The sequence below is a fragment of the Nothobranchius furzeri genome, chromosome 18, assembly GCF_043380555.1.
Source record: "Nothobranchius furzeri strain GRZ-AD chromosome 18, NfurGRZ-RIMD1, whole genome shotgun sequence".
Lineage (NCBI taxonomy): Eukaryota > Metazoa > Chordata > Actinopteri > Cyprinodontiformes > Nothobranchiidae > Nothobranchius > Nothobranchius furzeri.
Genome location: NC_091758.1, coordinates 18,810,876 through 19,077,086, shown reverse-complemented (window position 1 = coordinate 19,077,086; position 266,211 = coordinate 18,810,876). Strand labels below are relative to the sequence as shown.

The 266,211-nt window shown below is 42.9% G+C and overlaps 19 protein-coding genes across 23 annotated transcripts; 14 read left to right on the top strand and 5 right to left on the bottom strand.

Annotated features, from left to right (window-relative positions):
• The first annotated feature begins 1,638 nt into the window (after positions 1-1,638).
• lgmn (legumain) lies at positions 1,639-16,355 on the top strand. Its single transcript, XM_015969197.3, has 14 exons — positions 1,639-1,752; positions 2,041-2,185; positions 2,393-2,490; positions 10,668-10,749; positions 10,864-10,946; positions 11,043-11,118; positions 12,077-12,139; positions 12,267-12,333; positions 12,765-12,883; positions 13,226-13,315; positions 13,492-13,701; positions 13,787-13,957; positions 15,258-15,325; positions 15,905-16,355. Exons 2-14 carry the CDS (start codon positions 2,051-2,053, stop codon positions 15,945-15,947), a joined length of 1,305 nt encoding a protein of 434 aa, XP_015824683.3. The 5' UTR covers positions 1,639-1,752; positions 2,041-2,050; the 3' UTR covers positions 15,948-16,355.
• A 4,431-nt stretch (positions 16,356-20,786) lies between these two features.
• On the top strand, positions 20,787-26,357 carry chp1 (calcineurin-like EF-hand protein 1). Its single transcript, XM_015969214.3, has 7 exons — positions 20,787-21,107; positions 21,279-21,351; positions 22,267-22,347; positions 22,796-22,923; positions 23,007-23,068; positions 23,674-23,796; positions 26,029-26,357. Exons 1-7 carry the CDS (start codon positions 21,041-21,043, stop codon positions 26,080-26,082), a joined length of 588 nt encoding a protein of 195 aa, XP_015824700.3. The 5' UTR covers positions 20,787-21,040; the 3' UTR covers positions 26,083-26,357.
• Positions 26,358-37,461: 11,104 nt separating this feature from the next.
• On the bottom strand, positions 37,462-41,156 carry oip5 (opa interacting protein 5). Its single transcript, XM_054742192.2, has 6 exons — positions 40,724-41,156; positions 40,489-40,555; positions 38,514-38,636; positions 38,243-38,324; positions 37,932-38,000; positions 37,462-37,795 (listed from the first exon to the last, which is right to left on the bottom strand). Exons 1-6 carry the CDS (start codon positions 40,977-40,979, stop codon positions 37,625-37,627), a joined length of 768 nt encoding a protein of 255 aa, XP_054598167.2. The 5' UTR covers positions 40,980-41,156; the 3' UTR covers positions 37,462-37,624.
• Positions 41,157-41,223: 67 nt separating this feature from the next.
• nusap1 (nucleolar and spindle associated protein 1) lies at positions 41,224-44,153 on the top strand. The gene is made up of 11 exons (XM_015969199.3): positions 41,224-41,411; positions 41,507-41,569; positions 41,656-41,814; positions 41,905-42,049; positions 42,132-42,224; positions 42,327-42,439; positions 42,563-42,735; positions 42,824-42,987; positions 43,478-43,588; positions 43,660-43,765; positions 43,844-44,153. The coding sequence occupies exons 1-11, from the start codon at positions 41,337-41,339 to the stop codon at positions 43,929-43,931; spliced, it is 1,290 nt and encodes a 429-aa protein (XP_015824685.1). The 5' UTR covers positions 41,224-41,336; the 3' UTR covers positions 43,932-44,153.
• A 9-nt stretch (positions 44,154-44,162) lies between these two features.
• ndufaf1 (NADH:ubiquinone oxidoreductase complex assembly factor 1) lies at positions 44,163-46,303 on the bottom strand. 2 transcript variants are annotated; one of them, XM_015969205.3, is made up of 5 exons: positions 46,102-46,303; positions 45,168-45,694; positions 44,899-45,084; positions 44,761-44,835; positions 44,163-44,614 (listed from the first exon to the last, which is right to left on the bottom strand). In XM_015969205.3, the coding sequence occupies exons 2-5, from the start codon at positions 45,675-45,677 to the stop codon at positions 44,474-44,476; spliced, it is 912 nt and encodes a 303-aa protein (XP_015824691.3). In that variant the 5' UTR covers positions 45,678-45,694; positions 46,102-46,303; the 3' UTR covers positions 44,163-44,473. The 2 variants fall into 2 exon arrangements, with proteins under 2 accessions (XP_015824691.3, XP_015824692.3); XM_015969206.3 differs by having other exon boundaries at positions 45,168-45,691; positions 46,102-46,260.
• A 259-nt stretch (positions 46,304-46,562) lies between these two features.
• rtf1 (RTF1 homolog, Paf1/RNA polymerase II complex component) lies at positions 46,563-71,055 on the top strand. The gene is made up of 18 exons (XM_015969191.3): positions 46,563-46,796; positions 48,432-48,542; positions 48,621-48,765; positions 49,279-49,480; positions 49,614-49,731; positions 49,856-49,970; positions 50,051-50,189; positions 50,264-50,441; positions 50,525-50,607; positions 50,688-50,775; positions 50,855-50,962; positions 51,043-51,120; positions 51,210-51,331; positions 54,878-54,935; positions 69,326-69,403; positions 69,582-69,686; positions 69,881-69,995; positions 70,111-71,055. The coding sequence occupies exons 1-18, from the start codon at positions 46,713-46,715 to the stop codon at positions 70,215-70,217; spliced, it is 2,034 nt and encodes a 677-aa protein (XP_015824677.1). The 5' UTR covers positions 46,563-46,712; the 3' UTR covers positions 70,218-71,055.
• A 451-nt stretch (positions 71,056-71,506) lies between these two features.
• Positions 71,507-75,869, top strand: golga5 (golgin A5). Its single transcript, XM_015969190.3, has 13 exons — positions 71,507-71,678; positions 72,278-72,910; positions 73,050-73,247; positions 73,342-73,561; positions 73,635-73,758; positions 73,837-74,040; positions 74,119-74,289; positions 74,442-74,570; positions 74,643-74,741; positions 74,834-75,056; positions 75,139-75,238; positions 75,317-75,380; positions 75,457-75,869. The coding sequence occupies exons 2-13, from the start codon at positions 72,286-72,288 to the stop codon at positions 75,532-75,534; spliced, it is 2,235 nt and encodes a 744-aa protein (XP_015824676.1). The 5' UTR covers positions 71,507-71,678; positions 72,278-72,285; the 3' UTR covers positions 75,535-75,869.
• Positions 75,870-79,776: 3,907 nt separating this feature from the next.
• Positions 79,777-101,335, top strand: trip11 (thyroid hormone receptor interactor 11). 2 transcript variants are annotated; one of them, XM_015969164.3, is made up of 21 exons: positions 79,777-80,148; positions 81,486-81,562; positions 85,993-86,103; positions 86,179-86,481; positions 87,227-87,295; positions 87,408-87,573; positions 87,730-88,026; positions 88,168-88,208; positions 88,287-88,364; positions 88,489-88,677; positions 88,813-91,842; positions 91,981-92,121; positions 92,315-92,508; positions 95,517-95,680; positions 95,771-95,874; positions 96,330-96,429; positions 97,681-97,762; positions 98,036-98,150; positions 99,884-100,006; positions 100,693-100,834; positions 100,916-101,335. In XM_015969164.3, the coding sequence occupies exons 1-21, from the start codon at positions 80,010-80,012 to the stop codon at positions 101,125-101,127; spliced, it is 5,877 nt and encodes a 1,958-aa protein (XP_015824650.3). In that variant the 5' UTR covers positions 79,777-80,009; the 3' UTR covers positions 101,128-101,335. The 2 variants fall into 2 exon arrangements, with proteins under 2 accessions (XP_015824650.3, XP_015824649.3); XM_015969163.3 differs by having other exon boundaries at positions 100,913-101,335.
• Positions 101,336-102,475: 1,140 nt separating this feature from the next.
• fbln5 (fibulin 5) lies at positions 102,476-117,065 on the top strand. The gene is made up of 11 exons (XM_070546880.1): positions 102,476-102,700; positions 102,852-102,906; positions 102,990-103,038; positions 103,138-103,422; positions 110,133-110,255; positions 111,318-111,434; positions 112,522-112,638; positions 113,965-114,087; positions 114,214-114,340; positions 114,421-114,616; positions 116,401-117,065. Exons 1-11 carry the CDS (start codon positions 102,669-102,671, stop codon positions 116,560-116,562), a joined length of 1,386 nt encoding a protein of 461 aa, XP_070402981.1. The 5' UTR covers positions 102,476-102,668; the 3' UTR covers positions 116,563-117,065.
• A 1,375-nt stretch (positions 117,066-118,440) lies between these two features.
• Positions 118,441-128,122, top strand: LOC107391946 (tandem C2 domains nuclear protein). Its single transcript, XM_015969460.3, has 12 exons — positions 118,441-118,556; positions 119,124-119,213; positions 119,291-119,491; positions 119,607-119,777; positions 119,934-120,013; positions 121,402-121,471; positions 121,621-121,721; positions 122,179-122,295; positions 122,389-122,580; positions 126,039-126,153; positions 126,233-126,432; positions 127,248-128,122. The coding sequence occupies exons 2-12, from the start codon at positions 119,144-119,146 to the stop codon at positions 127,356-127,358; spliced, it is 1,428 nt and encodes a 475-aa protein (XP_015824946.1). The 5' UTR covers positions 118,441-118,556; positions 119,124-119,143; the 3' UTR covers positions 127,359-128,122.
• A 10,389-nt stretch (positions 128,123-138,511) lies between these two features.
• plek2 (pleckstrin 2) lies at positions 138,512-147,141 on the top strand. The gene is made up of 9 exons (XM_015969459.3): positions 138,512-138,659; positions 138,741-138,905; positions 139,191-139,369; positions 139,456-139,547; positions 144,938-145,125; positions 145,262-145,363; positions 146,319-146,402; positions 146,564-146,642; positions 146,772-147,141. The coding sequence occupies exons 1-9, from the start codon at positions 138,606-138,608 to the stop codon at positions 146,897-146,899; spliced, it is 1,071 nt and encodes a 356-aa protein (XP_015824945.3). The 5' UTR covers positions 138,512-138,605; the 3' UTR covers positions 146,900-147,141.
• Positions 147,142-149,249: 2,108 nt separating this feature from the next.
• Positions 149,250-154,330, bottom strand: si:ch211-10a23.2 (Galectin-related protein A-like). The gene is made up of 4 exons (XM_015969458.3): positions 154,107-154,330; positions 153,738-153,823; positions 151,855-152,041; positions 149,250-149,495 (listed from the first exon to the last, which is right to left on the bottom strand). The coding sequence occupies exons 1-4, from the start codon at positions 154,194-154,196 to the stop codon at positions 149,352-149,354; spliced, it is 507 nt and encodes a 168-aa protein (XP_015824944.1). The 5' UTR covers positions 154,197-154,330; the 3' UTR covers positions 149,250-149,351.
• Positions 154,331-154,755: 425 nt separating this feature from the next.
• Positions 154,756-183,416, top strand: zfyve26 (zinc finger, FYVE domain containing 26). Its single transcript, XM_015969457.3, has 43 exons — positions 154,756-154,849; positions 155,639-155,912; positions 155,999-156,074; positions 156,224-156,310; positions 156,396-156,527; positions 156,670-156,997; positions 159,628-159,752; positions 159,849-160,013; positions 160,126-160,214; positions 160,296-160,444; positions 160,540-160,725; positions 162,027-162,587; positions 162,660-162,821; positions 163,308-163,459; positions 163,560-163,797; positions 163,947-164,201; positions 164,283-164,402; positions 164,495-164,665; positions 164,755-164,988; positions 165,100-165,205; positions 168,578-169,428; positions 169,700-169,899; positions 170,146-170,250; positions 170,372-170,494; positions 171,154-171,330; positions 171,516-171,765; positions 171,850-171,948; positions 172,031-172,197; positions 172,395-172,531; positions 174,111-174,139; positions 174,419-174,555; positions 174,816-175,036; positions 175,790-175,937; positions 176,030-176,239; positions 178,666-178,881; positions 179,038-179,235; positions 181,704-181,784; positions 181,858-181,985; positions 182,062-182,224; positions 182,324-182,383; positions 182,530-182,712; positions 182,794-182,844; positions 183,000-183,416. Exons 1-43 carry the CDS (start codon positions 154,846-154,848, stop codon positions 183,207-183,209), a joined length of 7,758 nt encoding a protein of 2,585 aa, XP_015824943.3. The 5' UTR covers positions 154,756-154,845; the 3' UTR covers positions 183,210-183,416.
• Positions 183,417-185,478: 2,062 nt separating this feature from the next.
• Positions 185,479-192,809, bottom strand: rdh12 (retinol dehydrogenase 12). Of its 2 annotated transcripts, none has more exons than XM_015969454.3 (7): positions 192,637-192,809; positions 191,970-192,085; positions 191,304-191,459; positions 191,126-191,230; positions 190,818-191,027; positions 189,864-190,053; positions 185,479-186,361 (listed from the first exon to the last, which is right to left on the bottom strand). In XM_015969454.3, the coding sequence occupies exons 1-7, from the start codon at positions 192,708-192,710 to the stop codon at positions 186,259-186,261; spliced, it is 954 nt and encodes a 317-aa protein (XP_015824940.3). In that variant the 5' UTR covers positions 192,711-192,809; the 3' UTR covers positions 185,479-186,258. The 2 variants fall into 2 exon arrangements, with proteins under 2 accessions (XP_015824940.3, XP_015824939.3); XM_015969453.3 differs by having other exon boundaries at positions 191,970-192,088; positions 192,637-192,808.
• Positions 192,810-196,068: 3,259 nt separating this feature from the next.
• Positions 196,069-210,514, top strand: vti1b (vesicle transport through interaction with t-SNAREs 1B). Its single transcript, XM_015969452.3, has 6 exons — positions 196,069-196,297; positions 196,396-196,454; positions 208,611-208,808; positions 208,928-209,101; positions 209,304-209,365; positions 209,913-210,514. Exons 1-6 carry the CDS (start codon positions 196,201-196,203, stop codon positions 210,004-210,006), a joined length of 684 nt encoding a protein of 227 aa, XP_015824938.1. The 5' UTR covers positions 196,069-196,200; the 3' UTR covers positions 210,007-210,514.
• Positions 210,515-213,344: 2,830 nt separating this feature from the next.
• Positions 213,345-220,565, bottom strand: arg2 (arginase 2). The gene is made up of 8 exons (XM_015969450.3): positions 220,226-220,565; positions 220,049-220,121; positions 217,102-217,276; positions 216,732-216,891; positions 214,261-214,355; positions 214,053-214,157; positions 213,842-213,978; positions 213,345-213,767 (listed from the first exon to the last, which is right to left on the bottom strand). The coding sequence occupies exons 1-8, from the start codon at positions 220,334-220,336 to the stop codon at positions 213,577-213,579; spliced, it is 1,047 nt and encodes a 348-aa protein (XP_015824936.1). The 5' UTR covers positions 220,337-220,565; the 3' UTR covers positions 213,345-213,576.
• Positions 220,566-224,436: 3,871 nt separating this feature from the next.
• On the top strand, positions 224,437-240,329 carry rbm25a (RNA binding motif protein 25a). The gene is made up of 18 exons (XM_015969449.3): positions 224,437-224,605; positions 224,860-224,974; positions 227,010-227,059; positions 227,173-227,340; positions 228,458-228,515; positions 228,757-228,917; positions 229,010-229,207; positions 229,291-229,371; positions 232,166-232,410; positions 235,163-235,274; positions 235,353-235,442; positions 235,551-235,624; positions 235,710-235,860; positions 236,211-236,685; positions 236,788-237,092; positions 237,208-237,306; positions 237,457-237,504; positions 239,795-240,329. Exons 2-18 carry the CDS (start codon positions 224,872-224,874, stop codon positions 239,885-239,887), a joined length of 2,511 nt encoding a protein of 836 aa, XP_015824935.1. The 5' UTR covers positions 224,437-224,605; positions 224,860-224,871; the 3' UTR covers positions 239,888-240,329.
• A 756-nt stretch (positions 240,330-241,085) lies between these two features.
• On the top strand, positions 241,086-250,235 carry slc39a9 (solute carrier family 39 member 9). The gene is made up of 7 exons (XM_015969451.3): positions 241,086-241,400; positions 241,508-241,616; positions 244,575-244,775; positions 246,209-246,277; positions 249,257-249,342; positions 249,452-249,586; positions 249,773-250,235. The coding sequence occupies exons 1-7, from the start codon at positions 241,305-241,307 to the stop codon at positions 250,004-250,006; spliced, it is 930 nt and encodes a 309-aa protein (XP_015824937.1). The 5' UTR covers positions 241,086-241,304; the 3' UTR covers positions 250,007-250,235.
• Positions 250,236-253,131: 2,896 nt separating this feature from the next.
• plekhd1 (pleckstrin homology domain containing, family D (with coiled-coil domains) member 1) lies at positions 253,132-265,411 on the top strand. 2 transcript variants are annotated; one of them, XM_015969448.3, is made up of 13 exons: positions 253,132-253,403; positions 254,331-254,424; positions 254,509-254,598; positions 256,177-256,253; positions 256,393-256,484; positions 256,559-256,611; positions 256,705-256,799; positions 256,883-256,976; positions 258,187-258,389; positions 259,916-260,048; positions 260,288-260,432; positions 260,605-260,748; positions 265,135-265,411. In XM_015969448.3, exons 1-13 carry the CDS (start codon positions 253,249-253,251, stop codon positions 265,284-265,286), a joined length of 1,527 nt encoding a protein of 508 aa, XP_015824934.3. In that variant the 5' UTR covers positions 253,132-253,248; the 3' UTR covers positions 265,287-265,411. The 2 variants fall into 2 exon arrangements, with proteins under 2 accessions (XP_015824934.3, XP_070403141.1); XM_070547040.1 differs by having other exon boundaries at positions 253,283-253,403; positions 254,290-254,424; positions 256,177-256,251.
• Positions 265,412-266,211: the final 800 nt, after the last annotated feature.

Genomic DNA, 266,211 nt, shown 5'->3' with positions numbered 1-266,211 from the left:
ACTGCTTTTATTAAGTAATGAAAAATTTTGTGTGAAGAATCGTGATGCATTTCAGACTCAAATCGAATCTTTAGGCAGATAATCGGATCGAATCGTGAGGCAAGTAGAGATGCACACCACTATTAAACATGTATGTAGATTTATTTATCCTGCTATGCAAGCAGTTAAAAGCTGAAGTAGGGTTCCTGCAAAGGTCATCAGTTCACTGCTCAGACAATCACAGCTTTATAAAACTAACACGTATGTTTTTGGTCTCTGGGAGAAATCCCATGTATGTAGTGGAAGAACAGTGCCACCCCCAAGGGTGGGCCAGAGGTGGCCATAGTCGGTTCAAAGGGACGGGCCGCAAAATAAACTTCTAATTAAACAAATGTTTGACATAACTGAAATGTTTGTGTTTCTCAAATTTGAGGTATGTTGGATGCCTTTTGTCTTTTAATGATAAACAATGAAGCTAAAAGGGACATCATCCCCACAGCAGCTAGTGATGTGATGTTGAATCTTTTGAACGACTCTTCAAAGTGAATGGTGAGAGCCAAGCCCTTGTAGAGAACCTTTCAGAGACGCGTGAAAGGCTCTTTGATGGCTTTCGAATGTATGGCTGCCTTCAAGGAGTCATAAGTCCCATCGCTAACAGGTACCAGTTTACATGAAATTTTTGGGGGCACCTCTGGTGCTCATAAATACATGCAAATATCGTCTAGGTCATCACTGAAAAAACACCAGACTGTCTGTGACTCAAAATGTAAAATCACTATTTTTGTCTTCTCACAAAAAATGGAAGAAGGTGAGCTTGTAAAGAAGGAAGTTGTTTTATCAGTCTCAAACAATAGCACATATGTAAGTATGTACCAAATATACACAAAACCCTAGTTGCATGGCTGCTGTACTTGCACATTTTACACGAATAAAAGGTGCTCTGTGGTTGGAACAAATGTTTTTGAATTGTATTTTTAAAATATAGCATTCTGCAGCTCACACTCTCTCTCCTGAGTAGATGGCTGCAGTCCAGCAGTATAGATTTTTATGAGAAGTCTCTTATCTGAAGAACATTTCATCTCAGCAGTTTGAGTTGCGTGTTTCCAAGCAATTGCCTTTCATTCAATAAAGCTTCACTGTGTTCCCATCCTCAAATCCATAAGGCTGCGCTTATCCAAATTAGTATCCCATCCCAGTTTCTGGGAAACATGTTAAAGAGAAAGGGTGCACCAAGTGACACAAACAAACTGAAACAGAAAAACAGATGCTGAAACACATTAAAAGTCCAAACATATTAAACATGACCTCACGAAGATATAATAAAATGTCAATAACTAACCTCAAAAGTACGTAAAAGCGGCTTCAGGGTAAACACTTGTCATGTGATTTTTACAGACAAGGAAGATGAGTCATGAAAACTGAAATATCTAAACTACTGTATGCTGTTACCCTGAGCTGTGCTGCTATTACTAGTTCATTATAACATGAATGTGAATATAGTATATTTCATAATAACTGCATTGTGACCACGAGTAGTTCATGCCAAAGCGGTAAATAAAAGGTTAGTCTGCTTCTCGTGTATTTATGCCATGGCTTTTGCTTTCTAAATCACATGACCAACTACAGTTAAGACCCGCCCACCTAGCGTTCTGATTGGCTGTAGTGGCAGAATTCCTGCTTTCCCTAACGCCTCATATACCCCTGCCTCGGAACTGGGAGGCTAATCCAGTTGTTTCACTGCCACCTGCTCCATACAGACACTACGTTAATAAGGTAATAATGTGTGTTATCTCTTTGTTAAACTTGGGAAATGTATCGGAAATGTGTCCTATTAGCTTTAAGGTTGTTTGAACTTGAAAAATATAAAGTTTCTTAGTTGGCTTTTTGTCCGGTGGCTTTGCTAGCTTCCCAGCGTGGACTCCGCATCATGTGATGCAGGCGTCAGGTGGTGTGTTTTGTCTGCACAAATTACGTGAACTTGAAGTTAGCTCGGTGTCATCGACTACTCTTTTCCGGGGGGATTTGTATAAAAATAATATTTTCTACCTGTCACCCCAAAAGATAAGAGAAAATGCGGCAGCTTGTCTTCATCGCCCTGCTCGGTCTCGGGCTGGTTGTCGGTTACCCCTTCCCGGAGGCAGACGATGTGAAACACTGGGTGCTGATCGTGGCCGGTTCTAACGGCTGGTACAACTACAGGCATCAGGTGAGAGGAGCAGACATCTGGAAGTCCCAATTCCCTCCTGCTCCTGCAGTATAAACTACCGTGCGTGTCTCATTTTTTTGACTTCTGACCGATAACGTTTACTCGAACTTTAGATAAGCGCCTTCATGTTCCTAACCTTCACAGTTGTTTATTCCCCCGTAGCCTCATAGTTGTGGTTGAGTTGACATGAGCTTTTCCTCCTCCTAGGCCGATGCCTGCCATGCCTACCAGATAGTCCACGGGAATGGCATCCCAGATGAGCAGATCGTGGTTATGATGTATGATGACTTGGCTCAAAATGAGCAGTGAGTTTGCTTTTTCTTCTTCCTGCAATACAATGTGGTTGTTTGCTGCTTTATTACCATGTAGTTTTGCAGATAGTTCTTAGAAAACAATTTAATTAGTTCTCTTTCAAGCTATGTTTCATGTCGGCAGTCCAAGCAGAACGCGGCTCGGGTGGTCACCGAGGCAAAAACCCGGGCATGGGAGGAGTTCGGTGAGACCATGGAGCAAGACTTCCGTACGGCTTCGAGGAGATTCTGGTCCACCATCCAGCGCCTCAGGGGAGGAAAACAGTGCACTACCAACACTATCTATAGTGGGGACGGTGTGCTGCTGACCTCTACTCAGGACGTTGTGGATCGGTGGGCAGAATACTTTGAAGACCTCCTCAATCCCACCAACATGTCTTCCAGTGAGGAAGCAGAGCCTGGGGACTTTGGGTTGGCCTCTCAAATCTCTGGTGGTGGGGCATCAGGTAGACCTTGGCTCCTCTGCCGTTCCATCACAGGGGAGGGGGAGGTCCAGGACGGGGAGGACCAAACCTTACCTGGATGTCCCATGTCTTATATATTCTGGAAGTTGTGCAAATGCAGGGGTGGGCATAGATATTCTGCTGGGATGGGGCTGGGTTGGTGCCCTCGGACTCAGTGAGGCTCTGTAATGCTGCTGCTTTGGGCCCTGGCAGGATGGGCTGGGGTCTCCATGCCCTGGGTGGCAGTTTGACAACAGAGGTGCCTATTGGGGCCAGTAGGGGAGCTAGCTCCCTGGAGGGCTAAGCCCAACCAGCCATTCCTCCCCATCCCCGCATATTTCTCTCCTCCTGCTCCCTCACATCATCACACAAACATACACATAGGACCTTGGGGGGTGGGCAAGTCAGGGAGTGCAGGTATGGACCCCATTTCCGCATTCCTGTGGCAACCTGCCCCCCAATTTTATTTGCACCTTATACACTTCCACTGACGACATTCCACACAAACACACACTTAGGGCCTTGGGAGTGAGCACATTCAACGGCATTTGGCAGGGGGATATTTCAGCCTCCTCCCGAGTGCCGGTGCCCACTTCCAATTTTAAACCGCACTTAGACACTGATGGCTGAGGGTGTAAGTGGGGTGGTGCGGTGGCATCAGCTGGCATATGCCGGATGATGCCCGCACTGCCCACTCACCACAGCCATGGAATACACCTCATGATCACACAACACTATATTGGAGCAGGTGGAGGGAGACTAGGGGTCTTAGCCACCTCTGTTGTTGCTAGGCTTCCTGGGGCTGGAGGCTAGGAGGGAGATCAGGCCATCTGGTTGGGGTCTGGGGTGGTGGGTTGCTGTGCTCAGCGTTGGGCGGGGGAGCCTGCTCATCAGCACCCCAGCAGAAAGGGTCAAACTCTGGTTACCGGTGATGGTTGTACCCCATGTGCAGCAGTACCGGGACCAGAGTGAATAGGGTGTGTATGGGGAGCATGAGTGAGTGTCCGGCGTGCATTTTTGTAAGTCTTGGGTTGTATGTGTATGTGTGAGCATGAGGGAGGGAGCGTGTGACTGTGTTTGTGTATGACTGTAGTATATGTCAGGTGGGGCCTTTGGGTCCTCCCCTCTCCTGGAACTTCTCTTGATGATATAGATCTTTGTCCCCCCTCCCCCTGCCACACCTGGTGTGGGGGCTTGTGCCATGGTCTGCCTGAGTGTTCGTGGCAACCGGGTCTGGGGGTTTAAGATTTTGGCATCTGCCTGATAGATCCCGGTGGCTGCCTGGTGGGGTCTGGGTCCCTGGGCTCTGCTGGGTCCCCGGCGGGGGTGGTCACCCCTGGGTCCCGGGTCGCTGGGTCCCGGGCTCGGCCGGCTAGGGGGTGGGAGGCTGCGGGCTTGCCGCTGATATCTCCAGGGACTCTGCCGGCTGCTGGTTGTGGCCCCCCGGGGCGATCCTCTGTGCCTCTCGAGGGGGGCGGGGGCCTTTCTGGTTGCAGTCTCCTTGGGGTTCCTGCATTCTGGGGCAACGCCTGGATCTCTGGGACTTGGAGCTCCCCCCGTCTCCTGCGCATCTTTGGGGGGCGGATCTGTGGTCCCTCACACACTCTGTTGGACGCTCCTATAGATAAACCTTACATAAACAAGCGCGTGTACACACACAGGTGCTCACATGGTGCTCTCAAAAGTATGGGCTTGGGCACGTTCAACACATGTCTTAAGACTATGGGGGGCACTTAATGCATTGTGATTTATTATCGTGATTCTTCAGTTAAGCAATGTTGATTTTATATATATATATATATATATATTTTTTTTTTTGTTTTGTTTTTTTTTTTCATCAAGTTGACGCAGTGATAGGTAGATCTTGTATTGTTGTTGTGTCCCTTTTTTGTGTCCTTTTGTTTTTTTTTTTGTCTTTTTCTGCAGGTCTAGAAGCAGACTCTTGTTCATTGTTTATTTTTGTGGAACCCCCCCCCCCCCTCCTCTCTCTCCACCTTTTCTCTTCCTTTCTCTTTCACCTCTGTCTCCGTGTCTGGTCGGAATTACAAAGCATTCAACAACAATAACAATAAAGTTTTAAGTATCAGGCGTGACATTAAAAGCAAACGCTTTGATGCTCCACCTGAGAATAAATCTGTAAGGCTTGTCACCAGCATTCAGACATCAATTCTGCTTGCTTCACAGCCAGACAGGACACGGTAAAAAAAAATAAATAAATAAATCTCTGGTGCTGAGGTCACTGAGGTGGTTAAAAAGCTCCTCTGTGCAAGGCTCCAGGGGTGGATGAGATCCACCCGGAGTTCCTTAAGGCTCTGGATGTTGTGGGGCTGTGTTGGCTGACGCGGCTCTGCAATATCGCGTGGACATCGGGGGCAGTCCCACTGGACTGGCAGACCAGGGTGGCAGTCCCCTTCTTTAAAAAGGGGGACCGCAGGGTGTGTTCCAACTACAGGGGGATCACACTCCTGAGCCTTCCTGGTAAGGTCTATTCAGCGGTTCTGGAGAGGAGGGTCTGTCAGATTGTCGAACCTCTGATTTAGGAGGAGCAATGTGGTTGTTGTCCTGGCCGTGGAACACTGGACCAGCTCTATACCCTTACGCCGGGGACACACCGGCCGCGGAAGCGCCGAGAAGCGAATCGCTCACGAAATTCGGCCGCTGCTCGCCGCTCCTCAGTTCAGATCAGACGCGCCCCAGTCGAGGCGCGCCTCGGCTCAGCTGTAGTTTTTCTTTTAAACACTTGGTGTCCTCCATTTCCTCTCTGCCTTTTCTCAGCTCTTTTCCTCTACGTTTGAGTGTTTGTGCGCGCGCGTACGTGTGTGAAATAATATTATAAATAAATAATTTCCTTGAACGTGGACACACGTTGTGTGTGTGTGTGTGTGTGTGTGTGTGTGTGTGTGTGTGTGTGTGTGTGTGTGTGTGTGTGTGTGTGTGTGTGTGTGTGTGAGTGTGAGTGTGTGTGTGTGTGTGTGTGTGTGTGAACCTATAGTATGAGTTGTTTCTGCCAGTTGAATCTCTTGGAACCCGCTCCAATTCTGCAGCTGTATCCTAGCAGTTTCTTCAGAAATGGGTACATAAATAACCATGTTTTTCGGGGGTCGTACAGCTCCTTGTGTTTCTCAACTCCCATAATTAATTTAAAGTCATCCATCTTAACTGCTTGCCTCAGACTTTCTGCCTCTCTGTCCTGCTTGCTCCGTGAAAAGACACCCAAAACCACACACCCCTTCACGTGGTCACACACGCAAACAAGTTCGATGTGTGTGTGTTCGTGTGGTTTTTCTGCGGTGTCTGATTACGAACACATTTGATTGCGTAATTTTATTTTGAAATGCTTTATTTTGTTAACTTTACCGGCCTGCCTCTTATGTCTAGGTTTGACTTCCTGCCAGAATTGACGCGATTCACCCGCGGCTCGCGAAAAAAATAGAGCCGACGCCAAAATGATCGCTGCACGGCGCGAGCTGGAGCGGCGGCGCGAGGCGCTTCGCGGCGCGAGGCGGCCCATGTGGTCTATAGAATAGCTTAACAAGGGCGCCGAATGAAGGCGGTCCCATTTTCGCGGCGCTTCCGCGGCCAGTGTGTCCCCGGCATTAGAGGGATCCTGGAGGGTGCGTGGGAATTTGCCCAACCAGTCTACATGTGTTTTGTGGATTTGGAGAAGGCGTTTGACCGCTTCCCTCGGGGGGGGCCCTGTGGCGGGGTACTCCAGGAGTATGGGGTACCAGACCCTCTGATACGGGCTGTTAGGTCCCTGTATGACCGGTGTCAAATCTTGGTCCGTATTGCCGGCAGTAAGTCGGGCTCGTTCCCAGTGAGAGTTGGACTCTGCCAAGGCTGCCCTTTGTCACCGATTCTGTTCATAGCCTTTATGGACAGGATTTCTAGGTGCAGCCAAGGTGTGGAGGGCATCTGTTTTGGTGGCCTGAGGATCAGGTCTCTGCTTTTTGCAGATGATGTGGTCCTGTTGGCTTCATCAGAACGTGACCTTCAGCTTTCGCTGGAGTGGTTCGCAGCCGAGTGTGAAACAGCTGGGATGAGAATCAGCTCCTCTAAATCTGAGACCATGGTCTTGATTCGGAAAAGGGTAGAATGCCTTCTCCGGGTCAGGGATGAGGTCCTGCCCCAAGTGGAGGAGTTTAAGTATCTCGGGGTCTTGTTCATGAGTGAGGGAAAGATGGAGCGTGAGATCGATAGGCGGATTGGTGCTGCATCTGCAGTGATGCGGGCATTTTACCGGTCTGTCGTGGTGAAGAGAGAGCTGAGTCAGAAGGCAAAGCTCTCAGTTTACCGGTCGATCTACGTTCCTACCCTCACCTATGGTCATGAGCTTTGGGTAGTGACCAAAAGAACAAGATTGCGGATACAAGCGGCCGAAAAGAGTTTTCTCCAAAGAGTGGCTGGACTCTTCCTTAGAGATAGGGTGAGAAGCTCGGTCATTCGGGAGGGGCTCGGAGTAGACCCGCTGGTCCTCCACATCAGGAGGTGGCTCGGGCATCTGGTCAGGATGCCTCCTGGACACCTCCCTGGTGAGGTTTTCCAGGCACGTCCAACCGGGAGGAGACCTAAAGGAAGACCCAGGACACGGTGGAGGGACGATGTCTCTCACCTGGCCAGGGAACGCCTTGGGATTCCCCCGGAGGAGCTGGCCCAAGTGGCTGGGGAGAGGGAAGTCTGGGCCTCTCGCCTTAGGCTACTGCCCCCGCAACCTGACTCCGGATAAGCGGATGAAAATGGATGGATGGAAAAATAAAAGATTAAAGATGTAAAATTATGGCTAAAAAGTTTACAAGACAGTAAGTGACATGGTGAGTACATGACTGTGAACTCGATTTTTTCCAGTAAAAGTGCTCAAAAGCATGTTTCAACAGCATTTAACAGTGAAACCACATCAGTGTTTGATCGTTTCTTGTGTTGACTTAATATTCTCAGGCTTTTGAGTTTGCCTTTAGGGATAATTAAGAGGATATTTTAGGGTTTGACTGTGGTAAAAAGGCTCAACTCAGAATCATCTGGAAACCACAGAAAATCCTGGTGTTGCTGTAGCATTTTCTTATCAGTGTGGCATGCTGGCCTTGGTTTGTTCACAATAACAGCCTGCAGTCAAGTCACGAGGAAACTCTTCTGGTGCTTCCTCAGAATTTGTCTTGACTTGATCGACAGCTTTGAGTCATGCTTGAGATTCCTAACAGTCAGAGTAAAAGTCTGCAGAAGTAACAGATGTCAGCGTATATTTTATTCACAAATATTCCCTTATACACAAATCCACCCACAGAAGCTGAATATGTCATCATGATTTAGTCATGAATTTGAAAATTAATCAGACAAATAATTCCGCAAATTACCAGCAAAGTGAATTAGCAACACAAAAGTACCAAATATCAATTCCTACAGATCCCACCTAGTGTAAACAAATTAACCTTTAACCTTTTGAAAACATTTTCATTGTTTTCTGACATCGAAAATTTAGGAAGTGCATTTTGTGAAACAATGGCTCTAATAAACTCTGATCAGAAGCTTCAAAGACACATAAAAGGTTATAGGGAGCCTAAGTCTCTTAGCCTGGCCTGCCAGACTCCTCCTCTGTTTAATTCTGCACAGAGAAAGGGTCTGGGTGGGAACAGTCTTATTCAAATAACCCCACCCCCTGAGAATTCTGACCGAGCCAATCAGCGCTGAGTAGCGTACGTCACACACCATAACGCTGAGTTTGTCAAACATGGCGACTGAAGCAGAGTTCGCTGCGGCTCTTTCCTCTGTTCTAAATGACTTGTACATGTCTTTAAACCACAACAAGTATAAGCGCTAAAAGCCTTTCTTCTAACAAAAAAATAAATAAAAAACGATGTTTGCACCGTTGCCAGATGCAATTTTTGACTACAACTAAAAAATTACAGTCGACATTTCTGTCTTTTTTCTGATTGGTTATTTTTGAGCTGGCTAGTCCCGCCCCTCATGTGCTTCTGCCTTAGCCTAGTGAACTAGACCAAATTCTTGCTTTGCAATAATACATTTATTTAGTCTGGCTTGCCAGGCTACTTCTGCCTGTGAGTTACCAGACTTTTTCTCTGTGCAGAATTAAACAGAGGACGAGTCTGGCAGGCCAAGCTAAAGTCTCTTCCCTTTCCGGTCGGCTCACGGGTCCCAGAAGAACAAAAAAATGAATGCAAGTCAACGGGGCTAAAAGAGCTATCTTCTAATCTGCTTTGCCTTACGCCCTGGATCGCAGATATGTTGCAAATTCACGGACATCATATGTGAAATCCATGGAACATAACAAGCGGAATTAGGAAATAGCATTTTTAGCCCCGTTGACTTGCATTCATTTTTAGATGGGAAGTAGATGGGCGTGACTTAGGTTTCCTATCGCTGTTCTGTCAGAATGAAGGGTGTAAAAACTGCTGCCACCTAGCAGTCGGAGTTTGAATTGCACATCACAAAAGAAATATAGTAAATGTTTACATGTGAATTCTCAATAAAAAAAATCAATACACTGCTTCTAAATATTGATTCATTATCATACAGCTAAATATTACATATCTGTTTATGAATGGTTTCTTAGTACTTTGGTAGTAATCGCATTCTTCATAAACGTGAATACTTTAACCTAAATTTAACAGTGAAACAAGCCGGTCTGTTATGCATTTTCCTGCATGTTTTTTCTCCCCGGGCAATCGGTGCCCTATTTTGAGCCACTTGTAGTTTGGATGGGTTGTTACCAGTTGTGTTAGACATTACAACAGAGGCAAGATCAAAACAATTTCCTTGTAAATCTAGATTAGTGAAGTTAGAGGTAAGAACTGTTATTGTTTAGCAGATACTCTCGTAGCTACAGCTTGCTGAAAAAATGTAAGTTAAATTAATGAAATAGTTTTAGTTTCTGTGTCTGTTATCTATATCATTAGTGTGGGATATTTTTTATTTCCTTTTTGTGAACTTCATTTTACTAAAAGTAATTTTCTTCCTGTTAGTTGAGTCATGTGAAAATCCTGCTTGTATTTCAGTTTTACTAGTGCCTTCTCTGTTTTCCTTTCACAGTGAGCCATATTCATATCATTTAGTAACAGATAGACTAGAATAGCAGTGTTTCCCATACATAGGCGTAGCCTTGGCGGCCTGCCACGGCTGAAATCCCATCACCACGCCGACAAGATCCCAAGTTTTATTGATTTTATTTATATATTTATTTTTTGCGCTGTTTCCCGAAGAAGCAGTGGGAACTACTCTGTTGTTGCTTGTGTTCACAGCCGGCAGGCAGCAAGGAGGAGGAGGCAGGGCAGGGTGGTTATAGCTAGGGATGAGCCTTTTTGATGAATACGAGCATGAAACGAATAAAACTTGTAAATATCTGTAATCGTGCTGAAGGAAAATCCTCATTGGGTAACTGACTGTCTTCACGCTCTGTGATTGGCCAGTCACATAGAGCGCCCGCCCCTCACAAAACTGCAGCCGGGAGCTCAGTCCAGCCCATGCGTCCACACACACACACAGACAGTAACAGATCTCTCTGTGCTTGCTTCACTGATGCTCGCGTTTCTTCAGTGCTCCCTAGGTTTTCTTCACTGTTTCACTGGTGATCACTGTAACGTCGGGGGGGAAAACTGAAGTGTTATTGGCTTTTTTGCTTCCTGATTATATTCCATCTGTTCTCCAGTCGGATAATCAGAATGTTTTGTCAGCTTTTTGCACTTCCTTTACTGACTCTGATCATGTTTTTGTTTCCAGAAACCCCACCCCTGGTGTGGTAATCAACAGACCAAACGGCACAGACGTGTACAAGGGAGTTCCAAAGGACTACACGGGAGAAGTTCGTACTTCAGATTTAATCTTTGTTTAAAACTGCAGACTACAGCGCAATAATCACTGTGCCCAACATACTGTTTCTGTTTAAAGCTAACTGTGTTACTGCATGTTACTGCAGGATGTGACACCTGAAAACTTCCTGGCTGTGCTGACGGGAGACTCGTCAAAAGTGAAAGGCGGAAGTGGAAAAGTGCTGAAGAGGCAAGTGATACAGAGAGACCCCGCCTGAGCCACGCACACCTAGTTCATCTGCTGTTCCAGTTTATTTATAAAAACTTCTCATTGTTTCTTTGGCAGTGGTCCCAATGATCATGTGTTTGTGTACTTCACTGACCATGGGGCGCCTGGAATTCTGGCCTTTCCTAGTGATGATGTAAGCACTTTTTAAGCTTTCTGCTTATGGTTGTGTTTTTTAAAGCAAATAGCATGCAGCTCAGAACGTGAATGTATAACTAAACTGAAAGAAAGAAAGAAAGAAAGAAAGCGATCTTTTATGTAGCACCTTTCAAGATAAAAATTACAAGGCACTTCACAAACAAAACATTTTAAATATAGAAAAAAGAAAAATGGTTAAAAAATTGTGATTAATTAAAAAGAAAGGGAGAGAGAAAATAAATAGGAAAGAGGGAAGTCAGTGGATCCCGGGAAACGCGGAACTGGTAGAAAGAGCAGAATAAGGAGAGGGTGGTGAAGGTCACGCCTGAAGGTTCTGCTCAGACACGTGAAAAGAGAGTTACAGTAGTCTAAGCGTGAGGAGATGAAGGTGTGGATAACTGTCTCAAGTTCAGAGTGGGACAGAATGGGACTCAGCTTAGCAACGTTCCTGAGATGGAAGAAGGAAGAGCGAACAAGAGAACTGACATGAGAATCCAGGGTGAGAGCCGGGTCAAAGGTCACGCCAAGATTCCTGACAGAGGGTTTGGTGCGGGAAGAAAGCTGACCAAGAGAGTCTCTGACTTTGGGAACCAGCTTGTCTGGAGCACAGATGAGGATCTCAGTCTTATCTTCATTCAGCTGAAGAAAGCTCCCAGCCATCCAGGTTTTGATAAGAGTCTAAGCAGGTGTGTAACAGCCTCATGGGGTTTAAAGGAGATGTACAGTTGGATGTCATCTGCATAAAGATGGTAAGAGATTCCTTCAAAGGAGCTCAGGATGTTCTGAAGAGTTAGCAGATGGAGGAGGAACAGTAGACAGTAACTGATATGTCTCCTAGCACTAGTGAATCCCTGAGATAGATGTTTAAATCATTACCAGGAGGTTTTGGTGGCATAAGGTTTGTGTTTGCAGGTGTAAACATGAAGATGTCTAAAAATGCTCTTCTTGTTTTGCAGCTCCAAGTTAAGGATCTCCAAGATGCCATTACTTACATGCACCAAAATAATAAGTACAAAAAGGTAACCAAAAGTCTTTGCACCTGACATCCACGACAGTAACTGGCTGAGTGGTTAAAGTCCAGTCAGCTGACGCTGTAGGTGAACTGGAGTACTGGACTGTAACACTGTAACCCCCCACCACACACAGATGGTGTTCTACATTGAAGCATGTGAGTCTGGGTCAATGATGAACCATCTGCCTTCCGACATTGATGGTGGGTTGAACCTTAAATCATCAGAATCCTTTCCCAGTTTAACTTTGTGATCATGAACTAGCAGAAATCTGTGAAAACATCAGGTGTTGAGCTGCTTTATGGTCACTCACTTGGTCATGCTTTAGCCAAGTCCAAACCAGTTGTTTTATATCCTGTTTGATGCTAAGAGGAGACTGAGGTTAGCTCTGTGGTCTGTAGGCCTCTTACTGAGGTCAGCATTATGGGTTGTGGTTGTTAGAGCATAATTAGTCTGTCATGTGCCGGGATCATGTGGTCAATACAACAGGATTACTGAAGCAGGTCAAGGGCTGGTATTTATACGTAGTAACTAAAGGTTATTTCGCTTCCCTCTACACATTTCCACCTGTAGCCTTTGTTATTTTAATGTGTATAACACACAGCATGACTTTAGAGGCCTTTGTGTTTTTCAGTGTATGCCACCACTGCAGCTAACGCCCATGAGTCCTCATACGCCTGCTACTATGATGAGAAGAGGGACACCTACCTGGGAGATTGGTACAGTGTGAACTGGATGGAGGACTCTGATAAGGTGGGCAATGGTATTGAACATTTTTGAACCAAAGAAATTTTGTAGGAGTTTGGCAAACATAGTTATAGAGTTGGTCCTACCTGTGTTGGTTGTTTCTCTGCTCCAACACACCTGGTTTTAAAACACAACTGGTTTTAGATGGGCAGCAACAGGAAGTGGTGAATAGTAGCAGCTGTAGCAGTTTATTTTTAACATGCACAAGACTTTAGTTGTAAGGGAATCCACCTGCTACGGTCAGAATGAACTCGAAACAGAAATTTCTTCAACAGAAAAAGAAACTAAATCTTTAAAATGTGATATAAATATTCTCATCACTGTGTTCATTTAAATGTTTGACACCAGGAGGACCTGACTAAAGAAACTCTACTGAAACAGTTTAAGATTGTGAAGACCGAAACAAACACGAGCCACGTCCAGCAGTTCGGCAACAAGGTGAGACATAAAAAGTCCCAGTTCATGGCAGCAAATACGTTCTGAGTTTCTGTCCACCCGGTGAAACACAAAGGGAGGTTTGGTGTTTGGAGCTTAAATCTTGAGCCTGACAGCAGTGATGTTGCAGAAAAAAGTTTATTTCCTTTTTTATTTTAGTTTTCTGTTTCTGTCTGCAGACTTTGGCCCACATGAAAGTGATTGAGTTCCAGGGTAATCCCAAAGTGTACCGCCCACCTGCTCGTCAGGTGACATCACCTCCAAAAACCAATGTGGATCTCACCCCAAGCCCTGATGTTCCCCTGGCCATCCTGAAGAGGAAGTTAATGTCCTCCAATGATATCAGAGTTGCCAGGACCCTGCTGGGGCAGATAAACGACCACCTGAAGGTAAGTTTTAAACTGATGGTGGTCAGAGCCTCTCGGAGAAGATGGTTCGAGCTGCTTCTAAACAGATTTCTGTTTGTGTGTTCAGATCAGAGAGATGCTGGCCAAGACTATGAGCCATGTGGTCGAGCTTGTGACGGGCAGCAAGATCACGGCTCAGGAGGTTCTGAATGAAAGAGCTGAGCTTTTCCAGCATGAGTGCTACAAGATGGCAGTTAACCACTACAAGCACAACTGCTTCAACTGGCACAAACCTGAGGTTGGACCGCACGACATGGTGGAATTTGGAAACCAGTGTTTACCGTAAAACTAGTTGATGAGTCATGCTTTAGCCATGATGACTCTGACTCTAGTGGTTGAAACGTCCTCACATTTCTGGTTCTGCTTCTTAACTCATTCACTGCCAGCCGTTTCCTGATCACTAACGGCCTTCGCTGCCAGCGTTTCTCACCGTTTTTACTGTTTTTTTAAGAGTCACAGAACATTGCGCGCTAGCATGATGTCGATGCCAAAACAACTCGCCTCTTACATCAGGAAGAGTCCATGTGTTTCGAGAGTTATCCGTTCTTTCATAATCCGTTGTGGAATTGTGATCGGCAGACGCTTTTCCGGTTCGCGCCTCACTTGTTTTACAGGAACGGCCCAAAACGATCTCCAAACACATGGATGTGTTGCTTCCTGATCATGTGATCTGTGACGTATGCGGATGAAGATCGGCTTCAGGGCTGAGATGTTTGTTCTCTCGGCGCGGGGGCTCGTTCTGATGCTCAAACAGTAAAAAAATGCAAATGACGACTTTAGTCGTTATGGCATTGAATGAGTTAAGAGGAAACTCTTCTGTTTCACGTTGTGGGAGCCAGCAGGTTCCAGACTCGTGTTACCTTTTTAACATCCGCTGATTCGTAGAGAGACCGACTCAGAAATCCTTACCGGATTTAACCGTGTTACAGTTTTCTATATGTTCCACCTGCACGGATAGAACTAAACGCCATAAGTTGGATAAAAACATGCTGGTGGCATGTAGCTGGTCTGGTTCTGTTCATTTTGCATCTAAGTAGAAGAAAGTTTATAAATGCAACTAAATCTCAGGAGTTTGCACAACTGAGAATGTGTGGAATGTTAAAAATGTCAGCAATAATCTTGTTTCATCAGGATGCAAGATAGTCATTTACAACCCTGGTTCGGCGTCAACAAAATGACTAGGAATAAATGCAGAAGTTATAAAATCTACAATAAAGTGTAGATAAAATAAGAAATCTAAAGAATAAAAAGGATTGGGTGAGCTGACATCTTTTACTTTAGTGGTAATTTATTCCTTTTAAATGTGAAGAGCCTGGGTAAAGCTAAGAGTCGTATTCGTGACATTTTCTTTGTTCAGAAGAGGAACAGTCATGAATGGGAAGTATTTTATTCGGACTATGCATGTTCCTGAGTACTTTCATCCAGCTGTGATCCGTTCTGGATCTTTTTGACATTTCAGGTTTTATTAATAAAACAGAAAGCAGGGGAATTTCACCTGGTCATGCATTTCTGACATGTCAAGTTTTTCTACGTTTCAGTTTGAATTTGCCCTGAGACACCTGTACGCTCTGGTGAACCTGTGTGAGCGGGGATATCCAGCTGGCAGGTACGATCCACTTCCTCATTATGTTGGGTTTTTGTCGTGACTCGGGTGTTCCATAAGTTCACTGCAGTCACTGAAGATTTAAAAATCATCAGATCAGAAATCTACCTGCAGGTAAAAATAGATTCCTACAGAGCAACTAAAAGCATTTTACAGTATTTTTGACCCAGGTGTAAAGCTTTCTTAATAACAATATAATATATTCCCAGTTAAACCAATGGAATTGTTCTGGGCAATTCATAGCAGCAGCGATACGCCCAGTTTGTTCAGTGTAGTTAATTCATTAGTTTATTATGACAAAAACATAGTGATTTGATATTTTAATGTAGTGATATGTCACATTTAGAATGTTTTGTTGTTTACATTTCAGTGAACGGTAAAGAATATCTGATCACCAGTTTTCAATCTGTTCAATATAAAATGTGCTGTTAGAAGCATTTATGGCCTGTCAGTTCAAATGTTTTGTGTTTTTGTCTGGAGAAAAAATATTCAAATCTTCATGTTGAAATAAAAAAACCTAAACTTCACTGTTCTGTAACCCTCATCGCTGTGTTCTCAATCTTCTGTTCTGTTCCTCTGCAGCCTCCAGCTGGCCATGGATGTTGCGTGTTCTTTGAAAAACTAAAAGAAATTCTACAAAACCATTCAGGCCTCAAACCAACAGCGTCTTCATGGCGGGACGGGCCGAAGAAGCTGAGCTTCTCTTTGCACTGCCTAAGAATCATTGTTTCATGAACACACTATCAGGTTTTAATCTGTTCTTTGATTTTATTGGGATTGTTTTACGTTCACTTGATGAGTTGCACTATCACTGTGAAAGTTTTATTTGACGACGTTTTACAGCTTCAGCTCTTATTTTTTAAGGGTAAACAATTATATGATGGATTCCTTTAAGCTTTATCTGTGAGGTTGAATGTCTGGCATGAATGCTTGATTTACATGTAAAGGATGTGTCACAAACAATGAATGTGTGTTAAGCCTTAAGAGGCTATTGTAATACAGGAAAAATAAAATAAAGTTTGACAAACCAAAACATGATTTTTTTTTGTTTCTTAACCCTATTATCTTTAAATTAAAGATAGATGTCAGAAGATCAAATACAGGTCCTCAAAAAATGAGCATATTGTGATAAAGTTCATTATTGTCTGTAATGTACTGATAAACATTAGACTTTCATATATATTAGATTCATTACACACAACTGAAGTAGTTCAAGCCTTTTATTGTTTCTAATATTGATGATTTTGGCATACAGCTCACGAAAACCCAAAATTCCTATCTCTAAAAATGTGCATATTTCATCCGACCAATAAAAGAAAAGTGTTTTAATACAAAAAAGTCTACCTTCAAATAATTATGTTCAGTTATGCACTCAATACTTGGTCGGGAACCCTTTTGCAGAAATGACTGCTTCAATGCGGCGTGGCATGACGACCATCAGCTTGTGGCGCTGCTGAGGTGTTATGGAGGCCCAGGATGCTTCGATAGCGCCCTTAAGCTCATCCAGAGTGTTGGGTCTTGCGTCTCTCAACTTTCTCTTCACAATATCCCACAGTTTCTCTACGGGGTTCAGGTCAGGAGAGTTGGCAGGCCAATTGAGCACAGTAACACCATGGTCAGTAAATCATTTACCAGTGGTTTTGGCACTGTGTGCAGGTGCCAGGTCGTGCTGGAGAATGAAATCTTCATCTCCATAAAGCTATTCAGCAGATGGAAGCATGAAGTGCTCCAAAATCTCCTGATAGCTAGCTGCATTGACCCTGCCCTTGATAAAACACAGTGGACCAACACCAGCAGCTGTCATGGCACCCCAGACCATCACTGACTGTGAGTACTTGAAACTGGACTTCAGTCATTTTGGCATTTCCCTCTGCCCAGCCTTCCTCCAGACTGGTATCTTGATTTCCAAATGACGTGCAAAATTCGCTTTTATCTGAAAAAAGAACTTTGGACCACCGAGCAACAGTCCAGTGCTGCTTCTCTGTAGCCCAGGTCAGGCGCTTCTGCCACTGTTTCTAATTCAAAAGTGGCTTGACCTGGAGAATGCAGCACCTGTTGCCCATTTCCTGCACACACATGTACACGGTGGCTCTGGATGTTTCTACTCCAGACTCAGTCCACTGCTTCTGCAGGTCCCCCAAGGTCTGGAATCGGTCCTTCTCCACAATCTTCCTCAGGGTCCGGTCTTAGTTGCCTATGCAGATTGATCACGTGTGATGGGTGAAATGTTTACTAAAAAGTCATTAAACAAAAAAGTAAATAAGTGCAGTATATTGTAGGTCCATTATCACGTGAGAGGAAAAAAACACAGCCAGGGTATAAGTGTGACACCAGGTGGTGAAATATTTTTTTGCAGCCACTTTTTAAAAAAGTGTAAGTAGTTTGGGGGACATATTAGCCTAGTGAACTAGACCAAATTCCTGCCTTGAAAAGTTTGATTAAATAATATATTTATTTAGTCTGGCTTGCCAGGCTAGGGACATATCAATCAAAGCTTTATTTATAATGCACCTTCCGCGACCTTGTCAGGGAGCCCAAGGCGCTGTATACCGTAGCATATATCAACGTAACTTATTTCTATTACGTGTAAGTGACATCTATGTTATATATATACACATAAATCTCATATTATTATGAACAGGCAAAAAACTATGCTACCTAAGTCCCCGTGTTTGAGGTGTACAGCGGCGTCTTTTGGAATTCTAGTGTGACCAAGGAAGGTCCCGCCTTTCTCGCCTCTGATTGGCTAGATGGGCTCTACTACGATTGGCTATTTCATTTAGCAGCAAACCGTCTTCCCTTAGTAAGTGGTGCAGACTGTCCTCTTGCCACCAACAGAACAGCTGTTTTGGGGATCTTTTTAAAAAATTTTTAGAAAATAAGAACTTAGCGCCATTCTGTCCTGTTTTGCAAAAGCTTTTTTGTTTCATTGATTAAAAACTGAAAACCGTAAGAAGTGAACTTATAAATCTTATTGCATTTATTACACTGTGGGACTTACTTTATGTCTATGGCTCTAAAGCACAGAGGTTACCGTAAATCCTCTAATACAGGCCGGCATTCAATTAAAGGCCGGGTCTCCAATTTTGGCCGGTGTCGGAGTCAGCGGAGGTGAATAATGGCCGGTCTCTTATTGTGGCCGGGTGGAATGTGGTAACAAGCAAGTACGGGGGTGGTTGTGTCATCGTCTCACTTTTGATTTGCCAGTGATAGACCGCGAGGGTAACTTTAACCGTGCGGAGACGAAGAGGAGGCGAAAATTTGATATCAAGTTCAAAGAGAACGTGCTGATTATGCTGCAGAACACTCTGGGGAGCAGTAGCAGGGGTTGTATGAACTAGTCGACTTCACTATAGTGACTTTTTATGCCTGTCGTCGACTAGTCGCTGTCACGTGATAATGACCGGCAAGATGCAGCCCTCGGAAAAGACAGCAGCTTGCTGTCAGCAGGTGACAAGCTCCTGCGCTGGGGGGGGGCAACGCGCTCTGCCAGTGCGTCGGTACTGACACGCGATCGTTCATGTCGGTTCATTTCCTTTGATGTTTTCTGTCTTTTATTTGCACCTGATGTGTTTCGCTGCTGTGGAGCGGGGCACACCTTGTCCTCCGATGCACTGATCACTGATGCGGCCGCCAAGCAGGGAGCGCTCCGGTGTTTTTGCGGTCGGATCTGCCTCCTGAGCACGGCCACAGTAACAATCAGGTGTTGCCAAATTATTTAACACGCGATCGTTCATGTCGGTTCATTTCCTTTGATGTTTTCTGTCTTTTATTTGCGCCTGATGCGTTTCGCTGTGGAGCGGGGCGCATCAACTTGTCATCCGGTGACGCACCGATCACTGATGCGGCCGGCAAGCAGCGAGCACTCCGCTGTTTTTGCGGTCGGTAGATCTTTTAGAACTGCAGTTCAAAGGTAACTCATAAGGTAAATATATATGAACCCAGGTAGCAGTTTCTCTTAAGGATTGAGAGGAGATGCAGGAAGATAATAAACAGACAGGACAGAAAAATAGTCAAATAAAAACAAGTTAGTTTTTGTACCTGGTGGTTGCAACAGACACCATTGAAGGTAATCAGAAGTGAGGAACAGAAACTGAAATAATTATTTTAATTTTTAGAGCAGCAGGATCTCTGAGAGGCTGCAGGCGCATCAGTGAGTTTGCGGCCGCTGCACAGGGGGAGGGGGGAGATGGCTGAAGCAGAAACTACCGTTGTTAAAAGAAATGTGTTTAACTTTGAAAATGTGGGCGCAATTTTAATTGTCAAAAACTCCAGCGAACCATTAGTTCATTTTGCTCAAATAGAAATAGAGGCCTGCCTCTAATACTGGCCCTCCTTCCAATAAAGGCCTGGAGCTTGATGAGCTTGAGTCAAATACAGGCCCGGGCCTGTATTAGAGGATTTACTTTATCTTATTACAGCAGAGTACATAGGATAGACGTGTGTGCCTTACCTGGGTAAGAAATATAATAAAACTGCCCTATTTTACCCAGCTGTGTGCAGCAGTTTCTCTTCTAAAATAATGAAAACTGCTGAAAAATAGGTCTAAATCATAATCAGCTTTGAAATAATTTCAGTTAAATATACAGATTTAAACACATGAAAGATGTGTCTTCAGTTCCATCCTGCTTGCCTCAGCCTATGAAAATATTTCCAAATTGTTACCAAAAGGCATGATCATGAAAATACACGACACCGATTACATCAGATTTTATTGAACAAGTACAGAACACCTGTGTGTGTGTGTGTGTGTGTGTGTGTGTGTAGGTATATTGAACTGGCAGCTATGTCATCAGCAAACAACAGATTAGATGAACATTTGAGGGCATGCCTATCATTTTTAACGTGGCTTTTGAAAAGCTAATGTTAGCTTTCTCACAAAGACAAATTATTTACCTCTGCTCAGGTATCCGCATCAGTTCTTCTTCTTAGAGTTTTAATGGCGGGTGGCATCTAACTGCTAGGTGCATTTCCGCCACCTACTGTGCTGGAGTGTGAGTCGGGGTAAGAGCGAGAAAAAAAACTAAATTCTATCCAACAGACCACAGTGCTTTAGATACCCAACAACCAACTTGTAATTCCTTTCTTCACCATTTAACAAATTCCTTACAGTCATCACTCCACCTCCTATGTCTCTTAATTTCTCCCTGAGTTGCCCTCTACTTCCCTCATATTTTATGCAGTCACACAAAACATGTTCCACTGTTCCCCCCCACCCACCCACCCCACATCCACACAAACCAGTGGGATGTTTATCCACATCAGTTGCTTTGCTTGCTTAGCTTTCAATCAAGCGAAGGCTACTGTCTGCCACACCCGCGAATTTTCAGCCAATCGTAGTAGAGCGTATCTAGCCAATCAGATGCGAGAAAGGCGGGACCTTCCTTGGTCACCCTAGAATTCCAAAAGACGCGTGCGGCAACCCTGTTAACCCCGCCCACAGCGCTGTTCAGGAAAAAAGCCTGACCGAAAATCGCTTTGGCAATATGAAGTCAGGACAGACTGGAGGAAATCTTTAACAGAAAACAAACCGCTCGTCACGCTGCATAAACGGGGAGTCTGCTCACAGCTGGTTGATCTGAGCTCACTCAGCTTTTAAAGCCTTGTTTGGAGCAGATATTAGCTCGCGCGGTTAGCTTGTTCGCTAACTTTCAGGGCGCTTCACGGCGAGATTCTCTCAACCGGTTGTGCAAGAAGACGAGCTGATACTACCTCATCATGGGATCAAGAGCTTCCACATTACTGCGAGAAGAAGAAATCGAAGAAATTAAAAAAGAGACCGGCTGTAAGTTGAGCTGACTGATTCATGGAACCAAATTGAAGCTAGCTAACTTACCTGCAGTTGGAAAACAAGTTCACATGTTTTGTCGATCGTTTATAAAGTCGCAGTCTTAATGTGTATTGTGAAAATTAGTTTTTATTTAAACGTAGTAACGTTTTTGTATTTTCGGTGTAGTCTCCCACAGCCAGATCACACGACTGTACAGCCGCTTCACCAGCCTGGATAAAGGAGAGAACGGTACTCTCAGGTAAGACACACACCTGTGTGAAAACTCTCTAGATACAATTTATTGTAATCCTAAAACTTTTTAGAGTTTCTGATGTCAGAAGCTTAGTTCAACAATATCGAGTTTCTCAATCTGCTCTTTAGATTTTAGGGTGTTTTGAGACCAAGTTGAGCAAATGTGGCTGATTCTCAAAAATAGAAACAAAGAGACTAGAGTAAAGCAAAGTTGATCTAGAATTTAAGAGACATTAGTTAAATATTTAGATTCAAACAAGTCATTTGAGAATATTTTTTTACAGGTTTGTATCCAGTTAGTGTTGGTAGGTTTTATCTTAGTGGTAATTTAGCTGAGAGCTCAGTCAGTCATTGGTGTGGTTTGTTTCTGGCTTCACACTAAATGAGAGGTGATGGAATGCTGGGTAATTATTAAGCAAATAAGACTTTAGTCTGAACCTTGGTGTGATGAATCCCTTTGGTTTGGCAGCTGCAACGTCATTTGTGGATCAGTCGTTCAAGGGCAGTCTGATTAATTTTATGGACCTTAGAATCGTCTAAGATGTGTTTACACATAACAAGTTTTTATTCTGTTTGCCCTTGTCTCTGAGCTCTCGTTCCCTTCACAAGTCAGGGGTATTCTCATCTTCTTAGCCTGACATCCTTATCGTGTGTTAGTTTCCACAACAGTGAGATTTTCCACACGTTTCAGGAGGATTGTTTCAAACTCTGGTTACAGGTGATGAAACGGCATCGCCAGGAGAACGGACTCTGAAAACACTTGTTTTCTTTTAAATCAAAGCCGTCTTGTTTTGAGAATTAAAACTACTTTCACATGATGTGTCTCATAAGCTTTACATAAGGTGTGTTATCTTAAACACTATAAAGGGAAATATGTGTTTTCATGGGACTCAATTGTTTTCATATTTCATGATGTCTGCAGCCGAGAAGATTTCCAGAGGATTCCTGAGTTGGCCATCAACCCTCTGGGAGACAGAATCATCAATGCATTCTTCCCTGAGGGGTAGGTTTTCTCTTATTCTACACATTTTCTTGCCTATTTCTGCATATTTCGTAATTGAGAGCTGTAAGCCGGACTGTAACTCGACTCTGCTGAGGCTCGGCGCCGGCAGACACGAGGCTGCCAGATCTGGGTGGACAATTTGTGTGATGCGGTCTACAAACCCCTTCTTTAAGCCATAACATATCAGTTGTGTGGGTGTTTAATGTCGTGACGTGATTTTTAATTGTTTCACGTGGGTTCACCTTTCAGCTGGTTTTGTGTATTTGATTGTGAGCAAATAGAAACTAAAGGGAAGCGTTCAAAATGACATAATGGTACAAGTTCCTGTTTGTTTCCTTGTTTCTCACAATGTCTTTCTCTGAGTAAAAATGTATTCTGACCCAAATAAAACCTTTTTTGTTTTTCGTTCAGATTTTCACTTGAATCTGTTTGGGTTTTTTCCCCCTAGAGAGGACCAGGTGAATTTCAGGGGCTTCATGCGCACCCTGGCTCACTTCAGACCTATTGAGGACAACGAGAAGAACAAGAACCCCACCGCCTCCGAGCCGCTGAACAGCAGATCAAACAAGCTCCTGTGTGAGTGTGGAGCTGCTGAACAGGGTCAGAAACGCTTGGACTCGTCGCTCATGGATCACATAACTTTTATGTTTATTTTTCAGTTGCGTTCCGTCTGTATGACCTGGACAGAGATGACAAAATCTCTCGGGATGAGCTGCTGCAGGTGAGTGCTGCTTTGTCACATGACAGAGATGCTGAGTCATGTTAAGCAGTCAGATGAGATTAAAAAGACCAAGCATTACTGTGCAATAGGTCTTTTAAAGGTGGACCTTCAGGTCGATCTGGAGACTTTGGTCAAGTGCTGATAATGATGCAGCAACTCGCCTTAACTACAGGCTGATCTTTCCCAAGCGGTTTATTATCGTGTGTTCTGCTTCCCTTCTGTTATTTCATGTCCCTCTTGTCCCATTTTGGTTATAGGTGACCCTTTGTGACTTGTACTTGGTGTAAACTGCTGCTTTAATGACTCAGACGGTCCTTGTTTTGCGCAAAACAGTTTTGTCACCTGTTTCCTCTGATTCATGAACTCTTGTAACTAAATGTACAACTCAAAGTATTGTTTGTGTCATTTTCAACTGCTCTGTCATTTATAATCATGCCATTCCTATGGTCACAAGCACACAGTGGCTACAAGTGATCACATGTTGTTGCAGTTCATGATGCGCCATTACCAGTGTTTTCACAACATTTCACTGTATTGTCGGAGTAAACATCATTGTCATTTTCTGGGATTTGTTCACCACAATGAGACTATTTGTTCCTTTTCAGGTCTTGCGGATGATGGTTGGTGTAAACATTTCCGACGAACAGCTCGGGAGCATTGCTGACAGGACCATCCAGGAAGCAGACACCAATGGAGATAGCTGCATTTCCTTTCAAGAATTTATAAAGGCAAGTTTAGTGGAGGCTAACATTAATAATACGTCTTTTAACCACCTAACAAAAAAAATAAAAATTTTAATGGGTGCTTTTTTCATTAATGCTACAGAGGCAAATCTGCTAAATAAGTTGGCGTAAATCTTTTTTTTTTATGACTTGTACCAACGTTCTAACATTTTATAGCTATAAATATAATGTGAAGGGGAAAAAAGGAAAATAAAGTGGTTCTCTTGCATTTTTCTAAAAACCGCCAATAACATGGCTCAGTCTGAAAGCAACTATTGGACCTTCCACATTTACCTGGGTCCTCCACTCAGTGCTCACTCGCGTATTTAGCAACAGAACACCACAGGTGTGAGAGGTTCTCCGCTCATTATCAGAGGGTTGGGGTTCGCTAGCTTGTTCTGGAGATCTGCTAAAGCAGCTCGAAAGGTCTCATTGACAAAGAAACTGTGTGAAACTTGTTTTTGAAATATGATCTGTCACATGACAATTGTTCTGCATTAGCCAAAGAGGAGAATAGACGGGGAAATGCTCGGGTCAGATAAAGTCACTCGGATCTAGGGAACACTGTAAAATTTGCATTCTTGGACTCACCCTAGTGGGCTTACGACCAGAGAAGGCTGTTTTGCATTGCCCCCTCAGGGGCCAGGAGGTATCTCAGCTAGTAGAAGCTAGCTGTTAGCATTAGCAACTTCACAGCATGGCAGAACTGCTTCAGGCTTGTGTTGTTTTTCATCAACGCTGCACTTTTATCCAAAAAATTAGCACAGATGGAGGCAGCAGAGGAGTGACTGCTGTTTGTCAGTCAGAGGCGAGACGTTTACATGTCATGAATATTAAAGGAGACAAATAATGTAGTTTATCAGCAATCTAAAATGGTGCTTTGATTTTTTTAAGAAGCATAAGAAATTTTCTTTTGGCTTTCATCTGTCCCAGGAGCCCTGAAACATGCTCCAAACCCCTAAAGCCGGGCGGACACTGCAACTTTTTCACTCGTAGCACTCAGCTTCAGCTCTAACTGTACGACTTCCTCGCAGAGCAGATCTCATGAGTCATGTGCTCACTCTGCACGACCCAGTTCTCGGATGCGACCTGACTGCTCACACTGTACGTCTGGTAGCAACACGTCGGCCCTAAAAATATGCTAAAAATAGCAGTTTTACACAACACGTCAGACTTTTTTGTCTTGTTTTGCCTGCTGTCCTTCGGGAGTGCTGCAGGAGGACACACAGGGATTTATGGGGGTTGGATGAGGAAAACGAAATAAAGAAAGTAAATCTGTATTTTGTGATCAGTTTAATTTGACATGAACACGACAAACACGCTTTCTTGACAATCTTTGTGAGTAAAAAAACTTGTAGAAATAAAAACGAACAACGTGTGTTATTAAGGAAATAGCGGGCCAGCGGTGTTGATGCAGGATTGCGCTGTAAGCGGTTCTGATACTTTTTGGGTCACAGCTGCTCGCAGCGCCGCTTCAACGGTGCGATACCCTCACGAGGAACGAGTAAAATATTAAACACGCCAGAAGTTTGTGCGAGCTCACGATTGCTGATCGGTAGCTGGTCACGTGGTGTTAATCACCTCTCGTAACCCCCCGTACACTACACGACCGCTCAGCGCAAAACTCGCCCCGATGTCGTGGATTCTCGCACGAGTGGAAAATCGGCTCAAAAAAGTGAAAAAGTCGCACCGTGTACGCCTGGCTTAAATGAGCCTGCTGTGAAAAGAGCTGTCTACCCCTCCCACATGGCCGGGACATGAATATGCTAATGAGCTGCTTGCTGATTGGTTGGTTTAAACCAGAGGGCCTCAGACACTGGACTGCAGATTGGAGGAAGAAGGGCTCCACATTGTGACGTTTTTATGAGAGGAATTTCAGAAAAGAAGTTTCTCTCTTGCATTTGTAAACTTTCTAATTTACATAAAAAGTAGGTCACACAGGGATTTGACTTTTTGGCACGCTACTTTTGACCACCCAAGCTGTCTTCATTCACAAACTACAAGAAAATGTTTGTTGAGATTCTTTGTCCCCTTTAATGAGTAAGCCTCTGATTCGTTGTAGATGAACATCCAGTCACAGAAAGCCTTGACTTGTCTGTTGTAGGGGAACACATACAAATGTTACATCATATGATGTGTAACCTTTTGTTTGGTTACCATGACAACCCAGAGTATGCTAGGATTTTGTGTTTAACAGATTAATTTCAGTTTGAACTTGTCCATTTTGTGTATTTTCAGGTCTTGGAAAAGGTGGATGTGGAACAGAAAATGAGCATCCGGTTCCTGCACTAAGCCTAATTTGTCTTGGGTGGAGTTTGGACTTGACATGGGTCAGAACACAACCTCATCAAGCTGTTCAGCCGCTGTGGCCCTTGTCACACACACACACCCCATCAGACCAAGTATTTGGTAGATAATCATTCTGAGCTTCTGCCTCCACGCTGCTCTCTAGGTTGAGGGAAAAGTTGGGTTGTTTTATGCAATGTCACCATGTGTATTCTCTCAATAATGCAATATTTATTAGAAACTCTTTAGATGCTTGTGGTGAGCTGCGTGGTGAACATTGCTGTAGAGCCTAGAGTAGGTTTAATCCAAGCTTGCTCATCCTTATCCACTCAAACTCCACTGCATTTTCTCCCCCTTAGTTCAAAGTGTTAAAATGTATTATTCCTCTTCTGGAGAGCCAGAAAGCTTCTCTAAATTGTGGCAAAACAAGTCAGACCAGTTGTAATTCAGTCCCATGCGGGAGAGCAGGACCCACTCTCTGAAGTGCCATGACCCATAGTCTTTCTGTCATACAGATTCATCTGGTTTATTCAGAACAACTGTTAGTTTGTTTAAAGAGCTAAGCCTTTTGAAAAACCAGGGCCTCTGTTAATGTCTTATTTGTGTACGGTTTAGTGGGCGCATCATCCTAAGAACCAGGATTTAGCTACCACACTTACAAGTTTTATTCCATTTATTAAGACTTGATGAAGCCTTAGAAATTAGTGTTAGTTGGACCTTTAAGTTTGTAGATAAAAATATATATTTCTGTTTCTTTCGTAAATCTAATTGTGAAAAATAAGCTTAATTTATCCGCTGCTCAGCATATGTCCTATAAATTATTTCCCTTCTAACTCAATATGCTGAAGTGTCAAATGCTTTAAGAATATGTAATATACCTGGCCTGTTTGTACATAACCCAGAGAGTAGTCTGATCCATTTTTATTTTTAATGTGAGTTTGTTAAATCATTGCTCGTAATCATAATAATGTGACCATGCTACCGGTATGATTCATGTGTGGTTTAGATATTAGAGATTCTTGAATTTGAATTGATTAAAATACGTTCTATGCATTCTGTGTCATTTATTGGGACATTTCCTTTCATATATATATATATATATATATATATATATATATATATATATATATATATATATTATAGTTATGTATTATAGTTTCTAGTTTTATTTATATATATATATATATATAACTATAATATATATATATATTATAGTTATGTATTATAGTTTCTAGTTATATATATAACTAGAAACTATAATACATTACTATAATATATATATATATATATATTATAGTTATATATATATATTATAGTTATGTATTATAGTTTCTAGTTATATATATAACTAGAAACTATAATACATAACTATAATATATATATATTATAGTTATATATATATATAACTATAATATATATATATATATAACTATAATATATATATATATATATATTATAGTTATATATATATTATAGTTATGTATTATAGTTTCTAGTTATATATATAACTAGAAACTATAATACATTACTATAATATATAACTAGAAAAACCAAATGAGTGTATTTCCGGGCGGGGTTAAAGTGTGATTGTCAGGTCTTCGCTCCAATCAGCGCTCGTTACCCGTTAGCTCATGGTAGCATTAGCTAAAAATGGCGTAGAGCGGATCGTCCACAGAGAAGAGGACAAGAGGACCTTCTCTCCTCCTCGGTGTCCACCGGGGGGAGAGAAGGGGCTCCCTAACTTTTGGCTGAATCCCTTCTGGATGAGTCTTCGTCGACGCTTTTCCTGAAATAAAAGGCAGAGGAGTTTTCCGGCTTGAGCAGATCAAAGGTTTGTGTCACCGCAGAGGATGAGAGGAAGATCCCCCGGCTTTTGTTTTCCGCTGCGAGCAGCTGCAGCCCCGAGGAAACGTCTCCGTATCACTTCAGACCCTCTCACAGTAAGCTCAGCTCCTCATATCTCAAAGGTGTTCTGAAAGTTATATTCTGCAGTCTAGCCAGTGCCACCTGGGCATTGTATTGTGTGTAGAGTTATTTGGATTGTACTGACATCACATCATTTGTTGTGGCACAAACGGTACTGATGATAAATAACACTGAACAATCTTTCCAGACAGGCTCAGACCAGGACATGTGGCGCCCATCATTGCTGAAACTGCAGCACCAACATAAGTCCACCTCCTCCAACACCTGCAAACAGAAGACCGATGTTCTCCAGATGATCTCATTTGTGGCTTTTCATTTCTGCTGTTTTCTGGGATGCTGGCTATCTCATCTCCACGGCACCCCCTTCCTCTGCTGGCCTGTTTCTGCAGCCTAATTATCAGTGAGGACAGCTGCCAAGCTACTGGGTTGTCTATGGCTAGTGAACTAGACCAAACTCTTGCTTTGCAAAGTTAAATAATATATTTATTAGTCTGGCTTGCCAGGCTAGTGGTGTCTACCACTAAGATGCATAGTCTGGATGTGTTCCACACACACTCCTGTAGCTCCAGTTCTGTAGCTGATGAGTTGGGAGATTCTGCATGGCTAAACTTGCCCTGAATTCTCTGGGGTGATAGCTGGATGAGATTCCTGCATGTGGCTGCTTGTACTTCCCAAAAATAGCAAGAAAAAAATCTTTGCACTAAATGCAATTAAAATAAAAGAAGTTTGATTTTTTTTTAATTCTCCCATTTTCTGTAAAGACACAACATACTGTAGCAAAGATCAAGGACTGTGATTTAACATGGATTCGTTGTTTTGGGTTGTTTTTCGCCCCACTACCTCATTGCCTCAGCAAGTCCAATAGAAGGGAAAATGGGAGCGATACGAACAAGTAGCATAAGGGTTGTTGAGCACCACAGTCGTCATCTAAACTGTCCCAAAGTGATTTTGGAATCAATATCGGATAGAAAAATGGCGGGTTAATAGAAAATATGCATAATGACACTTTTCAGTTCAGCTTTTCTTTATAACTCAACTAGCTTCTTGTGCATCATAGTTTTTTTTTTCATTCATTTGTCTCAGACTCACTATGATTTCATTGGTCAGTTCTAAAAGTTGCAACAAAAAAGACAAAATTAGTATTTCCATGACTAAAATGGGACTTTTTGTGTCTTCACTCCTATTGTGTTCCAGTTTTCCTTCATTTTGACTCAGTTTTGTAATGAATTAATTTGTGTTTCTAAACAATTGGCCTATTTTCCTTTGTGCCATAAGTCATGTAATGTTCAAAAAGATCACTACCGGGATCTGTGCAATATCTGATCTTAACTGTCATGTTGTTGACCAAACTGTATATTGTATAAACAAGTGACAAGTTGTTTGAAAGCAACAAAATCACCAATGTCTTCCATTAAGATATGTATAGACTCATGTGCGTTAGCTTATTTAGCAGGAATGTGGTGCCAACATTATCGTAGCCGTGCATGACCAGTAGTGATGCTTGCTTCATCAAAGATGTTTGGTTTTCCTAGGCTAAGCTGGGAGTTTGTATCCTTTTTAGAAAAGAAACGAACGCTAGATTGAAGTTCTGTACCCTTTTAGATACAGCTAAATCTAGCGAGTGATCATTTCACAGCATGTTTAGGCCAGGCAGTGACAAAATCAGGGTATAAAATTAGGTTGTACTGTTTTAAACGTATATGTTATACTTAAGAACAATAGCTATGAGCTTTCTGATAGCTGCTTAAAAGAAAATGAACACAACAGCTCAAATTTCTAGAGCGTGAATCTGATTGGATGGGATCTGTTGTGTTGTAGGCCTATAATTAAAATATAATGTACATATTGACCTCATTGTTTTTGGATTCAGAGTGTTCTATTTTAATCCATACAATTGTATTTGGATATAGTTTTAGAAGCAATAACCTATAATAATGTGTAGCGGAATATAGTTGAAACGGAAAGCCCCTTTTCATTGTTTTTTATTGTTTTATTTTTAGCCATCTTTAGCTTTAAATACTTCCTCTCAACTAACCGGAACTCTAAAAAGGCTTAAGTATCGAATATCAGTAGCATTTCTAAAGCTCCAAATAAATAACAGCAGCCTTTCAAGTAACCCTGTGGCCGAGAAGAACTCTCAGAACAACCCTGGCGTGAAAAGCACTTTCTATGTATTGACTTGCACCGTCATTGTTGCCATCATGTCTTCAATGCTGTGTTCTAGAAACCATGTAATGCCATTTCTGGTCATTTATAATCAGACTTTTTAAGCAAGTAGATGTCCAGGTGACATGTGGGTTTAAAAAATATGCATGAATTAGCAGAAAATGTATGAAATGTATTGCATGCAATAATCCAACTTTGTAATGTGAATGAGTGTAATTAGGATATGGAGGTGTTTGTTCAGCAGCTGCGCTGATGTAGCTGCTAGTCATAAGAACAGCCGTGTCTGCTTCAGTGCAGCTGAGAAACGCAACAGTCGTTGTTCCCTTGTGAAAAGTAGCAACAAAGCTAAAGTGAGACTAATAAAACGACAACTTTTTCCACAGAAATGGTGGACTGTGTAGGAACTATGCACTCCAGAGGGAGGAAATGGGCATGATTATTATGTGTGAGCCTCTTATCTGGTTTTGTAATTATTAAAGAAAAAAATCGAGTATCAGAAATTCAGCAATAAAATGCAGCATGGTGCCAATTGGAAGGTGTGTAAATGTTTATTTTTATTTAGCTGACTTTCATCACCACTCTCTCCTTGTTCTGCTTCTCCTACCAACTCCGCCTTTCCCAGGATCCTTTGATTTCCTTTTTTCCTATTCATTTTCTCTTTCCCTTTTCTTACTATTTTTATTCACAATTGATTTTGTTTTTACTATTGGTTTTTTTCTTTTCCTCATTTTAACCATATTATCTTTTTGTATTTTCAATTTTTTGTTCTTGTGAAGCACCTTGTGATTTTTAACTAGAGCGCTATAGAAAAGATCTTTTTCTTTCTCAGTTTTACAGAAGTGGACCCAGAACAGAGCCTTGTGGTACACCCCATGGTTGTATCTGAAAGGCTCTGGTTTGTAAGGCCTAAAACTTCTGTTTGAAAATGAAAATCTGAACCATTATCAGTTCCAGAGATCCCCACCAAGTCATGAAGCTCATTAAATTGCAAACAACAATTTTCCCCCACTTTTCTGGGACCACATAGGATCCGGTACCACTGGTTTTCAAAGCTCTTTGTGTTGAATATTATAAATATGCCTCGTCAGTGATGGTCTTAATCCCCTTTTAAAAAAAATAAACCATCTCACATATGTCTTTTAAGAGTTCCTATCCATGGTCTTGATTCGGAAAAGGGTAGAATGCCTTCTCCAGGTCAGGGATGAGGTCCTGACCCAAGTGGAGGAGTTTTAAGTCCTATATCCCTTCTGTCACAATTCTCAAAAATATTAGAAAAATTATATATTACCAGATTGGACACATTCCTGAACAAAGAGGATATTTTAAATGACAGTCAGTATGGGTTTAGCCCAAATCGCTCAACTTCAATGCCACTAATGGAATTAACAGAAGAAATATCGGAAGCCAGTGACGAAAAAAAAAGCATTTAATAAGTATCTTCATTGACCTAAAAAAAGCATTTGATACAGTAGATCATGACATTCTTCCAAAAAAAAAACGTAAATATGGCATAACAGGAACAGCCCTAAAATGGATAGTTATTTACTTGACAGGATACAGTATGTTCAAATAAGCATCAAATCCAATCTGTAAAATATTACTTGTGGAATACCACAAGGGTCAGTACTAGGCCCTAAACTTTTATATAAATGATATTGTCTGTACATCTAATATGTTAAAGTTTATCTTGATTGCTGATGATACAACTTTTTATTATTCAGGAGACGATATTGATTAAATGATACAAGTGATAGAGTTGGAAAAAATCAAATTATGGTTTGATAGGAATAAGCTTTCATTGAACACAGATAAATCATGTTTTATGATATTCAGTAATAGAAAGTTGAATGTAAAAACATTAATAAAATTAGACGAAATCTGCATTTAAAGGAAGTAAAATTTTTGGGAGTCTTCATTGATGATTTATTTTGGAAACTACATATAAACAATATCAAATCTGAAATAGCTAAATCAATCGCAATATTACACAGAGCGAAAGGGTCACTAGATGACAAATCCCTATATTTATTATGCAATTCATTGCTCATACCGAAATTTGGGGAATAACATAAAACATATACACATTCAGTTTTCATCCTACCAAAAAAAGCAATAAGAATTATAACAAGAAGCAATTACAGAGATCCATCCAACCAATTATTTATCAAATTAAAAACATTAAAATTTTATGACCTAGTAGATTGTTAGAGTATTTTGAAATTTATGTATAGTCGACAAAAAGCACCTTCCAACAAATTTTATTATAAGATTTATGGAAAGAAATAGTTATGATTTGAAAGGCAATAAAATATATATGATACCAAAACATAGGATAAATATAAAGAAACATTGTGTATCAATATATGGAGTCAAAATGTGGAATAAATTAAGTACCGAAATCAAGAATACCAAAACAATATATACCTTTAATAAACATATCAAAAATGAAATGCTTATGATGCTATGAGATAGATGTATTTATGAAGTAGAGAATGAAGGGGAAACACATTGTATTGTTTAATCAATTTCCCTCAGGGATTAATAAAGTATTTTGGAATTTAATAGAATTGTATGTTCTACTTTTTTTCATTTTAGCTATTCTTTGTGTGTGTTTTGTTTTCAATTCAATTCAATTCAAGTTTATTTATATAGCGCCAAATCACGACAAGAGTCGTCTCAAGGCACTTCACATAATAAACATTCCAATTCACAGTTCATTAAGCCAATCAGAAATAATGTTTCCTATATAAGGAACCCAGCAAATTGCATCAAGTCACTGACTAGTGTCAGTGACTATACTGTACAGCAATCCTCATACTAAGCAAGCATGCAGCGACAGTGGAGAGGAAAACTCCCTTTTAACAGGAAGAAACCTCCAGAGAATCCTGGCTCAGTATAAGCAGCCATCCTCCACGGCTCACTGGGGATCGAGAAGACAGAGCAGGCAGGCAGGCAGGCAGGCAGGCAGGCACGCACGCACGCACACACACACACACACAGATAAGTAATGTGTCTATAGTTATATTGTGATGTCTTAGTAAATATTGTATTTGGTGAAAGATAAACTTTATTGTATTTATCCTAGTGGATAATTAAACGGATAAACTAGTATTAGCACATCAAAAGTCAATGAAAACAAAAAGTTATTATCAGGAGAGAGAGAATGTATTAGTGGTTAGCAGCAGTGTGCTAGTCGATGGCCCCCTCCATGAGGCCACCACAGCTGAGCAGAACGTCATTGTAGCTTCTTCTGGGGAGAAAAACACTTACAGAGAAAATAAAGTTAACAGCTGAAATTGCACAAAATAGTACAGTTAAAGAGCAGACTGTAGAATAAAGTAGCAGAGTGTGAAAAGTGGTCAGTGTGTCCTCCAGCAGTCTAAGCATATAGCAGCATAACTACAGAGTTAACTCTGGATAACCTATCCTATTTAGATGTCGGCATGTTGGAGGCAGGGCAAGGGAGAGCCGTCTTTACCGACTGTACACTCCACCTCCCTGTAATCCCCAACTTGTCCAGATTTAGGCTAACATCAGATTTTAACTATAAGCCCTATCAAATAAAAATGTTTTAAGCCTATTCTTAAAAGTAGACAAAGTGTCTGCCTCACGGACTAAAGCTGGGAGCTGGTTCCACAGGAGAGGAGCCTGATAACTAAAAGATCTGCCTCCCATCCTAAGTTTAGATATTCTTGGAACCACCAGTAGACCTGCAGTCTGAGAGCGAAGTGCTCGGTTAGGAACATATGGAACAATCAGATTACTGATGGATGATGGACCTTGATTATTAAGAGCTTTATATGTGAGAAGAAGGATCTTAAAATCTATTCTGAATTTAACAGGTAGCTAATGTAGGGAAGCTAAGACAGGAGAGATATGATCTCTCTTTTTAATTCTCATCAGAACTCTAGCTGCAGCATTTTGGACAAGCTGAAGACTTTTAACTACATTCTGTGGACTTCCTGAGAGTAATGAATTACAGTAATCCAGTCTTGATGTAATAAATGCATGAACTAGTTTTTCAGCATCACTCCTGGAAAGTATGCTTCTAATCTTAGCAATATTCCGAAGGTGGAAAAAGGAAATCCGACAAACTTGTGAAACCTGGGATTTGAATGACATGTCCTGGTCAAAGATAACACCAAGGTTCCTTGCTTTGTTCTCGGAGATTAATGTAATGCCATTAAGGTCAGGCGATTGGCTAAGCAATTTCCTTTTCTGGATTTCTGGTCCAAAGATGAGAACTTCCGTCTTGTCTTGATTTAGAAGCAAGAAGTTAAGAGTCATCCAATTTTTTATGTCCTCAAGACAAGCCTGTAATCTACCCAACCGATTAGGTTCATCAGGGTTAATGGATAAATATAACTGAGTATCGTCAGCATAACAGTGGAAGTTTATCCCATGCTGTCTAATGATTTTACCAATTGGGAGCATATATATAGTAAAAAGAATTGGCCCAAGCACTGAACCCTGTGGTACTCCGCAAGTAACCCTGGAGTATGAAGAAGATTTGTCATGTACATTTACAAAATGAAATCTGTCAGACAGGTAGGATTTAAACCAGCCTAACGCTGTTCCTTTGATCCCTACAACATGTTCAAGTCTTTCTAAAAGAACATTGTGATCAACTGTGTCAAAGGCAGCACTGAGATCTAACAAGACTAGAACAGACACAAGATTCTTATCTGAGGCCATAAGAATATCATTTGTAACTCTCACTAATGCAGTTTCAGTGCTGTGATCCTCTCTAAAACCAGACTGAAATTCCTCAAACAGAGCATTAGTGTTTAAATGCTGACACACTTGGATGGCCACTATTTTCTCCAGGACTTTGGATAAAAATGGAAGGTTAGAGATTGGTCTATAATTCATTGGGTCATCTGGATCCAGAGAAGGCTTTTTAAGTGAAGGTTTGATTACAGCAATCTTAAAATCTTGTGGTACATACCCATTTACTAAGGATAGATTGATTATATCTGGAATGGGGGCAGTAACCAAAGGAAATGCATCTTTAAATAATTTGGTTGGGATTGGATCCAAAATGCAAGTTGAAGGTTTAGATGAAGCTAATATTTTTGATAACTCTGAAAGCTCAACTGGATCAAAACGGTTCAAGCACAGATGAGGTTCTAGAGTCACCTCTGAAGCTGCCTCACTTACTGAGGAAGAAGAAATCGCATTAGGGAGGATGCTAAAGATTTTGTTTCTAATAGAATTAATTTTACTTGTAAAAAATCCCATAAAGTCATTGCTGCTGAGGGCTAAGGGAATAGATGGCTCAGAGCTACGATTCTGTGTAAGTTTAGCAACTGTACTGAAAAGAAATTTAGGATTATGCTTATTCTCCTCAATTAATGCTGAAAAATAAGCAGTTCTAGTTTGTCGAAGCTTATTTCTTATAAAGCACAAGACTATTTTTCCAGGATAGGTAGGCCTCCTCATGGTGCGTAGAGCGCCATGTTCTCTCCAATTTCCTAGAGTTTTGTTTTAAGGCTCGTAGATGAGAGTTAAACCAGGGAGCCAAATTCCTGTCCCTAATTACCTTCTTTTTTAAAGGGGCAACATCATCTAATGCCACACGTAAAGAGGAATTCACATGATGAACTAAGGCATCAATTTGTGAGGGGCTAGAACTGAAAATATTGCCCTCTGCTACATGCCTCTGAGATGCTGAGGACAGTAAAGATGGAACAGTTGATTTAAAAGACGCAACAGCGTTGTCAGATAGAGACCGACTATAATTAAATTTACTTTCATGTCTCGAGAACTCAGTTATAAAAAACTCAAAGGTTATCAGAAAGTGGTCCGAGAGGACTGGATTATGTGGAAAGATTGTTATTTCCTCACACTCAATGCCATAAGTCAGAACAAGGTCCAATGTATGATGGCAGGAGTGGGTGGAGCTATGTATTCTTTGAGTAAAACCAATTGAGTCTAAGATATTGCTAAAGGCTACATTGAGGCTATCATTTTCGATGTCCACATGAATGTTGAAATCCCCCACTACAATGACCTTATCAGTATTTAGCACCAAATCAGATAAAAAATCAGAGATCTGATCCAAAAACTCAGAATAAGGGCCTGGTGGACGATATAAAACTACAAACAAGAGTGGTTTTACAGTTTTGCAATCTGGATTAGGAAAACTAAGAATAAGATGTTCAAACGAACTGTAGCTATTAATCTGTAAGGGACTGATTAATAAGTCCGAATTGATTGTTTTCTCCTGTCATCAGTATAAGAAAAAAAAAACATTTTTTGTGAGCAAAATTGTTTTCTCTCCATGTTTTGCCAAAGTTAAAACAGTAAACCAGGTCAGACATTTTTTTTTTACTAAAATAACTTTGAATTTGTATTTATTTTGGTTAAGGGGAACAGATAACATAAGTTTTGCTTCTTTCTGTTCCTTTTTCATTTATTGCTTTTGCAAACATGTTTTGTTTTTATTTGTGAATAAATGAAAATAAACTTGGAAAAAAAAAGTATCTCGGGGTCTTGTTCACGAGTGAGGGAAAACTGGAGCGTGAGATCGATAGGCGGATTGGTGCTGCATCTGCAGTGATGCGGGCGTTGTACCGGTCTGTCGTGGTGAAGAGAGAGCCGAGTCAGAAGGCAAAGCTCTCGATTTACCGGTCGATCTACGTTCCTACCCTCACCTATGGTCATGAGCTTTGGGTAGTGACCGAAAGAACGAGATTGCGGATACAAGCGGCCGAAAAGAGTTTTCTCCAAAGAGTGGCTGGGCTCTCTATTAGAGATAAGGTGAGAAGCTCAGAGTAGATTCGCTGCTCCTCCACATCGAGAGGAGCCAGTTGAGGTGGCTCGGGCATATGGTCAGGATGTCTCCTGGATGCCTCCCTGGTGAGGTTTTCAGCTTGTCCAACCGGGAGGAGACCTAAAGGTAGACCCAGGACACGGTGGAGGGACGATGTCTCTCATCTGGCCAGGGAACGCCTTGGGATTCCCCTAGAGGAGCTGGCCCAAGTGGCTGGGGAGAGGGAAGTCTGGGCCTCTCGACTTAGGCTACTGCCCCCGCGACCCGACTCCAGATAAGCGGATGAAAATGGATGGAGTTCCTATCCCATTTTACTAGAAATTTCCACCACATATTGGCTATAAAAATATAAAATCACCTTTCCTCTATCCAAGTCCAGGCAGTGAAGGTAGCATACCCTGAGGGGAAACACATCTCTCTCTGGCTCTTCCTGAAGGATATATAAACCTTCCAGTAGAATGTCTAGAGACAAAAACTACTTTCTTACATATTTCATTACAGACTCCTGGGGAATTAAATGATATTTTATCATTTATTAATGGAACACATTAAAATGGTGCTGCTTACAACAATACAAGAAACATTTATTTCTATGAAAATATTGAAATACAAACAAGAACAAGTTCTTACAGCTTTTCAACTTTAAACATAGAAAAACTCAGCTTTCAGCATAAAGAAAGATTATTTTATTCTGAACCCAAAAATTACGGCTAAACAAAATATAACACGTTTTATTTTTAATGATCTTAGAGGTTTGGAGTTAAACTTTCCAAACAGATGAATGTTTAAAAGTTGTTGAATGGAGCTTGAACCCTTCCAGGACAGTGCCGATAACACCAGAGGGCCTCGTTTCTGTCAGACACACGGGAACGTCTCACTTCAGCTAAACTAGTAAACATGATCAGCACGCCTGGGAAACATTAGCCACCTTAGAAACAATCGGAGTATAATACGACAGAACGCACTACGCGCTTATCTCACTGCTTACACTCCTGTTAGCTACTCGGCTCCTGATGTGGGACATCTGATTCAGCTTCTCATCAAACTGCCTTCTCATCTGCAGACAGAATAAACAGCATCATCCCTGCACAATTTTTTTCTTCCACTGTTTACTTTTGAGTCGTTGCGATCATCATATATTTGTCTTAAAGGCTTTTTTGATTAAAGGCTGACTTATGACACTATCGCCACCTGTAGGTTGACATTTAAAATTATTATAATATGTTACAAAGGAGCTAAAAAACATTTATTCTAATTTCTTTAATCCAAAACATCAAACTGTTCTAGTTTTGCTCTCACCTCATCCATTTTTTCTTTAAGTGGCTTCAGATGAAATGAGAGTGTGGAAGCTTTCACCATTGAGCTGCTGTTGAGGATGTAGCTGCAGAGAAAACAAGAGTTTTACAGGAGCAGGACTACACATCAGAATCACAAGCATGAGCTAGACCATCATCAGTAGACCGTGTCTGAGGTCTAAAACCCGACTGGACAACACCTTGTTTATTCCAGCTTCTCTAGACAGCAGCAGACACGAGAGGTCAACATATCCGTGTGCTCAGCAGAAACTCACCAGCTGATGTTTTCTTTGCTGAGGAGAAAGATGTTACGAACTGATGCCAGATGTGAAGGAGCAGCGTGAACAATTCTGCCTACAGAGCGCTGGCATGTTCTGCATGTTAGGGAACTGTAGATGCTGAAAGGCAGATCAGAACTTCACTGAATATCAGTTAAATGCATTCACTATAAAAAAAAACACAGGTTGGAACGCCTTAGGATCCCCCCCGGAGGAGCTGGCCCAGGTGACTGGGGAGAGGGAATTCTGGGCCTCTTGGTTTATGCTGCTGCCCCCAGGACCCGACTCCGGATGAACGGAAAAACTGGATGGAGTTTACAGAGATCAAGTAAAAAAAAAAAAACGAAAGAAAAACACCGTGTACATAAAAAATAACAGGTAACAGAGGCAGAATTTAATAGTAAAATGCAACTTAAACCTAAATAATGTGCATTGATTTTATTTATGATTGATAATAAAATGATCAACAGGGTATTCCTTTCAACATTTGCTTTTTTGATTCAGTTCACATCTTTATGTATAAAAATTATAAAGATTATTTTTATTGGCATATTTTTAATAAGTTAATTGGAGATACTGTATTTTTGCCTCACAGGTTCAACCTAGAATCGTCTCAATTCAGCAAACCTCAGAATACAGCAGACCTTTTCTACTCATCGATTTTACAGAACCTGGTTTTGCTTTTATCTGCTTGTTGTAAATTATCAGATAAAAATGAAAAACTAACTTTAAACATTTTTCATACAGTAGTCATTATAATTCTTTTAAAGGTATGCATCCCAAACCGCTTTGGAAAACAGATCCTGCATAGATTTCATATGGTGTTCCACCTGGGAATGTTCGGGGTGTGAAACTCTGATTTGAGACCAACTTCTGGTAAATATTACCTGTTGGTGTGGAACAGAAAACATAAATTAACAATAAACTCTACATCAGCAGGGCCCAAAACATCATCAAAGGCCCCTCCCACCCCAGTCACTACAGCTTTTTAATTCAGCAGGTGCTACAAAGCCACAAGAGCGAAAACCAGCTGACTGAGGGTCAGCTTCTTCCCCACAGCTGTCGGGACAATAAATAGAAGAAACAAACTCTTGAACTGGTGCGATAAATCCAATGTAACTTGAAAAACATTACTACTGTTGTTTGTAGGTCACTGCATTCAGTAAGGATTTATTTGTGTATATATTTCATATCTATCTTTCTTTTTTTTTCTTAAAACTTGTTTGTTTTATCTGGGAGTTGATTTTTCCAAGTCATATTTTCCACCATGTCATTCATACATTTCATAAATGTCCCATTTCTCAACTAAATATGTAGTTAAAAAGCTAACTGTTTTAAATTATTTTAAAAACTAAATATTTAGTAGGATAAACATTTTGTTTATTTTTCATTCATCATTCATTCGTTTTCTTTATTCTCATAATTCTGACTTTTTAACTTCTGAAAAAAAAAGTGAAATTCACTTTCACCTTCTTTTTTCTTTAACTTTTCAGGGGCGCCAATCCTTTTTTGTATATGTCTGACCTAAATATCTATTTTTTAGCTTAATATTTAGTTAGTAAATTAAATATTTAGTTTGGAGCTAAATATTTAGTTAGTAAATTATTTAAAATACCTGACCTAAATATTTATTTTGAGAAATACATATTTAAGTATGACCTAAATACTTAGCTTGGTGCTAAATATAATTTTAGTAAATTAAACATTTACTTAGAAAATAAATACTTATGTCTGATCTAAATATTTAGTTTCCAAATGAAAAATTTGTAAAATAAATGTTTACCTCATTTTAAATATTTAGCTTGTTAGCTGAAAACTAAGCCTTTTAAAAATGTATGAATGACATGACTTTTTAAAATTAACTCTCAGTTGCTCCCTTTTATGACAGTCGACATAATCCAAGTACTGCTGTTACATTGCGACAGTTTGGCACCCCATAGAACATTAATCTGTACACCTAAAGCTAACTCACCTGTTATCCAGCTCTCCTTTATGCCCGGGCTCTTCTGCATCACCAACAATCACATCACTGGTTACTTCTGAAGGGACCAAAAATACTGATTATTATGGGATGTAACAGTAGTGAAGCCTATTATAAAAGAACAAACCAGAAACTATTTCAACAAGTAAAACAAAAACATTTTAAGAGGAAATTTAAGGTACATATAATATGTTTACCACAATAACATCAATGAGGTAACCCTTACTTAGACACATGATGGAGTCCAGACGTTCTACTTCTCCACAGACGCTAAAGGAGTCTCCCAGGACAGTGTTGCACTGCTGACAGTGAAAAGTCAGCGCTTGTCTGTCATCTGCATCCGTGGTAATGACCATATTGTTGAGTCGTTTATTTAAGACGCTGTCGTCAAATTCCATGTCACCCAGAGAACCAGAACCACCAACGGACGATTTTAAGTTTTGTTCTTCTAATTTCCGCGCGCTGAAGTTAGCTTGGCACATTACTGCCACCGCGGTGTGGGTTTAGACACAACACCAAGACACATATACGCAAGAAAATGAGAAACATTAACACAACAAAGCTGTAATTTTAAACTTTTAACAATATGCTAAAATAATAACTATTAATCACCAGTTTAACAAAAAAAAAGGATAGATTTAAGTAGAGGCGTTTGACCATCTTGGTTTTGATTGGCTATGGGGCACATCTGGTTAAAAATAAGAGCCAATCAAATCGCTCTCACGGTCTTGTTTTGAATAGGAAGGAGTTTTAACCGTCGGGGCGCGAATGAGAAGCAGAAGAAGAAAGAAAACGGAGACATCGTGATTTTATAAAGCATAGTAAACCACCGTAGTAACATGGATTTGGACTCCATGAAATATGCGGATTTGCGAAGTCTTGCGAAGGAGCTTGGGCTGAAAGCAAACGGGAAGGTAAGGAAGTTACTTTTACGTGTCTTTAGCGTAACGGTAGAGGACTGTTAGCTAACATCGGCTAAATCAATCACGTTTTATTTACTCATACGCAGGCTGATAAACTCCTGAAAGCTATAAAAGAGCATTACCACGAAGAGAAGAACGCAGACGTGCAGGTAGGTAACTGCTGCTGCAGTATTATTTTAAAAGTATTGTTTTAATGTAAATTGAATGTCTGCGTATCGTTGTGTTTCTGCCCCAGGGTCGATGCAGTGTTGGTGTCCCTGAACACAAAAGTGTAGCAGAAGACAGCGCTGTCCCTGTCTTTGTAAACACACGTCGGGGTAAAGGAAACCGCTCCAAGAGAAGGCTTTCTGACACTTCCAGTGTGTGTGGTGCTAAGACTCCCAGTGCTGCAGAGGTCTGACGTCATTAAAAAGGCCACTGGTTGTGTTTAACAGCACGTAACCGTCTGTAACCCTACCAGGTGTAAGACTGTTTGTCTTTTCAGGGTGGTGACAAGCCAAGTGTCTGCAGCACCCCCACTTCACAGGGTAGCAAGAAAAGAAAGCTGTCCTGTCATGGAGAACCTCAAACTACTGAGACTGACCAGCAGCACCCTGATACTAAAGAGGAGAAAACGGCTCAATCAACAGGTTTGAGAGCTTCTTCAAACCTGCGACTAGATTTATTTTTGCTTTGAGAAGCAGTTTGACTCATAAAATCATATTTGTTCAGGAAAAGTACCAAAAGTGGTGAAACCTGGCAAAATTCCCCGCTACAGAGGCTCCCAGCAGATGAACAAGACTCTGTTGAAGCCCACCACACCTAGTGAGTTTGCTTTATTTCCTTTCTCCAGACTTGCGTAAACACGGTCAGCATATTTAATCCTTGAATTTGTTTTACTGTTTGTCAATTTTATCTCTAAATTAGATTTTAAGAAAATCCATGAGGCGCAGTTCAACAAAATGGAGTCCATTGACACCTATGTTCAGCGCAAAACAAAGCAGATGGAGACCACCAGATCTTCAGCCAAAGATCTGAAGGTATTAAGTCTTCCTAACATCAGAACAAATGTTTAAGTTGGTCTTTCTACATTGTTTTCCATCCTAATCTGAAGTCAAAGCTGGACACGTTTCAGAGCTTATGTGTGGGTTTGTGTTTGACAGAACACGACTCGTGCCTCCATGTTCAGCCCAGCCCAGCTCAATAAGAGACCAGCTGCAGAAAAGCCCAGACACACTTTGCTGCCAGTCAGTAAAGCTCTTCAAAACAAACGTGCTGGGAAAGACGACCTTCCATTCAGACCGTCTGTTATTTCTACGCGTAGGATCAATGTTCGGTGCGTCTTCTGTCGATCATTGCTACAGTCATTGTTATAGCAAACACAGATAAGTGTGTTTCATGTGACGCTCTACCAACTTGTTCAGATTCTCAGAAGCTACATGTGACAACGAGTTTAAGAGGTCTTTGGTGAAGACCCCGGCACGCATGTCGCTCCAGAGACCTTCCAGCACCCCTCAAAGCCAGACCACCAAAGCAAAGAAGCCACATGTTGTCATTACGTCTACTTTGTCTCCCCAAAAAACTTCAGGTACTCATCGCCACCATTTGGGATAATTTAAATTTGATGTGTTAACTAGAGGCCTTACCGACATGTTTTTTTTTTTAGGCCGATAGATTTACAAAGAATTTTGATGCCGATGGCTGATATCTAAAACCGATTATTAAGGTTTATATATGTGATTTGGCAGCATATTGCTTGTGAAAGACAACCTAACGCTCACTGTGTGCAATATAAATTAAATAAGTCAATAAATCTCTTAATATTTATTGAACTTCAAATATTAAACAAACTCAAAACATTTTTATTTTTTTTAAAGCAGTGTGTTGGGGGTCGTTCGGGTTCTCTCTTCAGTCTAGTAGTAGCGGCGGTAGGCCACACAGGTGCCTGATTTTAAAAAATGTTTTTATTGGCTTTTAAAAATAATTTCGGCCGATATAGAAAAAATTTTATATATCTGTCAGCCTCTAGTGCGAACATGCAAAATAAATCTAACCAATCTGGTTTGTCTCCATTAAAGAACTGTTTGTTTTTACTGGTGACGTCTCAACCACACCCGGAACACAAAAGAAGCCGACCTTTGATCTGAAGGCCAGTCTGTCGCGTCCGCTCAACTACAAACCCCACAAAGGTGCGGAACTGTCCTCAAAGACCGTAAGTTGTGTTGTTCTGAGACACTGATGCTTCCTTCCTTTTTTGCAGGCAAACTGAAGCCATTTGGAGATGCTAAAGAAAATGCATCTGCAAACAAATCTCTGATCTCCAATTCGCGTCAGGAAAGTTACAAACAACACAAGGTGCAGTCCAGGTGAGCCTGAGAGAAATTCTCATCACAACAATCTGCCTGTAAAGCGCCTCCTGAGGCTGATCCGTGTCGTGTTTACAGGGACGACCGGAGGGCAATACTAGCAGAGGACCGGAAGCAGAAGAAAACAAAACTGCTCGGAGCGAGGAGAGGCCTGGTCATGGAATAGAAACGCTTTTGCATTTTTCTCAAGCTTCCTGTTCTCATGTAAATAATTTAGACATCCGTGCTCTCCTGAGCCAGTTGTAAGAACATGGATTCAGTCTGCTTTACTCAGCTTGTAGATTTGTTTGTTTATAATAATCATTTTTATCCTTTTGTAGTAAAAACTTTTACTTATTGTTTTCCATTTTGAGATGAATATTTGGATTAAAATGGTGACCTAAAAGATTTGTTGTGCTTTAATAAAATGTCTCTTGAATGCTTTTATTATTGCTTTTACAATAAAACAACAAAAAACTCTCACATGGAAATCACTTTGCTGTTTTACTGAGAGAAGTCATTTAAACTAAACGGGAAAATTAAGAAGCAGCAAGAGTGTCTGTTTAACTTGTAAAAGATCAACAGCAACAACCGTTTGATCCCCTTAACCGATTTGTGTTTTAAAATTGACCAGAAATGCAAAAAAAAAAAAAAGTGAAGACGAGGAATTTCCACACATCTGTATTTAATTGGCTGCTTAACGGTTTAAACGCTGCGTTGTGGTGGCCCCTAAGCTGTTGGGTTCCTCTTGTACATCTCGTAAGCGAAGTCCTCTGTGTGAGCGTAATCTTTGCAGACGCCAATAAAATCAATCTCAAGCTGAAAAGGGCCGTCTGCTTTGTCTCCCAGGGTGAACCCGATGGTATTAATCTGAAAATATAAGCCAAAGTCTAAATAAATCTCAGAAAGACAATTATATTCAATATGCCAGCTGCAGGTCATGGTACATGAAGTACAGTTCTCGTGTGTGTCCGTTATTTTCTTGTCTTTGGTATTTTGTTGTGATTTTATGATACCTTGTCCAGCCACAGAGGATGCTGTTGGTCGTGTATCCTCCCTCGATGTGTGATGAAGAACTTGGAGAAGGGTATCTGCCAAAAATAAAAAGTGTTAGTGAGTTAATCAGTCTAGGGCTTAAAAGTGCATCAGCTCACCTTTACATCTTGCCAGTAAGGTCCTCCTCTGGTGAACAGGAAGTAGGTGTAAAGGTCGTCTTTTTGATGAGAGAAATAATTTTCAGTTGCGATATTAATCATCCACGGGCGGCCGTCACCACGGATCCGCAGGTGCAGGGTGTTAAAACTGGACCAGTCAAAGTGCTTTTTTCTGTCAAAGGATGCCTAGAAGAGACAAAAAGTTTAGAGTGAATTTAAAAGTCCAGAGGTATTCATCAATGGCAGAAAAATCTACGGCGAGCGCTGACCAGAGGCTGCTTTGAGCGCATGGTGCAGTATCCGCTGTAGCGCGTTTCTCCATCTTTCGGAGGAGCAGAATTGAGGGTCCCATACAGAAAACACGTGTCGTTCCTTCCAAGCTTTAGGTAAACTTCACTTTGACCTCCAATCTCTTTATCGCAAGAAACCGTCCACCCCGCCAGGCTCTCGGGGCCTCTGAATTCCCATACCACCCGGTTTTGCTCCTTCATGTGCTCCAGGATTGGTTTGCCCTCTGGACCAATCAAAGGGTCAGTGAGCTCTTGTTTCAGCAGTTTGAAGTGCTTCTTTATACCCTCCACACCCTTCCAAAAGTCAAAGTCGATCTTCTGCCACGGGAGCCTGTCATCTCTCGTTTTGCCAGGCCGCCGATATCCACTCTGGCTCAAAGTTCTTCTGGGAACAGATGGAGGAGCGATGGAGCAAAGGAGCAGATGTGGGTTATGGATAGAGCTCAGCAACCTCAACGGCGGGAGATGGGAAACTTTTGGGAGAGACATCTTCAACCTGGTGACTACTGGGATGGATCACACAGGAAATGGTTCCATTAATATTGAGTTATACAGGTGACAATAGAATATGACTAGCAAGATGTAAATACAGCAATCTTAGTGTTTTAATGAGCTCTTTCAAAGAAAATGTGTTTTATGTGGCAGAACATAAGTTACATTTGCATAAGATTATCTGATATAATCACGTGTATGTATTTTTTAAATTACATATTTACCCTGCTTATATCTGAATTTATTCCAAAGCATAGCTTGAAAATAATGGACATTTCTGTTTAACTTTCAAATAAAATGTTTACATTTGTTTCTAACAGTTGTTATAATTGCAATCTAAATTTTAGAAAAATACATAAATTTTGCTCCAGATGTTCCTGACAGAATTTTTTTGTACAGCAAATAATTCGTTCATACTTACGTTTGTCAACGTTGTTTTTCGCCGGGTACGTAAGAGGGTCGTAAACTTTATACAGTTTAATATTATCGCCTTAAAACAATAATACAACACTGTTATGAAACTCTGACGACCTGAAATCTGCTCTTTTCCTCGTATTCACAGATCCAAGGTTGTTTGTGGTCCAAGCATGAAGCTGAGCGGAAACTCCTGAGCTGCGTTCAACCTACAGTCAACCATTATGGTTAAAAAGGTGCAAAAATTCGAGGCGGACCGGGACAGCTGCTGTAGTCTTCTTGAACGCAGCTTTGGTCTGGTGCACCACCAATTTGTATCCTGACAAAAGCACTCGGCGCAGACTTATGGTTCCTATCTAGCTGAATCTTTTTGTTTCATTGCTGGATTACTTCAGTAATTTAAGCTGTATGGACAAGAAGTGAATATAATTAAAGATAAACTATCGCATGATTGTTTTAGGTGTATTTAGAGAATCTATTTCATGTTGTGACGCCAGTGCGCGCATGCTCGGTATTGTCTTTGTATGGCGAGAACCAAGCAGCTAAGTAGCATCGGCAGCTAATCCCAACCATTAAACGACACAGGGGTAGCTAGTAGGGTTAGCTCTGCGGCTAATCATGGTGAACGTCAAGAAGCGGAAAGGTCGAGTCGTGATTGATTCCGACTCTGAAGACAGCGCCAGTGATGATAACTTGGATGAGGTAGAGTGGCATTTTTCAAATTTATTATTTACTAGTGACTCTTTAAGTTGTCAGTAGTTTTATGGTGTAGCTAGCGGATGCTAATTGGTTGCGCTGTGTTTGGCCTCGCTGAAAGACTGAAAGTGGCCCAGTATTATTTTCCTTTAAAAGTAAACACCTTATTAACATGCTACGTCTTCCCCCAGGGTGTTTCTGCATTGCATTCAGCTAAGCGGGGCCTTCTATAGAATGTTTCCGCTGCTAGGTTGCTTTACGAGATGTGCCTAATGCTAGCAATCATGCAATGTTATGTTATGAAAATACCGCGCCATGGGCCTCCTAATGGTTTCCAGTCACTAGCTGCAGGGCTTTGATGGTGCTATGTTGGGGTATGTTTTGCTCAGTGACAGACTTTACCATGGTGAGACTTGTTAGCGCAGACAATGCGGTTCTAGAGCCGCATTTGATTTCAGCTCGAACCGTATGTGAACGACGTCATGACCTCGGAGCTGAAGTTCTATTTTGGTGTTGTTGATAAACAAGTGCTGGAGGTAAAACATGTCGCTTTGAGACAAGCTCCTGGAACAACCCGGCTTGTCCTGAGCAGAAGCAGAGATAACAGAACCGGAGCGCGTTAGGTCACATAAACCGGGTTAGTGTAGAAGCCGTGACTATAAACAAGTCTGGAAGTTTACTGGGGAACTTTTTAAATGACTGATAAAAAGGTATTTTTAACCGCAGATGAAACCTGATTGATGTAAAGAGCAATTAGAGTTGTTTATGTAATTGTTTTCTGCTGATTTTTAACTAAATCATCAATATATTATTAGTCGTTGAGTGCTTTTCATTTCTATATGGTAGTACAAATAAAATGCAAGTGTTATAATTGTGCCATCTCTTCATATCGAGTTGCTGTATATTTGATTGGCCTAGTTTTATTCCCCAATGTGCATGTAGTTGTGATCAATTACCATGAATAAAAAGCAGAATTTGACTATGCCACAGACAGATAAACGGTGTATTAATCAGAATCAGAAGTTTTTATTGCCATATGTGTGCCAAGTCACAACATTAGGAAATCACATTTTAATCTAGATGTTCAGGTTTGAAGCAGCTTTTCCACAATCTTAATTTAGAACGGAAGGAGACGATGTTTTAAAGTGGCTTGTTAACTCAAGCGGACCCTTTCTGTGACCGTCATGTTGAACAGAGGCCCTAAGTCAAACATAGACAGATGTTGGAATTAACACAAGTGTCACATTTGGCGCCATCTCTTTCCAGTTTGTTTATGTTTTTATTTGAGCTTAAACATCTTTGTAAATCTGTTTGTGTCTGCAGACTAAGACATTATTGACTAATCCTTGAAAGAAAGTCTTTTTTTCTGTATTACCCTGCAGTAAGCAGCTGAGATTTAAAAGTTTAAAAGGTTTAAACTCAGATAAAAAATTTCCTGATGCCACCATCAGCATTAGCTTTCCTCGGGTTCAGTTTTCAAACTCATCCTGGAAGTCTGAGGCATTTGTTCATCCGTAAACATAATGGAAATGAGCTTTCCCTGTATGACGCTTGTTCCTCCTGCCAGCTGATTTACTACTTTTTCCTCTCTGACATTCTGACTTCTTTTTCTGGATTACATCAGTGTGTTTTCACTTTCAGGAGCTGATGTCTTTGGCCAAAAGAAAGAGGGTTGATTCAGGTGAGCAGGACGAGCCTGTAAACAAGCCTACAGCTTCTACAGACTCTGAGACATCTGACAGCGATGATGAGGTAAGAGGAACGGATCCTATGCTAACAAAAGGGGTCTCAATTCTCTCCAGATTTGTATAACCTCTCTTCTGTCTTTAGTGGACTGTGGGCGGCACAAAAGGCAAAAAGAAGGTCAAACAAGGGAAAGGTGCGGAGAAAAAGAATGCTACAAAAAAGAAAGCTAATAAAGCATCTGGAAGCTCAGATGGAGGCAGCTCAGCAGACAGCTCTGCACCAGAGGAGGGTACGTGTTCACTGTTCTCAGATCAGGTGTTCTTCACGTGGGTAAATAATGCTGGACCCACAAACAGCTCCTGAGATTTCACCAAACAAGCTGAAAGTTGGAGTGCAGATCGCCACAGGTGGATGGGATTACGTGACTCAGTCGCTTATCCCTTTTATCCTGGGTGGCGTCCTGGAAGTTGTCCCGGTCTGGAGCCTCATGGGAAACATAAATGTGAATTCCATCCAAACTGGAAAAACTAAAGGAAATTTCAGGAGAAAAAATAATTTGCCAAAACTTTTCTTCACCTGTTCTGTGGTTTTCTAATCGGTCATAATTAGGAGTTGAATAAGAAGCTTGTATAGCTGCTTTTATGGGCTTTAATGAAACTCAGGCCAGCAAAAAACAGAAATGCTGAAGCACACCAAAGTCGTCATCGTCCGTGAAACCGAAGATGCTGATTTAATCTGAGTTAATCGAAGATTTGCTCTCAGGCACAGAACGGGACAAAACTGCGTCTCCTAAAACTTTCAGGTGAAGTGTCCGACTCCGAAAGCAACAGCTCCTCCACCAGCTCTGACTCGGACTCCTCCGAGGACGAGGTGTTCAGGGACGGTTACGGCGAAGACCTGATGGGCGACGCCGAGGACCGAGCCCGCCTGGAGCAGATGACGGAGAAGGAGAGAGAGCAAGAGCTGTTCAACAGAATTGAGAAGAGAGAGGTGCTGAAGAGACGGTTAGTGAAGAGTGGTTTTTCTATTTTATTTTATTTTATACCTTCTTCTGTGTCCACGCAGAACCATTCATGCATTATGATGATTGTTATTTTTAGTGAGTGTTCATTTATTCAATCTAATTTTGTTTGAAAGGTTTGAAATTAAGAAAAAGTTGAAAACGGCAAAGAAGAAAGAGAAAGAGGAGAAGAAGAAGAAGCAGGAGGAAGAGCAGGAGAAGAGGAAGCAGTCTCAGGTTCAAGACTCTCAAGTGGTGAGTCCTCTCTGATGTCCAAGAGACCAATCACCGGGTTTCGGTTATTGAAGTTAGACGCTAAAGCGCCTGTTGGGTTATTAATTGTGTTTGTTGTGTTCTGGTTCATTTCCCATCTGTTTAGGTTTCAATGTCGCACAACAAGGAACGGCGATCCATACGCGCTGAGAAACTGGACAAAAAGTCCCAGGCGATGGAGGAGCTCAAGGCTGAACGGGAGAAGAAGAAAAACAAAACAGGTGCGTGTGCCTCCAGCTGGCAGTCTGTTAGATCTCTGAGCGGTTAGCGGTAAAATCTGGCTCTGTCCACCTCCCTGCAGCGGAACTGCTGGCTAAACGCGAGCCGCTGAAGACCAGCGATGTTTACTCTGACGATGAAGAAGAGGAGGAAGAAGACGATGACAAGTCATCTGTTAAAAGCGATCGGAGTTCCCGTTCGTCCTCGTACGACGATGACGAGTAAGTCTCCAGCGGTGCGTTTACAGCTCTTCTTGTTCTTCTCTGTGACTTGCTGATTTGTGTCTGGCTGACAGGAAGGAGGAGACTCCGCCCAAGTCTCAGCCCGTGTCACTACCAGAGGAACTGAACCGCATCCGCCTGTCCCGACACAAGCTGGAGCACTGGTGCCACATGCCCTTCTTCCCTAAGACTGTCACCGGCTGCTTTGTGAGGATAGGAATCGGCAACAGCAGCAGCAAACCAGTTTATCGGGTGAGTTTGTGCTTTCTGAAGGTAAAACTAGATTTGAGTTAGGGGAAGGCTTTATTTCATTTTAACCCCGCTCATCGTTAAAGGTGGCTGAAATCGTGGATGTAGTAGAGACAGCTAAAGTTTACCAGCTTGGATCAACGCGGACAAACAAAGGCTTACAGCTAAGGTGGGTGTTCTGTCAACAACGTGCTTCAGGAATCTTTTAATTGACCTTCTGAATGAGTTGATGTTGTTGTGGGTCTTCAGGCACGGCGCCGACACGCGGGTCTTCAGACTCGAGTTCGTTTCAAATCAGGAGTTTACAGAAAACGAATTCATGAAGTGGAAAGACGCAGTGAGTGATTTTAAAGAAGGAAGCGTGCGCCCAGTCCAGTGGGATGTTGTAGGTTCAGCGCTGTTTTTCTCCCCTGCAGATGATGATGGCTGGAATGCAGGTACCGACTCTTGATGAGATCACCAAGAAGGAGCAGTCCATCAAAGAGGCTCTAAACTACAAGTTTAATGACAAAGACATCGAGGATGTGAGTTAGTGCAGCTCCACTTTGCCTGTAGCATCCTGCCGAGTGAATTCAAACTAAAACTCTTTAAAAATTATCCACAGATCGTAAAAGAGAAGGACAGATTCCGAAAAGCACCGCCAAATTATGCCATGAAGAAAACCCAGCTGCTCAAAGACAAGGTAGGAGAAGCCTCTGCAACTTCTAGTTGTCCTGCTACATTCACATCCCCGCTATCCATCCTTAGTCCGGTGTTTTTGTTTGAATTAAGGCTATGGCAGAAGAAAATGGTGATGGGGAAAAAGTAAAGGTGATCCAGGATGAGCTGAATGAGCTGGAGGAAAGAGCAGAAGCTCTGGACAGACAGAGGACCAAGAACATTTCTGCTATCAGGTACAAAACAAGCTCCAGGCATGTGTAGGGTTTAGGAAATTGAGTGCTTTCAGAGTTATATATATATATATTAGTGGTGTGCATCTCTACCTGCCTCACGATTCGATCCGATTATCTGCCTAACGACTCGATTTGAGTCTGAAATGCATCACGATTCTTCACACAAAAATGTTCATTACTTAATAAAAGCAGAAGAATAGTTTTCAATTTCTTTTTGATTTCGAAATCCCTGAAAAACAGAACATTCATCTATTCACTATAGTGAGCAATAATGTTTAAAGTGTGCTGCCTATAATTACTTAAATAATATAAGAAATAATGTTTTCGGTAGAGCAGCTTTAAGATAGAATATTACTGAACTTAAAAATAGTAAACAAATACTGTGTTAAGTGATTCTTTCACATCCAGGATCCCAAAACAGAAATTAGCCCAGACATCCGATTTAAATGTAACGGGTACATCTTTGATTACTGGTAATGTTGGCCCTGTATCCCTGTCCAATTGCTTCTAGGACAACGCAGTGCGCATGTCATTGCAACTCTGCCCCCAGAAGTAATACCTCAAAACTTTATTGTCCTGCATAGACATAGACCAGGGGTCGGCAACCTGTTCCCATCAAAGAGCCATTATTACCCATTTCCCACAGTAAAGAAAACACTGCAGCAGCCGTGGCGTTGTGGGCGGGGCCTACCCTCAGACAGCAACCGGTACCGGTCGCTCGTGTACGTCAAAGTTATCTTTCATAAGAAGATAATCGATAAAACGATTTATATAAAGTGGATCCAGAAGTTGTAGCCCGTCTCTGCCTACAGTATTTTGATATGTTTCACCCTGTTGGTGGTTTTACGAGCAGATGCCACTTTTGTCATACGTTTATTTTTAAAACATGTTTAGACTGTTCAGAATACAAATCCAGGCTCTGTCACGTTTGATTGTTGTCATTAAACTTTGTAGGTGGGGAAGGTCAGAAAAGGATCCGATCATTTTGTTTTTCCCTCATTTACAGCGACGGAGATAACGGCGCAGTGCGCCTGGCTCTGGTGTTAATCAAGTTTAATTTTATCTATTTTCACAAGAAAACAGAACAGTTAAAAGCAGGGCTTGTGTTGTGTTGACCGGATAGTTCCCGTTTTTGACTATTTATTTTGACGGAGAAAGAATAGAAAGACCCCGACGCATGCAGACGAACTGACATTTTATTCGTTTCGCACATCGCAGATGTAGCTAAATCACTTGATTCCCATCTGAGCTGGACACGGAGCTCAGCGCCGCTCGCTGTCAGCGTACGTACGGCGCACAGCGCGCTGAAGATGTGGAGAGGGGCTTGGAGCACGTCGCAGAACCAGGGCGCATGCAGATTCCTCCGACTGAAGCGAGACTTGTCGCTTAGAAAATGCTCCCTGATTATGAAACTTTGGCTGAACAGCACTTGTTCCTGTCTCCAATGTGGCGACACATCCAGGATCTGAGGAGAATCCCAGAATCTCACGTCCTCGTCAGCTCAGAACTCGCATATGATTACGCACAAGCGTGACGCGTCAACCCGGTCTCACAGTAAGACCGGGTTGGAACTGTTCAGGTTTACGCAGACAATCTTTACATTTAGAATTAGCTTACAGATGTAAAATTAATGCAGTAAAATATAAAACATTTTATTTAAATATCCATTCATTATTTTACAAGCACAGAGAGCCGCATGCGGCTCCAGAGCCGCGGTTGCCGACCCCCGACATAGACATAGGGAGAGAATCTCATTATGTCACGTTGCTGCATCGATGCGTAATCATGCACGGCTGAATCGCGATGCATCTTAGAATCGATCATTTTTCCCACCTCTAATATATATATATATATATGTATATATATGTGTATATATGTGTATATATATGTATATATATATATATATATACATATATATATATATGTATATATATGTGTATATATATGTATATATATATGTGTATATATATGTATATATATGTATATATATATATATATGTATATGTGTGTATATATATATATATATGTATATGTGTGTATATATATATATATATATATGTATATGTGTGTGTATATATATATATATATATATATATATATATATATATATATATATATATATATATATAATATCACTCTGCCTGGTCTTTACTGTGTTTTAATCAGAAGATTCTAGGTTTTTGCTTTATCAGGGGATTGTACACACTTCATTTTGATTCAGAAAAGAGTCAGGTTTATAAAAGTAAGAATTTATTTTACCAACAATTAAAGCATGACAAGTTAACTAACATTTACTGTGAGTGGATGGAACTAGATGTGATGTATGAAACCTATGTGTGAATGTGATGTTAGTCAGAACTTCCGTATCTAGGAGAGCTGAGTTCTGGATGTAAAGTAATTTGGGTTGCGCTAAGCTATGAAGTTGATTATTATCAAAACACATCAGACGCTATCTGTGTGTCTACTTCACCTGTTCTCGGAGACCCTCTTGGTGGATCCAAATGTCAGAGAGGTCGGACGACCTCTGGCACCGAAGGGCTGTAGAATACCGTGGCACCGACTCTTCAGTCCAGAGATGTCTCGGGTCACGACAGCTGGATGGAACCGCGCGTCTGGGACTCTTAAGGAGTCGGAACAATATCAGCTTGTTCTGCAGGAACTGTTTGCTGTGTCAGCTTTGCAGGTGCAAAAAGATTTTGATGACGTGTCAAAAGCTTTGATGGCTAAAGAGGTGTTTTGCTTGAGATAGCCGGTCTGAAGCTTTCCCTAGAACTGATGAATCACCAGAGTGATCCAGTTTTAATGTTCTCATGTTATGATTTGTGTAGCCAACCAGAGGTTGACAAGTTGAGGAATTTTACCAAGACAACCTCAGAAACACGCCGCCTTTGATCCCGGATGCTCTGATCTGGGGTAAAGGGCTATCTATGTGTCACGCGTTTAACTTTACTTGTTCTTGTGTGAGTGCAAATGGTGATGACCTTGTCATATCAACATGCTGAAACATATTTCAACCACTGTAATTATAACATACCATTCATTTCAAACTTCAATCATTGAGCACAGATTAATGGAAACATTTCATTATATTATAATTATTATAAGTAGCAATAAACAAACATTTATGTAATGATTATCTAACTTATAAGTTTTAGAAGTTCATATTTAATTTAGGAAATCATTCTTTGATTTAGCAACTAATCCGGGCTGCGAGTGTTCACTTATTCAAAGGCATGAAGAATCCTGTAGGATGATGAGGGAAGCTTGAACCTTGAGGAGAGAACATTGATGTTGACAATTCGTTATCATGTGTTCAGAGCTGCAGAGAGGCTCTGAGCTCCAGCTGATGGGATGGAGGCAGGCTGATTTAAAGGGAACACATGCAGTCTCTTGTCTCCTTCTTGACCAGATGTTGAATGGTCAAACAGTACCTAAAACTGACCATTGCTGGACGTTACACATGCAAATGAGCAGGATCTTAAAGCTGGAAAAGTTCAGGAACGTTGTTACAAACGTTGATGGAATGTGTGTATTTTTGTCTCCCAGCTACATCAATCAGAGGAACAGAAGCTGGAACATTGTTGAATCAGAGAAAGCTCTTGTGGTGAGTCTCATCAGTGTCAAAATGTTTTATACATTTTTACCCAAATTATGTCACATTTTGCTAAAAATGTTAAACATGGTAGCATTTACAAATCACAGCCATAGTTTGAAAATAGAAGGAAGGTAGTTTAAGATTTAAACAGAAGTTCTGATGATTCTGGGTTTATGGGCCCAGACCAGGTCTGACCTGGAATGTATAACATTTATGTTTCTAAAGTCTGATGAAATTGTGAAATATTATTTATCTGCATTAATCTGAGTAATCCTGCTGCAGAGCAGCTGCTGGTGCTCAGCTCTAAAGTCACAACTCTACTCGTTGCTTTTGTTTTCATTTTTTTTCTCCTAATTTCCTGTTGAAAATAAAACAGGACAGTGTTGTAATGTACTAACAAGGCTTCACACGATGGTGCATTCAGAGACCAGGGGAAAAAGAGGATCTTTGAGTGTCAGATCAGCTGATTCCTGTTTAATGTGTTTAACAAAACGTCCGTCCGTCCGTTCGTTCGTTCATTCATTCATTCATTTTCATCCACTTATCCGGAGTCGGGTCGTGGGGGAAGTATCCTAAGGCGAGAGGCCCAGACTTCCCTCGTCCCAGCCACTTGGGCCAGCTCCTCCGGGGGAATCCCAAGGCGTTCCCTGGCCAGTCCTGGGTCTACCTTTAGGTCTCCTCCGGGTTGGACGTGCCCGTAAAACCTCACCAGGGAGGCGTCCAGGAGGCATCCTGACCAGATGCCCGAGCCACCTCAACTGGCTCATCTCAATGTGGAGGAGCAGCGAATCTACTCCGAGCCCCTCCCGGATGACCGAGCTTCTCACCCTATCTCTAAGGGAGAGCCCAGCCACTCTGCGAAGAAAACTCATTTTGGCCGCTTGTATCCGCAATCTCGTTCTTTCGGTCACTACCCAAAGCTCATGACCATAGGTGAGAGTAGGAACGTAGATCGACCGGTAAATCGAGAGCTTCGCCTTCTGACTCCGCTCTCTCTTCACCATGACAGACCGGTACAACGCCCGCATCACTGTAGATGCAGCACCAATCCACCCATCAATCTCACGCTCCAGTTTTCCCTCACTCGTGAACAAGACCCCGAGATACTTAAACTCCTCCACTTGGGGCAGGACCTCATCCCTGACCCGGAGAAGGCATTCTACCCTTTTCCGAATCAAGACCATGGTCTCAGATTTAGAGGAAGTGATTCTCATCCCAGCTGCTTTCACACTCGGTTGCGAACCGCTCCAGCGAAAGCTGAAGATCACGTTCTGATGAAGCCAACAGGACCACATCATCTGCAAAAAGCAGAGACCTGATCCTCAGGCCACCAAAACAGATGCCCCCCACACCTTGGCTGTGCCTAGAAGTTCTGTCCATAAAGGTTATGAACAGAATCGGTGACAAAGGGCAGCCTTGGCGGAGTCCAACTCTTAACTGGGAACGAGCCCGACTTACTGCTGGTAATGCGGACCAAGCTCTGACACCGGTCATACAGGGACCTAACAGCCCGCATCAGAGGGCCTGGTACCCCATACTCCCGGAGTAGCCCCCACAGGGCCCCCGAGGGACGTGGTCAAACGCCTTCTCCAAATCCACAAAACACATGTAGACTGGTTGGGCAAATTCCCACGCACCCTCCAGGATCCCCCTAAGGGTATAGAGCTGGTCCAGTGTTCCATGGCCAGCACGAAAACCACATTGCCCCTCCTGAATCTGAGGTTCAACAATCCGACGGACCCTCCTCTCCAGAACCCCTTACCAGGAAGGCTCAGGAGTGTGATCCCCCTGTAGTTGGAACACACCCTGTGGTCCCCTTTTTTAAATAAGGGGACCACAACCCCGGTCTGCCAGTCCAGTGGTACTGCCCCCAATGCCCAGGCGATATTGCAGAGCCGCGTCAGCCAACACAGCCCCGCAACATCCAGAGCCTTAAGGAACTCCGGGCGGATCTCATCCACCCCCCGGAGCCTTGCCACAGAGGAGCTTTTTAACCACCTGAGTGACCTCAGCACCAGAGATTTGAGAGGCCAACCCAAAGTCCCCAGACTCTACTTCCTCACTGGAAGACGAGTCGATGGGATTGAGGAGGTCTTCGAAGTATTCTGCCCACCGATCCACAATGTCCTGAGTAGAGGTCAGCAGCACACTGTCCCCACTATAGATAGCGTTGGTAGAGCACTGCTTTCCCCCCTGAGGTGCTGGATGGTGGACCAGAATCTCCTCAAAGCCATACGGAAATCTTGCTCCATGGTTTCACCGAGCTCCTCCCATGCCCAGGTTTTTGCCTTGGCGACCACCCGAGCCTTGTTCCGCTTGGACTTCCGGTACCAGTCAGCTGCCTCTGGAGTCCCACAGGCCAAAAAGACCAGATAGCTTGACATCATCCCTAACCGCCGGTGTCCATCAGTGGGTTCGGGGGTTGCCACCACAACAGGCACCAACAATCCTGCGACCACAGATCCGGTCGGCCGCCTCAACAATGGAGGCACTTAACAGGGTCCATTCAGACTCAGTGTCCCCCGCCTCCCCCAGAACATTTTGGAAGTTGTGTCGGAGGTGGGAATTGATGTTCCTTCTGACAGGAGACTCTGCCAGACATTCCCAGCAGACCGTCGCGATACGTTTGGGCCTGCCTGGTCTGACCGGCATCCTCCCCCACCATCTGAGCCAACTCACCACCAGGTAGTGGTCAGTTTCCTTGAGATGGGTTGGACTTTCTACCACTCTGGAGTTACTCCCACTGAGAGGTGCCGAGCAGGGGTGGGCATACTAGTTGCCCCCTATCTTGGTGCATGTACATTGGGGTTTACCCCAGTGAATGAGAGGGTAAACCCCAATGTCAAGGTCCCTGCTCTCGACTACCACGCGTCACACACTGCACCCGACCCCTTTGGCCCCTCCCACGACTGGTGAGCCCATGGAAATGGGGACCCAAGTTTCCTCTTCGGGCTGTGCCCGGCCAGGCTCCATGGGTGAAAGCCTGGCCACCAGGCGCTCGCCAGCGTGCCCCACCTCCAGGCCTGGCTCCAGAGGGGGGCCCCGGTGACCCACGTCCGGGTGAGGGAACGTGGTTTCCATTTATATAATTCATCATAAGAGGTCGTCGGGCTGCTCTTTGTCTGATCCCTCACCTAGGACCTGTTTGCCATGGGTGACCCTACCAGAGGCAGAAAGCCTTAGACAAGTTAGCTCCTAGGATCATTGAGACACTCAAACCCCTCCACCACGGTAAGGTGGCAGCCCAGGGAGAGGTTTAACAACACATGATGTGATTATTCAGATAATTTCAGATAATTTCACTTCAGGAAATCTGCTCAGGTTGCCTCCTTTTCTTTGAAAGAGGCTGGTTCAGTGACTGTGTTTACATGCAGCCAATAACCCGTTCAAAACCTGGTTATTTGCAATAAACCATTTCTGCAAGGCTGTGTAAACACTGGCAAAAACCTGGTTATGCTCATAACCAGGTTTTTAACTCATTCACTGGCAGCCGTTTCTTGATCAGAAAAGCCCTTTGCTGAGTTTTTCAGCGTTTTTTAAATTTTATATTGTGATCGGCAGAAGCTTTTCAGGTTCGTTCCTCACTATTTTACAGCAGCAGCCCAAAATGATCTAACACATGGATTTTCTGCTTTCTGATCACGTGACGTGTGATGTACGCGGATGAAGATCGGCTTTAGAGCTGGGCTGTTTGTTCTCATGGTGCGGGGGCTCGTTCCGACGCACACACAGTAAAAAAATGCTAATGATGACTTTTGTCATCAATGACAGTGAACGACTTAAAAATCAGGTTATTACCCCTTGGGTAACCCATTTCTGACCCGAATATCAGATCATGTAAACTCGTATCGGGATTACTCTTTCTCTGCGCATGTTCTATTCGCAAGGAATCTTGGTCTTTTGAGTCAGTAGATGAACTTCTTGTATGCCTCAGTATACCAGAAGTGAACACATAAGAGTTCATCATGGCGAGACTAGGGTTGTCAGGGTGTGAAAATTTAACCTCACGGTTATTGTGACCAAAATTACCATGGTTTTGGGTATTATCGCGGTATTTTTTTTTAAACGTGCTAGATTTTCACACAATTAAATAAACCCTGTATGTCAGGAAATATTGTCCTCAGTTTGTGTCCAAATTTTGCCTAAAATGTGTTATTTTGTAATTCTTGTTTATTTGTTTACATTTTTCCCTTTAGTCTTTAAAATACCAATATTTGCCCATAACTTCTTATTTTTTGTCTGTTTGATGTGATCATTTAAAAATATTAGATCAGATGATACTCAGTACTCAAGTAGCCTTCTAATCAGATATTTTGTTACCCTTACTTGAGTAATAAACCCTATATCAGGAAAATATTGTCCTCGGTTTGTGTTCTTCCAGTGAGATTTGCAGATTTGGGAAAATGTAATAAATTTGTAACTATTCTCGGAGAGAGACCAACTCTTATCTGCCCCTGGGAGCCCCGTAATGCATAGCGTCATTTCAATATTCTGAAAAAGGTTGAGAAACCCTGGTTCTCTTTCTTAACATTCGTTTTGATGTCTCACTATGGGATACGCCCCTCTGCGGATTCCTCAGAAGCACTTATCTCAATACGCCAATCCTGATTGGCCAGTGACCGTGACGTACGCGTCCCCTGCTACTATAAGTAGCAAGCGTCCCAACGCACGCACTATTCAATCACCTCTTCTCGCTTCGGTGGTTGCTTATCTCTCAGGTTTAGCTCAGCTGTTCACAGACGGAACAAAATCTCGAGCAAAGACCCGCACAAGGTCTGCTCGAGCTGCCTCGGGCTGGAACACGCCCAGCTGGCATTGGAAGTCCCCGGGTCATGTGAGAGCTGTGCTTGCTTCACCCTGAAGAGCCTTCGCCGGCGGCTAGCGCGCCAAGCTAGCCTGTCGGGGAAGGACCCTTGCCTGCCGGCCCCTGGGCCACTGCCTGGGGACGCCGGCGAACATGCCCTCCCGGAGCCGGAACCGTGTGCCGAACACAGCTGGGGCTCACAGCTCGAACTGGCCGGTCCGAGCCACCCCGTCGAGGACGTGTTGGAGTTGGACTACGGAGACGACGAGGACACCTCAGAACTCCTCATTTCAGAGGAGGACGAGGATGACAACGTCTTTCTCCCCCTCGCTCAGGCCTCCATGCCTAGCTTTCCATCCTCTCCCAGGGATGGAGCGGTTTCTCCGGCCGCCCACCTGGACATGCAGTCAGTCTGCCGACGCGCTGCGACCAGGCTCAACATCCCTTGGCCCACCGTGGTCACTGAAGCTGTCAGATCCCGCTACGAGGGAAAGAAGCTGCCTCAGGCCACAAGGGCGGCAAAGCCCCTCCTTCCCGCCTTCCCGGAGCTTCTCCAAGAAGTGAGGTCCTCCTGGGACAAACACCCTTTCAGCTCCAGGTCTCCTGTCCAAGGAGCCTCCTCGCTGGACTTCGAAGGGTGGATAAGGCTGGCATGCTTCGCATGCCGCCGATGGAACTGCTGGTCGCAGCCCACCTGCACCCACGGCTCTCGGCAACTTCCTCCAGGCCTCCCGCTCTCCCTGCAAAGGCGGACCGCTTCCAGTCGGCGCTGAACGAGAGGGCGTACAAGGCTGCCGCCATCTCAGTCCGAGCTTTGAATGTCTCCTCCATGCTCTCAGCGTACCAAGCCGAGCTCTGTGAGGACATGAATACGAAGCCGGACCCGGAGGTGTGGGAGGATATCACCGTACTGACCGACATCTGCCTGCGTGTGCAGCGCTGTGCGGTTCAGGCTACGGCTAAAGCTATGGGCATGATGGTGCTTCACGAACGTGCACGATGGCTGAACCTCACCAACCTCTCAGATAGAGAGAAGGAGGACATTTTGAACATGCCAGTCGTGCCTGAAGGCATTTTTGGCTCTGCTTTGGCATCAATACAGCAGCGGTGTGAGGCCAAAAAGAAAGAGGATGAAGCCCTTCAACTCTGCCTTCCCCGTAAGCCTTCACCTGCTCTGCCGGCTCGGCCGACACTTCCCCAGGCAGCTGCCCGAGCCCAGCCTCAGTTCCGGATCCCAAAGCGCCCGAAGCCTCCAGCAGTCCAACCAGCTCCTTCAGGCTCAGCGCCTCAACCAGTTTGGCCTCAGAGGTCCGGCAACCAAGCCGCTCCGCCGCCGGGACAACCCACCCGACCCGGCGGTCAGCAGGCGAGAAAGAAGAAGAGGGCAGCCTGACAGAGTTCTTTCCCTCCCGACGCTGCAGCTGACAGTTCCCCTTTCGCCAGCTCCTCCTGTTCGATGTTGCCATGGTGCTTTCTCCCCACCTCATGGGACCCCTCGGCAAGAGTCCCCGAGCGGTTCGGGGGGGGGGGCAGGACATGCAACCGGCTGCGCCGGCTCAAAACACACGTCACAAGCACTCACGTTGTTTTTTTACAAACATGTCACACTCAGGGAGCATTAAAAAGTTCGCTGTCACATCCAGACAGAATGTCAAGGGCGCAGCAAAAATCAATAAAAATGTTGCCCATGAGCAGTTCCAGGCGGGGGCGGCCCTGGCGGACATTCCCGCCAGCCATGGATCGTCCCCGTGCGCCAGGGCCGCCAAAGCACAAAGCCCCCGCGCATGCGCAGTGGTTGCCACGAGCACCACTGCCCCACAGCCTCTGGATGGAGCTGCTGCTCCGTGTGTCACGGTTGTGTCACCGCTCTCCACTCACATAGAGAAATGGACAGCGGTTTCTGCTTCACATTTGGTGCTAAGAACTATTTCGAGAGGTTACAGGCTCCAATTCGCTTCAGTTCCTCCTCGATTCTCCGGCGTAGCTTTCTCCCACGCCCATGGGACATCAGCTCACATCCTTCAGGGAGAAATCTCCTCCCTGCTGGGGAAGGGAGCGATATGTATTGTGCCTCCCGATCGGTCTCCAGGTACTTCCTGGTCCCGAAACGGGGAGGGACCGGGATTCGCCCGATCCTGGATCTGAGGGCCCTGAACCGATGCCTCAGAAAATACAGATTCAAAATGCTCACGCTCTCATCCCTTTTGCGTCTGATTCACTAGAATGACTGGTTCACCTCAATCGACCTGAGGGAAGCATACTTTCATATTCCCGTGTACCCTCCACAAAGGAAATTTCGGAGGTTTGCCTTTCAGGAAGTGTGTTACGAATACACCGTGCTCCCATTCGGCCTCTCGCTGAGCCCGAGGGTGTTTGTCAGGTGTACGGAGGCAGCGATCGCCCCTCTGAGAGAGAGGGGCATTCTGCTGGCCACGTATTTAGACGACTGGCTCCTGCTGGCACGGTCCAGAGAGGACGCAACGTCAAACACGCTGTTGTGATCCATCACTTGTGTGGTCTGGGTTTCAGAATAAACTGGCAGAAAAGCGCTTTACTCCTCTCCCAGAAAATAACCTTTCTAGGTCTGAATCTGGACTCAGGGGCGTTCACGGCCCGTCTCTCGGCACCATGCATGAACGCGCTCTCGTTCTGCCTGGCGCGCTTCCGCCTACACAGTTCGGTGCGGTTTGCTTTATGTCTCAGGCTTTTGGGTCTCATGGCGTCGGCTATTTCAGTGGTACCATCCAGTAGTATCCTGGAGGGTCGCTCTGTCAGGGGTGTGTGGAGCAGAGAGCTCTGGGGACACACATAAATTATCTGGAACTCCTCGCGGTCTTTCTGGCCCTGAGGCGCTTCCTGCCTTTTCTCTCCGGCCATCATGTCCTAGTGAGAACAGACAACACCACGACTGTGGCTTATATAAACCGCCAGGGGGGGCTGCGCTCCATGCGGTTACACATGCTGGCACGCAGACTGCTCCTATGGTGCAGCAGGCATCTCCTCTCAATCAGAGCCACCCACGTCCTGGGTGTTCTGAATCGGGGGGCGGATCTGTTGTCCAGAGGGACACCCCTGTATGGGGATTGGAGCCTGCATCCAGCAGTGTTGGAACAGATTTGGATCTGGTTCGGCACAGCCGTAGTGGATCTCTTTGCCTCCAAGGAGAATGCTCAGTGTCCACTGTTTTTCTCCCTGCGCGACCGAGACGCTCCACTCGGCGTGGACGCGCTGGCGCACGACTGGCCACGGGGACTGCTTTACGCTTTTCCCCCAGTGGCCCTGATACCACCCACCTTGCTGAGGGTACGAACCCAGCGCCACACTCTCATTCTGGTGGCCCCATACTGGCCAGCCATGCATTGGGTGGCAGACATTTTCCAGCCCCTGGAGGGCCAACCTTGGAAACGGCCGCTTCGCAGGGACCTGGTGTCCCAAGCGGGAGGCTTAATCTTCCACCCTCGTCCAGAACGGCTGGCTCTGTGGGCCTGGCCCCTGAGGGGTGCGAGCTAGGGTCAGCCGAGCTGCCCCAGGCAGTCATTCGAACCATTCAGAATGCTAGGGGCCCCTCCACTAGGTCCCTATATGACTGTAAATGGAGGGTGTTAGAAGCCTGGTGTCAGGGCCGGGAGGTCTCACCCTTCCAGTGCCCTGTGAACGTCATTCTGTCTTTCCTGCAAGACTTGCTGGATGGGAAGAAGGCTTTCTCCACCATTAAAGTGTACCTGGCAGCCATTTCCGCCCGACACTTGGGTTTTGGGGGGAAATTGGCAGGTCAACACCCCCTGGTGTGTAGCTTCATGAGGGGCGTGCGCAGGCTTCTCCCTGTGTCTCGACCCTGGTGCCTTCATGGGATCTGTCCTTGGTGCTGTCGGCCCTCTCCGGGCCTCCATTTGAGCCTATGGATGGCCTGGACCTTAAGATCCTGTCTCTTAAGGTGGTGCTACTCCTGGCTTTGGTATCTGCAAAGCGAGTTAGTGACTTACAGGCTCTCTCTGTGCACCCATCCTGCACCCAGTTTGCACCAGGTGACATGAAGGTGTCCCTGAAGCCCAACCCTGCCTTTGTGCCTAAGGTAGTGGGCTCCTTTTCTCCTATTATCCTCACAGCTTTCTACCCACTCCCCTTTCGCCTCTCCTGAGGAGGAGCGGTTGCACAAGCTGTGTCCGATTCGTGCGCTCAAGGAGTATGTTAATCGGACAGAGAACCTTCGCAGGGGGGGGGACCAGCTTTTTGTGTCATGGGGTGGGCCTCGTAAGGGGAAACCCGTCACAAAGCAGTGGCTTTCCCACTGGATTGTGGAGGCTATTTCTATGGCTTACTCCTGTCCGGGCATTCAGGCACCTGTAGGGCTCAGGGCCCGTTGTACTAGGGGCCTGTCTGCTTCTTGGGCCCTTTTTCGGGGGCTGTCAATCCAGGAGATTTGTGCTGCAGCAAGTTGGGTTTCTCCACTTGCATTTGCACGCTTCTATAAGCTTGATGTTTCGGTCCCTGCAATGACTCACACGATTCTGAGTGTGGGGTCTTTGGCGGGCCAAGACGTACCCCTGTAGGTTGGTGATCGCTGGATAAGCTGTCTGGCAATACGGGAGTCTCCATATCCCATAGTGAGACATCGAAACGAATGTTAAGAAAGAGAACTTTAGGTTACTATCGTAACCCCGGTTCTCTGAGTAACATGAGTGAGATGTCTCACCAGACAACCCTTCTTGCTGGGCGAAGCGAGAAGAGGTGTTTATCTTGAATGGTGCGTGCGTTGGGATGCTTGCTACTTATAGTAGCATGGGTACGTCACGGTCACTGGCCAGTCAGGATTGGCGTATTGAGATAAGTGCTTCTGAGTAATCCGCGGAGGGGCGTATCCCATAGTGAGACATCTCACTCATGTTACTCAGAGAACCGGGGTTACGATAGTAACCTAAAGTTTATATGCAGGTAGCGGTGCTGCGGCTGCTTTATATAGCGACTCGTTGCATTCTCCCTCAACCCAAATCCTCGAATCACGCATTTTAGCTAAAACGCTAACGTTAACTTGCCTTGCGTTGACTGCAGAGTTGTGGGTGATGGTCACGCAGATGTGTCATGAGATTTGAAGCGTTGCTGCCTTTCACAGACACTTTTTCTGCACGTGCTGCAAACAGGATAGCCGTCTTCTATCAACTGTCCCTCGGCATTCTTCAAATATCCAAAAGATGCCCGTACTTCCCACTTTGTCTTCTTTGAGGGATAAAAAATGTCCTGAGCCCTGCTGTCTCCTCCTTTGGCCATTATTTCAGCTTTAGTTTCAAGAAAGTTTTGGCAGTAAACAACAAAGCGCGCATGTGCCATCGGCAACTTCAGCAGATGATACAGTGGCTGGTAAGGGTCACCGCGTCTACACCACAGCCACGGTAACCTACCGAGATAATATAGTTTTTTTAAAAACAAGACGTTATTATTATTGTCAACTTTTTTACCAGGGTTTACCGCTACACCGGTTACCGTGACAACCCTAGGCGAGACGCAGCTCTTCTTATAAGCACAATAGCTATGTAACTAAGATCAATTGTAATAATAAATAAAGGTAGTAATGTGACTTATTAGTTCAACAAATGCTACCTACTATGAACCATACCTGATAAAAAAAAGTGTAATTAACATCAAATAATGTAAAATTAAGTGTCATTCGCTATTTTGCAGTCTCCTTATGATATGTAAAAGGCCATCTCTTGTGGTTTGATTGTGCACATAGTATTTATTTAGGAAGAAAAACTGAAAATGATGCATATTGCATCTTAACGTAGTCCGTACGTCCTGATCTTGATGCTATGTAATCAGGATATTAGAATTTTCATGTATACAGGGGTAACTCTCTCTTCTTGTGCATGTAAACAGGTTATTCTGAGTTTTTCAGAAACCCGAATACTTGCTGCATGAAAATGTAGTCAGTGTTTCCTACAGTAACTGAGGAAACATCAGAAGGACTGAAGCTGAATCTGACTTCATGTTTGGATGCAACTCTGATACTTTGGGGTCATTTATAGTCTCAAACACAACAAAAATGTCCGACCAGCCCTCCAGTCTGTGTAAGCTTAACTGTCCTTCTTCACAACTATGACAAGACAAGTGGCAGAGCATCATGTCTGTTCAGTCTGCAGATTCACCCAAGTGTGTGTGTGTGTGTGTGTGTGTGTGTGTGTGTGTGTGTGTGTGTGTAACGACCTAACAGTACACCATTCATGAAACTACCAGGTAATATAGCAAATGTGACTGAAGACTTACCGACCCAGATCTAATTATTATTATTAGTGATGCACCGATATGAAATTTTTGGACCGATATCCGATATTTAGATCGCTGTTATGGCCGATAACCGATATTTGCCCATACCGATATACTGACATTAATGCATCTAAAATCAGTAGATTTTGCATAGGATGAAAATTGTTAAAGCTGAATTTACATTATTATGTACACACAACACACACATTTACGGTTCTGAGATGATTTAATTCTCTGTCACATGACTAAACAATTACACATCACCCCCTCACCCTCTGTGTGACTTTCTATCCTCCACTGTGAAGCTGTCCAGACTGGTGATTGTGGGTGACTTTAGCATCCACATTGATGATCCCTCTGATTACTTTGCCATGAATTTCTCCAGCCTTATGGACTCCTTCAGCTTTACCCAGCATGTTTCTGGCCCCACACACACACCAGGGGACACACACTGGACCTTGTTTTTACCCTGGGTCTAAATGCTGACAGTGTTTGTCCTGAGGATGTTTATATTTCACATCACCATTGCATTTTCTTTAACTTGTCAGTTTCTGCGTCCCCACCTCCTGCTCACCGTATGGTTAGTTCTCGTTTTCTTAATGAGAGCAGAGCTAGCAAATTTTCTGCTGCTTTTGATCCACCCTGTTCTTCTGATAACGACCCAGATTCCTTACCTTCTCAGTCTAACGAGCGCTGCCTCTCCATTCTGGACAACATCTGTCCTGTCAGAACCAGATCAGTTCCTGCAGTGAACCCTACTCCCTGGTTTAATGACAGCCTTCACAACCTGAAGCGCCATTGCAGAAAAATTGAGCGCTTGTGGAAGAAAACCCATCTCCACGTCCATCTGCTGCACCTAAAGAATCTTCTGACATCCTTTAACTCTGCAGTCAGAGACACAAGGGTTTCCTATTTTTCCAACCTGGTGTCCCAGAGCAAAGGGAACTCCAAAGTGCTGTTTAACACCATCAGCAGTATCGTCTCTCCTGCCTCTCCTACAGCCTCCATCCACTCTGTTGCAGACTGTGAGAACTTTCTGTCTTTCTTTGTGGACAAAGTCAATAAGGTTAGATCTAGCATCTCTCCTTCAGCCTTATCGCTGCCTCTCCCAACTCCAGCCAGGCCCATCATCCTAGATAGCTTTGCTCCTGTTTCTTTGCCTGAGTTAACCAAACTAGTTAACTCTATGAAGACCTCTGTATGCCCCCTCCACGTCTTACCCTCATCTTTGTTTGAAAGTGCTTTTCAGTCCATCGGTCCCAGCGTGCTCCCTATAATTAATTCTTCTCTGGTCAGGTCCCTGCTTACTTTAAGAACGCTGTAATCCACCCGCTTCTTAAAAAGAGTCTTGGCCCCTCTCTCCATAGCAGCTTCAGACCATCTCTAAACTTCCGTTCATCTCCAAGATCTTGGAAAAGGTTGTGGCTAAACAACTCACAGCTGCTCTTGATGAACATAACATCTATGATTGCTTCCAGTCAGGTTTTCTTAGAGCTCATTCTACTGAAACAGCTCTTCTTAGGGTCTCTAATGACCTTCTGACTCACAGTGATGCAGGGAACTGTTCTGTTCTGGTCCTGCTGGACCTGACTGCAGCCTTTGACACTGTTGACCATCACCTGCTACTGGAGAGGCTGAGAGACTGGGCAGGCCTATCAGGAACTTCTCTGGAGTGGTTCTCCTCTTATCTCTCTGAGCGTTCCTTTTCTGTGGCCATCTCCAAGTTTAGGTCCTCCACCACCTCCCTTACCCATGGTGTCCCACAAGGTTCTGTGTTGGGGCCTCTGCTCTTCCTCCTCTATCTGCTTCCTCTTCAGCACATCCTGAGCTCCTTCAAAGGAATCTCCTACCATATTTATGCAGATGACATCCAACTGGACATTTCCTTTAAGCCCCATGAGATGTCTAAGCTGCAGCTGTTACACACCTGCTTAGACTCTATCAAACCCTGGATGGCTGGGAGCTTTCTTCAGCTGAATGAAGATAAGACTGAGGTCCTCATCTGTGCCCCAGACAAGCTGGTTCCCAAAGTCAGATACTCTCTTGGTCAGCTTGCTTCCCACACCAAACCTTCTGTCAGGAATCTTGGCGTGACCTTTGACCCAGCTCTCACCCTGGATTCTCATGTCAGTTCTCTTGTTCGCTCTTCCTTCTTCCATCTCAGGAACATTGCAAAGCTGAGTCCCATTCTGTCCCGCTCTGAACTTGAGACAGTTGTCCACACCTTCATCTCCTCATGCTTAGACTACTGCAACTCTCTTTTCACGTGTCTGAGCAGAACCTCCCTGAACCGTCTACAGGTGGTTCAGATTGCCTGTGCTCGGCTTCTGACCAAGTCCTCCAAACACGCCCACATCACCCCGCTTCTCCTCCAGCTTCATTGGCTGCCAGTCAACTTCAGGGTTCATTTCAAGATCCTGGTTCTGGTCTATAGGGCCTTACATGGACAAGCACCATCTTACATTGGTGATCTTCTTAGTCCCTACACCCCCAGCAGGTCCCTGAGGTCCAGTGACCAAAGCCTACTGGTTGTGCAGCACCAGACTAAAGGTGACAGATCATTTGCTGCTGTGGCCCCCAGACTCTGGACCTCTCTCCCCCTGAGCCTGAGATCAGTGGACTCCTTTAAAAAGCTGCTGAAGACTCACTTGTTCAAGCTGGCTTTTGTATGACCTTCTTCACCACTCTCTCTTTATTCTGCTCTCCCCACCTATTCCACCTTCCTCAGGATCCACTGATTTCTCTCTTTCCTAGTCACTCTCTCTCTTTCTTAACTTTTTTTAATCACAATTGTCAAATTTTTTTGCTCATTTTAAATATAGTTTTTAACCATTTTCTAAATTCTTTTTAAATATTTTTACATTTTTTGTTTTTGTGAAGCGCCTCGTGATTTTTATGTTGAGAGGCGCTATAAAAAGGATATTTTCTTCTTCTTCTTCTTCTTCTTCTTTTCTGAAACAGGCAAACAAATGGAGACGAGATGGAAAAAATATCGGTTGTTAATATCGACCCAGTTTTATTTATCGAACCGATACCGATATTGATGCTGATGTATTGTCCTTTCCTTATTATTATTATAATTATTTACACAACTTCCTTCTTTTTTCTTATTTTAAAGCCTCATCAAAATAATGCATTTAAAAATTTTGTGAAAGATTAAAATTTCATAATAAAATATTCTTTGTTAAACTTTTTTAAATCTAATATTCCGTGAAGACTATCTAGTAATTAAGCTGATTTAATTATATATCAATCTAGGAAAATGCACCTTAGCTGGTGGCCAGTTATGTATTATGTTAAAATATTTAATTTTTAATTTAATGCATTTGTTTTACAGGCTGAAGGACAGAACTCTAAAAATCAACAGATGGACCCATTCACAAGAAGACAGTGCAAACCAACCATGGTGTCTAATGTAAGCTTTTCTTTTATATTAAAAACAGAAACTTCTGAATGAAAGATTAATCTGCTCTGATGTTACATCTTAGTCCTCTAAAGTCCTGATCCTGAGACTGGCTTGGCTCAGAACCAGTGCTACCCACAATGAGTGCTGTTACCTGTTCATTTTAAGTGTTTTCCTCTTTGCTCCTCAGGCCAGAGATCCATCGGTCCATGCAGCTATTCTTGCTCACCTGAACCAGAAGTATGGATCTGGTTCTGCAGCTGCAGAACTTTCAAACACAGAGAAGAACAAAGAGGCAAGTGGGACCATCTATGCATCCTGGTTGCACCTTACACCTGAGCTGTTTTTATGAGTCGGGCCCAGTTTGTTGTCCTCCATCCAAGTGTGGAAAGACATTGTTTATTTACTGTTTATTTTATGAGGTATAAGCTACATTTAGATTTGTTGTTTTCTAAAATGGGATTTTCCTTTATTTTCCATATTTAATAGGATCTAACAAACCCTAAAGAGAAAGACGTCCCCAAGCCAACCACTGACCTCTCTGAAGACCTGTTCAAAGTTCATGATTTTGATGTTAAGATTGACCTTCAGGTCCCCAATGCAGGTGAGGGGATTTATTTCATGTTGCAGCTCAGAGGCAGAATACCAGCATTTATGTTCTGATCAATAAAAGATGATGTTTGTGTTCTGCACATAAACTATTTTCCATTCTCCTGCAGAAGCAAAGTCCCTGTCCGTGAGCTCCAACGCGCTGCCGGTGAAGGACAGCGCTCCCCGGCGCTCCCTAAACCTGGAGGACTACAAGAAAAGGAGGGGCCTGATCTGATGTGGGCAGCCCCTCGTTCAGAAACCATTCTGCATGTGTAACTGGTTGTGCTGGAGAGAGTACATGTGTGTTTGGTTGGGCGAAAGTGACACTGTGCACATGAATGACTCCTGGAGGATGTGTTTGAAATTCAACACTCTTCACCCAAGCAGAGGAAGTTCTGATTGATCAACGACAAACCTTTTCTCAAAGGATCACTCTTGGAATAAACATGTTGGGGAAATCTGTTTTGTTGTTTATTACAGACAAGCTTGTGTATAGTGAGTTTGTCTTTTTTTAATTTAACTTCTCTGCCTCTCACCTAGACTCTACACTTGTTCTGTTTGTTTCCAGAAATACAGCCTTTGGACAAATATACAATCTTAGGATGGAAAAAGTATGTTCAAATATTACAAACCTAAACTGGCAATGAAGTGGATGGGTTTGTTTTCACAAACAATAAATCCCTGCTGTAAACCTCTTGCCCTTATAAGTGAGTTTCCCCATCTGCACATGCAGCTTTTGGAGAAGGTAAATTATCACGGTCTCTGATTTAACCAGAACACAACTTCCATGAAAAGTTAGAAATGTTGGTACAAGTCAGCTGGACACTTGTGTACTGATAAGGTCTTTGAAAAAGCTTCATTTATAATGAAATTTTTATATTGTTTTCTGGGTTGGCCCTGGTGTCATGCCTTTGGATGTTCGTGGGATGAATTCCCAGCAGTGAACTTCCAGAGCAGATTCTACATGTTATTGATTGTGTCTATAGTCAGTTCCTGTATTGATGTGGCATGCCATGTAAATAATATGCATTTTCAAGTGAGTGCAGGAAAAATAAAGAGGCACTGTTTCATAATTTCTGTGTGGTTTTGTCTGAACTAAAAATTACAAAATCTTTTAATGGGTTGGAATTGATTGTTCACAACTTAAAACAACTAGATGTGAGAGGTAATTAAAAATATATACTTTTTGCTTTTTATAATTGTTTTAAATGTTTAAGCCCTGCAAAGAAACTGGAGGATTCTAGTCTTTCCAAATATTGTATGTGCTTTTTTAAAATGCATTTTACAAGTAGTTCTTCTAAAGTAATTTTTAAAGATCACTTGATTATTTACCCTGCCAAAAATGTGTAAATGTTTATAAACACATGTATTTGTCTATGTTAGAGATTTTCCGTTGTTGTTGAAGCTCTAAAATCTGACTAAGGTAAGCTAAATTTCGGTGGAGTAGAGAGCAGGTGGGTGTATTTTTAATCAGGCGTTCCTAACAACACTGTTTTGGGGGTCCTTCCGGAGCACTTCCTGGTACACGTATTGAGAAACTCACCAACACACTTGGATCCTGTTTGACATACAGGATATAAACACATTTCATCTTGCTTATTCAGACGGATTTCTGCCGACATGTTGAACTGTAAAACCTCGCCGGTAGCCTGGTGATCGTAGACGAGCTAAGCTTAACGGTTTTCCTTCTTCAATGGTACGTTTGGAGATGTTGTCTATTAGCCATCTAGCTTGTTAGCATCAGCAGGAACAGAGTTCATCTAGAACAAACTTTCATTTCTATACTTATACTGTGTGGCACCGTTGTAAATAACCCTGCCTTTGTGGATTTTGGTCAAAAGCAAACAAGTTTGCCTAAATAAACAAAACAGTCAGCTATGAGCTTAATCGTTAGCATCAAAAGGCTAGCATTTATCTGTAGCTTCAGCTGCATCAACGTATTTTAATTTGTCCCTTGTCATCCTGGTAGTTTCAGCTAACTCGTATATTTGAATCACATCTAAAAGGGTGAACTATTTCTTTGCCTGGATTTTTATTGTAATTCCGTGTTGTTGTTTTCTCAAAATTGTTTAGTTTTTGGCACAAAATACCATCCACTGATTTAACAAAGATTTGATCATTTTATAACTTACAGCTAATGTATACATCTGAAATTATTTTGTAAGACTAAATAATATTTAAATAGTTTCAGTGTTCTGAACTTCAAATAACAGACTTTATCCTGTAACATTTCTGAGTATTTTCTGGAACAAAAGCCGATTAAACCTCTCTCTAATGTAATGTCTCTGCCATCAGAATACAGAATGGCTTGGTTTGCTGAGTTGGCTGGAAAAGCTGAGGACTTCCTGAATAAGGTGGACCAAGGAGCTGCCACTGCCCTGAGCAACAGCCAGATGAAAGCATCCTCTTTTTCATCAGGAGAATCTGTTGTTGCATTGTACGAGACCGAGCCAGCTGGGACACATCACACCTTTGCATCCTCTCATGATGCAACAAGCTACATCTCTGCTGCAGCAAGTAACATCAAGAAATCCAATGCAACGCTGCTGGCTGGGACGGCCAATGTGCCCTTGACCCCTTCTGCTTCTGGCAGTACCATTTCAAACTCTAAGACCTCTGCTGGCTTTGTGAGGCCCAAAAAGAGCGAGCAGGATGTGGACGATGACATGCTCTTTAACTTCCTGAACAGCTCTGAGCCTCCAGTCAGCAGCAGGAGGGATTCAAGAAGAGAACTTGTGAAAGCAGCAGCTCCAGTCACTGAGGCACAAAACCCAACGCCTCCCCCCTCCACCACTCCCCTTGCTATCCCCTCAGCTCCATCTACTCCTCCTTCAACCCGCGGTGTATCAAGAGCATCGAGCATGAGCTCACTATCTGCTCACAGCATCAAAACATCAGAGGAGAATCCTGCTAAAGATCAAAGCCAAGGTCTGAGCTGAACAACAGGCTGCAGTCAGACTGTTTTTACAATCAACAAAACTTTATTTGCTCAAGAGCAGTAGCTGCTGCCTTCTCTTGTACTGGGAAAAGGTGTTTCTAAATGCTTATTTCTCTTCCATTACCACAGACACACCTGAGAGGTCAGACTCCAACTTAGTTCCCTCTCAGGACTCCAGCCAGCTGGAGCCCCCTCCCCCCACAGAGGAGCCCCAGAGCCACATCCTGTCCAGCCTGCGTCTGGAGAACCAGCTGCTGCGCAGTGAGGTTGTTTCTCTCAACCAGGAAATGGCCTCGGTCATTCAGAGAGCAAAAGACTTACAAGATGGTAATAATAATAATAATAATAATCACTCAGTAAGCCTTACATAGATTACATACATGTAGTTTTTATTTTTGATTAATTATTTTTTGACTCTTAGAGCTGAATCAGGCTCGTCTACGTGCAGACAGATGGAACTCAGAGCAGTCTCAGAAGGACCGCACGTTACGAGAACTTAGGTCGCAGGTGGATGACCTCACAGAGGCCCTCTCTGCCAAAGATGGACAACTCGCAGTCTTGAAAATCCGACTGGATGAAGCCGATCAGCTTCTGAAATCCCGCAGCGCTGCGTTAGAAGAGGTGCAAAAGGAAAAGTCGAGGTAAACATTATTCACCGCTTTCTGAAATTAAAATGTTTAATTTTTTACATGATTTACTACTTTTTTCCTCTAGAATTATGCAGGACCACACAGAAGGGAGCAGTATGCAGAACCAAGCACTTGAAAAGACCCAGGAGAGGGTGCGAGAGGCGGAACTGTCTCTCAGAAGAGAACAAGACAGCTATCGACAGATGCAGGTAATTATTCCTTTTGTATTTGTGGCTGGTGAGTGTTAAAAGTATTGTGAGACTCACTAGTTCTCTGCTGTTATACAGAGTGAATATGCAGGCCGCCTGGCTAAATTAGAGGCTGAGAGGCAGGCTCTTGCTGAGACGGTGACTGCAGCGGAGCGACGAGCTGTAGAAGAGAAGTTCCGGGTCGATGACCTTCAGCAGCAGCTGAAAAGTTCCAAAGCTGCAGCCGAGTCTGCGAAGCAGGAGCTACAAGACTACAAGCACAAAGCGTCCCGCATCTTACAAGTGAGACCCTTAATACTATTTTATCTGCTTGTCAGATTGCACCTGTACGTTTTAATTGTGTCTGAAATGTTTCTTAAGTCCAAAGAAAAGCTGATTAGCAGTTTGAAAGAGGGATCAGGTCTGGACATACTAGATGGCAGCGGGACCATGATCCTGGAGCTCGAGGAGCTCCGACATGAAAAGGAGCTTCAGAGGGAGGAGATTCAAAAACTACAGGCGCAAGTGAGCGCGCTGCGGTCAGAAATACAGGTGAGCTTTATGAAATGGTAGTAATTTATAATCCCTACTTCTTTATGCTGTGGTAAAATATTCAGGTGACTCGGATTAATTCTCTGTCATTAAACATCCAAAACTCCACTGAGATTTGACTTATTCAGTTTTAAAGTCTAATTTCCTCCCAGGATGTGGAGAATCAGGCCCTGGCAGAGACAGAAACTTGGCGGGAGCAGCAGGTGCAGTTACAGGAACAACAGGCCTTACAAAACTGGGCCAAGCAGGAGTTGGAGGCTGAAGTGGAGCGCTACAAACACGTAAGAGACCTATGATCGTGTCTAAATACCACCCTGACAAATGCAACATAATGTCTTAGAATGCTGTTTTAGGAGCTACAGTATCTTGAGGATGAGCAACACCGAGCCAAAAGCACTCTGCAGATCCGCATTAAAGACCGAGAAGATGAAATCCAGAAACTCAGGAATCAGGTGAGCAGCGGCGTCTCGGCATGCTCATTTTAAGATGCTCCACACAAATCAGCTTTGATCATCGATTTCCTGGTTTTTCTTTGCTCCTCCAGCTGACCAATAAAACGATCAGCAGCAGCAGCCAGACAGAGCTGGAGAATCGACTCCACCAGCTGACAGAGACGCTCATCCAGAAGCAGACCATGCTGGAGGCTCTGGGCACAGAGAAAAGCTCCCTGGTCTTTCAGCTGGAGCGTCTGGAGCAACAGCTGAAGAGTGCTCAGGGCGGACAAAGTGGAGGGCCGACCATCAACATGAGCAACCTAGAGGGTCCGGGTAGGAGGAGGAGTTGTTTGGTTCTCTTCAACGTAATTTTGAATAGTTGTTCTTGTATTAAAAGTATTTCACTGACTGCCAGGAGCTCGACAGAGAAACTTGCCTGTGCTCTTCAGTGACCAGGACAGTCGAGGAGTGTATGGCAAAGTACGCAAGGCAGCCAGCACTATCGACCGCTTCAGGTAAGATTATTTCATCGGTGATGTTGGTTTCCTGTTTGTAACCTGCACAGTAGTGAGTGAAATGTGTTTTTCCTGCAGCATAAGACTGGGAATCTTTCTGAGGCGCTACCCTATGGCCAGAGTTTTTGTTATTCTATATATGGTGAGGACTTATTTAGGACATGCGGGTTGTTCAGTTATGTCTTTACCTGTTTGATTTTCTGTTTTGTTTTTTCCAGGCGGTATTGCACCTGTGGGTCATGATTGTTCTTCTGACTTACACACCTGAAATGCACAGTCGTCCTGATGGAAGATAGAAGGCTTAAAATCTGAGTTAGAAATGGTTTTATGGCCTTCAGTGTGAGGAAGCTGCTGGAATCGGGGATGTGGGACCTGACTCTTCCTATTTTGCACAGATATATTATGAACTAAAGACATTTGTTGTGATTTATTCCGCTTCTAACTAAGGATTAAAGGCCGACCGCTGCATTTGGGTTTTTAAAGTGAAGTTATATAAAGTGTTGATCTAAAGCTATATAAAAATCATCTTGCATCTCATATGCACTCGGTTCTCTGTTGTTTTGAGAGATTATGTATGTTCAACACTATGTAAAAAGAAAAAATAAGCTTTTAATAAATAAGTTAGATGATGCGACAGTTAATTTTTTGCCTCTGTTCAGACTTGGATGCTGAGTTAAATCTTTAGAAAATGTTTTGCAATTCAGTTACATAAAGAAGTTGGATAAACAATAAGGGTTTGTATTTCTATGCAAAAATGACTTCACATCGAGTTTCTACACAGTGCATGGTATTTTCTTTAGTAGGGGTGTAGGTGCATTTAATGTGTGTGTGAGAGAGAGAACTAATGCATCAGATACTTAATATATAATAAACTAAGATCACAGAAAAGGGGAAATAAATCAAAGTAGCATCTAAGGATCTATAGATGATCCTCTCTTAACTAAATGCAGATTAGACAAAACAAAACCGATAGTGGTAAGGGAACTCCTTTGGCTCACCTGTAAGGTTTCAAGTTAAATGTTGGATTTCCCTTTAATGAAAGCATCACACCTGTGAAGCATGTTAGTGGTGATATCAGCTTTGGGCTTTCTTTTTCTGCATTTTAAACCAAGAAAAAGTGCTGTCTTTGATTTTATATACATAAATTTTTAAATGAAACTAAAGTTGAAGAAAACATAGGTCATGCTGAGTAAAATACAAGTCTCAACAACCTTTACAAATGTTCAAGCTGTATGTTTTTGTTTAGGCTGATTTAATGCTGTGGAATTCACAGAAATGAACATTTTGTGAGAGGACTATAATAAAGGTGTTTTTTTTTTAAGTGGCAGGTTTTTCAACATACTTAAACAGTAAATGGTTTTGTTTGAATGGATCCCAACATTCAATTCAAGTTTATTTATATAGCACCAAATCATGACAAGAGTCGGCTCAAGGCACTTCACATAGTAAACATTCAAATACAGGTCAGTTCATTAAGCCAATCAGTGAAAAGTTTCCTGTATAAGGAACCTAGCAAATTGCATCAAGTCACTGGCTAATGTCAACGTCTTTACAGCAATCCTCATACTAATTAAGCATTTAGCAACAGTGGAGAGGAAAACTCCCTTCTAACAGGAAGAAACCTCCGGAGGATCCTGGCTCAGTATAAGCAGCCATCCACCACGACTCACTGGGGATCAAGAAGACAGAGCAGACACACACCAACACCAACCCACCTACACACACATCCAAACACACTACTGTAGCTTCTTCTGGGGAGAAAAACACTTAAGAGGAAAAATAAAGTTAACAGCTGAAATAGCAGTTAAAGAGCAAGGTGTAGAAGAAAGTAGTAGAGTGTGGAAAGTGGTCAGTATGTCCTCCAGCAGTCTAAGCCTATAGCAGCATAACTACAGAGATAACTGGATAACCTAGCCTTTTAGATGGAGGTATGTTGGAGGCAGGGCAAGGGAGAGCCGTCTTTTCCGACTGTATTATCCACCTCCCTCTACTCCCCCACTTGTCCAGATCTGGGCTAACATCAGATTTTACCCATAGGCCCTATCAATCTGGTTCCACAAGAGAGGAGCCTGATAGATAAAAGATCTGCCTCCCATCCTATTTTTAGATATTCTGGGAACCACCAGTAAACCTGCAGTCTGAGAGCGAAGTGCTCGGTTAGGAATGTATGGAACAATCAGGCCACTGATGTATGATGGAGCTTGAATATTAAGAGCTTTATATGTGAGAAGGAGGATCTTAAAATCTATTCTGAATTTAACAGGCAGCCAATGTAGGGAAGCTAAGACAGGAGAGATATGACCTCTTAAATTCTCATCAGAACTCTAGCTGCAGCATTTTGGACAAGCTGAAGACTTTTAACTACATTCTGTGGACTTCCTGAGAGTAATGAATTACAGTAATCCAGTCGTGATATAATAAATGCATGAACTAGTTTTTCGGCATCACTCCTGGAAAGGATGCTTCTAATCTGTCACAGTCTGGGGTTTCTCCTTCCACTCACTAATTTGTTTTGTTTTCCTTCTGCAGGTGGGCGTGTCTGGAAGTGGGGAAGCTGCAGATCATCTGCTCTTCAGGGCCACCTGAGCTACACCTTCACTTCGCTGAATGATTAGCTCAACTTGGGTATTACCTGTCAGCCAATTCTGAGAAATAAGATTTAGCGTATTTTAGTCTTTTGAGTATTTGTTCGAGTTTGTTAGATTGTGTATGCCTAACCACCCTCTCAACCATCTCTGCAGACATCACCCCACTTCCACCTCTGACCGACTGCAATCTGGAATTCTTCGACTCCCTGTTCGTCTCTCAGCCCGTCCCTGGCCTCCCCACTTCCAACAACCCACCTAAACCCTCCCGGATCTTCACAAGCCTCCTTGCTCAGCTCCCTCCACCTCAAACCCTCAGGAATCCTGCCGCAAGTATGCTCCCTTTCCCCGGACCAGACCATCTCTCCTCTCGAGTCATCCACACTTCAAGACCGTAAGTCCTCTAAACCCCACAATCTATTCAGTTCTCATATACCGGACCTAAACTCCCTCTGTCTCCAGATCTCCACACCGGAATCCCATCCAAAAACTCAACCTGATTTTACGCTGCTCCTTTAGTTCTCCTTAGAATGAATTATTGTTTGAACTCCTACCTTTGTCAGTGGGCTGATTCTGTATCGAGAACTCAGTTATAAAAAACTCAAAGGTTATCAAAAGTGGCCAGAGAGGACTGGATTATGTGGAAATATCGTTATTTCCTCACACTCTATGCCATAAGTCAGCACAAGGTCTAATGTATGATGGCAGAAGCAGGTGGAGCTATGTATTCTTTGGGTAAAACCAAATGAGTCTAAGATACTAAAAGCTACATTGAGGCTATCACTTTCAATGTCCACATGAATGTTAAAATCCCCCACTATAATGACCTTATCAGTATTTAGCACCAAATCAGATAAAAAATCAGAGATTTGATCTAAAAACTCAGAGTAAGGGCCTGGTGGACAATATAAAACTACAAACAAGAGTGGTTTTACAGTTTTGCTATCTGGATTAGGAAAACACAAGATGTTCAAAAGAACTGTAACTATTAATTGGTAAGGATTGATTAATAGTCTGAATGAAAAATGGTCGCTACTCCTCTTCCTCGCCCTGCACTTCGAGCAATATGATGATTTAAATAATTAGAAGGAGTCGACTCATTTAAACTTGCATAGTCCTCTTGCTGCAGCCAGGATTCCGTGAGAGAGAGCAAATAAATCTGATTATCACAAATCAAGTAATTAACTAACAAATTCTTAGAAAAAATAGACCTAATGTTCAATAACCCACATTTAATTTTTCTAGTTTTCAGCTCAGTTGAATTTGTTCTAATATTTATGAGATTTCCATGATTTCCTTTATTAAGCCTGATATTTAATCTGTGTGATGTTGGCCGTGGGCAGGACACTGTCTCTATGGGGTAGTGGGTGGGTAACAGTACAGAAGCTGCAGAGGGTTGTGTTAAACTACGACTCTGCTTCCTGGTCTGGACCCTGGGTTGTCATGGAGGACTAATAAAAATGGCCATATTACTAGAAAGAAGAGCTACTCCATCCAAGGGGGATGGATATCGTCTCTTCACATCAGACCAGGTTTTCCCTAAACGAATTCCAATTATCAATGTAGCCCACATAGTTTTCACGATTTTTTTTTGTTAAACAGAGAAGTAAAAATTAAGCTACATATACACTGTAAAATTTATTTTATTTATTAATTGTATTTTTAATAGTGCTCCTCTCTGGTTTGTTGGTCCTCCAGTATCCCACAATGCACCGCTGCTGAGTTCCGTATCCACGTCAGAGCTGTCACGGAGAAGAGCTGATAATGGCTACAGTTGAGGTGGCACTTTTAGGTGTTTAGGCTGCCAGTAAACTGCTAAATGTGAGACTAAAGCGGGTTTCAGACATCAGCCACGGCGGCAAAAGCTCACAGCTATCGTAATGTTTGACCGGCTTTTAATTCAATGTCGTCTAACGCTGTTGTTTTTGACGAATTCCTTCAGGCGAGCGGCCAGCTGTTGTTAGCCGGGTGCTGTGCTCGCTAACCAGCGTCTGATCAATCTGCGAAGACACTTAGTTACGGTTTAAATAGGTGGGTTTAACGTTAACGGGGTTCCGGTGGTGTGGAGGCTACAGCTGAGCCTAATGACCGAGCTAACGGAACCGTTCTTGAGGTCAAAGCAAGGCTAGTCCCCCAGCCTCCGTTCTTCGGTTTGGTGTTTGTTGATTTTATTTGTACCGTTGAAGATGTCATCGTGGCTGGGTGGACTGGGCTCTGGCCTCGGCCAGTCTCTGGGACAGGTCAGCGGGAGCTTGTCGACCTTCACCGGCCAGATATCCACCTTCACCAAAGACATGTTACTGGAAGGTGTGGAAGAAGTGGGAGGTGAGTTTTGAGTTCCTGCTTTGGGAAATGTCCAGATTTCAGTCGGACTGCACGCGCAGATCAGGGTCCTCATGCGCACGCAGTAGTTATTTAACTAATTGACTTAACTTAGACTTATATATGCTATGTATTGGAACTGGTCGCCAGGTTTCTGGAACTAATGAAATATTTAATGAGTTAAATGGATAAAAGGTGACCGTCATATGAAGGGTTAAATGTATTCATCATGTTTTGTATCCGATTGACGTCATAAATAATTATCCAACCTGATTTTACACAGTTCTGATAGACACAGATCTTTTAAATGAAAATCTTGCTCTGCCCATCTACCAACCAGTATGTGCGCGTAGGGCCCCGGGCCCCAATGTAAAAAATCTGAACAGATTAGATGAAAGCAGAATGCTTGGAATTCCGTCAAAGAGGAAGTTGTGTTGGCAAAAGAATTCTTGTTTGATGTGACTTGGCTTCCTAATATGAACTGAAGACGAGCTTTATACTGAAGCCAACTTCTGATGACTTTGTGCTTTTGTTGCATATTAAAGAGTCGTAATAAATTCCTCTTAGATTTCTGTTTCATAACATGGGCCTAAAAATTAGATTATGATGTAACTGTTTTCATGTTATGTCAGCTGTGTTGAGATGCTTTCATGAAATCCACAGAAGGTTTTATATATAAATTTTAAATTAAGTTGGTTTTCTTATTACTGCATTTTATTTAAGTGTTACAATGGCAAGTTTATGTTTTTACCCAGAATTCAGACTCAGGGCTCCATACATTGTTTGGTTTTTATTAAGTATGTTCGAGTAGTCTCTGTTCTTTATAATTTATATTTGAAGATCTGATCAGATTGGAGCCATTAAACCAAGTCATCCCGTCAGTCAAGCAAACAGATAAAACACGGACAGAAGGGAACTTTGGCCACAGATCTCCAACTCAGCGCATCAGTCAAAACCCAAATGTATGAATTCTTATCTCTGCAAGTTAGAGATTTGTTCACTTCAAAGCTGAATATTTGTTACTGTTTTCAGATTTGTTTTGTTGTGGTTACATTATTTGCAGAGTTTAGTTCAGCTTTTGGATCAAAGTTAAGCCAGTTGTGTTGGAAATGGAGAATAAAAGCTTTTTTGCTCCGAGGTAGTTTGTATCGAAGTGTCAAAGTAAATGAATAAATCCATTTGTATAAAAAATAATGGACAATTGTTTTTGTTAGACTGAAAGAGTAATGCATTTTATTTCAGTCCTTCAGTTTTGTGTAATTTTATATCAACCTGGTTTTGATTTTTGAGTGAAAACAGTTTTTCCTTGATGCTGAGATATTTTTTCCATGTAACCACAGACGCTGCCACAGAACTTCAGGTGTCCAATTCCAAGTTGGCTGAAGTTCAGGCTGGGTTTGCTGCTCAGAAATCTGAGGTTGGATTTTTTTTTCTTCTCTTTTCCAAGTTAGAGTTTTCACAAAAACAATTCAGCTGTTACAGCTGGAGAGGTTTAATAGTAACCAGCTAAATAAGCAGTTAATTTAGCTGATTAGTTAATCATATAGTTCTGATTTAATAGTCAGTCATCCTGCACCTTTACATCAATAAGAAACGGAAAATGTTAATAAAAGGTTTTATTGAATCACACAGAAAGGTGCTGTTCACATATCCTGTTTTCTATTTTCAAAAATTCAGTGGATATTAAGTATAACAAAACAAATTTACATGAAGAATAATAAAAGGTGTATTGTCAGCCAGATGTACACAGTTTTTCTCCTGTAAATACTCAGTAGTGTACTTTAATGTAATCCTAAAAGTAGTCTCCATTAAATAAAGCTCACTATAAGGAATTTAAAGGCTTTGATAAATGCAAGGCAGCTTTATTTATGTAGCACATTTCATACAGAGGCAATTCAATGTGCTTTCTATTAGCAAGAACATTAAAATCAACGTGACAGAAAATACAATTTAAAAATTAAAAAGAAACAAAGTTAAAGGGTGAGCAGGTACAGTGCAGAAGGTGCAGCATAGGAACATTTATTCAAAGGCTATTTTGATTTAAATGTTTCTAGATTTGGGGGGCACATTTGAGGTCATAAGGAAGCTGATTCCATCTGTGTGCAGCATAGTAGCTAAAAGCAGCTTCACCCTGTTTGGTTCTGACGCGGGGTTCTACCAGCTGACTGCTTCCTAACAATCTCAAAGCCCTGATGGGCGTATATACCCGAAGGAGATCTGACATGTATTCTGGTCCCATGCCATTGAGTGATTTATAAACTAGTAGAAGTACTTTGAAATAGATTCTTTAGTTTTCTGGTAACCAGTGTAGAGATTTAGGAACAGGAGTGATGTGTTCGATTCTCTTGGTTCTTGTTAGGACTCTAGCAGCAGCATTCTGAATAAGCTGCAGTTGCTTCAAAGCTTTTGTAGGAAGACCAGTCAAAAGACCATTGCAACAGTCCAGCCTGCTGGAGATGAACGCATGAATGAGTTTCTCTAGGTCCTGTCTGGACATGAGACCTCTGAGTCGTGCTATTTGATGCAGATGATAAAATGCTGATCTAGTTATAGCCTTAATGTTACCAGCGAAGCTCAGGTCTGAATCAGTTACACCAAGATTTCTAACCCGGGTCTTTGTCTTTATTCTTCCGGAGCCAAGTTTAGCAGTAACCTCCATCCTGTCCTTCTTATTTCCAAAGACAGTAACTGCAGTCTTGTCTTTGTTTAACTGGAGGAAGTTTGATTGCATCTAATCCATAACTTGCTCCAAGCACTGAGAGTGAGTCTAGAAGATCACAGTCACTTGGTGATAGGGCTAGGTAGATCTGGGTGTCATCTGCATAACTATGATGGGTAATGTTAGTGTTTATGACCTGACCCAGGGGGAGCATGTAGCGATTAAAGAGCAGTGGTCCAAGAATGAAGCCTTGGGGGACCCCACATGTCACGGTGATCACTTTTGATTTGTGACCAATATAGACAACATAACCCCTGTCTTCAAGATAAAGATTGGAACCAACTATGGACTGTGCCTGAAAGTCCCACCCAGGTTATGAACCTATTGAGAAGGATGTTGTGGTCCACAGTATTGAAAGCTGCAGTGAGATCGAGCATCACCAAGACAGATGTTTTGCCTGAATCTCTATTTAGACAGATCCCATTAATAATTTAATAAGTGCAGTCTCAGTGCTGTGATGTTGTCTAAAGCCTGACTGGAAACTATCTAGCAAGTTGTTTGTCTCTTTAAAAGTTGTTCAGCTGGATCAAACAGCTTTTTCAATAATTTTCCCAATGAAAGGGAGATTAGAGATTGGTCTGTAGTTATTCATTGCTAAGGGCTTATCTTTAAAGGAGTTATCGTCACTTCCTGTTTTAACTCTTCATAAAACACATATTCTGAACGGCCTTTGACACTATTTGACGTTAAGAGGAACAAAATGTAAGAATGCTACATTGAAATGATCACAAAACACTCTAGTGTCTCATTCATGTTAGAAGTAAGGCTAGAGGCTAATATTGAGCTAACCATGCTAACGGTGAATTGACAACAAATAGTCGGGTATAAGAATGAGAAATGACCTGCGCTTTGGAGTCGGAGGACTCCAATGCGCTTTACACTACAGTAAGTCTTTCATCTGTTCACACACACATTCACATGCTCGTGGTGATGAGCTACAGTGTAGCCACAGCTGCCATGGGGCGCACTGACGGAGGTGAGGCTACCGAGCACAGGCACCACCGTTCCCTCTGACCACCACCAGCAGGCAACGTGGGTCTTCCTCAACGACACAACAGCAGTGTTCTCTGCCAGGAGCCGGGATCGATCCTACAAACCTCCAATTACTGAACACCCTGCTCAATCTCCTGAGCTGAGATTTTAGTTTTGAACTCTACATTAAAAATGAAAGGCCCAGCTTTCCCAGAGAGAGTCTGTATTGCCACCACCGTTCATGCTCGGACCACCTCATGTTGACATATGCTAGAGTTATACACATTGAGGTGAAATCGATTAGTCCATGATGTCATACATGATCTGTCATTGCTCAGAGTTTGTGTTGTGATTGACTCTCAAATGCTAACAAATCTAGTTTTAGCTTAACATTTGTTAAACCGACCAAGTTAAAGCTATTTGCAAGGCTGGATTAACCATATGGGCAACTGGGCAATTGCCCAGGGGTCCACGAACTCTAAAGGGCCCAGGCCCAGGGCAGCAAGGGCACGAGCAAAATACTGTATCTGTAATCTCCCACTTTATATTAAACTAGGGTCACCATAAGCCCTCTTTTTTCCGGACATGTCCACTTTTCACTCTCTGTCCGGGGCGTCAGAGCGGGTTTCTTGTATTGATGAAAATGCCCAGTTTTTCATCCAGGAGCAGGGATCGAATTAAGGGGGAGCTGGATATCCTACACATCCAGGGAGAGCCAGAAAAAACTTTTCTACCTATATTACATCATTTATGGACTCTCAGTGTACCGGGGGTTCTTTGAGCGGAGAGCACAGAGAGCTGATCGTTGGTGCGCTCCAGGCAGCTGCTTCCAGCGCACGGTCCATTCTCAAAGTAGCGCAACCAAAAAACTATAATTAACACACGATCGTTCATGTCCGCACATGTTCTCTACTTTCTGTCTTATTTGTGCCTGAAGCGCTCTGCTACTGTGGAGCTCATCACCTGTGCTGCAGTGATTGTAAAAGCTCCTCAGACATTACTGGCATGTTCTAATATTATCAGACGAAAAACTAAATTATCAGACATGCTGTCTCATCTGCTGCTTTTCTAAACTTGTAAAAAGTAACCAAACCATTTGAAAGCCACTATTTTTGGATTCTCTTATAGTTTCCATGGAGTGTGTGACAACTTATTTTTTCATTGATCCTATCGTCTAATCTCCCAGCTGAAACAAGCATCCTTAATAATCTGTGCACAGGAAGCTTACCGATGCTGTAGTAAAACAAAAGTTATAATAATTTATTATTGATAAAACCTTGTTGCAGCACTAAAGCAGAAAAATGAGATTTTGCATTAAATATGCTAAATATTTACATATGAATTGTTTTAGAGCCCTTTTATTGGCAGAATCTGATATTAATTTAGTTCTTACAAAAAATGGGTCCCAGCGTGGTTTGTGTGGCGTTGCCATAGTGTGACGTCATAGGCACAGATCCCCTGTCCTCTTTTTTGGAAATGGAAATATGATCACCCTGTATTAAACAAACTGTCCACCCGGGCATTGCACTGCACAGAGACGCTTCGCTGCCTTTGACTTTGAACGTCAGTTGAGAGTCAGTCTCATGCAGACTGACCAATGAAGAGAGGGCCTCAAGTTAAGACCCTCCTCATTGGTCAGTCCACACGAGGTGGGTCAAAGGTTACCCTGAGTGGGTTACGTGACGTCAGGCATTCAAGTATTGAGTATATTTACTGCATATTACAGTAAAATATTCTGTATGTGACCATATTATGATCCTAGGGCCATGATGATGGGGCCCTTTAATATTGTTGCCCAGGGTACAACAAAGTGTTAATCTGGCCCTGGTTATTTGGTTTGGCTTTTTTCAATAAAATGGGGCTAACCAACCTGAGTAATGAACATCTAAAGATTTTTTTTACATCAAAACTGCTTCATGTTCATGCTAACAGACACATCTACCTTTTCATGGTGTGCAGTAACATTATTATTAGCATCTGTGTGGATCAGTGTGATCTTCTTGCTGAAGGAGGTTGAAGTTTGTCTCCATCTGAGTGTACCTGGACTGCAGTGACCTCTGATGTGTATCACTGGCCCTGTTTCTGCTTCAGGTCATTTCCTGTTTAAGTTTATGTTTGCTAGTGACACTTTCCTCCTTCTTGTTTGACTTTTGCAGTACGACAGATTGAAAAAGCTTCAATCAGAGCTGGAGGAGAAGCTGGAGGCTTCAGAGATCCAGATTAAACAGCAGTCAGCAGAGTACAGAACCCTCCTGCAACAGAAAGATGTACGTACATGACATTTGTGTCTGTAGTGTTACAGGACAGGTTCTGGATATGAAACCCGTGTTTGTGTTACCCAGGTGGAAATCAGCCATCTGAAAGCTCGGCAGAGTGGACTCCAAGAAGAAGTCCAGAAGCTCCAGCATTCAGCCCAGTCGGCCTCAGTCTCCCCTGCAGTTCTGCCAGTCACCACTGCTTCCTTGACCACTACTTCCTCTTCTCCTTCTGGCTTCCTGACTCATGCCTCAGGGTCTCATCGGGGCTTCCACGGCGACGAAATCGACATCAGCGACGTTCTTTGGTCACAGCAAGAAATCAACCGGCTGTCGGCAGAAGTGATGCGTCTGGAGGCAGAGCTGGGACACTGGAGGAGAATGTCTCAGGTAACACCGGCCGTGGTCATCACGGTGGAGGTTTAGTTGTGTTTCAAATCTGAATTATTTTCTTATCCTGATTAATCTAAATCACAGTTCACCACTGTAATTTATTAGCAAGTCTTTTTGCTTCTATCATACATTTTAAACGCACCTCTGTTATCACGTATGTCTTTTCTAATCCTCGTTATTGTGTCTGCGGTACAAGGTGGGTCAGTGGGAGCACCCTTTATTTTGTGTTATGAAAATAGTAGACTATTTTGTTCTAGAGGTCCTGGTAACTGGAACCTCAAACCATCTGTGACTTTTACTAAAAGCAGACCTGTGAGCATCTAAATCAGCCAGCAGGACTAAAGGCTGACCCAGATCCTGCTCTCGTTCTCGACAAAAGACACAAACTCATTTTTCGTTATCGAGAATTAAGAAAACAATCAACCCAACCGATTCGGGGAATCGGATCCGTTTCTTTTACTTCACTGTACCAACTGAGTTTTACAGATGTTTTTCCACAAAAGTCAAACTTTGTTCTTTTCATGAAGTATTTCACGTTTGCCACATTGTTGATCAGGTAAAACATTTATTTATTTTTTTATTACTCAAAGCAGTTTTTGCATGTAAACCTTTTTGCCTCTAGCTGTCTGCTTCCAGAGAGGATGGGGCTGGCGTGTTTAGCGGATTGTATTCTGCTGTTTCAACACTAGATGGCGCCAAATGTTTCACACAGCTCTACACTTCTGTGATTATTCTGTTCCAGGCGTCATCAACATCAGGAACTGCTAACGGCGACCAGGGGGAAATTCTTAAGCTACAAAAGACGATTAAGGTAGACGTTTCAGCTTCTTGCACACACACTGGATTTCATAATAAAGTGTGTGGTCTCTGACCACAGCATTATTCACTAGTAAGGAAACAGAGATGGTTACTTGTGGAAACAGGAGCTGCGAGATGAGTTGAGCCGAGAGGTGGACGAACATCAGCATGAGCTGACAGCTCTGCAGGATGCGCAGCGGCAAAAGATGGCTGACGTTACCCGGCGGCACAGAGAGGAGCTAGCAGAGTATGAAGAGAGGATAGAGGAGCTGGAGGAGCAGATTCACAGTGGTCAGCTTTTAACTTTTAACATTTATGGTTTGAATTTTGGAAATAAAATAGTTTGGAATGCAGAGATTTTCTGATGTCTGCTGTAGCAGGAGCATGCATGGAACAATTATCTCTTAACGAGTCGTTGAAGTTTCTTATTTTAACAATCATCTGCAGAAGTCAGTTCCTCATCGGATGCCTCCAAAGAGCTTGAACTTCAAAAAACCATACAATCCCTTAAAGAAGCAGCAGAGCAGCACAAGCAGCAGCTGGAGGATGCACAGAGGAAGCAGGTCGCCCTGCAGCTGGAGAGAGACGAAGCCCAGGAGGAAAACGCCGGGCTGCTGCAGAACTATGCCCGGCTGCAGGCGTCCGTAGCTGAGCTCCAGACTCGAGTGCAAGAGCAGGAAGGAAAAGCTCTGCAGAAAGCTCAGTTGGAGCACGAGATCCAAATGTTGAGAAGCAACCTCGCAGGTATTTTTAATAAACCTCTCTGTGATTCTTTTATATGTTTAGATTTTTCTTTCCTAATGTGTTCATGTTTTTGTTGCATTGAGGAAAAAACTGACATCCTCATTTATTAGTTTATATATTCATAACGTTTTTGATTTTTAGGTGCAGAAAAAGAAATAGAAAGACTGAGAAGCCTGTCTGAGGCAAGTGTAAACATCAGCAGCTAGTCTTGGCTCATTTGTTACATCTAGTCTGATAGCTCCTCTAACGTTACCTTTCAGACGGAGCCGAGGGAGGAGGTGGAGCACGCAGACATCTTAGAGCTCAACACCATCATTGGAACATTACAGCAAGAAAAGGTTTGTTTCTGATGCCAAAATAAAAGTTTGTGATGGTTTGGGAGGTTGTCATGTGACCAGGTTTGGAAGTTCTGATCATCTGTTGGCAATTTACAAATCTATTTTAAAACCCTCCTATTCATAGCTGGATCTGCAGCAAAGACTGAAGCTGGCCGAGGAACAAACGGTTAGTGATGCTGGAGCAGCGGAGGAGTCGGGACTAAAAGGGGAGCTGGAGAGGAGAGAGAGAGAGCTGAAAGCCACAGAGGAGGAACGAGACACCTTGATGTGTGAGCTGGAGGAGCTGGATCGGCAGAATCAAGAAGCAACCCAGGTCTGACGGCGTCCTGTATTCTAGTACAAGGCCTTTTAGTCATGTTTTAGAGATTTTAGATACAAGAGAGAAAAACAAACCCACTAATGATTCAAAATGAGCTTTTATTTTCTCTTTTTCCTCTATTTATTCCAGCATATGATCAGTGTGAAGGAGCAGCTCTCTGGACAGCTAAAGGAAGTCGAGTCTGAGCTGATGAGAACCACTTCAGAGCTTAAAACAGTCAAAGAGCAGAAAACCACACTGGAGCAGGAGCTGGAGATGCAGAGAGAGAAAGTTAGCCAGAGTGCTTTTAGTCTAAATGACCTGCACATGGAAAAGCAGCAGTTGGAGTGGACAGTGAAGGAGCTGAGGGACAAACTGGGACACGTACAGGAGCAGAGTGCAGAAGCACGTAAAGATGCCACAGACCTGAGGAAGACCCTGCAGGAGCGAGAACAGCAGCTAGCTGCTGCTAAAGCCGTGCAGGATCAAGGAGGACCGAGAGGAACCGAGGCACAGGGAGCTGTGGAGCAGCTCGAGGGTAAGGAGAGGGAATTAGCAGACCTCAGGAGGGAACTGAAGGAAATGAGGAGCTCCAATGAAAGGGTGATGTCTGAAGAATATGAGAGGAAAATGGAGAACAGGAGGTTGAAGGAGGAGTGTGAGAAAGCTTTGGGTAAAGTTGAGGAACTGACCAAACACCTGAAGGAGAGCCAGGCTGCCCTCAGCAGGACTGTGAGGGAGAAGGACACTCAGATTGAAGCTTTAAAGCTGGAGAAAAGTCAGATTGAAGGTGAGTTGATGCAGGCTGAGAGGACTCTGACAGAACAGGTGAAACAGTACCAGCAGACCATCGAGGAGATGACCCGAGCTCGATCCATGGACGCCTCGGCTCTACAGACCCAACACGAGGCTGCCATCAGACTGAACCAGGATAAAGACCTGGAGATCGCCAAGCTGAAGAGAGACCTAGAGCAGCTGGCGTCAGACCACAGAGATACCAATGAGATGCTGTCCATCACAGTCGCCGGGCAGAAGCAGCTGACCGATCTGCTGCAAGAGAAGGACGTGTTTGCAGAGACTTTAAAACAAAACGCTGTCGATTTACAGAAGGAGATGGAAAACAGGATTTCAGTCGTGACCAAGGAAAATGAAGTAATCAAACAGGCGCTGGAGGAAAAAGATAAACAGCTGGGCAGCATGAAGGAGGAGAACAGCCATTTGAAAGAGGAGATCGATCGCTTCAAGGATCAGCAGAGCAGACCTCCACCACTGGCTGAGCCCAAAACCCTGGATATCATCACAGAACTGGAAACGGAGATCTCTCAACTCAAGTCTTCCAAGAATTCCACAGAAGAGGAGCTTCAGGCTCTGAGGAGGACCACAGAGGAGCAGCAGGCCTCCTTCCTTTTGTCTCAGCAGGCTCAGCAGAGCGAGCTTGAGCAGGCTCATGCTCGCCATCAGCAGACAACGCTCAACTATGACAGACTCATCCACGCCAGAGAGGAGGAGATAGCTCGCCTCCAGCAAACTCTAGAGCAGCTTACTGACGGCCAGGGCCGAGGCCTCTTCCCGGCTCCGCAGGGAGTCGTCATCATGCAGGAGCACAAAACGCAGACACTAAACCAGGAGAACGGCAACGAGAAACATGACCTGTCCAAGGGGGAAATAGAAAAACTGGTGAGGGGCATCAAGGAGAAGGAGACGGAGATCAGCCAGCTGAATGAGAGAAACCTCTCTCTCACCAAGCAGTTAGATCAGCTGGTGGTTTCTCGTGATGAAGTGGGAAAGCTCTCTCAAATGATCCGGCAGAAGGATCTGGAAATTCAGGCTCTTCATGCCAGAGTGTCCATGGGTGGAGGACACAGCCAGGACGTGCTGTATCTACAGCAGCAGCTGCAGGCGTTGGCTGTGGAGAGGGAGCAAATGTTAGCCGTGCTGAACGAGAAGACGAGAGAAAACAGCCAGCTGCGCTCGGATTATCACCGACTCATGGATATCATGGCAGGGAAGGAGGCTGCGCTGGTGAAGCTTCAGCAGGAGAATCAGCGCCTCTCCAACATGAGCGATCCCTCCGGGAGCCAGGAGATGTTCAAAGAGACCATCCAGAATCTCTCCCGGATCATCCGAGAGAAGGACATCGAGATCGATGCTCTGACTCAGAAGTGCCAAACCTTGGTGACGGTGCTGCAAGCGTCAGGAGGAGAGCCCGGAGCTTCTTCTGGAGGCGTCAGCAGCAATCAGTTTGAGGAGCTGCTGCAGGAGAGAGACACTCTGAAGCAGCAGGTCAAGAAGATGGAGGAGTGGAAGCAGCAAGTGATCACGACCGTGAAGAACATGCAGCACGAGTCTGCTCAGCTGCACGAGGAGCTGATCAAGCTGCAAAGCCAGGTCTCCGCCGACAGCGACTGCAGCTCCAAGCTGTCGGTGGACTACGCTCGGCTGATTCAGAGTTACGAGCAGAAAGAGAAGCGGCTGGGAGGTTTGAGCCTTGAACTTGCACAGGTTCAGCAGACGATCAGCCAGCTCAGCACAACCAAGGACGTTCTACTTGGTAAACTGGATGGCGTGGCTCAGACTCCAGAAATCGCCGCCACCCAGCTCGGTGATCGTTCTCTCACAGCTGAAGTCCCAAGCCCACCCATAGCTTCGCTTCTAAACGACGACACATTCCAGAAAGAGCTTGAAAAACTGCAAGCGCAGTTAGCTGAGAAAGAAAACCTGATCAGGACTCTTCAAGAGAACAACCACCGACTCTCAAACTCTGCATCTGCTTCAGAGAACGAGCAGAGAAGTCAAGCCGAGGAGGTCCGGCTGCTCAGAGAGAGGCTGGAGTCCTTACAACGGTCCGTGAGAGAGAAAGATCTGCTCATCAAATCCAAAGGAGACCAGCTAATCCACGTGAGCGAGGCTCTACGTAACCGTGACAACGATAACGAGGTGTTGAAGCAGGCCGTGACCAACCTGAAGGAACGGGCTCTCATTCTGGAAATCGACTCGAAGAAGCTGAAGGAGGAGAACGAGCTAGTGGCTGCACGCTCTCGGGAGAAGGAGTCTGAGTTCAGAGCTCTGCAGGAAACCAACATGCAGGTGTCGCTGCTGCTCAGAGAGAAGGAGTTTGAGCTGAGTGCGATCAGCGAGAAGGCTGCTACGGTGGAGAGGATGCTGACAGACAAAGAGACGGTCAGTGGGAGTTTATTGTTTTATCAGCAGAAACATGCTTGTTGCTTTTTAATTCATGTAATCTCCTCCTGCTTTCTAATAACTAAAGTCAGTGCAGAAGTGTCCTGATGATTTGGCGTGATGTTGATGTGACCCCAGGGTAACTCTGGTGAGCTGAATCAGCTGCTGAACGAGCTGAAGTCCATGCAGGAGAAGGCTGTGATGTTTCAGCAGGAGAGGGATCAGATGATGATGGCTCTGAAGCAGAAACAAATGGAGACCACTGCAGTTCAGGCTGAGGTGAGAGGATGGATAACAGGAACAACCCTTCGGTTTTACCCGAAGATATCATGGTCTCATGAAAGTTCTGATCCACATTTTTAGATTTGCAATATCCAGAAAGCAAGAATGTTATATTCCAACAGCCAGTTTAGTGTAAGTATTAATGACAGCAAGTTAAAACAACTGCAGAGGCGATCGTTTCTGTTTGCAGCTGCAGCATGTGAGAGACAAAGAGCAGCGTCTGAACTTGGAGCTTGAGAGGTTACGTAACCACCTGTTGGAGATGGAAGACTCGTACACCAGAGACGCCATCGCTGCTGAGGACCGGGAGACAGAGCTGCGCAGGAAGGTGGCGCTGCTGGATGAGAAACTGGCCTCGTCTTCCAACGCTGTGGAGAATGCCAGGTGTGTGTAAACGTACATCTGCTGCATGTGTAGATGAGTCTGGAATATAAGAGAAGGCAGGCAGCATCAAGGGACGCCACCATGTTCTCATAATTGTGAAATTTGTGTGTTTTGGTTTCAGATTAGCTTTGCAGCATTTTCACTTATCTAAATGGCTGCTGATACGTCTTATGATTGTGTATTTATCTTAGGTAAAACTACAATTATTAATCAGAAAATCTAATCAATTTATTTGCTAATTACCCCTGTACAGTGGGTACGGACAGTATTCAGACCCCGTCAGTTTTTCTGTTATATTGCAGCAATTAGCTAAAATCACTTTAATTCATTTTCCCCTCATTAATGAACACGCAGCACTCCATATTGACAGAAAAACACAGAATTTAAGAAATTTCTGCACATTTATTAAAACAAACTCAAATATCACATGGTCCTAAGTATTCAGAGCCTTTGTTCAGTATTTAGTAGAAACGCCCTTTTGAGCTGATACAGCCATGAGTCTTCTTGGTAAAGATGCAACAAGTTTCTTACGCTTGGATTTGGGGATCCTCCTCCAGTCCTCCTTGCAGATCCTCTCCAGCTCTGTCAGGTTGGATGGTGAACGTTGGTGGACAGCCATCTTTAGGTCTCTCCAGAGATGCTCAACTGGGTTTAAGTCAGGGCTCTGGCTGGGCCACTCCTTCATTATTTTAGCTGTGTGCTTAGGGTCATTGTCATGTTGGAAGGTAAACCTTCGGTCCAGTCTGAGGTCCTGGGTACTCTGGAGAAGGTTCTTGTCCATGATATCCCTGTACTTGGCCACATTCATCGTCCCCTTGATTGCAACCAGTTGTCCTGTCCCCGCAGCTGAAAAACACCCCCACAGCATGATGTTGCTACCGCCATGCTTCACTGTAGGGACTGTATTTGACAAGTGAGTAGTGCCTGGTTTTCTCCACACATACCGCTTAGAATTAAGGCCAAAAAGTTCTATCTTGTCTCATCAGACCAGAGAATCTTACTTCTCAACATCTCTGGGTCCTTCAGGTGTCTTTTAGCTAACTCCATGCAGGCTTTCATGTGTCTGAGGAGAGGCTTCCAACGGGCCACTCTGCCCTAAAGCCCTGACTGGTGGAGGGCTGCAGTGATGGTTGACTTTCTACAACTTTCTTCGATCTCCTGACTGCATCTCTGGAGCTCAGCCACAGTGATCTTTGGGTTCTTCTTACCTCTCTCACCAAGGCTCATCTCCCTCTGTAGCTCAATTTGGTCGGACAGCCTGCTCTAGGAAGGGGCCCCTACTCTTCCTCCTCTATCTGCTTCCTCTTCAGCACATCCTGAGCTCATTCAAAGGAATCTCCTACCATCTTTATGCAGATGACATCCAACTGTACATCTCCTTTAAGCCCCATGAGATGTCTAAGCTGCAGCTGTTACACACCTGCTTAGACTCCATCAAAACCTGGATGGCTGGGAAATTTCTACAGCTGAATGAAGATAAGACTGAGATCCTCATCTGTGCCCCAGACAAGCTGGTTCCCAAAGTCAGAGACCCTCTTGGTCAGCTTGCTTCTCACACCAAACCTTCTGTCAGGAATCTTGGCATGACCTTTGACCCAGCTCTCACCCTGGATTCTCATGTCAGTTCTCTTGTTCGTTTTTCCTTCTTCCATCTCAGGAACGTTGCTAAGCTGAGTCCCATTCTGTCTCGCTCTGAACTTGAGACAGTTCTCCACACCTTCATCTCCTCACGCTTAGACTACTGTAACTCTCTTTTCACGTGTCTGAGCAGAACCTCCCTGAACCATCTACAGGTGGTTCAGAATGCCTGTGCTCGGCTTCTGACCAAGTCCTCCAAACACACCCACATCACCCCGCTTCTCCTCCAGCATCACTGGCTGCCAGTCAACTTCAGGGTTCATTTCAAGATCCTGGTTCTGGTCTATAGGGCCTTACATGGACAAGCACCATCTTACATTGGTGATCTTCTTAGTCCCTACACCCCCAGCAGGTCCCTGAGATCCAGTGATCAAAGCCTACTGGTTGTGCAGTGCACCAGGCTAAAGGTCAAAGGTGACAGATCATTTGCTGCTGTGGCCCCCAGACTCTGGAACTCTCTCCCCCTGAGCCTGAGATCAGTGGACTCAGTGGTCTCCTTTAAAAAGCAGCTGAAGACTCACTTGTTCAGGCTTCGGAGTGACCTTCATCACCCTCTCCTTATTCTGTTCTTGCTCCGCCTTTCCCGAGATCCATTGATTTCCCTCTTACCTACTCATTTTCTCTCTCCCTTTCCTTACGTATTTTTTCCTTTTCTCCTTTTAAACATATTTAAATTATTTTTAAATCTTTTTATACTAAAATGTTTTTGTTTTTTGTTTTCGTGAAGCGCCTCATGATTTTTGTCTTGAGAGGCGCTATATATAAGATTGTTTTATTATTCTGGTCATCTTCCATTTAAGGATTATGGAGGTCGCTGTGCTCTGAGGAACCTTAAGTGAGCGGAGTTCCTTTGACCTCATGATTCTCATTTGCTCTGACATGCATTGTGAGCTGTAGGTGTGTGTCTTTCCTAATCAAGTCCAATCAGTATAATCTCACACAGCTGGACTCCAATAAAGGTGCAGGACCATCTCAAGGATGATCAGAAGAAATGGCAAACACCTGAGTTATGAGTGTCACAGCAGAGGGTCTGAATACTTAGGATCATGTGATATTTCAGTTTGTCCTTTTAAATAAATTGTATAAATGTCTAAAATTCTGTGTTTTTCTGTCAGTATGAGGTGCCATGTGTGCATTAATGAGAAAAACAGTTAATTAAAAGGATTTTAGCAAATGGCTGCAATACGAATATGAAGTGAAAAACTGACGAGGGTCTGAATACTGTCCATACCCGCTGTAAAAACTCAAACCTAGTTCTAAACCGTTTTAAGTCAAACCAATAGTTTATGCTTCTGCTCTGATAAAGGCTTCTCCTCTGTGGGCTTCTGCTATTGTCTCTATCTGCAGCTCATTTTATCTCCTCTCTTCAGCCAACAGGCCAACATGCAGGTGGAGTCTCTGCAGGAGCAGCTAAGTGTGGTGGTGAAGCAGAGGGATGACACACTCCTGCAGCTCCGAACCTCTCAGGAGCAGGCCAACCAGTACGCATTGTCTCTCTCCAACCTGCAGATGGTGCTAGAGCAGTTCCAACAAGGCGAGCTGGCACACGTGTTGTGTTTTGTCTCGGATCTGTCACAAGATAATCCAGTTTAATTTGTAATGTTAACCTGTTTCCTCCTTCCAGAGGAGAAGGCCATGTACTCAGCAGAACTGGAGAAGCACAAAAAGGAGAAGGAGGAGTGGAAAAGAAAAGCTCTTCTGCTTGAAGACCAGGCCTCTGCTCTGCAAGTAAATCTGGAGCCACTGTCTGACCTTGTGACTCGTTATGTGCCAAACCGGGCGTCGAGATCTGCCGATTGCTTGTTGCTTCACGTTCCCACAACGAAATGCAAAACGCGGGGGGCATTTGTCTGCTCCATCCCTCTGGAATGCTCTTCCTCTCAGTGAGGCTGGCACCATCCCTCCCCCGTTTCAAGTCGCTGCTTAAGGCCCACTTTTATGATCAGGCATTTTTAAACCCTTGACTTTTTATTGATAATTTTTATTATGTGTTCTTTTTATTGACCCTGATTATCTGCTTTGTTGTGTACTTCTATTATTGATTGTGCTTTTTTTTAACGTTGTGTTTTACTTTTTTATCTGTACAGCACTTTGGTCGGCTGCCATGCTGTTTTTAAATGTGCTTTATAAATAAAGTTGGTACGGTATGGTACTGAAGTAATGTTACTTTTCTCCTACTTCAGATGAACTTGGATGAAGCCAACGCTGCTCTAGAGTCGGCCTCTCGTCTCACTGATCAGATTGATCAGAAGGAGGAGCAGATAGAGGAGCTGAAAAGACAAGGTGAGACTCAGCAGAGGGTTTCCACTTTGTCTTTAACATTTCTGGTGATAAACATTAAAAAATCACATTTTTGGAATAAACCGAGACCACTTCAGTTCTGTAGCTAAAAACAACCTCATGATGTTGCTCTAAATGTCTCATAAAATCACTTCCCTGTATTTTTGCAGCTTGACTGATTTACAGGCTCTGCATTTTTTTGTGTCACTTTTATCAGACATGAACGTTGCATCACAGCAGCGCTGACTGGTTATTTTTGTCACCCAATCAGACAGCTCAGACTGACCCTAACCCTGTTCAGTCCTGAAACGAGCTGCTGTCTGTATTTGAATCAGTCTCCTGTTAGAACATTTCTGTTGTAAATATCTGAGAACATCTGGGAGGGCTCGAGAAGTAGAAGTCGGCCAGAGGAGACAGAAGCTTCAGACGACAAGATTTGGAGCCTTATCTCCTGATATTTAGACATCTCTCCTCTGATTGGCTAACAACAAGGCGACTACCACTGACTCTGTTTGCCCTGCAACGTTGATGTTTCATCTCCACAAATAACACAGTCCTGGAGGAGTTCTGCTGTGTGGTGGAGTTGCTAACGCTAATGGTTAGCTTCTACTAGCAAAGATGTTCTCTGCTGTTTCCTGGACGCTAAACCAATAGCAGCCTTCCCCATCGAGATGAAGGAGTCCATGAATGTTAAGTGACAGTGTGATGTAGATCTGTCAGGCTTTTCTAATCCTAGAGTTTCACCGTCTATTTTCTATCAGAAGCTAATGCAGCAGACAGGTGTAGGAGACTATTTTCATGTTCAGCCTGCATGAAAAACTCAGAAAGACCGATTCCTTTAACGGTACAGTTTATTATCTCCCTATTAATCGTTCCTGTTTAGAGCTCAAACAAATAATTCGTTTGTAAATTATTGCCGGTATTAAATATACCTTCATCAGTTACTGGAGGTCACTTTCTAACATAATTAATCCACTGTTTCCATGACAGCATAAGAAATGAATGACTGATGCGTGTCACCGTAGCAAGGAAAGCTCTGCAAGATGGCAACCGAGACAAATCGCTCACCAAATTTGACTATAGATTTTTATTTTTACACAGTAAACCTAACTGAAGGTGTTTTATTGTGGCGGAAAGTGTGATCAGATCGAACGTCGTGTGCCTTGAACAGAACCTTTCTCTTTAGATTGATCAGTCTTTCTGTGGGCGTGTCTTGGACGATCTAATAGAAATCTGTCTTTTCTTGTGTTCCAGTGGACCTGAGGCAGGAGATGTTGGAGGAAGCACAAAGAAAACTGATGAATCTCCTCAACAGCACCGAAGGAAAGATCGACAAGTATGACAAAACCTTCTATAAATGTGTTTAATCGAGTTCATTTTTTCTCTGATTCAGTCATTTTATATCATGTAGTTTTAGAAGCTAAATGGTTCCAGTGGATTGGAGCAAAGCGAGTATCTGGATCATCAGGCTACTTTATTCTAGATGTGGTGTCTGATTGCAAATTTAGTGAAAGTCAAGTGTCATTTAGCTGTTGCTCATAAATAAGGTGATTCCTAGGCTTTGAGTCGTGCCGGCATCCATCATTAGTTTGTGTTGCTCCGTCTGCAGGGTCCTGATGCGTAACCTGTTTCTGGGGTACTTCCACACGCCTAAAGCCAAGCGGGCGGATGTGCTGAGGCTCACGGGAAGTGTGCTGGGTCTGAGCCGAGAGGAGGTGGACAAGGTGAGAGATTTGCTCATCTTCCTGTGATCTGGTTATTATATTTATGCTTCATAATGGTGTGTATTGGCAAGAATGTGGTGATACTATGAATATCACAGCAAAGGGGAGACTTTTTTTCATCGTGATTTGGTGAAGTCGTCCCGAGCCTACGTCGGCTCCTGTAATTCCTTCCTGTTATTTGTTATGTTCATTTGCTGTTGATCTGGTTATTGAGGTAATTAAGAATTATTAGGATCGCCTCTCAGTGCTCTCCGGGGCAGCTGTGTGCTCATCACCACAAGTGTGTGTGTGTGTGTGTGTGTGTGAACGGATGAATGATACACTGTAGTGTAAAGTGCTTTGGAGTCCTCTGACTCTGAGAGGCGCTATACAAGCGCGGGTCATTTATCATTTCAGTTACTTTCATGACTTTTTCCACACAAAATGCTAACTATTACCATTCACTTGCAGTGTTTATGCTAAGCTAAAGCTAATAGAACACTGCCTGATTAGAAGAATGACTGGGCTGGATACAAAATGCTTTTGGGGAACAAATGAATGAAAGGAAACCAAAGCAGGAGCTTTTTGTGATTTTTGTCATTTAAACTAGTTTTCTAGAGACCACTTTACCTCAGTGATTGTTTGGATGTGTTGATTATGAAAAGTTTTATGATTGAATGGAACTGTTGTGTAATAAAATGGTTTCTGGTTAAATGACGGGATTTATGCTGGAGGTAACCGTTTTAGTTAATTATGTCAGGAGTCTGAATAATAAAAGGAGAGCTTAAATCTACATGCATGTACTCTGATTACTCCTCGGACGAGCAAGAGGAGGAGGCGTTTCACAACTTTTTGGAATTAATTCAGGAAATCTGTTTTTTCACCGAGAGTCTGATGAGCAGATGAACAACATTTGTATCAAGCCACACGAGTTTTCTTACCGTGGAGAATCACTATAATTGATCAGATTTAGTGAACAAAACAACAGGCTGTGCTCTAGATTATGTCCTAACCACAAGGCCGTCAAACTTCCTGAAATGTAGTTTTTATTAGCCTGACTCGAGTCCAGGTTTCACTTCAGTGGCTCTGCTGCTAAAACCACAAACGCTGCACACACCAAAGAACTCTGCTGCAGTTTAATCTTCATGAAAAGGATAAAGTAAACCCTGTTGAAGAAGAGATTACACACATCCACGGGTCACTCTGACCAGTAAGTTCCTGTATCTCCAGCAGCCTCTGGAAATCTTCTCCAGGCTCAGGCCGAAGCGGAGAGCTTATTTTTATCCAGATCCTGTTGGCAGGAGCGCTGTGGGAGTCCGTCCAGCGATTCCCAATCGTATTACCCAACTCTCTTAAAGAGAAACACATCCAGGGAAAAAAGATCCCAGCTCCCATTAGTGGGGTTTAAAGTTTCCACAAACCCACTAGACACTTTAAACCAGTTCAGTGACACTGGGCGGTATCTCTGGTTCCTACTGGTTAGGTGTAACGCACGGGTCTGCGCAAGATAATCATGGGGTGTGACTGACAGGTTAATACAAAAGCAATTTAAAACATCTGTATCTGATGATGATTTTAGAAAGTTTAATGAGACTCTGTTCTCAGAAACTGGCAGCAACCAAACCAGAGAGTCTGGTGTTCAAACACTTTTTTATTCTTATGCTTGGTTTAAATAAAGGTTAAAAGTCTTATTTGTATTTGAATAATAAAATATAAGGTGTAGGTGATGTCTGCTCTTCCGCTCTTGTCTGCAGATGCTGGAGGAGGATGCACGGCGGGGTGTTTCTGGATGGATGTCCAGCTGGCTGGGAGGCAGAGGAGCTCAAAGTGTCCCCAACACCCCTCAGAGGCCCAGCAGCGACCAGGGCCTGAACTCGGTAAGAGAAACACGAGTACCGCTTCCTATCCACCAGCTACTGACGTCGTCTCTCATTGGTGCATTAACGAGTCCTACGTTTTAGAGGCATATGCTCTTGTAGTTGAGTTTTTGAAGGCTGATGCTGATCTCGAACTCTGCTCTGCGATTAACACGATGCATGTCTACACAGCTGTTTACTCAGATTTTAACAATTGTGTTCATAATAAAAAAAAAATCTCCTTTTCCCAAAATAACAGAGTCTTTATGTAGTTCTCCTCCAGAGAAGAGCCGACTGCTTCAGTGACACGCCGGTGACTTCCTGGGTCTGGTTATTTCTGACAGGCATAGAAAAAGACAGCTTTAACGATTAAATGGTTAAATGTGTGTTTACGTGTGTCAGCATACGTGCAGATGGTGGTTCTAGCATGGGAAGCCCAAACGTTACTGATGAGCTGCAGACGTCCTGCAGCAGGAAACGCTTCTTTTAGTAGACGTTGAACCTTTTTTAGATGCCTGACAGTAAGACATCTTTACGTTATTTTACCCAAATGGTGAAAAAACATTCATAAATCCTGTTATGAATAAAAGTTCCATTGATAATCTTCCCCTCCTTCAGGCTAACATGAGCGGCATTTTCAGCTCTGATTGTGTTTGAGGGACAGGATTATTCAGACTCGGACTGATCTGTAAATCTGCCATTTTCAGTCCTTTTCAGAAATGTTTGTAAGGTTTCTGGAGACTGAGTCGACCCCGTCTCTGCCTGCACCAAAGCTTCCGGTCCACGACATCAAGCCTCTGAGTGCAGCACCTCTAGGGAGAAGCAGCACGTCTGCTTCCACCGCTGCAGGTAAATGACTGATGTGAGAAAAGCCACAGCTGGGATGTTTCGTTGCTTTGATCTAAACCAAAACACCTCTCACCACAGCAGCTGCAGCATCCAGCAGGCGAGCCGGAGACTCCAGTCCGTTCCTGGCTCCTCGCTCTGCAGCTGTTCCTCTGCTGGCCAGGTCTGGACCTGGTGGCTCGGGAGGTCACCTGCTGATGAAGCCCATCTCAGACGCTCTGCCCACGTTCACACCTGTGCCGGTTTCCGCCGAGGCCAGTGCGGGCGCTGTGCTCAAAGACTTGTTAAAGCAGTGATGAGCCCTTGTTAAGAACCAACCTTCAGCACTACAGCAGCCTGGGACATTTGAGCAGCTCTACTTATCGCTGCGCCCTCTCCTTCCAGCAAAAATAAACCATGTGAGAATTCATGATAATGTTCCTGATCTCAGACCAAAATAAGTATTTTTTAGATGGTTGTATCCATGATCCTGGTTCTATGCAACAGGCTCAGTATGGTTGGATCAAACGTTGAATGAAGTGACTTTACAAGCCAAAATGATGTATTTGATTATTTCTGGTGTGTTTTTCTTGACCACGAGTTGCTTTTGATTTGATGGATCATGTCAGTTCTAAACATAAGTGGCCTTATAAACTCTGAGTCTGATCATCACCTCTGTGTATGAGAGGAAACATTGTGTTTTCAGCCATCAAAAATTAGTTTTGTTCCTCCTCCTTTAATTTTTCTTCTTGTTTTCAACGTTTCAGTGAGTTTAGTCTGAACCAGGCCTAAAACCTCTGGCAACAGCTGAGATTTATGTAGTTCAGTACATCTGTTGAAACCATAAAGATCTGTTGGGTTTTCTCAAAAATGTCTTCTTTTCCAGACAAGCAGACTGAGATATGCAATGAGTATAATTATAGCTGCAGACTGTGGTTGATCGGAGGGTTCAGGCCGCTCTCACGTTAAAGTCCAACACTATTATAGTTATTTATATATAGATGATGTAAATGGGTTGTTTTGTTTTTATTTATAGGCAACTATAGGACGCTATAGAAGTTAAGTGCCTGTATTTTTTGCAAATGAGTGGTCTGATCAGGTCTGTAAATGGTTGCTATAAAGATTTATATTTACAAAATGTAAACAAGTAGAAATCCAAGAGGTTTTTCCTGATCCGAGCAGGTCTGTGTGGGACTGCTGCTGCACATTTTTGTGCAGGCATCAATCAAGCTTCAGGAGGAATGTTACAGGACCTGTCCAGGTGAACTGATGAAATGTAAAAACTGTAAATCCTGACTGGAAAGATTTTTTTAGATGTGAAACTTTGAAGTGGAACATTTGAATTTGATGGATGATTGGTTTAGTCTTTAAATAAAGGTTACCATGGTGACCCCTCGTTTATGAGCGCTTTGACTTGGTTTTTTAATCCTCTATAAACACCTACACAGGATCCCTCCATCCCCGTTGGGTGTGCGTGGTTGGTGGACCCAGACAGGCCCAGCAGTGGCCGCTTGTCGGAGCGAGTGCGCCGCTGTGGGGCCGCGCGCTCAGACTGGAGGGGGCTGGATCTCCTGATTGAATCCAGCTGTTGGGGGGTGACGCGCTCGGAGGGGGCCCGTCAATTTGCATTGCTAAATAATCGGAACAGCCGACGGATCTGGGCAGAAACGGGACGGTCCATGTTTCTGCGAAGGCCCATCTGGTCCGTGAGCCGCAGCTTGAGCTCGATCTCAGCCGTGAGTGAGGCGCTGGTGTCGGCTGTGGCGTCGGGGCGCGTAGCTGCTGGAGGGACTGCAGCCCTGCTGAGTTAGGACATCTTAGTCTTTCAGGGGGAGACCGCTAAAGCCCGCTTCCAGAAATGCATCTCCTCGGGTCCCGTCTCCCCGTGAGGTCAGTATCCTGCTTCAGGTCTTTGATCCAGGTGGAAGTTTCTGCGTAATGGATCCGGACTCGTTTTGTTTTTTTGGGTTTGAATGAATACATGATGCTGAATTCGAGTCCCTGAGAGAAGTTTAGACAACTTGAACTTCCCTCTTTGCAGGATGCTGGCTGCTCTGGTATTTATTCTGCTCTACATCCAGTCTGGACTCGGGCAGGTAAGCCAACACCTGGTTCTCCACCTGGTCGTGACTCACTGACCTGATCGTTTCTCCTTAACCCTAACCCTGTTTCTCCTTAGAGCTGCACACACGGGTTTGCATATGACGGCAGGTTAAGAGCGTGCGCAGGTGAGTCCGATCTGAAGATAACCAGAAGACCTTTTAGCGCGCTGTTCCCCAGATGTTCTGGCTGCAGGAATGCCCTCATCGCTCTTCTCTGCCTTCCAGATGTGAATGAATGCGGTATCCTTCCACAAGCTTGCCAAGGGGACATGCAGTGCATCAACCAGATCGGGGGTTACCGCTGCATCCCGGCTGGGCTGTATGACAGGCCCTTCAGGCCCAACAGCCCGGCCCTGCCCGAGCTAAGCTACCCAGACGCGGACCCGGATCGCACTGCAGACGTCTTCCTACCGGGTCGTCCGAGATCCGTGGAGCCCAGCTACCCCAGAGTGAGCAGCCCCTTGCTGTGCACCCTGGGATATGCTCCTGCAGCGGATGGCACCTGTAACGGTGAGTCAGACTGCCGGGAACACCTGAGAGCACGCATCTCACCTTTGTGGAGGAGGAACTGCCTTAATAGCTGCTTTTCTAACATTTGGTCCAAAGATTTGGCACTAAAACAAGGTGATGGCAGATGCGAGCAGAGCCATTGCAGGTTTTGTTCCTGAGTTATGATGACATAATTTATCAGAATCATGAAAAGAAATTCAATAGCAGATCACCAACACAGCAGTCAATTAAGTTAAAACTAGTTCAACAATCAGATGGACATTTATCTGATTTTGGATCATTTTTCCACTTGTTGCAGAACAATTATTGCTGGGATTGTTTTAGTTAGACTGCATCTTAACATTAAATTAAAGGCTGGGATGGAAACCGGGCTGTTTACAGCTGGTTTAAATCAACAGATCCTGAGCTTTTAATAAGTTTCATTTGTTAATTTGGAAGTTAATTTATTTTATTTTATAGAATGGATCATGTCTTCCTCACAAGTACAGCTAAACAGTTTTGTTTTAAAAGGAAGTTTCCAATGTAGAAGGCATGCTCGTTGATTTTAGTTCTTTCTGCCATTTCAAAGATGTTTTCTTTCGATTTTATTTCATAAACATCATCTTACCTGCTGTAGTTTTCTGAACAACCTCTTTCAGTTTTCTTCCAACAAGATTGATGTGCTAACAGCTAGTCTCAGAACTCAGCTGAACCTTTAAGCTGCCGCCATCTGAAAACATCCAAGTAGCTATTGTTGATGTTTTACATGTTGTTGTACGTTTAACTTATTGGTTTTAAATTGTGTCTGTTGCTTTTATGTTTTATTCTTTTGTTGTGCAGCCCCTTGGTGGCACGCTGCCTGTGAGGTGCTTTATAAATACTGAGTTGAGTTGAAGTACAAACATTTTTGTGCTGAGGTGAATTTCACATCACATTGTTATTTTGGCAGAAATATCTATAATTTAATTTTATATCCTGCCAGGTTTGACCTCTGCACTAGCGCCACATCTGCTGCAGGTGATATTTATGCTCGTTAATTTAATAGTCTATAATTTTGTGTAATACAAAATCTTTTGTGTTAAGGTTTTTTTTTTAGATTGTTCGAACATCTGCCACCTCCTGCTGTTTATTAGATGCTGAAATAAAACGGGGCACTGACATCAGGGAAATTGGTTATTTTCCCACATTCAGGACTCTGGGTAAACTTGTCAGACCTCTAGATCACCGGAGCAGGTGTTTTTATGTTTGCAGTGCAGAGTCCTGCCTCTTGTCACTCAGCCTAAACAGTCATTCAGCTCCTCACGGGTAAAACCTTCTGTTTTCATAAAATGCAGAATTTTCCAAACCAGCCGTCAGAAATCCTACTCTGGGTTGGGTGCATAATAATGAGTTCATTTGGAGCTGTTTTCCCTCATTTATGTTAAATCAGCCATGAGGCTGCAGTCAGAAGATGAATGTATAGAGCGAAGATTGTTTCTCCTTCTGAAGAGAGCTTTGGAGTTTAGCTCTTGCACAAATATGGACTGTTTCTCTCTGTAGGGGAGAAGCTTTTCAGGGCATCGGCTCACAACCTTGTTTGGGTAAACGACTCCACCAGGGGGCCCAAAATGAGGTCATGTTCAACCAAACCTGGACCCAGACCCGGGCTGGGGAACAGGCATTTCTCTGTGGGGGCCACGTATTACGTGTCCACGCACTCCTGGAGGTTGTGTGTAGAGTGATGTAATGTGTTGCTGACTGAGGATGCTGCGGGTCAGAACTTCCACAGACTGTGACTTCCTGTTTGAACCTGTTACAAACATGGCATTGTTTTTGGCTAGTGCCACAGCACTGCCTGGGTTCCTCTAATGGTACCCGTCTGTGGGGGAACAATGGAACTGATTAGGTCTCTGGTATGCCTTCATGCTTTTCTCAACATGTTTTTTTCAACTACACACAGTCACAGTATTATCCCTGTTTGAGCTGATTTTTAGTTACGTATACTGTATTTCATTCAGATAGGATTTTGCTAAATCATGAAAATAGACTATCAATAAATAGAGATTTAAAAAAAACAACTGTTAACCCTCCCAATGTCCTAATGGGTGTGACCTCGCGAGGAAAGTAGACCATTGAGCAGGGTTGATGGTTTGTCGCTTGGGCCCATGTGGCAGGGGTGAGGAGTGAGCACCACCTCACTCCTGCCACGTGGACCTCAAGGGATAAACCATCAATCCTGCTTAGTGGTCAACTTTCCTCGCGGGGTCACCCATAAAGACAGTGGGAGGGTTAAAAATTTAAACAAACATTAAAAGGAGTCAGTGTCCAAAAGCAAATCATAAAAGTGGGTCTTAAAACGTGACTTAAAGACAGCAAAGAACGATGCTGTCTGATTGTAATGGGTAGTGCATTCCAATGGATGGGAGCAGCATGCCCAAAGGCTCACTCCCCTTAGCTTTATGGTTCATTTTTGGATTGCAAAGCAATAGGCGATCAGCTGACCTCAGCGAGCACACCGGCACATAGAGCGTGAGCAGGTCACACAGGTAGGGTGGTGCAAGTCTGCTCAGTGCTTTGAATACAAAGAGCAGGATCTTGAAACACACTCTAAAGGTCACGGGTAACCAATGTAGATTATCCAGCACAGGGGTGATTTGGCTACATCTGTTTGTGTTTAAGAACCTTGCAGCAGCGTTTTGTACCATCTGCAGCCAGTTCAAGGCTGAAACAGGGGTGATGATGAGTGAATTTGCATAGTCTAAGTGAAAAGTGATAAAGGCGTGGATTACAAATTCTAAATGGGACCGTTTCAGAATAGACTTCAGGCGTGTTAACCTGTGCAGTTGAAAGAAACATGATTTTACAACCGCATTTATCTGAGAAACCGTTGAAATTCCAGCATCCAGTTTCACTCCAAGCCTGGTGACACACTGTTTGAGGTTAAAACTCTGAAGACTTGGGACAGACAACGTGCGAGAGAGGTTTCTGGGGTCGAAGAGAATCCACTCAGTCTTTGACTCATTTAGATGAAGGAAGTTTGCAGCCAGCCACCCCTTCACATCAGCGAGGCGGTCCACGATTTGTATGTCCGAGTTTTGTCCATTCATTGCCAGGATGATCTGACGGCCATCAACGTAGATATGATGGCTGAAATCTTTCCCAAAGGGCAAAGGTAGACGGTAAATAGAAGGGGTCCCTGGACGGAACCCTGCGGCACCCCCATCTCGATTGAAGAAGTACCGTCACCCATCTGCATGCAGAAAGATCTGTTTTCCATATTTGAGCGGAACCAGTCTAGTATGGTACCTGAAAGACCAACCCAGGATTCTAGGTGGTCCAACCAGATTTGGTGGTCAAATGTGTCAAAAGCTGATGAAAGATCTAGTTGTTGCAGCAATACCTGGAATCTGATGCAGTCAGAATATCATTCAGCACAGGAATCAGAGCAGACTCAGTACCGTGGTGGGGTCTGAAAGCTGATTAAAACATGTCCGACAGTGAATTTGTCTCCATGTGGGATATAATCTGTGAGTAAACATTCTTCTCCAGAACCTTTGACACAAAGGAACCTTTGAAATTGGGCGCAAGTTTTCAAAGTTCGAAGGATCTAGACCAGATTTCTTCAAAATTGGCTGCACAATCGTGTTTTTGAAGGCCATAAGATACACACCAGTGGAAAGACTGGTGTTCACAATGTTCAAAATGGCTGGATCCAGGACAGAGGATCACGCACCAAATTATGTGGTAGGGGTTCCTCAGGAGAACCTGCTGGCTTCACAGATTTAATCAGTTTGACAAGGTAATGGAGTTGAACAGCAGTTCAGAGAAGGGGTTTCTCTGCAGGTTGGTCTAGCGATGCTTCATTGTAGCCTCAGCAGGTCCACCATTGACCTGAGCAGCTTTAGGTTGGGCCAATCACAGCACTCTATGTTTGTAGAGAGACGCTGGGCAGGCTTAGTATCAGAGCTGAGACAGAAAAAAAAACCTACAAAGATGACTTCAGCTCAGGAATGGCGATCGTTTGAAACGGCTTTGGCATCCCAAATACATGGCACATGTCAAACAGGATCAGAAAGTTTAATCAACTCTTACATTTAAAGGAAGTGGAGGCTTGACCATTCACAGGCTTTCAATGGACAAGTAAAAAGTTGGCCTGCCTTTGTAGACCTCTTTAGACCTGCTGCAAAGGCCTTGCTTCTATGCACCCGCAGCCACGCCGATGGAGAAGTATAAATCAGGCTTAACCCAGTGATGCTGGAGCTCAAGCACTAAAGAACCATCCATCCATTTTCTGAATCCGCTTGTCCACGCGGGGTTGCGGGGGTGGGGGTGGGGGGTGGGGGGGGGGGGGGTGGGGGCTGCCTATCTCCAGCGGTCAACGGGCAATCAGGTGGGGAACACCTTGGACAGAGAGCCAGTCCATCACAGGGCAACATAGAGACACACAGGACAAACAACAGCTCAGGGGCCTAGTAGTGGAGTGTCCGCCCTGAGACTGGGAGATCAGGGGTTCGATTCCTGGTCGGGTCATACCAAAGACTTTGAAAAAATGGGACCCAATGCCTCCCTGCTTGACACTCAGCATTAAGGGGTTGGATTGGGGGGTTAAACCACCAAATGGTTCCCGAGCGCGGCTGTGTCTGCAGCTCACCGCTCCCCCAGGGGATGGGTCTAAAGCGAAGAACAAATTTCACACACACATCAGTGTGTGTGACAACTAATGGGACTTTAACTTTAACAATCATACACACACACACACACACACACACACACACACACACACACACACACACACACACACACACACACACACACACACACCTAGGGACAATTTAGACAGACCAATTAACCTAACAGTCATGTTTTTGGACTGTGGGAGGAAGCCGGAGTACCTGGAGAGAACCCACGCATGCACAGGGAGAACATGCAAACTCCATGCAGAAAGATCCCAGGCTGGGAAGCGAACCCAGGACCTTCTTGCTGCAAGGCAACAGCTCTAACCACTGCGCCACTGCGCAGCCCCACTAAAGAATCAGCCATGTGTAAAGGCCTTTTGATCTTAGTTTTCTAAAACTACTTTAAATAAGACAGTTTCATAAATTTTGACACTAAAATAGTTTAAAAAATCATCCCCCTCCAAAGTAATTGTAATTTGGCATTGTGGGCATGTTAACGAGATTTAGCATTTAAATAGCTTAGTCACACTTGCTTGTCAGGTAAGTAAAGTTTGATTGTGTATGTGTGTGCACGTGTGTGTGTGTGTGTTCATCTGTGTCACTTAAAAGATTACACACTCCTCTGTAGCTCAGGAAAAATGTTGACCCTTACTTTTAAAACTCAGAAGAGAAGCTCTAAATGACACCTTGTCTGAAAATGTATTTCCTCATCAGAGACGTGAACCATGATCAGCTTGAGTGTTTTTCATGATCGATGTATTTAGTATCCAGGGGAAGCTCGGCACTGACCCCAGATCAGCTCCTGAAACAGCCTATATAAGGTGGTGGTCTGAAGCTGCTGTGTGTTGGAGCTCACTGTTACATATGTTGTACAGATGAAGGACTCTCAGAGACTCGGCCCTAACTGCATGCAGGTGCTGAGGCTGTGTAGCTTTTGGCCTTTGGCCGAACCCCCCCTCCCCCCACTCCCAAAGGGCATCGAGTTATCACTTATCATAGCACCCTGTCCAAACAAAAAAGGGAAAGAAAAAGATTCCCACCCACTTCCCTCACTGGTTTTCTGGAGATAGGTGACTTCACAGTCTGAGAACCACAATCAGAGGCGGGTTTTTGAATATTTCATATCCTCATAAGGAAATGTGGCCGTTAGGATTGTGTCCGAGCTGCTCCAATGGAATTTAGATAGAAATGTGAGATACAGCTTATCTTGTGTAAAACCCATTGTGAGTTGGCGCCGTGGCGAAATATCACACGTTTTTGTAACACGGCGTGGTGAAAAGTGTTGGAGCCATGTTTGAAAAGAACTCTGCTGATAGGATCTCTGGGAAGTTTGTGGATGTTTGTCCTTAAAGAATGAAACTTCTCATTAGTGGAAAAAGAGGTTAAAGGGGGATTTTTCTAATAACAAAAGAAAGAGCTGATGGAAATGTAAATCACATTATATCCCACTAATTCCTTCAATAAATGCTTGACTTATAATAAAGTTTGGTTTCATTCACAAGTTTTATTCAAGAAATGAGATGAATATTCAAAAGGATGTTGATGTTTTTTTTTTAAATATCATGATCCTTTACAAAACCATATTTGATCATTTGTGCATGCTTAAAGAGCAAGTCACCCCCTACCAGTGTCTCACTCCACGCCCACTTCCTGTTTGAAAAATGCAACAAATGCTGTTGCCTGGGCAAACCGAGGGGGAGGAGCCGCTAACAGTCACACACACACTCAAGCTCACAACGACATTGTGACATCATAATGCACTAGCTAATGTCGTGGTGTACCTCTTAGCTAATAGCAATGTCAGATTTAAATTAAAATACAGTGCAGAGTTTTTACCTGAAGATGGCGTAACTAACAGTTTTAGGCAGAATAGTTAAAATTTAACTAAGATGCACTAAAGTGCCAAATTATTGACTACAAGTGTCTGCAGCATGATTAGACAGTCATTTATATAGTTTATCAGCAAAAAAAAGTTGGTTTGGGGGTGACTTGCTCTTTAGGATCTTGATTTTCAGCCTTTATGAGTGATTTTTACTCAATAATGTGTTTTTGTCTCCTCTTCCTCTCTGCTTGCAGATGTTGACGAGTGTGAGACAAACTCTCATCACTGTAACCCCACCCAGGTGTGCATCAACACGGCGGGCGGCTACACCTGCTCCTGCACTGAGGGTTACTGGCTCATCGGAGGACAGTGTCAGGGTCAGAGGACTCTATGCTCTAACTCCATTTACCGTAAATCCTCTAATACAGGCCTGTATTTTACTCAATCTCATCAAGCTCCAGGCCTTTATTGGAAGGAGGACCAGAATTAGAGGCAGGCCTCAATTTCTATTTGAGCAAAATGAACAAATGGTTCGCTGGAGTTTTTGACAATTAAAATTGCGCCCACATTTTCAAAGTTAAACACATTTCTTTTAACAACGGTAGTTTTTGCTTCAGGAACAGATAAAAGAATAAAAGACAGAAAACATAAAAGGAAATGAGCCGACATGAACGATCGCGTGTTAATTTAGTTTTTGAGGTGGCGATACCTGATTTGATCATGTTACTGTGGCCGTGCTCAGGACGCAGATGTCTGGAGTGCATCAACAATCAGAGCTTTGCATGCGCAAGCTGGTTAAGGTTAGGATGGGGGTGAGGGGAAGGTTAAATTGCAAGAGGGTAAACGTCACAATTTGGTTAAATGTCCGTTTTACGGCGGGTGTCAGTACCGACGCTCTGGCACAGCGCGTTGCCTCCCGATGCGCAGGAGCTTGTCACCTGCTGACAGCAGGCTGCTGTCTTTTCCGTGGACTGCATCTTGCCGGTCATTATCACGTGACAGCGACTAGTCGATGACAGGCATAACAAGTCACTATAGAGCGGTGAAGTCGACTAGTGACTAGTTCATACAACCCCTGCTACTGCTCCCCAGAGTGTTCTGCAGCATAGTCAGCACGTTCGCTTTGAACTTGATATCAAATTTTCGCCTCCTCTTCATCTCCGCATGGTTAAAGTTACCCTCGCGGTCTATCACTGGCAAATCAAAAGTGAGACGGATGACACAACCGCCCCCCCCCCGTACTTGCTTGTTACCACATTCCACCCGGCCACAATAAAAAAAACTGCTATTATTCACCTCCGCCGACTCTGACACCAGCCAAAATATGATACCCGACCGTTAATTGAATGCAGGCTAATATTAGAGGATTTACGGTACCTGTCTCTTCTCCACTGAGTACAGTTCATGTTCAGCAATGTTTTTCCCCTCCTTTCAACCAGATATTGACGAATGCCGTTACGGCTACTGCCAGCAGCTGTGTGCCAACACGCCCGGCTCCTATTCATGCTCCTGTAACCCCGGCTTTAACCTGAACCCAGACCAGCGGACCTGTCAGGGTACGTGAGCTCACAGAATGATGAATAAAGACACACATGGACCTAAATTAGACCCAAAACAACAGAAACACCTACACTGCAAAAAAAGAAAAAAAAATCCAGAAAGTAAAAAATAGCAGTAAATGAAAAGGAGGCAAATATTCTTAAATATGACCAAAATTACTTGTTTTGATAAATAATTTCCAATAGGTCAGTAAATGTTGCTTGCTAGCAAATAATTTTAATGTCAGATTTCTTTTTTGCTAGTATTAAGAATTCTAGCCAAGCAACTTTTACTTGCGACATTGGCAGATTGCTTTACTCACAACAACATTTAATCATATATGAGAATATTTATCGTATTTCAAGCAGTGCTGTTTTTGCAGATACAATATTTGTTTCTTTTTGAATCAAAAACAAGACAAAATGTCTCAAAACAAAGCTTTTTTTACTTTCTCAAAATTCAGTTTTTGCAGTGTTGAGTTATTTGGGATCATCGTAAATTTGTGCTTCCAAGTAAATTCCTTACTTGAGGATTTTTTTAACCTTTAAACTCACAAATCTTCTCTGAAGTGTGAACAAGAACCCATAAACACGCCGCAGATGCAGTTATGGCCTCTATAAAAGAGAGCCAGGGTGAGTGGCGGGAAGTTTCTAATCTGAAGTGCGCCTCCTAGTGGTAGGTTGTCATTAGTGCGTTAACGTTTTTCATGATCATGATCCAAAATCTGTGCAGCTGTTTCTTTGTGACTTTATCCATCCCTCTCATGGCTGTGGAGGAACGCTGGTCCTCTCTTCCTTTCACCGCTGCTTTAATCCATACTAGTTTGTTGGAATCTGTTTTTCCGCAGCTCTCTAAAGGATCCAAGGAGCCCATCACAGCCTTTCAACCAGGCTATGGTCTAGATTTTGTCAGAACCGGCACAGCACCTTGATTCTGTTCTTTTACCATGTTGTAGATGGGCTATTAGAGGGTTGGGGTGTTTAGTCAGGCTCGAACCCTCTTATAACTCTTTTGAGGCTAATTCCTCTTAATAGAAATAAAAAGAAAACATGTGCATGCCCACACCTGTAATTGGTTTGTCACATACTCCTGTTTTCCATCCAGATGTGGAGGAGTGTGAGGAAGAACCCTGCAGCCATGGCTGCATCAACACCTACGGCTCCTTTATGTGCAACTGTGATGAAGGGTTTGAGTTGGCGGCCGATGGCACGAGCTGCATTGGTGAGAACGATCATGTTTTTTACAGTGTAAATCTGTTCTACTTTATATTGACTCCAAACTGTTGATCCATCTAAAACAGTGGTTCCCAACCTTTTTTCACTCGTGGAGCTCCTGAGCCGTTTCCTCGTACCACGTGTGCCCCTTCGACAAACGCGTTGGTGATTCTGCAAAAGTAGAACGTACAACTGATTATTAAATGAAAAAAAAAATTAATAAATCTCCCTAACGCTGAACCATGCTCCCATCCTGTCTGGCTCAACTGAATTCTTTAACTTTTACAATCCTCATGCAGGGTTCAGGAAAAAAAGAGTCTCCATGCGGAAACTTTCTGGACCTCTGCATCCAGATCTGCATTGCACCTCAGCAGGTCTAAATGCTCTGATTGAACTCGGTGACTCCTGATCTATGCAACACCGTTCTGCATTCAGTGTGAGCAAAGCTTCACGCCGTCTCTCAGTAGCTGCTGCAGCTCTCGGTTTTCCCTCATGTAGGTCCTCAGCACCCCCCGTCCTACATGTTTTAGGTGTTTTCCAGTTTCCACGTATAAGTGAGTGATTAACAGGTTTCTGCAGCACTTGATGTCATCATGAGAAGCCAATGCAAAAAATAAATCAGGTGGGCTGAAGCAGGGACATGGAAAACATGCAGGGGGGAGGGGGGGGGGGGTCTGCATCTGTATCACAATATATTCTTTTCTTCTGTTTATATTTTTCGAAATGACTGTTTTTTACATTCTCACATACCAGATGAATTGCAGCAGAACTAATACTTCTAAAATTATTGAAGACCATTTAATGTAATGCAAAACCTTTCAAGAAGTTTTATGTTGTGTTATGATTCATTCTTCAATCAATACATTGATGCAAGCATTACTAAAACGCTTAAATGGTTATTATCTTACATTAATGTTTACTTAATGATGATATTATTTTTACCAGCAGTGGAGCTGACACAGCGTGATAAAATTGGTGCACAGATATGATGATATTAACCATATATTACTGTGCGTTACTTTATTTGTGTATTCATTAAGCATAGCACATCCGAGGCCGATGTTTTTTTTTTTTTTTTTTTTTTTGTTTTGTTTTTTTTTTGTTACCAGGGCACAGCAAATGTCATCAACTGTAAGCCTAACCCCTGTAATGCATTCATGGACCACCTGGGGTACGCATACCCCTGGTTGAGAATCACTGATCTAATAGAAGATGCACAGCGCTGGAAGGGCGATGCATCTGCCTCTTGTTGGATTCATGTAAACGGTTGTTTACACTGCTCCCAGAGGAGTCGGTGATCATTTAGAATATGTTTTTATTTCGTATCATTCAGACTGGGACGAGTGCAGCTTCTCTGAGTTTCTGTGCCAGTACAGATGTGTGAACACTCCCGGCTCCTTCTCCTGCATCTGCCCACCTGGATATTATCTATATGAGGACGGGAGGAGCTGTGAAGGTAAATTTCCATCCGTCTAATGCGGTTTAATCACCACGGCAACAAAAAATACCCATTTCACTGTGTTGGTTGTAGTTCTGCTGCCCTGACTGACTTTTATTGTTGTGTGTTTGGTTTATTTCAAAGATATCAATGAATGTGACACTGGTAACAACACCTGTACAACACAACAAGTGTGTTTCAATTTCCAGGGAGGTTATATATGCCTGAACCCTTTACAGTGTCAGCCTCCTTACGTCGCAGTTAGTGACAAGTAAGCGTTGCTTCTGGATTTACAAAATTGGCACATTTAGAAAGAATTTGTGGTCGTAACTCATCTGCTTTCCACCACAGTCAGTGCATGTGCTCTGCTGAGAACCCTGACTGCAGGAGCAGGCCCTTCACCATTTTGTACCGACACATGGACCTGTCGTCGGGGCGCACTGTGCCTGCAGACATCTTCCAGATGCAGGCCACCACGCGTTACCCCGGCTCCTTCTACATCTTCCAGATACAGTCGGGCAACGATGGGCGAGAGTTTCACATGAGGGTGAGCATCATGAGTGACAGAACTCATAGCCTCTGTGCAGAAGAGCCACATTAACCCTAACCCCAACCCCAGCCCTGGCCCTACCCCAACACTATGAATTTGTGAATGTTCTTCAAAAACAGAAAATACGTTTAATGCATTTGAAGCAACAACTTACTGAGTGATCATCACAAAACAAAGAAAACAGCGCCACCTACAGGGACTTTGTAAGTCAAGAATATAAGGGAATTGCAGCAGCAAGCTGGAACGGAAATGGCGGTAAAGTTTCCCTGTAAGCTGTCAGTCCTGGGTGTACTGGGGAAGCATCACACTAGTCTGATTAGAGACAAAAAACAGCCTGATGCTCTAAAATAAGCTTTACTTTTGAATTTCACAATGACACAGGGACATTGATTTAAAGAACGTTAGTGTTACTTTAAGCTCCTCGTGTTTATGTGTAAAAAGTGTGAGTGAGAGACAACCCTAAAACTCAATTATTAGTATTTTTGTTTTTAGATTTGTAGGATTTGCTGTTTCTTAAACACGTACAGATATTTGTAGAGTTGATCAGGATTTGTTCTTTAGGGTTCCTTAGTCTGAGCCGGGGGTGTGTGGTCATTCTGAAGTTTCCTTTTGCTGCTTCAACCAACAAAAGCACAGAAATGACATCATATCATTTTATAACCCCAGTATTAATATTATTTTTAATATTTTTTGTTTGTTTTATGCCACATTGTGACTGTGAGCAAAACAAATTGATCAGTTTTATTCTAAGAGGTTTTAGTCTGTTTGACTTTTTGTTTCCTGCTGAAATCCGTGGTAAAGATAATTATTTTTAAACATATTTAAGCAAAAGCCTCACGGAAAACAAGGTGCAGACATGTAAACTGATGCATAAAGTAAAATAAGTCGCCTTTTCACTAAATTGTATTTGGAACCGACAATGTTCTCAATGAATGAAAATCCAAATGATAATATCAACAATAATAATTAAAGTTTAAAGTTTAATCTAAATGTTTAAAATTTAATATAAATATAAAAAACAATTTAATTATGTACTTATGAGTAAAATAGTTATATCTAAATGTTAAAGTTTAGACATAAATGCAGATGTTTTAAACTAAATTAGCTGAGATGCTAATTCAAATGGGCAAATACCAAATTAAGGTTTTTTTCTGTTGATATTTAATTGCTTCAGATGAGAAAAAAATGATGGAATCAAACAAAAATAACCAGAGAAAATATAAAAGGAAGTTTTCATATATGATTGGATTTATTAAGAGTTTATTCAAACATGTTTCATAGCCTTTTGTGCTGTTTGTGAGTTAGAGCCAAGCTTCAGTCATCCCACAACCTTAATTATTACCACACATGTGAAGGAAACTCATATTTACCTTTGGTATCAGCTGCTTATTGGGTGACGTTTGGGTTTTGACGGTAATAAAACAATAAACCAACCAAATGAACGATAATAAAACAGCTGTTACTCTCCCCACCGACCCGATCCAGCCTGTAGATGGAGCTACACACGTGTGTCCGAGACTTTTACAGCTCTCTGGCAAATAATCCAGATGTTTTTTGGTTAAAAGGCAGTATTGATCTTGACATCATAATCCTGTATAAACGAGGCCTGATCTGACCTCATCCACAGCCTCTCATTGATTTTATCCTCCAGTCAGCCTTCATGTAAACAATCTTCCCCTCTGAGTCATGAGTGGTTTTCCAGTTGTCTGACTTCACCACTTCCTGCTCTCCATTCCTCACATTCCTCCCCTCTCTGTGTCTCTGCCCGGCTCATCTTACAGCAAACCAGCAACGTGAGTGCTACTCTGGTCCTGGCGCGGCCCATCAAAGGGCCCAGGGAGGTAGTGCTGGACCTGGAGATGGTCACGGTCAACAACGTCATCAACTTCCGAGGCAGCTCCATCATACGGCTGACGATCTACGTGTCGGAGCACCCGTTCTGAACGCCCCACAGAGACCTGATGGAGCTGTGCTTGCTGATGTGATGGTTCACTTGTTTTTCTTTTGTCGTTATGTCATCATCCGTAAGGACTCAGTCGGGATCAGCTGATGGGAAGGCATTCCCGTTGCCGGATCCCCACCCAGGTTTACTGGATACTTTTATGGCTGTGGTCTGAACACAGAGGGATATTTATAATGTATCATTTCTAACATCCTCGCCTCTATAGCAGAATGCTTGAAATGACCCTCGGTGAGTTTTTCAGGTTCCCCCCAAACTCTGTGAACGTGTTCCGTTGAAACTGTGAAAGTGGCTTCAATTCCGTCACTTCATTATCAGCAATCGATGACATGAGGAGAGCTGGTTGTCTGACCAGAGAGGTGTGTGTGTGTGAGTGTGTGTGCTTGTGTGTGTGCAGAGGAATTATTTGACATTGTGTAACAAGCAGCCCTTACCTGAAATACTGATCACAGTTTGTTTTAAATCAATAAAAGACTTCATCACACAGCAGCTGTCCCTGGACTCCTGACACTGATCTAATGTGAGACTTCCTGTCAAAAAACCCAAACTTTGAATATGATCAATTAGTCAAGTTCAAAGGTGAAAGTCACTAAAAACCATCACAACAATATCTTTCAGAATAGATCATCTTAAAGATAAAATACGATCGTGTCTTTGGAAATCTTAGAGCAGGAGTGTTTACTGATTTGTTCCAGAAGATCTTTCAACAACAGCCACGAGAAGAGCACCAGTTATGCAGAAACCTTCTGGTCCATCTACGTTGCAGCTGAGGAGCTCAGAGTAGAAGAGAGGAGGTGGTTCAAACGTCTGGTCAGGATGTCCCCTCGTTGCCTTTGTTTTCCAGTGGGACACCTCGGGAAGATCAAGAACTTGTTGGAGGGATCATTCGTCTGGTCTGGAATTTTGGGTTTCCTTCTCGGATCTGTTGGCAAGTGAATGGAGGCTAAAGTGACAGTTGATCCATGTTCTCTCACCTTTGGTTGGGTCCATCACTGAAGGAAGAAGATAGGCTGGAGTGGCTCGGCTCAGCTTTAAGAACATGTCACCAAGGAGAAACTCGCAGGAGCGGCTGCTCCTCCTCCTCGAGAAAAGCCAGAGGAGGAGGTTCGAACATTTGTTTAGGATGCCTCCTGGACGCCTCCTTGAGGACCTGTTTCTTGTCCTGATGGAGGCTCTCGGGTCGACTCAGAACACGTTGGAGTGGGTTGTTTCCTGGGATGGAAGAGGGTTGGGGTTCTGCTACACAGGTTGAGTTGGGCAGAAATGTATCTAACATGATCCTAAAGGAAGAGAAGAGGGCTGTTAGTGTTGTTTCCCATGGACGAGTGAGCTCTTTATCAGTATCCCACACCTCTCCATCATCACCTCCATCTCTCAGACACACTGACTTATTGATGAGAGAGAGAGAGAGAGAGAGAGAGAGAGAGAGAGAGAGAGAGAGAGAGAGAGAGAGAGAGAGAGAGAGAGAGAGAGAGAGAGAGAGAGAGAGAGAGAGAGAGAGAGAGAGAGAGAGAGAGAGAGAGAGAGAGAGAGAGAGAGAGAGAGAGAGAGAGAGAGAGAGAGAGAGAGAGAGAGAGAGAGAGAGAGAGAGAGAGAGAGAGAGAGAGAGAGAGAGAGAGAGAGAGAGAGAGAGAGAGAGAGAGAGAGAGAGAGAGAGAGAGAGAGAGAGAGAGAGAGAGAGAGAGAGAGAGAGAGAGAAAATAATTGTTGACACTTGATTGAGGAAGAGGTAAAGAAAATGACAACACACAACAAAAGAGAAAGCAGTATGCTGTTCGGGGAAGGAGGTTCAAACAACAGCATCAATCCGGGAATTAGAGAGATTCAGAGACTGGCAAAAGGGGAGGGAAGAGGGAGGAGGGGGAGGAGGGGAGACCTGGAGACAAACCTGAGATCAGAATATTCTGTCCTGACAGTCCAGTGAGAGGGAGCACAACGCTGATCAGGGATCAGCTGTCACAGACAAACATCCCAGAGGTAAGTTTCTTTTTCTATCAGCTGGATTAATGGTTAATTATTTACTAAACTTCAGAAAATTCTTCCACCAAGTCAGTAAAACATGACTGAGGTCAGAATTTAGCTCGATTCCCAAAAGGAGAACAGTTTACACTTTTAAATAAATTTAGAACACCTGTAAGGAACCGGAGTTCAGTCTGCTGTCTTGTTTAGCTTAACCAACAATTATTTCATATTAGAGATATCTACAAGTTACAAAAGCAAATGAAAAAGCACGGTTGCTTTTTGAAGTGCGTGGAGAATCACACAAGAGCAGATTAAACGTGTTTTAAAGGCTCTTGCACTGATTTTAAGACTCTTCAGAACACATTTCTGCCCAGTTTGGAAAACATGATGTTCGAATTATAATCATTTAGGACAACAGCAACAATCATCTTTTAAAAAATAGATTCTTGTGCAACAGTTTTGGTGCTTGTTTCTGTCTTTGAGGGACCTATAGGAGACATTTATGGAACGTTGGGATTTGGAGGTCTGAGTCCAGACTAAGTAGAAAAACCTCTTTGGTGGTTTAACTGTTCTCTTGTGTAGTTTTCAGTTTTCCTGCTGTCATGGAATTCTTTAAAAAATGCTGCAAGAAACTGATGCAGAAGGATGAGAAGGAGCAGGAGACCCATCAGGGTAAGAGGGTGGGGTAAACAGCTGATCAGACCTTTTCAGGTTGTTTTAGGGTCTGATGAGCTTCTTCTGCTCTTAAGTGATCACATTCAAGACGCCTCCTACGAAGATCACTTCAGAAGATCAGCCTTTTGAGAGCGAGAAGGAGGTAACAGAAGACTACCTCCTTTCCAAGATGCCCCCCGATGGGAGAGAGGTACCGTTTGTTGTGCCAACCTTCAAGGCCTCCTACGTCCAACCCAGAGACCTCCACCACCCCCATCTGCAGCCTGGGCTGAAGGGTATGTGTCTGTGTCTGCTGGTCCTTTTGTCAGACAACCCAGGAGGAAGTCTTGGTTAAATAAACTCTGGCGTTGATGTAACTCTTTTGATGCCAATCTTGCATTTTGTCTGCAGGTTCGGCCCGGTCCACTTACGCGGAGCGGAAGTCAGAGCTGCTCGGTACCACGTACTTCACCTACAGCCCAGAGTCCAGCTTTCATCAGGGCCACATGTCAGCGTACGTCTCCCCTGGCTCGACACGCAGAGACACTCTGAAGAAAGGGAACTCCAGTCCTCAAAGACAAGGTACAACACACACACACACACACACACACACACACACACACACACACACACACACACACACACACACACACACACACACACACACACACACACACACACACACACACACACACTGGAGCTAAAACCTCCACCACAGTGTTTCATGTTCTTCTCCAGGTTGGACCCTCAAACCCAGCCGCCAGCAGCGACTGAGCAGCTCCATGTTTGATCTCTCCAGCCCTCAGAGCCACACACAGGTGAGACGTTTTTTTTTTAAATTATTATCTAATCTGTACCCACGCTGTGTGTTTTCCCTTCACTTGTATCAGCCAAGGCTAAATATAGTTTAATAGTTTCCACTGCCCTCAGCAGCATAAACAGCACTCATAATCTGCTGTTTTAATTTAAGTACGAAGGTCGATTCACCCTGAGACAGGATATTTATGGGACGATTGGCCTCATCAAGTCACCTGCAGGAGGCTTGGAGTAGATGATCATTATAGGTTTCTAAATGATGCGTCATGTTTGAACAAATATAGTTCAAACTATTTGTAAGCAGTCAGAAGAAATGCATTCATTAGATGCTAGATTTGTGGATTTTTAGTATGAGAGGAATATGTAGCAGATGTAACACAACAGGGAGTAGATGAGAAATGCAATGGAAAAGGAGCTGCAACAACTGAGTCTGCAATCCCACCGTCACCTTGAAGTCCTCTGTCACTCCTGCAGCACACCGCTCTCCTGCATGTTCACACACTTCTCTGCTGCTCCAGACCTCCTCATGCACCACAGCTCCTCTCTCGGCACCCTGTCATATACTTACTCTACAAGGACCCAGTGCAGCTCCCACTGATCTCCACTGAACTTCTCCGTCAGCATCCTTAAAGCAAAAGTAGCATCTCTTTCTTGGCATGAAGATGTAGCGCAGCTCATTTCTGCTCTTCTCATTTTCCTCATTCATCAACTCTTTCCTACAATCTAGACGAACCATAGAGACCATACACAAACAGGATCACCATAACCTGCTGCACATCCATCTGAAATGAAGCTCAATCCTAATGCTAATATTTACATGACAGGTTTTAAAAAGTCACATCCGGCCAAGGAGCGGATTAAATTTGTGAATGTTTACTGTACCAGTAGAGTAAAATCAAGGTTTGAAACTGAAATCTTGAACATTAAGCATCAATACAAGACAGGTTCAACATTTATTCTGATTGATGGTTATTGTTTGGTTGATCCGTGTTTTTAAAAAAACCTTTTCCAAACCTTTAGATCTTAACTTCATCAGGTTATAGTTGACAGCTGCTCCTGTTGACCACCTGCTCTTATCTACTAATTTTCACAGATATATTTATTCCTTTTTACATAATTTTGTCTGTATTCCTGCGTGCATTTGTGTCTGTTACTCTGTCCTAATGCCTTCCTTTTGTCTGATTTATTGTTTTTATTTGCTCTCATTGTCTTTCCTTTTTTTTAAATGCACACGTGTTGGTTAATGTTGCACAACCTCTGAGACATCTGGTTCAGGTCATGCTTTTAAATGAGAACATGATCTGAGTGAAATAATATAAAGCTGAAATAAAACAGTTTCAACCTTTACGCTTTGAAAGTTTCAGTTTCATGTTTGTCAAACTGTCTGCAGCGATTTGACTCCACATCCAGCGCCCTCAGCAGCTCGTCCTCTGTGAAAGACTCTATGGAAAGCAGTCTGGGTAATTATCATGTGCAGATTAAATCTTTTCTTTTAGTTCTACTTCAGATTAAATAAAGAAATGTGCATTCTCTTTGTCTCTTCGTGAGAATCCTGTCCCCCATTTCTGTTGAACAACAACCCTACGTGCTGTTTTCTTCTGACTCTCAGACTCCGTCACCTTGTCTGGGGACGAGCATGAGCTTGGGAAGGTGTGTGTCCGGCTGAGCTATCAGGAGGATCTGGAGCAGGTGTGGATCACCCTGGTCCAGGTAAGGTTACATACTGTGTGTAGGTGGGTGCCTCCAGTACAAAAAGCTGCACTGTTCTTCCCTTCAGCCTGTCTCAATGGACCCCTTGTGTGTCCAGAATAAAGGTTGTTCTCAGTGCTCTGGCTCAGACGCTCGGGGGGGTGTTTTAAGGAAAAGAGCTGTCCTGACTGATCTTAAAGCACAACGTCTCAGGAAGCGAGTTTGCACTTAAAGAGCAACATTTAGGCTGCAGATTCTGTGTTCAGAGCTGTAAAGCTTAAGTAGAAAGATGTGGGGGATTCTTCAAAGAGTAGGGGCCAAAAGAGTTGAATGGCATATTGATTTGAGTGTGGGGTTCATTTTGATCATTTTGACCAACAGCCATCGGAGTTGCACAAACGTGCTACTTCTTGCAGCTTAAATTGGATGTTCGTTGTGCAAAAGAGTTTTTTAACTTCTCATTCCTTTCATTTTTCAGTGTTCAGACCTGAACCTTCATCCCGAGGAAGCAGAGCAACAAAGGTTTGGTTTCAAAGGGATCATCACCATCCCCAAACCTATCCAGTTCAAGAGCTCGGTCAAAGAGCTCAGCCAGGTACTGCTGCTCAGCAGAATCACGTGCATCAGAGGCCTTTATTTTCGGAACTGCTCCAGCTGATCTTTACTTGATTTGCTTTTATACATTCAGGATGTTTCCATCATGGAGACCTTTGTGTTTGCGCTGCGACTCCAGCAGTTACACTGTAGCGCCTTGGTGCTGCGGCTGCAGACGCACCGCCCCAGGAAACGCACCGTAGCAGAGTGTGTCCTGTCTCTGAGACAGCTCGGTCCCGAGGAGTCAGAGCATTGGCTCGACCTCAACCCTCCATCCAAATCCTCGGTAGGAGTTGGCTCACTTGGGAATGTGTTTCGGTGTTTCTTTGGGAATGTTGACATCATGATCAATCTTTATCTTTTATTTCATTTATTTCCTGATTCTGGACAAACTTTCCTTTTAAATGAAGCTTTCTTTCACTTTGTAAGGTGTTACAGTATTTTTCAGGTCATATTATGCCAGAATTTTAAAACTTATTGTCTGCTATTTCCTCTCAGGCTCTGGTTTTTTACCCACTCTGTGCAGGAACTGGCTCAAACAATGAGGGCATCATAAAACTGTTATCATGCTGTATGTAGCCAACTGGTTTGTACCAAACGGAACAGGATTTGTTGAACATTCACAAAAAATTTAATAAAAATCTTAGATTAACAGGGTTTTTTGGAGAGAAGGAACCAAAGAGCAGCTTGTGTAAATGGAAGCAATGGAAAGTAGGTCAAACAATTTCACCAGCACGGGGTGGTTTTGTTGATAAATGGACGCTGTCTAGCCAGTAGCAGTAAAATCTGAGCTGTTTCTGTTGGAGATCAGACAGTGAATCATCATCAGAATCTCAGAGAGGCAACTTAATTCCCTCAGAGTACCCATCTGCTGAACACAAAAGAACAAATTTGTCCAAATTGTTGTTCCAGTGGAAGCTCTCGGACTGAGATGGACGAAACTTTCACTGTTTCATTAAAATCACGAAAAACCATTTTTAAAAGAACCGGAATGGTGAAAATGGCTTTGAGGCCATAATCAAAAGGCTTTGTGGTGAGAAACCTGATTCCACTTTTCTATCTCATTTGTGTTTTTCAGGATGATTGAATAGATGTAAATTATGTTCAACACCTTTGAAAAGAGCCTGATGAGTACATCCTGACATTTCACCTTAATAGAGCTCAGATCTTCACTCAATACTGATAAAATATTTCACTGATCACTCTGTGGTTCATCTTCCAGCACAGAAAAGCTATTTCAAGCTCAATCTTAATCTCATTCTTCATCGCACGTCCGTCTCAAAAGCCGTGGACATCGTTCCCGTGTTTTATTTTTGGTTTTAGAGATTAACATTAAAGATCAAGTCCACTGAGAAACCACTCTGAGATTCGCATACAGGCTAAACGTGAAAAAAGTCTTCTGCCTTTATTTCCTGTATTAGCCACTGATAGGAAATAGACAGAAACGCTGAAATTGGAAAATTAGCATTCATGGACTCTGCCATCTTGGCTCGTCACGGGGAAAGCTGTTGTTGATTTAGCATCCAGGAGAGCATGTTTCGGCTAGTAGAAGCTAATCATTAGCATTAGCAACTCCACAGCCAGCAGAACTCCTTCAGGCTTGTGTTATTTGTGGAGATTAAACTTTGCAGAGTGAATGGAGTCAGTAGTCATGTTGCGGTTAGCCAATCACAGGTGAGATGTCTGACAATCAGGAAATAAGACTCCAAATCCTGCTGTCTGCTGCTCTCTAGTTTTTGAAACAGGAGTGCCAGAGCTTTTTTCCCCACAGAGAATGACTCAGCACATTCATTTGTACTCGAGTCCTGAAAGTTTGTTGAAACACTTAGAAACTTTGTCTTTAAGAATTGTTGCTTAGTTGTTTTCTTAGTTTCTTCTTCTGCTTGTCTGGGTCCTGGTTCGGGCAGCAGCCCCAGCAGGGAAGCCGAGACTTTCCTCTCCTCAGCCACTTCCATCTTTTACGAATTCCCAAGCCAGCCCATAATACTTCCACCATGGCCTGCATGAGCCTCGGGGTCTCTCCCTGGTAGGACATGCCAGAACCACTTCAAATGGCTTCTCTTGAAGTGTAGGAGCAGCAGCTAGACTTTGAGTCCCTCCTGAATGTCTGAGCTCCCCAAAGCCTGTGGAGGAAACAAATTCTGTCCTCCCAACTTTCTCCTCTAACTCAGAATAGGCCACCTACCCTTTTCCAATTAAGAACCAGGGCATCGTCTTTGGAGGTGCTGATCAAGATTCCCACCATTTCAATCTCAGTTAAGAACCTCCCCATAAAGGACCACATCATCAGCAAAAATCAGAGGTGCGGTCCGCCTGCCGGTTGGGAGTGTGACTTACCTTTATCACTCCACATGTCATGACGGGTGCAGCATGCTTCCGTCACTACAATTTCTGATCATCTTGATGTCACAGGCAGCAAACCTGGTTGTCCTCGAAATCAGACCATGACAGTTCAACAAGTTGAATATCCCCGATTTATGAGCAGAGCGGTCCCGGTGTGCTTCCGAGCTGACCAGAGCACTCCTAAAGCACCACACACAGAAGAAAAATCTGATAAGATTATCTTTAGTGCCATTATGGTAATCATATCCATCCTCAAGTTTGTTGGACGGGCAATCTGGTCAAAAACAGGCATAATTATCTTGCTGTATGACCAGACTCCCAACCCAGAGCGGAAGAAACCCAGCCCCCTGCTTGTTTATGCAACCATGTATGAACTACGGAATGGTAGCTAATGATCAATAGCCTGTCATGAGATTGAAATTGTGACTGTATAATTGAAATCCCAAATACAAGCTGAAACAGGCTTTCTTTATTGGGTGGTTGGGCTCACTGTTGGAGGATGTGGAGCTGAAGGGAGCTCCTATTCAAAAGAAGGAGAAGAAGAAGAAAGTATCATTTCTATAGCGCCTCTCAAGATAAAAATCACGAGGCGCTTCACAAAAACAAAAAATGTAAAAATATAAAAAAGAATTTAGAAAATGGTAAAAATATATTTAAAATGAGCAAAAATAGACAACTGTGATTAAAAAATGTTAAGAAAGAGAGAGAGTGAATAGGAAAGAGAGAAATCAGTGGATCCTGACGGAATATGTGGGGAGAGCAGAATAAAGAGAGAGTGGTGAAGAAGGTCATACAAAAGCCAGCTTGAACAAGTGAGTCTTCTGCTGCTTTTAAAAGGAGACCACTGAGTCCACTGATCTCAGGCTCAGGGGAAGAGAGTTCCAGAGTCTGGGGGCCACAGCAGCAAATGATCTGTCACCTTTGGTCTTTAGCCTGGTGTTGCACAACCAGTAGGCTTTGATCACGGGACCTCAGGGACCTGCTGGGGGTGTAGGGACTAAGAAGATCACCAATGTAAGATGGTGCTTGTCCATGTAAGGCCCTATAGACCAGAATCAGGATCTTGAAATGAACCCTGAAGTTGACTGGCAGCCAGTGAAGCTGGAGGAGAAGCGGGAGGAAAAAGAAGTTAGCTGAGGGGATCAGGCCAGATCTGACACCTCTGTAGGATTTCTGGGCACATCTTACCAAGAGGAGATCCACTCTGTGGTCCTGGAACTCTTAGGGATTTGCGGAGATGAAAGTCCGGGCCTACCTGTTTCTTCATTGGGTCGACTGAAATCAGCAGTGGAAAGTTAGATGAATGTTTTAACTTAAATGAACTTTGAAAAGAAGATCTGACCAACTGCAACCGAGACCTACCACTAAATACCTAAAGATGGACGTGTTCTGTTTCTACAGCTGTGCCACTCTGAGCTGCACATCAGCACCTGCTTTCAGCCAGTCAGTGGACGCATCCAACTCAAAGCCCTTGCAGCCCAGAACCTCCCACCATCCTCCTCCCCACTCTCCCAGGGTAGGTGCTTTTGTGTTTTTACCAGCTTCACTGCCTCATTCACACTCGTAAAAACATCTTTCTGGCTCCTCTTCTGCAGCATTTTTTGTCAAAGCGGAGCTACACCAGTTGGGCCTTGTGGTGATGAAGAGAAAGACTCGAGCGCTGAAGGCATCAGGAGGTCAATGTCAGTGGGAGGAGACGTTTCACTTCCTCTTGTCCTCCTTGGAACACCCCTGCTCGTTGTCAGCAAGACTCTACAGTCGCAGCTCCGTCAGGAGGAAACAGTGTCTGGGACAGGTGAGCCTACACGCGTCATAGTGAAGACTTTACTTCTAACATCTTTTATCTGATCGTGAAGAGTAATGGATCTGTAGTAAAAGGGGTGGGACTCTGGTGGAAGACTCTGTCCTGCTGATTGGGTATGTTCTCCAACAACGTTTAGATCATTGCAAAGAGGAAAAGCATCTGTGTGTGTGAGTGCCAAGACCCGACGTTTTCCAGCAGCGTTGCATTGATGCAGGATAACTTACTCAGCTGTTGTGAATGGGTTGATTAAATCACCAAAGGCCTCTTGTCAAACTTCACAGTTTCACATGATTTTACAGAATCTCATTTGTTATCACTCAGCTACCATCACGGCAACTTGTTCCTCCATACAGATATGGATGGAAAACGGATGGAGCGATGGACATTTTTTGTGCTAAAGCTGATCAGCTGTGGTGCTGGTGGTACTGCGTGCGTCTCCATGAAAGCTGTAAATCGTTATTGTGAGATACGTGACTTTGTGTGACTTCAGGTCACCAGTCCAGAGCGGCGGGGACTGAGAGACCACTCATTCATCCTGTATAGGGTCATTTCAGCTTCCACTGGCTCAAGAAAAAGATTTAAAAATATGCCAAAGTTACTTACCTTTGATGCGGTTGACTCCCAAAGTCCTGTGGTTGTAGATGTACATCCCATAAAGACTTCTGAGAGTTTTAACGACATCCATCTATGATATTAATAGATAAGGAGGGTTGGCTCCTATAATTAATAGTAAAGTTTAATGAAACATGTCGCCTGATTATTTGTGCCTGTAGTGTGTGTTATGTGTGTGTCTCTGTTTGCCTCAGGTCCAGCTGAGCTTTGACAGCTCCATCCCAGAGGCCCTGGAGCAATGGAAGGACACGATGGCTCACCCAGAGAAGGTGGTGACATCATGGCACAGACTGAGCCCCCCCTAAACCTCCCCTCCTGACTCGGACTTTAAAAAAACCACAAACGTCATGATATGGCGAAATCGGCTAAGCCTGCTTACTTTTCCAATCGGCTCATCCACAGTCGACTATGCTGATGTTACGGACAAGACTGTAAACCTCTGAGCACGCGCCCAATGTCCCAGAGGACTGATGGCAGCTTTTCTGTTGTGCATAGAGGTGTTGAACAAACTGTAGGTGCTGCATATAAAAAAAATACTATAAACAGATCATTTCCTTTGTAGTGTACTTGGTAGGCCACATGGTCTGCTTTTAAATGATCATTTTGTTTAGATAGAGATCAGTTAATGAGCAGAGGAAGTGATCATGCAGCTGAGCTGAAGGATTAATCTGGTATCTTTTATTTTTACTGTCAGACTTTAAAAATGTCTGATTATTCAGCGTACTCTCAGTCTGGAGCATCATGAAAGGATTTGGACAGGAAGCTGAAGCTGAGACCATGAGGGACAGAGATGTGAATTTTATATTATAGTTTTTAAATTGATTTAAAAATAATTTTCTAGGTTTGTTTTGTTGCCGATGGCAAAGATTCTCCATAATTATTCAACCCTGCTGTGGTGAATTCTCATTTGTGAGTCACTCTGGACAAAAGCATCTGAGAGCGTCATCTGCAAATAAAAACACTCTTCTCTCTGACTCTGCACATTTTCCCTAAACAGCACTTTATGTTTATGCTTTCTTAATGTTTCATATGAATAATGTACTTAAAAATAAAAGTCGATGTCTTTTGGAAATGTGTGACACTTTGTTACGTTAGAGCTTTTCAATGCCAGAAGTGAAGCACCTTATTAAATGTGTCAGACCCAGATAAACTGGGAAATTCAGATTTCAGCAGTGGTGCATCAACAGAAAAGGCTGAAAACGGTTTCAAAAGAGAAAATAGAGAAAGAAAAACAAGAATGAAATAATAATAATTCTATTTTTTTATTAGCGCCTTTCAAAAAACACAAGAACTTTGCACTTTAGAGCAATAAAACAAGCAACGAGTTAAACAGCAAAATAATAATTGAAAAAATGACAGCTTTTAGCTTTTTTATCATTTCCTTCTTTTTATACTTCTTGCACAGTTTATAGATTAAAGACCAAGTTCACCGGGAAACAGTTTCTTCCTTGTTATCTTTAATTATCATCGGTCACTCTGGGTTTCCCATGCAGCTAAACATGAAAATAGTCTTCTACCCCTGTTTGCTGCATTAGCTTCTGTTAGAATATAGACTGGGAAGCGCTCAGATTAGGAAAAGCCGATCAATTGCATGTCGTATTGTTAAACTAGCATTCATGGACTCACCCATCTTGACTCACGATGGAGAAGGCTGTTGTTGGCTTACCGTCCAGGAAACCCCAGAGAACGTCTCGGCTAGTAGTAGCTAACGTTAGCATTAGCTACTCCGCCACATGGCAGAACTCCTCCAGGCTTGTGTTATTTGTGGCGATAAAACATCAACCTTGCAAAGCAAACAGAGTCAATGATCGAGTCTTTTTGCTGTTAGCCAATCAAAGGCGAGATATCCGAATATCAGGAGATATTGCTAACTTCTACATCTCGAAGCAGGAACGCCAGAGCTTTTTCCCACAGAGATCAACTCACAAGGCGTTACTTTATACTAGAGACCACTAACCCTAACCCTATGCAGTTTTCAGCTACTAAACAAGGTCAAAGAAGTGACCCCATCTGCTGTTTGAGGGATGCAAGCATTACCAAAACGTTCAATGTTTATTTAATGTTGATATTATTTTCACGTGATTATTACATCAAATTTGAGCCATTGTTTCCTTAAATGAATGAAAAAGGCAATATATATATATATATATATATATATATATATATATATATATATATATATATATATATATATATATATATATATATTCTTCCCTCTTTTGTTCTGCATATTGAAGTCAAAGAGTTAAACAGCCGGTCCCGGATGGTTTTAAAACTATCTTCAACATCAGTGTTTGTTAGCTGAAAGGGAAGATCTCCGTTTCACACGATGAGACGTGAGATTGGGCGACATGTTCCGTGTAACCAGCTGTGAACTCACAAACACACCCTGAGAACAATAAGTCTGTGGACTAAGAAAACAGTCCTGCGGGTGTTTACGTTTGAAGAGTGTGTGACCAGGACAACCGAGCTCCTTACATGGGCCGACCTGCGTCACAGCTTCTCATATCCTGGCACGCATAAACGGCATCATCTTTATTTGGCAGAATGTATATTTGATTAATGGTTAATGTTACACAGAGGGAATACCAGACACACCTTCACCCCATCGACATATATATGCTTCACCCACAGTCGCTGCTCATCTCAGAGCCATCACACACGCTCACAAAGGAAGTTACTGCTGCATAACAAAGCAAGATTTTTGTTTTTTTAGTTATTGCTCGTCCTATTGACATTACACATTCTTCTGGCCATTTGCCACGGTCCCGTTTCCTGATTACTGCCAGATTGTGTGCACAAGTTTCCTCACCCGGGAGACATGACAGTGCTTACAGGAATCCTGAAGCAGGGAGGAGGGATCTTCTTAAAAACTCTCCTTTGTTAGGATTCACAATGCAAATGGCACCACAGCCGTGTAAAACCACTGGGAACTATTGGAGGACTGTGGAAAAGGCTTCAAGAAGTAGAGAAACAGAAACAAAATGAAAGGAAGAGACGTAAAATGATTAATAGCGATCTGAAACAATTCTTAACTGTTGTCAAACATCTTGTTTTCTTTCCAGCTGGAAACAAGCCGCTACAGAAAAGGACTCTTGAATAAATAATTTCCAGACAGTGCAACGGTTTTTATTCAGCGTTTGGAAAGTCCTTTTGAAAATTCTGATTCAAAAACTTGGTCCTTTTTCCTTGAGAGCGTCCATATTTTCAGCTACTGGTGGTCTGTTTTCATCAAGTATCCGTATCCATTCATCCTTCCATTTCTTTTCACTTATCCAACATTAGGTCCTGGAGGGAAGTCTACATTCTTCTTCCCAGCTCTTTTCCGGCTTCTCCTGAGGAATCCTAGGATTAGAGAGGATATGCAATAAGATGTCTCCAGTTATTTGCTCTTTGAATAAAGTTTAGGGGCTGCTTGGCGATGCAGTCAGTAGCACTGTTGGAGTTTGATTGGATGACCATGCATGTGTGTTTTTTTTTCTCCAAATACTCCAGTATTCTCTCACAGATCACAAAAATTCATGTCAGGCTAACTGAAAACTCTAAGTAGTCCCTAGTTGTTAATGAGTGTGTGACTGGTTGTGTGTCCCTGTGATGGTCCCAGTGGAAAGTGTTTGTGCAAGCCAAAGCATGCAATGCATTGCACAAAGTACTCGCATAGCACACACTAAATAGTAATTATTTAGGCTTTACATGAATCATAAACAGAATAATACAGCACTACCATCTGGTCTTTACTGCTGATAAGAGATGTTCCTCATGAATGGAGCTGGCCACCAGCTTGGATCGGTGACTATACAGCGGACTCTCCCAAGTTTGTTTGCTTGAGGCTTATTTATGCAATAGTTCATTATTTAGTTAGCAGCTTAGGTCAGAATTCGATAAATAAAAGTGACATGATTTGAAATTGACAGATGACCCTAAATAAGCAACATCAAAGTGAACTTGTTCTAATTCTTAACACAGGCTGTCTGTCTGTCTGTCTGTCTGTCTGTCTGTGTGTGTGTGTGTGTGTGTGTGAGAGAGAGAGAGACAGAGACAGAGACAGAGACAGAGAGAGAGACAGAGACAGAGACAGAGACAGAAAGAGAAAGAGAGAGAGAGAGAGAGATTGTGTTTAAAACTACGTCTGTATTTCAGAAACTTAAGACATGGTGATGATGTGATGTTCTGGAGCTGCTTTGCTGCTACAGGACGTGGACCTGGACCCAGTGGTGCACACAGAAAACTTAAAAGTGGGGGCTAGAGAACATTTTGAGGTGGCGCACCAAATTGGCCTCTGTGCTAACTCTGGGAGAGGTTAGCCTGCAGCTGTGCATTGCTCATTCGTTGTTTTCCATGAAAAAGAAAACAGGTTTATGCATCCAACATTTACCTCAGATTTGAAAAACACAAACAATTTACAAAAAAGCAAAAGTTTCAAACAATTTTTCCAGTAATTGTTTCAACTTTTATCATGTTAAAATAATAAAAGTTTAATTTGCTTCTCTTTCAACAAAACACCAAATAAAACTACTGGGGTTTGTACCTGTTCTTGAAAATATGAGCAGCTGTGACGTTTGTATATTTTAAAATTTGGACTTATTAAATACATTATTTGTTAAAATACACTTTTAATTGGCTTTAACATTCATGTCTTGATTGAAGAAGATGAAAATGTGATTTTTGTGAACATGAATATGATATAATAACAGGGTAGGGTAGCGGGATGTCCAACATTTTTCCAGGGGAGTCCATGTAACTGACTGTGAATTCTCTTACAGAAAATCCTGATGCAGAATCTCTGACCTTTGACCTTAAACAGACCAATCATGCTGGAAAACCCTCCGATGTGGCTGAATTCAAATTGATTAAGGAGTGTGGGACAAAATTCCTGATGTAATCAGAGAGTTAAAGTGTAAGGAGGCTATTTGACATTGGTCTCTCAGGGTTTTTGAATATGTCCTTGGAAAAGCATGGTTACGCTTCTGTGTTGGACGCTCTAATACAGACAGTAAATTGTTCTCCTTTTCTAGGAAAGTTTATTGGAAGACAGCATGAAACCACATTCTGGTGTAGCTGAGGAAGCAAGCCCTCCTGCAGTCACGACCTGTCCCAAATAGAAAGTGTGTTTTAAGCTAAGCAACAACAGCTGCACATCATAAAAGGTGTTTCAGAAAAATTGGTTCAAGATAACCTCAAACCCAAGTCCTTGCTGCCAGAATGGAAACATCACATAGCTCTTAAACTTTCTGTGTCATCTGCCTTTTAACAGGAGCTACTTATTTTTCTTTTTTTCATTTACGAATGGGCACCAACAGTGTGGAATAAGAGCAGCACATCCAGTGGTTACTGTAGGTATTCTGACCCCCATCAATTCTTACTCGGGTGTATTGCAGCCATTTGTTTAAATCGATTACATTCATTTTCCCCTCATTAGCACCCCATATTGACAGAAAAACACAGAATTTTAGAAATTTCTGCAGTTATTAAAACAGACAAACTGAAACATCACATGGTCCTAAGTATTCAGACCTTTTGCTCAGTATTTAGTAGAAACGCCCTTTTGAGCTGATACAGCCATGAGTCTTCTTGGTAAAGATGCAACAAGTTTCTTACGCCTGGATTTGGGGATCCTCCTCCAGTCCTCCTTGCAGATCCTCTCCAGCTCTGTCAGGTTGGATGGTGAACGTTGGTGGACAGCCATCTTTAGGTCTCTCCAGAGATGCTCAACTGGGTTTAAGTCAGGGCTCTGGCTGGGCCACTCCTTCATTATTTTAGCTGTGTGCTTAGGGTCATTGTCATGTTGGAAGGTAAACCTTCGGTCCAGTCTGAGGTTCTGGGTACTCTGGAGAAGGTTCTTGTCCAGGATATCCCTGTACTTGGCCACAATCATCGTTCCCTCAATTGCAACAAGTCGTCCTGTCCCTGCAGCTGAAAAATACCCCCACAGCATGATGCTGCCACCACCATGCTTCACTGTGGGGACTGTACTGGAAAAGTGATGAGCAGTGATTTTATCCACACATACCATTCAGAATTAAGATCAAAAAGTTCTATCTTGTCTCATCAGACCAGAGAATCTTATTTTTCACCATCTCAGGCTTCTTCCAAGCTGGCTTTCATGTGTCTGAGGAGAGGCTTCCAATGGGCCACTCTGCCATAAAGCCCTGACTGGTGGAGGGCTGCAGTGATGGCTGATCTGATCTTCTACAACTTTCTTCGGCTTTTCTCCCCTGGTAGCTCAGTTTGGCCGGACGGCCTGCTCTAGGAAGGGTTCTGGTCATCCCAAACGTCTTCCATGTAAGGATTATGGAGGCCACTGTTCTCTTAGGAACCTTTAGTGCATCAGAGATGTTTTACAACCTTGACCAGATCTGTGCTTTGCCACAATTCTGTCTCTGAGCTCTTCAGGCAGTTCCTTTGACCTCATGATTCTCATTTGCTCTGACAGGCATTGTGAGCCGTAAGGTCTTATATTGACAGGTGTGTGTCTTTCCTAATCAAGTCAAATCAGTATAATCACACACAGCTGGACTCCAATGAAGCTGTAGGACCATCTCAAGGATGATCAAAAGAAATGGAAAGCACCTGAGTTAAACATGGGAGTCACAGCAAAGGGTCTGAATATTTCGGACCCTGTGACTTTTTCACTTACTCTTTTTTAATAAATCAGCATAAATTCCAAACATTCTGTTTTTTCTGTCAATATAGGGTGCTGTGATTATATTACACAGTACAAATTTTGTTGAGCCATTGTGCTTTACAAAAACTTTATTATTGCAATAGAACTATTGGCTGCACAGTGGCACAGTGGTTAGCACTGTTGCCTTGCAGCAAGAGCGTCCTGGGTTCACACTCTTTCTGCATGGACTTTGTATGTTCTCCCTGTGCATGCGTGGGTTCTCTCCGGGTACTCCGACGTCCTCCCACAATCCAAACACAACTCAATTCAAGTTTATTTATATAGCGCCAAATCACGACAAGAGTCGTCTCAAGGCACTACACATAGTAAACATTCCAATTCAGGTCAGTTCATTAAGCCAATCAGTAAAAAGTTTCCTATATAAGGAACCCAGCAAATTGCATCAAGTCACTGACTAGTGTCAGTGACTTTACAGCAATCCTCATACTAAGCAAGCATTTAGCAACAGTGGAGAGGAAAACTCCCTTTTAACAAGAAGAAACCTTCAGAGGATCCTGGCTCAGTATAAGCAGCCATCCTCCACGACTCACTGGGGATCAAGAAGACAGAGCACACACACACACACACACACACACACACACACACACACACACACACACACACACACGCACGCACGCACGCACGCGCACGCGCACACGCACACGCACACACACAACATATATACCAAGTAGTGTTTCTATGGTTACATTGTGATTTCTTGGAAAATATTCTATTTGGTGAAAGATAAACTTTATTGTATTTATCCTAGTGAATCTATAAATAAATGGGTAAACTAGTAGTAGCACATTCAATGTCAAAGAAAGTAAAATGTTATTATCAGGAGAGGGAGAATGTTAAGTGGTTAGCAGCAGTGTTCAAGACGACCACCACCATGAGGCCTCTGCAGCTCAGCAGAACATCGTTGTATCTTCTTCTGGGGAGAAAAACACTTAGAGAAAAAATAAAGTTGACAGCTGAAAGAGCAGAAATAATACAGTTAAAGAGCAGGTTGTAAAAGAAATTAGTCGAGCGTGGAAAGTCATTCCTGTCATATTAGTTGGTCTGCCTAATTATCCTTAGGTGTGTGTGTGTGTGTGTGTGTGTGTGTGTGTGTGTGCTTGATTGTTGGTTTGTGTGTCTCTGTGTTGTTGTTAGACTGGCAACCTGTCTGTGGTGTACCCCGCCTGTCTGCCCATTGACTGCTGGAGATAGGCACCAGCCCCCCTGCAACCCTGCGTGGACAAGCGGGTTCAGATAATGGAAGTTTAACTATTTTTCATTATGTTGTAATCATAAAGTGTGTAAGTGCATGAGTACTGGGATGTTCCTATTGCAATTTGTAAATCTTCAACTCTGTCTTTGTAGCTTTGGCAAATCCTACATAAAAACACATAATACAAATAAGCGGATGGAGTGTGAACAAGGGCCGGTGGCTTTTTATGTGATCAGGTTTGAAACAAAAGCAATTTTGTATTCACAATAAAATTTTGGCCAGATGAGTGAGTCAACCCTGCCCTGTATAGCTCAGGTATAATTCATTATCTTAACTGTTTTATCGTCGGTCGGGTGGTGGGGAGTTGGTATCTGTCTCTGGCATTAATCAGGTGAGAGGCGAGGGACACCCTGGACATGTCTTCTATCACAGGAGACGTGCAGAGACAAACAAACAGCTAATCACACAAATTAAGTTTCCACTTTAGTCTCCAATTAAAGCTACAATCCGAAGTATTCCTACTTTTGGGAATTATGTAGGATGTTTTTGAACCCATAAAAGTGATAGTCTTAACATGCACTGTTATATAATGTAGGAAATGTCATTTTTATTTTTGCTAAGTCAGTCCCCTGTCCCATAGAATCCCATGCGATTTGAACTGAGCGCCGCTCAGCATTAGCCAATAGTGTTCAGGTTATGTATAGATGTCCATTACAGAGCATGCACGAGTGTTTGAGGACGTACCTAGGCGGAAGCAGAGTTGGCAATCTCTCTCATGGTAAATAGAGTCTTTAAAAGTTTGAAGATGACACTTTTGATGTTGACAAAGTACAGATTCTGGATAGAGAAGGCAGATGGTTTGAGAGAGGAGTGAAAGAAGCTATCTATGTCAAACGGGAAAAGCCTACATCAAATAGAGGAGGAGGCCTCACCTTTCCAGCACCTACAGTGCAGCTCTGCACCTAAAGCCCAGTTTCAGGCCCTGTCCACACGTAGCCGGGGATCTGCCAAAACGTAGATATTTTTCTACGTTTTGGCCTGTCATCCACACGAAAACGGAGTTTTTTCACACGAAAATGGATCTTTGTAAAAACTCCGGCCAAAGTGAAGATCTGTGTTTTCTCCGTTTTGGGTGTCTGCGTGTGGACGGACAAAACCGGAGTTTTAAGGTCCGCAACGTCACTTTCCATGACAAAAAAATGCTGACATCACGTGAGCGACCTGTGTTTACACTAGCCGACAGCATGGATGCCCTCAGAGCTGCGCTCGCTTTATCAATTGTCCAAGCGCTTTTTGCTTGTTTGTTTTTGCAAGCGGAATTACTGCTCCTTGCGGAAGACCACAGATGAAGGATGAGGTTAAGAACGGGGGAAGTACTGCCGCCTACAGGTCTGGCATGTCCTTAACAACGTATTTATCTGGGTACGTGTGGACAGAGGTTTTTTTAAAACGAGGTGGTGTGGATGCAAGTTTTTGGAGGGGCGGATATTCGTTTAAAAAAAAACCCGGCTACGTGTGGACTAGGCCTCAGTCTAGGTCACACCCTCCTGCATCTAATCAGTACAACGACTCACACACAATAGAGGCTAATGACTCATCGGGGGTAGAGGGGTATTCACAGGTAGTTTCTGCTCATTAAGCAACAAAAAACTGCTACATTTTATAAGATTGACCCTCCCATAGTCCAGACAGAATTGACAAAGCTTCCTGGATGGAATTGCCTTCTTTCAAACCCCTTTGGATTACTGTGTTTTGTTGCCTTGAAAGAATGGGGAATTTGCCTCCACCGCTGGCAAAAAACAGAACAGCACTCTGGTTTCCAACAGCATTGAGAAAAGGGAAGAACGGGAGCTGCTGTCCTCAAGTGTCTGAAAGCTGGTACGACACTTTTGATCTTTTTTTAGCCATTTAGAACAAAACATTTTAGCTTCCCTTAAAAAAATCTTCTACTTTCTTTTTTGTCCTCTTGGGATTGGGAATATAATTTTAAGGAGGAGTATGAGTAGAAGGAGACGCAGGAACTGGATTTATTAAGTTAAAAGAGTCCCTTACAAGAAACCCTTCCTCTAAATTCTTCAAAACACTGTTTTGTTGCCTTGAAAGAATGGGGAATTTGCGTCCTCCACTGGCCAGAAACAGAACAACACTCTGGTTTCCAACAACATTGCGAAAATTGACGATGGGGAGTTGCTGCCCTCCAGTGTCTAAAATTTGGTACTACACTTTTGATCTTTTGAAGCAGAAGAAGATGATCTTTTATATAGCGCCTCTCAAGATAAAAATCACAAGGTGCTTCACAAAAACAAAATAAAACAATCCACCCCCCCCCGCAATTTAAAGTATTAAAAGATTTAAAAAATGATCAAATATATGTTTCAAATGAGGAAACAACAACAACAAAAAATGTAATGAAAGTAGAGAGAAAATTTATAGGAAAGAGAGAAATCAATGGATCCCAAGAAAGGTGGAATAAGAACATAATAAGGAGAAGGTTGTGAAGAAGGTCACACCAAAGCCAGTCTGGACAGGTGAGTTTTCAGCTGCCTTTTAAAGGAGACCACCGAGTCCACTGATCTCAGGCTCAGGGGGAGAGAGGTCCAGAGTCTGGCAGCCACAGCAGCAAATGATCTGTCACCTTCGGTCTTTAGCCTGGTGCTGCGCAACCAGTGGTCATTTAGAAGAGAATATTTTAGCCTTCCTATCTTAGTGAAGCATTAAAAATATTTTAATATTTCTTTTTGTCCTCTTGGGACTTTTAATAATGAGGAGGAGTAGAACGAGATGAAGGAACTGGATTTATAAAGTTAAAAGAGCTCTTTAGTGGAAACACTTCCCCTTAATGCTACCAAAACACTGTCTTGTAAGAATGGGGAATCTGCTCCCCCGCTGGCCAAAATAGAACAACACTCTGGTTTCCAACAGCATTTAAAAAAGATGAATGGAAAAGGATGGGGAATAGCTGCCAGAGGCGGCATAGCAATCTGTGAGTCCACACACACACACACACACACACACACACACACACACACACACACATACACACACACACACACACACACACACACACACACACACACACACACACACACACACACACACACACACACACACACACACACACACACACACACACACACACTTGGACATCACTTAAAGAGGTTCGAGCAGGTTTGGCAAGAATCCATCTCCTACCTGCTTGTAGAAGTTAATACAGTGTACCTCAATACACACGGCTAGACAAACAGAAATATTCCAGGGCTGAATTATCGCTCCAGTCCACCTCTGAATCTCATTTAAGTTTACATCTGAAGGAGTCTTGCTACTCTGCCTAGAGCAAAAATGCAGCAGTCGGTCAGCAGCTGCTCCCCTTTCATCCAAATTGGATGAAAAAGTAAGCAGGATACTCTCTGGTGTTTCATCTAAATTCCTCACATACCAAAAGTGATAGATCGAGTTCCAGCTGGTCTAAAACACCACACGCCTCGTTCGTGTTGTGCTTCTGAAGGAGTCGGTGCGCCCTTGTGTGATAATGAGCAGGAAAAGCTTTTTTATTACCCAATCTGGTCGTTCAGAGGGTCAAAAAGGGAGTGTTTAAGGGTGTGAGCATATGACGCAGTCATCCTCATCATTTAAAACAGGAGAGGAGAGAACAACAGAAGTCACACTCTGACGAGCATGGACACAGACGTGAAAATCATCATTCTGAGAGAAGGCTTTCTGGTGAAGAGGGTGAGTTATTTAACATGTCAAAACAGCTTTATTTAAAATAAATATGCAGTAAATACGCAATTTATAATTATGTGTTTCAAGGGCCATATTGTTCACAACTGGAAAGCCCGCTGGTTTGTGCTGACGCCAGACAAGTTGCTTTATTATAAATATGAAGGAGGGAAGAGAGACTCGGCCCAGAGAGGGAAGATCCTGCTGAAGGACTGTGTGATCACATGTCCTTACCTGGAGTACGAAAACCGGCCAGTGAGTTACTTCTGATTTACTTTTATAAAAAAAATTTAAAATCCTTGATATTTTTCACTAAAGCTAATATATTTCTATCCAACCATGTGTGAATATATTCAAAATAAAAGTATTACATGTAAACATACATCTGTGTCCTGTAAGGTGGCTCCACACCCCTCCAAGAACATTCCTAGCCTCAGGTTTCTGTTGTGTCCTGACACGACCTCCATCATCCACTTAGAAGAACTGCTTGTCGTCTGTTCTGGGGCTAAATTTGAGATCTCCTCATCTGCCTTTCAATAGCTGGTGTTGAGACTGCAAACCAAACACGGGGTGGATCATTATTTGGAGGCTTGTTCCAGAGAGGAGCGAGACGAGTGGGCTGCAGATATCACAGCTGCTGTCAACCAGCTGAAAACGACCGATGGTGAGAAGACGCGGAACGACACAGATCCTGCTGAACGACGCAACATCAACCTGGGGTGAACACAGCTTCTTTATTATTTGGGACTATTTAACGCGTCTCTTCACATGTAACCCTCTTCTGTGTTTTTATTCTCTCTTACAGGAAAGTGTTGGACTCCATGTATGACGTCCACAGTGGCATTAAGCTCAGCAACCTCGTGGAGCAGGGCTGCACTTACAGCAACTGTTTTTCAGGTGGATCATTGAATTTCATGAAAGTAAACAATAAATGATGTACAAGAATCTACTTTTAGACCTGCAGAAAGAGAGGGAAAAAAGGGGACACACAAAAATACAACAAGATCAAAATATCACTGTGCCAACAACAAGAAGATTTATTTATTTATTTATTTAACTTATGTTTTTCAGGAGGATAAACTGCTTGAGATGTAACATCTCATTTTCAAGCAGGTCCTCCTACAACACAACCAATAACAAATAAGGTGGCAGAGTTAGAAAGTTATAACAGACTTCAAAAAAAAGAAAAGAAAAGAAGGAAAGTAAATAAATAACAATAGTAAAATTAACGATATGTATAAATAGATATATATACACACGTAAATATAAACACATAAGCATGGATACATAGATACCCACACGTGTACATACGTACATACATACCTACATACAAAATTAAATAAAAAAAAACTGCTGTGAGGCACTCAAAGAGAAATAAGGGCAAGAAAAGTATATATATAAAAGTAACATTTTTTGCTGAAAAGCACACAGTAATATTTCATAGTGCATTTAGTGCAAACCACAGCCTTAGGTGATGTAGGGTTTGAGAATTGAGTGCTTTAAGAGCCAATATATATATTACGGAACATTCCGGAACTGCGCTACTCTGGGTGGCTGCATATTGGAGTAGCTCTGTTGACTATATGCAAGTTTTGCTTTATTTTGACATTTTTTCTTCTAGTTTGTCAAGAAAAACTGTATCTTTTTGGACATTTTACTTTTCTGTTTCTGATGCTGTGAAGCTTTTACTGCTATTTTTTCACTTTTTTCGCTTTTTGAGCATTTGTCATAAACATGTAACCATGGCAACAAGCCGGTTTACAATTGGGAGTAGCTGATTAACATCGGAAAGGCTGAAATAATACCTCAACTGAAGCCACAAATCTCAAAAGAGCTAAAATGCAAGAAGCGTGGGTGCAGAGCGGGAGCAAAACGGGGACAGAGAAAGAGGAAATTCAAACCATCTCTTCCATCAATCATAATGGGCAACATGAGATCACCGGCCAACAAGATGGAGGAACTCCAAGCCCTTTCAAGGACTCAGCCAGAGTATCAGCAGTGTAGTGTTATGTGTTTCACTGAGACGTGGCTGCAGGACCATATCCTTGATTCCAGCATCTCTCTGCCAGGATTCCTGACTGTATGAGCAGACAGAGATCAGAAGAGGAGCGGGAAAAGAAAAGGAGGTGGAGTGGCAGTGCTTGCCAACAACAGATGGTGCCATCCAGGTCATGTTTCAGTGAAATGTCGTCTCTGCAGCACAGATGTTGAACTCTTGGCAGTAAGTTGTCGCCCATATCATTTGCCAAGAGAGTTATCTAATGTTGTCTTGGCAACCTTTTATATTCCACCTTCAGCCATTGCTAAAAATGCATGAGATGCCATCAGTTCCGTTGTCCCTAAGCTACAAACCCAGCACCCCAGTGCATTTGTGAATATATCTGGTGATTTGGGGCAGCAGTAGCTCAACAGGTTGAGCGGGTTGTCCAGTAATTGGAAGGTTGCAGGTTCGATCCCGGCTCCGGACAGAGAATTCTGCTGTTGTGTCCTTGGGCAAGACACTTAACCCACCTTGCCTGCTGGTGGTGGTCGGAGGGACCGGTGGCGCCTGTGCTCGGCAGCCTCGCCTCTGTCAGTGCACCCCAGGGTAGCTGTGGCTACATTGTAGCACATCACCATCAGTGTGTGAATGGATGAATGATACACTGTAGTGTAAAGCGCTTTGGAGTCCTTACTCTGAGAGGTGCTATACAAGTGCAGGTCATTTATCATCATTTAATCATGCCTCGCTCTCTGCTACACTTCCAACATTTCAACAGTTTGTCAGCTGCTCCACCAGAGAAAACAAGACATTGGATTTGTGTTATGCAAATGTAAAGAATACATACATGTCCAAAACAAGACCTCTTCTGGGACAGTCAGATCACAATCTTGTTCTTCTCTGCTCAGAATACAAACCACTTGTTCAGAGGCAACCTGTGACAAGAAGAACTGTGAAAAAATGGTCACAGGTCGCTGAAGAAGCCCTGCAGAGTTGTTTTGAGACCACAGACTGGATGACTCTCTGCCAAGGATATGAAGAGGACATCAATGCCATGACTGGATGTGTCACTGACTATATAAACTTCTGTGTGGACAACATCATACCCACCGGAACAGCGAGATGCTTCGCTAATAACAAACCCTGTATCACCAGTGAACTGAAAAATCTGCTAAATGAGAAAAAAGAGCCTTTAAGGAGGGAGACAGGGAAATATTGAGGAGTAAACAGAAGCAACTGAAGATCAAGATCAGAGACAGCAAGGAGGCATACAGGAAGAAGCTGGAGAACAAACTACAGAGGAACAATATCAGAGATGTCTGGTCAGGGATGAAGAAGATCACAGGCTTCAAGCAGAGGGAGGATTGCACAGATGGCAGCCTGGACACAGCCAATGAACTGAACAAGTTCATCAATAGGTTCAGTTCAGGAACAAATCCAGCATCCTCCTCGCCTGTCCCCAGCCAATCAGACATCCCATCCTCCTCTGATCCAACATTTTCCTGTCACACACCAGCTCTTTTGTCCTCTGACACAGTAATTGACTCTTATGGTTCTATAAATCTGTCTTCAATCAAGTCAGGAGATGCTGCTGCCCCATTTACCTCCCACCTATCTGTCTCTAGAAGTCAGGTGAAGAGGCAGCTGTAGAGACTGAATAGGAACAAGGCTGCAGGTCCAGATGGTGTCAGCCCTAGAGTACTGAAGGCCTGTGCAGAGCAGCTCTGTGGGATTCTGCAGCACTTCTTCAACCTCAGCCTGACCCAGGAGAAGGTTCCAGTCCTGTGGAAGACATCCTGCCTTGTTCCAGTTCCAAAAAATACTCTCCCATCAGTCAATGACGACTACAGACCGGTTGCTCTGACATCCCACATCATGAAGAACCTGGAGAGACTCCTGTTGGTCCACCTGAATAAGCAAACTAGGACATATCAGGACCCGCTGCAGTTTGCTTATTGCCATGGAGTTGGAGTTGAAGATGCCATCATCCAGCTGCTTCAACCAACCCACTGTCATCTGGACAAAGCAGGCAGCACTGTCATGGCCATGTTCTTTTTTTCCAGTGCATTTAACACAATCCAGCCTGATGTACTTTGCCAGAAACTCCAGAAGACACTGGTGGGGGCCTCAACTATTGCCTGGATTAAAGACTACCTGACAAACAGACCACAGTTTGTGAGGCTGAAGAACTGCACATCAAACCAGGCGATCAGTAGCACTGGAGCACCACAGGGGACTGTACTCTCACCATTCCTCTTCACCCTGTACACCTCAGACTTCCAGTACAAATCAGAGACCTGTCATCTACAGAAATACTCAGATGACTCTGCAGTTGTCGGGTGTATCAGAGATGGACAGGAAGCTGAGTACAGAGAGCTGGTGGAGCGCTTTGTGGCATGGTGTGGGAACAATCATCTGACCTTGAATGTGAACAAAACAAAGGAGATGATTTTAGACTTCAGAAGAAACAGGGTGGAGTCAAACACTGTTTCCATCATGGGAGAAGAAGTGGAGGTGGTTGAGGAATACAAATACCTTGGAGTTCACCTGGACAACAGACTGGACTGGAGAAAGAACAGTGAAGCTGTTTACAAGAAGGGACACAGCAGACTGCACTTCTTGAGGACGCTTAGGTCCTTCAATGTCTGTAGCAAGATGCTGCAGATCTTCTACAAGTCTGTTGTTGAGAGTGTAATCTCTCCAGCCATGGTCTGTTGGGGTAGCATCAGAAGCAGGGACCTGAAAAGGCTCAACAGCCTAATAAAAAAGGCTAGTTCTGTTCTGGGGACGACTGTGGAACCACTGGAGGAGATAATGCAAAGAAGGATTCTCCAGAGAATCAAGAAAATTATGGACAACCCTGAGCATTCTCTTCACAAGACTGTCAGACAACGGAAGAGTGCCTTCACTTAGAGGCTTCTTCAGTTTCGCTGCAACACTGACCGCTACTGGAGATCCTTCCTGCCAACAGCCATTGTAATATACAACAACTCTTTGATGACTTGATTATTATTATTATTCTGAGCTACTACAGCAATCAATTTCCCTCTGGGATTAATAAAGTATTTTTGAATTGAATTGAATTACCTCTACTTATGACCAATAAGCTGTGATACTCTATATAAATATAGAACATCAACCTGCTTGGTCTTTACGGTGTTTAGTCAGAAGATTCTAGAATTCTTTATTTATTAGGGGATTGTACACACTTCATTTTGATTCAGAAAAGAGTCCGGTTTATAAAAGTAAGAATTTATTTTACAAACAATTAAAACATGACAGATTAACTAACATTTACTGTGATGGTTGGAACTAGATGTGATGTATGAAACCTATGTGTGAATGCGATGTTATCAGAACTTATGTTTCTAGGAGAGCTGAGTTCTGGATGTAAAAGAATTTAGTTTGCGTTAAGCTATCAAGTTGATTATAATCAAAAACACGCCAGACGCTATCTGTGTGTCTACTTCACCCGTTCTCGGAGACCCTCTTCGTGGATCCGAAGGTCAGAGAGGTCGGATGACCTCTGGCACCCAGGTCCAGTAGACTGACCACAGCACCGACTTCTCCAGTCCAGAGATGTCTCGGGTCACGACAGACGGATGGAACCACGCGTCTGGGACTCTTAGGGAGTCTGAACAATATCAGCTTGTTCTGCTTGTTCGCAGGTGCAAAAAGATTTTGACAAAGTGTCAAAAGCTTTAATGGTTAAAGAGGTGTTGCTTGAGATAGCTGGTCTGAAGCTTTCCCTAGAACTGATGAATCACCAGAGTGATCCAGTTTTAATGTTCTCATGTAATGATTTGTGTAGCCAACCAGAGGTTGACAAGTTGAGGAATATTACCAAGACAACCTCAGAAACACGCCTTCTTTGATCCGGATGCTCTGATCTGGGGTAAAGGACTATCTCAGAAAAAGTCCAGGGGATGGGTAGCTGAAGAGGTGGGCTGCCACCTTATCTTGGTGGGGGAGTTTGAGTGTCCTAACGACCCTTCTACATCCTCAAACTGGTGCACCAGAGCTTTTTTCCTCCAGAGAATGACTAACAAGGCATTCATCCTACTAGAGACCACTGCAAATAAATTAAAAATCCAAATATGACCTTTAACAATAAAGTTAATAGAACAAAACACTATATAAAATACTATATGTTCTTGACTAATTTGGTGCATGATTTTTACGTCACAATGAGTTTATGGAGAGATTTTGGTGTTCCACTTGAGATATGTAGATGCATTTGTGTTAGAATCAGTGGGGAAAGGCCTGAGAGCAGCTGATTAACCTGCTTGTGTCTGTGTCCCTGCAGGTTCAGCAGTGGTCGACTGGCTGGTGTTCATGCAGCTGGTTCTGACCCGTGTGGAGGCTGTAACTCTGGCCTCGGCTCTGCTGGAGGAGGGCTTCCTCAGGGCTGTTGGTCTGAAGAGCGTGGAGGGCCTCCGTACTGCCGGACTCGGCGAGCAGTTCCTGGACGACTCCACTGCCCTCTACAGCTTTGTAGGTGTTACCTTACCTATGTCGGTGTCTTCTTGCTGCTATTTCCACCAGTTGTACATATTTTCATCTGTAATATAATGCATGACGGCTTTCTTTGATCATAATCAGGTTTGTAATGTTTTCTCTCTTTTTTCAGTCTGAAAGTCTGAAGAAGAGAGGCAGCGTGAAGGCTGAGACATCTCTGTCTGCAGTGGAGCTGAGTGGGATAGTGATAAGGAGAGGATATCTACTCAAGCAGGTAAAGAACGATGGTAAAGACACACCATCAGGGATAATTATTATGATAATGAAGAGTAGCTTTGGGGGGAATAGATAAATGACACGTCTTTATTCTATTTTATCACTGGTTGGTATAATCAATAGGAGTAAAGAATAGGTGTGGCACTATTGGTCATATACAATGTAAAAACTGAATGTAGCATGACCTATTAACAGAGGTGTGACCAGCACACTACTTTGCAAGTCAAAAGTAAGTCACAAGTCTTTCCAGTCAAGTCCAAGTCAAAGACAACCAAGTCCAAGTCGAGTCCAAAGTCAATGATGTGGAAGTCCAAGTCAAGTCCAAGTCCTTAACTTTGAATTTTCAAGTCATAATCAAGTCATCTGTCCAACTTCAATTTAATGACAATGATTATAAATTAATTCCAGAAATAAAGCTTCTTAAAGCTTTATTTATTAGCTCAAATAAGCAGAACAAGCAACGGAAACTGATTATAAACAAAGAGCTGCTGCATTTAGCAGAACAAGATCAAACCCAGAACCAAGAATGATTTTTGTCCATGTCGTGCCACTTTTGTGCTAAAATATCCAATATGCTCAAGTCATTATCAAGTCAACAGATGCAAGTCGATTCAAGTCGCAAGTCATTGACCTTCTAGTCTGAGTCAAGTTGTAAGTCTTTATAGATTTTATCAAGTCAAGTCAAAAGTTATTAAAATAATGACTCGAGTCCGACTCGAGTCCAAGTCATGTGATTCGAGTCCACACCTCAGCCTATTAACATTTAAACATGAGAATAATAAACAGATGACTTAAAAAAGTTTAATTTAAAAAGAAATCAGTTGTAAGTAATTATTGATTGAAACATAAATCTTGTCCATCTTAAATACCTATTAAATGTAGCTTATTCTTTACTTTTGCCACATAGTCAAAAAAAGTTTTTTTAGAGCTCTTGATTAATTTTCCTTCTGCAGGGCCACAGGAGGAAAAACTGGAAGGTGCGACTGTTTGTGCTGCGTTCAGAGCCCGCCTTCCTCCACTATTACGACCCCACCAAGGTGAGCTCTTCATTCGTACTACAAGCTTCAGATGGTAAACGTTTCCAGTCTAAATGTAAAATGAACAAAACAGGCTGTGTTTGATTGCAGCCATTACTCATGATGACTCATCACAACATTTCCTCTGCATGTCTGACTTTGTCTCTTATGTCGCCCTTAAGGATGACATCACTCCTGTTGGCGGTTTCTCCCTACGCGGCTGTCTGGTGTCGTCCCTGGAAGATAACGGAGTTCCTTCAGGTGAGTCTGCTCCTACAGAATTGATGAGATGTTGTCTTCTGTCCTGCTGAAGGCTGTTGGAAAATGCAGGGATCTCTGTAAAGAATCTCTGTTGGATGTTTTGTTGACTAACTTTCCCTTCTGACGCAGGAGTGAAGGGAAACATTCAAGGCAACTTATTTAAAATCATCACTAAGTCAGACGTCCATTACTTCATCCAGGCTGCGACTCACCAGGACAAGATGGAGTGGATCGATGCAATCAGACAGCAGACGTAGAGCTGCTGACTGGACGGGGGGACTGTTCCCATCAGGCTGAAGAAGTGCTCTCTTGCACAAAACCGATGACGCATCAGAAGTTGTAACATTTCTACTCGTCTGTGTTTTTGGTTCTTTTGACTCATTTGTTGTGTTGAATCCAGATTACAACAGGAAGTTTTGGTAGCCCAACAGTTGTAGCATTTTATTTTCATATTTGATTCGTTGTACTTTGTGTATTAAAAATGTTTGTGTTTACAAAATTGTTATTTTATTTCTTGAGTTTAACCTTTTGGGAAGCAAATTTGCCAAAATGAAAGAACTAGAGTGATGACAAAATAATGTTCTCAACAAATCTATGCAATTTAAAGTTCATATTAATATAGACTTTATCATTTATTATAAAATAAATATTTTAATTACAAGACAACCACTCAGTTTTCCTGGCTTTATTTTTGTTTGTAGCTGAAAAACTTAAAAAGCAAGTCACCCTCTACCAGAATCTTACTCCACTCCCACTTCCTGTTTGAAAAATGTACTCCCTATGTGGGTTCCGGTATCTGGCAGACGTCACATGGCCAAAGAATGATAACCGATGAGAGGAGTGAAAGCTCTCTCATCACGTTTGTGTTTAAAATCTAGCTTGTTTTGCAGATTCGTCATGGAACCTTTAATCAGAAATGGTTTTCTTTCACTGTCGGTCATAATTGGAAAACAGCACTTCCACAGAATATTGGTATACTCCACAGTAGAAACATTATCCAGAGTTTAAATTACTCACAGATTGTTGGACTTAATTCACTAGAACTGGTGTTTTCATAGCTCTGATTATTTTGTAAAACTGTATTTTAACTTATTCACTGCCATTGACGACAAAAGTCACCATTTGCATTTTTTTACTGTGTGGACGTCAGAATGAGCCCCCGCACCGTGAGAACAAACATACCAGCTCTAAAGCCGATCTTCATCTGCGTACATCACACGTCACGTGATCAGGAAACAGAAAATCCGTGTGCTAGGAGATCGGTTTGGGCTGCTGATGTAAAAAAGGTGAGGCGCGAACCGGAAAAGCTTCTGCCGATCACAATTCGATAACAGATTATGGACGAACGGAGAACGCTCCAAACACGCGGATTCTTCCTGATGTACGAGGTGAGTCTCTTCTTTGTTTTGTTAGTTTTGGCGTTAACATCACCATAGAGCACAACATTCTGTGACTCTTAAAAAAACAGTGAATACGCTGAAAAACACTGGCAGCGAAGGGCTTTTTTGATCAGGAAACGTCTGGCAGTGAATGAGTTAAATTTTTGACATTTTGCACATAGACTCTTAACTTTGCAGTTACCATGTTGACCCCTAATAACCTACTGCTAGCAATATTAACATTTATGCTAACCTTGGTTCTACTGTTTATACAGCAAAGCTAATGTGTGTCATCACACTTTAGATTATAGCAAAAGACAAACTTTTCACTAGAATTTACAGAAACGTAGAAAATTTTGAGGGGAACCCTTCATTCTGACATTTCTGTGATTATTTTCGCCCTGAGCGACGATTTCTCGCAACAAAACCAATGACTACAAGCAGAGACTGGTGAAGGTATTAGTACGTTTTTATCTGCCATCAAACCTGAGCTTCAGGCGCTCCCAGTCAATCACAGAGAGACGCTCCCATTCAGAGAGCTGAGTCGGGCTTTTATGTGAGTGACTCACGCTGAGCTGGTGTTGTTTTAGAGCCCGTTGCCAGAGAAATCAAACAGCACAACACTCCAGTAATGTGTGGTTCTCCCTGCAGGGGGATTTTGGAGTTTATAACACTTGTGCATTTGACCTCAAAGCAGAAAACAGCAGCACAAAAACTAATAAAACTGATTTATTGCAATGAATGAAGGTTTATGTGAAACATTCCCCTAAAAGAACCAGTGGAAAGGGTTCATCACACAAACTTGAGAGGGCTTTTAAAGGTAGCATGGCTGAAGACTGAAGACTTTGTGCTTAATCAAACATAAAATCAGAGGAATAAACATACAACATTGCATGCACATTGTTGATTTACTCGTTACAGCTGTTTTAAACATGGACATTAATACTTCTACGTGCTTGTAAATGTAAGTGCTTCCAAAGATGAACTCAAACAAATGAAAGTTTCTTCCTAAGTGACTTGTGCAGAACATCTTAGTGGCTCTTTAAGTCTGCTGCACGTGTATTTCCTTAGAGGAGACAATCAGGTCGCTTACAGCACTACTCACATCACATTCCTCATCGCTGAAATTCAGTCAGCATCTTCAAGTCTCCACATGGGTCGTTTTAGCGAAGGCACTTGCAGGGTTACGAGACAGATGTAAAAAAAATTAATAAACAGAAACACATCATTCCCATGATGGGTGGTTTTATTCTCTGAAAAAGGAGTTCTAGTCTAGTCTAATGCGGCATTTGCTGTCACAAGGCGGTCTGAAGTGGGTGGGAAGCTGGTGTTAGGCCACCTTGGTGAGCTGGAGGTCCCCAAAGACCCGTAAGGAGGTGAGGGAGGCGAGATGGGAGAGCCGGTGGTTGAAGCCACACAGAGGCTGACCGTCCACCAAGATACGGAACTGCTGGTGCTCACAAACGATCTCCATCTACGGGTCAGAGGGCACGTAGAATCAGCTCTCATCAAAAAAGTTGTGAGTTGCATTTTGTTTCTTAGTCGGTGTTTTTCGTGTCCTGGCATGTGTGTTTCTCAGATAATAACAAAGCACTGGTAAGAGCTGACTTCAGTTCAAACTGTATGAATGCCAGAACAAGGGCTTTCACATGTTTAGTCAGAATTTAGTTATTGTGAACCAGTCTAAACCACAGGAACTGTCACTTAGGGAAGTTTGTAAAAGCGTTGCCTAAGGTGCAACTTTTATTATAAGATTTTTAAGTTAATCTTTGTGTGTGTGTGTGTGTGTGTGTGCGTGCGTGCGTGTGCGTGTGTGTGTGCGTGTGTGCGCGTGTGTGTGTGTGTGTGTGTGTGTGTGTGTGTGTTACAAATATTAATAACCTACATGTTGGCTACAAGAGTTTGTCTAACAGAGCTGACAGTTTCAAACAGCTTCAGTTCCCTAAATCAAATCCATACATCCCAACATTATTCCCGTATTAGTTTCCCATAATTACATGTAACAAGGTTATTTACGTGATTAGCAGCAGCAGTAAAATGTAGCCCTTTCTGTGCAACAGGAGTTCAACATCAGCAGATGTATGTCCATGAACTGCTGTGAAATATCGACTCATTAATGACAGTGACATTGCATTTTGGTGTATTTGGATTAATCAGAGACCTGCAACCTTTAAAGAATCTTTTATCCAGATAAATAAAATGCTGAGCTGAAAAATGTACCTAAAATATGTTGGAAGTCTAATTATGAGTGGAGAACTTCTGGAAAATAAAGTAGGCCAAACTTTTATGTTTTTTTTTTAAATTAGAGGCAAGCCTTTATTTGTGGGAAGCAGTAGATCAGGAGGTTGAGTGGGTTGTCCAGTAATCAGAAGGTTGCAGGCTCAATCCTAGGTCTAAACAGAGAATTCTGCTGCTGTGGCCCCCAGACTCTGGACCTCTCTCCCCCTGAGCCTGAGATCAGTGGACTCAGTGGTCTCCTTTAAAAAGCAGCTGCAGACTCACTTGTTCAAGCTGGTTTTGGTGTGACCTTCATCACCCTCTCCTTGTTCTGCTCTCCCTACCTATTCCACCTTCCTCAGGACCACTGATTTCCCTCTTTCCTGTTCACTCTCTCTCTTTCTTTACATTTTTTAATCACAATTGTCAATTTTTTGCTCATTTAAATAACATTTAAATTATTTTCTAAATTATTTGTTTATATTTTACATGTATTTGTTTTTGTGAAGCGCCTCGTGTTTTTCTCTTGAGAGGTGCTACAGAAAGGATCTTTTCTTCTCCTACTTCTTCTTCATTGCTGGTGGTGGTCAGAAGGACTGGACAGCTTCGCTTTTGTCGATGTTCCCCAGGGCAGCTGTGGCTACATTGTAGCTCATCAGTGTGTGAATGAATGAATGAATGAATGAATGAATGAATGAATGAATGAATGAATGAATTATACACTGTAGTGTAAAGGGCTTTGGAGTCCTCTGACTTTGAAAGGTGCTAAACAAGTGCGGGTCAATGATCATTTATTTTTTGTTTCAATTGTAATGAAAGAAAAATCGCATATTTTCTCACTGCAAAAATTGATTTCTAAAAAAATAAAAACTGAATTTTAGACAATTTATCTCATTTTTATTCTAAAAATTAAAAAAGATTATTTTCTCTAGAAAAATTGCATTACCTGAAAAGAATTTGCCATTAACGTAAGCGAAACTTGCTTGGCTAGAATTCCTTTAAATAACAATTAACTTTTTTCGCTCGTTAAGTAGCCAAGCAACTTTTGATTACTCATTTGCCAAAGATATTTTATTTACTCAAAGCAAGAATTACAATTACTAATATTTACCTTAGTTTCACTAATGCAGTATTTTCCTTTTAGATAAAAAATAGGATAAAATGTCAAAAAATTTGTTTTATTTTTACCTTCCTATAAATTCGTTTTTGCAGTGTATTTGTGTATAAAATGGTTGTATTTGACACGGAGCTAGTAAAAGTGGGAACCAGGCTATCTTAGAATGAACCTGCTCCATTGAAAAAAGTTTTCTTTTTAAAAATTATTTCTCACTAAGTCTAAAGAGCTGCTGCAGAGGGACCAACAAATAAACAAAACTAACAAACTAAAAAAAAAAACAACACAATAGGCCTCAGAGCTGCAGATATCTCAACAGTCCAAAACCATTCAGGAAGCTAACTTATAATTTTTACATGGAAACACACTTAAAATTGGCTGAAAATTATCTAAAAGTCCTAACATAATGTACACCCAGAAATAAAAAGCTGGTTTCAAATTAAATTTTGCACAGATTACAATACTAAAGCACATGCATCAGATAACGGGATAGTAAAAGTACCTTGAAGGCTTCTCCAGGTGCAAAAGGAAAGAAGGAGAGAGTGTTTTCACAAGGACCCCACTTCCCAGCCAAACAGGCATTGCGTTGGACGGCCTTATCCATAAAGCTGACCTTCATCTGCAGGCCCACATCGCCCGCTGGCTCCTCCTCCTCCTCCTGAGGCTTTGCTGACAGAATCACCTCGATGCTGCGGCGGGCGCACAAACATCAGGGACACATCAACATGGTGCACAAAACAGTACAGATTCTCAGTGAGCTTTGCTCCTCCTCCAGGATTTAATAGTAAAGTAGTGACATCTTGTGGTCTTGCAGTGTTGTAATAAAGAATTGAAGAAACAAATCTAATTGTTGGTTTGTTTCTGCCACAGAATGCACACAGTTCTTTTTCAACCATGATTTAGTGTCATTTGTAATATTTAGAAGGAAAACAAGTTTTTAAGACATTATTGAACTGATGAAAAAATGCTGATTGGGTTGTTCAACTAAAACCGAAAGAATCACCTTGACTTTTTTGCATCAAACACAGTTTTATCCCTATTTTTCCTTTTTACAAGACATTTTTAACAAACATTTGACAAATTCTCCATTTGTCTTTCATGTTTATTAGTATTTTTTAAACAGTGCTCATTTAGAGGGCTGATTTTGTCATTTGTTCTGAAATTATTTTAATTTTAGGCTGAAGAACTGGTCACATATGTAAAGACCCAAAGACCCGTACCATCTCCCTATCACTCTCCAGCTCCCCTGGAGGGATCCCAGGGTATTCCCAGGCCACAGAGGATAATACCTCCAGCAGATTCTAGGTCTGCCCTTGGATCTTCCACATGAAGGACTAGCTAGCCTGAAAAATCTTTAAAGAAAAGAAACTGACAGACAGATTTCAATCAGCTGCCTGAGCTACCTCTGCTGACTCTTTGATGAGGACCTCCCTCTGATGATGAAGCTTTATCTCCACAGCTGAGCCCAGATGCAGAGGAAGTTCAGCTGCTTAGATCAGGGATTTATTTTAATTTATATGTTTTATTTGACTTTCTTTATAAAGATCCTCAAGGGATTTTAGGTTGGGTTAAATTCAATATGATCAAGAATCTCAAAAGAGTGCCTGTATATTTCTAAAGTATTTATTTTGAGCAGTTTGTTCTTTTGCTAAAAAGTTATAGTTCTACATTTGTTCATTTTAATTCAGTGAAGTCTGCTAATGAGTTTTAAAAAGATGCATGCAGATGTTGGCAACTAAAAACTGTCCGCAGGGATGTAAGATCACAGGATTTACCATTTTCTCCTGAATATCCACAGAATAATCCAAACTAGGGGGAAAAGATCAACTTCATAAAGGCAGTTTCCCATGAGAAAATGGACAGTAAGATACAGTCCTGATAAAAAGTTTAAGACCACTTGAAAAATGGCAAAAAATCCAATTTCGCATTGCTGGATCTTAACAAGGTTCCAAGAGTTTCAACAAGCAATGAGAAGAAATGAAAGTGGCACAAAACATTTTATGAGCTTGGTAATCTATTGTAATAACTCTTTAACTGAAACAGGTTGTTTTGCACTCAGCCAACTACTTGTTTTATTTCTTGCAATTTTTCTGGATGACTAAGATAAATTTCCAATTAATTACACTCTATTGTTATTCATTTCAAATGTTATTCTATTTTGCTTCAGGTTATTGGATTGATTAATCATGAGTTTAATTCATTTAGTTACAGTTCATATTATTATTGTTTTATTTTTTGTGAAACACCTTGACTGACTGACTGATTGATTGATAGATTAATTGGTTGATTGATTGGTTTGTTTTAATTTGCTGTATATATGTGCAGCAGCAACCTGTACTGATGGTAACAACGACCCTGAAGAACAGAACAGGTGTGAGCACCAACCTTTTAGGCTTCTTGTCAACAATTCCCATAATAACCAGTTTCATTGAAGGCCGCATCCCTCCTTTTATCTCTCCGGTGTACCCATTCTGTGAAACAGGGATTTAGAAGGATCAGACTCATGATAGATAACTCCTGCAGCCCTTTTACAAGCTGATGTCTAAATGTGGCCCTCTCCTTTTCCTGACATCTCTTACTTATGACGTGTCTCAATCTGGAGTACCGACAGGAACAATAGCTTCGTTGATCTGGATCACAAACAATCAGCTGTGCTAATTCTTCTGTGATAGTTATTCTCCATTGTCAGGTATTCATTTGTAGCTGTTTGCTATGTACGCCTAGCAGAACAAAGTCAAGCGTGAGGCTACCTACTTGTTCTTTCTTGTCCTGGTCTTCCATTCGTGCGTGATGCAGAGCAGGTTTTGAGCAGTGATACTGAACGAGGACTGATGGGCTCAGCATCCAGCCGGCCAACCCCGCCTGTTGCCTTGGAAACTGGTGATGATGGAGGAGGAAAACACAGAGGAGGGGATCAATGTTGGCTAAACGGTCACATATAAATCATTCCAGATGTTTTAAATGTATGCATTGTTTCATGTATGTTTTCACGAAATCCCAGGAGTGTTCTGCCTTTATTTGCCGAATTGCCGTGTTAGCATTTTCGGTGCAAATCAACCCGTTACAGGATACGTTCAATGACAATCGCTCACTTCAACAAACTCCATTGTTTGAATTTATCAGGAAACATTTCTATTACAAGGAAACATAAAGTATATCCGGCAAAAAGCCTTTAGTACAAATAAATGCGAAGTCTATCTCAAACATTTGCGCTACAATCAGAAATAACGACCCTGATTGAAGGCACAAAAAAAAACTTGTAGTTCTTTTTTATCTACATTTAAGAAGTAATAAAATTTTTCCGAGTACACACGAAGGCATCAATTTCAAAATGTGCTTCGATACCACGCCCACTCTGTGACAACGTTTGGCCAATCAGCCGCGGGGAATCAGCTGATTTAGTCACATGACCATCGTTATGTAGTTAGCATAACACTGAGAGAAGCGATATGTCGAGCAGATATTGTGATTTGAGTGGGAAACAGCTCATAAAATGAGTAAGTCACATTTTTTTCTTACTAACAAACTTATTATCGTTATAAATGTGTGTAAATAAGTGTCCCCGCTTGCTGTTACGGAAGTTAGCTGACTTGTCGATCATAACATGCGAAGCTACCAGAGGAATAGCTGTCACATCTAAAGAGAAAATTAAAAATTATGTTAATATAAGTAGCTTCTTATAAACACATTTAATAAAACAAAGTTAATTTAATTTCTCATCGTTTAATTCCAAAGATAAATGCTAACGTTCATAGTTGTGATGCAGATTTTGTTTAGATTTTTGCAATCAGCTTACAGTAATGTAGATGACTGAAATCATTATCAAATAAAATGTCAAATATTGAGTTATGCAGTACAAAAATCTGTTCCAGAGCCATTGGGATCAGATTAGCTACTTCTCTGAAGCTTAAAACAATAAAAAAATAAAGCATGAATCATGAATTGGTTAATTTTTTACCAGACTGTGCTTTTTATTGTGAAAACGTGAATCATATTTAAAGAGAACATAAACCAGAGTACCAGAAACAATGCTTTTATTTTTCTGTATGATTTTTACAGCAGGTTTAGAATTGCCCTACATAAGAGCGCCTAACTAAAGTCCCTGCAGATTCACTCTTACACACATTACTTTTTATTGCCAGAAAAAACAATTTAAAGATGTAACTAAAATCTGTTTGTTAATGTTCTAAAACTAATGACATACTCTAATTTTAACCAGAAAGGAAACCTGATGTTATTACATGTTAGTTGGGGAGTTCAAGCTTCTTTTCTTCTTTGTTTTTCAGGTGGAAAAAAGCTCCCAAGAGTCTCCTTATTTGTGTCGGACTTAAGATGCCTCTTCAGCTGTGATTACTCCGCCAAAATGAGCATGCATCCTTTCGGTTGTGAAGCGGAGACTTCTGTCCGTGACCTCTTTGAGTATTTCAAAAGGTGCCTGCAGCATGGGGAGTGGGAGCTGGCGAGTGCTTGTGTGCCACAGCTTGTTAATTCAGTTGGAGGGCTTTCAGAGGAGCTGCAAGACATCATCAAAGCTATTATCTGCCATCCTTACAGGTTAAAGTAAGTCACATGTAAATAATGCATATGTGTTTGTTTACCTTTCTGTGATTGATATGTGATAAATCTGTATGGATGTTTTATTGTAGATGGGGGCCTATTGGAAGTCCTCACAAGCTGGCCTGGTTTTGGCTGCAGGTTTTGGAAAAGTGGACAAAAGAGCGGGTAAACCTTAAAGATGGAAGAAAAAAAGTTTCACTTTTACTGCAATTAAAATCTCAAATGTTTCTTGTTTATTTCTTATAACTAATTCGTTAAACACCACAACTCTAGTGTGTTGCAGAAGAGTGAATTTGACCATTTTCCCTCCTCAGATTCCTCCTCACATCAAACAAGAGCTAGAGTTTCTGCTTCTCCTGGAGGAGCTGGGCTCAGAGGGCCTAACGGACACTCATCTTCAGGTTTGAGTTTTATTAAAACAGATAATCATCTACTAACAAAACATTCTTGTTTGTTTTTGCTTCATGGATATTATTTTTGTGGCAGGAGTTGCACGAGGCTTTCTTGGCCCTGCGGTCTGAGGAGAGAAGAGATGATGCTGCTGTTAAGTCTTCCATCCAAACACTGTTGGAGAAAAAGAAGCCACGACTTGCTCAGACGTTAGCACATTTCTTTCAGGTGAAATTAGAAGATAATGCTGGTTTAATAACATTTGCTGAATGAAAACAAGGAAGTCCACATTTGTGACTTTAAACAAGCCCAAATCATCGCCTTTCTGGCACGACTTCAGATCATTTTCCCTTTTCTCCGTGTCCTGCAGGACCAGTCGTGCACAGAAGGCCATGCTCTGCAGCACACCTTCATCCAACACTTGATGAAGAAGCTCGGGAAGCCAGAAGGAAGACATGAATGGGTGGAGGAGATTTACTCCGTGCTCTCTCTGCTGCCGTGGTGCTCCCCTAGGAGTGATGGACAGTTGGAAACGCTGTGTGAGACGCTGTGGGCAGCCAGAGACGGCCCCCTGCAGGAGGAGAGGATTCTCGGCTCTTTGCTTCGCCCCCGGTGCGACACCCTGCTCTCTGTGTACTGCTCAACGGCTCTGAGGCTGCAGAGAGACCATCTGCTGAGAAACGCACCTGAAACACGAGGTGAGAAGTGTGGCGTAAAGCAGCCTGCTTCAGTTTCCGACAGAAACCAATCCCTGTCCGCTGACACGGCGGTAGTTTTATTCTATGCACCAGACACGAGGTGAAATTGCGTTCTTTCAACTTCAAGAGTAAAAAATCTTATTTACTGATGAGCTTTTCTAACCGATGTCAGATGCCCCTAACATGTTTAGTGAAATTGAATTAAAAATATGTTTCATCTGGAATAAGGCGCCATCTGAACATGAACATAAACGTGATTCACTGACCTCACATGGTTTGAGTCAGATGATTCTTATTTTTCTCCTACTTTTTGACGCTTTTCATCATTTTAATCCACTTCTGTGTAGAAAAGAAGTGCTGATGAGAACGTGTTCCCTTTTTAAATGCTCTTGACTAAATCGGTTGAATAAATATTTGAAGATGTGGCGTTTGACTTAAACAAAACCCTTTTATCATGTCTTAAAATCGTTATGGATATATGTGTTTACTTTAGAGTTTGGCTAGTTTTGCCACAGAAACTTGAAGTTTTTGACTGCTAATCTTCTCGTTTATCATTGCTGAGGAAGAATGTTGACTTTCTTTCCCCTTTTTATTCTCACTTCTGTTTTTGCTGCTGCATAATTTTGATTTAACCAGATATTTAGAAAGTCTGAGCTTAGATATTCATTTTGCTTCTATACCTAAACCTATTTTTAATTTAGAAAATCTGTTCCCAAATAAGGAGCTTACAGCTGTGCTGTTTTGTAGGTATTAGGTTATGTGATGATCTGTTCAGAACGCTGTCACAGCTTCAGTTATTGCATCTCACAAATAAGGAAGTGGAAACCAGATTTTTATTTTATGCACACATGCTGACATGCAGTCTAACAACATTGCTCTGGTTCATCCTCTCCTGACTGCCAGAGGCGGTAAACGAGGTGTCTGCCTGTGCGTTCCTGCTATAAAAACTGTTTTGATGCAGGAAAAAAAATCTCATTCCCGGACTAAAGAACAATCAGAGCTGTGCCCTCACTTACATAAAGCAGTAGCAGATGTTTTCATGCTACCAGTAGACCATAAGCTACTGAATTAGAAGATGCTTTAAATTCTTTGTGCAGGTTACATCAGCTAGAAGCTCGATTGGCTCAAACAAGAAGAGTTGCGGGTTTGAAACCCAACGGCAGCCTTTCTACGTGGACTTATCGTGTTCTCCTCATGCATGAGTGGATTATCTCCCACAGACTAAAAACATGCATGCTAGGTTTACCGGTGCCTTTGTTTACGCCGATGCCCGACACACATGTAGATATCTTGTGTCAGTACTGTGTACACCATCGATGGCGAATGGGTTGTCATATCAGCACTTTTTCAAATTACATTCAAAAATATAATCTATGGTGAGATTACAATCTAGATGATTAAACATGTGGTTTAGTTCTAATTTCCACTGTTTTGCTATTTGCAGCCAATCAGGAATGTACAGAAACTTTTAAATGGTAAATGGCCTGTATTTGATACAGCGCCTTCTAGAGTCCTGGAACCCCCCAAGGCGCTTTACAACACAATCACCAGTTCACACACACATTCACACACTGGTGGGATGAGCTACAATGTAGCCACAGCTGCCCTGGGGTGCACTGACAGAGGCGAGGCTGCTGAGCATCGGCGCCGCCGGTCCCTCCGACCCCCACCAGCACTTTTTTTGTTATGATTGGCCACTCTGAGTTTAAAATACAGGGTAAATGTGAAAAAAGTCTTCTACCCCTATTTCCTGCATTAGCTTCTGAAAGAAAATCGACAGGGAAACGCTCAAATAAAAAAAAAGCCTGATATTAGCACGTCATAATGTCAGGTTAGCATTCATGGACTCACCCATACTGAGTCACTATGGGGAAGGCTGTTGTTGATTTAGCATCCAGGAGAGAGCAGAGCACATCTCGTTGTTAGAAGCTAACCATTAGCATTAGCTAATCCACCACACAGCAGAACTCCTTCAGGCTTGTGTTATTTGTGGAGTTAAAACATCAACGTTGTGAAGCAAACAGGGCCAGTGGTAGAGTTGCTTTGCTGTTAGCCAATCAGAAACAAGATATCCCAATTGTAGGACATAAGAGTCCAAATCCTGCCGTCTTCTGCTCCCCTCTCCTTCGGCCAACTTCTGCTTCCTGAAACAGGAGCTCCAGAGCTTTTTCCCCACGAAGATCAACTTACAAGGCATTCTATTATAAAAGAGACCGCTGCAAATGTGTTGAAACAAACGAGTGAACTTGTTCTTTAATAAAGACTGTTCTATATTATTGCTGTATTTATCTTCCCTGTTGTTGTTGTTGTTTACTTTGTGCACTCCTACTGCTCATCTTGGGTGTCATATAAATTTACTTAACAAAAATGAAAACTGGTCGTTTTCATTTCAGCAGATGAACTTTCGCCTTCATAACTAAAAATGTTTTGACCCATCGGCTCTGATTTCAGGTCCAACCTACAAAAAGACAGAAATCAAAGCGCCAACAAAAAATGTTTTCAAATCCGTGACAAAAGGGAGCTTTCTCGACTGACTTACCTGAATAAACTAAGCAGAATTGTACTCATCCAAGCAGAGACACAGTCAGCCTTCCATATTTGTCGTTTTATTCTTCTATCTTCTTTTTCAGCGGATTTGCCCGAGGCAGAGAAGCTGACTCTCAGCTTGTGTTGCCACAAAGATCGTCCGTCCGCCTGGAAGACCATCTTCTTTGAGTGCCTTAATAGTGGGAAGCACTTCCTGGAGCAGGTCTTGGTGAGTTAACCCCTCAGTGGGATCGTGTGAGTGGGACTTTTTATAAACGTGGTTCAGAATATTCTGTGATTGAATGAAATGGTTTCCTCCCTGTAGATCACTGCGCTGGACCTGATTAAACACGAGGAGTTCAGTCAGCTGAGACGTTTGCTGCAGCAGGAATTCCAGCCGTTGTCCCGTCTGCTGCTGCTGCTCGGATGGACTCACTGTCAGAGCCTGACTTCTGCTCAGGTTCTCCTCAGCATCCTGCATAAGGATCAGGTCAAAACCAGAACCTTTTATTCGTTTCAGCAAACTAACCTCGTTTTTTTTCTCCACCTGAATGGCTGCTTCACATTAATGGTGCCCTGGTTTATATTTTCATCACTTCCAGGCGTCGGCTAATGACACCGTTCTGCAGGAATTCTGTCATCTTTTGACATCTCAGTTGGGGATACTGGAATGGTGTGAAGCCAACAATCCGTAAGCATTTTTTTATTTGAGGTTGTGATTGTAGCAGAATCCTGACTTTGTGATTTTTATTTGTGGCGTTTCTGTGTGCAGAGGGATACCGGAAGAGGCCTTGTTAGCTCAGCTCCACACTCTGGAAAACCACTCAGCTCTCTACATCCTGCACTCGCTGACCCCACTGGCTCGTTATGAGGAACACAGGATAATAGAGCTGCTACAACTGCCAAGTTTACCTGCCACAGGTTCACAAGAGCCACCTTTTGTTACTTCATTTAGAATTTGAGTGAAACTTTGATTTATTCTAAAGGATGAATTTGTTTCTTTTGCTTTCTTGCAGTAGAGACTGGTGGTCTGGGAGTGGAGAGGAATGTAGTTTTGTTCCAGGGCTTCTGTGCCATGAAGTATGCTGTTTATGCCCTTTGTGTTAACCTCCACAAATACTCAAACTGCTCTGAGTGTGAGTCTCTGCAGCATCAGCACCCTTCAGAAGCAGAAATGGACCAAAACAAAACCTCCTCTGAAGGTAAAGATGTTGTTGTCCTGCTTTATGCTGATTAGGATCTCACTTCTCTGAGTTGAGATTAGAAAAAGTCACGTTTTGTTTTTACCATACCATTTTATTTATAAAGCACAGTTTAAAATAGCATGTCAGCTAACCAAAGTGCTGGACATAAAAAGACAAAGGCTCAAAAACAGAAAAATAGCAAAAAACTAAAGGACAATTAAAAAGCATAAAAACCAAAGCATAAAATACACGATTAAAAGGACAAAGAGAAGAAGTAAAATCGCTATGGCAGGTAAGGGAGAACCTGGATGAAACCCGCTCAAAACAGCACCAATAAAACCAAAAAAGCTACAAAATATTCCAAGGTGCAACTGAAAGAGGGAATGAATCAGAGTTAAGCTAAACAGGAAAAGTAAAACAGTCCTAAGAGGCAAGACACGGCCTACTGGAGCCGTGCGGATTTACTGAAGTAGATCGTGTAGAGTAGGTAGGCCATGCTGAAAAAATGTGTCTTAAGAGCAGACTTGGACCTACTGAGGGATGGAGCCAAACGTACTTGGATGGGTAGAGAGTTTGGGTGCAGCAAGAGAAAAGGCACGCTCCCCCGTGATTTATAGCGGACCTTCAGAACAACCAGTAGCTGGTGATCGGCCGATCGAAGGGAACGTGTGAGTGTGTATGGAGTCAACAGCTCAGTCAGATGAGATGGAGGCGGACCATTCAAAGCTTTGTAAACAAAAAGTTCATTCTAAATTTCACCAGGAGCCAGTGTAAATGAGCAAGGGTGGGTGAGATGTGCATGCGTCTGTAGGAATTGGTTAAGAACCTAGCTGCAGCATTTTGAACTTTCTGTAGTCTGCTCAAGGCGGGTGCAACAATCCTAATCAGCACAGCGTTGGTGTAATCCAGGTGGAAGGTAATGAACGTATGAATGACAGATTCAAGACGCGGGAGTCTGAGGATGAATTTAAGCCGTGTGATGCAGCAAAGTTGATAAAAGCAAGACCTGACAGTGGCATTGACTTGTGAAGTCATTGAGAGGTCCGAGTTGAGTTTCACACCCAGGCTGGTGACGCGTTTTAAGACTGAGTGAGGGGAGAGCGGGTGCATCTGTAGCACCATATGTGTTGGTGGGGTTAAAAACATGGCTTCTGTCTGGCCGTCATTTAACCGTAGGCAGTTAGAGGACAGCCAGGTTCTGACCTCAGAGAGGCGTTCTACCAAAACAGCAGACGAGTGCTGTTGACTGAGTTTCAGGTTAATTTGACAATCATCTGCATAGAAATGGTAGCTGATCCGTCTGTATCGTCTTTTCCCAGGTTGCAGCTTAATGTTCCAGCACTACCTGTCAGAGTGTCAGCTCTATCTGGAGACGGTGCCTGCCATGTTTCGCCTTGAGCTCCTGGAGAACATCTTCTCCCTTCTCTTTCTGTCCACCTCTGACTTTGTCCAGCAGCAGCAGACAGAGTCAAACACAGAAACGGATGCTCACTCGGAGAATGAATCAGACACAACAAATCAAAATGTGGAAGCAGAGGCCAGAGTTGGTATGGATCCGACTGAGCACAGAAGAAGGGAGAGGCAGAGCCTGGATTTAGGACACCTCGTTCAGGGCTGCAGGGGTTTTTTGGTGGACGCGACGGCCATGGAGGGTTTTCTAAAGCTGCTGAAAGAAGGGCTGGAGGGCATGTGCGTGGTAGGGGAGCAGGAGGGTCAGGAAGCAGGGAGAGCGCTGCCTCGAGAGGCAGAGGCAGCGGAGATTCTCGGCTGCTCTGTGACCGCTGACACATTCGGAGCTCGCCTGCAGAGGTTGTCCAAACGTACCGCAGAAGCTCAGTGGAGGCTGCAAATTATCACCAGCAACCAAGGCGTCAGAGACGGTGAGCTGCTTTACCCTCTGTTCGGTTTAATCTCTGTTTAAAATGGCGTGTTCTTAATGGTTGTCGTTACAGGTTCAGAAAGTCCGATGCAGATGTCGACGATCAGCTCCACGGCCACTCCCCTGGGACGCAGCCAACGCCCAAGTTTCAGGAGGAGGAGGAAACTGAGACACTCCGTGGAGAGACAAACCTCTGTGGAGAAACATAACGGAGAAGTTAGCACAAGTGCATCAGGTAACTCGGAGCTCAAGTCTTTATTTATTTATTTTTTAAAGGTATCACATATTAGAGCCTCATTTAAAATAATAATTTAGTCATTTAACAAAGTTACGAGGTTGAGTCGGGAGCTGCTGATGAGTTAACCAGGCATCAGTTTGCTTGTCTGGAGCATACAAGCGTGTGTAAACACGATGTCATGGGGGGGGGCATCTCAGTTTGTAGTGGACCGGCGGCATCTTCCCTTTAGAAAGAGCATCACAGCACGGCTTCCTGCTATTATGCATCCAAATTAACCTTCAGACTTCTACATGTCTCTTAAGCCCACGGGCCGTCATAAACTGAGTTACATTTGGCAAAAACATAAAACCACTACACAAATATGACGTATCACGCCGTTGTGACATGTGACCGGTGGCACAGACAGGTGGGCTCTGCAGGATCATGGGGGTTTCTGCACCTTCAGATTTATTTAATGAGTAATTCTTCTTTTTACGCCGTCAGACAGTGGTGGAGGACTGGTGGCGGGGTGTGTGGAGCTGGAGTTTTGTCCATGTGGGGGTGCTCACAGCTGGCTGGTCCCTGCCATGCTGTCTCCTCCAGAGTCACTGCTGATGTCCTGCATTCGGCGAGGAAACTTCATGGAGGCACATCAGGTGTGCAACATACTGGGTCTTTGGATCTGTTGTACTTCACTTGTAACCCCCCCTCACCACCATGGTAGCTGTATCTCAGTCATGCCTTGATGCTCTGCAGGTGTCTGTGGTTTTTGATCTGGAGGCGACTGCCTGCTGTGGTGAGCTGGTCTTCATGGAGCGCTACAAAGAGGTCCTGGTGGAGCTGGCTCAGGTGGAGCAGAAGATGGAAAGTCAGTCCATGTCTTCCTCCTCATCTTCTTCAGAAGGCCTGGGACCAGCAGCTGTGGCGGGGACAGGGAGGAGTCGACTGGGCAGCAGATCAACGCTGCAGGCCATTGGAAGTGCTGCTGCTGCAGGTCTGACTTTGTTTTTTCAAACAAGTAAAATCATTATTTATAACTTCTCTGTTGCTGCTGTTTATTTGTTTTGGCGCAATAACTTATTTTTATTGCCAGAAGATGACGACTGTTGACAATCTCTGTCCCTTCTGGTTGTTTCCTTGCAGGAGTTGCTTTCTACTCCATCTCAGACATAGCAGAGCGTCTCCTCAGCACCACCTCCCGCTCCCTGGAGGAAGGCTTCTGGCTGAGTCACTGCTCCCCGGATGATTCGGGCCTCCTCTACACGCTGCTCGAAGAGTTAAGCCCAGCAGCCATGGTGGTGTTCGACCTGGCTTGTTGCCACTGTCAGCTCTGGAAAACGTCCCGTCAGCTACTGGACACAGCAGAGCGCCGGCTCCACGGCAGCCTAGAGGCTCGAGGTATGATGAGTCTTTGTGGTAAAATGTTGGTGGTGTGTTAATGTCGTGTTTTTCATCCCTGCTCTTTGTTCGCTTCCTAAGGAATGAAAGTAGACCGAAAAGTGCCTCATTCTGAGGGGATCCCTGGATTTCCCATGGTGTTGCAACAGATCAGCAAGATCCTAAATCATTCAGCCTCTCTTAAGGGCTCCATCAAAGCAGGTGAATGCACAAACAGTCTTAATTTTTCTTTATCTTAAATATTTTCATCCTCCATGGAGAAAAGCTTGTCACTGATCCAGTCTTGTGTGCAGATGCTGCCGGGGAAGACCAGGTGGCTTGCAGCCCGTTTGGTTGCTGCATCCAGGAAGTGTTGCTCTGTTGCTCCCCGACGCTGAGCGAAGACGTCATTGCCGCACGACTCAGTCTGACCCAACGTCTGGAGAACACACTGCAGCACCTGAGCACCGCTACAGATGCTGCAGGTCTGCGCCACACACATCAGCTGGGCGTGTGTGATCTGACCATGGTATCGACAGGGTTTTACGGATTCTTTTTGGTGTTTCTGTTGCAGAGGGCAGCGCTGGCAGTGCACTTCTGACGCTGCTGGTTGAACAGGCCAGTCTAAAGCAGTCGGAGCTGGATGCTCATCCCGTGCGCTCCAGCATGAAGCAGCTCCTTCGCTCTCTAGACCAGCTCTGCCCCTTCGAACCAGAAAGGGATGAAGCCAGACCAGATTATGTGCGCAGCTTCCTGGATTACGTTAACACACTAGGGTCCGTGCTGGTGCGGAGCCTCTCCTCAGAAGGTAAAGTCGTTCTTTTATCCCAAATAGGCCTGGGATTTCTTCTTTTGATGGCATTATAAATGTTTCCTTACCTAATCTTGTTCTGATTTGGCCTTTTTCTGCCTCTCTCAGACCAGAGCAGCCAAGTGAAACTTGGGAATCCACTACTCGTCTTGCTTCAGACCCCGTTTCAGCTTCTCTCCCACCTGCTGTTTGATAGACAGGTCTCTCCTAAAAGGTACGTAATCTCATTACCACGACACGTTTTCTCTCTTCAGACCATTCTCTGTGAACCCTAGAGATGATTGTGGGTTCAAATCCCAGAACATTTTCAAGTAGTTTCTGAAAAACTTCGACCAGCCCATCTGAACGCTGTTTGAACTTCTGAAGGTCATCTAAATACACTGAGCTGCTGCTTTCTGATTGGTTGATTAGATTTATTGTTACAGTAATTGAACAAATATAGATGAGTAAATGGCCGGCGAGTGTACAAGCTGACCTTGGCTTCTGTCATAAAACTTTAGGTAAATGAAAAATTGAATTTAGATTTCTCCCCTTCCAGAATCTCATAAATGTCTCTGATTACTGTAACGACTCTAAAGATAATCTTATCAGATATTCCTTCCGTGTGTGGTGTGTTAAGAGTAATGCGGTCTGCTCAAAAGCACGTCAGGAAAGCTCTGATCATAAACAGTCCACTCATTGGATTGTCTCGGCTCGATATTGAGGTGTGTGTGTGTGTGGTGAGCCTTGTATCGTCCAGAAAGGGTCGATTTTCATCTATATTTTGACCTACATGGTGACCCTTTAATCCACAGGAATAGATCTACTTCTGTGTGTTTTCTAATCTTCTGAACCAAGAAAGAGTCTACAGTGCTTGTTGACAGTCCAGAACACGAGATTGTGAAATAAGTGTTCTTCCCCAAGCTCTTCGTACAATAGCTTTTCCCTTATCTCAGCCTGCTGGATTTCTCTCAGAATAAAAGTCAACAGTTAAAATTATGAAGAATGAACAATATGGTTGAATGAAATATTTGAGTAATCTGTTGTAACGGAATCAAAGTGATGTAACTATCTAAAGTTGTATTTTAATACACTGTTAGTAGTTCACTTTTATAAACAGAAGAATAGGCTGTTTTTATCATCAGGGAGTTTAATTAAACACTCTGTATTGACTTTGAGACAAGAAAAGAGAGATATGGGATCGTTTGAGAATCTTTAATTTCTGAATTATAAATTCTAAACAATCTACCAGGACTACTCTGTGATGGATGAGAATGGATTCGGATGTTGTGTTGGTGCGTGTGTGTGAGTGTGTGTGTCTGGTTCAGATTCTCTAGGATGACGTAATCGAATCTGGTCGTCTTTGTTATGACTAGATATCACGAGGCTTATAAAGTGATGACATGAGCCGCTATTTTGCCGTGTACGTACCCAGTGGGGTCTCCCAAGTAGATCAGGAATTGCCAGGTCTGGAAACCTCGGATGTACGCTGGAGCTGTCGGTGCAGCGATCACAACGTTTCAAAGCCTGTCTGGAGGGTTGGCCCGGTACCGTTCAGCGGCATCAGCAGGTGCTCTTATTTTGAAAGGACGTCGTCTGGTTGTTAAACGACGAAAATCTCCCGTTTCACAGTTCTTAGTTTAAAGAAAACGCATCCGGCCAGGCTGCGCTTGTCTTTAGGATGATGGTGAATAGAACTGAAGTCAAGATGGAACTGACTTAAAATGGCGTTGCCTTGTTTTATATCTCTGAATTGTTGATAAGTTTTAGTAAAGCGGATTGGACACTTTAAGTCAACAAGCCAGATTCTCCTACGGCAGCCGAAAGCTCTGATTGGTTGGAACAATGTGTCATGCGTTTCTATGGAGATGAGGGTCAGTCTGTCTGTGCCGTAGTCCTGGTTTCATTAAACATAATTAATGACATATTTATTTCACAGATCATTCACTTGATTATTGTTGATCAACATCTGTTTTGCTTAATATTTTTAATCACAAATAAAGTACTTTGATTAAGTAAAGCTTCTTCTTCTCCTTCGGACTCTTCTCCTGGAATGTAAACAGTCTGAGGAACAACCCGACCTTGGTTTTTCTACACGGTGTTATTGTGCCCAGGGGCCAGCTGTATGGAGTTGAAAACCATGAACTTCATAACCTTACACTGTGCTAAATCTATGAAGATGAACTGAATATTGTTCTGACCATGATCAGTACTGTTTGATTTAACACTCTCATACACGTATGACACAAGGTTAAAGTTAACGCCACTGCACATAAAGATTCTTTATCCACAGAACTAGAACACTCTTGTGTCTGATGAAGGTGTGGTTCTGAGGGATGTTTGGTAAACATCAACAAACATGTCAGATTCTGATTCGCCAGAATCATAACATGGTGGTAATAAAACAGAGTTTACTTCCCGATTAACTCAGTTTCCAGCTGACACCTCGGTTCGGCCAAATCGGGAAAGAAGCCTTTTTGAAACAACCTCCTTTGACCTTATGTCAAAACCTTTGCCATGAAGCAGTAAGTGATTACAGACAACAGCTCGTTCCAGAGCTACTGCGACTCTCAGACATCCTCTTGGACGCCTAATCTGCAGACCCGGGTTGTATCTCATGGCCGGGGAACCTTGAACTCAGAGGAAGCTACTAATCTCTGAGGATCATGGTCTGGACGTCCGGTGACCTCACCACTTTGACGGCAAACCTCCGGACTGCCGGGAGCAACTCATACAAGGGTATCGTAGACTGCACACTGGCGTCTGATGCCGTTTTATTAATAATCAACTCTAGTTTATAGCAGACCAAATTCTTTTACACCCAGAACTCACAGTTTCTTCCAGATACAAAGTTTCTGATATACATCTACTTCACACATCACCATTCCATCACATATCATGATAGCTTGTCACGTATTATAATTAGTATAGAAAATAAAGTTTAATTTTAATTATATACTTGACTCTGTCTGAAATGATACGAAGTGTGTTTATGGTCCCCGAATAAGCAAAGATGTATAAATTCTTCTGGTTAAACATTCAAAGATCAATCAGGTTGATATCCTATATTTGTATAGAATCATCACATCTTATTGGTCATAATTTAACCCCCAATCGCTCTACAGCCTCGAGGACAAACCAGCATGCTGCCTATTAAATGTGACGCTTAGCCAACCAGAAAGAGAACTGACAGAAACACAGAGCACGCTCCTCCTCTGCCATGTTTGTTTACTCCAATTTAACCTTTTTATTTTTAGCTTGAGAGCTGTTTTGCTTGTATATAATTGTTTAAATTTTGATGTAGTTAAAAATGAGCGAGTGAGTGAGTCGTGGCGATGCACCGGTATTGCGTAATGAGTGGGGACGTAAAGGATCTCGTAACTGCAGCTTTCAGGCTCATCCTGTTCTAACAAGTGCCTCACGTCATGAATGGCAACATGCTGTCTGATGGTTAATGGGGTTGTGCAAGTTTCCACTCTAGACTTTCCCTCTTGTTCACTAAGGAGTCACACTGTAGGATTGCTGATTTGAATATTCGTCATGATGATGTTTCCAGGGTAAATAATTGCAGCTTGTGTGGATTTTCTACTTCCTGTTTGATCTCCAGGGTTCAGCTCCTGCTGCAGCAGGAGAAGCTTCCACTCAGCGTCCAGCAGGTGATTGTTCAGAGATGCTGCGAGGCTCTGCCTGTGTGGACCTGCTGTCCAGGTGAGGAAGGAGACGTCAGTCAGGCCAAGAAGGAAGATGGATCGTTCGGCGTGTTCTCGTTGTCTCTTCTGCTTCAAAAGCATGCCCAGGGTTATGGGAACACTCTGCCAATCTCAGAGCCACCGTCCGATGTGAGCTCTGAGTCCGAGGCCTCAGCTGAAGATCAGTCCACGACGCCCATCAACCTCTCCACGTCCCCACCTTCTAACTCATCGTCATCGTCTTCGTCTTCATCTTCAGGAAGTTCCTTCCTACTCACCTCATCAGCGCTGTCTTTCCTGAAGTCCCGCTCCCCTCTGCTGGCTACGCTGGCGTGTCTGAGTGTGTGTAGAGGAGAACTTGCTCGGACTCAGCCCTCTGGGTGGTCTGCCTTTTTCAGCAGCGCCCGTAAGGACGTCGTTCTGGATGCTGAGCAGATTTCTCGTGAAGCTGATGCCCTCCTCAGAGAGTTCCCCATTTTGCAAGCTTACCTTTACACCATGGCAGAACCGGTTCTCGGCACCTCCTTAACTGAGGGGGAGGACGGATCTGCAGGACTTGGTGCACTCCTCTGTGGAAAACCACTGGTCAGCCTCCTCCTTTCTGGACCTCAGGAAGAGACGTCTCAGGCTTTGGCTGCTGAGGCCTTTCAGAACGCTCTCGCCTCCAAAGACCTGGGTCGAGCCCTCAGGCTGCTGGAGCTGTACGGGCAAGGCAGCAGCCAGGAGGGGGCGCTAAGAGACCGCTTACTAGCCTGTGCTGCTTTGGAAGGTGACAAATGAGCTGCTTATTGCATTTGAGCTGGTTGTTGACTGTAGGACCTGTGGTATATGCAGCACAGTGTGCCTACATAACCATACAGTCATTAAAAATGTCAAATATTAAACAGTTCTCACTAGTTTAGTCTACTATCATTTCTAAGCTTCTGCTAAACACATATTTGCTAATTGTTAATATGAAGTATTTATTAATATTACGCAGCATGAAAATATTAAATTGTGAGCGATTTTGCAGATTTGACAGAGATGTTGTCTGTTCCCAGACAGCGCTGAGGACCCGAGTCAGCTGTTCCGAGTGCAGGACGCTAACCTCCGAGCCCGAGTTGCCCTTCAGGCTCTGGAGCGGTGGCCTCTGTCGGCCTCCATGAAGCTGATGGAGTTCTGCCTGAATGACCCCAGCACAGAAACCTCGCTGAAAACACAACTGGAGCTCAAAATGAAAGAATTGAGCATCTACCGCCGGGTAAGCCGAAGTTAAAACCATATTTTTTATGTCGCTCCTGTTTAGAGGACCTTGTTTACTAAATGATTGTGCAACTTATTGACAAGCTGGGTCGCATACAGTTGTTGTTCTGCATCTGGGGGGAGGTTACTGTAGTTCAGCATGCCACACATGTTTTTAGAGCTTGAAATAAGATGGTCTTCAGTTACCTAATTTGTCATTTCAATGTGACCTGACTAGTGTTTACCTTATGTTATCTTGGCACAGATGATGAATTTACAGCCACCCTTGCCTTGGGCCACCTGGCAGGAGCTGAGAACCGAATCCAAAACAAACCCAGAGTCCATCTTGTCTCTGATTATGGAAACAAAAGTGGGTACAGAATATTTGCATCTGTTCACTAAAGGAGCTTGCACCATTAAAAAAAGCTCTTTAGTGTCAAACCAGTTAAGTCTTTTAGAGTTTTTAAAGTAATGACTTTTTGTTTTTGCAGGAGTTTTCTCTTTGTGATGAGTGGGTGGAGCTCTATCCTGTTTCTGACCAGCTGAAGCTGCAGCTGCAGACCGAACATTTGCTGCATCTGCTGGAAAAGGGACAGACGGACGAGGCTTTTCAGGTCTGAAAGCAACACTTCCGCCGTCCTGAAGTGTGTTTCTATGGAAATGTTGCCAATAATTACCACTTTACCCGTTGTAGATGGCCTCCTGAACAACTTCAGTTGGAAAAATTGTTTACCTCCACCAGGACTGATGAGCTAACTGCTAGTCTGCACGAGGCTAATAATGAATAGCATTTTGGCCATTTAAAACAGGTTAAATCTCCCTGATTTGTATCTGGTCATGTTTATTTTGTTTTATAAGCATTTACACTTGTTTCTTACGAGGTTCCTGCCAGACATGAGCCCTGTTTGGACTGGAAATGAGACAAAATGCTGCTGATAGTTACGCATGTAAACAACCTCATAATGTCAAACTGGTTTATAAAATGAGACGGCCTGAATCACGCCAAGGTTTGAGGACTGGAGCTCAGAACGGCAGCAGCACACTTTAGTTTTTGCTGCATTTGTACTAGCTGTTAGTTTATCAGTCCTGAAGGAAGTAAACTCTATTTCTCCAAATTGAGGCTGATCAGAAAATTATTTACAACGTGCAAAATAGCTTTTGTAGTAAATCAGGATTCAGAATGGCCAAAACATCCTTTTAATTATGTTAAAAAGACATTTTTCAGCATTTTTAGTTGAACCCCAAATGAAACAGGCATTTGTTTCTCTTATAGCTACTTGAAGGCATCTCTAATTTTGTGGTTGGACTGGATATTTGTGAGCGCGCTCTGGATCGCCGCCCAGGATTGTCTGCGTGTCATTTCCTGTCTGACTACCTCACCTTGCATTTCCAGAGGCAGGTGTCTCCAACGCGTCGGAGACGCATTCAAGCTCTTCATCTGGGCTCAAAGGTTTGTCTTGTTGCTGTAAGCATGAACTTCTTTACTGTGAGGGAAACGGCGCACTCTTCCTGTCGGGAGGATTGTGGTGAGCCAAAGCTGAATGTTCTGTACCTGAACTCTTAAGTTCTTAAACGTGTGATTTAGTCCTTTCCGCCTCCTCAGCTAGGTTTTTGTGTATTTCCATCCATCTGCAGGTGCTGCTGACTCTGCCCCCAGCTGCCAGGCAGGACTATTTCCCCCTGCTCTCAGACCCCATGCTGATGCTTGAGCAGCTGTTGATGAACCTGAAGGTGGAGTGGGCAGAGGTGGCAGTGCAAACACTCAGAAGCCTGCTGCTTGGCCAGGAGGCTGGCTTTGGTGCTGAGGACATAGATAAGCTTCTGGCAGACTACGCCTGCAAGGCCCTGGACTTCTCCTGTGCTCCCAGAGAGAAGACCCGCTCTGGTCAGTCCACAGCACACAAGCTGCCAGGATATGAGCCTGTTGGTAGTTCACAGCGGTCTTCAACATGCATCTCTTTGCTTCCAGACTCTGTAATTAGCCTCCAGGATGCACTGCTGCAGTGTCCTGCTCAGGAGAGCAGCTCTCAGTCCACCAGCAGAAACGAATCTCCCGCCTCCTCCACAAGTGAGACATGCTAAGAGTGATCACCTTTGATCTGTTGCATTTGAAATGAATCTAATGCTCCCTTTCGTGTGCTGGACTACAGACAGCACCCCCACACACTCTGGAAACATCTCGGATAGGGAGAGGGATCGACGGCGCCGCTCATCCGCCAAGTTCCAGCCTCCTGATCAACCCCCGGCCCGTAAGGACTGGGTTCCCGACACCCAGCATGATGTGTGCATGGTCTGCCGGCGAGAGAGGTTCACTATGGTTAGTGAACTAAACAATATATAACATACATAATGAACAACAAGGATTTAAAAGGGACCCAAGTTGGGTCTTGGTGTAAAAGGATGTCATTTGATTTGGTAGGTGTGCAAACTGAAACGGTTAAAACTCACAGACTGTATGGAGGTAAACGGCGGAGGAGCTAGCTCAAATGTTTAAACAAAAGCATCTGTTCTCAGTTCAACAGGAGGCATCACTGTCGCAGATGCGGCCGTCTTGTTTGCAACGCGTGCTCAGAGCGGAAGATGCCTGTTGATGAGTGTCCTGAAGAGGAAGTCCGAGTCTGTGATCAGTGTTACGCCTACTTTCACTCGGAGTAAGAGGGGGTTTTGTTTGGCGAAGGGATTCTCTGTGTTAGAGGTCTGGTTGTCTGAAGCCCGGATCACACTGTGTGAACCTGTGTGTGTGTCTTAGCTAGATCCCTCGTAGTGAGCCTAATCGTTAAAAAAAAACAGTGAACGTGAGGGTGATTTGCAAATCTGTGGTTGTCCAGTCTGACCGGCTCTGCTTTTTGAGTCGTTCCATGACCTAAATCAGCTTCCTACAGGCTACAAGCACGCTCGAAAATCAGCGACTCCTGTCTGCAACCGACCAATGAAAACACATCTTTGGGATGCTCCAGCAGCAAGACTCCGCCTCTCTGAGCTTCAGTTTCAATTTATGTTTAAAATGCGGATTATAAACTACCCACCATTTTTTATTTCTGTTAATAGCCCAAGTTAAACCGAAGTTTTACTAAAATAATTAGTGGGCGACGGTGGCACAGGAGTTTAGTGCTCGCCCTGTAATCTGAAGGTTGCAGGTTCGAGCCCTGCTCAGTCTGTCGCTGCCGTTGTGCCCTTGGGCAAGACACTTAACCCACGTTGCCTGCTGGTGGTGGTCGGAGGGACCGGTGGCGCCAGTGCTCGGCAGCCTCGCCTCTGTCAGTGCGCCCCAGGGCAGCTGTGGCTACATCGTAGCTCACTCCCACCAGTGTGTGAATGTGTGTGTGAATGGGTGAATGACTGATTGTGTTGTAAAGCGCCTTGGGGGGGGGGGGTCCAGGACTCTAGAAGGTGCTGTATCAAATACAGGCCATTTACCATTTAATAAAACTATTTTTTAGACCATCAGCTAAATTGTGAAAACCGTGATTCTGTGATCTGTGAGAGCTGAGAGGAGATGAGCTCACCAACATGAAAAATAAAACACAAAAATACGAGATTCCTTTGCTGTTGGTGGAAATTTCACAAATTCAACCGATAAGGATGGGCCAGTAGCGTTTTGCTGCGGGGACAGAGGATGCTCCGTGACAGCGGGTGTGAGCTGTCACGCGGAGCGGAGCTGCGGAGCAGTGAGGCAGAATTCACGGCAAAGGTTTAGCTGTTGCAGCGATCTGTGACAGATTACTCCTCTGTAGTTTAGTTCTTATGTATAAAGGATGAGAAGGATGAATGTCCAGCAGACAGATCAGCTGTTTGGCTGGAAGATGGGAAAGGAGACCCGCAAAGCGAGGGTTTTAAAAACAAACTATTCTCTTTGGGGAAGATGGGCTGGGTCAGAAACTGACACTAGAAATAAGTGTTTTTATCTATTCAGCTTTGTTTTGGTTAGAGGTCTCGTGATGTATGCTTTCGGAGGAGCGCTCATGATGTAGCGTGTCCTGCTGAAGAGACGTTGTGCAGTCTGCCTCACTGAAAACTTGCGCCGTACAGTGCGACGCCTCTCTGGAGTTATCACAGTGTGACATGAACAATCCTGGGCAATGGCCGAAAATCGCGCAGTGTGATCTGGGCTTTAATAATGTTTGAAACCACTGCAGTGTGTTGTAGTTCATAAATCACACACAGTGAAGTGGTGTGAACCACGGAAAAGGGAAACTGATCTTAAAGAAATGTTTTCATTTTCCTTTGCAGCTCCGATACGGAATCTGACTCAGCCGAAGGTAAATCTAAACCACATTCAGCAGATGTTGTTCTTTTGATAGCTTCCTGTTTGCTGTGTGACTGTTTCAGAACACATTCATGAAACCAGAATGAAACATCTACGTTTCTGGCAGATACACAGTGAATCAGAGCTCCTGTGGGCTATTTGCAGATACTTTACGTGTGTGTGTGTGTGTGTGTGTGTGTGTGTGTGTGTGTGTGTGTGTGTGTGTGTGTGTGTGTGTGTGTGTGTGTGTGTGTGTGTGTGTGTGTGTGTGCGCACGCACGCACGCACGCAGTGATTGGAAGCCCCGTGGTCACACAGGAATGTCTGGATGGGAGGCTGCACCTGCCTGAAGCGTTCCATCGACAGTTCCAGCTCAGCACTGACCCACGGGAGAACCAGCAGCAGCGGAGCGAGTTCTACTATGAACAGGTTTGTGTGTCTGAAACAGGAACCCAGATCTTACTTGTGTTTCTTACTCCTATATTTGGGTTTCATAGTGGAACACACAGTTTATCGCATCATTCATTGTTAGACATTGAATTTGTTATAACTACTGTGTAATCCTACCTATGAATGGGCTCTGAATGTGGCCTTAGTCCGTTAGCGATGATGTTTCAGCTGTGATTGTAAGTTTTAGTAACTCACTCAGCATTTTAACATCAACGATTGTGTTTTGCTGATTTCGCTAGGCCCCCAGTGCCTACCTCTGCGTGGCCATTTTGTCTCTGCACAGCGACCAAGCTGCCTGCGGGCACCAGCTCATCAGCCACTGCCGCTCCCTGTCCTGTAAACTGACCAACCCAGAGGTGGACGCCTGCCTCCTGACAGACATCATGCAGCAGCTGCTGTTCAGTGCCAAACTGATGTTTGTGAGAGTCGGTCACAGCCAGGACCTGGCCTTATGTGACAGGTTAGCTATCCTCTTCTGTCAGGAGGGACTGGACATGTGGCGGAAAGCATTTAAAAGCTGTGGCGGATTTTGTTATGCTGTTAGAGAAGGTAGGAAGCTAATTACTCAATGGTGCTTAAGATAAGCATCGTTCTGAAGTCTCTCGCTCTCGCCGCGTTTGTAAAACAATCTCGCCAATTTGCTGCAAAGCTGAGTCGGCATCTAGGTCAATTCAATTCCGTTTATTTATTTAGCACCAAATCACGACATGAATTCATGAAGTAAATAATTCCAGTTGAGGTCAGTTCATTTTGCTAGTTAAGTTTTCTATATAAGGAATCCAGCAGATTGCATCTTGTACAACTTGTGACGGTGACTTTAAAGCAATCCTCATACCAAGCAAGCATGTAGCGACAGTGGAGAGGAAAACTCCCTTTTAACAGGAAGTTCATTAGAGGTCAGACCGTGACGGCAGTGTGGCTGAATCATGTCCTTTTTACAACAGGGGGCGTGGGGGCAGTCTGTGCCGTCTCAGACTTCCCTTTAACTTGTACATAACTTGCTTTTTATTGCAATTGAAGCTGTGCTTCTCAAGTTTAGTACAGTCATTAAATGGTAAACAAATAGCAAATAAATAATTAAAATTTGCCAGCACTTTGTATCAATTACTAAATCATAATGACTTCTACTTGGTTTGGAGCAATGTGGCATCGGTTCTTTAATAACACATTTATTCAGTTTCTACTCCTTTGCTTCTTTGACTTTTTCCCCCAGTTACATCAGTAAAGTGGACCTGCTGAAGATTCTTGTGACAGCTAATTATAAATACATTCCTTGTTTGGATGACATCCTGGAGACATCAGCGGTCACGCGTCTCCGCAATCAGCTGTTGGAAGCAGAACACTACAAGCTAGCAGTAGAGGTGAGGCTTTTTGGTTTAGATTGGTTGATTTTAATATAAAGTTGAATCCCACAAATGATGATTTTTCTGTGATTGTTTGTGGCTGTTGTCAGGTGTCAACAAAGAGCGGCCTGGACCCCAGCGGGGTGTGGCAGGCATGGGCGCTGGCTTCTCTGAAGGGTGGATATCTGTCAGAAGCAAGAGAGAAGTTTGCTCGCTGCTTGAAGGCTCCAGTGGACCGAAACCAGCCCAACCTCGGCCCCCCTTTGCTGCAGGAAGTTGTCCAACACCTGGAGACCACTGCACAGCCCACTCAGGCCACGGTAGGAAAACGCAGGAAGTGCATGCTGAAGCAGCAAATGTTCGTTTGAGCCTTTTTTGATTAAAGGTCGTTTTCAATGAGGAACCATATAATAATTCTTATAATAGAAATTATTTTTGAAATGCGATCATCTCTGAATTCCATATACATGTGGAACAGGAAAATGGTTTTCAAACTATTTCCTGCATTAGCCAACAAAAGACAAATGGATGGGAAAACGATCCGGTCCGATAACGCCAGTCTGTTCTACAACAAAGGGAACATTAGTATTCACAGCCCCGCCCACCTTGGCTCACGACCACAAAAGGTTTTGTTGTTTTAGCAGCCAGGAGAGAGCAGAGCACGTCTCAGCTAGTAGAAGCTAACCGTTAGCATTTAGCAGCTCCACTACATGGCAGAACCCTGAATATATATTTTACAGTATTCTGCATTTTGTTAATGAAAGCAGCGCTGAAGTTGTGTTGCTGTTAATCAGCAATGCCCCTCATTGGTCCAACAGACTTTTACCCCAAGAAACGGGAGCGCTAGAGCTTTTTCTCCCCACAGAAAAAGATTTGCATCAAAAGGCCACCATGCTCAGCAATTTTAAGAGCCGTCTGAAAACACACTTTTATTCTTTGGCTTTTAGTCAAGAGGAGTCTCGTTAATGGGTGGCTTTGCACTTTTTGCCCCCATCTAGATTTTATCTACATGTTTTTGTTGTTTTTTAAATGGTTTTATATGTTTTTATTTCTTTATGATCGTTTCTGTTGTGCAGCGCTTTGTTTGGTCCTTGGGCCATGCGAAGGCGCTATATAAATAAAGTTTAGTAGTATTAGTAGAAGGCATTCGTTCATAATAAAGACCACAGTTAAATCAACACTTGACACGTTTCCCCGCTTCTCCCCCTACTGGTTGAAAGCAGAACTGTCGTAAACGAACCTGCCACAGCCTGCTGTAGCTAGCGCTAACAACCAGCTAGTGGTAACATGAGCCAACTGATACTAATAAAGCTACATAATCAAAGAATCTACAAAAATATTCTTACTTACAAGTCCAGTAGCAATAAAGCCTGGTCACAGTTGGTCCTTAGTTTTGTAGCCTCCTTCAGCTCTTCCAACCAAGTGTGTCACTCTGGTTTTAGCGCTGTAAAAGCTAAAGAAGAAGAAGATCTTTTCTATAGCGCCTCTCAAGATAAAAATCACGAGGCGCTTCACAAAAACAAAAATGTAAAATATAAAAAAGAATTTAGAAAATGATTAGAAATATATTTAAAATGAGCAAAAAATAGACAATTGTGATTAAAAATGTAAAGAGGGAAATCAGTGGATCCTGAGGAAGGTGGTATAGGTGGGGAGAGCAGAACAAGGAGAGGGTGAAGAAGGTCACACCAAAGCCAGCTTGAACAAGTGAGTCTTCAGCTGCTTTTTAAAGGAGACCACTGAGTCCACTGATCTCAGGCTCAGGGGAAGAGGTCCAGAGTCTGGGGGCCACAGCAGCAAATGATCTGTCACCTTTAGCCTGGTGCTGCACAACCAGTAGGCTTTGATCACTGGACCTCAGGGACCTGCTGGGGGTGTAGGGACTAAGAAGATCACCAATGTAAGATGGTGCTTGTCCATGTAAGGCCCTATAGACCAGAACCAGGATCTTGAAATGAACCCTGAAGTTGACTGGCAGCCAGTGAAGCTGGAGGAGAAGCGGGGTGATGTGGGTGTGTTTGGAGGACTTGGTCAGAAGCCGAGCACAGGCAATCTGAACCACCTGTAGACGGTTCAGGGAGGTTCTGCTCAGACACGTGAAAAGAGAGTTACAGTAGTCTAAGCGTGAGGAGATGAAGGTGTGAAGAACGGTTTCAAGTTCATGCCGTAAAGCACGTAGAGACCTCCCACTAGTGTACCTTTCTGAACCACAAAACTATTGAGTCCAGCTTCTGGTTAGCAGAGGGCTACAGAGTGCTGTCCAGTGTGTAGTTGCTCTGGTTTCTCCCTCAAGAATGACTGAAACCAATATGATAGCAATAGCTGAAAGTGTTGAACTCCTTGGTTTTGTGAATAACCCTCAGTGTGGCGACACTGGTGTCACAACCCGATTCAAACATCTGCAGAATTCTATCCATACATATACTGAAAATTATTCTACTTCTTTATTTTATTTATATTTTTCTACATTTTAATGTATTTATTCTAATCTGTTTTCTAATTCAAAAGGATTTGGATCCTAAAGGGTTAAATTATTTTAATAATAGTTTTTCGTGTATTACATTATTTTTGTTATTGTTTGGAGCTGAAATTGAAAGCCACATTTTAATAATTGCACAGCTTTTCACTTTTTTCTGCTCTTACTGTAAAAATAAAACAATAAAAGATTTTCAATGGAGAAAAAAAGATTCACAAGCAATTTTTCTATTCTTGTTTACATAAATCTGTAATTCCTTCTGTGTGTCAGTCTCACGGTGAAGACATATTAGCATCCCTTCGTCAGCTGGAGGATGCTCTGTCCGAGGTTGGTCCTGCAGAGCGACAAGAGGGACCGATTCAGAGCAGCGCCCTTCACCAGGAGTGTCTCTACTATCTACAGACATACGGCACTCACCTGGCTCTCATCAGTTTCTATATGCGTCACGACTGTATGAAAGAGGCTCTGATATTCCTTCTGAGCAAAGTGAGTCTGTTGGATTTACAGTAATGACATTCTGAGATGAGTCACGTCAACCAATCCTATCTTGTTAACGAAGTACCTTCTTTTTTTTTTTTTAAGATTAGTGCATCTTTCCTGAACAGTGACAGTTTTGTTGTATTTGGCTATTTTACCACTCAGGATTGCTCAGATGAGGCGTTTCTAGATGGGGTGTTGCAGCCCAGTCTGGAGCGAGGTCTTTTCAGCAAGCTGCGGGGCATAATAGAAAAACTGGATCCCAGCCTGGACAGGTGCAGCCGCTACCTCATTGCTTCCTGCCAGTTCCTACAGAGACGAGGACTCTACCACTGTCTGTACCAGCTGCAGCAGTTCATGATGGTAGAGTCTGTTCTGGTGTTTGTTTTTTTTATTAGAAGCTTTCAGGAGAATGTCCATTCATTTCTAATCTTTCCAGCAGAGATCCCAGTGCCAGAACACAGCTGCCTTTTAACTAGTCCCCCTAACTAAACCCATTAAGAACCACTTTGGTTTTCCAGACCAGGTGAATGTCTTTACGTCATTTAAAACCTCTTTCAGTAAATGCTTGATCTTCTCAAAGAGACGGTGAATCTACATCCAGGGTTTGTCTCGTCTTTAAGAGCACACGTTATGCAAAACTCACCTTTTGTAACCTTTTTTGTTGCCATGTGAGTCTCTAGTACCGTCTCTATAAACAAGTCAAACATAAAAAAAAACTAGGGATGTGAATCTTGGAGCAACTCACGATTTGATTCGATTCCGATTCTTGGGGTGCCGATTCGGTTCAGAATCGATTCTCGATTCTCAATTTAAATTGATTCACAATCAGGATTAACGAAGAGTGTCAGCTCCAGGATTAACTACTTTGTTGTACATGTTAGTTAAAGCTATGGGACATTTTTATTTGACTTTAAACTGGTCATGCTCCAAAAATGCAAATTTACATGTAAAATAAGGTGATTCTAAAACTGTAAACAGAAACAATCTTTTGACAAAAGGCAACATTTATTTTTGCTTACCTTGTAAAATATAACAAATCTGTAGTTACCTAACGGTAGCTTTGAAAGTAATACGGTCAAATACTTTTCAAGTATGTGTAGAAACAAGTTACATGAGTAATCCTGAGTACTCATTTATCAACTTGGAAAATAAATATGAGAATATCTCAAATTTCTGAGTATGGAAAAAATTACATTCCTGTGCCCTCTTATCAGCAGATTCAAACATAAATCATCTCAATTCATGGGACCACAAAAGTAAACAGAGTACTGACTCTCCTAACAAAGATCAAAAAAGTGCATCTCATGCCAAATATTTGAGTTCTTGGAATCGATTCTGAATCTTTATAAATTAGAATCCCGATTCAGACTTGAATCGATTTTTTTTCAGCACCTCTAAAAAACAGTCCATCCATTTTCTGTTAGCATTTGATTTTAGGAGCTATAGCTAGTTTTTGAAGGGCTCTACTCAGCCTAAAACAGTTCTGTACAGCGTGGGTTAATTCAGCCCATCTGAGTGTAGTTGTGTTTCGCTGCCAGCTCCGTGACAAAAATAGCATGAGGTGATCAGTAAACAGTGTAAGGAGATCTGTATGTTACACAGAAACACAACTCGGCAGAAAAGTTGTGGTGTTGCTGGACATTTTGCTTTATTTGGTTGATTTTTGGTTCAATCAGATGAAACATACAGAATGAATTCACAAAATATTTTGCTTAGTTTTTTGGCTTTTTGTCAGACTCTGAACCAGGAAATGGTTACAGGCAGTGAAGCAGCAGGCAGAAAACTCCAAAGCAACCAGTGACTCCACCTTCTAGCCAAATTAGAGGCCACAGTTGCAATGCTGGCCCAACTCAGCCTTGCCAGGATCCTCAATGGGGCAGGGACTAAAAATTGGGAAACTTAGAGGGGAAATACTGAACTGTGCTCTTGGAAACAGTGGTCAGGCTGAGCTGCACTGGTCCGAGTTACTCTGCCAAATCAGCTTATGTGCCTAAAACAAGACAATTAAAAAAAGTCCATTTGTGATGTCACTAAGGGTGAAATTAGCATAGAACCATCGCTTACACGCAAGAGAGAGCTGCTGTTGGAGGAGCAGAAAAGCCCTCCTGGATACCAGAGCTTCTAATCCTACAGCAGCCAATCAGGGGATGGGTGGGCGTGACCAGCTCCATCTTATTTCTTAAAGTTACAGAGCCCTGAAATGGCTCATTCTGGAAGGTACTGAAACTCAAGAATAAAAAGGCTGAAATCACTTTATATGAGAGGGAGTTTATGCAAAGAAATTTGACAACATATTTTGTATAGATCATAGGACTATTATAACTTTTTTAAAAGTCATATTGCCTACTTTAACATCATTAGACTGTGAACGCTGTTTATTGATCTCTGGTTGATTTATGGTTACTAAACCACATTTCATGCAGGATTTATCAAATTTGGCCTTGAACCATGCAGGCTAAAACTGCAGTGTAACTTTTAAATATGACATTCATAACACTTTGAATCATCATTGTTTCCTTTGTTCCAATTCAACAAAGAGGCGGTGCTGAGGTTACAGCAGTGGAATCTGGAGGTTCTGGTTCTGACTTTGACTGGAACCGGAATTTTTTCTCTTTAATGAAAACAAATATCAAACCAGGGCTCAAGGCCAAACCCATCCAATGTTTCCCATGCAAATGAATAGTTAACCGATTTGTTTAGCTTATGTTGGAGTTTAGACAGAGCAGTTGTCGCCTTCCGGTGATGCTGGTTGAGCATTGGCTTTACTTTTCAGACATATTAGTGTGAGTACCACCTGTGTTTTGTATACTTCCTGTTTTCCTGGACAGGATCACGTACGCGCCGCCATGACCTGCATACGGTTCTTTACACACGGAGCAAGTTCATACCTACAGCTGGGAGAGCAGCAGGTATATCACATCTCAAACACTCTCAATTTAGAACGTCGTTTATGACTCTGATGGGAACGTTGACTTCCTGCAGCGCTGGCTGGTCAGAGCTAAAGAGCACCTGAGGACGTACCTGCAGGAGCAGCAAGGTCGAGGTTCTGGGAGGAAAAAGTCGATGGGCAACACATTCAGGAAGATGATGTCATCCAGTGATGTGTCCAGGTTATTTATGTCGATGAAATAGACGTGTTCCACTTTAGCCCCTGTTCTGGAAGCATTAACGTCTCCGTTTTATTAGACACATGAATACAATCGAACTGCAGCTGGAGGTGACTCGTTTCCTGCATCGCTGTGAGAGCGCCTCCTCCAAATCCTCGAAGACTAGCACGCTGTCCTCTGGGTCCACCTCACTGCCGACACTGTTTGGTGGTAGTCCTGTGAAGATCGAGGTTGCCTGCAAGGTGAAGAGTTTAAACAAGCTGGAAAAAAGATGCACTCTTTGAATTATCTGTTGTCTACGATGGGGGTCAGCTGTTTTTCTGTTACTTTTAATGTTTCAGGTGATGCTTGGAGGGAAGAACATAGAGGAAGGGTTTGGTATTGCCTACAGAGTCATACAGGTATGTATGGAGCATGTGTGAGTTGTGAATTTAAAGCAGCAAATAAACTAAAATGTTAACTTCTGTCCACTAGTGAAGGCAAAACAGACTGAACTGTATATCATTTACTCTTGTAATCATCTTGATTGTATGTGTGGTTCCTGTAGGACTTCCAGCTGGAGGCCCAGGCCGTCTACGTCCGAGCCGGCCACAGGCTTGTCCGGCAGAGGCAGTATGGAGCTGTGCGGCAGCTGCTCAAATGTGTGGGCGAATCTGGTACGGCCACCAAGAACGACTGTGATTCCCTCATCCTCAACTGTGTCAAAGTTGCAGATAAGGGGCCAACTGATGTAGGTAGCAGAAGAGTTTTAAAAACTCAAGTATGGCATGTCCATCTGGGCTCTTTCATTGTTTTTTATTTTTATTTTTAGGCCAAAGAACTGGAAAGTCTCATTCTGGAGATAAAAACCACAGAAACGAAGGTAAAGTTATCCTTCTCTCTGCGTTTTCTTTATTTCTTCCCAGTTTTCATTTGACGAAACGTTTGCAAAAGAAATGTGTTCACAAATGAAAGCAACAACTGTTGGTAAAGTTTCCTCAAACCTGATTTTTGGTGGCTTCATTTGCATTTGTGTAGATCGAAGCTTACCTGGTCTGCGGGAAGCTGAGGCCAGCCTACCTGTTGGCAGTAAAGCTGGAGTCGGGCCGAGCGGGCCCGTTGGTCCGGGACGTCCTCCAAGCAGCTGAGGAAGCACACGACTCGGTGATGCAGAACATCTGTCGCCAGTGGCTCTCTGAGCACAACAAAACATCTGTGCAGCGCCAGGCCCGGCCCAAGGCCAGGTGAAGGTGTGGTTGTTACCACAAAGGAGCGTTTACACGGACACTCACAGGGACTTTTGGGAAAAGAGAGGCACAAGCGGCACTTTTTACATTAATCCGTTTGTTCAAATCTGACAAATAAGTCATAATCACTAAATAAATCATTAGACACGCCCACGTGGTGACAATTAACCCACACTTTACTAGCAGCCGTTTAGTCTTTAGGAATCAGAAAGTTAAGAAGTTGTGATTTTGTGTTACAGAAGTTTGTCGGATTAACTTTAGAAACTTGAATTGTTTAATATGCAAATGACCTTCAGACTGAACTTCTAGGGGTTTATTAGACTTGAGCTCGCTGACTAGTTTGTATCTCTTGAAGACCAGTAGCCTAACTTTACTGTGAGATCCCCCTGTTACCAAAGAAGGAAGCTATAAAAGGCTCATAAAAGTTTACATCATGAATTCATCTGATTCTAACCTTGTTTTCCCATTAGTTTTCCATGAAAACAGTTGCATTTCTGCTCTGACTAGACCCCAGATCAGAATTGTAGTAAAATGGTTTGATGGGAAGCGTGTTAAGAACCGAACCTCTCAGCCTTCCTGTCCGGTGTAACGCTGTGAATCACCACTGTGCTCTTGACCACTTCTCTGAACTTTATTTGACATCTGTGTGATTTCTGATGTGAGGTAATGACAGGAATTCACACGTTTTGTAATAGTTTATCATCTCCTACCTCAGCCTAAAGGGAAAAAAAGTTTAACTGACTTGTTTATTTTATAACAAAATTCCCAACTACGTTACATTTGACAAAAACTGAAAAATAATTTTCTTGTTCCCAATCGTTCACCTACCCAGAACACACTGTGGACGATTTACAGTTTTGTTTTTTATTACTTATCAAATCATTTAAATTATTGAAGGACATTTTCTGATGTTGCTGAAGCCATTTCCTGTCAGGATGGATGCAGAAAGGGATCTAGTTTAGGTCTAGAAGGTTTATCCCAGAAACTTTACTGTTTTGTGTTTTTCTTTGTGGGCAACATTGCCAGCATCTGTCTGGAACTAAACCTCTGACTATCAGAGAACAAAAAGTAACCGATCCCGAAACATTCAACAAACACCCAGTGTTAAATATGCCTGTAGGTGTTTATTTTGGGGCTGTGAGTTTAATTACGTGGTGGAGAATCGTGTTTTTACTCTGAGGAGATGCTGTCATTGCTTCACCTTGTTTCTCTGATGCTTTCTAATTCTTCTTACCTTTGACTGTTGAGACACATCACTGCCGCACTTTATACTTGAAGAAATTGTTAATTATTTTCAATTGTCTGTCATTAAAAAAAATAAATGGAAACAATAAATATTACGAAAATCCAGTTTCAGATTTCTATCCAGGTCAAGTATCACTGTAAGTAGCACTCGTTTTCACTGTTTGCTGACGACACCATTCTCTATCAATTAAACTAGATGTAATACTCAGATTAGTGTCTCGTCTTGAGGACATTAGGCCTATAGGCATGGTTTCTGGACTCAATGAGAAACTTGGATTTTGTGTGTGTGTGTGTGGGGGGGGGGGGGGGGGCTGGGGGGGTTTAGTGTTTTGAAAGTGCTTGAATTCCTAAAAAAGTGCTTGAAACTAACTGTAATTAGCTTTTCCTTTTGGACAAGGCAGTTGATTAGTTTGGGCACATGTTCATGTGCTGTAAAATCTTAAAAACGTGCCTTGAAGTGTTTGAATTGGAATTTGTTGAAGAGCAAGCCATGTGACCAATAACTCTTTAAACCTACAGATGTGCCAATAAATTTACAGAAAGGTAACCACCTCACCTGAGATCTGTTCTAAATCGCGTTCCCTTTATGTTTTGGTATTTTGTTTTGTTATAGTGATTTTAAAATTACTTCACACATTTCTTAGCGCAATAAATGCTGTCACAACATCACTGACCATGAGTGGGGGAAAAGTTTTCTGCGTTTTCTTTCATATTCTTTGATAAATTGCCAAAAATTCAACCAGGGTGTGTAAACTTATTTGCACAACTGTAAATCCTGATATATCTTAAGTTATTGATCTTCTCCCTTAAACACTCACACCGATTTTCCAACCAAAAACTAACTTTTGATGCCTTGATTATGATTTAATACTAATTTTTACTTTAAATGTGTATCTAAGAACATCAGGAGCATTTTATTGGTGCATGTAACTTGCAGATTAATTGCAGTTTTAGTTCTGTATCCAAAGAATATCCTCAAAAGTCTTCAGCTGATCCAGAATCCTACATTCATGCACGCACACGCATTGTGATTATTCGGTTTATTTACGTAAAATGTAAACATTCAACTCTTAACATGAATTTAAGTTGAGTAAAAGGCATGTCTGACTTGTATAAAACTCACAATGTAAACTCTTGGCAGCTGTTCATGAATCCTGGAAAGGAAAAGAAAGTTAAAAATGGAAAACCAGATTTCTAGATTGTTCCAACACAAATGGGAATTAAGGTTTCTGCAGTATCATGACTAGTTCTGATAAAATAGGGAGACATTGTAATTTTATCTTTTACAATGGCTATTGCACTTATCACAAAATACATTTATATATAAGGTCATTTTTAAATGTGGCTCATTTGCTAGTTAATAATCTAATGGATTTTTAAAACCCTTAAAATTACCATCTATCTTAGAAATGCTGGCAACAAACTAGCAATATAAGTGCTATATTGAGAGAAAACAGGATATATGTGGAAAAATGATGCTGGTTTGCAACATATTAGGTTGCATTTTCTTTTTTGCCTACACTGTATTCACATTATGTCACAAAATAAAGTCATAAATGTGTCTTGAGTTGATGTAATCCTACAACGGGACTGTCCTGGCTTGAGGAAATGTTGCAGAGCACCAAATTACCCAAATAATTAGATTAGAATTATTTTACAAATGAAAACCTTCACATTGTTTTACCACAAACAGAATGTACCTGATTCTTATCACATAAGAAATGTTCAAAGTACGGAACGTCCAAAGCAAAATGAAAGGGTTGAGAACAGAAAGGTTAGGAAAATAGAAACTGCTGATGGATTTATCAGTCCCACTCGAGACCGAGCTGCTCACAGCTAGCATCCCACAGTCTCCTCGCCGTCTCCACACTCCTCCCCTGAGGAGCTACAAAGGCAGGAGTGCAGTCGCTGAAGAGGAAGAGGAGGAGGATAGCTGTTAGTCATTACTTCATTTGCAACAATCTAATTCATTTTATCACCAAAGGCATAGTCCAGATCTTGGGTTATGAAGAATTTATGTCTTTACTCTTTGAACAACCTCGGTTTGGAGAAACAGATTAGTTCTGACTCCATTACCCACACACATCAATTTCAAGGCCTGTATTGAGGTGCTGTACTCTTCTGTGTCTTGAAAACAAGTAGCAGGATTTCTAAGCTAATTCTGTATGTAACAGGGGCCAATGAAGGGAGGCAAAGATGGGAGTAATATGTGGCGCTTGCACATTAGCGTCGGCGCGGCCGGGTACGGACCGGTATGGAACCAGAATTCGGTTTAACACATGGGTCAGATATTTGTTTTCCAGTCCTGCTCCCCAGCGGTCCGACTAGGACCGAGGTAACACTACGAACTGATTGGCCGGCTGAAATTACGCCTACCGCCTCCGATTGGCGAGTAGAATCAGTCCTTCGAATTTATATGTCAACACTACACCACCTGTTCGAGACCGAACTGACGCCATCCTCCCCAGACCGTACAGATACTAATGGGCCATTCCCATCTGTACCGGGTCGGCCCGGGCCGGGTAGCGTAGGTTGTTTACATATCTGGGTGGCCTGGTATTTTTCTGGGCCAACCAAGGCTCATTCTCAGCCCTCTTCTCGAGGGGGTCTGCTTCAGGCCGACCAGGGCCAACACACCCACTGCTGACAGCAAATTCACACCTTTCATTAGAGCAAGCCTCTGATTGGTGGGTAGAATCAGCCCACATGGGCTTAAGACAAGGATGTGTGGAATCAACCGGGCCAGGCTGGGCCCGACTGGGGCTACCCGGCCCGGGCCGACCCGGTACAGATAGGAATGGCCCATAAGTGGTTATGGTCTCTCTTCCTTGTTCCAGTCAGCAGTCTTGCAGTGGATTTCTGAAATGTTTGAAGTCTTGAGGTTGCAGCCTGACTGACACATGCATACAGTGAGTTGCAATAATCCAGTCTTGATGTTACAAAGGTGAGAAAAACAATTTCCAGTTGTGTATGTGACAGGACTGGCTTGATCTCAGCTATGTGGCATAGGTGGAAGAAACAAGATCTAACAGTCCCATTTACCTGGTTGTCAAGCCTACAGTCTGCATCCAGTTTCACACATCAATGCATCCTTCTGCGGACTTGGGACAGCAAAGTTTCCCTTAATGCATTACATCGCTACAAATATACTCCGGACGTCAGAGGAGAAATCTAATAACTGTAGAGTTTTATATTAGAAATACTATTGAAGAAAAATTAGGCTGATTGTTATTGTAAATAATTGTGTGTAACCTGTAAAATGTGCTGTATATGTAGCAAGTCACCCCCTAACAAGAAGCGTACTTCACTCCCACTTCATGTTTGAAAAATGCAACAAATGCTGTTGCCTAGCAGACCGAGAGGGTGGAGCCACTAACAAATACACACACTCACGACATTGTGACATCATAATGTCCCAGCTTACATCATAGCATACCTCTTAGCCAATAGCGACGGCAGATTTAAATTCAAATGCAGTGCTGAGTTTTTACCTGACAACGGCACGACACTGACAGTTTTAGGCAGAATATTTAAATTTTAACTAAAATGCACTAAAGTGCAAAACTATTGACTACACGTGTCTGCAGCACGATTAGACACACATTTATTTAGTTTATCAGAAAAAAATAGTTGATTTGGGGGTGACTTGCTCTTTAATGATTCCTCAAAATGCTAGTTAGCTAACCCACTATCAAAATAAAAGCAGAGTAGCACTGATGTGATAAAAAATAAAACATTTTTAAGTAATTTAACGGCAGGAAATGTTGGTATTTTATCAGTTTTGATCAAAAGTGGAGCAAATATATTACAAATAATACGTTTTTGTTATTTAAGAAACAAACTAGACTTTTATCTTTATGTCTGGTCGTTTAACCGTAGCTAGAAACAAGCAGTGCTTGTTGCCGTGATGCAATGGAGTACAGTTCTGTTCCAAATGCCGTCCTCGTCCTCCCATACTCGATGGAACGGACTTTCTGGCGTCCTGGCAAGAACATACTTGTCTAGTACACTAGACCAAAGGTGACAGATTTGCTGCTGTGGCCCCCAGACTCTGGAACTCTCTCCGTGAGCCTGAGACCCTGTCCACACGTAGCCGGGGATCTGCCAAAACGTAGATATTTTCTACGTTTTGGCCTGTCATCCACACGAAAACGGAGTTTTTTCACACAAAAACGGATCTTTTTAAAAACTCCGGCCAAAGTGAAGATCTGCGTTTTCTCCATTTTGGGTGTCTGCGTGTGGACGGACAAAACCGGAGTTTTAAGGTCCGCAACGTCACTTTCCGCAACAATAAAATGCTGACATCACGTGTGCGACCTGTGTTTACACTAGCCGACAGCATGGATGCCCTCAGAGCTGCACTCGCTTTATCAATGGTCCAAGCGCTTTTTGCTTGTTTGTTTTTGCAAGCAGAATTACTGCTCCTTGCGGAAGACCACAGACGAAGGACGAGGTTAAGAACGGGGGAAGTACTGCCACCTACAGGTCTGGCATGTCCTTAACAACGTATTTATCCGGGTACGTGTGGACAGTTTTTTTTGCAACGAGGTGGTGTGGATGCACGTTTTTGGAGGGGCGGATATTCGTTTTTTTTTTTAAACCCGGCTACGTGTGGACTAGGCCTGAGATCAGAGGACTCAGTGGTCTCCTTTAAAAAGCAGCTAAAAACTCACATGTTCAAGCTGGCTTTGGTGTGACCTTCATCACCCTCTCCTTATTCTGCTCTTTCTACCTATTCCGGCTTTCCCAGGATCCCCCGATTTCCTTCTTTCCTAACCATTTTCTCTCTCCCTTTTCTTTATTTTTTAATCACATTTTTTACATGTTTTTCTCATTTTAACCATACTTTTTAATATTTTTTATATTTTAAAATGTTGTTCTCGTGATTTTTATCTTGAGAGGGGCTATATAAAAGATTGTTTTCTTTCTTTCTTTCTAGAACGTGCTATTGAGTATTGAGAAACGGCCAGGGACTAGTCAGTCCTTTCAGAACCAATCTGTATTTTCCCGAGCTGAGGCTGTTCTACGACAGGTATTTGTTCATACATTTTCCACAAAATCCCAATTTAACAGCCTGCCAGACTTCAATTGTTGGATACATTTATGGGAATTTGGGGTCATTTTGTAAAGCACTTTGAGTTAGCACTTTGTTTGAAAAGCGCTTTATAAATAAAATCTGATTGATTGATTCACACATGGAATTAATATTCATTAATTTCCTTTCTTACTTTTTAATTTTTTGCCATTTTCCAACATGTGTCACTTGAAAGGTCATTTAGACAGAATGTCTTCAGAATTTCAATTGACTGTTTTAGCAGTTGTTTGATGCCATTTGAATACTAGCGGAACATAAACATAAAAGTTTAGAAGTCCTGTTTTATCTCACTCCCTCTGGTTTGTTATCTCCTACCTGAAGTGTTGCCCTGAAACTGATTGCAGTTCCTCTGCCACAGCACAGTAGACGCTGGTTTGTGCTCCTTCTTTAGGAGTTTTCAGGAACGTGGAGAAGACGGTGAACAGAATCATCATTAGGGTCGAGTGTCTTGTCAGGTCTGAGTTTACTGTCCCCGGGTGGACCGAGTTCACCGTCACGTTGGTTCCTTAGAAAGAAAAAAACGCAACAAGAAAAAATCCTTTAAAGGCCAAATTAATGCAACACAGTTTGTACACTTTAACCAATTCCTTTAAAGTTTACCAACTTCACACAAGACAGCACTCTGCTGACCAGAAACAGCACGTAACAGTTTAGTGGTGCGTGTAGGTATCCTAGGGGGCGCTCTTCACCTGATTAACAGCTATTAGCTATTTTCTGTGCCAGTAGCTAATAAAAGGCTAGCAGTTAGCTTTTTCGCCAGTAGCTAATAAAAGGCTAGCAGTTAGCTTTTTCAGACCATCAATACAAAACACAAGAAGAAAATAAGCTAGCTTTTTTGGGGAGGCATCGTGGCTGATCCTGGAAGTAAAAGTCAGATATGTCTTCAGAGCTGAAGCAAAGAACTAAAAACAAAGAGATAATCAGCATGGCTTATGCTCATTTAAGGACCTAAAGGAGACTATGAAATCACGGCCTGATGGTGACCTGGATTTGTAGCAATAGTTTTTGTCCAATAATGTGGATCGTTTTAATTTGTGGTTTCTGCAGCCAGGCCACACGAGGGCGGGATGTCCCAAAGTACCTTCGTTGTACCGAGTGAATCGACTGAAAGGGAACAGTTTCTCAGTGACCTTGCTGTTGAATAAAATCTGACATTTGTATAGATTATCATTTTTTTAGGTTTGCCACTCCCTTTCTTTCTTTTATCCATCTTGCTGGACTGGGTCATCTGTACTTTCACCCAAGTTTACTGCAATAGTGTTTGTTTACCTTTTAGTCTGCGGGAAAGTTCTCTGGCAAAGAGCACATTTGCCAGTTTGCTCTGGCAGTAAGCTAGACCGCTATTGTAGCTGCCCTGGCTATGAAGGTCATGGAAACGGATCCAGCCAAAGTTATGTGCCAGAGAGGAGACCACCACAATGCGGGCTGGTGCGCTGCGCTTCAGCAGCCCTATTAGGAGGTATGTCAACAGGAAGTGGCCTGTGAGGGAGAGAAAGGTGGGTATTTCAAACACAAATAATCCCAAAAGATTTAGTTAATCTGGAGTGTTTTGGTCCAGCTGAAGCCCAGAGTCTAACCTAAATGATTGACTCCAATGTGCATCTCAAAGCCATCAATAGTTTTCATATAGGGGCACATCATCACTCCAGCATTGTTGATCAGGATGTGAAGACGGTCGACCTCTAAATAAAGCAGAAGAAGGTTGAACAGCAGTAACTTTTACATAAATATAGTCATCAGACTCTCTGCACACACCTCTCAGGAATTTCTGTGCAAATGCTCGTATGGAGCAGCTATCAGCCAAGTCCAGCTCTCGAACTTCCACTTGTGCTTTGGAGTACGCAGCTCGTATGCTCGCAGCGGCCTCCTCGCCCTTTTCCACGTCTCGGCATGCCATTATCACTTGGGCACCTGTGATGTTAGAAATAAAACAGCTGCTTAACAAATGACTTCTCCGTCAAACCCCTTTTAGAAGTGTAACAATGTGTTTTGTGATCGGCCAATGGGATCACTCAAATGTTGGAATTTTTAACTTTTTAATCGTTTTTTGGCAGGGCTGGCCTGATTGCACCCCTGCCATGCAGCAAAGAAAAAAATCCAACACTTTTCCTGCTTCGTATACTCAACATTTTTTGATTTAACTCCTGCTAGCCTCAGTGGACCTATAACGCTTTTCCTGTATTTCACTCTCTCTCCCACAGAACAAAAAACATGCATGTTTAGGTTGATACTGCGCCCTCTGTAAGTTTGGATAAAATCCTTTTCCAAATGGGTAAACAAAGTTTTTTGTAACTGTATCCGTTCAATGAGAACTAATCTGTTTTTCCAAACTGAGGTTTCTCAACATCAATATTCATGACCTTTCCCCTTTTCAAATGATGTGAACTACTGCTTTAACAGAGGCTCCTAATTCTAGGCCACCTCGCATTGCCAGGTCCAGTGCGGTCTCCTTCCCAATCCCAGTGTTTGCTCCAGTGATCAGAACCGTCTTCCCATCCAGCCGAGCTGTGGATTTGCACTTTCTTCCAGCAGCATATCTTCTGTTTGAAACACAGTAATAATTTAGAACAACACACAAAGATGTAAGTATTAGAATAACCAGTGATCCGTTATGCATCCAGTAAAAGCCTCATTAGAACTGAACATTTGGGCTTCTGGCTTAATTATTCATAGAGAAACTTGTCAGAGCGGTGCTGAGCGTGAAGTCGTGTGACCCACGCCACCGAGCCGGTTCCGCCCCGTGCCCAATGGCACCGCCGGAGTAAAGCGCACAAATAGAACTCCTCCCACGCTCCGGCTCCTGATTGGTCCGAGCACCTCAGGTGGAAGACCCCCCCTTCTTCCTCCTCCACCGCTCATGTTTGTGCAAAAACTCAAATCATTTTATTAAAAAAATCCTTTATGGCTGTCTGAGTCGTTTCTATAAACACCGAAATAATAAACGAGCGCTCTAAGATCCTATTGGCTGTGAACGCACGTGAAGACAACAGAGTAACAACATGTCAGCCCAGAAGTAACAAGCTGTCCATGGTGAGCAAAAACACGGGATTTTCATGAGAATTAACGACAGTCCTGATCGGCTACTCACCGGATGTGTGGAGCGAATAAAACCACCAGCAGCGTCACCACTCCGATACCCGCGATGATTAATAAGAGGATCATGGTGCTGCGATTTGGCGCTTGGCTGAGAGGCTCCCAGCAGGATGCTGCTGCTGATGTGTAGGCTGAACAGCTGATGTCAAACGTTGAGAGAGCAAGGATCAGCCAAACACGCGAACAGCATTGTGGGATTGTAGTTTTCTACACTGACGAATACCAGAAAACGTACTGTCCACTCGATTTTGACTCACTTTTAGTGTCACGTGTGAGGATTTCAGTTTGACCAATTTATTTTTGATACTGCCAATCAGTAGTAGCTTGTTTAAATAAATGTTGAAAATTTTTTTTCCAACACACAGGGTGTGAATGTGTGTGTGAATGGGTGAATGACTGATTGCGTTGCAAAGCGCCTTGGTGGGTTCCAGGATTCTAGAAGGCACTATATCAAATACAGACCATTTACATAATTGTTTTAGTTGCCATTTCATATCTTGCTGTTCTTTTTTTTTTATTCTTTTTTTTCGTGTCCTTTCTGGCTGTGAAGCAAACGAATTAATGTCTGCATGCTGGTGACAAATTCGGAGACAGAGGTGAAAGAGAAAGGAAGCGACAAAAGGAAGGGGGTGGGGGGTTCCACAAAAATAAACAATCAATGATGAACAAGAGTTTGCTTCTAGACCTGCAGAAAGAGCCCAACACTGAGCAAAGCAACCCATCACGCCAGCTCCCCCTCCTAGCCTCTAGCCATGGGAAGCCAATAAGAAGAAGAAAGTATCATTTATATAACGCCTCTCGAGATAAAAATCACAAGGCGCTTCACAAAAACAAAAATTGTAAAAATATAAAAAAGCATTTAGAAAATGTTTAAAAATGTATTTAAAATGAGCAAAAATAGGCAATTGTGATTAAAAATGTTGAGAAAGAGAGAAAGTGAACAGGAAAGAGGGAAATCAGTGGATCTTGAGGAAGGTGGAATAGGTGGGGAGAGCAGAATAAAGAGAGAGTGGTGAAGAAGGTCATACAAAAGCCAGCTTGAACAAGTGAGTCTTCAGCTGCTTTTTAAAGGAGCCCACTGAGTTCACTGATCTCAGGCTCAGGGGGAGAGAGGTCCAGAGTCTGGGGGCCACAGCAGCAAATGATCTGTCACCTTTGGTCTTTAGCCTGGTGCTGCACAACCAGTAGGCTTTGATCACTGGACCTCAGGGACCTGCTGGGGGTGTAGGGACTGAGAAGATCACCAATGTAAGATGGTGCTTGTCCATGTAAGGCCCTATAGACCAGAACCAGGGTCTTGAAATGAACCCTGAAGTTGACTGACAGCCAATGAAGCTGGAGGAGAAGCGGGGTGATGTGGGTGTGTTTGGAGGACTAGGTCAGAAGCCGAGCACAGACATTCTGAACCACCTGTAGACGGTTCAGGGAGGTTCTGCTCAGACACGTGAAAAAGCGACAACACAGGTGTGCTAAGACCCCTAGTCTCCCTCTGCCTGCTCCAATACAGTGTTAGTGTGTGTTGATGAGGTGTATTCCATGGTTGTGGTGAGCGGGCAGTGCGGGCATCGTCTGGCCTACGCTAGCTGATGCCACCACACAACCCCACTTCCCCCCACAGCCCTCTGTATCTAAGTGAAGTTTAATATTGGAAGTGGGCACCGGCACTCGGGATGAGGCTGAAAGATCCCCTTGCCAAATGCCGTTGAGTGTGCTCACTCCCAAAGCCCTAAGTGTGTGTTTACGTCGAATGTCATTGGTGGAAGTGCTTAATGTGCAAATAAAATTGGGGGGCAGGCTGTCTCAGGAATGCGGAAATGGGATCCATACCTGTACCCCCTGACTTGCCCACCCCCCATGATCCTATGTGCATGTTTGTGTGATGATGTGAGGGAGCAGGAGGAAAAAAAAATGTATGGGGATGTGGAGGAATGGTTGATTGGCCTAAGCCCTCCAGGGAGCTAGCTCCTCCACTGGCCCCAATAGGCACCTCTGTTCCCAAAATGCCACCCAGGGCATGGAGACCCCAGCCCACCTAGCCAGGGCCCAAAGCAGCAGCATCGCAGAGCCCTACGGAGTCCGAGGGCACCAACCCAGCCCCACCCCAGCAGAATATCTACTCCCATCCCTGCATTTGCACAACTTCCAGAATATGTAAGACATAAGACATCAGGTAAGGTTGGGTCCTCCCCCTCCTGGACAACCCCCTCCCCCGTGATGTGACAGAATTGTTATTATTTCAGAGGAGCCAAGGTCCACCTGAGGCCCCTGAGCCTGGGCCAGGCACCGCCGTGTGTTCCCGCCTTCTTCCCAGCAGCATACAAGTTAGGAGCCAATCCCCAAGGCCCCGCCCAGATCCCCACATGGGGGCCAGCTACCCCCACACCCTTAGCCCCCAGGCCCCCACCCAGACCCACTCAGGGGTGATGCAGCCACCAGGCAGCAACCCATCGCCACCGTCAAGACCCCCCAAGGGGCTCCACTCACAACCGCCAGTAATCCACCCCTCGAGGCAACCCAAGCGCCTCCAGAGTGGGACAGCAGCCCCCCAGCCCCAGACACCCCCAGTGAATCCACCTCCAAGGAACGTCCGGATACTGCAAGCGCAGACCCTCCACCCCATCACCCACATCATCCCGCAGGACAGTATCAATGACAACCCCCCCCCCCCCCCCACACACACACACACACACACAATCACCTCTATGTGATGGAACCGATCAAAGGAGCCCATATAGATTGATTTGAAGTGGAAGAAGAGGCTGTCTCAAGTGTAATATGATCCAACAAAAGATTTATATACTGGTTAATGCAAAGAGTATCTCTATTTTTCCAATTCATGAGGATAGTTTTTTGAGCGACGCATATGGCAGTCAGAACCACGTCAACCAAAGGTGTTTCAATCGGGACATCATCCAGGTATCTTGCTATTCTTTATAGGTAGCCTTGTATCTAAATAGTAAATAATTTATAAAACAATAATTCTGTACAAAATTGATTATTATTATAATGTATCTATAATTTAGGCCCATTATTGTTTTAGGAAATAGCCTGGCTAGAAAATAATGTAAACAGACAAAGTAAATGCACACTAATATAAACTTCGTTCATTTTTATTTAATATTGTAGTGACTAGTAATAGTTTATCTTATTTTATGATGTTTCAGTTGTCTTTTAACAAATGTTTCAAATCTTTTTTAGAAGAATTAGCGGAAAAACTACAGTTCCCAGAGACCGTTTAAAGCTGTCTACCTTCGTGCCTGAATAAAATACGTTAAAATAACTTGTAAGACATTTAAATAGTGTTAAGCATATTGATGGTATTGTCACATTCATCTTCAGTATTGAAATAAATTTCACCGAACGTTTAGCATGTGAATACTTCAAATTTGTAGCAATGTTGTAAAGTTTAGGCACTTGGTCACGAGAGTCGTCATGCGGCAGCGGAAGAGTCTCATCGAAGCACAAGCAGTTGATCCACTTGTGTAGTTCGTTCCGTCCTTTAAAGAAAAAGGTACAGGTGGCCTTTTTATGACAGACAGCGAGATTACATTGACGGAAAATGTCGTCGGAAGAATTTGAGAAGTTACACGAAATCTACAGATCCTTGTATGACGAGCTAAAGCTAATCCCAGAGAAGGCTCTCAGCTGTACCGGAGGTAAATAAACCCGTTGTTCCCTCATTTAACCTCGTTTAAGTGTCAAATAACAAAACCTTCTTGGTTTAAACCTCGAACTTGTTCTGTTCCTAATGCAGAGGAGAGGAAGAGACTGGTGAGGACCTTCGATGAGAGACAGGGGGAAGCTGATGAAGTGGTAAAAACGTTTGTTTACGTCAACATCTTCACTTGTTTCTGTTTGTTATTTATTAACAGTGAGTGTTATAAATAAGGCCAAGAGTTTGCTGTAATTATTACCGCAAAACATCAACATAAGTACAATGACTGGCTGTGATGCTAAAGCTAATGTAGCTGAATGCATCTTGTGTGTAAAAACCATCGACATTAATATATGGACAATGGGTTTCCATAGACTCCAATAACACGTTTTTGAGGCTAAATGGGAGGTGGCCACCACCGCCATTTTGACCGTGTCACAGGTTCCGTCAAGCCCAGACAATTCCACAAAAGGGAAGAGAGGAGGAGCTGAGGGTGGGGCTGTAAGGCTGGGATCAACTGACAACACCCGGTCGAGCTATCTACAAGCTAACCTGAAGCTAACCCAAAGCTAATGCGGATGTGGGAGCTAAGCTATCGGAGGTAGCAACCTAGCTACAACTGGAGTTAACTGTGCACAACACCAGAGCTTCTGAGTCAGAGGTACGCCGGGCTGACCGCTGGGTAAAATACGGTGGAACCCAGAGGTCTCGGAGACCTCCACAAGCCGGCAGCCGCACAGTACACAGAAGCCGCGATCAGACAGATGCGTCGAGCTGCTGGGAGAACCAGCCGTCAGCTCGCTGCAGCAAACAGAAGCTGCGATCAGACAGATGCGCCGAGCTGCGGGGAGAAGTGGCGTATTTTGGCGGTTCTGGCTTGCCATAAGAACCAGCCGTCAGCCCGCCGCAGCACACAGAAGCCGCGATCAGACAGCGATGCGCCGAGCTGCTGGGAGAACCAGCCGTTAGCCCGCGCAGCTAACAGGAGCCGCGATCAGACAGAGATGGACCAGGCTGCGGGGAGAAACAGCCGGCATTCTGGGTGGAAAACATCGGTCTCCCGAGAGCTCCACAAGCCGATAGTCGGAACCCAGCTCCACCAACATGTTATATTTCAACCCATTTTCTAAAGTGCAGCATTGTGTTAAATGCACTGGGTTTTACCCTATTACATTTAAATTTCATGGTTAAACAGTACATGTTAAAATCTAAGCTCAGCTTGGCAGTGACCTAAAATACATAAATATAATTTTACTTACCGAAAAAAATGAAGTGGAGACTCCTTGGACGCTCTATTAGTGCAATTAATGCCACAGCAAGTCATTTTGTCCAACAATTGCACAAAAAATATCCAAAAAAGAATACACAAACACAGAGACTCAAAATCCCGGAACAGTTTCCAAGCCAGACTGAGGCTCTACTGAGGCCTTTCCACGGAGCTAGCTCTGTGGTCACGTGTGTCGGATGCTCATTAATTATACAGAATTTTAGGCTTTTAATACACTTAAACAGAAGAGTGAGAAAAAAAATTCACCCCCCTCAGAGTTGTCATGAGTATAAACTAGATCATTTAAACAAAAAACATGTTTTGGTACCAGGCTGTAAACATGTTTATTTCTGCTGTGAAATTGGCATTTTTAACATGGGAGTCAATGAGGATTTGCTCGTTTCTGACACCAGCCCCCAGCGGATGAGGGTGGAACTGCAATTTCTCTTACTTCCGGGTTGGCCTCAAATTTAAAGCCACATTGTGGGGGCCTGGTAAAAACGCAGCTTTACACTTTAAGCAGAGAGGTAGTGCAGTAATCATTAAATCAAAAGTCTATTAAACTTCAGTGTTAAAAACACAGAGGAAGATGCTTAAATACGTGCCTCACACTGCCAACTTTATTCGGTACACCTTGTATCTGCAGGGTTAGATCAGAACTACCTTCTCTCTTCATGTCATTGATCCAACAAGATGTTGGAAACTTTCCTTAGAAGTTCTGGTCCATATTAACATAACATCACACAGCTCTGTTCATAAGGAAAACCTCCTACTCCACCACATTCCATAAGTTCTGGACTGAGATCTGGTGACCGTGGAGGCCGTTTTTGTCCAGTGAACTCATCGTCATGTTCTAGAAACCAGTTAGAGATGCTCTGAGCTTTGTGACATGGTGCATGATCGTGCTTGAAGTAGTATCAAAAAATGGGTCCATGTGGTCATAAAGTGATAGACATGTATGGTCAGCAACAAGGTTGTGGTACTTAAACTAGGCTCAGCTGGTACTAAGGGGTCCAAAGTGGGACAAGAATGCCACCAGCAGCAGCTTAAAGCATTGATGCAAGACAGAATGGACCCATGCTTTCATGTTGGTGACACCAGATGAATTGAAGCCTCAGTATCCTTTTCTTAGCTGACAGGAGAGACACATTGATGTGGTTTTCTGCTGCTGGATCTGCTTCAGGCATCATCATGTTGTGGTTCAGAGATGCTGTTCTGCAGACCTTGGGAGGAACGAGTGATTGTTGGAGCTGCTGTTGTCTTTTTATTTATTTTTTTACGGTGTCCTGTCCGGCTGTGAAGCAATCAGAATTGATGTCTGAATGCCAAAGATAAGTAGTATTATTAATTGTATTATTTAGTCTGGCAACGCTCTAATTATGGCTCTCAGTTGTGGGGCAGGTTCAACCGTTGTCTTTCAAATGATCTCCGCATGCTACTGGACAATGAATGTGACATACTCTTGTTTCTAGGGATGGGTACCTTTGACATTTGAATCGATTCGGTACTAATTCCCGGTACCTACGAATCGATACCGGTACTTAACGGTACCAATTTTCGATACTTTTGAGTGTTTATTATTTTAATTCTCTTTTATAATTAAATATATATTTTTCTCAATATATAACAACATTTGACAAATATCACGATAAATAACATTCAACTGTTTGTATTAACATTGTCCTTGTAGTTTTATAAGCTGATAATTAAACTGAAGCAAACATCTTTACTGTGAACTAAATTTACTGTGTATCTTCATTCCTTTTGCCGTCTTTTTTCATTTAATTTTTCCTACTGGGAAGTTAGAATTTCCGAGGAGAAAGCGAACGCACCATTAGCTGATAACAACGGTGGCAATGGAAGCTAACATATCAAGCTAACGTTATCTTTAACAGTTTATTTAACTGCTGGAGCAGATTAAAACAATAATGCCTCACACTTAGATCGTTGTCACTGGTTTCATCTTCACCCAATCACCCGTCGCATTTAGTAAAGTGAAGCCAAACTTTAGAGCGCGTTCATGTTCTAGTTGGAAATTCGGAGTTCCGAGGAGAAAGCGAACGCACCATTAGTGAAACGGAAGCTAATATATCAAGGTAACGTTATCTTAAACATTTTATTTACCTAACGGAGCAGATTAAGATGAGGATGTCTCACTTAAATCGTTGTATGTCGCTGGTTTCATCATCACCCAGTTACCCATCACATTTAGTGAAGTGGACCCAAGCGTTAGCGTGCGTTCTTTCTACCATGCTGCTCTGTTTACAACACGCTCGCAGGGACCGACGACATAACGCTCTTGCGCATGCGCAGCTGTCTTGGCAAGTTCTCGTTATGAAGGACGGGTACCAAAACGAGGCACCGTTTGAAACAACGTGAATCGTTGCTCGGTCGGTACCTTAAAAAGTACCGAATTCGATACCCATCCCTACTTGTTTTGCTCTGTTGCATCATCCCACCCACCAGGCATATAGAGTGCCCTGATTGGCCCACAAAGCGGATAAAGCTCTGTGATTAGTTCACTAAGCAGATAGAGCGCTATGATTGGCCCACCATTATGGACCAATCACAGCTCTTTATGTGTTTGAAACCCCTCTAGAGAGCTGTGATTGGCCAGCCTGAATGCTGTTGGGGCTGCAGAGGTTCCAGTGGAGCGTTCCTAGACCAAACTTTGCAAAGCAAGAATTTGGTCTAGTTCACTAGGCTAAAAGACAAGCCTTACAGTTTTACTTTCACAGGTGGAGCGTGATACCAAAACTTTACTAGAAATATTTTCGGTTGCTTTAAATCCCAACTGACATGAGGACAGAAGTGAAAGAGAAAGGGGGCGAAGCGAATGAAGAGGTGGTGGCAGCTGTTGTCTTTCTATCATCAGAATCCACTTTATCAGCCAAGATTGTTACACAACCAAGGCATCTGGATACACTGTCACATCACACCAACAGTGTGGATATCAATGACAAAGAGTACAATATATCTGTTTGTACAGGCAGTTATTAAAAATATATAAATATTAAAAATAAAAGAAAAAGGCGGGTTTAGTTTGTGCTGTTTGTCGATTGTTTCACTGGAGAATTGCTGAGTATTCTGACTTTCGCTCCCTCCGGTTAATAGACGACACCACGGTTCTTCATTCACTGATGGATTTATTCTTCCTTCACACTTCTCCTCCAAAACACCATTAATCCACCGTCAAACTGTCATTACACCAAAGTACAGAATAACCAAACATAAATATTACAAATGAACATTAACCCAAGTTAACAAGTACGCTATAAATAAACACAGTTAACGTACCTCGCTGGCTGCACGTAACCATAAGGGAGTGAATCCGCTTCAGGAACAAAACTTAACAAAGGTAATTCGCTGGTTTCTTCTTCGTCTTCTCTACAGCTTTCCCTTACTTTAAACTGCTTATTTATTCATTCCTGTGACTGCGTAGGTTATAGCTTAGCTTCTTTTCACATGCTCTTTTACTTCCCTTTCCGTCACCCAAAATGGGCCGTGCGCAACACAGCATGAAACTTACCCCAAAAGAAACAACAATAGACAAGGGAAATAAGATACATACATAACACAATAAATTAAACAAATTGACATAATTTACATTGTGGCAGTTAAACTCCCACCAAATCTCAACTTGAGATTTCCTCGTAGATTTGAACCTTCAAGTTATAAGCATTTACAACAGTTTAACACATGCTTATTCAGCTTCAACCAGTAGAACTATTTTTTGCACTGGCCTTTCAAGATAAACTGGCCTAGTTGAACGTTTTCCCCGTTCATCCAAAGTTGAGTCGCTAACCAACAGCTTCACCTTTCTGACCCTTCCGTCAGCGCTGGGGTACACCTCTGTGACTCTTGCTAGTCTCCAGTGATTTCGCGGAGCACTGTCCTCTTGAAGAATAACAATGTCATTGACCTTGATGTTTTTCTTATCCCCATGCCATATCTGTCTTTGCTGGAGATTAAGAAGGTACTCCCTCCTCCACCTTGTCCAAAACTCATTCGCCAAGAACTGCACCTGCCGCCATCTCTTATATATAAGAGGTATAAATCTTGACTTACGAACTGACCTGGAGGTGGCAATATGATGTTAGACTTCATCAGCAGAATGTGATTTGGTGTGAGCGGTTCAAGACTTGTTGGATCATTCAGGTGCTCTGTTGTCAGGGGTCTGCTATTTATTATAGCCATCACTTCATACAAAAATGTCCTAAGTGAGGTGGTGTCAAGTCTTTTAGCAGACTGATCAAGGATTGCTGTTAGGACACTTCTGACTGTCCTTATTTGCCTCTCCCAAATGTCTCCCATATGGCTTGACGATGGGGGATTCATTACAGACTCACAGCCATATTCCTTCAACTGCTCATGATCCCAGTTCTTCATTGAGTCCATGAACTCTCTTTTTGCGCCCACAAAGTTGGTACCTTGATCACATCTCAACTGCCTAACATTCCCACGTATTGCAATGAATACGCACAATGCATTGATGAAAGCATCCGAACTGAGGTCATCAAGCATCCCGATATGTACAGCTCTGCAACACATACAAGTGAAGAGAAGGCCATACTTCTTCAGTTCCTTTCTTGCATCCCTCACATAGAAGGGATGCAAGATTGATTTTGGTCCGAAGCAATCCATGCCACAATATGTGAATGGAGGGGTCATTTCCACTCTGTCCTTTGGCAAATCTGCCATTTTTGGGTCGTGCTTGTTCCTTCTATACTTTCTGCATGTGACGCACTTAAAGATATGTGAGGCAACTGCACCACTGCATCCAACGACCCATATCCCATTAGATCGTAATTCATTTACAGTCATACCTCTTCCTTGATGCTGCACCTTCTCATGATAATGCTTAATCAATAAAGAAGACACATGGCTTGTTTTTGGCAGAATAGCGGGATGTTTAACGTGCGGATGAAGATCACTTCTTGTCAAGCGGCCGCCTACTCTAAGCACACCCTGCTCATCCAAAAATGGACTTAATTTACATAGCTTGTTTGCTTTGTCTTTGGATTTTACGTCCTTGCATTGTTGCAAATTCTTGATTTCACTGCTGAATACTTCTCTTTGGACCAATCTGATTAAGAAAAGTTCAGCTTGTTGTCTTTCCTCAACACTTGTACTTCCATTGAGTTTGGGGCTAAGACCCTTAACTTGCTTAGCATGACGTTTAAGACAAGCAATAGCCTTCACAACTCTTTTCCAGTCAGAAAACTTGGTCAGGCGATCCACCAATGTTATTTTTGTCCTTGCACTGGTGATGAGTTCTTGAGCCCTTTGAAGTTCTGGATCAGTATCACTAACCTCTCCCACCTTGGCATCCTTTGTGGGTAGTTCCCTTTCCCACAGAAATTCTGGGCCAGTGAACCAATTTGAAGCAACGAGCCGATCTGCCGATAACCCTCTCGAAGCATGGTCCGCCGGATTGTCTTCAGACTGCACATGATACCATTGGTTGACATCTGTGGTGGCTTTGATTCTCTGGATCCTATTTGCCACGAAAACATGGAAGCGTCTGGCATCATTCTTAATATACCCGAGAACAACCTTATAATCAGTCCAATAATATTCCTTAAGGTTGTCTATTTCAAGCTCATGGTTTAACATAGCACCTATCTTCGCAGCAACCACTGCCGCAGACAGCTCAAGCCTTGGAATCGTTGTGACCTTAGTGGGGGCAACACGCGCTTTCCCCATGACAAGTGAGCAGTGTACGCTGCCATTAGAGTTCACTGCTCTTAGATAAGTGCACTCCCCATAACCTGTGAAGCTAGCATCTGAGAAGTGATGTAACTCGTACTGCTTGACATCAATGAAGCTTGCTGGTATGTAGCACCTCTTAATTTTTACTTGACACAAGTTATGGAGATCTTGTAACCATGACTGCCACTGTGATCTGCACTCCTCTGAAAGTGGTTCATCCCAACTAACTTTCTCTCGACTCAACTGTTGCAAGATCAACTTACCACGCAAAACAAACGGTGCTACGAAACCCAGAGGATCGTAGATGGAAGCTACTGTGGATAGCACTCCCCTTCTCGTCATCGGGTGTTTCTTGACAGTTACTCTGAACTGCAAGTCATCAGAGGATACGCACCATTGCACGCCCAGTGCTCTTTCTAGGAGTGGCTTCCCTAAATCTATGTCCAGCTCTTTGACACTGTCAGCACATTCTTCCCTTGGTATTGATTCCAATACCTTCTTGCTGTTGGAAATGAACTTGTGCAGTCTAAGCTTGCCTGCACTGCAAAGCTCTCTAGCTTCCTTGATCAGTTCAATTGCCTCCGCATCAGACTCTACACTCACCATCATCAACATAAAAATTTCTTCGGATGAACCTGACAGTGCTTTCGTTAAATCGATCCCGACCTTCTGTGGCTAGATGTTTAAGTCCAAAATTGGCACAGCCAGGTGAAGAAGCTGCTCCAAACAAATGGACTTTCATCTGAAAAACTGATGGTGGAGCCTCGAGATTATCATTCTCCCACCATAAGAACCTCAAGTAGTCTTGGTCCTCAGGCTTTACATGGAATTGATGGAACATTCGTTCCACATCACACATAATAGTGACTGGGCCCTTTCGAAATCTACAAAGAACTCCCATCAAGGTGTTTGTGAGCTCAGGACCTGTAAGAAGGTAGTCATTCAATGACATGTCTTGAAATCTTGCCGAGCAATCAAAGACCACTCGCAGTTTCTCTGGTTTTTGAGGGTGGTATTCGCCATGGTGAGGAATATACCAAGCTGAGTGTCTATCAAGCTCCTCTTCTGGGACCCTTTCTGCTTCACCACGACTGATAATGTCCTTCATGAAGTTCATGTAATCTGCCTGATATTTCTGGTCTCTCTTGAGCCTCCTCTCCAAGCACTTAAGGCATTGGACAGCACATGGTTTGTTATTTGGTAACTCTGGCCTACTCTGTTTGAAAGGCAGAGGCATTTCAAGATGTCCGTCTTCTTTGTGTCTAATTTCTTCCTTCATTTTGGTCAAAAACTGGAGATCTTCTTGCGAAAGATTTGCCTCTTCTCTAAGTCTTTCACTGAAGTCCGATTCCAGCACCTTAAGTACGTCTTCTGGAGCAGTCAGTTCTTTAATTCTTGTTTTGAAGACATAATGAACATTGCTCTTCAGATTACTTGTTACTTTGGGTTCAGGAATCACTTGCCTTACAATGATGCGGTGACTTACTCCAATTGCATCACTGTAGTTTTCACTTGGATCACCATAGCTTACTATGCTCCAGCCTACGTCAGTTTTCTGTGCGAAGGGCTGGTTGTCCTCACCACATACAACTTCTCTTGGCATCAGTGCTTGTGGACAGTTTACCCAATAAGAAGACCGATTTCACAGTTCTTCGGCGGGGCAATGTGTTCTGCAAGATGCTCTAAATGAGGCCATGCCCTTGCTGTCTCAGATGTTGGAATGTGTGTGCGATTGGCAGGTATGAATTCACGAGTGTAGACCGTTGGCACTGTGATCTTCTTAGAAGATAACCCTCTTATTTGTAAACCTTTGATTCTTTTGCATGGCACAATTGTTTCCTTGGACGACATTGTGGACAGCTTCAACTTGACTGGCTCTGCATTAACATCAAGAGCATCCATTACTTCTTCAAGAATGAATGAAGAGTCACTTTGTGAATCTTAACAGAGCATAGACAAGGACCTCTTTATTTGAATTACCAGGCATTGACGAATTATGAACAGAATCGGTGACAAAGGGCAGCCTTGGCGGAGTCCAACTCTTAACTAGGAATGAGCACGACTTACTGCCGGCAATGCAGACCAAGCTCTGACACTGGTCATACAGGGACCTAACAGCCCGTATCAGAGGGCCTGGTACCCCATACTCCCGGAGTACCCCCCACAGGGCCCCCCGAGGGACGCGGTCAAACACCTTCTCCAAATGCACAAAACACATGTAGACTGGTTGGGCAAATTCCCACACACCCTCCAGGATCCCCCTAAGGGTATAGAGCTGGTCCAGTGTTCCACGGCCAGGACGAAAACAACATTGCTCCTCCTGAATCTGAGGTTCAACGATCCGACGGACCCTCCTCTCCAGAACCCCTGAATAGACCTTACCAGGAAGGCTCAGGAGTGTGATCCCTCTGTAGTTGGAACACACCCTGCGGCCCCCCTTTTTAAAGAAGGGGACCGCCACCCCGGTCTGCCAGTCCAGTGGTACTGCCCCCGATGTCCACGCGATATTGCAGAGCGGCGTCAACCAACACAGCCCTACAACATCCAGAGCCTTAAGGAATTCCGGGCGGATCTCATCCACCCCCGGAGCCTTGCCACAGAGGAGCTTTTTAACCACCTCAGTGACTCAGCACCAGAGATTTGAAAGGCCAACCCTAAGTCCCCAGACTCTGCTTCCTCACTGGAAGACGTGCCGGTGGGATTGAGGAGGTCTTCGAAGTATTCTGCCCACCGATCCACAATGTCCTGAGTAGAGGCCAGGAGCACACCGTCCCCACTATAGATAGTGTTGGTAGTGCACTTCTTCCCCCCCCGAGGCGCCGGATGGTGGACCAGAATATCCTCAAAGCCGTACAGAAGTCTTGCTCCATAGTCTCACCGAACTCCTCCCATGCCCGGGTTTTTGCCTTGGCGACCACCCGAGCCGCGTTCCGCTTGGACTGCCGGTACCGTCAGCTGCCTCTGGAGTCCCACAGGCCAAAAACACAGGGGTGGACCTTTAAAGCGCCCGAGCGCCAATGGCGCTAAATTTTCTCGTCGGGCGGTAAATACTTGACGACTTACCGCCCGGGTGGCGCCCAAGCCTTATTTGTCATTTACACACCGGCTTTCACCTGCATCATGGCCCCGCCCTGTAGGAAGCCGCCGTTTTCGTTTTGCGCGCGTGAACCTGCGCGCCTCTAGCCACATTCTGCACTTGTACGATTCGTGCACGTACTGCACATTCTAGTTATTGTCACGTGAACTATAAGTTCACTATTAAAGACGAAGTGGAACCAACCACGCTAGAAACACACAAGCACGCAGGGAGATCGCGCCACCACAGGGATGGGATTTCTTGATGAAATCTCCGGCAAAACGCTTTAAAACTGGTGAGGAGAAGTGAGACAGTTCGAAACGGTATGAAGCAGAGAAGCGTGTGCGTAGGTGGAATGATTCTTGGTGGTTTAAAGAAGACGGGAGGCGCAGAGGATGGCCGTGTTCGAGTTGAGCAGCGCCTCGCCTGGAAAACAGGCGAGAGAAGACGGAAGCAGCGGGGGGAGTGGCTGAAAGCCGGCGTTTCGCCGGGGACACACCGGCCGCGGAAGCGCCCGAAGCGCCGAGAGGCGAATTGCTCACGAAATTCGGCCGCTGCTCGCCGCTCCTCACTTCAGATCAGACGCGCCCCTTTCGAGGCGCGCCTCGGCTCAGCTGTAGTTTTTCTTTTAACTACTTGTCCTCCATTTGCTCAGCTCTTTTCCTCTACGTGTGTGTGTGTGTGTGTGTGTGTGTGTGTGTTTGTGTGTGTGTGTGTGTGTGTGTGTGTGTGTGTGTGTGTGTGTGTGTGTGTGTGTTTGTGTGTGTGTGTGTGAGAGAGAGAGAGACTATGGTGTGAACCAGTTGTTTCTGCCAGTTGAATCTCTTGGATTTTCCTGCATGTGTAGCTCGGGGGTGACGATGGATGAAGATATCACGTTAACATTCACACTTGTTCAATTTTCACTTTTAATTCTGGTGCCTGTTAGCAGCTGAAACATCCTCACGTGCTTGTGGATATCATATATTGTATATGAAGACCTGACTGTAATAATTAAAGGTTATCAGCTGTAGGTTTAGTGTGCCCACAGGAAATGTGACAAAAGAAAACAAAACACATTTCTCTTTATGGCCTACATTGTTGTCATCATCAACGTAACATGATTTACAGAATACATGTGACCAACTAACATTTCATGTTCTACCACCGAATGTTTGGATCAAAATATGAACCAATCAGATCTTAGATCAGGTGAGAGCCAGGCGTTTCCCGTCATCCTCTAGGTTTTGCAGCCGTGGAAGAGTAACTGCAGCGCCTTGCTCCAAAATCTGCGGCCGCCTTGATCTCACAAGTTTATCGTTGTCTACGTATGCATGACGTCAGAGCAAGTCGGCATCAATTCGGACACAAATCTAACCGGCATGCACTGCTCGCCGATCACCGCTGGTCTAGTCTGCGCAGAACTGGCTCATCTCGAACACAGCCGATGGCTCGAGTACAGCAAAGCGGAGTTGGTGATGTACTGCGTTGTATGCCGGAAGTATGCGACGACAAAATCGAGTTTTGTTGAGGGAACAAACCAATTCAAACTTGAATACGTTATTATGTTTGTGAATGTGTACAAAATAAAGGTTTATTACATTTAAACAGTTCCGTTATTATTTTGACTCGTTTTGGCAGCTGACCAGCGGGGCCGGTAGATTCTTGGTGGATCCGGTAAATATTCAGAGTTACCGGCCCGGCTGGCCGATTGGTTTTGAAGTTAATGTCCACCCCTGAAACATCAATATTATAAACAAATTACAAGGAAAATGGTGACATTCTGAAAATCCAACAAAACAAAACATTTTGTTTTAACTAAAAAGATACTTTCAGATATTGAATAACAAATCTAATTCTTGTGTAGGATTTGACATTTTTTTAGAATGTATCAGTAACAACTTTTTGGTAGGTCAGGATGGCTGCTGGTTGCTTCCAGGTGAGCGACTTTCAAGTGCGTCAGCAACGTGTTGGAGACCCCCTGCTCTAGATCTATACATGTCTTAGATGTGCTGCAGTCTGATTGGGTGATGAGCTATTTATGTTAATCTAAAATGTTTACCGAATCAAGTTTTATTGGCCCTATTAGGTGTTCCTAGCATCAATCTGATTTTAAACTGGTTTCCAACATTTATGAGTTGAAGTTGTTCCAGCTTAGTTGGATTTAATGCAAAACATGGAATTTAGTTAGTTTAAAACAGAGTGATTCTATCTCCATTACAAGAGACGAGCCTTACCTCTTCCTCTGGTGTCATGCCATGTGTCCATGTCTGCCTCCAGTTACAGGGAATGGAAGAGGAGCTGCGTTCTGCACCCGCGTCTTACAGAAATGCCATGAGTACGAAGCTGCGCTTTTATCGCAGAGATCTAGGCAAGCTGCAGAGGGAGATGAAAATCTCTGCTCCGGGGTCTGGCTCATCTTCCCACACGGTGCAAGGAGGCCATCATGGTATCTATTCATCACAAAATCAGCAAAGTGTGAGTGTCAGAAGTTACATAAGCAGCACATGTAATGCATTCACCAAAAACAAACCAGTACTCTCTCGTTTGCTAGAATCATCATCATCTTAATTAGTGTCATTTGTCCACCTGTGCAGACAAACCTGCAGTCCCAGAGAGCTTTGTTGCTCCAGGGCACGGAGTATCTGAACAGCGCCAGCCAGAGTATCGAACAAAGTCATCGCCTGGCTGCAGAATCGGAGCGGATTGGCACAGACATCATCGAAGAGCTGGGAGAGCAGAGGGAGCAGCTAGACCGAGCCAGAGACAGAGTGAGAGAAAAATGCCGGTTAACTTGTTCTGATAGTTAATGTGAGCCAAGTCTCAGTGAGACAGCTCCAGTGTTGACTTTATTTAAATCATGCTATTTTGGTTTTGTCTAACAATGAGATATATATATATAATAATATATATATTATAATGTTACTGACATATTTCTGTTTGGTAAATCTACGTTTTGCTGTTTCTCTGTAGCTGGTGAACACAGGAGAGAACCTCAGCAAAAGCCGAAAAATTCTTCGTTCCATATCACGAAAGTAAGCACCAGTCCAGGAGAAGGTTTTCATTTCAGTTTTATCTTTCAATATATGACAAGTCTGCTAATTCCAGCTGGTTTGGTCGTTTAACACTTAAGATTTTTCTTCCTGCGGAGTCAGTAAAGGGTGATTTTAGTGTGTTTCATTAAAACGTACTAAAATGATGTCAGTGAAGGAAGTACGCACAAGTTGACTTTGTTTTTCTGTGTAAAAGTGGTGATTAGTAGTTGCTGATCTCTGAACAGCCTTCTTTTTTTTATCCCCACAATATATTTATAGATATACGATGTTTGAAAGCTAGCTTGTTTTGCAGATTTGCCATTGTAGCTTTAAAACATAGCAGCTGTTCATTAGAATGGTATATTTAGAGTTGTGGAGTTATTTAAATAGGAAATATTTTAAGTTTTACATAGAAAACATCCAAATAACTGACATTTCCCTGTAATTTAGACGGAGCTAGTTTATGGGATAGAAACAAGGTGTTGAGATAGAAAAGTGCTACTGAGAGGATCCGAGAGGAAACTAAAACACGATTTCTGTCCTGCAGGCTCATGACGAACAAGCTGCTACTAGCGGTCATAATCCTGATGGAGTCGGCCATTCTAGGAGCTGTGATTTACCTCAAGTTCTTCAGACATTAATGAGTTGTAAACATCCGTGGATCTCAACCACCGTTTCTCTTCTCTGCCCAGTAGCAATAATACTGTTTTGTAACTGCATCGAGGTGTTGGACTTTTACTGTGGATTCTCTCCACCAATGGCAAAGTTTGGAAGCTGTCACTGGACCAAATGACCAGAAACTCTATAAGATTTGTGCTGTTTATCTCTTCTGTTGATGCTGGTGATGTGCTCCTGTTGGACGATGATCTAGACTTGCTGGTGCCACAGATCCCAGAAGACAAGTCAACAATATCCTTCGTCAGAGGGAAATCTGACAGATGGAGCACACCTGAAACGTTAACTTTAGGTGACACCAGTTTAATCTGCTTTTGTGGCGTTGGTCACTAATGGTTGTAATGAACTGATGGATGAATGAATGAAATGCTAAATGTGAAGAATGATGCCAGGTTTTGGTGTAGTAGCTTTGTGCCGTATGCAGGTAACACACTTGTATAAAATTAATGTAAATAAAACGAAAATGTAATCTCACGTGTACTTTTCGTGCACTAATTGAAGTTTTTAGCTCAATTTTAGTCAAAAAAAGAAAAAAATACACTATGCAGAATCACACTAAGGCCCGGTTCATACGCCACAATGATTGTGATGATTTTGATGCAATTCTTCTTTTCGAGCAATCTTAAGGACACACCTTATTACCGTGATGGCTCTAAAGATAATCTCATCAGATATCCCTGCTGTGTGTGGTGAGTTAAAGAGTTCTTTTCTGTTTGGAAGCATGTTGGAACTGCTAGGATCATAAATCGGGAATATTCAACATGTTAGATTGTCCTGATCGGGATTTTGAAAAGAAACAATTGTGCTGGCTGTTAAATGTGATGTGTAGCCAATCAGAAAGGGAGGTGAATGAAGTGCACTACTACTCTTCTATCACGTTTTTTACTCTGAAATCACGTTTGGTCTTAACCCTTCCACTGTCCTAATGGGTGTGGTATATATGTATATATATATATATATATATATATATATATATATATATATATATATATATATATATATATATATATATGTTGATGGTGTGACCCTACGAGGAAAGTGTACCATTGAGCAGGGTTGATGGTTTATCCCTTGGGTCCATGTGTCAGGGGTGAGGAGTGAGCACAACCTCACCCCTGCCACATGAACCTCAAGGGATAAACCATAAATCTGTCACAATAGTCAACTTTCCTCGCTGGGTCACCCAAAAAGACAGTGGGAGGGTTGAAAGGTTTGGCAGATTCTTGTCTGTTTGGGTAATGTTTGACTGGGCCATGTAGGTGTTCCGAATGACTCTGCAATTGCCACCAAATATAAGCCCAATATCTGTAGCCAACTTGAATTGTTAGATGGATTGACTCCACACATTTGAAATGTAGACCAGATGAAGACTTTCTGTAAGTTTCATTAAAATCCCTCTAGTACAGTAGTTGATGAGACCTGTGGCTAAACGCCCAGACAAATGAAAACGCTGCCAGGAAAAAACAATAATGGTGGTGAAAAGGTCAACATTTGTTACTATGGAATTTATTCCCAAATAACTGTCGATAAGGTTATTTATGGCGCAGCTAGTGAAGCAGCACATCTGTCACTCTGTTTTTCTACAGCTTTGCTATCGCTTCTCAGAAGGAACAGAACAAAACATGTTTGGTGACCTCCTTTTTATTTTCTAGAGTTTTCGTTTACAAAAGCATCAAATGGTCATTGCATGACATGCTTTAGCAAAGATACAAAAACTTTTATTTAAGTATTTTTGTTTTACTCATTGCAAAGATCTCAACGTGCTTCTTTGGTTCCGAGTTAAATATCTGTTCTATTACTCTGAAATTTAATCTAATCAGTTTCTAGCTTCCGTGCTTTATCTGTCAGCTAAAATGTAAAACAATGGGAAATAGTATTCTGTAATGTGCAACGGCATATTAGGGCCGCTCCGGAAAAAATAGTTGTGGGGTCAAAATATTAAGAAAAAAATCTAACAGTTGAGTCAAAAATGGTATTTAAAAATGTGTTTGCTATTAAAAAAAAAAGGGAACTGAACACAGAACCATCATTGGAGCGAAGACCTTCAATACCCATAATACCTCATGTAAATAGTGACTATCCATAAAATACTATTAAGATATTATCTTAGAGTTGATACGGTAACTTAAATCTGAACACAAGTAACTTATTAGAAATCCACGATAACATTAACAGATAATGTTTAGAATCTTCAGATATCTCGTGGTACGTGCGTTTGAGACTCTTATTGTGAAGGATTGAAGGAAGTTCCACTGTGTACGCTGCTGCACAAATAACCAACTAAAAACTAAAACCAAGAGAATGCTGTATTTCTTGTAGTTTCCTTAGTGAAAACACCCAGGAGCCTTCGGGTTCACTTCCTCACGGTAGTTTGGTTTCATCTGACTTTAATCTCAACGCTCTAATTTTTCTACCTAATGGCACCAATGGGACAGACTAATGAATAGAGAGAAGGTGGAATAGACTATTTTTTATTCCCAGAGAATATTTATTCCCTTTAAACTTTGTGTGATGTGGATTTAAATACACATGGAGAAATGTTTGGTGGAAATTAGAGCTTTGTTTTATTTTCAGAAAATTCCATTACTAAAGTAAGAATAAGACACATTCAAGCAAACAAAAAGTTAACGACTTTTATGGAAGACCAAAATAAAAGCTCTCTGTAACATGCCACCAGAAATAAAACCAAACTAGTGACCAATAACTATGTAAGTGTGCATTTTCACCAGCACTGTAGTGACCTCTAATTTTAATTCATGTAGATTCAAATACAAATATTAACTCTAAAGAAAAAAAAACTGTAACCGCAGCTTGTCCAAAAATGAAAAGTGACTAAACTATCTGGCACAGCCATGAAATCTTTTAGTCCATATCAGTCAATGAATGTTGGGGCGACGGTGGCACAGGAGTTAAGTGCTCGTCCCGTTAAAGGAAGGTTGCAGGTTCAAGCCCTGCTCAGTCTATCGCTGTCGTTGTGCCCTTGGGCAAGACACTAAACCCACATTGCCTGCTGGTGGTGGTCAGAGAGACCGGTGGCGCCAGTGCTCGGCAGCCTCGCCTCTGTCAGTGCGCCCCAGGGCAGCTGTGGCTACATCGTAGCTCATCATCACCAGTGTGTGAATGTGTGTGTGAATGCGCCTTGGGGGGGGGGGGGGGGGGGGGGGGGTTCCAGGACCCTAGAAGGCGCTATATCAAAAACAAGCCATTTACCATTTATGTCAAAGTCAGACTTGTTCGTGCCTCTGAGGCATTCTGTTCTCAAACACCGGACATGCGTCACACTCACTCCAACACACAGTAACAAAATAAATAGTATTGCCTCTTACATTATTCACAGTTCCATCAGCAAGTGCATTAATTTCCAAACATATTCTCAAAGGTTTGACTCAGGGTAACAAACATCTCAAGGTCCTTTTCGTGTTTTCAGGATTCCAGAAATTATTTTGCTTTTTGTTACTTTTGACTTCCAGATGAAACAGCAGGCGGTAAATTTGTGGAATGGTTAGATTTAAAGTTTGTAAGTTTGCTTGATGTCCTCAGAGGCAGAGCAGCTCTGTGTCATTTTTCACAGCAGTCATGGTGTCGATGGAGGCGTGAGCCCCTTCTCTGGTTTGTCCCAGTGATGATGCAATGACGTCGACCGCTAACGAGGCTGTGGTCTCTGCGGCTTCTCGGTTTGCTCCCAGGAAGGGGTTCACCTCTACCAGGTCAACGGCAGAGAGCAAACCTATGCATCAACACAAACACACATTAGCACACCAGAAATAAAGGACATAAGGGACTAACTAGTTAGTTTGGTACCTGTGTTGTGGATTTCCTCTGTGATGTAGATGCCCTCTCTGTATGTCAAACCTCCGTTGACCGGTGTTCCAGTTGCAGGAGCCAGCGATGGATCAAACCCATCGATGTCGAAGCTCAAGTGGATGGGGCGCTGCTTTCTGGTGAACAAGTCAAGATCATTTAAAAGTCACCAAAATAAAACACAATGGTCCTATAGTGGCTGACTGTTTACCTCGCCAGAAGATGATCAAGAGTGGCCTCCATGACCCTTTGAATGCCCAATCTGTCGATATCTCTCATGCTGAAGTACTGGATGCCCAGTGTCTTTAGGAGGTGGCTACAGAATACAGTACATAAAAAAATTCTCAAGGCTTACATGTTGGAAAAGTGAAAAACAGCAGAATATATTTAAAAATTTATACATGAGCGCATGTACTCACTGCTCTCCGGGGTCGACATCTCGCAGTCCGATGTACACCAGGTCCCGTGAGGACAGAAATGGTTTAGTCCATGAAAATCCAGGAACATCTGGAATCTGCGTGGACACGAGAAGAAACATGAAGAACCCAAAATTAATCAACACAATGTATGTTTTTATAAGAGTGGAGGCATCATATCTCAGAGATAAGACAAGAACAAGATGCTCAAAGGTTATGTGTGTCACTAAGTCTGGGTATCGTGAAACTTTCAGTCTGCAAGGTAATTTAAATTTTATCACCTACCTGTACATTGTAATAAATTGTAAGCCAAAATAACTTAAAAACGAAAGTTCACCAGCTGTCTTAAAAACTTGAGTCATGTCAACTTAAATGAATAATTTCTTTAAAAGTCAAACTTAAACTTAAATGTCAAGTTGTACAAATATAAATTATAACTATGTTTGAATATTATATTGAAACAACAAATCTTGTTTGATTAGCAAGTGGAAAAATCCTTTTGTCTTGTTAAACACAATTCTACATTATTGTAGCTTAGAAATTTAAGTTAGACATGTATGGTTGTCCATTCAAATTAAGTTTATGTTATCTGAACAATGTGACGTTCGCGAACGAACCTATTCTTTTGAACGGCTCATAAACATAAACAATGGGAGCCGAGTCGCAGGAGGGGGGGTGGGCTGGTGGTGGGTCTTTCTTTCCTATGAGTGTTTCACACAGATGCACACAAATTAGCTCCTCCGCGAGACAGAACAGTTATGGGGGGTAGTGATGTGACGTTCTCGATTGAACCGAATCTTTTGAACAGGTTTTCAAAGTGAACGATGAGAGCCGAGTCCCTGTAGAGAGCCCTGGAAGTCGGTAAAGCGCACCCGCTCAAACCCCACCCACCGCTGTGACGGACGTAGGAGGAACGCTACCCAACACCGTGCGCCCTCACTGACACCGGAGGAACACGTTTCTCTTAATACCCCCACCCCACGCTTTCTTATCTTCACTTCGTTCAAGGGAGCCAGTCTTTTGAACGACTCTTTGAGGTAAGCGACCGACCAATGGACGGCTCCCATGAAGGAACCGTAAATCCCATCACTACTGGACAAATGGAACAATTATTTGTACTTGTGTTACCAATGAGGCAGCTATCGGCCAATGCAGACAAAGGTTCAACCAGGGAGCTAACAGCAACACTGTAAAGTGCTGGCTAACTCATGACTCACACACTGAATGACTGCAGGCAGCCAGTGGGAGTGGAACACAAAGAGCGGCGTCCTGAGCATTTCTCGTGAGCCACTACTTTATCTAGTGCAGTGGAGCGGAATGGCACAACGTTCTTATTCCTACGACCGCCCTCCTCACTTACGATGACAACAATAAGTAACTCCACATTTGGAACACTAAACAGCGCAATAACTAAGAATAACACAACCCCCACAATAAACGTGCGTAAACACTTTCAATTAGAACAAAATAGCATGACTACCCACAATGCACCTCGCCCACTGAAGCTTTCACAGTGGGCGGGTCATTTTTAATATATAACTTGCAGTTTTAAGTTAACTGAATGCATGAGAATGTGGAAAATATGACATTTTGTTGAAATAACAAGCAATTTTAAGTTTTAATTATCAAAATACACAAAATTGAGTTTAACAATTAAAATTAATAGGGAGATTTAAATAAAATAGGAAAAAATAAATTGAAACTCCTTTTTGAGGCTGTCTTTTTTTTTTACAGTGCAGAACCTTTTCACATGAGTGTTTATGGAACTAGGATTGGGACAGTGTTACATTTAACTTTTACCATGTTTTGTAACACAAAACTTTTGTTTTGTAGCACATAATAACAGGAATTGTCTTCGACAGGAATCCAGGACTCATGATTGGCTGGTCAGACATTGGTTCTTTGGGAAGCAAGCTAGAATTGGGACAAAAAGTTTTGTACTTGTAGACTTGAGTTTTGTAACTGTAGACTGAGATGTGTGTTTTGAGAGTTGTGATTTGAAACTTGCATATTGATTGTTTTCTGCAAGTTAAATAATTGAAAGTTTCATGTTGCGTACCAAATGTTGCGGGTTACAAAACGAGAATTACAAGTTACAAAATGAAAGTTACAGTTACAAAACATGTTACAGATTACAAGATTTGGTACAAGTTACATTTAATATTGTCTCAATCCTAGTTCCATAAGTGTTTAGGTCTACAGGCTCAGTTTGCTAGAACGCCCTCAGCTGGCATAGGTACAACTCTACTGGAAATCATAAAGAGACTTAAATACGAGGTATTGAGTGTTTCCTCCACCCAAAATATTTCAGGACACTCTAAAATTATTACCTCTCTGAGGGCTTTTCTTCTTAGGGTATATTTCTACCTTGGTAATCTGTTTAGGCCTTTATTCCTGTATAAGAAACTCAGGAGGGTAAATAAGGGCCCCAGAGAAGGTCACTGGTTCCTGGAAAGCCTGGTGTTTCTCCTCACCTTGTCTTGCAGCTCTTTGAGCATGAACGCCACGGGCTGGCCGTGAAGGTTCCCCGATGGGGAGGTCATGGGTGTGTTTAGATCTGCGTGAGCATCAACCCAGATGAGACACAAATCAGGACACTGCTGGGCATGGCCACTCACTGATCCAATGGCGAGGCTGTGAAACAGAAGGAGCAGACATAAATGTCTGGCGTTTGCATCACTCAAATACACAAGCTGAGCTTGGACTTCTAACAGAATCTAATCATTACCACAGGCAGTAAAAGGATCCCGCCTGTTTCGTGGGACTGTCTAAATACCACCAGGTTGTGGTGTATAATTTGATGTGCAGGAGCTACATATAAATTAAATATTCAGACATAATCACCTGTGATCTCCTCCCAACATGACGAGGGTGTGCCCGGCACCAATGGCTCTGCTCACTGCGCCTGACAGCTTCTGACTTGCCGCGCCCACAGTTCGAGGGAAATTCACACCCAAGCTGGGTTCGTCCTTTTCAAAGTGCTGGAAGCTGAGGTCGCCAAAGTCGTGGACTGAATAATCTAAAAGCATGACAAGAAGGGTTAGGGTTAGCCAAATAGCTTCTGCAGGTGCTGCATCCAGATTGGTTTAAGGGAACCACTTGTCTTGTGTGATCAGTCGAACATCCCAGATTATCCATTACTTAATATTGCCTGACCTTGCAGCACAGGTAGGCTGAGTCATTAAATGCCATTGGAACATGAGTGATGGAGCACTTTCTGTTTGTGCCAGTTCCCACTGCATCTCAGGTTTCACCAGCAGCAGCCTGCACTAGTGTTGCAGACTTAAAGGGTGAAAAACATGAGTTTGGTTTGGGGCATGTAGATGGTAAATGATTTTCCGTCTTTAGAGTATCAAGGTTTAAAATGTGATCCTTATGGCAGTGTAGGGTTACTCTGCTGATCTAAGGGCAGCCCATGTGGTCTGTTACCATTCCTAGACAGGACAGGAATAGCCTTGTCTTGATGCAATCAGGACCATCTCTTGCAGAATAATTCAATAGCGCGATTAAGTCTTAAAGTTCTCTTCTGATCGGGTTTAGATCAGGTTTTATCTGGATAACGTCACAACTTTGATGGTTTTTAATGAAAAGTTTAATCCAAGAGTGTGAACAAAATGACAGCAACGCTTCGGGATGACATGGTATTTAGTTTAGTGTCTGGTTTCAAATGTTGGCCCAGTTACAAACATTTCAGCAGTATCTTCTATCACAACTGTCATGTAGACATCGGATCTGCAGGAGGACTGTTCCCAGTCATCACATCGCTTCTGACTCCATCAGATTCAAAGCTTTATAATGGCGGCATAGACAGTGATGAGATGTTCTCATTTGAAAACTTAAACTTAGCATTTTTTTATTTCATGCAAGCAGGATGAAAAAACCCCACCACCCATTTCTATTTTCCAAATAGCATCAATAAACGCATACAATCAGATAAAATAACAAACTATTTTGTTTTTGACATAAATGTTATTGTTCTAAACCAAATTATATAAAAATACATCACATTGTCAACAATTTATTTAAACATGTCGACTTTTTATTGTCAGTTTAATAACTATTTTGTTATTTGCCCGTTTTTATTTTAGAGCTATCGATCGTTTGTAGTAAAAAGAATCTAATTCATTACAACCCAATCATTTTATTTTGAAACTTTTTTCAATGGACGGCTATATGATGAAAATTGAACCATTTATTAATCGCAACAAAAATCAAAAAGTAAAAATGTTTCATTAAATTATTTTTTAAATTCATTCAAATTAATATTATGAAGTCGTAATAATGTCTAATTTTTTTGATGATTTCAATAAAATATAAGGACTTTCTTTTAATCGAGCAAGTTGAAGGGCTTATTTCTCCTGGTTTATAGAGTACTAGAAATATTGCAGACATGAGGTAAATACACATTTAATAGATAACTAGGCTTATATTATTATTCTACAATGAAATTGTATGGTTGTTGTGAATTATTAGTTTTTTTCCACACAGTTTTAAATGCTAACTGGTGGAAATTACCCTCTTTTTCAAAAGAATGCCCAATTTGCAATTATGCATAAATAGAAAACACTGTTCCTCTTGCAGAGCAGGTGATGTTTACAGTCAATCAGCTGATGTGGCTGAGGACATTTGGATTAGAAATGTCAGCCCGCAGGACAAAAACAGCCTCAAGTAGACTAGAGGAACAATAGCTTCACACTATTGTTTGATCTGTTTTCTTTTTAAAAAAATCATTTTTCAAATGCATTGCCGAGATTTGAGCATCGATTACTCTGGTCTATCATGCATCATGATCAGATCTGGGTCTGCAGCTCTAAATAAAAACACGTCAGAGATGCAGTAAATATAACCACAGTCTAAAAAGAAATAGAATTTGTTTTTATGTTTAATTTTAAAAAGTCTGCGACTAAATGACATAATTAACACAAAAATCGATTGGTTATCCCTAGTTTTGTTCACCTTTTCATTATTCCAGTCAGTCAGAGATATAATATATTGCAAATATCGTTATTGTCATGTTCATCCTGATCATTTATTAAAACGTAAATATAATTTACATTTATAAAACTTCCAGAAAGGGCACCTTACGTTTAAAATCGATCACAAGATGTACTTTTGCAATTTTCTCACAAATTAAGTATTTTTAGAGTGAAAATATCAACAAATGTAAACGATTTAATAACATCCGTTAGTTTTATGATGTTTATTGAGCTGTTTTATTTTGTTCAAACATCAAGTGAGTTTAGCGGATTTGGACAAACTTTTGACCGTTTTAAGGTTTATTCTGGCTCCTGCTGTGCCTTTATCATGAGTTATACTCTTCCATCCATAGAATAAAGAAATGAAATGAATTCCTTTCGAGGGAAGTGTCTTCTTTCAAGTTTAACACACCTCCCTCTGCAGTGGGACGTGTCTGCCCGGGACAAACGGGGCAGAGCGCGCGTGTATCCGCGTTGACGACAGAGTGGAAATAAATCAGAGGTCCTCCTCCGAGCATGTGCAGGAGGACAGGATGACTAAAGCCGACATGTGGCACTCTGACTGTGAAAAGAAAAAAGCACCTTGCAGCCCATCCGCCCCTGATGTCCCCTGATGTCTCCTATACTGGACAGACATCTTTTCTTAGACAATAAAACATCAAAGGATTGGAGTTCTTAAGCCGTTAGGGATCGGATGTTTATATTTATGCTGCCTCCCTGTGATGTAACGAGCTGTAACCGGAAAGAAGTTGGAGCCTCCCTGTGCCAAACTGGCACGCAGCGCTGTTGCGTAACCGGTTCAGTTCTTCACCCACCTAGACTGGACAGCCTCTCGATGAGACCCGCATCTCTGATGACCTTAGGTCCGTGTTCCACTCCGCGTCTCTTCTGTGAGAACAAGGATGACAAAAAATAAATAAAATTAATAAAAAAAAGAGTCAGATCCACATGTCTTACGAAAGTGGAGGAGACAACGTGAGACACGAACTTACCTGTCCTCCGGAGAACGGAGCGCCTAGAACAGCCACGGACTTGGCTCTGCTGTGGGATCTATGTCTCAGCTGAGCCCTGAGCAGACAGGAGACATGTCCTCTTAGAGCCATTGTCTCTTCCACAAGTACGGTCCGAGTTTCTGGTGAAAGCCGGCGAGCTGAGCTGCTGGATGCTGAAAGCGTCAGTCAGCGTGAGAGGGGGCAGGTCTTATGGCTCCGGGAACTGCTTAATATTAATGAGCTGCTGATGAGGAGGACCGGGCTGGTTGGAGAAGACGCTCACGCCCTAATTTAGTCACACAAACAGCGAAATGTCTCAGTTATCAGTGTTTATATCCGCCCCGGTGGTGCAACTCGTGTTTTTTACAGGGGCACGTTCCGTTTCAAATAGAGAGTGTGACGTCAGGGTGTGTGACAACACCTTCGAGTTGACCAATAGGAGAGCCCGGAGGAGGCGGGCTTTTTCCTGTACGCGTGAGAGCCGATGTAGGACAGGAGCTTCTCTTTTTTTATTCCTCAATGAGTCTCAATGAGAAGTGCAGCGCTGCTGAGTCATCGGAGTGGAAATTTCCAGAGTGGTACCGCGGTTCTGATGGACCTGCTTACATTACAGCGACTCAAGAGAGACAGGTGTTTTAGGGACAGCTCCGGAACCAAAACAAGTCCGGTGTTTTCCACTCACAAGAATCAATAGGGCTTGATTTATTTGCAAACTCTAAAAGGGGAAATGTTATGTTTATTTTCATCTTTAATATAATATAATATATAGTAGGTCTATATAGATATTGTATTGTATTATATTATATTATATTATATTATATTATATTATATTATATTGTATTATATTATATTATATTATATTATATTGCACTGTCTGGCCCAAAACGTTGCTTCTCTAATTCCCCATCATGGTCCCATCACTCTATGGATAGAACAGGATCAATCTGGACTCATCAGACCTTCTAACATGGCTGCAGAGTACAGTTTTTATGCTCTCTTTTTCTCCAGTTGCCTGTTGCATGCTGTAATAGCTTGTGGCTGATGTAAATGATCTGGTGTTGCTGCAGTTGGTCAGGTGTTGTTTCAGGAATATTATGTGTCTAAAGAATTTTGTCAGCTGAATGGGCAGGTGATTCCATCAGTGGGTTTTTTTCTATCCTGATCTCAAAGACATGTTCCAATATCACAAAGATTCATAGAGCCAAAGGAGCTTGAGATATTGCTTTCACACACGGATCTGTCACCCCAGAGTCCAGGCCTTAACTCCATTCAGAATGTTTGGGACATGCTGGAGAAGGCCTTGTTCAGTGGCCAGGTTCTTCCATCATCAGCACAAGATGCTGATGAAACTTCAGGCAGCACTGGGTGGAAACAAACCTTGTGACATAGCAGACGCTTACTGAAAAAGGGAACGGTTGCCAAATCAAAGGCGATCCAATGAACCAACGAATATGATATTTTGTCATAGCAACACGTATAATTATTTGTGTGTGTCTGTGTGTGTGTGTGTGTGTGGGGGGGGGGGGGTATGTGCAGGCAGTGCATATCATTTCCTGCATATTTAAAATATAATCTATGCCTGTGAACATTATGTATTTAATTTCTATATACGTTTAATGTCGAAAATGTTAACTCGTGCATTGGTTGCAGTTCATAATTTTACATTGTTTATCTATTCGTTCGTATTTTTTATGCTGTTTTTGCAGCGAATTCCGTGTCATTAAGCATTTTTCACGGTGTGTGGTTTTGTAACTGGTGGTGGAAAATGAATGACAAAACGACTGTTAATTTACACTATTTGGCGCCATCTAGCGTTTGAGAGCAGAAAATACCGATGGTTTCTCTTAGTACGGGCAGGATTTGCCCTGAGTTGATATTGTAAGGCAAAACCTTTCTCTACCTACCACAACGTTTACACGATGTATTACCTGAAAACAAATAACTGAATCATTTTTAAGCTTCAGTTATACTTCCGGTGCTAGATAATTAGGATGTTTGTATGTAACTGCCAACTAGTGTATGCTGTACATTTGAATACAATATTGTATTAATATTCATCATCATTCATCAAAGCTAATTTGTTAAATTATTGTAAAAAATGTGAAAATTAAAATAACTGTCCAGTTGTACCTTATTAAAATGGTAAAATTATTTCAAGAAAATGTTGAATTTGACTGAAAAAATGTAATTCTGCATGGAAACAAAATCTGTAACTGTGGCTACTTAAAATAAAAAAAGTTAATAGATTAGATTCGTATTAGTTTTTGGTTTATTTTTTAATATTTTCAGAAAGTTTCCAGTAATTCAAATACAGGTGCTGGCCAGTAAATTAGAATATCATCAAAAGGTTGAAAATATTTCAGTAATTCCATTCAAAACGTGAAACTTGTACATTATATTCATGCAATGCACACAGACCAATGTATTTCCAATGTTCATTACATTTAAATTTGATATTCATAAGTGACAACTAATGAAAACTCCAAATTTGGTATCTCAAAAAATTAGAATATTCTGAAAAGGCTGAATATAGAAGACACCTGCTGCCACTCTAATCAGCTGATTTACTCAAAACACCTGCAAAGGCCTTTAAAAGGTCCCTCAGTCTTGTTTTGAAGGCACCACAATCATGGGGAAGACTTCTGACTTAACAGCTGTCCAAAAGACAATCATTGACACCTTGCACAAGGAGGGCAAGACACAAAAGGTGATTGCTAAAGAAGCTGGCTGTTCGCAGAGCTCTGTGTCCAAGCACATTAACAGACAGGCGAAGGGACGGAAAAAATGTGGTAGAAAAAAAGTGTACAAGCTCTAGGGATAACCGCACCCTGCAGAGAATTGTGACGACAAACCCATTCAAAAATGTGGGGGAGATCCACAAAGAGTGGACTGCAGCTGGAGTCAGCGCTTCAAGAACCACCACGAGGAGACTCATGAAAGACATGGGATTCAGGTGTCGCATTCCGTGTGTCAAGCCACTCTTGAACATGAAACAGCGCAAGAAGCGTCTCGCCTGGGCCAAGGACAAAAAGGACTGGACTGATGCTGAGTGGTCCAAAGTTATGTTTTCTGATGAAAGCAAGTTCTGCATTTCCTTTGGAAATCAAGGACCCAGAGTCTGGAGGAAGAGCGGAGAAGCACAGAATCCACGTTGCATGAGGTCCAGTGTAAAGTTTCCACCGTCAGTGATGGTGTGGGGTGCCATGTCATCTGCCGGTGTTGGCCCACTCTGTTTCCTGAGGTCCAGGGTCAATGCAGCCGTCTACCAGGAAGTTTTAGAGCACTTCATGCTTCCTGCTGCTGACCAACTTTATGGGGATGCAGACTTCACCTTTCAACAGGACTTGGCACCTGCACACAGTGCCAAAACCACCAGCACCTGGTTCAAGGACCATGGTATCCCTGTCCTTGATTGGCCAGCAAACTCGCCTGACCTTAACCCCATAGAAAATCTATGGGGTATTGTGAAGCGGAGGATGCAATACGCTAGACCCAACAATGCAGAGGAGCTGAAGACGACTATCAGAGCAACCTGGGCTCTCATAACACCTGAGCAGTGCCACAGACTGATCGAGTCCATGCCACGCCGCATTACTGCAGTTATTGAGGCAAAAGGAGCCCCGACTAAGTATTGAGTGCTATACATGCACATTCTTTTCATGTTCATTCTTTTCAGTTGGCCAACATTAGAGAAAAAAACATTTTTTCATTGGCCTTTAGAATATTCTAATTTTTTGAGATACCAGATTTGATGTTTTCATTGGTTGTCACCTATAAATATCAAAATTAAACGTAATAAACATCGGAAATACATTGGTCTGTGTGCATTGCATGAATATAATGTACAAGTTTCACGTTTTGAATGGAATTACTGAAATATTTTCAACCTTTTGATGATATTCTAATTTACTGGCCAGCACCTGTAGTGTATTGTGAGTATAAAATAGTAACATGCATTCTCAGAACACCACATTAAAAATGTGATGCAGATTTATTATAACCAGGGTTATTGAATTTACATATGAAAAAAAGACTGCACAAATGCTGGTTTGGTGGAAGGTATCTTTTTTTTGTGTATGTGTGTGTGTTATGTTAAATGTGTAAGGGATCAGAGTGTGGACCCGGGTAATAAAAGCCTGAAAGACAAAGCAGAGGGTTTATAATGCCCACTATTCGTGTGTTTTCCCATGATTCCTTGAGAAAAGGTTCCAGATTTTCTTACATACGGGTTTCCTGTAGCCCACCGGTGTCAGAAACAGCGCATGCATTTGTTGCTACATTGTCCTGTTTTTTGTATTTATTGGGTTTTATTTTTGTAGGTAAATCGTAGCACCGCTGTTGGAGACTGGTTTTGTTCTGGGTCTTTATTTTACTCAGTAGGTGAGTAAATCCGTCCATGACTGCTGCAGCTAATGGAACTAGCAAGGTTAGCTAGTTAGAGCTAATTTAGCATTCACGTTCTAGATTTTATTAATCATTAATCCACCTTACTTAATCAATAGTACTAGCATTAGGCTGCACTATGCATATTTTATTGCTGTATTATTATTGTTTGCACAGTTTGATCCAACTGGAGGACACTTAAAGACGTGTCCCAGTGGTTGTAGCTGTTTAACATGTTTGTTATGTTTCAGGTTTCCTTCAGGATGTCATACTCTCCTCCAGTCCGCCCGCAGATCGGTATCCCTCAGTTACCTCCCAGGCTACCCCCTCCATCGTTCGCAGGCTTTGCCCCACCGGTTCCGCCAGGTATTGTCCAAATACCTTTTATAGTTGTGTTTGGACAGCAGCTCATTGCTTTGTTGTTAGCTTTTTAAAAGCATAAACGGTCTAAAATAACATATAATATCTGAAATGAAGATATGAAAACGCAGCTGTCTTTAGTCAAAATACTAGAAACAACTGCTATAAAACTAATAAAAGTGAATGATGCTAAAGTAAAACTCCAGTTATGTTTAAATGACAAAACATTTTAGCATCACATGGGTGTGTGATCAAATCTAAAAGACAGACTAAAAAAGATTAGCCTCCTTAAAGATTTCTTTAGTTTCTAACTTAAAGAGCAAGTCGTGCCCTACCAGAGTCTTCCATTTCCTGTTTGAGAAATGCGCCACTAGAAGGCGTTGCCTAGCAGACAGAGGGGGCAGAGTCGCTAACACACACACACACACACACACACACACACACACACACACACACACACACACACACACACACACACACACACACACACACACACACACACACACACACACACACACACAGACAGAGCGGCATTGTAATATTATATGGTACCAGCTAACGTCATAGCCAATAGCGATGGCAGATTTAAATTCAAATGTAGTGCAGAGTTTTTACCTGAAGACGGTGCAACACTGACAGTTTTAGGTAGTACCGGTATATTAAAATTTTGACTAAGATGCACTAAAGTGGCAATTTATTGACTACACATGTCTGCAGCATGATTCGACACTCCTTTATTTTTGAGTTTATAAGCAAAAAAAAAGTTGATTTGGGGGTGACTTGCTCTTTAAGTAAACACAAAATGCAGTGTTCAAGAGACTAAAGTGATCCAAACTAACCCCGCTCTGCTGGGAAAAGTAAATGACCTCTAAAGTTACAGCGCAAGTTCACTAAGAAACCACTTTTTATGTAATTTTTGTTATTCTGATTGGTTACTCTGACTCTAACATGCAGGCTAAACGTGAAAATAGTGTTCTACCCTATATCCTGCATTAACCGCCGATAGAAATTTGACGGGAAAATACTCTGTTTAGAAAAGCCTGAGACAACACAAGCTAATACCAGTATTCCCCCTACATAGGCTCAGCCGTGGCTCTGCACCACGGCTACAAAATTGACCCACCCCCCACTCTCACGGTAGACACACGGAAGCTAAACTTTCCAAGCACACTCCCCCCTTATGGGAGACACACGTAAGCAAATCGTTCCTTGAGCAAAGCCCCCCGCCCACTCTCATGCACGAGTGACCACCTCATCCCCTGCCATGGCTGGAAATATTTCTAGGGGAAACACTGGATACTAAATAGTCCATGAAACAAAAAGATCCACACTGTTGGCTAAAAATTCTGTATCAAGTTTAGTAGCAACAAAGCCAGGTCACCATCAGTTCATAGCCTCCTTTAACTCCCTCAGAGGAGTGTAGGCCGCGTTCACTCTGGTTTTAGCTCTTTGCTTCCCTTCCAAAGACATTACTTTCTTTGTTTCTTAAAGACGCTTCGCTTCTTACCTGATGAGCTTTGTCAATTCTTACCTCCCATATTCCAGTCAGAATTGACAAAGCTCCTCGGATGAGAAGCAAAACATCTTCAAGAAACCAAAGTTTAGTTGCCTTCATTCGAACTCTTTGAATTACCATGACCTGGATGACTGAGAACCTTCACCAGCATGCTCTCTTACTTTTACTTCCAGACTACGCCATGATGTCAGCAAAAAATGCAAACTTCTTTTGCTTTTTATTGACGGTCTGCAAACTGAAAAAGCTAACTGCTAGCCTTTATGTTAGCCACCGGCACAATAAACAGCTGCCACAGAACGGTTAATTGCAGTTTCTGGTCAGTAGAGGGCAGCAGAGTGCTCCGCAGTGTGAAGCTGCTCAAGTTTCTGCCTCAAGAACCACTGAAACTAGTTTGAAAACAATAGCTTAAAGTGTTTTATTGTTGTTCTAACTCTGCTTAGATTTTAATCAGGATCCATTTAGATTGTTGTGTTTGTTACAGGATTCTTTGTATTCAAAGAATAGATGAAGTTTTCTCATTTGCAGGTACCCCTATGATCCCCGTTCACATGGGCTTGTTGGCACCTCCACCCACAGTGAGTTTAGAACAGATGCTCTAACCCTAAACCACACAGTCTTTATATATTAGAAGTATAGTTTTAACAATCAAACAAGAGCCACAACCTAAAATTTGCATTGATGTTTGCAGGTTCTGGTCCCGACCACAGTTGCTGTTGTACAGAACCCTATAGTTCAAAAGAAAGACCTCAGCATGAGAGCCAAGGACCCAGAGGACACTGGGGCCCCTACCACCACGGTGTTTGTGGGCAACATCTCCGAAAAGGCTTCTGACATGTTGGTCAGACAGCTTCTAGCGGTGAGTGGTGAGGTGTTTTAATAAAGAAACCTTTCTCAGTGGCCTAGTGGTAGAGTGTCCGCCCTGAGGCCTAGTCCACACGTAGCCGGGGTTATTTGAAAACGAATATCCGCCCCTCCAAAAACTTGCATCCACACCACCGCGTTTTAAAAACAAATTCTGTCCACACGTACCCGGATAAATACGTTGTTAAGGACATGCCAGACCTGTAGGCGGCAGTACTTCCCCCGTTCTTAACCTCGTCCTTCGTCTGTGGTCTTCCGCAAGGAGCAGTAATTCTGCTTGCAAAAACAAAAAAGCAGAAAGCACTTGGACACTTGCTGGATCGGGTAGTGACAGAGCGCAGCTCTGAGGGCTTCCATGATGCCGGCTAGTGTAAACACAGGTCGCACACGTGATGTCAGCATTTTTTGTCGTGGAAAGTGACGTTGCGGACCTTAAAACTCCGGTTATGTCCGTCCACACGCGGACACCCAAAACGGAGAAAACGCAGATCTTCACTTTGGCCGGAGTTTTTACAAAGATCCGTTTTCGTGTGAAAAAACTCAGTTTTCGTGTGGATGACAGGCCAAAAGGTAGAAAAATATCTACGTTTTGGCAGATCCCCGGCTACGTGTGGACAGGGCCTGAGACTGGGAGATCAGGGGTTCGACTCCTGGTCGGGTCATACCAAAGACTTTGAAAAAATGGGACCCAATGCCTCCCTGCTTGACACTCAGCATTTAGGGGTTGGATTGGGGGGTTAAACCACCAAATGGTTCCCGAGCGCGGCTGTGTCTGCAGCTCACCGCTCCCCCAGGGGATGGGTCAAATGCGGAGAATAAATTTCGCACACACACCTGTGTGTGTGACAACTAATGGGACATTAACTTTAACTTTATATTGTGTAAAAGTGTAAAATCTTTACTTTCTCTAGGTGAGTAGTAGCATTCACATCTCATAAAAACTAAATATCTGCACAAAGGTGAACTACTTTTAACGTTTCTTGGAAATTAGAAAACAATTGATTTGCATAAATGTGGCCGTGATCGACAAATACATTATTTTATCAGAAGGCCTTTTTTCAATATGCATCAAGAAAAAATTAAAAATGTTATTTTTTTGTTTGTCAATATAGAAATGTGGAATAGTTCTAAGCTGGAAAAGGGTTCAAGGTGCCTCTGGGAAGCTTCAAGGTGAATTTTTATGTTTTTCTTCATGCAAGTCCTGCTATTTAATGCTTCAGAGACTTTTACCTTTATATCCTAATCTGTCACGTGATTTCACCTGTTCATGATGCAATGTGGATTCTGGTTTTCCTTTAAGATATTTTTAGCATCATGTGAATAATTCTTACGTAAACGCTTTAGTTCTTTTGAATGCAAAATAAGTATTTAATATTGTTACTAACGTTGGATTTGCTCTAACTGTCTGAAGCGTTTGGGTTCTGTGAGTATAAAGAGCCCGAGTCCACACTGCGAGCTCTCAGACTTCTACACGAGTTGCTCTTAGGGGATAAAAAGTTGTTGGTCAAGGTTGACGCCAAAACCAAGGCTCAGCTAGAAGAGTGGAAGGCCAAGAAGAGGAGCACCAACCAGGTATGATGTTCCCGTCATGAGTAAATGTGGGACTGAGGGGTTATTTTACTCAGATGTGTGTTTTTGTTTCATTTTCTTGCTTTGGCCTGAAGGGAGCCACAGATGGGTTAAAAAACGAAGAGGAAGGTGAGGAGGAGGACATTCTTGATGAAGAAACCTTGTGTCGGGACCAGGTTGTGAGGGGCGCCATAGACGTTCTTATTCGAGAATACTCAAGTGAGCTTAATGCCCCCTCACAGGATGGCGACGGCCAGCCGCGCAACAAGAAGCGCAAAGAGAAGAAAGAGGAGGTAATCTTTGGAAAAGGTACAGATTACATGAAAAGCTTCACTTTAGTTTCACGTTTTCATGATTTCCCCGTTCTGTCTGTAAGGACATTGCTGCCATGGAGCTGGAGGATGACAAGAGAGACCTCATTTCCAGAGAGATCAGTAAATTCCGGGACACACACAAGGTGTGTATCAGTCTGCTGTTATCCTGTAAATATCATTATTCTATTGAGTTACCGTAGATACTCCTCTGAAGGAAGCAGATTTCTCTGTCAGTACATGAACCAGCTGGTCAAATTCAGCCAGTAAAATGAATGAAAATGTTGATTTTGACTCTTAAATAGGAGTTTTTAGTGTCATAACTGCTAATCTGAGCCCGAAACAATCAGCACTAGCTAAAATCACCAGAGTGCATGGACGCAATGATTAAGCTCATCTATTGATTAAACCCCACCAATATGGTAGAGTTCATCTGGTGACTAGAGTGAGATGAGTGTCAGAATCTCAGCTTTGGGAAAAGTTAAGGAGGATAGAACGTAAGTAAGATGTTTCATTTCCTCTCTACTCTGATCGGGCGCTCCCCTCTGGAGGGTGTGCAGAGGGGCAACTGGCTCTCACTTCAGCAGAGTTTGATCTCCTAAACCTGTCGACGTAGGGGTGAAACCCTCTCCCCTGACTGGAGGAAGTGTTTGTGTCCTCAGCTTTGAGAAGGACGGGCAGCTTAGTCAACCTCTGTGTGTCCTCAGATAATGAATGATGTGTTTGAACACACAACAGCCGAGTCTAACCTCTGCAGTAGTTTAGACTGCAGCCAGTAGTGTTTGCTAAAGCAGGGAGCGCCTCTCCACAGCGCTCTGTGGTCTGAAGACATTAAAGGTAAGATCCAACTGTTGCTTTTTCAGTTTTTGAGCAGCTTCCCTTTATTGATAATAATAACGTAAACAACAATATAGTAGTGCTTTGGTAATTCTTTATTCAGAATAAATAGATAAAGCTTTAAATTATAAAAATAACAATTTAATTAAATCTAAAGCTCTAATACTCCAAATACACTGTGGCTTTATGTGGTTTTATGACCACGTTCAAAAATCTAGACCAAGTCTGTTTCCTAGAGAGTCGAATCGGCAAAGTGAATCCGACTGTGGATCCAGTCGTTTTCTTCCTGTTTTCTTCCCTTTCCTGTTCTCTGTTGTCATTATTTACCAGACCTGGCACATTACAAACATTCTCTTTTGAAGATAATCTGACCAGTTCAATAATCGTGTTGCTAGACGAGGTCTGAAATCAGCTAGTGGACTGTTTGATCTGTGGGTCTGACTAATATTAGTCAAACTGGGTCGGAGAGACCAGAACGACATCATGAACCAACCTGCAGGTAAGACTGGTTCACTTGTGGCAGAAATGAAATGTAGCATTTGACTGTTCAGCTATGACATCAATGGTTTTACACTGAACCCAACACTTCACAGATGATGTTTGGAGGCTTTTTTTCTGACTTGACCCTGACCTGCTCTTCCTCCCACACCGAGCCTATAGGAGGTTTAGGGCCAGAGAAGTGCTGTATCTGTAGTTCATCACCTGTAAGTTGCCCCACAGCAACTTCAGTCACGTTCATAAAAACACCACCGTGTTGTTATTGTGGCGCGACCCCACACAACCTCAAAACATCAGGAGGTGCCAACGTTTGCTGGGCATCTCTGCATCTCACCCATCCGTGACGAAAACATGTCGATTCTGATTATGTAATTGACTTTAGTGGGCCTCCATAAGCCAGGACATTTAATCCACTTGGCACCCGCAGGTAACACGGCAGCAGAGTGACGTCAGTACTTTACATTCGTGCATTTAGGGTCATTTAACCTCGTGTCAAACGTGTTCATCCCTCAGGATCTCACATCAGATCCAGCTTATTACTCACGGCTACACATTGATTTGGAAAATGGGTGGAGATGAGTGAGACGGATACTCATCTTACCCCGCAGCAGTTTATGTTTTATTGGAATGCCTTCCTGTTACATCAGAGCATTATCTCAAACCGCCAGATATCCTATGGTAATGGCTTCAGAGACTGGATTGACCTTTTTTGTGTGAGGTGAAATAAAACTAATGTAACATGTGACTGACTGAGAGTCGGGAAAACAGTTTCTACTCTGAAGTAACAAGAACAACATTTTCTGTGTTTAGAGTTAACGATTAGACCAGAAAGACTAAAACGAACATCCAGTAGATGGTTTAAACTGGGGATGTGTATTGGTGAAAATATGGCGATACGATGCGTACCACGATACAGGGGAGACGATACAACATACCTTGATATTGCGAAACATTCAGTAATGCGATGTTGGCGATTATTTTTGACTGAATTAATTGTAGGAAAATTCATTAAACAGTCCAAACTGATACGTTTAACATGAGGTATCTGAACCATAATAGAGGAATTTACAGTTCAGTGGTGGAAACAAAACCCACTGCACACTGCTGCCAACAAGCGGTCAGTGTTTGCACCAAAAGAAAAGAAAATACACAAATGTTTGCCTGTAAAAATTCCATACACAACTTTTGAATATTGATATATCGCTGGAAAAAATATCACGATATATCGGCATATCGATCTTTTCTTACATCCCTAATGTAAACCACACACACACACACACACTCCCTAACTGGGTTCTTTAGGTGTCTGTGGAGAACTGAGTACGGTTTAATGGTTTTACATAAAGAGGTGTGTAAACATCAGACCTGCTCTAGCGGTGGACCGCTCCTCCTGGAGGAAACTGCAAGACTTCCAGACTTGGAGCAGCCATCTTCTTCTTTCCCATGAGTCCTGGTCGTATGTAAACGTGTACAGAACAGACAGTCTGAATAGTTTTGTGGTGATGATGATGATGTCGTTATGTTTTCATTGTGATTCTTATTGTTTAAACACTTTTTTTGGTGTTTAGTGACAATGTCCCGTTTTCTCCTGTTGGTCTTGTACAGAAACTGGAAGAGGAGAAAGGAAAGAAAGACAAAGAACGGCAGGAGCTGGAGAAGGAAAGGAGGGAGAGGGACAAAGAACGGGAACGAGAGAGGGAGCGTCGGGATCGAGAGAAAGAGAAGGAAAGGGAGAGGGAGAAGGAGCGGGATAGAGATCGAGAACGCGAACGGGAGAAAGATAGAGAACGCGAGAGGACTAAGGAGCGGGAGAGAAGTCGAGACATCAGCGAAGCTCGCAGCAAGTCCGGGTCAGTGACTTGTCTTAATGACTTAATAACGATAAAATAATTACAGCCAAATGTATTATAACAGTAAACATCTGGACATGAATTAACACCTGTAATAATATTGATTATATTGTTGTTCAGCGTAGGAGTCAGCCACTAGGGGGTGTTATGTTTCAGCTTTAACATTCTTGTTATTTTATATCCCACAGTGGGGCAAAAAGGTTTTTGGTGTCCACCAATTTATATTTGTTCTCCCACTTAAAAAGATTAGAGAGGCCTGTAATTTTCATAATAGGTGCACTTCAACTGTGAGAGACGGAGTGTAAAAAATCCAGAAAATCCCAGTCGGATTTTTAAAGGATTTATTTTTATAAGAAAAAATGACCCGAAGAGAACCGTAACCACAATAACAAAAGTTACTATTTAACACACAATGGATTAAAATCCTGCAGCACTCCAAAATTCCACCTGCCAGCACATGTCCAGGCCCATCTGAAGTTGGCCAGAGACCATCTGGGTGATCCAGAGGAAGACTGGGAGAATGTCATGCGGTCAGATGAGACCAAAATAGAACTCTTAGGTATGAATGCCACTCACCGTGTTTAGAGGGGGAGGAATGCTGAGTTGCATGCCAAGAACACCATACCCACTGTGAAGCACGGGAGTGGAAACATTATGCTTTGGGGTGCTTTTCTGCAAAAGGGACAGGATGGCTGATCTGTATTGAGAGCCATGCACTGTGAGGTTTTGGGCAAAAACCTTCCAAGATGAAACACACTTAGATTTTCAAGCATAACAAACACACCACTCAGACAACCAGAACCTGCAAATATCTAAAACATATTTCAAGGTTTGGAGAGGCCTAGCCAGTCTCCAGACCTCAATCAATATCGAATCTGTGAAGGGAATTAAGACCATCAGTAGCCCCAAAACATCAAAGGTCTAGAGAAGATCTGCATGTAAAATGGGCCAAAATACCAGCAATAGCAGTGTGAGCAAACCTGGTGAAGACATTTGATCTCTGTCATTGTTGACAAGATTGCATTAGAAAGTAATAATTTAGTAATTCACTAAATACTTATTTTCTGCACCAAAATACAAACGAATACTAAAAATCAGACTGTGATTTCCTGGATTTTAATTTTTTTACATTCACTCTGTCACAATGTTGATGGCTGCCAAATACCGTTTTGCCCCACATACGCTCAAACTGAACGTCATTCAACTCTAATTAAAATGATGGAGTATTCTTGTCACAGGGAGAATGTCAGGGTCCAGTTATCCATCCATCATACCAGTAATACCACATAATTCATAACCATCATAGTTGTTGCTTCATTTAGACTCTAGAATCATCTTCAGCTTTATTTTTTTTATTGTCTTCTTTCATGCATTCATGCATCCATGAAGCAGAAAACCTGGTTTAGAGTTCCTTTTGTTAACTTTGAAAATATTATTAGATGCCTGAGTTAATTATTGAATAACATTAAAGGGGCATTATGGAAATTTGACAGCCAAAACATGTATAGAAATAATAAATTTCTTCTTCATACATTCTCCTGCAATGCCCTGGTCCTGTAGAATGAGCCCTGGCATTTTTACTGTGATTGCCTGTTTTTCTGTAAAATCACAGAAAAAGAGAGCTGCTCGGGTCGAGCAGGCTGCTTCATGCGCGTTCACGCTCAGGCATCGCCCGTAGCATTTGCTATCCGTAGCTTTAGCAGCAGAGAGAGCGGTAGTGCCACTTTGTCGCTGTTTCTAACGCCTAGTGACAAAGCTAGCTACATTTCTGAGGACCCTTAGCTACTTTCTGTAGAACTTTCTTCTAGATATTTCCTGCAAATTAGCAACAAAATAGCCATTTTCACTCCAAACCGTTCTTTGAACGTTGTTTCAGCTGTCATCAAGGATATATATGTTACAGATACAATGGACGTCACTGGCGCTTTAGCTCACCTAGTAAGACGTCGGACTCCCGTGCAGGAGACCCGGGTTTGATTCTGGATGTGAAGATAGTTTATTTAGAGTTTCTTTTTTTACATTAATGGTATATTTTTTTTACATTAAGATGCCCAAATTTTTATTTGAAACCCGCCGAACGGCATTGAATTCACAGATAAAAAAGATGTGGGTTCAACTTTAATTTAGAACAATTTTTCAAGCAAGGGAAGGGAATGATCTGAGCATGCAGCAGGACTGGCCCATCCCCCCCCCCCCCCCCCCACACACACATGGGACTGTCTCAGCTGTTATTTTCGTTAAGGAGTGTGCACGTACAGCATGCGCGCCTCGTGCACGAGCCTACTATTGAAGCTGCCGTTACGCTTTTGGTCTGAGGGGGCAATCGCGAGCATAAAAATTCAAAAGTCCGAAAAGTCCCTTTAAGAAAAGAACAATAGTTTGACATGTTAGTATTTTAACCTTTATACTTTATTTAATTAGTACTCGATCGTCTATGATTCCCTAAAAAGAATACTTTTCGAAGCGATAATTCCACCTGTTCCCATGTCTGTTTATTCATCATTTACATGGCCGCACTATCATTTAGAATGGTTGTGAGAGTTTGCACAGCAACTTGGTGAACAAGGTTGTAACGGTACCTCTGTAATGCCGGTTTGGTACGTACTTTAGTTTTATTTTCATGGTTTGGTTCATTTTCGTTCTGGTAAGGTAACAAAGAAAAGGTTTTCTTTTGTTAAAAGGTCTAAACATTTGTTTTTTGAGTATGCAATATATTCGAAAGCTATAATCTGTAACTTGCTGTGTTCTGCAGGGAGAGAACTAGAGAGGAGAAAAAACGTACCCGTGACGAAGATGAGGAAGACATTTTTGAACGTCGGAGACTCGAGAGAAGATTGCGAGACAAAGAGGCTGCTTACCAAGAGGTGTGTGCGTCATCATTTGATTGCTAAATGTGCTGATTGTTTTTTGTGCCCGAGTGCTAAATGATTGTGTTTTTGAAGCGTCTTAAAAACTGGGAGATCCGAGAGAGGAAGAAGACTCGTGACTACAGTAAAGAAACTGAGAGGGAGGACGAGAGGCGACGTGAAATGGTAACACACTTTACACAAGAGGAAGTCAGATTTTTGCTACTTATAGGATTAGATGCGTCTTTCTGTATTTATGGAGATTTTCTAATTGTTATTGTTTGTTTAAAATAGATGAAAGAAGCTAAACGACTGAAAGAGTTCCTTGAAGATTATGACGATGACCGGGATGATCCGAAGTACTACAGGTGATTATCTCATTGCGCATTCGGAGAAGTGTGTTTCACTGTTTTTACGTCATTAATTAGTGCTCTGTGTTGTTTTCGTCCTCAGGGGCAGCGCTCTGCAGAAACGACTTCGCGATCGAGAAAAGGAGATAGAAATGGATGAGCGAGACCGTAAGAGAGAGAAGGAGGAGCTGGAAGAGATCAGACAAAGACTTTTAGCTGAGGGTCACCCTGATCCAGATGCTGAGCTGCAGAGGGTTGGTTCTCTTGCACTCATTCACACAACCGTTCATGCAGTCAGTTCAGTTTATTTATATAGTCTCAAGGCACTGCATCAAGTAAAACAATCCAACTGAGTTCAGTTCATTATGCCAATTAGTTAATAGTAAGGAAACCCAGCCGATTGCATCGAGTCACTGACTTGTTGTGCCAGAGACTTTCCAGCAATCCCCATACTAAGGAAGCATGTAGTGACAGTTGAGAGGAAAATGCCCTTTTAACAGGAAGAAACCTCCAACAGAACTTGGCCCAGTATGAGCAGCCATTCGCCGCGACTCACAATCAAATATTTTACTGTGTAAATTTTGTGTATCGCTTGTCTTTGAAGCTTGAGGAGGAAGCAGAGCGCAGACAACAGCCCCCTCTGAACCTTGAACCTGAGGAGGTCATAAGCAAAGAGAAAACTCACCGAGATCGGGAACGAGACCGGCATCGAGATCGGGATCGGGATCGGGATCAGGATCGAGAAAGGGAAAGGGGAAGGGAACGAGAGAAGAGAGGTTCAGAGAGGCCTGTGGAGCATAAGTCCCAGGTGCCCCAGCAACATTCAGATGATTATGTGAATGAAGGGCAGGAGGATGACTCCCACGATGGCAAGGACTCACAAGAAACCAAGCCTCAGCTCAAACCCATCATGCGACCAATCACCACTGCCCCCTCGGTTTCCTCTGCCAGTGGGAACGCGACTCCAAACACACCTGGCAACGAATCTCCCTGTGGCATAATCATTCCTGGCGAGAACACTCCCGATGTCCTACCTTTAGAAGAGAACCGACCCAAGATCGGTCTCAGTCTCAGACTCGGTGAGTTCTGTAGTAAACTCGGCACAAGAGGTGTGTTGAGGTGCAGTATTTTTATTTTTTTTGCCAGATTGCATCAGTACCCCTCCTCGTTTTCTCTTCCAGGTACGACCAACAGTCCCAGCCAGCTGAGCATGGGGAAGAGAAAGAAGCTCACCACAGTTGATAGTGTTTTCAACAAGTTTGACGAAGAAGAAGCTGATGAGCAACCTTGTAAAAGGAAACTGGTTCCGCTGGATTACGGCGACGATGACAAGAGTCTTGGGCTTGATGGGGCAGAAATCTCCTCGACTAAAAACAGCATAAACACAGAAGAGAAACGCAAGCATATAAAGAGCCTTATAGAGAAGATCCCCACCTCCAGACCTGAGCTCTTCTCCTACCCTCTGGACTGGGCTATGGTTGATTCGGTAAAAAACCCAAATACACTCTAAAAACCAATCCGTAAAGGTCTTGTATAAATCTGTCTTAATCTGATATCAGTTGATCAGCATTTGAACACTAGTTGATGTTTATCTTCTCCAGAATCTGATGGATCGTCGCATTAGACCATGGATCAATAAGAAGATTATTGAATACATCGGAGAAGAGGAGCCCACTCTGGTTGATTTTGTTTGTACCAAGGTTTGTTTTTAAACCCTGAATGGAGAATCACAATATTTCTAAAGCATTTAGTTTTTATAACTGTGGTGGATTACAGGAAGTCTATTTCAGTTCCTTTCGTTGGGGCCGATTTCCACCTGGCTGACTCTTCTTTTTTGTCTTCATGCTCAGATAATGGCCCACAGCAGTCCTCAGGGTATTCTTGATGATGTTGCTATGGTAAGTTTGGTTCAATATGTATTGGATTTGTTTATTTTTTTCTACACTTTAAATCGCTATGGTAAATCTGCAAAAAAAAAAAAGCTAGCTTTTGAACACAAATGCATTCACAGAACTCCCACCCCTCTTATTGGCTATTATTCATAGGCCACACCCTCCTGATATTACACTGAACAAAAAAATGAACGCAACATTTGTTTTTGCTTCTGTTTTTCATGAGCTGAACTCAAACATCTGAAACTTTTTCTACATACACAACACACCCATGATTCTCAAATATTGTTCTGAAATCTGTCCACGTGTTTGTTAGTGAGCACTTTTCCTTTACCAAGATGATCCATCCCACCTCACAGGTGCGGCATATCAAGGGGCTGGTCAGTAGCCTGGCCTGCCAGACTCCTCCTCTGTTTAATTCTGCATAGAGAAAGGATCTGGGAATGCTCCTATTCAAATAACCCCACCCCGTGGGAATTCTAACCGAGCCGATCAGCACTGAGTAGCGTACATCACACACCATAACTCCGAGTTTGTCAAACATGGCGACTGAAGCGGAGTTCGCGGGGCTCTTTCCTCTTTTCTTAATGACTTGGACACCTCTTTAAAACAACAAGTAGAAGCGCTAAAAGCATTTATTTAAAAAAAAAAAGATGTTTGCGCTGTTGTCAGACGCCTTTTTTTTTTTAAATTTTACTACGGCTAAAAAACTACAGCATCACGCAGTACAGTTGGCATTTTCGTCTTTTTTCTGATTGGTTATTTTTGAGCTGCCTAGTCCCGCCCCTCAAGTGCCTCTCTGGCTATGAGTTACCAGACTCTTTCTCTGTGCAGAATTAAACAGAGGATGAGCCTGGCAGGCCAGGCTAGCTGATTAGACAACATGAATAATGTACAGACTGCCCACAATAAAAGGACACCCTGACATGTGCACAGTTTTGCTTTATGGGGCAGACAACCTGTCAGTATCTGGTGTGGCTACCATTTGCCTCACGCAGGGCAAAACATCTCCATCGTTGATCAGGTTGTTGATTGTGGAGTGTTGGTCCACTCCTCTTCAATAGCTGTGTGAAGTTGCTGAATATTGGCAGGAACTGGAACACGCTGTTGTATACGCCGATCCAGAGCATCCCAAACATGCTCAGTGTGTAACATGTCTGGTGAGTATGCTGGCCATGCAAGAACTGGGATGTTTTCAGCGTCCAGGAATTGTGTACAGATCCTTGCAATATGGGTCCGTGTGTTATCATGCTGCAACATGAGGTGATGGTTGTGGCTGAATAGCACAACAATGGGCCTCAGGATCTCATCAATTGAAGAGGAACCCAGCATTCAAAATGCCATCAATAAAATGCACCTGTGTTCATAGTTCATAACATACGCCTGCCCATACCAGTACCCCAGCGCCACCATGGGACACCCGTTCTTCAACGTTGACATCAGCAAACCGCTCACCCACACAACACCACACACTCTGTCTCCCATCTGCCGTAAACAGTGAAAAACAGGACTCATCTGTGAATTTGAATAGGAGAGTTCCCAGATCCTTTCTCTGTGCAGAATTAAACAGAGGAGTCTGGCAGGCCAGGCTACTAATCAGCCCCTTGATATGCCACACCTGTGAGGTGGAATGGATCATCTTGATAAAGGAAAAGTACTTAAGAACACACACATAGACGGATTTCAGAACAATAATTGAGAATCATGGGTGTTTTGTGTATGTAGACAAATTTTCAGATATTTGAATTCAGCTCATGAAAAATGGGAGTAAAAACAAGTGTTACGTTTATATTTTTGTTCAGTGTAGAACTTGCATTGCTGCAGTAAACGAGAGAGCGCTAAACACCAGTCGCTGTTTTCTAGGTCCAAACATCGTTTTGTTTGTTTTGGAGGACCCATTTTAATGCAGAAGTGCGGTGGTTTGGAGAGACCAACACCCGGATGGTCCAATCGTTGGTTTAGAACCGGTTTTAAGAAAAATGCAAGAGAACCACTTAATCTCCACAAAAATGTATAGCTATACAATGTTAGAATTTTGTTCAGTGGCATGAAAAAATGTTTTAAGCTAGCTTGTTTAGCAGATTTGCCATTGTAGCTTTAAATAGCTTTTTGGGGTGTGGCATTTACAGCAATCCTTCCAAATTAAACTAAATGTGATTATTTACACTTCACACATTGGATTCCTGAAGAACAGCTAATCATAATATAATTTGGTGCTTAATAAAACTGGTATCACACAGCTGACAGCACTGATCTGCTGACGGCTTTAGCTTTAACTGATCTGTTTGTGTTTCAGGTCCTTGATGAAGAAGCCGAAGTCTTCATAGTTAAAATGTGGAGGTTACTGATATATGAAACAGAAGCCAAAAAGATTGGTTTGGCAAAATAAAGACCATAAAGCTTTCTGTTCAACTAGATTGACCTTTCAGGATCCACAGACTAAACATGTGCCCACACCCCCCTCTATTCTGTCTGCAAGGGGCTGCTACTGTGTGCGTGTGCATTTGTGTGTGTTAATGAAAAGATCTGAGTTGTGAACAAAGGGGTTTGCAAAAATGTTTTGCATGGTAAGACAAGCTGTATTTCTCCCATTTTGTTGACTGTTGCAGAAAGGACCAGAGAATAGAGCTGCAAATTAGCCATTGGCTGGAATTCCTTGCTGCAAATGTTTACTTTGTATCACTGATTTTATGTAACATCCCTGTTTAAAGACGTTTTATGCTAATTGATTATATAAAAGACATTTCACCCAAGTTGTTGGAACATTGGACATTCTGCTTTGATTTTGGAAGCACATCTCTGGTATGAGCCAATAAACGTGCTTAAAAAAACTTGTAGTGAAATACTTTTGTTTACGCTATGCTATAGAACAGTGACACCTCTGTGTAAGGTTTAGAGACGTGTCATTCTGACCTTCGACCTTGTTTCTAAGGCTTTGTTTCTGATAAGCTGTCAAGGCAGTAAGAAAATATGTGATTTGTGTGGAGACGTTTATCTGATGGCGCTAACTATTATGCTGTTGTCTCAAACTATCTCAAATATTAAAACTCCACACTTGTGAACAGACTAAAAAATAATCAGTTGGAGAAGTTAGAAAAAAATTGTTATTTAAAAATCTGATGGATTAATAGAGTAATTATTTTCATTTACTGTTTCACACAAAGTAGAGGGACAACGTCAAATAAAATGTAACACTTTTACATGAAATTATATCTATTATTATAATTTATTTTGTTTTCCAAGATCAACCTCAGTTTTATTTTCGCTTTTTTTCCATCAGTAAAAAGTTGATGGGAGGGCAGTCCAGCTTCCGCCAATAGCCTACGTACTTACGTGGCGCGCTAATTAGATGACCTCTGACCCGGAACTTATGTCAAAAACCAAACAAGAGAAGGTTGCGTTAGCTTTCTTGGTAGCTTGTACCGAAGTCGGGGGTTGCAATATTTTTTTTCCACAGTTAAATCGTTCCAATCCGCCGTGTATAGTTTAATAAATGCTGTTTATATGTTAAACGGGTGTGTTATTGTTGAATAAAGACCGAGAGGCGGATAAATACGGAAGCTAGTTAGCTTAACGGTGCTATCGAGGCCAAAAGCTGCAGCGTTTTCAGTTAACGTGGATGTTTGGAAGCAGACCGAACTGGTCCAGGAGGAGGGTCGTGAGTCGTGACGTCTGTTAAATAATTGCCAGACTTCAGTGTTTTTAGGGCATGGTGGTTATCCCAGCGGTCTCCAGATCAGTGAAAAGTGTAGGTGGAGTTTGGGTTTGATGCTTCAGGTGTAGCAGTTGTAGTTACAGCCACAGTTATGGATGATTTTAGTTCGATTAGCCTGCTGTCTCTTGCGATGTTGGTGGGGTGTTATGTGGCCGGGACAATACCTTTAGCCTTCAACTTCTCCGAGGTAAGTTAGAACAAGCTAACTCCAGCCTACTTCCTAGTTCAGTTTGAGAAAATCTGATGATGCTGTCGGTGTTTTGTGTTGAAGCTTTTGTTTGTGGCTTTATTTAGGAGAGATTGAAGTTGGTCACTGTGCTGGGAGCAGGTCTGCTTTGTGGGACTGCACTCGCTGTAATTATTCCTGAAGGAGTCCACGCACTTTATGAAGAAATCCTAGAAGGTAAGTCACTCAGAAAAGTTCTTATTCCCACTTCTTCTGCCTTCCTACATTCATTACAGAACCTCCTTTAGACACATCTAACATGTTAGAAGTTTTTGGATTCTGACTGATTTTTATTACAATTAAATACTAGAGAATAAAAATACCTGCTCATTTAACTTATTTATATTAAGGCAGCCACTTTGTTAATCCAATCAAATCTAAGTTCATTCATTTATAAACAATAAAATTACACATCTAATTAAATAGACTAAGAAAACTGCTCATTCTTGAGATATCTTGGCAGAAACTGAATGGATACAATTGCTAGAACTAAATAAGCTTCAACACTTCATTATCTCCTTTGGAAACAGTGCACCGATATTACAGTGAAATGTATGTCTGTGTGAAGTGATGAGTCAATTGTGGCATTTTACTTCCATTCAGTCATTCAGAACTGTGAGGCAATACTGTGAGCAACTGATGCTAGAGGCTTGCTACCATAATAAGTGTTGTACGCGCTCCCTACCATAAAACACTCAAGAGTTTTAGCACATATCAGTTTACCGTGTATGACTCGCCTTCGCTTGTCATCTAGAATCTTCTGGTGCTGATCAGTAAGTGGCAACAGCCATGAAACTCAGAGCGGCAGTGAGAATGTCACATTTTGTTTAGAGAAAATTGACCGCAGTACCCAAATTTGACCACAAGATGTCATTCTTCATTCTTACGTATTGCGCCTTTAACATCTGAGTTTTGAGCTTAATGATTTTTTTTTTACTCCAACCCATTTAACTGCCTTAAGTTTTGCTAGTGTGTAGGTCAAAGCCTCAGTTAAAAAGTGGAGTAAAAACACAAAGGATTTGACGTGATGGTTCAGATATTTTGAAGTGGTTTTTGTGGACTCGTTAACATCTGTTGTTTGTTGTTTTTTCAGATTAATTCAGTTTGCATAAATGGATTAGCTCTGGTCCAACAGAAAAGGCTATCTAAACATGATGATTCCTTTTACAGCGTCTCAAACCAAATCTAGTCCTGAAATTATGTAGCTGTTTAAACAAATACTACTTTATGTCATTAAAACTGACATACATTTCACATTTTATAAATTTCCTGGCAAGATAATTGCATCCAGATGTGCTACCATTACTACACAGAAGTCGATGTAAATAATTTGATGGTGTAAACTTTTATAAAGCAACATTTGCATGAGATTTCTGTGACTGTTGTTGTAAGGCAACAGAAACACTAACAGACCCCACTCAGACTTGATCTCCATTTCTCCTAACTGTAGTTGTTCACAGAGCTGACTTCAGTAGTGTTTTAGTTATTCATAACCTTTCCACTGAAGCACACTTCAAGAGCTCAGAACTATCGTTAAAGCCATTTCTTTGATTAAACTTATCTAAACGTGCAACTTCTGCCCGAGGTCACTGCTCAGGATCTTTGTTTACAAAGATCTGGTAGTGCTGACCCTGAACCTGGGAACATCTCAAACAAGGACAAGTTGAAAGGACTTAGAAAAAAAGACCAAAGTAGGTATGTTTATTCCTTAGTGTACACTTGACATACTCTAAACATGTAGCTGCATGGCATTGTGGTCAGATCTTGGTAAATGTTACTCTTTGCAGCCCAGAAGATGTGCAACAGCCATGTGGGACAGCCACGTGTTTGCATTTTGTAACACAAACAAAAATAATTTAAAACTTTTTCTCCTTTTAATTAGAGAATTAAAAACAATCCCTCCTTTTGGTGCATTTTTCAAACAGGAGGTTGTGGGTAGAGTAAGACTCTGGTAGGGGGTGACTTTGTCTTTAATGTGTGAATGTTTACTTAGATTTTTGTTATCAGAAAATAACAAGTTCCATTGTTTAAAATCAAACAGCTGATGAAAAAAGTCAGGGTTTCCCCCAGCGCTTTATAAGCCTGGCGGCCCACCAGGCTTTGCTTGGGCACCCGCCAGGCTAAGCTTTATGCCCCGCCCCCCTCCCTGACCCTACCGTGTCCAGTGATGAGAACGGCGCAACAAAACTAGAGCCCTCCATCAGCTGATACTGGTCGCAGCAGAACGAGCAGAACGTGTGCAACCCCTCCACCCCCGCTCTCACGGAGGAGCGCTGTGGGACGGAGCGCGCGAACCCCCCACTGCCCCCCCGACGGCCAAATCCGCCAGGCTTCACTCATTTTCTGAGGGAAAACCTGAAAGTAATATTGATTCTGTGTAGAAGACTTGCATATCCACTGATTTCTGCCCAAACAGCTGCTGTTTGAGGAGGAAACGGACTGCTGATGCAATGGGGGGCGTACTTAACCTTCTACACAAATGTAAACAGAAATCACTGTTTTGTGTAAGTTGGGAGAAAGTTTCAAAAATACTTTCACTGTGGTTAGACCCATTTTTAGGCTGTAACGGGCCGTGTGTTTAGCTCAAACCGTTTGGTTCCTGAGTCTTTCCGTTGGAACATTTGACGGCCTGTTGCCTGTAAAATGATATTTATACGTATTGTTCTTGGAACCCTCTCATATTTGTATTGGATCAGCTGCTTTAAGGTGTGGTTTGTTGCTTTTACACCAGGTAAACGGGTTTGGGGTTGGTTTGCTGTACCCTTTGTTGCTCTAAAATAATATTTATGGAGGCTAAATCTGGGTTTTATTATAGAGAAGAGATCTATTAGAGGAAATTATTTATTAATTTATTTTTTATTCGTAATTCTTAATCCATTTTTGGATGTAAATTTTCTAATTACACAATCAGGCTTCCCTTTTTGATCTATAGATTTAGTTGTTTTTTCTACTGAGTTGAAGCTAAACAGTCCTTTTGAATCCCATTAGACTGGTGGTGTTGGACTGTCTGAAGCAGATCTTTTATTTAGGCTTTTGTTCTAAGCATCCACACACATCTGGATAATTTTGTCTCATTGTTTATGTATTTTCATCTGTTGCTCCTCTCGATGTGTATTTTTCTCCTGGTTATTTTAGGACACCACAGTCACGTTCAGGCTGGAGTTGTGGAAGCCTCTGAGTCAAAAGTGGAAGCTGAATCGGTTCTCGACGCGACCGGGAAACACGAGCACGGCCACGAGGAGCTCCATGCTTACATCGGTGTCTCTTTGGTCCTCGGTTTTGTTTTTATGCTGCTGGTGGACCAGATCGGCAGTTCTCATGTTCACAACACTGAAGGTCAGATTTGTAACAAAATAAAAAAGACGAGATGTGGAGGCAGCTTTTATTTTTGGGTTGAGCGAGTCTAGGAAAACCAAAATAAGTTCAAATGAGTTGGAGACCCACCTGTTAGCAGGACGTTTCAGCCGAAAACCCAGAGAAAACCAAACTTTCTTTTATGAAGATAAAAGTTGGAATAAAAAATAAAACTTGAATTAAGGGTAAAATATGGAAGGGCAATAAAAGTAAAAAAGCTGATGATCAAAAACGTCGATTGAAAAACTACAAGGGAAACAATATTAGCCGGTGTGTTCCTGAGGAGGAGCAGGGAAGTGTTTAAAGTGTATTCGTTTCAAGGCTACAGATACTGAAGACAAACATTTGAACTAAAAGGCAGTTTGAGCTTTTGAGTTGAGTCCAAATATCCAATCGGCTGCTAGAAATGAGTCGTGGTAAAAGCGGCAGTAATTTAACCATTATCACTAGAAACAAGCTACAGAAACCAGATACTCGTCCATTAATGATGAATTAGGTATTTTAACCTGATCACCGTGACAGGCCAGGAAGAGTCCTAATGATAAAGTACAACAGTCATTTCCTTAGGCCAGGGCTATTCAGTTCCATAGCATACCATACCAACTTTATGTCTCTAGCACAATTTAAAATACAGGTGAGAGCTGACCAAAGTGCTGAACAGGCACGATCAAATAAAACAAAAAAGGCAAAAGCAATGAGAATCTAAACAAGGCACCAATAACGGATACAAACAATAGGAACAGTAGATAAAACACAACAATAAAATCAGTAAAACGATAAAATGAGTCTGAAAGCCAAGACATAAAAGTGGGTCTTTACACGAGACTGCCTAACTGTAACAGGCAGTGAGTTCCACATTTCTGGATCTCGAGGGCCGGTATCCAGCACGTTTTGGTTTTAACCCGCTGCAGCTCACCTGATTTCAATCAGTAGGTGATTAACAGGCTTCTGCAGAGCCTGATGAGCTGCTGCACAGGTGATTCAACCACTGAATCTAGTGCGTTGGAGCAGAGAAACCACTAAAACGTGCTTGATACCGGCTCTCGAGGCCCAGAATTGAATAGTCCTGCCTTAGGCTCTCTGTAGCTCCGCCCCCAATCCCACCTACTGCCACCTGAACAGCGAAGGCAAATTGAACCAGAAAATGTCATAAAAATATCCGTGTAAATGCATTTTTGAAGAAAAAAACGACTATAACAACGATTTATTTTAAAGCAAAGAATATTTTTCTTAATGTTTTTATTTTATCATAATTGATACATTTATTCAACGCAGGTTTTTCAGTGCTGGTGTTTTTCTGTTCATCAGACGTCACAGATACAGCAGAGATGCAGCTTTAACATTTACATCAGTCAGTTTGTGTTTCACCTCTGATTTTAATGCAGAACTCTTGACATCATCTTCATCTCATTTAGATCCCGAGTCGGCGAGAGTCGCCAGCTCAAAGATCACCACCACTCTGGGTCTGGTGGTCCATGCTGCTGGTAAGTCAGACCCTCAACAGGCACCGGCTTCTGGAAACAAATTGGCTTAGAAAAACGACACTCACTGACCACTTTATTGGGTACACTTTGCTAATATGGGTTGGATGCCCTTTTGCCTTCAGAACTGCCTTAATCCTTCATGGCAAAGATTCAGCAAGGTACTGGAGACATTCCTCAGAGATGCTGGTCCATATTGACATGAAAGCAGCACGCAGGTGCTGTAGATTTGTCAGCTGCACATCCATGATGAGTCTCCCATTCCACCACATCCCAAAGGTTCTCGATTGGATTGAGATCTGGTAACTATAGAGCTCCGGACCCCACGTGACTCTCAGTTAGTGGACGCCATTTTGGCATGCAAAAAAGGTAAACAGACACGGATGTAACCATGAACATGAACGGGATCCGCTTGGATTTTACTTCGTCGGAGTTTACTTCACACTTTAAAACAGAAGAAATCGTTTTATATAGTCAGAAATTAAATAGACTGAACATCTCCGACCCTTACCGTGCCCCTGGGATACTTTTTAAAAACGCCAGAAGCTGTTGGAGCGGGCTTCTTACCGGCACAACACCGGACCTGGCCGGGGAACCCCATGGGATTTACCCGGAGGAGCTGGCTCCGGCGGCTGGGGAGAGGGAAGTCACGCTACTGCCCCCGCAACCCGATTCCAGATACGCGGATGAACATGGATGGATGGACGGACAAATAACAGATTTACACGTAAGTAGTCTCGGTGAGACAGATAATAGCAATCCAAAGTGCTTTTTATGTGTGATCTGACAATTGATCAACCATTGCTTCAAAATTAAATACAGCTTAGCCGGTTAATTGCTGTGATCATTAAACACAGAAACGGCAGCACGCAGAACTCACGAGGCAACGTTTTACGTGACGTTTACTTGCTGCTATGAGTAATAAGACAGAAAAAGCCACGCCAAAATAAGTTTAGGAAGCCCACTAAGAATCATAATAAAAGTAATTAAATAAATACCGTACACAGTTGAGGAAACGTTGGTTTAAGTACCTGATATGAAGCGGTCGCTGCATAAGCGAAAACCTTTACTCTCGGGGTCCCACAGCTTCATTTCAGCCCGGTCACTAGCGCGTTTTATTACAATGATCCAACGTTTGCGGCGCTCCGGATCTTGGGGAATCCTGTAGATGGCTCATTCCTTATGTCGTCCGCGTCTGTTCTGCATCCTGGAGCACAACAGGAATCTACCATATTTCCCGTTTGATTGAGTTTTCTGACAATAACAAATAGTCCAGCTGCCGGCTTCTGCATGCCAATATGGCGCCGTTTCGATTTGAACTGTTGCATGCCGGGAGAAGTGACGTCAACTCCCGGAGCTCTATGGAGGCTATTTGAGTAGTGATGCACCGATATGACATTTTTGGGCCGATACAGCTGTTAATATCACTGTTATGGCCGATAACCAATATTTGCTGATACTGATAAACTGACATTAATGCTTCTAAAATCAGCAGATTTTATATAGAATGAATAATATTAAAGCTGAATTTGTGTTATGTACACACACCACACACATTTATGCATCTGAGATGATTACAATTACTGTCACATGACTAAACAAATACGCATCACCCCCTCACCCTCGGACACATAAACAAATGGAAACAAGATGGAAAAATATTGGTTGTTAATATTGGGCCAGTTTTATTTATCGGACCGATACTGATATGTTAAAAAGTGGCTAATATCGGCCGATACTGATGCTGATATATTGTGCATCCCTACATTTGAGTAGAGTGAACTCATTGTCATATTCAAGAAACCAGTCTGAGATGATTGGAGCTCTATGACATGGTGCATTGTCCTGCTGGAAGTATCGGAAGATGGCCACACTCTGGTCATAACAATACTCGGGTCGGCTGTGGCGTTGCAACGATGATCGATTAGTGGCCATTCTCCTCTGACCTCTTAAATCAACAAGGCATTTTCGCCCGCAGAACTGCCGCTCACTGGATGTTTTCCCTTTTCCCCACCATTCACTGTAAACCCAAGAGATGGTTGTGTGTGACAATCGCAGAAGATCAGCAGTTTCTGAAATACTCAGACCAGCCCGTCTGGCACCAACAACCATGCCACATTCAAAGTCACTTAAACCACCTTTCTTCTCCGTTCTGAAGCTCGGTTTGAGCTGCAGCGGATCGTTTTGACCATGCCTAACCCCAAAATTCCACTATCTCCGCCCTGCCCCCGCTTTCCGCTGCCGCTGGCCTCCGAACTCAAATTATACTGGTACCCGCTCTACAACGGCTCCGCTCCGGTGCGGAGACCTGAGGTGCGCAAACAGGCATGCACAGGATTTTCGAGATCTTGCAATACAGTCCGAGCAATAAATGCGGAAGTTAGATCCAAACATCCGTTGTGTGGGAGAAGCATCGAAATGAACTGTTTAATCTGCCCATCATTTGTGTTGAGAGATCAGCAGTGTTTGGATCAACAATGTGTGCCTACTTTGATAGTGGAAACTGTATTTATGGCTTATTTTTGTGCATTTAAACTTCAGCCGCCATTGATAGTTGTTAAAAGTTGTTAAACCTGTGCATATGAAACAAAAAACACTTTTTGTTTATCGATTTATTGTGAAATAACGGAAGCTGTGCTTGCTCCCTTTCCTGTTGGGCGGTTGTGATTCCTGTCCATTGACTGCGGAGGTGCTCCGACGTCCGGCAAAAATGGAATCGATCCTATTTTTGCCGGATGGCGGAACGGCGGCCGCAGTAGTGGAACAGCTCCGATTGACTACAACGGGACCGTTTTTGCTGCGGAGTTCGTGCCGGAGCGGAGATAGTGGAATTTTGGGGTAAATGCAGTGAGTTGACACCATGTGATTGGCTGACAGTAATTTGTATTAACGAGCAGTTGTACAGGTGTACCCAGTAAAGTGGCCAGTGAGTGTATACATTAACACGTAAACTTTTTTATGATGAAATGATTTGATTTCCAGCTGATGGAGTGGCTCTGGGAGCTGCTGCCTCCACGTCTCAAACCAGCGTTCAGCTCATCGTGTTTGTAGCCATTATGCTGCATAAGGTAAGAATGACTTGGTGCTGTATAGTTACACGGCTATAAGTGTCCACTTATTTATCAGAATCAGCAGCTCGGATGAACAGACGGTCAACGCTTGCTGATCTATCTGCAGGCCCCAGCAGCGTTCGGTCTGGTATCGTTCCTGATGCACGCCGGTCTTGAGAGGAACCGCATTCGCAAACACCTCCTCATCTTCGCCTTAGCTGCTCCTGTCCTCTCCATGATCACGTTTTTAGGTCTCAGTCAGGTGAGAGCTGTAGCCTAAAACCACCTCTTAATTCTGCTTGATTTTAAAGATCACTATAAAGCTAAGATGTGATATGAACTTTGATTTGTTCAAGTAAGTCTTAATTAAATGAATCAGACTTTTTCAGCCAAGGTTTTCCTGCCTGTTGTTCATCTTCACTCCGTTTCTGTCCGTCTTCCTTTCCAGAGTAGCAAAGAGGCCCTGTCCAACGTCAACGCCACCGGTGTCGCCATGCTTTTCTCCGCCGGCACCTTCCTCTATGTGGCCACGGTCCATGTTCTCCCTGAGGTGGGGGGGATGGGCCACAGCCACGCTTCTTCTGGAGGGAATGGAGGGATGGGGCTGAGCAAGGTGGAAGTGGGGTCTCTGGTTCTGGGCTGCCTCATTCCCCTGGTGCTGTCTATCGGTCACCATCATTAAAACCACAGAAGAGTCTTAAAGACGGGTGTACAGGAAAAAAGCTGATGCAGAGACGTGAAACGCTGCAGTTTTTAATGTTGATTATTTGTCTGCTAGTGGACCAGATGGATCTTCTCAGAGACATCATGAGACTTGATGAGTGGCGTTGGTGGGAACTGAGCTGTGACAACCATGAGACAACGTGATGTTTTGACATGATATACCTGCGTGTGCGTTTACTCCATCTGAATCCTTTTGTAAGAGATGGAGCTTTTTCATTCAGTCCATGTAGATCAAAGCAGACTGTTGCTTTCTCACACCTGGTGCAGCGCTGGTTTTAGTTCACTAGGTGGCAGTTGCACAGTGAGCTTTAGTCAAGGTCAGGTTTGTATGTGCAGAAGCAGTCAAGTTCAGATTTTTTTATTGTCGTGTAAATTTCTCTAAGTGACTTCAGAGTGCCATATGAAGAAGTGAGAGATGGAAGGGGACAGGACGGCCTTGGACCAACCAGCTGGAGTTCGTTCCATCTAAGTCTTGAAATAGCTGTAAAAACCAGAGCCCGCCTCCGTCAGTTAATCAGTCACTTTTCTTTTCCTGGTTTCGTGGTGGGATGTTATCTCTGTCCTTTCTTTCCTGTAAAGTTACTGTAAATGAACTCATGAGAACAATCTGTACATAAGTGATTGAGGTTTGAAGAGGTGGGGGTTTGTTTCAGCAGTGCAGCGTGGCTCTGCCTCCTAGAGGCGAGAGTGGAAACTGTTAGGGACCATCAGCTCAGGAGAACAAACATAAAACTAAATGGGAAGACCACCGTCGTTCTGATTTTCTAAACAATCCCACTCTGACTGATCAAAACAGCAATAATAAAAACAAAACTGGTGTGAAATAACTTGTACAACAGTATGAAGTGGACATGGGTGATCCAGAGATGTCTCAGAAAAGGGGCTGCACCATTAGGACACGCGAGAATCTGCTCACATCTGACCTCATGCTTGCATCATAAGGGCCATTCCCATCTGTACCGTGTCGGCCCGGGCCGGGTAGCTCCAGTCGGCCCCAGCCTGGCCCGGTTGATTCCACACATCCTTGCCTTAAGCCCATGTGGGCTGATTCTACCCACCTATCAGAGGCTTGCTCTAATGAAAGGTGTGAATTTGCTGTCAGCAGTGGGTGTGTTGGCCCTGGTTCGGTCTGAAGCAGACCCCCTCGAGAAGAGGGCTGAGAATGAGCCTTGGTTGGCCCGGAAAAATACCAGGCTACCCAGATATGTAAAGCCCCATTCCCACCTGTACCGGGTCGGCCCGGGCCGGGTAGCCCCAGTCGGCCCCAGCCTGGCCCGGTTGATTCCACACATCCTTGCCTTAAGCCCATGTGGGCTGATTCTACCCACCAATCAGAGGCTTGCTCTAATGGAAGGTGTGAATGGGCTGATTCTACCCACCAATCAGAGGCTTGCTCTAATGGAAGGTGTGCATTTGCTGTCAGCAGTGGGCGTGTTGGCCCTGGTCGGCCTGAAGCAGTACCCCTCGGGAAGAGGGCCGAGAATGAGCCTTGGTTGGCCCGGGAAAATTCCAGGCCACCCAGATATGTAAACAACCTATGCTACCCGGCCCGGGCCGACCCGGTACAGGTGGGAATGGGGCTTAAACAACCTACGCTACCCGGCCCGGGCCGACCCGGTACAGATGGGAATGGCCCAATACAAACACTTCCTCCTAACCTTGCCCTGCAAGATGAATTCTTGCGAGATTTAGAGTTTTCCAAACTCAGGAGAACCGTGAGAGATCATGTAGACTCGACTCGGGGTGGAGCTACACACAGATCTGGCTGCTGCCAGGTTACTTCCTCACAACAAAAATACATTTTAACTGGATTTTTCTCAAATTTTTGCAGGACAGGATCAAAGCTGCAAACAGATGTTTAACTGGTTTAAAATTGTATTTTTTTTTTCACATTTAAGAAGAAATACTGGTTGTTTTAGGCTAGAAAATACATGCCTCGTTTTGAGGGGACTCTAGATCAGGTGGTTTATTTTTAAGAGCAGCCTTATGTGTCGTTCATAAGAATCCTCACTGATGTTCAGCCTGTTAACAATAATTAGCACTTAAACCATAAGCTTTATTTAACCATATCTGATGCTCTTAAAGATGATCATAACATTAATAGACAAAAGAGACCATAAACTAATGCATTTACATGTCCAACATAAAAAATGCACTAAACAGCCTAAAGCATTTGATTGGATTAACAAATGTTTTTGTTTTTATTCAAATAAAACTAGCCTCTGAGTTTAATGTTCATAAAAGATGAAGTTTTGTAAATGGATCATGAATCAAAACCATAAATGAAAAGGAATAGCTAACAATCACACTGAAGCAGGTTAGTGAAATAAATAAAAAATCACACGAATAAATAACATTTATTTCCAAAAATACATGGACAAATAATCCTGCACATAAATTCAGATAATATTCTAAAATATAAGAAAAAATTATATTTCAATTTCAAAATGATCAAGATTCATATTCTTTAAACTTTTTGTTCCACACAGAGTTAAATTAGATCTTTTGAAGGGACTTGTTTGTGAAAAGTAGTTTTATAATATTTAAACTAGAAGTTATTTTAATAAAATCTGCCTCCTAACAAGAGTTACTGTTCACCACACATTAGTCTAAATGAGCCTATACCAGCTGATCGATAGCAGCCATCACTATGTGAGACTCCCTGCAGGCTGCTGCGTGTCAGAAGGTCTGAGTGATCACAGCACATCTGTTTAGCATGTCCACTCCGACACATGTCCTGTAATTTAATCTGACGTGGAAGCGACACGGCCACTGGCCTGACTCTCTACTAGAACGTTCTGCAGCCTTTACTGCAGAGGCTCTGCTTAATTCACCTCTGGAGCAACAAATGGAGGGATGATGCAGAGTGCAGTAATCCACAGCTTTTACTGGCTGGACTCTATCGACCGGCTTCAGATTTAGTAACTCATTGCTAAAGCCCCCCCAACCCCCCCCCCCCCCCCTGTTTTCATCTCCCCTGTCCAGTCAGTCTGCCTCCAGATGAGGAGCGTATTGGCAGCTGCATCATTCCAGCCTGCTGAGTTATCGGGATTTGTTTTCTACTTTTCCTGCATGTCACTGAAGCGTTGCCTGCAGCAGCCTTGTGTGTGTGCCACCCCTAATTGTTATTGACTTACTGTACTTTAATTTTTTTTTTTCATATTTGACCCCACCTCCTAGAGTGAGGGAATTCTGGGCAGGATGTTCTCCTCTTCATCCAGAAACTCCCTGTTGTCCCCGTGGTCGTCCATGGAGCAGACGGACTCTGACGTGTTGGACATCAGCACCAAAGTGCAGCTGCACGGCGTCCTGTGGAAGAGACCCTTCGGACGGCCGTCGGCCAAGTGGTCCCGCAGGTGAGGATGAGTAGTGACCTCTGACCTGGGTCTACTCTCGCTTTAGCTCTTATTTAAGCAGCTCAGACTTCACCGGTGTTCTTGTTTAATATGTTCTGTTGTGATAACCTGTTAATAACAGTATCCATGTGCACATCAAGTTATTATTATTAATGTTACTGATTCGCTTTGGGTTTAAAGTTAAACTGTTAGCGTAAGGAAAAGACACAATCTCTAAGATTTATGTATTTTTTTATGCTGCATCTCTGAAAACTGTCGCTCAAAAACCAGAGTGGTCTGCTTCTGGTGTTCCCTTTGTTTATAAAGGAATAAATAAACTGCTCTAGTAAGATGCTTTAAGATGGAGATACATATCTGCAGGAAATGTCTGTACGGCTCATGATTCGTGTTTTTTTTTTGACTTCCTAATAACCCCAGGATGAGGGCAGACTCTGGACTGCTGCTTATGAAGAAGATAAAGTTTTAAGCTTTGTTTGGAAGCAGCATGACAATAAAAACAGAAAAAAATGGTTTAATCTGAAGAAAATGAATCGTGCATGGTGGAACAGTTGATAGCACAGCTGCCTCACAGTGAGAAGGTTGCAGGTTTGAATCCCAGCTGCAGCCTTTCTGTGTGGCGTTAGCATGTGTGGGTTTTCTCTCAAGTACCAAAAACATACGTCAGGGTCCTTGGAGACTGAATTATCACTAGGTTGGTTTGTTTGTCCCTGTGATTGACTGGAGACCTGTCCAGGGTGTCCCTCACCTCCCACCTGATGACTTCTGGAGTTGTTTGTTGTTATGCAGATACAACACGATTTAAATTGGGTTAATGCTCTTTATTTTCTTGGATGATCTGTAGAGGAGTGTAGAAATGTTTTAGATAAAACGTTTGGTTGTCGGACAGCGTCGCTCACAGCTGATTTCACTGTCTTCATCGGCACAAAGATTCTTCGTCATCAAAGACAGCTTCTTGCTCTACTATGCAGAGAGTGAGAAGAAAAGCTTCGAGTCCAACAGGTACTTCAACATCCACCCGAAGGTGAGCAAACATTGGATGCTTTTATTTTTTAATGAATGGGATTATGTTGAAGCACAAAGTCTAAAGGATTTGTTTCCGTCTCAGGGCGTCATCCCTCTGGGAGGGTGTGTGGTGTCGGCCAACGAGGACATGGGGATGCCCTTTGCCATCGTGGTCAACCTGGAAGATTTCACAGTAAGAGCGCCGTCCTGCTGCACACAGCTCCATTCCTGTAGAAGTGATCTTCTCTCTTTAAACCTGCTACTTGTCTCTTCATTTCTAAGAGAGGCTTTTCCAGAGCTACTGAGTTCTTCCTGCTCAACACCAGCCAGCTTTGTAACACAGGGTGGTGAAGTTAGACACAAATTTGAGCTTAAAAAGTGATCAGACAATGCAAATTTGATCCAGATATTTATTAACATGAAAGATAATGAAACATTTGATATAATATGGTTGCAATTAAACAATGACGGTATTAAATAATTCCCTAACTGTCCCCAACAGTCAAAAACAATAAGATAATTAGGAAATGAGTCTTGGAAGCCCAGAAACAGTAAGAGACTGCTGTGCCTGCTGTCTGCACATGATCCCTTTATCCCCGCCGATGCTGGTGGAGACGTCCTCTTCAGGTTCAGCAGGTTGAATAATTTGCACTTATTTTGCATCTGGTTCCACTGGCATCACAAACACAGCAGATACAAAACATTTCTCACAGAGAACTTCAGGCCTTAAATGGGGTTCCTGAGCCTTTAGATCAGTGGTCCTCAGTAGGCGGCCCGCGGGCCATGAGCGGCCAGCGATCCAAACCTCGGTCTGGACCTCTTGCTTCTGGGTCTTTCTTTTGAGTGGCCCTCGGACCATTTTAATTGAGGACCCCTGCTTTAGTTGGTCTCTCAGTCTAAGATGGATTACTGAAATAAGTGGACTTTTGCACCAGTCTCGCACTAGAGTTATCCACAAGTTGCTCTACAACGGCCATTAGCCATGTTTCCACTATAGGTGTTCTGAGAAATCTCTGGGAGGGAGAAAGGTGACCTGGAGCGTCCATGGCTCAGTCCTCTCAACCGATGAGTCCTAATGCAACATCAGCCCTTTCAGGACTGTGCTAAGACGTCAACATTTGCCACTGCTTTGGCAGTGAGTGATATCACCGATGAGCGCCGAAGCGCGTCCACGGACATTAATACGTTTAATGCTGTCAAAACACACCATTATTTAGTCCATTTGGGGGACGGTTGAGAGCGGCTGTGTGAAGTTAAAGCAGCATTCATTAACCAGAAAAGGCCATTTTATTTTACCGTGCTCTGCAAGACCACGAAGCACCATGAAAAAGTAATTAGGTGATTGTTTGTCATCATGAACACCAAGGTATTCCCAACACTTCCCACCAGAGTTCACATTTTCCTGACACACCTTCCCTCTTTTTGTGAAGGCAACAGTACAGCAGATTGCTCCTCTTCTCCTGTTTTTTTTCCCCTTGAGGTGCAAACGCCACAAGCTCTCAGGAGATGGTAAACGAATTGAATCAGATGGTTTTTGGGTGAGTTTTCCTTAAAATGCTGCACAAAACCATCATTTTAAAGTGAGGAAACTTCACTAGGATATAGAGAGTCTGTTCTGTTAGGAGGAGAATATCTCTGTTTGAAAGCAACTCTGCTTTGCACTTGCAAAGAAGTACACTTGTTTAGTGATTTGGGTCCTGAGTTTTGACTCTGTATCAAAGCGAACCAGTAAACATGAACCCAAGGATGCTGACATACGTCCATCCCTCAGGGAACCATTGTCCTTGCTGCTGAGACGGGGGAGGAGCAGGTTCAGTGGATGGAGATGCTCCAGGATTCAGGAAAAGTGTGAGGATTGACCTTTCTTCTCCTGCGAAGCGGTTAAACAGCTTGTTTCAAATAATAAAGTTGGGTTTTAAAGTGTAAATTTTGCTCTTGTCTAATTGTCTTTCTGGGATTTTTCTAAGTTGTTACATCTAATTGACAGAACCTGGAAAAATGCTCAGCTCGGGGAAGCAATGATTGAGAGTCTGGAGGCTCAGGGACTGCAGCTGGCCAAGGAGAAACAGGAATACCTGGGTATGCAACAGGAAGGCCACCTGAGTAAATCACATGACTAAAAAGGTAAATATGAGCAGAATGTTGTCCTCCAGATAAACTGATGGAAGAGACGGAGGAGCTGAGTCATCAGAGAGCACAGCGGGAGGTGTGAACCTTTTTCACTCTTTTCTGAGAAGTCCGATGTACTTAAGGCTTTGGTTTAAAAGTTGTCACCTATAGTAAGGGTGTGTTTTTACAGGAGCTGGAGCGTCTGAACCAGGTTCTGGAGGAGGAGAAAAGGAAGTTTGAGGAGGTGGTCCTGGAGCTGAAGGCGGAGCAGGAGCAGATCAAACTGTATACAGTCATTTATTTCTCATTCGGCCTCTCCGAGGAAGCTGCAGGAGAATTCATGGGTTTTGTTTGTCTTCTGTTTATAGAGACATGGACAGCACCGCTCTGTCACTGAAAAGTGTTGCGCGCGAAAAGGAGGAGCTGAGCTGCTTAACGGTCAATCTGCAGACATCCATCGAGGTATTTAAGAATAAAACATATGATTAGATCAAATAAAACCAGTTCTGTTCAGAACGCTGAACAGGACCGACTCCAGAGTGAATCGGTTGAAGGTGAAAATCCAAGAATTCATTTTTAATTGCATCATGTGGTTCATGAGATATTTCTCTAGAAGCACAAACACAAACATTCAGGCAAAACAAGCGTTCCCTTCCTGTTTGCAGACAAAATGCACACCATTCTTTTTTATCAATTCACATTTTTATTATTTTTAAAGCTTCTCTTCTATCATCTCTACTTTTATTTGAGAAATGTTTCCACAGTGCACATATGTGCATTAAAGCAAAACACAAAATAACTGATCACAAAGTACAACTCCTTGTTTCTAATTATGATTTATATCAAAGTTAAACACTTTGCAACTGACCAGTTCAGCCAAAAGCTCACATTTCTTCTGATACAAAAATCTCATTTTAATGTTAAAAATAATCTAAAACATGATAAATAAATCAAACAAAAGCAGCAATCTAATACTTATACTTCAGGTAATCTCATCTAACACTTCATCAGCTTCAGCCTGTGTGTGTTTGGTTGTTCCACTTTCCTGTATTTTTAGCTAAATACCGTCATGATTTTAAGCTTTAAAGGGGACATATTCACCTTTTGCATACTTTGTGCTGTCGTGTGGGTCTCTAGTGCATCTATAAACACTCTAAACAAAACAAAACAAACAAAAAAACCTTGTTCATCCCTTTTTTTGTCTCTGTTTAGTTTTGAGGTTTAGGAGCCGAAAACAAGCCGTTTCAAAAACTCCTCGTTTGTGATGTCACAAACAGGGAAAGTAGAAAATAACCGGCTCTCATGTGCAAGAAAGAGATGCTGCTGGAAGAGCAGCTGCACTACTCTGAGCCCCTCCCGAAAATCTAAGCTTCACAGCTTATAGCAGCCTGAGTGGGGAGGGGTGCGTGTGGCCTAGCTTTCTCTTGTTTCCTTAAAGTGACAGAGTCCTGAAATGGCTCATTCTGGAAACTGTTGAATATGTCAAGAATAAAACTGCTGAAATCTCTTTATGTGAGAGGGATTTAGCAGAAAGAACTTCATGGACATGTTTGGTGTTGACCATAGAACTATTACAACTCAGGACAAATCGATAATAAGTCAAACTTTTACCAGAATATCATTTAGATTAATTAAATGAGGTGTAATCCAGATGGTGTAACTTTGCTTTTAGGAGCTCTGCCAAGCTAAACAGAGAAGGCTTCTACTACTGGGGGAGAAAGGACAAAAGAAAAAGGAAGAGGACGTAGGCACAGACAGTTTGCAGCCGTCTTTGGATGAAGAGGAGCTGGAAGACCCAGACCTGCTGCAGGACCTGCGACACATCGAGGAGCAGATGAAGATTCTACTGAAGGAGAAAGAGCAGGCTGAAGAGAAGTGAGGGGTGTCATTTAAAAAGGAGATCATGCACATTTATTATGGAACTATTTCTATTTATGGTGACAGGATTACATGATCCTGCTGCACGTTGGATTATATTGGTGACTGTATGGGATGATGACCTGTCCAGGGGAACTTCCATGTTAATGGGGAGAGGATGTAACAGTGGAAATGTGTATTGATCTAAAAAAACAGCTCACTGATGGTAAGTGGGATTTTACAGGCTGCTAGTATTGACTGTGCTGCACTAATGTTCAGCCGCGAGTGCTGAAACATGCAGTCCAACGCACTCTACTTTACGAGCTGTCTCCTCTTCCTCTCAGCTGTCCTCAGATGGACAGTTTAGCTGCTGATGCTACATAAATCTTATGCAAAATGCAAAATCATGACAAGCATCACAGAAAAATATTTTTAAAATGGGTCACTGAAACCGATCATGCAGTCAAAGCAAAACATCAGCAGACAACTTACTGATTGGCTGTCAGAAATGAAGCAGTTGGCAGCTGGTTAGCAACCAGCAAGCTAACTGCAAGACGGTTAGCAACTACACTTCCTCCATTACCGGAGAAATGTTACCGTAAAAAGTGTAGTAAGCGCTCACTGCCTTAAAACACACAAGAGAGCTAACACCAGATATAACTATGTATTTGTCTACCTATCAACTCACTGTGTATGACTCGTCTTCGCTCGTCATCTAGAACCTTCTGGTGCTGATCCTAACTGGCAATAGACACGAAACTCATGGAATGGTAGCAGGAAAGTCACTTTTTGTTTAGAAAAAAATGACTGCAGTACCCAAATTTGACCACATGATGTCATTCTTACTTATTTCTTACATATTGCGCCTTTGGGTTGATCTTACAGTTTATCATTGTTGAGTTTATAAGCATTCACACAAGCAGAGCCTCACATACATTCAAATTAATACAACAGGGACATCTTTCTTCTTTCTTCTATATACTTATATCATTTTGCTTCTGTACAGCCTAATTTTTGGAGTTATTTCAGGGTTGTAAACTGCAGGATTATTGTAATGACCAGAACGTGAGTACCCGTGAAGATAACAGTCTTTATTAGCCTGAAGCTAAGAGGAGGTGTTACCGGAGTAAAACTCAGGTAAAGGCAGAGTAGAAGGCAGGCGCGGGTCGGAACCAGGTAGAGACGAAGCAGGTACAAGGAGCAGGCTAGAGACGTGGTTAAAGACAGGCGAGGATCGTGGAGGCAGGCAGAGCTCTTGGCGAGGGTCAGGTGTGAAAACGAGGTCGGGAGGCTATGATCAGGCAGGATGAAAAAGGCTGGAAGATCTACCAGCAGGAGCGTCCACTAATCTGGCAGAGTCCTGGTGGTTGACTGTGGAATATATAGCTGGTGAGGCAGGTATGTTGCATGAGCTTGATGAGGAGACCAGGTGTGATGCATGAAGGCTGATGAGGTGGTAGCATGGCGGTCAGGACCTGGCAGGATCATGACAATTATGGCGTGTGTTGGTTGTGATTTAATCTTAAACTGTTACTTTTCTCTAGGCTCCAGGAGAACGAGCAGCGGGCTAAAGGTCTGCAGCAGGAGAGGGAATTCTACTCCACTCAGGCTCAGACGCTGCAGCAGTCACTCTCACAGCTCACTGTGGACAAGCAGCAGACCGAGGCCGAGCTCAAGGTGACAGAGCAGGATCCAGCCTGCATTTGTTTATTTTTATGATAGAAAATAATCCCTGGGTGTGCATCTGCAATTGATGAACTTTTAGAGACTACCTCATCAGCGTGTGATTATTATTAATACTATTAACAAATACTTCATTACCAAGATGTGGCTATACATACATTTTTGGGATTAAGTGTAATTATTATATTTGTTCAAAGAGATAATCTAGTGTTTCTGAATGCTGGTGTCACAAGGCGGAGATAGAGTCTCGGGTGGAGCTGGAGCGGAGGCTGAAGCAGGCTGAGGAGGCATTGCAGGATCTGGAGAAAGGTCTGAACTCAGTGGAACGAACCAAAGAGAGAGATGAGAAGATGAAAGGGGATGTGACACACCTGAGGAGTGAGTAAAACCAAGTTTACATCCTTACATCATCTCATTGTGTGGAAAAGAACTGTTTGATCCAGTCTATGGTTCAACTTTGGGTTTCCTCCCGTAGAATGGAATATCTGCTCAGATCTTCATCTGTTTGTGCATAACAAGCGCCATGTCCTCCCGGTGTGTCTTCCCTTAGAGTTCTTTGAGGAGTGCATCTGTGCAGCCGAGATCGAGGCAAAGCTCCCAGCCATAATGAAGAATGCTGTTTATCTTCACAAAGCTGCCGCACGTAGGATTAAGAGCTGCCGAGTCCAACGGAGAGCCTCCAGACAACACTGGTGTAAGTCCCAATGAGGAGTGGGGTTTCATAAATAAAAGCAATAATCAAACATTCTGGTTTTCACCAGGTTCTGAAATGAGTCCAATCTCAATCAAGTGTCTAAAAGCATATTTCAACCTGCTCATTTTTTAATGGAGTCTTTTCTGAATCTATCATTTTTGTAGTAATTTTAAATCCTCCGCTGGGCAAAAAAATAGTAGTGTCATCAGCAAAAAGCACTAATTTAAGCATATTAGACACTTAAAAAATGTAATTTATGTATAAAAGAAAAGTTTGTGGTTTCATTATTTTGTGTACATACCTTTGGGCTTGTGGGTGTTTAAAATGGTTTACAAATAAAGCTGCTCCTGATACAGACACGTGGTGCACCATTTCAAAGTTTTGATTAGTCTTTGCTGTCTACGAGGAGCTGCATGTTCATGTTTTTTTCCGGATGGAAGGATGGATTATCAAACAGGTGGATAGATAAATGGATAGATGGATGTTGATGAATGGAGGGATGGATAGATGGATTAGATTCAAGATCATTTTATTGTCATTGCACCGATGTACAACAAAATTGACTTGTGCTTACTAAAGATGGCTCATGTAAGAGGTAGTAAAATAAAATAAGGCTAAAATAGATGTCACGCACATTCTCTCTCTCTCTCTCTCGCTCAGACACACACACACACATGCACACATCTTTTGCACATTCAGCCAATTTAAGGTGCAGAAATATAAAAATATAAATGCAAATATCATCATCGTCATCTTTATTCATATAGCACTTTCCAACTGCCAGGAGGTGAACCAAAGTGCTGTACAAACACATCTCATCCATATAATGTCTGACAAAAACAGACATAGAAACAAATAAATCAGATGATAAGAGCAAAGAATGCCAGTAAAAGAAAAATATAAAGTAAGTAAAATAGAACTGGATAAAAATGAGCTAAATTATCTAAAAAAAATGGCTAGCCCACGTGCTGAGGGAACACCACCGTATAAAAGCGAGTCTTCGTCCGGCTCTTAAAAACCAGCTTGTCTGACCGCGAGTGGAAGACCATTCCATAGCTTGGGGGCCAAAACGGAGAAACCCTGCCTCCTGGATTTAAGCATTTTACTCTTAGAGCAACTAGTCTTGTTGTGATGAACTAAGTGCACAGGATGTTTTGTATCGAGTGAGTAACTCAGACAGATAACTTGGAGCACAGCCCTGCAGAGACTTGATTGATTGATTTGATTTATTCAGTCAGAAATATAACAAAACATAATATAATCAATACAAAATTACATTTAAAGGCAAAATCAGAATGCCTGTATTTATGCCTGCCCTTTTTAACTAATTAAAAAAATTAATCTACCCATCAACACATAAAATTTGTACAATTTAAGCAAAAAATAGAAAAGAAAAAGAAGGGAAATATACACAATTTAGTGATAAGTGGTAGTAGATTTACAACAGAACTTATAAACTCTTGCAACCCTAAAGAAATATCTCCAAAACCATCCTTTTAAACTACAGAAATGTACCACGAGATCTTAAATTTACACTGGCATTATTCCATCATTTAACCACCACCACAGATATGAATTTCCTTTTAATTAATTTTTTTTTGCCAAAGAAACTGTAAATTTGTTAGTATCTCTAAAATCAAACTTTGTTTCTACAGATGAAAAAACCTTAGTATGCTTAGCGGAAGTAACTTTAATTTAGTTTTATACATTATTTGCGTTATTTTGTAGTATTGACCCTTTGCACCGACGTCACCTAATCACGTGGGTCCACCATGGTGGACGGCAAAAGCATGTAAACAGTGAGCGACACGATTACTAAACAATGGGAAAAGTAGAGCCTGAAATTTTTTTTGCGATCAAAACAAAAACAAAACTCCTCCAGCATTCCTTCAACTACACTCAACAAAAATATAAACGCAACATCTTTGTTTCTGCTCCGATTTTTCATGAGATGGACTTAAAGATCTAAAATTCATTCCAGATACACAATATTACCATTTCTCTCAAACAATGTTCACAATCAGTCTAAATGTGTGATAGTGAGCACCGGTGCTTTGCTGAGATAATCCATCCCACCTCACAGGTGTGTCACATCAAGATGCTGATCTGACATCATGAGTAGTGCACAGGTGTACCTTATACTGCCCACCACCACCGCCAGCGAAGGGGGCGGTCACATGAGTGGTGTGACATCACGTGCAAAGGGTCAATAATAAATCATTAAATTTCATGATATGTGATTTAACAAACAATGGATGTGTATGTGCCTAATAATCGGCCCTATTAATAATACGCATTGCACGTTTTTATAAGGGAACTATTGCATTAACTAATGTTTGATTAGTCAGATTTCCACACAGTATGATATGTAAGGTAGAATGAGTGACTTGAAAACAAAAACGAGGTAAACATGGACATGTCTAAACTACAAAATGAATATAAAGTCAACATAATATAAATTTGAACAGTCACATGAGGTATCAGGATTAACTAGCTTCATGTAAAGGTGTTGTAGAGCACTAATGTCCAGCAGCATCCCTGTTAGTGTGACCTTTCCGCAGCAAAATTGAGTTCAGTGATGGCTGTTGCATAAAAGCGGTTTAACAGTCTGGTGGTGTGTGTTTTCATTGCCCGGCATCATTTATCAGTCGTAAGAAGTTTGTAGAGATGTTAGCAGGGTGGGTTTGAGATGTTTGTGGGTTTTCGAAGGCAGCGAGTGGTGAGGAGGTCATCCAGGACAGGCAGGTGTATGTTTATGTTCTCTGCAGTTGTGATTACTCTCTGCAGGGCCTTCCTGTTGGCAGCAGAGCTGCTGCTGTACCACACCAGGATGCTGTTGGTCAGGATGCTCTCTATGGAGCAGTGATAAAACCACACCAGCAGTTTTTATGGCAGGTTGATCTTCCTGAGAGCCCTCAGGAAGTAGAGCCACTGTTGTGCCTTCTTTGTCAGACATTTGATGTTGTGTGTCCATGTGAGGTCCTCTGATAAGTTTGTGCCCAGAAACTTGAACTGTGACACCCTCTCTACCTGCTCTCCATTTATTGTGAGTGACTGGTGCTCATCTTTTTACTTGTTGGGCCAATGATGATTTCTTTGGTTTCGTTGGTGTTCAGGGTCAGGTTGTTAGCTGTACACCAGCACACCAGCCACTACTTCCCTGTACGCTGACTCATTTCCCTGGCTGATTGGGCCCACCACGGTTGTATCATCAACAAATGTAATGATAGCGTTGGTGTTGTGGGTGGGCTTACAGTCATGTGTGTACAGGGAGTACAGGAAGGGACTCAGCACACAGCCTTGTGGGGTTCCTGTGCTGAGGGACAAAGGAGGAACGGTGGAGACCTAGCTTAGACTGTGGTCGGTTTGTTAGAAAATCTTGAATCCAGAGGCAGATGTTGTGCTCAAAGCCAAGGTCAAAATTGTTGAATGCAGAGCTATAGTCCACAAATAGCAGGCTTACATATGTTGTTCCAGGTGTGCCAGAACAGTGTAGAGATGGCATCATCTGTTGATCTGTTGGATGGATGGGTAAATGGATAGACTGATGATGATGGATGGATGGATGAATGGATGGACAAATAAATTGTTGGATGGATGACGGATGGATAGTTGAATTGTTGGGTGGATGGATGAATGTATTGTTAAACAGATGGATGGATAAATGGATGGATGGAGTGATGGATGGATGGATGGATGAGGGAGGGATAGATGGATAATGATGAATGAATGGAGGGATGAATTTATGCATGGATAGATTGTTGGATGGTAGATGGATAAATAGACAAATTGTTAGATGCATGGATGGATGTATTGTTGGATGAATAAATGGATGGATGGTTGATATATGGATGGATGAATGGATGGTTGGTTGGAGAGATGGATCAGAGTCAGGATTAGCAATAGTAGGGAAAAATGTAATAAAATAAAAGTAGATATAATTGCAAAATGACTTGCTTTTTAATCTCTGTAGTCAGTATTCAGATTAACCCTCCCACTGTCCTAATGGGTGTGACCCCACGAGGAAAGTTGACCATTGAGCTGGATTGATGGTTTATCCCTTGAGGTCCATGTGGCAGGGGTGAGGAGTGAGCACCACCTCACTTAGTCACCTCATTGTGACTAAGCAATTTCCTTTTCTGAATTTCAGGTCCAAAGATGAGAACTTCAGTTTTGTTTTGATTTAAAAGCTAAAAGTTTTGAGTCATACAATTTTTTATGTCTTCAGGACAAGCCTGTAATCTACCTAACCGATTAGGTTAATCAGGGTTAATGGCTAGATATAACTGAGTATCGTCAGCATAACAGTGGAAGTTTATCCCATGCTGTCTAATGATTTTACCAATCTCTGGTTGTTCTGTTCTTCCCGGCTTTGTCTCTGTGCAGTGAAACACTCGAGGTCGTTTGCTAACGCTGACGCCGGCAGTGTGGAGGAACTGCGGGCAACGGCTCGACGGCTAACCTCTGACAGCAGCTTCAGAGAGAGCGTGTACAAGATAATCACAAGCAAGGATGCCACGAACAAAACACTGGACTGAAAACCGAGTTTAAGAAGAGAAATGGTCTGTAGCTTTAACTCAGTCCTCAGTCTCGTAAACTTGTCATTTATATCCCACACACACACACACACACACACACACACACACACACACACACACACACACACACACACACACACACACACACACACACACACACACACACACGTGCGCACACACGCGCACACACACACACACACACACACACACACACACACACACACACACACACACACACACACACACACACACACACACACACACACACACACACACACACACATCTGTTTCTATGACAAACTTGTTAGTTTTTAAGTTAAAGAGCTGATCTGAACATCTCTGTTAGGAGAAACTCTCATAGGGGAGTCAAGCTAACGGCTGCAGAGATCCCACTTAAGAGTGAATCACCTTATTTATTCATAAGCTACTGTATTTGTTTACTCTGGTAATTTTTCCCTCAACCAAACACTCCTTTTGCTACAGTAACTGCATGCAGTCAGCTTGACTCCATATTGAGAATTTCCCATGGGCTCACCACTTGTGGGAGGGGCCAAAGTGGTCGCGTGCAATGTGTAATGGGTGGTGGCTGAAGTTGGGCACCTTGGAGGTCTGATCCTCGGCTACAAAAGCTAGCTCTCGGTACGTGTACTGTCACCTCTCTGGTGGGGAAGAAGCCTGAGTTGGTGTGAGAGGCTGAGAGGTTCTGACTAGATATAGTCGGACTCACCTTGACGCATGGCTCTGGCTCTGGCTCCGAAGCCAATTTCATTGAGAGGGCTGGACATACCACTCTGGGGTTGTCCCTACTGAGAGGTGCCAAGCAGGGGTGGGCATGCTGGTTGCCCCCCCCATCTTGGTGCCTGTATGTGGGGTTTACCCCGGGTAGCCTCGCAGGGGATGAGGGGTCCTGACTGTTTTCTGTGCT

What these genes read in the sequence shown, in the direction of transcription:
- plek2 (XM_015969459.3), top strand. Translation starts at nt 138,606, where the DNA reads ATGGACACAGACGTGAAAATCATCATTCTGAGAGAAGGCTTTCTGGTG. An exon ending in TGGAGTACGAAAACCGGCCA is followed by an intron (nt 138,906 to 139,190) that starts GTGAGTTACTTC and finishes GCCTTTCAATAG; the next exon opens with CTGGTGTTGAGACTGCAAAC. An exon ending in TTACAGCAACTGTTTTTCAG is followed by an intron (nt 139,548 to 144,937) that starts GTGGATCATTGA and finishes GTGTCCCTGCAG; the next exon opens with GTTCAGCAGTGGTCGACTGG.
- slc39a9 (XM_015969451.3), top strand. Translation starts at nt 241,305, where the DNA reads ATGGATGATTTTAGTTCGATTAGCCTGCTGTCTCTTGCGATGTTGGTG. An exon ending in TAGCCTTCAACTTCTCCGAG is followed by an intron (nt 241,401 to 241,507) that starts GTAAGTTAGAAC and finishes GGCTTTATTTAG; the next exon opens with GAGAGATTGAAGTTGGTCAC. An exon ending in TAGCCATTATGCTGCATAAG is followed by an intron (nt 249,343 to 249,451) that starts GTAAGAATGACT and finishes ATCTATCTGCAG; the next exon opens with GCCCCAGCAGCGTTCGGTCT.
- golga5 (XM_015969190.3), top strand. Translation starts at nt 72,286, where the DNA reads ATGGCTTGGTTTGCTGAGTTGGCTGGAAAAGCTGAGGACTTCCTGAAT. An exon ending in GTGCAAAAGGAAAAGTCGAG is followed by an intron (nt 73,562 to 73,634) that starts GTAAACATTATT and finishes TTTTTCCTCTAG; the next exon opens with AATTATGCAGGACCACACAG. An exon ending in AAGTGGAGCGCTACAAACAC is followed by an intron (nt 74,571 to 74,642) that starts GTAAGAGACCTA and finishes ATGCTGTTTTAG; the next exon opens with GAGCTACAGTATCTTGAGGA.
- ndufaf1 (XM_015969205.3), bottom strand. Translation starts at nt 45,677, where the DNA reads ATGTCTCTCCCAAAAGTTTCCCATCTCCCGCCGTTGAGGTTGCTGAGC. An exon ending in CTTACTGGCAAGATGTAAAG is followed by an intron (nt 44,836 to 44,898) that starts GTGAGCTGATGC and finishes TATTTTTGGCAG; the next exon opens with ATACCCTTCTCCAAGTTCTT. An exon ending in ATCCTCTGTGGCTGGACAAG is followed by an intron (nt 44,615 to 44,760) that starts GTATCATAAAAT and finishes TTATATTTTCAG; the next exon opens with ATTAATACCATCGGGTTCAC.
- rbm25a (XM_015969449.3), top strand. Translation starts at nt 224,872, where the DNA reads ATGTCATACTCTCCTCCAGTCCGCCCGCAGATCGGTATCCCTCAGTTA. An exon ending in GCAAAGAGAAGAAAGAGGAG is followed by an intron (nt 229,208 to 229,290) that starts GTAATCTTTGGA and finishes TCTGTCTGTAAG; the next exon opens with GACATTGCTGCCATGGAGCT. An exon ending in TTCTTGATGATGTTGCTATG is followed by an intron (nt 237,505 to 239,794) that starts GTAAGTTTGGTT and finishes TTTGTGTTTCAG; the next exon opens with GTCCTTGATGAAGAAGCCGA.
- rdh12 (XM_015969453.3), bottom strand. Translation starts at nt 192,710, where the DNA reads ATGATCCTCTTATTAATCATCGCGGGTATCGGAGTGGTGACGCTGCTG. An exon ending in ACTGGACCTGGCAATGCGAG is followed by an intron (nt 191,460 to 191,969) that starts GTGGCCTAGAAT and finishes CTAACATCACAG; the next exon opens with GTGCCCAAGTGATAATGGCA. An exon ending in CATTGGAGTCAATCATTTAG is followed by an intron (nt 191,028 to 191,125) that starts GTTAGACTCTGG and finishes TCTCCCTCACAG; the next exon opens with GCCACTTCCTGTTGACATAC.
- lgmn (XM_015969197.3), top strand. Translation starts at nt 2,051, where the DNA reads ATGCGGCAGCTTGTCTTCATCGCCCTGCTCGGTCTCGGGCTGGTTGTC. An exon ending in GGTACAACTACAGGCATCAG is followed by an intron (nt 2,186 to 2,392) that starts GTGAGAGGAGCA and finishes TCCTCCTCCTAG; the next exon opens with GCCGATGCCTGCCATGCCTA. An exon ending in AAAATAATAAGTACAAAAAG is followed by an intron (nt 12,140 to 12,266) that starts GTAACCAAAAGT and finishes CACCACACACAG; the next exon opens with ATGGTGTTCTACATTGAAGC.
- arg2 (XM_015969450.3), bottom strand. Translation starts at nt 220,336, where the DNA reads ATGGCTCTAAGAGGACATGTCTCCTGTCTGCTCAGGGCTCAGCTGAGA. An exon ending in GATGTCGACCCCGGAGAGCA is followed by an intron (nt 214,158 to 214,260) that starts GTGAGTACATGC and finishes TGTATTCTGTAG; the next exon opens with CCACCTCCTAAAGACACTGG. An exon ending in AGAGGAAATCCACAACACAG is followed by an intron (nt 213,768 to 213,841) that starts GTACCAAACTAA and finishes GTTGATGCATAG; the next exon opens with GTTTGCTCTCTGCCGTTGAC.
- chp1 (XM_015969214.3), top strand. Translation starts at nt 21,041, where the DNA reads ATGGGATCAAGAGCTTCCACATTACTGCGAGAAGAAGAAATCGAAGAA. An exon ending in CAGATCAAACAAGCTCCTGT is followed by an intron (nt 22,924 to 23,006) that starts GTGAGTGTGGAG and finishes TTTATTTTTCAG; the next exon opens with TTGCGTTCCGTCTGTATGAC. An exon ending in CTCGGGATGAGCTGCTGCAG is followed by an intron (nt 23,069 to 23,673) that starts GTGAGTGCTGCT and finishes GTTCCTTTTCAG; the next exon opens with GTCTTGCGGATGATGGTTGG.
- fbln5 (XM_070546880.1), top strand. Translation starts at nt 102,669, where the DNA reads ATGCATCTCCTCGGGTCCCGTCTCCCCGTGAG. An exon ending in GGGTCCCGTCTCCCCGTGAG is followed by an intron (nt 102,701 to 102,851) that starts GTCAGTATCCTG and finishes CCCTCTTTGCAG; the next exon opens with GATGCTGGCTGCTCTGGTAT. An exon ending in AGCGGATGGCACCTGTAACG is followed by an intron (nt 103,423 to 110,132) that starts GTGAGTCAGACT and finishes CTCTGCTTGCAG; the next exon opens with ATGTTGACGAGTGTGAGACA.
- LOC107391946 (XM_015969460.3), top strand. Translation starts at nt 119,144, where the DNA reads ATGGAATTCTTTAAAAAATGCTGCAAGAAACTGATGCAGAAGGATGAG. An exon ending in GGAGCAGGAGACCCATCAGG is followed by an intron (nt 119,214 to 119,290) that starts GTAAGAGGGTGG and finishes TCTGCTCTTAAG; the next exon opens with TGATCACATTCAAGACGCCT. An exon ending in CTCTATGGAAAGCAGTCTGG is followed by an intron (nt 121,472 to 121,620) that starts GTAATTATCATG and finishes TCTGACTCTCAG; the next exon opens with ACTCCGTCACCTTGTCTGGG.
- zfyve26 (XM_015969457.3), top strand. An exon ending in CTCTGATTATGGAAACAAAA is followed by an intron (nt 170,251 to 170,371) that starts GTGGGTACAGAA and finishes TTGTTTTTGCAG; the next exon opens with GAGTTTTCTCTTTGTGATGA. An exon ending in ACTACAAGCTAGCAGTAGAG is followed by an intron (nt 175,938 to 176,029) that starts GTGAGGCTTTTT and finishes GGCTGTTGTCAG; the next exon opens with GTGTCAACAAAGAGCGGCCT.
- rtf1 (XM_015969191.3), top strand. Translation starts at nt 46,713, where the DNA reads ATGGTGAACGTCAAGAAGCGGAAAGGTCGAGTCGTGATTGATTCCGAC. An exon ending in AACAAAGGCTTACAGCTAAG is followed by an intron (nt 50,608 to 50,687) that starts GTGGGTGTTCTG and finishes GTGGGTCTTCAG; the next exon opens with GCACGGCGCCGACACGCGGG. An exon ending in AAGAACATTTCTGCTATCAG is followed by an intron (nt 51,332 to 54,877) that starts GTACAAAACAAG and finishes TTTGTCTCCCAG; the next exon opens with CTACATCAATCAGAGGAACA.
- plekhd1 (XM_015969448.3), top strand. Translation starts at nt 253,249, where the DNA reads ATGTTCTCCTCTTCATCCAGAAACTCCCTGTTGTCCCCGTGGTCGTCC. An exon ending in AAAGAGCAGGCTGAAGAGAA is followed by an intron (nt 258,390 to 259,915) that starts GTGAGGGGTGTC and finishes ACTTTTCTCTAG; the next exon opens with GCTCCAGGAGAACGAGCAGC. An exon ending in GGATGTGACACACCTGAGGA is followed by an intron (nt 260,433 to 260,604) that starts GTGAGTAAAACC and finishes GTCTTCCCTTAG; the next exon opens with AGTTCTTTGAGGAGTGCATC.
- trip11 (XM_015969163.3), top strand. Translation starts at nt 80,010, where the DNA reads ATGTCATCGTGGCTGGGTGGACTGGGCTCTGGCCTCGGCCAGTCTCTG. An exon ending in AGGTGTGGAAGAAGTGGGAG is followed by an intron (nt 80,149 to 81,485) that starts GTGAGTTTTGAG and finishes ATGTAACCACAG; the next exon opens with ACGCTGCCACAGAACTTCAG. An exon ending in TGCTGACAGACAAAGAGACG is followed by an intron (nt 91,843 to 91,980) that starts GTCAGTGGGAGT and finishes ATGTGACCCCAG; the next exon opens with GGTAACTCTGGTGAGCTGAA.
- si:ch211-10a23.2 (XM_015969458.3), bottom strand. Translation starts at nt 154,196, where the DNA reads ATGCTGAGCCCATCAGTCCTCGTTCAGTATCACTGCTCAAAACCTGCT. An exon ending in GTTGACAAGAAGCCTAAAAG is followed by an intron (nt 152,042 to 153,737) that starts GTTGGTGCTCAC and finishes CGCCCGCCGCAG; the next exon opens with CATCGAGGTGATTCTGTCAG. An exon ending in CACCTGGAGAAGCCTTCAAG is followed by an intron (nt 149,496 to 151,854) that starts GTACTTTTACTA and finishes TCTGACCCGTAG; the next exon opens with ATGGAGATCGTTTGTGAGCA.
- oip5 (XM_054742192.2), bottom strand. Translation starts at nt 40,979, where the DNA reads ATGTGCCAAGCTAACTTCAGCGCGCGGAAATTAGAAGAACAAAACTTA. An exon ending in TTAAAGAAAAAATGGATGAG is followed by an intron (nt 38,001 to 38,242) that starts GTGAGAGCAAAA and finishes TTCTGTCTGCAG; the next exon opens with ATGAGAAGGCAGTTTGATGA. An exon ending in GCCGAGTAGCTAACAGGAGT is followed by an intron (nt 37,796 to 37,931) that starts GTAAGCAGTGAG and finishes TGTGTCTGACAG; the next exon opens with AAACGAGGCCCTCTGGTGTT.
- nusap1 (XM_015969199.3), top strand. Translation starts at nt 41,337, where the DNA reads ATGGATTTGGACTCCATGAAATATGCGGATTTGCGAAGTCTTGCGAAG. An exon ending in AGAAGAACGCAGACGTGCAG is followed by an intron (nt 41,570 to 41,655) that starts GTAGGTAACTGC and finishes TTTCTGCCCCAG; the next exon opens with GGTCGATGCAGTGTTGGTGT. An exon ending in CAACACAAGGTGCAGTCCAG is followed by an intron (nt 43,766 to 43,843) that starts GTGAGCCTGAGA and finishes TCGTGTTTACAG; the next exon opens with GGACGACCGGAGGGCAATAC.
- vti1b (XM_015969452.3), top strand. Translation starts at nt 196,201, where the DNA reads ATGTCGTCGGAAGAATTTGAGAAGTTACACGAAATCTACAGATCCTTG. An exon ending in AGGGGGAAGCTGATGAAGTG is followed by an intron (nt 196,455 to 208,610) that starts GTAAAAACGTTT and finishes GTCTGCCTCCAG; the next exon opens with TTACAGGGAATGGAAGAGGA. An exon ending in CATCACAAAATCAGCAAAGT is followed by an intron (nt 208,809 to 208,927) that starts GTGAGTGTCAGA and finishes CCACCTGTGCAG; the next exon opens with ACAAACCTGCAGTCCCAGAG.